This window comes from Cheilinus undulatus, linkage group 21 (genome assembly GCF_018320785.1).
Source record: "Cheilinus undulatus linkage group 21, ASM1832078v1, whole genome shotgun sequence".
Classification (NCBI taxonomy): domain Eukaryota; kingdom Metazoa; phylum Chordata; class Actinopteri; order Labriformes; family Labridae; genus Cheilinus; species Cheilinus undulatus.
The window spans coordinates 40,380,584-40,666,325 of NC_054885.1; the positions used below are offsets into that span (position 1 = coordinate 40,380,584).

The following is a 285,742-nucleotide window of genomic DNA, read 5'->3' on the forward strand; positions in this document are numbered from 1 at the left end:
CAAGCATACGTTCGTCAGGGATTCTACTAGCACTTTGGCTAACGCGTTGCCAAGCTTGCGACAGACCACCCTCACAGACTGTCAGGGTCTCAGTAAGATCATTATAGATTAAAAATGAATGATATTTAATCATGATTAATCAAAATTAATCCACAGCAACCCTGTGATTAATCTGATTAAAAATTTTAATCAATTGACAGCACTACTTAAAATATAAACTTCAGACATTTTTTAGGAGGCAGAAGTGAAAATGATGTTATAAATTATTTTTTAGGTTGGGCAACATTATTTTTGCCTAAATGATGCTTGGATTTGTTGGCATTTTGAATTTAAATTTTTATTCAAAAGTGCAGTAAAGTAGTGCATTAAACTCTCCGATAAGCAGAAAAATTCTAGGGATGTGCCCAGCCCCGAGCCATCCTCTGTTTGAGCTTAGCCCCGGATTTTAACATGTCTGGCTCCACCCCTGCTTCAGGGCAAACCACATGGTGTCTAACTTTAAATGATGCATCCTTCAAACAGCATTTTTTGCTCCTTACAGCCTGTCTCACTGAGCTGCCTTTAGATTTGGAGAGTGTAATCATCATGAAAACTTGCTTCTGTCTGATTGTTCAGAAATATCTGCAGGTTGAAGGTCTGTCAGACAAACAGAACTCTCAGTGTCTCTGGTAAATGGTTACACTATATGGAGCATACATTATAGATAAGCAGCTGTTTGGGCGTCTATCTGATTTAAAGAGCAGCCAGACAATAAAAGATGATTTTTAGAAGCAGTTTAGCCTCAAAGAAATAAGGTTGCATAATTTATTTGCTAAGATGCTTGGAAGGATAATGTGGTTAGAAATAAATGCATTACACCCAAGATGAACAAAATAATCATCATAATTGCATTTTACAGTTTTTAAGATGAAAAAGTTTGCATAAACACTCACATTTGTTACTAATGTCACTAAATCCACTAAGTAGACACTCATGTTCCATGTTTTATGAGGAACACAACACAACGTGCAGCGATCACTTTCAGGACACACGTTTATTTTATGAAGAAAACTGCACAAACAAATCAAAGAATTCGCAATAATTTATACCTTATCTGGGTTCAGTTAATGACTAGAAACTAAATCAGTCACTTTGGTGTCAAATGCCTTCAAATTTAGGAACATGGATTAACTACGACAACATTTACTGACATTCTGATGCAAGCTGCAGAACTTTACGCTGAATACTGTTGGAGAAAAAGTAACCTACATTTTTCTGATTATCATTTAATCTTTGCAATTTTGTATGTTTTTGTATCGACCACAGATCACAGAGTAATAAGGTCAAATTAAAGTCTTTTCCCGTGTTTCTGGTTTGTCTCAGGTCTGAGTCATGCTGTAAGGAAACCAGAGGAAATGCTCTCCCTTCCTGAAACATCAAATAAGAGCTCTCAGTGTAAATGTACTGGTGAGGAGCTGCAGAGCAGACTGGGAGGACTGGTCAGGGCTGAATGTCTGCATGAGCAGAGAATTGAAAGAGTTATGCTGAGTAATGGATTATACTGCAGTATTAATGAAATGGAGTGCCAATAAAAACCTTCTGATGACGGCGGAGGCCGTGTTCGAGTGTCTGAGTCACGGATGCTAACAGATTAACACTGCGTGTCTCAGTCTGCTCAGCAGAGAGATGACACACACTGATGTAAGAGTTCTGGAGAGTGTGATCGGCCTCTTCAACCACCTGTTAACACCTGAAAACACGTTTGTCTTTTTGGTTCAGCTCTGCTGCTAATGTGAGCTCCAACACATCTTTATAATTCATTTATCATTCAAGCAGACAAACTCAAAACCCTTTCTACATTAGCTACTTTCACCAAACTCCTGAAAGGCACCTGACGTTTCTAGAGAGCTGCATGTTTGAATGCCAACAGCTTCATACAGCAGTCTTATTATAAACATGTTTTATAAACTCTGTTTGGTTCCTGGTTGTTCTTTTACATCGTTCCATGCTGCAGGAGACCCCCCCGTCCACCATGGGCGGTCTCCAGCTGTGAGGTGAAAATGTGAAACCAGCGTTATGTTCAGAGGCTCTGTAATTTGTTCTTTCATAATCAGGCTAATGTGGAAACGACTGAGTGCATTTAAACAGTTTGTTTTTTATATAATTGTGATATAAGTACTGTTATAAAGTACTGTTAGAGAGGGTCAGGGTTTAAAGTGTCGTACATGCTTCCTACAAACACAGAGCGATAACACTCTTCATGTTTCCTTCATTGTTTCGTCGGTGTGTTTGAGAGTCTCTGGTCCATGGTTACCAGTGAGCTTTCCTCTCTTTGGCGACCAGCTCCAGGAAACGGGAGTGACTCGCATAGAGAGGGAACGACGAGTCAACATCGACCCATTTGACTTGTCCTGCGTCATCACCGGCCTGCAGCGGCAGCTCACTCACACTGTTGCCTGCAAGAAGGGAAAAATATCTGTAACAGGAAAACAAGAAAGCTGACAAAAGAGATAAATACTGGAAGAAATATGTGCTGGAATGCATATTCTTAGAGCCTTAGAGGAAGAAATCAGCTGCTCCATTCTCAGGATTTAACACCACCTCATTGTGGGACCTCCCAGCCCAAATTTAGGAACATCTAACCCCTCAAAAAATGTTGCAGTTTGGACCTTAACTATCTGCACATGCAGGAGAGACACCTACTAATGTGGCCCTCTCATCAATAAACCAGCTGAGGTGTTGAAATGAAGCTGTCACTTCTTCAACATTTCTTATTGAGCTCCTTGCTGCAGATATGATCCTGCACTCCAGGATGACAGCTGTGATAAACATTAACACCTTCACAGGTACAGCTCACCTACGATGACTCTGCATTACTGAGTGAAACAAGGCAGATGATGTTATCTGAGGGTCTTTTTAAAACACGCTGCTGCTGCTGTTTACTGTCAAAGAGCAGAAACACTAAAAAACTAAAGATGCAGAAGGAGACAGGGTGGTTCACTGCTGAAGCTCAGTGTCATTCTGTGGGAAATACTGAAAATCCCCTGGAGGACATGCATGCATCCCATTTTACTACGTTTCCAGTGATAACATTTGGTTGTTTTTTAGAGATCTTGTGAAACAACCACATCTTCATGGAAAGGACAGCTGTGTTATCCTAAGATAACAGATAAATAAGTCCAGATGTACGGAAGCCCTAAAGCAGGGGTCATCAAATACATCTGCACAAGGGTCAGATTTATTCTTGACAGGGTCTCTGGGGGCCAGACTTCCAAAATTAAATCCATATTTTGTTCTGATTAATATATTATTTTATTAGAATTTGTATTTTCTTTCAAATTACAGGACATTTTTAGGCATTACCAGTGACATCTATCCCAATATATAATGCCGTAGACCACAAGGAGACAGGCATGCCCACAGAGTTGGCTGGGCCCCTGAAAATTCCCGGGGAACTGGCCCTCAACAATTATGACTTAGCACCAATATGAACTCATGTTTAACACTTTTCACTACTTCACTGCTTCATTCTGACATTTCTGCAACATTTTGTGCCATGTTTAACCCGTTTTTGCTATTTCATCACTCTTTAACCCACTTTCCTGCAGTTTCACTACTTTGCCATTGGCTATTTTTGCGCCATTTTCCACTTTTAACCTATTTTGATACTTTTTGACCATTTTTGCCTCTTTAACCCAACTTTTTGCCATTCTTTAACTCCTTTAAACCACTTTTCTTGCCTGTCTTATCCCTCTTTTTTCCATTTTTGCCCTTTTTTGTCTATTTTTGCAACTTTTCACCAATTTTTGATATACTTTTTGCTCCTTTTTTCCATTAATACTAACAGTTTGCCACATTTTGACCTCTTCTCCCCACGTTTCCTGCAAGTTTTTGTCCCTTTGTGCCACTCCACAACCCATTTGAATCTCATCGGCCATTTTTGCCACTCTCTAACCCCTTTTCACCACTTTATCTGGCCATTTTTGTCAGTTTTAACACACTTTTTTAATATTTACTAATAATGACTGACAAGTGAATTTCTGTAAAAACAGATAAATGTGAAGTCATTCTAAAACTATTTGAATATTAATTGCTTTTGGGGTGGATTTCACAGCTGCAGACATTTAAAGCCAAAAGATACTCTTAAAACCACAACATCTTCTTTTCCTGCTTCTTGAGTCTAATGATCATCTGGGGGCTAGACAGGAAGCTTTGGGGGGCCTGATTTGGCCCCCCGGCCACCAGCTGATGATCAGTGCCCTAAAGGGTCATGTATTCATATGTATTATTTATTCTGTTTTCCTGTGATAACAGGATTAATCAAGTCATTATCAGAGGAAAACAAATGTTGTTATCCCGTGATAACATGAAAATTAAGTCGTTATCATAAGAAAACCGTCATCTGGACAAAATGACAAAACTACATCCAGATCATGAGAAAACGGACAGACATTATTGGTTATCATGGGAAAACAGAGTAGATAATATATGTGAATACATGGCCCTTTAAGGCCTCCGTACAGATGTCAATAAAACAAACAAAATTGTATTTTTGAGGAATAAATGAAATGACTGATGTGTGATACCTGACTCATCATGGAAGTTAACAGCGACCGTCTCCATCCAGGCGTTGTCCGTGTTCCTGGGATCATCCACGTAACCTTTATAGACCTGAAAGAGAAATGAAGCACCTACTGAGGCCTTTATTGTTTGAAATGTTGATATTAGGCAGCAGAGAGGGTCTCAGACGCTGACCTGGAACCCCGGGGATTTGAAGAGTTTGGTGATGCGGTCGTGAATTTTTGCTTTCTCCGACGGCGGCAGAGAGAGCGAGTTCAACGCTTCCTCTGAGAACTCTCTCTGCAGCGTGAGAGACACCTGCTCGCCCGGATCAACCATCCCCTACAAAACAAGCACATGAAGACCACATGACACCCCATTAAACAGAAAAACACCTGACTGATTGTGTTTTTATGCCACAGTGTCGACGAGAGCAGAGGCTGGAGAATCTCTGCTCTCTGGTTCAGTTCAGACGCCCTTTAAGGCCGATTGTGAACACGTTATCTCAAGAAAACTTTCACAGATTTTCATCAAACTTTGCATGGATATCCACTGAGACTCAAGGATGAACTGATTATAATTTAAAGATCTCAGGTCATTAAAAGGTCATAGAGAAAGAAATGTAAAAGTTAAATACCCCGGGAATGGCCCACTCCCCACAGTCTTTCCTCTTGATGGACACAAACTGCAGAATCGGCCGTTTAGAGACGGGGTGATTAATCTTCACTCCTTTGGCATCGACTTTCCATCTGCAGGAGAGTGATAAACACCAGGCCAATGGGCATTTTAATCATTCTGTATTTAACTAAACTAAGTAATGAATTACTCTTTGCATCTGTCTTTACAGTACCAGGAAACTACCTGGTGACGATTGGATCTGCAGCGTGATTGGGTCCCCATCGTCCCAGCAAGCCTCTGCCGGTCACACCAGTACGACCACGAGGATTTCTACATGAGCCAAAATCAATCAAACATATTCATGTATCACCTGTTTGAGGATATACTCTTTAAAAAATCATTCAACTTTAACTGTGACTCCAAACGGAGTAGATATTTTCTAGACCAAGGATGTCAGACTCAATCACAGCAGGGGCCGAATTCTGGATTTGAACCTGAGGCCCTAACTGGGTCAACATTTACCATAAACTGTCAACCTCATCTTCACCTTCACCATTGATGATAAATGATTTTGAGATTTAAAAAAAAGTCAACAGTTAAAATCAGGATCTTTAACAGTTAAAGCACTAAAAAATCAAAATCAAGAGTTTTAAAGGTCAAAAGATGAGATACAAAATTTAAAAACTTGAACCCAAAAGGCCAATATTTGGGATGAAAAGTTATATTTAGGAGTTTAAAATGTCAAGATATGAGAAAAAAATTAAAAATCAAGACTTGTAAACTTCAAAATTTAAGATAAAATTCTAAATAATGAGTTCTCAATGTCAAAATATGAGATAAAATTAAAAATATTGAGTTATTAAGGTCCAAAGATGAACTAAAAATTTAAGATTTTAAATAAAAAAGGCTAATATTTGCAATTAAAATTCAAAGTTAGGAGTTGAAAATGTCAAAACGTAAGATAAAATTCAATTTCATGAGTTTAAAACATCAAAATATGACTTAAAAATTAAAATCATGGATGTAAATTTTCAAAATATGAGATAAAAGTCAAAATTATGATATGAAAAAGTCAAAATAAGATATAAATGTCAATACCATAACTTTTAGTCCTAACTGTGAGATACAAATTAGAAAATACGAAATGAAAACACAAATTTCTTTCCCCACATTTCTGACTTTTTATCAGATTATTTTAACTCTTGACTGTTTCTAATTCTTGTGACTTAACAAGGATATTCTCACTCATCAAGGTTAAGTTTACACCGTTACACTGGAGCAAATCTGCAGACCTCATACTGGTGGGCCAGTTAGAATGAAAACATGAACTGGTGGGCTGGATATAATTGCTCCACGGCCGGATTTGGCCCCCGGGCCTTGAGTTTGACACCCCTGTTCTAGATGTCATCGTGTGTTTCACAGTTTTGTGACAAATGAAAGCTTTCTGCCGTCTCCTGAGCCGTGCATTGTCTCTCTTTGTCGCCTCTATTTTCTTTTTAATTGACAGAAAAAATACTAAACAAAAACAAGATTTCGTTTTGTTGCTGCATGCACTTTTATTTTCTCGTTGTCATTTTAATTGTTTTTTTTTCACTTCCTGTGTCTTTTTTGTGTCTCTGCTAGGTTTCTTTTTGTGTCTTTGCTGTTGCTTTGTTGTTTCTGAGGTTCTCATCAGTAGTTGTTTTGCCATCAAATCTTAACTTCTTGTCATAGTTTAACTTACAGAGGCTTGCCCTTTTCTATTTTGTAGATGCCCTCGAAGCTCGTCCTGTCCACGCCTCCATCCACCTTGTTGAACTGTGGAGAGAAAGAGCTAAAAGACAAGTAGAGCCAGTCAGAACTGGTATATTTAAACTCTGAGAGCTTATGTCTGATGTCAGCTCCATGCATACAGGCAGAATGTTTCCCAGCAGACAAAACTTATTAGGAACCATAAAGAAGACACTAACCCGATATCAGGATCCGCCCATACGGGCTTCTTTGTCACTGCAGGGTCGGTGTAGCTGACTGGATTATACTGCGACCAGCTCTGACTCCAGTCCACTTTATCATCAGGAACCACAAAGCGCTTTATTTTGGAGCCTGGGTACACGGGGCACCTGGCCTTCACGTGGGGTGCTGCTGAGGATGGCATGGCCCTAACACTGGTCATGTAGAGGCTACAGAGGCTGGAGCTGAATGGTCTGATGGTCTGACTGGTTAAAAAAGGATATGATGAAGAACAGGAGAGCGTGGACCTGCAGGAGGAGAAACATGAGACATGGATCAGTCAGAAAGCATCGCTCTGCAGCAGCTCGGTGCAGCCTGACACCACCCAGCATGCACTCTGTCCACTCTTACTCTTTAAACCATGATGGAAAACAATCCTGCAAGTGCTAACAGCCTGAGCAGTCTGCAATACTGTCTGTCAATAAATACACTCGACTGGAAATAAAACACTTAACTCCTCGTCACTGAAGCTGTTCAGGCTGTCACAATACCAGAATTATAAATGTTGATATCATATATATCAAAAATACGGTATATTGATTCTACAGCAACAAAAAATAAAACAGATTTGTGTCATTTGTGTAGGACTCTGCCTTCCTCATCCAAGCTTTAGACAGAGGCTTTTTTCATTCCTGCCTACTGCCGTTACCCTCTGAATTTCTTTTCACTTTCACTGAACATTTAACTACTTTCAGGACACAAAAGCAGCTTAAGAATTAAGAACATTTATGTTTTTGCACTTTGGACATTTTGAATAGTCCTTAACAGCTCAAACACGGTCTATTTGGTAGAGTTTCTCCATGCAGAAATCACTTTTTGTCCCCAAGTGGTGTCCTCCAGCGCTGTGTGACGGCATCTGCACAGAACCTCTTGATCATCAGAATACTATAGACTGTATCATTGCAAAGCATGCTCTGTTATGAAGATTCAACGTGTGTGTATATTTTGACAACCTTGCACTGGAGTGGCTTTTTGGGGCCATATTTACAAATGTGCCCTTGTAAGCCACCATGGGTGTAGCACAGGGGGGATAAAGGCTACTGATTACCCTGGCCCATGGTGAGGAGGGGCCCTTGAGAAGCCTGCATTGAAAAGCGTGTTTTTATCTATTTTTTCTTAGTAATTAGTGACTTTATTGAATAAAAAGCAGCTGAATGAATCAGTGGACAAACTGATATTTGTATCAAATATTATGGTGTAGTCCAGCGCTGCAAAATAATACAAGTACTAAAAGAGACCGATGCAGGGCCAGGATGCAGCCTGAGTTTCTGCATCGCCTTGTCCATCAGCGTCTACTCTCAGGAAGTGGCCGACTGAGTGGACGACTTCAGTCATGGTGCAGAAGGCTTAACACAGAAACAACAATAATTCAGCAAAAACATGAGCAGAGGAACGACTACAGTGATACCTGTAGAACACACAACCTCTAAACAACTCACTAAAAGCATGATGGGAAAACTCCGCCCACCAAAATATGACATGGCAGTGTCCCTCCCCCACTCGCCCGCCCATTAAGAAACTCATTTTTCTAGAGTTTACTATTTTAAATCCAACATGAGTATCTTATCTTATTAGCACGTTAAAAAATGATCAACATTTTGGCAAAAGCTACTTTTGTTCACATTTTTTAATGTTCTGATTTTCCATTTTCCATATTTATCACAACAAATATTTCACTTTCCAGTAAATTTATACAAACTGAATGTCTTTTTTTTGCAAATATTTTTTTTTACATATTGCATCCTTATTTCAGAATTTTGCAGATTAAAAATGGTCTTTTTGGGTGAAAGCTACAGTTTCACTTTTTTCATGTTCTTATCAAGAGTCTTCCATTTCCTTAAAATTTCAAAGCAAATATTCAACTCTCTAGTGGATTTATACAAACTTATACATACGTTTTCACAAATTCTACTCTTATTTTATTGTTTTGCAGATTGTAAATGGTCAATTTGTGGGAAAAATCCAAATCTACTCATTACTTTTAAGCCTGTACTGTAAGTACATTTAATTTACCCAAAGTAAATTTATAAATAATGAATAAATTAGGAAATGATGGTTCAAAAATACATTAAAATGCAGAAATATTTATAAATATGATGCAGTTAAAATGCAGTTTTTGTCTGATTGAAGAGGTTCAGCTAAGCTTACCTTGACAGAGGGATGCTGACTTTTTCAACTTTAAATTCTCAATAAAATAGCATTAAATATGATTTAATTTATCCGTGTTTCCTGCAGGATAATACCGAAGAGTTGGCTAATAGAAATGTTTATTTGAATATCAGATTTAAGAGAGAAAGGCTCCATTAGTCTGTTATCACTCCTACCGTACATTTGAGCCTTAGCTTTAAAACTGGCTGTCATAATAACAATGTTCTGCTTTCCAACTCCTCAGCTGTTAATAATTAACGATCGTTACGGTCCATACTTCAGTCCGGGGCTGCTGACGGTAAACGGGAGTCCGAGGAGAGTGAGCGCGAGACGAATCTGACCGATCCAGCTCCGTCGCAGGAGAAAATGTACCATTCCCTCAGAGAAATCAATCAATAAAGAGCAACCGAAACATGCAGCACTGGAACCAGGAAGTGCACCGCCCGGCGTGATGACGTCACACCGTGAGGGGCGCGGATACGGCGGTTGTTTCCATGGTGATAGGAGTCCACGATTTATTGTTTTGGTGTCATTTTAACCCTAAACTTCCTCATGTTTGACACCTGTGGAGAAATATCACTAATTTAAGGAAAACTGAAAACATTTCTTTAACCTAAACAGTACAAATTTATTCTTTTCCATCTGTATTGTCTTTTACAATCTTTTTAAATAATTGATTATATTTTTTACATGTTAAAGAAATATATTTCCTATCATTTTTTTAACCACAAAATTAAAAGCAGCGAAATAAAAATAGAGAAAATGAAATAAATAATAAAAAAACAATAAATAGAATAATACACAAATAAAAATGTGTTTTTATTTTGTCAAGAAAAAGTATTTTTTATTTTACTATTATTATTATTATTATCATTATTATTATTATTATCATTATTATTATGTGTTATAACATGACAAGAGGTAAAAGTGAAATTGATGACAACAAAAACAAGCACAGAAAGAAAACACAAAACAACAACAAAGAAAATATTGATGTGAGATCTTATTAAAAAAGATAAAAGTAATAATTGATAGATGTGGATGCAAAAGTACACCAAAGGTGACTAAACAAAAGGAAAAAAGCAAACAAACTTCCAGAAATACAAACAAAAAAGAATGAAAAGATTAAAAAAAATCTCATAAACCCATATTTCACTCAAAATAGAGCATAAACAGATGTTGGAATTGTGATGTTTTGCTATTTCATGAAAAATATTTACTTATTTTAAATCCCCTGGCAGCAAAATATCTAAAAAACAAAAACAAAAACAAAAACAAAACAGGAAAACAAAAGGCAGAAAAAGTCAGTCTGAGAAATAGCTGGAGGAGCATTTTTCATAAAAATTAGGTTAACAGGTTTCCTGGCTACCCGTCAGTAACATGACTGGGTTTAAAATGAGCAAAATAGAAAGTAAAATGTAAATAAAACAGGCCTTGTACCTGATTTATTTACATTTTACACAAGACACACTCCTCTGAACGTGGTTTATAACTAAATCATTAGAAAAAAAGGAGACGTTTACCGTTACGGAAAAAAGATCAAATACATTCCCCAAATTTCATGAAGAACACCTTCAAAATAAAAATAAAAAATCCACCCCAAAAATTTAAATCAAACCGTATTTTCAAACACATTCCCAAAAGTTGGAAAAAAAATCGAAAATTTCAATGAATTCTCTAAAACTTCAAAGCAAATTCAGTCAAAAATCTTCACTCAAATTCCCAAAGTTTTAAAAATTACATAACCCAAAATATCATGAAAAATTATGGAAAATTCCCACATAAATTCTGCCGATCACCCAAAAATGAAATTCTCAAAATTTTCATAAAAACTTAACAGAAAACTTCAAAGGAAATTTCTTCTAGATCTCAAAAATCTACAAATAAATTCCCACGAAAGTAAAAAACAATAAAAAATAAAAGCAACGCCCTCCCTAAAACACATCAAATTCTCTAAAATGATCGAACATATCCCCCTTTTCCAGAAGAATTCCTGAAAATTTAAAGCAAAATCCCCCAACATTAGGAGCAGATTAACATCTGTGGACATTCTGGACAATTATCTGAAAAATCCAACTGCAGAGTGTGTTAGTTTGGTGTAAGAAAGCCAAGGTGTAATGTCCTTAACTTTTAATGCGCATGCGGGGTCACAGGAGGTTAAAAAATCCAGTAACGTTAGTTCTTTTGGTTTAGTCATCATATATAATAATACGATTCTGCTGCGAGGTGCTAACTTTTCACAGAACCATTCTAGGACACTAATGTCTCTGGGTTTTCAGCCACAATAGAGAAAAATAATATTATCATAAGATATTCTAATACTTTTACTTTAGTGATGTTATAATCCATTTTGACTGAAGAAAACAAAACATTTTTTTATTTATTTGAACAAGGCTTTGGTAGTGCAAACACATGTTTGTCCATGTCGATAAAACTCGTTGAACTGAAAAGAAAACCGGATCAGTAAGTGTTTTTTTAATTACTGACAGCATGGAGCATGTTTCGACACGCCCACTCAGCTTGCTGCATGTTTATGCTGCAGATCACATTTGTTTCAACGTAACGGTCAGTCCAAGCGGGCGGTGCATGCTTTCAACCCATAGAATTCCGCCCCAACAAGTCACTCCGGTACTCATATCAAACGCCACTATGTCACCGTAGTTTGGCACGCGCATTTACGCTCGCTGATGAGACCAAATCCGCGCTCGCGCACCAAATCCACTTACTGTCCGGTAGTGGAGGCCCAGACCGAGCCGTTTCCGTTCGTTAATTAAACAATCCTCCCCGGTAAAGCCTCTGTCAGACGGTGAGACCGGCGGAGGTGTTTCGGTGAGTCTCTTTGACGGTTCCTGGAGGAAGAATGGCGGATTCCAGCAGCACCGCAGCGGCCGGGACCGAAGCCTCCAACGGCGCTGCTGCTGCCGGGGCGTCGGGGAAGACTGCGACCGACGCTCCGCCCGCTGCTGCGGCATGCAAGACCGAGACCGTGAGGGGCCAGAACTTTGATGTGGGCCCCCGGTACACGAACCTGGCCTACATCGGGGAGGGCGCGTATGGGATGGTGTGGTGAGTGCGGCTCAGCGTCCTTGTTTGGGCCACCGTAGATTTAAACCAGCAGAGCTAGCTAACATAAGCTGTTAGCTCACAGTCTTAGATGTTTAATATGTAAATGTGCGTGTTTATAATGCTGACACTGCGAGCTGGATCACGTTTCTGCTGTATCTAGCTACCTCCGTGAGAGCAGCCATGATGAATTAGAGTCAAACTGCTGATAAAAACCAACCACCGTGGACATAAACAGCTCATGTTGTGGTTAGCATGCTACCTGTTAGCTTCAGGCGTGGCTACAAGATTTTCAGGAAACAAGATTTGGGAGTGATTGCGCAGGACGGAGTCTGATATTTGAGATTGAATCAATGTCAGACTGAAACCAGAAACACACATGAGTTAGTTTAGACGGTTGTCATGTCTCTGTCCTCAGCCTGAGTCTCTGCTCTGATGGTAAACACTGATCCTGCAGAGCTGCCGCAGAGGATGTGTGTTTATTAGGGCTGGGCGACATGGACCAGAATCACTTCTCTGTTTATCTTTAGGATGAATGCCGAGAAATATCACATTGTAGTCGCAATACCAGAATTTTCAACATGGATACATCTGTGGTAGAAGTAAAATAACATTAAAACCTATTTAATGCTGCAACAATAAATGTAGCAGTCCAGTACTCCCAGTGTTGGCCAGTTTGTTTGTTTTTAATCATCCAAAATTGCAGCCAACTCCTACACACTGCCTAGATTGCACAGAAACATTGTCAACACTCCATATGTTGAGCTTTCTAACATTTTTAATACTCTTAAATTAATGTGTTCCAGGTCAGAAAGGAGCCAAGGATGAAAAATAACATCAGCGTGACGTTATTTGTCGATGATAACTTGTAATGTTGAGTATTAGTTTATACCAGCAGATGTTAAAGTCTCTGCTGATAAACTGTCTGTACATACCAGGGATGTAGGGATTCTAACACCAGTGTCAGCATCAGTGACCACGCCAAGCCTGAGTACCTTTACTTAAGGATGTTTAACCCTTTACCTACTGAGTCTAAAAATGGCGATTTGGACATATTTAGTTATCATGGCTGTAAAATAGTCAGGAAATGCCCTAAGTCTGAGAGCTTTGCTCCCTTTTCCCAGGAGTACTTGAACTTGACTTTTCAACATCTGGTTAATGATTATTGCACATTATATGGAATTGCCAGCAGTTTAAAAGAAGAAAAACACAAAAACAGATTTGTTTTTCATGGCTTTTATGAGTAGAAATGTTGTTATTGCTCATGAAGTTTTGATTTGACATTTGAAATGTGAACCTATACATGTTTAGAACAATCAGCAGTCATTTTTGGAGTCTAGGACTCTGGGTGTGCAAAACACAGTGCAAGATAACTATATACATAGGCCACAAGTAGTGCAAATAAAGGTGGAAGGATGCATTCTCAACATTCTCAGTAACATATTGTTATTGCACATGACAGACACGCACAAATGCCACTATCTAACACTGTTTTATGCCAACAAAACACCACTATCACTCGCTCTCCCTTTACTCTCCTCCTTCACTCTCCTTTCTCACTCGTCTTCTGCCAAAGCTGCCATTTTCGTAGTGCTGTTCAACATTACTGTAATATCTATCTATCTATCTATCTATCTATATATATATATATATATATATATATATATATATATATCTCACACATCATATATTGCCAGAAAGCACAGATTCTCAGCTCTCTGTCAGCATTGGAATTTTTTAGATTGAGCGAATTTTCAAGGAGTTACAGTGTTGAGAATCTGTGTAGCGGTCTTGCGATACTTCTGGTGTTTTGCTATGAATGCCCACATCATATGGATGTAATGAACCATGTATGTGCGCATGCCCACAATTCTCAGCTTTCCAACACCATTGGAATTTTTCTGATCGGACAAACTTTGACGGAGTTACGGTAATAATACTCCAGACATATAAAACAGCGCCGGCTCAGTAGATAAAGGGTTAATTTACCCACCACTGTGTGGATTCAAATATCTATCAGCCACAAACATGTTTTAGGAGCCACTTCTATTTTATCTAATGAGCTATAATACTAAAACCAAGGCATACATTATTTCAGTTATAGGCTCTTTAATAAAAGGTAGTTGTTGCACAAAAAAGCCAAACTGTCGCCCTTTTCTACCACGTTTTTTGACCAACCTGTCCTCTTCTCAGCTATGAAACTGTAAATTTCCTCCAGGATCAATAAAATACCTAATGTAATCAAACATTTCATCTGCTTCCTACAGGAGCACATTTAATTTCATTTTTCCTGTATCAGAAGTTTTAGACTAGCTGGAATTGTATGTTTTTGCACATTTTCTGCAGTCTCAAACCAAAATAAAGACTTTATTTAACTTAATTGCACTTGCAGCAAGCAAGACAAACACATCTATAGCAGATCTGTGAGTTAAAGTGGAGAGCTACTCATGTATGGCACTGATACTCTTCTTTGAACATAGTTCAGATTTTGAATTTCAGTCCCTAAAACAGTTTAAGTGTAAGGGATGATGATGAGTAAAGTAAAAGACATTTCCAGCCAAAAACTCCACTAACTTATTTGTTTGCTTGGCCATATTTACTGCTGCTAGAGGCGGAGTTTAGCCAAAATATCTGCAGAAATGTGTGCGACTGTCAATACTGATGATTCACTTTTCAAGCTAATATCTACGGATACTGATATCACACTGATAATTTTATCATCTCTACTCAAAACACTGTAAATACTGTAGTGAGTATAGTTTACAGTATTATATTTTCCTCTTTTTATTAGAGTAGATAAGCAAACTTACTGCCATGTCTTCAGTTTGGTGATATTTGAACATAAATGAGGATGCCAAGAGATGATGAAGGTCAAGAGGAAGAGTGAGGAATGCCTAATGAGAATAAAAGAATTTAAAATAGAAAATTGCAGTCAGCTGTAAACTAACGACTACATTATAAGTAATAAATATAAATACATGCCTCTTTAAAAAGGCTGTCCTGTAATAGAAATGGTCTTTTAGTCTTATTGTGATGGTCTGTCCATTTATTTTGAAATTGATCCAAAACAGGAGAACTGTTCGATCCACCCATGACAGATAAATCTGTTCTTTTTATTAATAGACATAATCAGTGATGGAAATTAAAGAATTTCTCTTTATATCATGTATAGATTACCATCTGTCCTTTAATCCTGTTTAAAAATTGATCAGTATATTTGAAACTCAGTTTATCCCCCAGCCCTGGTAGGATCTGTCCTCTTTATGGGGCCTTTCCTCGAGTTATCGCTGTGTTCTCTCTGCAGCACTGTGCAGACTTGTTAACAAACCTTGTTGCTCTTGATATCAGTGCCAAGTCATGGCTGTGGGAGCGGCTGAACTGCTGCGAACAGGATCAGAAGTGACAGCGCTTCGTGCCTGTGTGAAGTTTACGGGAGTATGAGAGCTCGTCCCACACATGGACCAGCGCTGTCACTCTCCTACAGCTGTGTGAGACAGCACGGCGCTGTGCGCCTGTGCCATCACGGTCACGTGACTCCACCATCCAAGCACTTTGTGTTTGTAAACAAAGTCAACACCCATTGGTTAACAGAGGGAGAGGAGCACAGTGAGAGTTGAAGCTTCAGTCCTGCAGGATCGTCTTTATCCAGGTGAAACGACACAGACGTGGTCATCCGTCACTCTCATTTCATTTATTCATCAGGCTTGTTAGTAATGCAACAAAGCCTTCACATTTTCCAATACTTCGATAAGTAGTGATGTTTAATGCACTACATTTCTGTCTCTTGCCGTGCGGTTTACAGGCTTCCTATTAAAATCATGGAAAAATAATTTGCAGATCTATTACATAAAACGAGTTCAGTAAAAAGGAATTAATCAATCAAAAATGTGGGTCCAAAACCCAGAGAAGGTACCAACACAAAGTTACTCTTGGTCAACCCGGTCTCCATCTCCACCCCACCTACATCAGCACCTACACTCAGGTCCACACCTACAACAATCACAACAAACAGCAGGACACATGAGCAGACAAAAGCTGTACTTCCTGATCTCAGAGAGGGTGTGTCACATCTTCTAAATCCTAGAAACAGCAGCGTCCCTGGTGCCCTTATTCTGTGTATTAATTATGGTTGTCTCAGGGACACTCTGCATGCATTCATGGGGCAGCGTGTTTATATTCACCGATCTTACAGCAGTAAGTGGAGAGGAACAAGTGCAGAGAAAGCCCAGTGTTACAAAGGCTCCTCTAGAGTGTGTGTCTTTAACTCACACACACACACTACACTGTGCTCTCTGGGGCGGTTTGTTAGTGCAGCATGAAACCTCTCATGTGGGTGTGTATTGTTTCAGCCTTATGAAAATGTCATTCTAGGAGGCAGAGCTGGACTCTGGCAGGGCGCTAGGATAATCGATGCTAACTTTAACCTGAAGTTATGTCTTTCTCCACACCCAGCTCCGCCCTGGACCACGTGACAAACCAGCGCGTGGCCATCAAGAAAATCAGCCCGTTCGAGCACCAGACTTACTGTCAGCGCACGCTGAGGGAAATCAAGATCCTTCTGCGTTTCAACCATGAGAACATCATCGGCATCAACGACATCCTGAGGGCACGGCACATCGACAACATGAGGGATGTGTATCCTTAGCAGTTTATAGTACAGATCCACTACACGGGTCTGCATGCTGGTCATGGCACTCATTCTCCAAACTTTGACTGGTCAGGATTTAAAAACATGCTTTTATTAATGCATTGTATTTTTTATGGAGCAGTGGTGTTAACGATGCCCTTCTCTGGAGCCACATTGACAAAAACTAGTTTTACTGGAGCCACAGTCCAGAAATGTTCATGTTCAATGTCATTTTCGGTGTAAGTCCAGGGTTTCTAGCGCTGAGCTTTCTGAAACTGCTGTTTCTTGTGCTCTCAGTTGATGAGACTTCCTCTTTTGAAACAGCACTCGTCAGCATCACTTCCTCCTCACTGGCCAATCAAAGTCAAGAAGGTGTGGGATTTCTGATACCACCTTTGTCAACAGTAAGAGCAGAAAGGAAACTGATCTGATTAGTTAAAAGTTCCCGAGTCCGCAGATGCTCATACTAGAACAGGATTTCTTATCACGGTTTTCATGTTTTCTAATATTTCCTTGAGTAGAGGAATAACTGAAGACAACAGGCTTTCTAAGAAAGACATCACAGCTACAACTGTAAAACAGAAGTCACCTGTGGCTGCTTAGCAGCAGTAAATGCTGAGGCGTTCAGAAACTGTGGTTGTGGACACTGTCAGAGCAGTGTTAATTTTAATGACTAATTATTTTCGTTGTAGCTTTCGTTAATAGCCTTTTTTCCCCTGACAAAAAACGGGACAGTAACTAATAAAAACAAGACTAAAACTAAACTAACTGACATTTTAGTCAACAAATTAAAATGAGATGAAAATGTTTGACAGAGACTTTATCCAATCAGACCTTATTTCATCATGTAGAAAGTAGGGGCAAGTTAGGCATAGGCATCCAATCACAGCTGCTTTGGCTGCATGGTGGCGGGTAAGTTGGGAAGAGATCAAATCAGTCGACTAAATTTACTGTAAATTTCATCGACTAAAATGTTGGGAAGTTTCGTCAACTAAAACTAAAACTCTTTGTTTTGTTTTGTTTGTGAACCGTCTTTGAGTGTCCAAAAAAGCGCTATATAAGTGTGATGTATTAAAACTAGACTAAAACTGAAACAATTTAGAAGACTAAATTCTGACTAAAACTAAAAGATATTTTTGGCAAAAGACTAAAACTAAAACTAAATTAAAAAGTGCTGTCAAAATTTACACTGTGTCAGAGAGAAAAAGGACAGCTGTGGGCCCAGGTCTAAAGAATGACTTTATTCAGGAGTCTGGCCTTCCTTTGACATTACGTCATGATGGTGTTTGATTTGCCTGCAGTTATTTACTGAGCTGACTTTTGACACATTGCACTGTAACCTTGTCATCAGTTTAGCTAGCTCACTAGCTTTTGTCCTGTTAGTTTAATGTCAGTGATAGATTCCTATTTTTAACTCATGGGGCTGTTAAAGGGGACATATTTTACCCCTTTAAGACAAGTTTATATCGCTCTCAGAGGCCCCCAAAACATGCCTGTGAAGTTTGTTGCTGTAAAAACACTCCAGTATTGATTTCTGCATGTCTAAAACCTCCTCTGTTTCAGCCCTGCTCAGAACCAGCTGTTTCTGAGTCTGTGGCTTTAAATCTTACTAAGCTGTCTGACTCCGCCCCTGGCTACGCCCCTCTCTGGAAATGGATGTGGTTTAATGGATCAGGAGAGGAGGGTGGGACTTTCTTCGAAACAGGGCGGGCCAACCAAACCTGGGGGCGGTCCCCTTTAATAAGTTTGGCAGTGTATACCACGTCTGATTGGAGGATGACTGTCCTGCAGCCTGTATGATATGAACACCTGTGATTTCACCAGTAGCAGCCAGGTTTGAGCTACAGTTAGCCTGAACAGTCTGGGAGCTGCAGGCTGAGCAGTGCAGCTTTCTAGTTTTATCACTGCTTTTAGTTTTTAGTCTGTTTGGCTCCCAAAAAAGAAAAGACAACATTTCATTTAATAACCTGTAACAAAACTGAGCGGCCACTTTAGATGGTCTGACTTTATTACCAAAGCTTGTTTTTCATTTTGGCTGTTTGCCTTGGAGAAATCTGCTGCTGCTACGCCTGTTTCAAAGATTATTGCAGCAATCATGTTCAAGTGGGGAAATTAAACCAAACAAATAAAGAAGTAGTTTCTATTTGGCTTTGACCACTGAAGTGTTGCTGTTGGGCTTCAAGAAATCAGTGAAAAAGTGTAATAAGAAGAAAACTCAAAGGCCTCCTGGTGTTTAACGCTTCACCTTGACCTCAGATATCCTGGAGATAACTTTTAGATGATGATCTTCTTGAGTTGCTTCTGCACAACAAAATCAGAAGACTTTGATAGCTGATGATGCCATGATGACATTATTTTGCCTTTACAGCATGTGCTTCAACAAATTTTACAATAATGTGATTGCGATTTTTTTTTTTTACCTTATATTGCGATTAAATATGCAATTATTTCTTAAGTTCCTCATCTCATGTATTTTCCAAAAAAAACAAACAATAATTCATTCTGTACTATAACCAACACAATATTACACTAAACTAGAGTGGGACAATTTTGATGAAATATCTAATTGTGATGATTTCGACTCATTTTGCAAATTGGATATGAACTGTTGTATGAAAGGGAATCATCTTTTTAGTGTAATTCTCATATTTAACAAAAAAAACATGCAAAAATGAAGAAAATTTCATTTTTTTGTACACTATTCTAAAAATATGCCACTAAAATGATTGCATGGTATGTAATGCCTAACGTCTCTGCTGGAAAAAACCTTTTAAACTGGTATTTTGTCACAAATTTCAGGTTAAAGAAATATTGCACCCTCTGTGATTTGAAAATTGCAGCAGACCATATTGCGATTAAATCTGATTTGTGATAAATTGCCCAGCCCTAGTATCAACAAAAGACCAGAGAACATACCTGCACAGAGAAAGGTCAGTAAAGTTGTTTTATACGTGCACCAGAATCACATCAGCTGTATGCCAGTAAACAGACATAAACATCATGACTTTTCCCGCTCATTCACTCGTAAATTTTCCTGAATTATTTTGGAAAATTTGCAAGGGACTGGCAGAAAAGATGTGGGTAACACTGAGGTGACAAGTTCAGCTGTTCACATTTTCAAGAGTTTCGTATAAGTGTGAAAGCGCTGTTAGAGGTCAGAGCCAGCACTAACGTATTTCAGAAAGAGTTTTTAAAGTACAAAAAGATCTCTGAAGTATGTCCATTTACTCACGCTCTAACTCAGTCAGACTTTAAAATCCTCTCAAACTGATCATTTCAGTTATTTGATTTAAAAAAGCATAAAAATGTGGTGTGATTCAGCATATGTTTGTTGAGTTAGAAACATTAGAAAGCTCCACAGAGAGAGTTGTTCCTCCTGGTGTCAGCTCGGTGGTTGTCCTCCTTGACGGCTCGTCTCTTCAGCTACATCGTGCAGACTCTAATGGAGACGGACCTTTACAAACTGCTGAAGAGCCAGCGGCTGAGCAACGACCACATCTGCTACTTCCTCTACCAGATCCTGAGAGGCCTCAAGTACATCCACTCTGCCAACGTGCTGCACCGCGACCTCAAGCCCTCCAACCTGCTCATCAACACCACCTGCGACCTCAAGGTGGGCTCACACACACACACACACACACACACACCCCCACACACACCCCACCCCACCCACACACACACAGCATCATCACCAGTAACTATGGCGCTACTGTAGAGACTGTCTGCAGATTTCACTGAACAGAAAAATATCAGATTTTAGTGTGAGGTCTAGTTGGTATGAAGAGAGCCAGACTCCTCCTTATGTCACTTCCTGTTTGTCTGACCTGCTGTGAGTCTTTGATTTAAATACGTGTTTGAGTTAACTGGGAACCAGCGGCAGGTTCCCCTGTTTCTCAGCATGATGGATAAGAAAGTGAGGAATGTGTCTGATGGATTTACCTCAGACCTAAAGACTGCTAGGTTTGCTGTTTTTAAGCGTTCAGTGACAGCGTCGATAATCTCATGCTGTTTCTGCTGCGTTTGTCCCTTATCTGGAGTTTGAAACAGAGAAACTGAAGAGGATATTTTGAATAGACCATAGAAGCTGTCTGCTGTTGTCGCTCCTGTCTCCTCCTCCACACTGATGAATATTCACGTTTACACGCTGAGGGAGCTGGGAGATGGTCCACATGTGAGGAACACCACACACTCAGATGAATTTACCTCCACCGATTTCTGGATTTGAGAATCTTCTGGCTGAAAAGAAAAGGGACGGCTCTGAGCGTGATTTAGGGTTGCTGAAATGCATTCTGGGAAATGTAGGCAGCACTACATAATGAACTTTAACTTTCTAAATAAGTTGTTTGGCGCCGATAAGAAAATAAAAGGACCATGGAGCAGAAATAAAAGTATTTAGGATTAGGGTTGAACGACATGTGATTATTCATTAAGTTCCACATCAAGAATTCTGAAAAATATCTGATCATTTTGATTTTGACTCGTTTTGCAAATTGGATATGAATTGTGGTATTGAAGGTAGTGATCACTTTTATTTAATCAGAAAAATGTACAAAAATGAAGAAAGTAGGATTATTTTGTAGACTATTTAAAAAAAAAAGGCCCTTTAACAGTTGAATGATATTTAATGCATACCATCTCTGCTGCAAAAAAAAAAGGTTGAACAAAATTTGCAGGGTAAAAAAATATTGCAACTTGATTTTTTTTTTTTTTCAATTTAGATTTTATTTTTTTCCTGTAAACACAGAAACACATTATTACAAGAGTCACTCATTTGCTCCAAGTAAAACAAAAGGTGATAGAACAATACTTAAACACACTGGTGTGCTAACCATCTCTGTATCATATAGCTTACATTGAACCTATCGTCCTGCACATTTACAAGAATAAGATAATAAAAGATTATGAAAACAATATAAGGACAAAAAGGAGAATCAAGTATCCAGGAAGCCATACATAATACTGATATGATAATAAAAATATAATTGAATAAGCTACAGCAGCATAAACAGCAATAATAATAATAATAATAATGATAATAATGAAAATAATTAATTTAGACATGAAATTCATAATAAAACATAAATAAATAAATAAGACTTCTCTAAGCCACAACAGGTGCAAAAATGAAATACATTTAAACAAAATCATCCATGTGTGCAGAATTAAACTTTTGTGATTTGAAAATTGCAGCAGGCCATATCACGATTTAATCTCATTTTGGATTAATTGCCCAGCCCTAGTTAGGTTCCATCTAAAACTTTTACAACCATCCAGTCTCACTGTCTGACTTTCAGTCTAATGAGCCTTCAGGTTTTCTTTGTACTCTTTGTGATGTTTTACAGCCTCAGAGTTTAACTTTTGCTCTCACTGACCACCCAGCGATCAATCCCTGGATTAGCTGATCATGTGGGAGGGGCTTAAAAACAACCACAGACCGGGTTACAGCTACTTCTGATTCATCTGACTCTACTGAAAAAAGAAAATAATCCTTGATTGTCATGTCTGCGGAAGCAAATCTACTTGGGAAGTAATAAAAAAAAATGTTTTTTGGGTTTCAGATATCAGCTTGATGTTGTCCGAATGTGAATAAGACGCCACCCCCCTCTTAAGCCCTCATTCCTCAGCTTCTCTTTACATTCTGTTCAGATTTACTCTACTGGAAACCCATCTTTTTAAATATTTCTTGCATTTTTGTTTTTTATTAAATTAAAAACAAAATTTACACGATTCAGAGGATGTGACGCTTGCAAAAAAGCATGAATATGGGTGTGGTAGTCTCAGATTAAGACGTATTCTACGACCGCCTTCACATTAGAAGAAAAGAATTAGAATAAGATCGGTGTTATAGTTCAGATTGTGATTATGTGAACAGGTGATGCTCAGCTGAGTGCTTCTGTGGCTGTTTAAATTAGTTTAATACTTCATTAAATTCACATCCTGTTGGGATATTTTCATGTAATAATCATTTAAATGTCTCTTACTGTAGCATGTCTTCTAGATATGGGCTAAAGTATGACAGTATAAAGGGACATGCTGCTGTTTTCTGACCGTGTTTCCTTCCTCCTCAGATCTGTGACTTTGGCCTGGCACGGATAGCTGACCCCGAGCACGACCACACGGGTTTCCTGACTGAGTACGTGGCCACGCGCTGGTACAGAGCTCCAGAGATCATGCTCAACTCAAAGGTGAGAGTGTGACACAGGCTCTGTGATTTTAAAGAGTAAAACTAAAGATGGATGACATTACAGCTCCTCTGTTTTTGCTCGTCTCAGGGCTACTCTAAGTCCATCGACATCTGGTCAGTGGGCTGCATCCTGGCTGAGATGTTGTCCAATCTGCCTCTCTTTCCTGGGAAACACTACCTGGATCAGCTCAACCAGATCCTGGGTGAGAAACATGTCTGTACAGAAACGTGCCAGGACACCTTCAGTTACCAACAACCAGTGCAGTTTTCTCTACTGAGGAAAAGCAGCTGTTAAAAGTCTTCTCTTCTTGTATAAAAGCAGACAAGTAACTAGATGAATTTAATGAACTGGAAATATGACCAGCAGCACCATTTTTTGGTGCATATATTAATGCAGGCTGTCTGTCTGTCCGTGTGCTCAGGCGTCCTCGGCTCGCCGTCTCAGGAGGATTTGAACTGCATCATCAACATGAAGGCGAGGAACTACCTGCAGGCCCTGCCACCTAAAGACAAAGTCCCATGGGAGAAGATCTTCCAGGCTGACTCGAAGGGTACGGAAACGTGGCACGTTTCTGATTTAACTTCTAAATGTTCAGAAAAATTACAGATGAATGTTTGTGTATTTATAGTTGAAGCATCTGTCTGGTTCATATCCTAACTATGGTTTTTTATTCCTTCACAACCCTGTTCTTTAATCTAACAACAGCTTTTTAAAATCTTTAAACAGTTCTTGACCTGCTGGGCCGCATGCTGACCTTTAACCCCATCAAGCGTATCAGTGTGGAGGAGGCTCTGGCTCACCCGTACCTGGAGCAGTACTACGATCCCACAGACGAGGTAAAGAATAGAGGCGGCATGTAGAGCTCTTACTAAAGCCGGACTGGGTGTCTTTATCAGGTCTTTATGGACAATGCAGAGGTGAAAGTGGTCGTTATTATTATGAACGACTCACAGAGCATTATCCTGTTATAACATCACAGCATTCTAATGACAAATAAAGCAGTGAATTTATGTTTTCATGCTGTCAAATTCTCCATCTTGATGACAAATTTCTCTGTTTTCCCTGAGAAGAAACAGAAAGATTTGGCTTAAACCAGACTATATGATGCTGAAATTAAGGGTGGTGGCTCTTTGACTGTTAAAGCTGTGTTCTTCTTGTGTGTTCTTGTGTTTGTGTAGCCGGTAGCAGAGGAACCCTTCACTTTCTCCATGGAGCTGGACGACCTGCCCAAAGAGAAGCTGAAGGAGCTGATCTTTGAGGAAACGGCTCGTTTCCAGGAAAACTATCAGGGCTCCTGAGACACACAGGTAGAGAGGGAACGCAGAGAAACGTCAGCTTCTGCTCATGTAGGGAGGTGGTGGGGAATTGTAGCGGAATAGATACGCTATCAGACAGATACGCCCGTTTACGCTGCAGAAATCAGGGGAAAACGCCCTGAAGTCCAGGAATCCGCTCACGGCTCTGCTTTCACTCTGCTTTCTGCTCTTGTAGAAATATTCAGTATTGTCTTGTGTCTGTTTACATAAATGCTGTCCAGAACTACTGATGATCTATCAGGAGGGTTTGGTAGGGAGAGATTTCATTACCACAGATCCTAACTGTGTTTCAGGGGACAAATGTGGGGTAGGGGTAAAAGTTACAAAGCCTTAGGATTTGCATGATGATTGATGTAAAACCAGGGACAAAAATGTAGAAATAAGACTGAGGAAAGATGGATTGAAGAACAGAAAAAGTGCAGCATTTTTCATAAACAACAACTTTAAAGTGCATAATTCTGTCAGAAGCTGCGTTCTTTCTGTCCTACCGAATCTTTTCAACTGTAAAACCTCTGAACAGAGGATGTTGTGATTTTTGACAACTAGATGTCAGCGTAGCTATCAGCCTAGAACAAAATCAAACCTCAACTTTGAACAGATGTTGAACCAGTCTCATTACAAACTGGACATGGATCAGTCAGTCAGAATCACACTTAAACAGTTGATTTAAAATCTCCGACTGCGGCAGTCTGCCTGTTAATCCTGTTATACTCACTAAAGAGAAATAAATATACCACAGCATGTTCCCCAAACTCAGTTTAGAAGATTCTTGCCCTGTTAGAACACATCCTGCTGGATCCTGCTGCATGACTGAACTTTTAAGGTCTTTATTATGTAGGTTAGGTTTAAACTTGTCCTTTAGGATGCAGAAATGTGCTGAAATTTAGCAGCTTTCCTGCAGGCTGGACAGACACAAGTAAGCCACTTTGACACATCTTCTCTACATGTGCTGCATGAACAGGGTTATGTCTGTTTTTGGCATTTGGACACAAGTGGCAATCCTTAATGCTTTGTGTGGACGCTACTGAATGTGTACTGAAGACTGTCTGTACAGAGGTGGTCTGGGATGTCTTCATCTGGTTTGGATAGGGTGTGGTATTCTGGCATGACCCCACCCTAACCCTAACCCTAACCCTAACCCTAACTGACATGATCTGCTGGTGAATAAAAGCATGGCTCTGTTTATCTCTGGGAACTGTGGCTCTGTTTTTAGTGATTTGGGTTAATGGGCTCAGGTTCAGTAAAAAGAGCTTTTGCCTTTTAGGCCTTAAATCAACAAAAAAAATAAAAACAGAAGCTCCCTCTCAAATAAGAGCCACTTCCTGTCATTCATGAAAATATCCAGCTCTTAGACGCGGCTCATCTGTGATCGATGCACCGTGACTTTCTCGAAGCGTGTGGTTTGAATTTAGTTTTCATTTAAATTTAGACAACATAAGGGAGAAAAGCTGTTAAAGAGGCACTACAAGCCTTTTCAGCTCATGGTTAATCGGCTGTCATTATAAGAACAGCAAACTTTTCCCTATGTCGATTGGCAACTTATGGAAAAGTGGGTGGAACTCGTGGGGAGTGAGGACGCGGCAAGTTCAACAAAGAGTTCCAACATCTCCAGTTTCACAGATATTCCAACCTCTGCCTTTATCCTTTAAAGCAGTGGTTCTCAACTGGTGGGTTGGGACCCAAAAGTGGGTCACGGAGCAGTTTTCAGTGGGTCATGAATAGGTGTCTGTAAAAAAAATGGTGGCAGAAAGTGCTGAAGTCCTTCATGGACATGCATAAGTACCTTTTATTTTACCCTGTTTTACAATGAAATTTAAATCTTTGGTCTATATTTCAACAAATTTATCTCCTTTTCCTACAATGAATAAAGCAACTACCCTTATGATAATGAAGTTATTTCTCAAGATCTCTGCAAAATTGGCAAAAATGTACACATAATGATGGGAAAAGAGGGTGTAAAACTTGTCGGTTTTGTCCCTTATATTTTTCATATCTTGTATTTTGGTCCAATCATGCTCAAAACGGCAACATATTAAATTAATCAAACATGCGTTGTTGAAAAACTTTTGGAAATTTGGGTCGCGATTTGTTCTGAGAAAGACTGGTGGGTCCTGAGGCTAGACCAGTTGAGAACCACTGCTTTAAAGCCTATGAAACATTCCATCCTTGCCATAAACAGACAAGTCTAGGCCCCTAGTTCCAACCAGTCCCTCCTTAGATGTATTTACAAGATGGTTCCCAACCTGGGGTCCGGGACCCCCCGGGGAAGGCACCAAAGATCTTAGGGAGGGACGAGGCTTTGTCTGCTCTGAGGCTTCCAAAATTAGATTTGCAAAAATTGACTAAAACCATGATAAAGCCTTTTTTTTTTAGTGTTCTGTCAGTGAAATGATTAAAATCTATGTCAATTTTTGGTGTCAATGCGTCCCTTTTTCTTCTCTCTTGGGTCCTGGGGCGGCTCCACTCTTCTTAGGTACATGTAGGAGGGCTCTGAGGAAAAATGGTTGGGAAACTAGATGTACTAGATGGTTTATCATTTCAAAAGTACGAGGGAGAAAAACTGTTAAAGAGGCAGCGCTAGCCTCTTAGCTAATTCACCTTCATTCATTCTTTCTATCAACAGCTTCTCTGCACACAGCGTGTAGGGATACAGAGCCACAGAAATGATGCTGAGCTGTTAGAATAAGAGGGACAGGGAGTATGAATGCACAGGATGTTAATGCAAGGTCTAAACGGGGTCTAAGTCAGTGATGGTGAGGTAATTTCACTATAATAAATCACTCAGTATTCGTCCAGTTCATGCATTTCTTCTATTTGTTTCTTTTCAGCCCTGGAGGGTGTTGAAGCCGCGCGGAGGCTTGGAACAAGAAGACCCTAAACGTTGCGCTGAAACAAAAGAAAAATGCATCTTCAAGAAAGCAACAAAAAGAGAAAACCAAGAACTACGAACATTTAACTGCTTTACTTTCCATTTCTACTGCAAGAGAGCTAAGTTTCACTTTGATTTCCTGATGGGGGGTTTGAAGAGTCTGTCTACCGTCTCCTTTCTGTCCCGTTAGACTCTCCATCCTCTCTCCTTCTTTCTGGTCTCCTGTAATACTTCTGTCTTTATTTCTCCTCCTCTCGCTGCTCTGTCTCCTCTCATGTTAAAACACAAACTACTGTATTAGCTGACACCATAACTCATCATGCTCAGTGTAAATAAGAACGTGGAAAAATGGAGGGCTAAAAGAAGGGAATCTAACCGGGCGTGTGGATGTACATACAAAGAAATAGAAGCGCTTTTTGTTTGTTTGTTGTTTTTTTAGAGTGCTTGTTGCTGTTTTGTTTGTTGTTTACGTGTTTTTGGATGTGTTCGCAGTCGTATCTGTAAGTTTCGGGGTTTATATTCGCTCTCATTTTCTGAACACTTGATTTTAAAACAAACATTCGATGTTTACCGGCATGTTGGCAGATTTAGGGATTCCTTTGTTGTTGCTTTATTTATTATTTTCTTAAAGAAGAGTCCGTGTTTGATCGTCGTATGAATGCATGCACTCGTGAAATATGAACCAAAGTGGCTGAGAGATGCAGAAACCTGGCTGCAGAGCTATTAAGAATAATTTTGTACTTTTAACTCTTTAGTTGAGCTAATAATTATTCCTAGGGCAGACTAAGTCGACTCTCCTTCATCTTTGGAGGGTTTTTCTTTTGTCTGTTGCTTTAAAGATCAGTTTGTTCATTGTTTGGTGCATAAAACGCCAGAAATTTAAGGAAAATGTTGATCAGTGTTTACCAAAGCCGAACAATGACCTCCTCAGTTTCTGTTTGTCTGCGATTTTCAGATTTTTGACCACGTCGTTTCATCCGCTGCAGCTTGTCAGATCAAACTGCGTTAAGGTCCAGATCATCTTTTATTCTTAATTTAATAAAAGTTCCATGGAGGTTTGTAAGTATTTTTGTCCACTTTTGGCCCCAGAATATTTCTTTTTTATAATGTGATAAAAAAAAGCTGCTCCAGTGTCAATATTACATTCCTGTGTTACGCTACATGTCTGTTACACCGACTTTCTCTTACATGAACATGTTTACAGTGAACACACCTTCTTTCTTTGTTAAGCTTTGGAGCAGAGAGGCTCGCAGTGATCTGGAAAATAAGGCCTGGTACATCAGCCTTCCCATCCTGTTATGATCTTCCTATACATTCCTATCTGCTTTCTGTGTGGCGCATTTGCATGCAGGATAGAGAAGAACAAGTCTTATTTCCATGTTTATGATCTCTTCTTTCCAGCTGATGAAGGGTGCGTTCTCGCTGTGGCTGGTTTCTCTGGCGGGCTGAAGCATACCTGTCCTTACTCCCCCTGCTGACCTGCACTCACATTGCTCCAAGCTCACCAGGCCTTAGCACAGAAACGTCATCACATTTACAACACAGACAACATAACAGCGACATAATGCACTTTGTGGCTTATTCTGGGGCATCTAAAAGCTCTCCACTCATCCATGCCAGAGCCATGAAAGAGTACCATGCTTGAGCCTGCAACACTCACGTCAGAAATGCTCAGGCACAGCCCGGATTGACTAGTGTGTGTGCATCTTTAAAGTTTCCTCCCTGCAAATGTCGTTGATAATGTGACAGTGGCCCTTAGAAACATGAAAATTAAGCAGTAAGTCAATATAAAAAGCTGCATCTAATCAGAAATGCTACAAAGTCCTAACAAGTCTCTGGAACTTTATTTAGGCACTGGGCCCTGCTGCACAAACACACCAACTCTCTCCAAAAGTTCCCGGCCCCTTACAGTTCTAGCAGTGTAAACGTCAGAGCTGATGATGCATAAATGACCCAGAGTCAAATGAAAACCCACAAGAAAAGCCCCTCCTTAAAGCTTTAAAACCACGTTACTGATAAAGCTGCCTTCATGTCTGATAACTAAACTACATATCTGTAGAGTTAGTTCGGCTATGAATCCATTAATTAGTTCAGTTTTTAGGCTTTTTACTGCACTCGTCAGACAAATTTGATGCAATATTCAGCAAGTTTGAGTTTTAATTCTCATTTTGAAACTCGTGCAACAACTGATAATGCAGAGCTAGTCTAACTAGTCTCTGTGTAAAAACTGTCAAGTATTTATGTCCTTTAAAAGAACAACATGACTAGGAAGGTCAAAACCAGAGTTTATTTTGGTGTGATTTTAAAGAATCTAATGTAGAAGTCCTAGGCCCCCAATAATGGCTTCCATCTTTGTTTTAAATGAACGAAAACTGCAGCTAAGCTCCTGTACACTGCCTGAATCAGTCAAAACAGAAGTATTGCCCATATGTTTTAGTGCAAGTTAGACGGTGTGGAAGATGTGCTTATGGAGTGCTTATGAACTTTCTTTCATTGCATCTACCATTAGAATATCATATCTATCATTCTCAAGCATTATATCCAAAATACTGAAAATTCAAAGTCAACTTTGCAGATCTAGTACCCAAATTGTCTATTTTCTGGTGATATTTTTGTGAAATTTCAAAGCCTGACACATTTTTAGTTCTTCTGAATGCAGGAGAAGTTGTGTCCCAGCTTTTACAGCTCTAATCAGACATGAAGGCAGTGTGATCAGCATCATAAGAGCTAGCCCAGACATGCCAAGTTTGCTGTTTAGGAGTTCCTGCTCCGTGCAAAGCCAAGACAACCCTGGTTCGTTTTGAGCTTCAGTTTCCTCTCCTCTCTCCTCACTTCATCGTGCATCGTTTCTGTCGACTGTGAGCATTGACAGCCTCCTGTTTTCGTCTGGATGTATCTCCTCATTCTTCACGCCATGGGTCCAGATCAGTCTGCACTAATTCTCCATCTAAGGTGTCGCTTCCCTCCTTTCTAAAAACAGACCAACATATGTGCTGGATTCTGTCTGTCTCTGTCAGGGCCGGCCTTTAATGCTAACAGACATCTGCTTTTTTCTCTGCCAGCGCTCATAGGTCGGCGTGAGGCGTTTTGGTGCATGTTGTGGCATTAATTCTCCTCAGTTTAACCTCCTGACCCCTCCTCGCTTTACTCAAAGGGCTGCCTCCTCCTCCTCCCCTCTTCTCTCTGCTTCTTTTTCTCCTCCTTCCATGGACCACAGTCGCTCCGATCGTAACCCAATCAGCACACCTGCACTTTGTCCTCACAGCCACGCTCACCTCCCTCTGGAGTCAGTATTATGGTCATTTTTTTCCCGTCTTGTCCTTCAGCTTTAAGTTTGACCTGCCGTTTGTGTGTTTTTGTGTGTGAAAATTCATGGATCGTCTGTGTCAAGCGAAAGTGAATCTGCTCCTCAGCAACATAAAGCCAAGGCTCTTTTTGTCTCGTACGTGTTTTTAAAAGTTTGTACAGCCCTCTCCCTGCAGTTTAACATCCCTCAGACTTCTATTTTTATTTTGAAACAGACGCACAGATTCTCCCTTCGTACGTCGCTGCAGCAGAAATCCAGACCCTGCTGGCTTTTTTATGTTTCCTTCTCTGAACGTCTCACTGGGTATCCACACTGGCACACTCGCCCTCTCTTTCTGAGGAGTAGCTGTGTGTGTGTGTGTGTGTGTGTGTGTGTGTGTGTGTGAAAAAGTTGCACTTGAACACCACAAACATTCATAAAGTATGGGCCAGTCCGTTACAAGCTTTCCGTATATGGTTGTTTTTAAATGGCTGTTCTTATTAATGCTACTGTTGTTATTAAGGTGGGTTGTTGTATTTTATTTTTTACACAAAAGGGAGCTAAAGTTGTATCATTTTTTTAATGATTAGTTTGTTTTTAACTGTATTTTTCTTTGTTCTGGGCGTGGTTGTTAATGGCAGTGTTTAAAATCTGTTTTTCTTTGGTTTCCCCTCAAAGATGTTATTAAAGGAGTTATTTTAAAGAGGATATACGTAGATCGTCAAAGAGATATGAGTTATTGAGGGTTCTAGTCTGTATATTCTATGGGTATTATGAATTAAACGATTAACAAAGGAACAGAATTATATACATATAATTAAATAAAATTTCCTGATACTGTTAAACATGCTTTTGGATGTTTTTTTCAGCATTTAATCCTGTTTTTTCTCTTTCATGTGACTCCTAGAAGCAGAGGGTGAAACGCAGAATCACAAGCTTAGAATGAGGAGTCTGTAGATATTTCTTAAAAGCAAAGAAAAGGAAACTAGCCACTAAATCTCCTCTAAGTGAGGCACCACAATGGTAGGGACACACAATGACAAACATCAAATGCAAAGAAAAAAAAAATCAGTGGAGTAAAAAAGCTACCAAATGATGCAAAACAAGCACAAAAGATTCTGAATTCTGCACAAAGGGCGGCTGTGGTTCAGTAGGTAGAGCCAATCTTCCTGCAATCAGAAGGTCAAGGGTTGGAGCCCCACCTCCTGCAGTCACATGTCAACTTATAGGCAAGACACTTAACCCTGATTTGGTCCCACTGCTTCGTCAGGTCGGCTCAGGTATGGGAGTATGTTTGGCTTTTCACTCCTGTACTTCTCCGGCTTCTGATGGCCATCCTCCAGGAGCCCAAGCTCTCCAGGTATCATCCCAGTTGACCCCTCCACACAATGCACGCGGTCTCCCCTGACGTCTGGACCAGCCCAGCAGGTCCTTGGCAACCCATATGAGGTGAGCTACTGAGAGGTGCATCCAGGATTTGGAGCGAGATATCCTTCCATCCAGACGATGAGTTTTTCAAGAATATCTCTGCTTATTTAGATACACTCTGCACAAGTCCCAACAGCATGGCTTCACAGTGAAAGAGGGCGAGGCCTAGACAAGCCTGATTATGAAGACATCAAGTAGAATAGGACAGAAGTCTACTGTCAAACTGCCTTCAGTCGTTTACATAGTGTTGGAAGAAAAGGTGATGGAACACAGTGGTGCACGCGCCCCTGTCCTAACTTTTTTGGAGTGTGTTGCAGGCATCAAATGAAGAATGTGTGTATATTTGCAGAAAACAATAACATTTCTCAGTTTGAACATGTAATATCTCATCTTTGTGCTGTCAAATAGGTTTATAAATCACTGCATTCTGTTTTTATTCACATTTCACACAGTGTCCCAACTTTTTTGAGTTGGGGTTTGTACTTTCAGAAAAATAACAACTATAAAATGACAGAAGGATATAAATTGACACCTTGTCCACCCAGCAGGTGTCCCAGATTGTGGTATTGGCAGAGCTGGTCTGCAGGAGTTGAATCTCTGACCTTTAAATTATGGCTCTAAATTCTAACAGTCAGGAGGAAGACAGACTAACTGTAAGGATTTATCTCAGTCATTTTGTGGAGCTGAGTAAATCAGGATTTAAAGACATTCTTATTGTGAAATTTGGCCCAGGATTGTAGCAGTCGTGGGAATCCATCAGTTTGTCCTCTCAGCTGACAGCTAACCTGCTCGTCCTGCCTCGCAGCGTTCCCCTCCTTCCTGACATGTCTGAGCACAGATTCCCCCCGTCCTGTCAACTCTGGGAACTTTAGACTTTTCAGAGACAGAATTATGCCTCCTTATAAATCAACAACTTGTCTGCAAACAGAAACACCTGGAACACAATCTACCTGTCTGTCTCAGCCTGTGAGAGTGAGAAACCTCTGGATCGGTCTGTGAATGCATCGGCCTGTTGTTAGAAAGCAGCGTTTGAGAGCGAGCTCAGCCTGTTGCTCCATTGTCCAAAACATTCCTGCTTTGCTTTAGAAGTGGAACAATGCAGCACGATGCTCTGCTGACTTGGTACTGTGAATTTAAAAAGCAGGAGAGCCTGCAGACGTGAGGCTGTTTTCATATTCCTGGGTCGGAGCTGAGTTTACATTCCTCCTCACAGGAACCCGACCCCTTTGTCAAACATGCTCAAAGACTGATGACAGACCTGCTGCAGCCTTCATGGCTATGTCCCGTCCTGTTTGGAGGGAAACGATACAAGAACTGCTCATGTTTTATTTTTTACCTTCTGGAAGTTTTCATTCTCACACGGCTCACACGGCTCACAAGGTTTCCTCTGACCACAGAACAGTTTTCCATCTTTCCTCAGTCCATGTTAAATGAGCTTTGGTCCAGAGAAGACGGTGGTGTTTCTGGATCCTGTTCACATATGGCTTCTTCTCTCCATGATCCAGCTTTAACTGTCATTGGTGGATGGCACAGCCAACTGTGTTGACAGGTGATGATTTCTGGAATGTTCCTGAGCCCATGCAATGATTTCAGTGCAGAATCATACCTGTTTTTAATGCAGTGGCCCCTGAGGGCCCCTTCAGCCTTGTCCCTCTCTCAGAGATTTCTCCAGATTCTCTGAATCTGTTGATGATATTATGGACTGTAGACGGAGGGAGATTCAAAGTCTTCAGACATTTTTCTAAAATTGTTCCATAATTTAAGACTCTGGTTTTCTCAGACCGGTGAACCTCTGCCCATCTTTACTTGAGAGACTCTGCCTCTCTAAAAGGCTCCTTTTATACCCAGTCATGTGACTGACCTGTTGATAATTAACCTAACTAGTTGTGAAACTCTCCTGCAGCTGTTTTCCATTACCACCACTTACTTTTCCAGCCTCTTGTTGCCCCGTCCCTACTTTTTGAGATGTTTTTCCACCATCAAATTCAAAACGAGCTAATATTTTTAGTAAATTTTCAACATCATTGAATACAGGTTTATGAGATTTGACAACTTGTGTTTTACTCTGCATTTTACATGGCGCCCCAACTTTTTTGGAATTTGGGCTTGTATTCATAAATCCTGGAGTTTGAAGGTCCTCCTAGTCAAACATAAACAATTGCCAGGTAGTTTTGTTGTTATTCTAACATCAGGAAGTAGGAGACAAAGGAACAAACGATCTCAAACAAAAGAGACGACAAAAGAATCTGCGTGGGAGTGTTGGTATGTGTGTAGTGATCGAGTACAACGACAGGTTAACAACAGCAGAGTAAAGAGACAGGGAGAGTATTGTTGCCACAGGGAGGGGAGAGGCCAGAGAGAGAGTGAGGGAGAGAGAGAGAGAGGAAGGTGAGCTGCAGGTGAGCTGCTGGTCCTTTATTAACAGATTTTACAGCTCTGTGAGTTCCAGGAGCCTCAGAGAGGAGCAGAAGGAGAGTTTCTCTGCTCGTACTCGTCTGTCCAGTTTTATTTTTCTGGAGTTTCAAAGAAGAAGAAGGGGAAAGGTTGGTGTTTGTGAGTCTGATCTCTTCTACATGAACCTCTGCAGAGCTTGAAACCTTTCCCTTCCCTTCTTCAGTTTGATCTCCTCACCGTGATCCTGCAGTCAGACTCTGTGGATTTGTGTCTGAAGGAGGAGGATGAGCAGTTTCATGTTCTTCATCCTCCCTGCTCTGGGTGGATACGCTCTGACCTCAGTGTACCTGCTGAAGAACCCGCTCATTCTGCACAGGAAGAAACGCACGGCCTTCTACTGCACGCACATCTCACACCGAGGAGGTAAGACGCCACACGGCAAGCCTGCAGGAAATCAATGTAGGAGAGAGAGTGAAGGTTTCTGCTGATAGGGCCAGGGAATACAGCCTGTTTTTAAGGTTTCAGCATCACATCCATCAACAGTGAAAACAGGAGGGTTGATATCGCAGATTTAAACTTTAGTTTTAGCTCCTCTCTGAGTGAAATAGTCGTCAGTGTTGATCCACCAGCGTGAGTTCAACTCTGTGAAGAGGCAAATCATTTAAGCTAAGTTTCCCATCATGCCCTTGGGCAGAGTGTAGACGTATCTATATGTGTTGCTGGGGTTGTTTTTTCATGTTTCTGGTGGAATGATGCTTTTGCACCATGAGTGAAGTTGTCCACTGAGTTAGCAGAGCAGATATGGTGTTCTTCAGAGGAGACCCACCTTGGCACAGGTTTCTAGAGTTCCTGCAGCTCTGTCAGACTGTCAGAGATTTAATTTGTTCAAAGTTCAGTCTAATAATATTTAGTGTGGATCACCGACATTAGTGTCGGCTTTAACCCCTTAAACAGTTTTGCTGTGTAACTGACTTTATTATAAAGCTGTGACTTCACCTGAACAACCTGGTTGGAGATCTGTTCTCTTGTTGCATAAAAGAAAAGATGGTATTTAAATGTAAAACTCCTCAGCAGATATCCTGTACTAAAGTAAACTTTAAATAAATACATTTTAGTTTTATTTGAGTAGATTTATGGACTAGAACTTTTATTTTTCTTCAGTAAATTTGAACCAGAGTAACTAAAATAGTTCTATACTTTATCCACCTCTGATAGGACTTGATAAAGTATAATAACTAAACTTTGTATTTTAACAGCAGGTAGTCTAAAGAAACGATGTCCTCACATGAGGATGGAGGGTTTACTTTACTGTATAACACCATGGAGAGAGAAAAATGCCCTGGATATCCCATACAAGCTAGTTTGTACCCCATTCAGTAGGCATTTATACTCACGGTTACTCGTTAGCTGTTGGTTTCTTTCCAAAATCTGCCCTGGCTACATTTCCTTAGTTTACTCTAGGTTAAAGGTCACATATATTCCCCCTTTAAGACAAGTTTATACCGGTCTCAGAGGTCCCCAAAACATGTCTGTGAAGGTTGTTGATGAGAAAACACTCCACTGTTGGATTCTTGCATGTCTAAAAGCCCCTCTGTTTCAGCTCTGCTCAGAATGAGTGGTTTCTGTGTCTGTGGCTTTAAATGTTAATGACCTGTCTGACTCCGCCCCTCTCAGGAAATGAACGTGGCTCTCCTGATCCTCCTCTCAGCTGCCAACTGAGAGGAGTATCAGGAGAAGAGGGTGGAACTTTCTTTCAAGAGGGGAGGGACAACTAAACCTGGAGGCGGGGCTAACTCCTCTCATGACATCATGAGGGGAAAATCTGAGAACGGCTTGTTTCAGCACACATTTTCTGAAAGGTGGAGAAAAAGAGGGGGGAGGAAATGGATTTCTCTGGTACTTGAGGGGATCGTGGACAGGCCAGGGGCACATGTCTGTGTAAGAGTGAAAAAGTGATTTTAACATATGTTCCCTGTTTAGCGGTGTTAGAGCCTCTTACTGTTAAGAAAACTACAAATTAACAAGTTCAATCATAAAATTTGAAGAGTTTTGGTACCTTGATCAGTTTTGAAGATCAGCTCTAAAGCGTTTTATCTAGAATGGCAGCCATCTTTGATGGACACTGATTACTGTAATAAGCTTCTGTGACCATAAGATGAGAGACCAAGTGTCCATAAGTGAGGCCAGCAGGTCAAAGTTCAGTAAAATGAAGAGCAATGGTGCAGGGAGCCCTGAATGGTCTGTCCTCGTATGAGGATGCCAGGTCGTAGGTCATAGCTGTAACAAGCGTCTCGTTTTGTTCCCAGGATGTGGAGAGCGGATAGAGAGCACAATGGAGGCGTTCACACAGTGAGTATAAAACTCAAGATTTACTGTCTTTGGATTTAAAGGGACAGTTTTTTTTCTGTTAGATAAGCTTTATTACATTCTGATCAACAGGAAGTATGTCATCCACTAGGGATGTCCCTGGATTAACAGTCAAACCTGATTGGTTTGATTTTGCCTGTTTTCACTGATAGATGAACACCTTTATTCTAAGCTCTCTGATCTATAATCACATCTACAGTAGAAAGATAAACCACATGTTCAGCCACACCGTCCTGTCTGTCCTCCATCTGCAGTGCCGTTGAGCAGGGAACACAGATGCTGGAGCTCGACTGTCACCTGACACATGACGGACACGTGGTGGTGTCACATGACGAGAATCTGCTAAGAGAGACCGGACATGACGCCACCATGTCTTCATTAAACCTACAGGTGGGAGTGTAGATGTCATAGGAGCCGATATTACACCTGGTGCACAGGTACAAATAGATATTTATTCCTCCTATCAGCCTCCTGTTCTCTACCAAGCCCCAGGAAATAATTCCTCTTCATTCCACCAGTGACCTTGATATGTTTCTGCAGAGAATTGTATGTTTCCAATAGTGCAACATATATTCTTCAATGCAACATATTCATTTTTCCTTCCACCTCTGAGTCCAGCAGTGCACCAACCAGTATAAGGACTGGGCTTTGATCCTGCAACCAGTAAATGAGGACTTTAGCCTCTGCATTATTCATATCCCTCCTCTTAACCCACAACAGATTTAGACTGAACAATAATCTCATAATAACGTGCCATATTTCTGTTTTCAGGACCTTCCTCCGTATAAGGAGAGGCTGGAGGTGACATTTTATGCCGGTGAGTTTCTCCTGGACCTTCTAATCATTAACTTTCAGCTCGTATTGAAGAAGTAGGTCAGCTTCTCTGAGTTTATCTCCTCTGATTGTTTTTCTATCTGCAGGACGTTTCAGCAGCGGGGCAGACAGGAAATTTGCTCTGCTGGAGGATTTGTTCAGGAAGTTTCCCAGGATGCCGATCAGCATTGAGATCAAAGAGAACAACAGTCAGCTCATAGAAAAGGTGCAGTTCACTAAAAAAATGTCCTCACTTTGAGACTGTTGAGATGCTTCTCCCATCTTTGTTCCACTTCATTCAGAGAGCTGCAGCTCCTAAAAAACATCTATTTTTAGCTTTTCTACCTGGTCTACCTGTGTCTCAAACATCTATTTGAGATGACCTCTAACGCCTTTCAGCTCTGCCTTCCCTGAAGACCAAACAAGGAGCCTGACGTCCCAAAGATAAACTTCATCTGTTTAAAAATGACAGCTAAAATCCAAACTTAGATTTAAAAAGACTCTGCATGTGGATATCAGACATTTCGCATTCCTCCTTAGACTAAAGATGTTGAAATTTCTGATCCCTTTTATTACTAAGTGATTTAATCCACTTCATTTTAATGACAGAGAGTATAAGCTCAAATAAATTACATTTAATTTAAATGACAGGTGCATCAGAGAAGAAAAACCAACAGAAACTCTGATAAAACCTGAACAGTGTCTAAAATGCACCAAAACGTCAGCAGTGTTTCAGTTCCACATTTGTTTTTGTGACATTTGTGCAGGAATTTGCCTACATTTTTTTTGGCATTTTAAACATAAATCACTCAATTATGTTTAGCAAGAACATCTGTTATTGTGCGGTGGTATCAAACATGTCATGTTGAATTTTTCCACAATCATTGCAAAGTTTTAACCACCCTACCTCAAAACTTCTGCCCTGAAAACAAAGATCTTTTGTTTTTATTATTATTACTGTTATGCAATTTTGTAAAACTGCATAGTAATGACATAAATTGCTTTTGTTTGCAGTGGGAATTATGTCTGCACATCCAAATCCTTTAATTTTCTTTATTTGTCTCATTCTCACATCTGTTTAAATATCCATTTAAATATTCATTGCCCTGCTTACACATTAATTTTTTCTTTCCATTCTTTCTTCACTTTGCTGTCTCTGTTTTTCTGAAAACCTCCTTTATATTTATCTTATTTTGTTTTTGCAAGAGTTTGTCTTCCATAAACATCCAGACATTTTTGTGTATTTTTGTGATTAAATGAAAATGCTAAAATGTTAAAATGCTCGTCTGGTAATTTTTTTATGGGTTTCTGTGTGTGGCTTGGATCGTTGTTTGTGTCTGAGTTTATTCTGTTGTATTTTTATTTCTATCTCTTCCTCTTTTCTCTATCAGTAGTGAGATACGATCCTAAATGAACCTGCCGTTTGTTTTATTTGAAGAAAAATAACCAAATACTCCTGCAGATATATCTTTAGTTTTCTCATCTTTATTCCTCTCTTCTGTGCAGGTTTCTGATCTGGTTAAATGTTATAACAGAGATGAAATCACTGTGTGGGCCACCGTCAACTCCAACATCATGAGGAGATGCCGCCAAACGGTAAATCATCCACCAGGGGGAGACAGAGGCACATCATTATGCTCAGTTAGAACCCTCTGGGACATTTTTACCCTGCAAGAATACAGCAGCCTTTCAGATTAGCGATATGAACCATAGCCTGAGGAAGTCCTGAATCTTTTAGTTTGATATTGAGTCTATTTCTGCTGAGTGTTATGATGGATAACTGCAGAGAAATAGATGATAATAAACAAACCTTACTAATCTCACAAGAAAACTTCATTCTTGCAGCCTAACTGATAAAATCAAACCATTTCTATGTAACACCTTCTACACACTGCAGCATAAAAGACCTACCATAGAAAGCAAAAACAAAGATGAAATAAAATTGTGCTCAATTTGCAAGAAGACTGCATGTTTATAAAAAGTAAACTATTCACAGTAGTGCAATCAAATCTCTAAGTGTGCCAGATACTTTTGAGCATACATGTGTTTGCAGAAGACCATGTTGAAACAAAAGCAACAGTGACTCATGACTTGCAAGAAAACAACGCGATAGGTTTCATGCAGTCAAAACGTCATCATATGTCATCGCATACACGTAAAGTAGGAAGTGCTGTGAAAGGCAACGGTCCGGTTATATTATAGTATATTGTTTTTGATGTATGCGCTTATTACAAGGATATCTCTGGAAGGAAACAGTACTCTGGGACTCACTGAAGGTGTGATATGTTAGTGTTACTCCTCCGGTTTTATATGCAAAAAGACTTATTGCTCTATCTCATTTGGTTGCAATTCCACCTGTGGTTAAAGATAGAAATGATTGGGAGCGCCGGTGCTACCGTGGATCATGAAGAGCTAAAGGAGGCAGGAGTCAAAGTTATTGATCTTCAGTATGTTGGTTTCACAATGACAACTTTCAGAAAAAAGATATTAAAAATTATGTTAGCTGAAAAATAATGTTTAAAGGTGTCCCAAATGCTGTTTTAATCTGTTGACATTCAATTCTAAATCTGCATTAAAGGTCACATATGTTACCCTTTAAGACAAGTTTATATCGGTCTCAGAGGTCCCAAAAACATGCCTGTGAAGTTTGTTCCTGTAAAAACACTCCAGTATTGATTTCTGCATGTCTAAAAACTCCTCTGTTTCAGCCCTGCTCAGAACCAGCTGTTTCTGTCTGTGCCTTTAAATGTTAATGAGCTGTCTGACTCCACCCCTCTCAGGAAATGGATGTGGCTCTCCTGATCCTCTTTTCAGGTGGCAGCTGAGAGGAGGATCAGGAGATGAGGGCAAAACCTTCATACAAAGCGGGGCGAGCCAACCAAACCTGGGGGTGGGGCTAACTCCCCACATGACCTCATGAGGGGAAAATCTGAAAGGTGAAGAAAGAGAGGGAGGGAAGGAAAGGATTTTTCTGATTCTTTGGGGGGTTGTGGACAGGCTGGGGGCAAATATTTTGGTTAGAAAAGCCTGAAAAAGCGATTTTTGCATAATATGTGAACTTTAAGACGGCTGAAAAATCATGAATCAAACTGCCAAACATTTCCAGGGGGAGTTTGTCTCTGGAATGCCAGAGTTTGGGCCTCAACATTGAACCCTTCATAAACTTCTATCCTCTCTCCTATAGAACAGCTCGATGCCGTACAGTTTCACTGTGAGTCGTGGCGTTCTCCTCCTCCTCCTCTACTACAGCGGCCTGCTGCCGTTTGTTCCTCTAGGAGAAAGTTTACTGCAGTTCTACCTGCCCAGAATCATCAACAGGTGGGCCAGGACTCACACTTCACTATTTAAACATTCATCTTTAATCAGCTTTCATTTTCTTTCTTACAACCATTTTAGAGTATGATAAATGTCTTTATAACCCTTTTGCTGAGAGGATATTTATGACAACAACATGGACTTTACCCTAAAAACCCTAAATTTACAACCTAGCCTGCAGAATCAGAGGCTGTGTTTCTATCAGGCAGAGGCAGGGAGTAACAGCGCCTGGTTTAATGTTTGTTTTTGTGTCCTGTCACAGCTTTGGTTATTGTTTCTGTTTTCTGCAGGACGTTCATCCCTGAAAAAGGCCTCCTGAGGAACAAACTGGTCATCGCTCTGTTAGAGAAGTGAGGAATTCAAATGTTTGTCAGAGTAGAGATGCTCTCATGCAGAATCAGAACATTAGGAGCAACACTGATGATGATTTACTACTTTAAGATGAAATCCTGGAGGGTTGTTCATTAAAGTGAATCTAAATGTGATTATTCCTGCTTTTATCGTAGAGTCACCATGAGGAAAAGTCTGTTTGATCACCTCTCAGCCCGAGGAATTCAGGTAGGAACCATTAACCATTCAGCTTTGCAGGTTTTTATCATTTATTAAACTTTTAAAAAATCTGACTGAAAGTTTGCATTGAGTTTCATGCAAACTCAGAGAGTTTAGTTTGGCTCTAATTTAAGGTGGTATTTATTCCGTTTTAGTTTATCTCCTGTTTTGCTTTCTTCTCTTTGTCACTTCATTGTGAAAGCATTATAATGGCATCCTTTTATTCCTTGTGCTGCCTTGAGGAGCGCTTCTATTCCTACATTTACGCTTAACCTAAGGCCTCAACTATTTGGAATTTAAAGGCCTTAACATACTCATTAATCAGACCTAATATGACCTAATTTGGGGATGTTATATTTTTATCATCCATCCATCCATCTTCTTCCGCTTAACCGAGATCGGGTCGCGGGGGCAGCAGCCTAAGCAGGGAAGCCCAGACTCCCCTCTCCCCGGCCACTTCATCCAGCTCTTCCCAGGGGATCCCGAGGCGTTCCCAGGCCAGCCGAGCGACATAGTCTCTCCAGCGTGTCCTGGGTCTTCCCCGGGGCCTCCTCCCAGTGGGACTTGCCCGGAACACCTCACCAGGGAGGCGTCCAGGAGGCATCCGGACTAGATGCCCGAGCCACCTCATCTGGCTCCTCTCAACGTGGAGGAGCAGCGGCTCTACTCCGAGTCTCTCCCGGATGACCGAGCTTCTCACCCTATCTCTAAGGGAGAGCCCAGACACCCTGCGGAGGAAACTCATTTCAGCTGCCTGTATCCGTGATCTCGTTCTTTCAGTCACTACCCACCGCTCATGACCATAGGTGAGGGTGGGAACATAGATCGACCAGTAAATCGAGAGCTTCGCCTTTCGACTCAGCTCTTTCTTCACCATGACAGACCGATGCAGAGACCGCATCGCTGCTGACGCTGCACCGATCTGTCTGTCGATCTCTCGCTCCATTCTTCCCTCACTCGTGAACAAGACCCCCAGATACTTGAACTCCTCCACTTGGGGCAGGATCTCATTCCCAACCTGGAGAGGGCATTCCACCCTTATCCGACTGAGGACCATGGTCTCAGATTTGGAGGTGCTGATTCTCATCCCAGCCGCTTCACACTCGGTTGCGAACCGTTCCAGTGAGAGCTGAAGGTCACGGCCTGATGAAGCCAACAGAACCACATCATCTGCAAAAAGCAGAGACCTAATCCTGAGGCCACCAAACCGGACGCCCTCAACACCCTGGCTGCGCCTAGAAATTCTGTCCATAAAAGTTATGAACAGAACCGGTGACAAAGGGCAGCCCTGGCGGAGTCCAACACGCACTGGGAACGAGTCCGACTTACTTCTGGCAATGCGGACCAAACTCTGGCACCGGTCGTACAGGGACCGAACTGCCCTTTTCAGGGGGTCCGGCACCCCATACTCCCCGTGGGACATGGTCGAATGCCTTCTCCAGATCCACAAAACACATGTAGACTGGTTGGGCAAACTCCCATGCACCCTCTAGGACCCTACCGAGGGTGTAGAGCTGGTCCACTGTTCCACGGCCAGGACGAAAACCACATTGCTCCTCCTGAATCTGAGGATCGACTATCCGACGGACCCTCCTCTCCAGGACCCCTGAATAGACCTTACCGGGGAGGCTGAGGAGTGTGATCCCTCTATAATTGGAACACACCCTCCGGTCCTCCTTCTTAAAGAGGGGAACCACCACCCCAGTCTGCCAGTCCAGGGGCACTGTCCCTGATGTCCACGCGATGTTGCAAAGGCGTGTCAGCCACGACAGCCCCACAACATCAAGAGCCTTGAGGAACTCAGGGCGGATCTCATCCACCCCCGGGGCCCTGTCACCGAGGAGCTTTCTGACCACCTCGGCGACCTCGGCCCCAGAGATAGAAGAGCCCACATCCGCGTCCCCAGACTCTGCTTCCTCCTCGGAAGGCGTGTATATGGGATTGAGGAGGTCTTCGAAGTATTCCTTCCACCGACCCACAACGTCCCGAGTCAAGGTCAACAGTGCGCCATCTCCACCGTACAAGGTGTTGACAACGCACTGCTTCCCCCTCCTGAGACGCCGGATGGTGGTCCAGAATCTTCTTGAAGCCGTACGGAATTCATTCTCCATGGCCTCTCCGAACTCCTCCCACGTCCGAGTTTTTGCCCTGGCAACCTCTGAAGCCGCAAGCCGCTTGGCCTGCCGGTACCTGTCAGCTGCCTCTGGAGTCCCACAGGCCAAAAAGGCCCGATAAGACTCCTTCTTCAGCTTGACGGCGTCCCTCACCGCCAGTGTCCACCAGCGGGTTCGGGGGTTGCCGCCACGACAGGCACCGACCACCTTACGGCCGCAGCTCCTATCAGCCGCCTCGACAATAGAGGCACGGAACACGGCCCACTCGGACTCAATGTCCCCCGCCTCCCCCGGAACGTGGTTGAAGCTCTGTCGGAGGTGAGAGTTGAAGCGCCTTCTGACAGGGGACTCTGCCAGACGTTCCCAGCAGACCCTCACCATACGTTTGGGCCTGCCAGGTCTGACCGGCTTCCTCCCTCACCAGCAGAGCCAACTCACCACCAGGTGGTGATCAGTTGACAGCTCTGCCCCTCTCTTTACCCGAGTGTCCAGGACATGTGGCCGCAAGTCCGATGATACGACTACAAAGTCGATCATCGAACTGCGACCTAGGGTGTCCTGGTGCCAAGTGCACATATGGACACCCTTATGCCTGAACATGGTGTTCGTTATAGACATCCCATGATGAGCACAGAAGTCCAGCAACAGAACACCACTCGGGTTCAGATCAGGGGGGCCGTTCCTCCCAATCACCCCCTTCCAGGTCTCACTGTCGTTGCCCACATGAGCATTGAGGTCTCCCAGCAGGACGATGGAGTCCCCGGAAGGAGCACTCTCCAGCACCCCCTCCAGCGACTCCAAAAAGGGTGGGTACTCTGAGCTGCTGTTCGGTGCATACGCACAAACAACAGTCAGGACCCATCCCCCCACCCGGAGGCGGAGGGAGGCTACCCTTTCGTCCACCGGGGCAAACCCCAATGTACAGGCTGCCAGCGTGGGGGCAATCAGTATGCCCACACCTGCTCGGCGCCTCTCACCAGGTGCAACTCCAGAGTGGAAAAGAGTCCAACCCCTCTCAAGAGGACTGGTTCCAGAGCCCAAGCTGTGCGTCAAGGTAAGACCAACTATATCTAACTGGTACCGCTCAACCTCACACACAAGCTCAGGCTCCTTCCCCACCAGAAAGGTGACGTTCCATGTCCCCAGAGCCAGCCTCTGCAGCCGAGGATCGGACCGCCAAGGTCCCCGCCTTCGGCCGCCACCCAGCTCACACCGCACCCGACCTCTATGGCCCCTCCTACGGGTGGTGAGTCCATGGGAGGGGGGGCCCCACAATGCCTCTTCAGGCTGTGCCCGACTGGGCCCAATGGGTGCAGACCCAGCCACCAGGCGCTTGCCATCGAGCCCCACTCCCAGGCCTGGCTCCAGGAGGGGGCCCCGGTGACCCACGTCCGGGCAAGGGAGATCTGAATCCTTCCTGCCGTTCTGCCATATACGGTCCTTGAGCTGCGCTCGTCTGGTCCCTCACCCAGGACCTGTTTGCCTTGGAAGACCCTACCAGGGGCATGAAGCCCTGGACAACATAGCTCCCAGGATCCTTGGGACAAGCAAACCCCTCCACCATGTTAAGGTGGCAGCTCAGGGAGGGGACATTTTTATCATGGAGTAGAAATTCTCTCATACATTCTTTATATAAAATCATCAGTGACTCCAGCAGAAATAAACTTTTATTTTCTGCAGCAGTTTTCAAAAAAGCATAATAATAGATGTAATAATAAAATATAATAATAATGCTAATAATAATTATGATGATAACAGTAATAATAATAGTAATATTAGCAATAATGATAGTAACAATAATATTTGTACTAAATATAATAATAATGCTAATAATAATAAAAAAGGAATAATAATAATATTAATAATGCTAATAATAATAATAACTAATAACAATGATAATAAAAATAAATACGAAAATAATAATTATAAATTATATATATATATATATATATATATATATATATATATATATACATACATATATATGTATGTGTGTGTGTATATGTATATATATATGTGTGTATATATATGTATATATATATGTGTGTATATATATATGTGTGTATATATATATGTGTGTATATATATATGTGTGTATATATATATGTGTGTATATATATGTGTGTGTATATATATGTGTGTATATATATATGTGTGTATATATGTGTGTATATATACGTGTGTATATATATGTGTATATATATATGTATATATATGTATATATAGGTTTATATATGTATATATATTTTTATATATACATATATATGTATATATATATATATATATGTGTATATATATGTATATATATATATGTGTATATATATGTGTATATATATATGTCTGTATATATATATACATATATATGTATATATATGTATATATAGGTTTATATATATATGTATATATATATGTGTATATACATATATATGTATATATATGTAAATATATATGTAAATATATATGTAAATATATATATGTGTATGTATATATATATGTGTATGTATATATGTGTATGTATATATATGTATATATATATATGTGTATGTATATATATATGTATATATGTGTATGTATATATATATGTATATATGTGTATGTATATATATGTATATATATATATATGTGTATGTATATATGTGTATGTATATATATATATGTGTATATATATATATATATGTATATATGAGAAATAAATATAGTAACATCTTTGTTATCCCAGCTGCCTGTTGTCTGTGTTGCCTTCAGGTTCATCTGTTCGTCTGTAATGAAGACGAGGACATAAAGGCTGCGTTCGACATCGGAGCAACGGGAGTGATGACCGATTATCCGACTCTTCTGTCAAACTTCCTCAGCAGGAACAGAAACCAGGACTGAGACGGATTAAACAAAAACAACAAAGTTCAGGGAACGGCAGCTGTGAAAGGACAAAACTGTTAAAGAAGAAGAAGAAGAGCGTGGCTGTTTTGATCTGATTGTGGAAGAGTTAAATATTAGACAACCTGGAGGAGGAAGAAAACTCTCCCTTCACACTTTTATCTCAGTCTTCTAACAGTATTGATAAGGTTATCTGTCAGTGTTTAACAGTGGAGACACTTTCAAAGATGAAGCCATTGTTCTGATTAGAGCCAAACGTGTTGCAAAAACCAAACAAATGTTCCTGATTCACATGTCATTAGTTTGTGTTAAAATGGTTAATCCCCTGCTGTTTCAATGATCGATAGTAGAAAAAGGTTCCAAAGATTAAAATCAGATTTTTAGTTAAGACCTGTAATGTGAAGATGGAGCAGCAGTGGTTCACTCAGACCAGGTCCACACTCACTACCGAGGTTTTCCTCCTTCTTTCAGAATCCCGTCCACACCTCGTCTCAGTTCTGTCCACATAAAAATGCAAATGTTTGGTGTTGTAAAGAGCACGCCATGTCAGCAGCAGTCGGACCTCTGGTTCAGAAAGCTGACTCCTTCTGTGAACAACTGGAGCAGCTCCAGTTTGAGAGACAGCTTCAGTTTTCCATTTTTGTTGTTGTAAAGACACAAACAAGGTTTAATGGCACCAAAGAGCTTTAAAGGAGTCTCTAAAGGAGAGCGGCTCTTACTACTGAGCTGAGACTAATAATCCAGATCTCTTAAAAGAGAGACCATCACTCTGATCAAGACCAGACCAACATGATGCTCTGGGTTTACTAGTAGAATTCAGCAGGTCACATTGTGTGAGGTACCAGGCATTAACTCTGACTGTTTATTCTGAACATTTAAACTAGAAAAGCTTTTTTTTTAATCACTGAAGGAATCCCACATTTATAAATAACTCATTTAATCTTGAAGGAATTCCCTTTTCTGTAAGTCTGAGCCTTATTAAAATGTATCTGTTCATAATATACCTTCATGTGAAGTCACATAAACTCCTGTTGTCTGATGCTTTGTGTTAATTCTGTGCTCTGTTTGAAGAAACGTTCCAGTGTTAATGCTTAACCAGCTGAACGGTGTCACCTGACATCCCACTGGCCCTGATAAGAGAGTAAACGTGACTATGTTTTGACTGTGACTGAAGTTCTTTCTCTTTATTTCGTTGGTAAAAGCTACACTAAAAAAAATGACCTAGAAACACTAATATATTCTTTTAAATCCTCATTTATTTGTTTTATTTGTGTTATTAGAAAGAAAATAGAACAACTGTTGCATAAACATGAGGGAAAGAAAATGATTTTTCATGCATAAATGAGGTTTACATATATTATTAACCCTTTATCAGGCACTCAGTGAAATACCTGGAAATTGAAAATTTCAACCTTAGAGTGTCATTGCAGGGCAGCACAATACTGATCTACTTTAGTTACATTTTTAAAAATCTCACATTTTCATGTAGAAAATCAAGATCAATGAAGTGACCATGAATATGGTTCCTTGCCTGTTCAGGGTCAAAATTTTTCATAAAGATGTATGGATAAAAAATATAAGAAAAACACATAAAAACTTGAAGGAACATTTAATTTCAACTTGTTCCATCAAACATATAAATCTCTCTCTCTCAGACACACACACACACATATATATATTATATTAAACTATAACATAAATAACAAATATATGTAACAATCTAAGACACAACAAATAAATGTACAGTGCTAAACAAATGTATCAGACCACCTGTCATATTTGTCTCAGAGACCATCTAGCATCATTAAGTACTTTAATGCTGACTCTTTCATTTTCAGTCAGCTCTCCATGTTTGACTATTTTGAACAGGAATGAGGAATTTCAAACTGAATTCCCCTTTTTATACCAACATTTGAGCCGGCTCACTGGGCTTTTCTAAGAAGTCAGAAATTAATCAAGCATAACACTCACTAAAACTCATTTTTCTGTTCAGGAATGACAGTAAATAACTATAATTTGACATATTAATTTAAAAAATATTAATGTGCTTTACTATTTTTTCTGTTTGTTTTTTTTTGTAAATCAGTACATTTGAAAATTAATGGATAACAATAAGAATTATATTTTAGCATTAAAAATATCATTTGGGTTAAAGAGCTTCTACATATTGGTGTATTAACCATTGCAGAAACATAAAAAATGATTTTGGTAATTACTAATGCTGTTAATTAAGGGCAGCTGTGGCATAAACCTTGCTTTGGGTGGTGGTCTAATAAATTTATTAAGCACTATGTATACATATACACTTAAAATAAATAGCAAATATACATTTAAAAACATACATAACAAATATGTATTTAAACATTTAGATAATATAAATAGCAAATATGTGTAAAACTGTCTAAGAATGGGATGGTCAAAGAATTCAGGGAAAGGTTGCAGGTATTGAGGCAGGTGAATGTGTGAAGACAGCCTTCTTCCAGGTGGTTTTCCTGCAGGCTGCTGGTTTGCTGTTGATGATAACAGTAATAAAGAGTTTTATATAGAACCTTTCATGTAACTCAAAGCATTTTAAAGAAACCATGTTTTATTTACACCACAGTCACACCAAAATCCCAAATATTTCACAATTTATAGTTAAAACGGGTATAAATGTCTCACTGCATCACTGTATAATGTTATACAAACTTGTGGCGACATCTATTTCACTGTTGAGTACTACTGTCTTACGTTATCATCCATGATTTATAAAAAAAAAAATATATATATATATATATATATATTATAATAATAAAATATTTAAAAAATACTAATACTGTGACTTACTACCTGCATCAGGCATATGTCTAAAAAGAGACATTTCATAATTTACCTGAACCAGGCGTATGATCAAATACGGTCACTTCACTTTTCACACTGAAACTTTGACTATATTGCTAATTCTAAACAAACAACATTTATCTACATATTTAGCACAACTATTCAAACATATGATGTGTGAGTTTCATCAACTTAGCATCTTTGGTTTTGATTTTATTGCACTTTTTCTGTGAGGGGGTAGGGACAAATCCCTATTTTACACTCTCTGGGGAAAGAGGTAAGTTCAAGAAGCTCTAGGGCACTGCTGATTGGTCCACAGGCGTGATGTCACTGTCTGTGACACAGTGTAAGGTCTGCTGAATGGCTAAGAGTGATATGATGACCTCACTGGGCCACATAGCAACGCCATTTTGGAAGACCCCTGAAATGAACTCACTGGGCCATATAGCAACGCCATTTTGGAAGTCCCCTGAAATGACCATATATGGTAACATTTGACACACACACACACACAGAATGTTCAGAGTGGCTATGATCTTGTGTCTGTGACATCAGATAGAATATTCCGTAACTTTCAAAAATGCTTAAATAGGACCCACTTTCAGAGTTTCTCTGTTCACAAGCCAGCAGACAGTCAGAGAGTCACTTTGATCCAGTTGAGCGCCATGAGCAACATTTTGAGAGGATTGTTTCAACGCAAGATGCCTAAACAGGTGTCTTACCAAGACACTTCCACGCCGTGGAAAAAAGAGGGTGAGAGCTCTTTCGCTCCCTCCTGCTCCAGTAAAACCAGCATGGCCTGGGAGGAACAGGCAGGAGAGAAACCTTACAAGGTCCAGCATCCTCAAGATGTGGACATTTCCACGCAGTGGAAAAAAGGGGGTGACAGTCCCTTTGCTCTCTCCTGCCCTAGTACAACCAGCATGGCCTGGGAGGAACAGGCAGGAGAGAAACCTAACAAGGTCCAGCATCCTCAAGATGTGAACGTTTCCACGCAGTGAAAAAAAGGGGGTGAGAGCTCTTTCGCTCCCTCCTGCTCCAGTAAAACCAGCATGGCCTGGGAGGAACAGGCAGGTGGGGAACCTGTCAAAGACCAGCATCCTCAAGATGTGGACATTTCCACGCGGTGGAAAAAAGGGGAGGACAGTCCCTTTGCTCTCTCCTGCCCTAGTACAACCAGCATGGCCTGGGAGGAACAGGCAGGAGGGGAACCTGTCAAAGTCCAGCATCCTCAAGATGTGGACATTTCCACGCAGTGGAAAAAAGAGGGTGAGAGCTCTTTCGCTCCCTCCTGCTCCAGTAAAACCAGCATGGCCTGGGAGGAACAGGCAGGAGAGAAACCTAACAAGGTCCAGCGTCGTCAAGATGTGAACGTTTCCACGCAGTGGAAAAAAGGGGGTGAGAGCTCTTTCGCTCCCTCCTGCTCCAGTAAAACCAGCATGGCCTGGGAGGAACAGGCAGGAGGGGAACCTGTCAAAGACCAGCATCCTCAAGATATGGACATTTCCACGCAGTGGAAAAAAGGGGGTGACAGTCCCTTTGCTCTCTCCTGCCCTAGTACAACCAGCAAGGCCTGGGAGGAACAGGCAGGAGGGGAACCTGTCAAAGTCCAGCATCCCCAAGATGTGGACATTTCCACGCGGTGGAAAAAAGAGGGTGACAGTCCCTTTGCTCTCTCCTGCCCCAGTACAACCAACATGGCCTGGGAGGAACAGACAGGAGGGGAACCTGTCAGAGTCCAGCATCCTCAAGATGTGGACATTTCCACGCAGTGGAAAAAAGGGGGTGACAGTCCCTTTGCTCTCTCCTGCCCTAGTACAACCAGCATGGCCTGGGAGGAACAGGCAGGAGAGAAACCTAACAAGGTCCAGCGTTGTCAAGATGTGGACATTTCCGCGCAGTGGAAAAAAGGGGGTGAGAGCTCTTTCGCTCCCTCCTGCTCCAGTAAAACCAGCATGGCCTGGGAGGAACAGGCAGGTGGGGAACCTGTCAAAGACCAGCATCCTCAAGATGTGGACATTTCCACGCAGTGGAAAAAAGGGGAGGACAGTCCCTTTGCTCTCTCCTGCCCTAGTACAACCAGCATGGCCTGGGAGGAACAGGCAGGAGGGGAACCTGTCAAAGACCAGCATCCTCAAGATGTGGACATTTCCACGCGGTGGAAAAAAGGGGAGGACAGTCCCTTTGCTCTCTCCTGCCCTAGTACAACCAGCATGACCTGGGAGGAACAGGCAGGAGGGGAACCTGTCAAAGTCCAGCATCCCCAAGATGTGGACATTTCCACGCAGTGGAAAAAAGGGGGTGACAGTCCCTTTGCTCTCTCCTGCCCTAGTACAACCAGCATGGCCTGGGAGGAACAGGCAGGAGGGGAACCTGTCAAAGTCCAGCATCCTCAAGATGTGGACATTTCCACGCAGTGGAAAAAAGAGGGTGAGAGCTCTTTCGCTCCCTCCTGCTCCAGTAAAACCAGCATGGCCTGGGAGGAACAGGCAGGAGGGGAACCTGTCAAAGACCAGCATCCTCAAGATATGGACATTTCCACGCAGTGGAAAAAAGGGGGTGACAGTCCCTTTGCTCTCTCCTGCCCTAGTACAACCAGCAAGGCCTGGGAGGAACAGGCAGGAGGGGAACCTGTCAAAGTCCAGCATCCCCAAGATGTGGACATTTCCACGCGGTGGAAAAAAGAGGGTGACAGTCCCTTTGCTCTCTCCTGCCCCAGTACAACCAACATGGCCTGGGAGGAACAGACAGGAGGGGAACCTGTCAGAGTCCAGCATCCTCAAGATGTGGACATTTCCACGCAGTGGAAAAAAGGGGGTGACAGTCCCTTTGCTCTCTCCTGCCCTAGTACAACCAGCATGGCCTGGGAGGAACAGGCAGGAGAGAAACCTAACAAGGTCCAGCGTTGTCAAGATGTGGACATTTCCGCGCAGTGGAAAAAAGGGGGTGAGAGCTCTTTCGCTCCCTCCTGCTCCAGTAAAACCAGCATGGCCTGGGAGGAACAGGCAGGTGGGGAACCTGTCAAAGACCAGCATCCTCAAGATGTGGACATTTCCACGCAGTGGAAAAAAGGGGAGGACAGTCCCTTTGCTCTCTCCTGCCCTAGTACAACCAGCATGGCCTGGGAGGAACAGGCAGGAGGGGAACCTGTCAAAGACCAGCATCCTCAAGATGTGGACATTTCCACGCTGTGGAAAAAAGAGGAGGACAGACCGTTTGCTCTCTCCTGCGCGAGTACAACCAGCATGGCCTGGGAGGAACAGGCAGGAGGGGAACCTGTCAAAGTCCAGCATCCTCAAGATGTGGACATTTCCACGCAGTGGAAAAAAGGGGGTGACAGTCCCTTTGCTCTCTCCTGCCCTAGTACAACCAGCATGGCCTGGGAGGAACAGGCAGGAGGGGAACCTGTCAAAGTCCAGCATCCTCAAGATGTGGACATTTCCACGCAGTGGAAAAAAGAGGGTGAGAGCTCTTTCGCTCCCTCCTGCTCCAGTAAAACCAGCATGGCCTGGGAGGAACAGGCAGGAGAGAAACCTAACAAGGTCCAGCGTCGTCAAGATGTGAACGTTTCCACGCAGTGGAAAAAAGGGGGTGACAGTCCCTTTGCTCTCTCCTGCCCCAGTACAACCAACATGGCCTGGGAGGAACAGACAGGAGGGGAACCTGTCAGAGTCCAGCATCCTCAAGATGTGGACATTTCCATGCAGTGGAAAAAAGGGGGTGAGAGCTCTTTCGCTCCCTCCTGCCCCAGTACAACCAGCAAGGCCTGGGAGGAACAGGCAGGAGGGGAACCTGTCAAAGACCAGCATCCTCAAGATGTGGACATTTCCACGCAGTGGAAAAAAGGGGAGGACAGTCCCTTTGCTCTCTCCTGCCCTAGTACAACCAGCATGGCCTGGGAGGAACAGGCAGGAGGGGAACCTGTCAAAGACCAGCATCCTCAAGATGTGGACATTTCCACGCGGTGGAAAAAAGGGGAGGACAGTCCCTTTGCTCTCTCCTGCCCTAGTACAACCAGCATGACCTGGGAGGAACAGGCAGGAGGGGAACCTGTCAAAGTCCAGCATCCCCAAGATGTGGACATTTCCACGCAGTGGAAAAAAGGGGGTGACAGTCCCTTTGCTCTCTCCTGCCCTAGTACAACCAGCATGGCCTGGGAGGAACAGGCAGGAGGGGAACCTGTCAAAGTCCAGCATCCTCAAGATGTGGACATTTCCACGCAGTGGAAAAAAGAGGGTGAGAGCTCTTTCGCTCCCTCCTGCTCCAGTAAAACCAGCATGGCCTGGGAGGAACAGGCAGGAGAGAAACCTAACAAGGTCCAGCGTCGTCAAGATGTGAACGTTTCCACGCAGTGGAAAAAAGGGGGTGACAGTCCCTTTGCTCTCTCCTGCCCCAGTACAACCAACATGGCCTGGGAGGAACAGACAGGAGGGGAACCTGTCAGAGTCCAGCATCCTCAAGATGTGGACATTTCCATGCAGTGGAAAAAAGGGGGTGAGAGCTCTTTCGCTCCCTCCTGCCCCAGTACAACCAGCAAGGCCTGGGAGGAACAGGCAGGAGGGGAACCTGTCAAAGTACAGCATCCTCAAGATGTGGACATTTCCACGCAGTGGAAAAAAGGGGGTGAGAGACCTTTGGCTCTCCCTGGCACCAGTACTACCTCCATAGCCTGGGAGGATCAGGAAAGAGGGAAACCAAAAGAAGAAGAAGAGGATCAGGCAGGAGAGGCTGTGGGTATCTTCTGCATTGGAAGCAGAATCAGAATCACACTTAGACTTGAACCTCTCAGGGAAAGATTACAAAGATGGAAGAGAGAAAGGAAGGAGAAAGAACAATTGAAACGGGAGAAGAAAGAAAGGAAGATGAGGGAGAAAGAGCAAGAAAGAAGGTTAAAAAGAGAGAAAAAGGAGAGAGAACAAATGGAGAAAAGAGAGAAGGAAAGAGAGAAACTCCAGGAAATAGCAAAGAAAGAAATAGAACTGGGGGTAAAAGAACGACAAAAGAAGGCCGAGAAGGAGAGAGTGAAAAGAGAGAAGGAAGAGAGGAAGGAAATGGAGAAAAGAGAAAAGGAACAAGCCAAACTGGCAGAGAAAATAAGGAAGGAAAAGGAGGAAGATGAGAAAAGGTGGAACAAAAGAATCAAAAGACAGCGAGAGGAGAACGAACGATGTGCTAAAATGCATAAGGAAAAGATGGAAAGGATTCGGAAGAATGAGCAAATTGCAACAAAGAAGTTTAAAGAACAAAAAGAGAAGGAACGAGTGGAGAGAGAGAAGAGGTGGAAGAAGGAACGGGAGGAGGAGGAGAAAATTATGGCCGAAATGAGAGAAAACATTCGGAAACAGAGGGAGAAAGAGGAGAAAGAGGAGGAAGAGCGAAGAAAGCGTTCAGAACAATATCAGAGGGAAAGAGAAAGGAGTGAGGAAAGAAGGCAAAAGAAGAGAGAAAGATGGGCGAGGGAGGACAAAGAACGGCAAGAGAGGAGGGAGAGATGGGAGAAGGAACAAAAGCTAAAGGAACAACAGAAAAGACAGCAAAAAAAGAAGAAGGAAGAAAAGGAACGAGCCAAGCAGGAGGAGAAAGAAAGGAAGAAGAGGGAGGAGGAGGGGAAAAAAAGAAAAGAGAGGGAGGAGAAGGCGAGACAGGAAAGCGAGAGGAAATACAGGGAGGCAATAGAGAGAAGACTGAAGGAACATGCAGAAGTGGGTGAGAAAATAAGGAAGGAAAAGGAGGAAGAGGAGAAAAGGTGGAATGAAAGAATCAAAAGACAACAAGAGGAGAACGAACGACAGGCTAAGCTGCACAAGAAAAAGATGGAAAGGATTCAAAAGGAGAAGGAAATCTACAACAGGAAGTTAAAAGAACGACAAAAGAAGGAGGAGGAGAAACGGGAGAAGGAACGAGTGGAGAGAGAGAAGAGATGGAAGAAGGAACGGGAGGAGGAGCAGAAAATTATGGCCGAAATGAGAGAAAACATTCGGAAACAGAGGGAGAAAGAGGAGAAAGAGGAGGAAGAGCGAAGAAAGCGTTCAGAACAATATCAGAGGGAAAGAGAAAGGAGTGAGGAAAGAAGGCAAAAGAAGAGAGAAAGATGGGCGAGGGAGGAGAAAGAACGACAAGAGAGGAGGGAGAGATGGGAGAAGGAACAAAAGCGAAAGGAACAACAGAAAAGACAGCAGAAAAAGGAGAAAGTAGAAAGGGAACGAGCCAAGCAGATGGAGAAAGACAGGAAGAAGAGGGAGAAGGAGGAGAAAAAACGAAAGGAGCAAGAAGAGAAGGAACGAGTAAAAAAAGAGAAGAAGGAGAGAGAACTAAGGGAGAAAGAATTAAAGGAGAGGGAAGAATGGAGAAAGAATGAGACGGAATGGAGGGAAAGGGCCAAAAAAGCAGATCAAGAGAGGGAGGAGAAGGCGCGAGAGGAAAGAGAGAGGAGGGAAAGAGTGAGAAAGGAGAGACATAGAAAGTTTTTAGAAGAAGTGTTGGCAAGAGATCAGAAAAAGAGAGAGAAAAGGCAAGAGAAGAGGGAGAAGGAACGACTGAAACAACAGGAGAGGGAGGAGAAGGAACGACTGACATGACAGGAGAGGGAGGAGAAGGAACGACTGAAACGACAGGAGAGGGAGGAGAAGGAACAATTGAAAAGAGAGCAAAAAGAGAGGGAGAAACAGGAGAAAAGGCGCATAGATTCGAAGAAAACCAGTGTAGGTCCAGGGAGCATACAGGAGGAGGAGGAGAAGGTGAGTGTGATGTCGGGCCGGTGGGATATAGGGCCAGTGAAAGAAAACCGCAGTTAGAATAAAATAGAAAGAGAGAAAGAGAAAAGAAAAAAATTAGGAAAAAAAAAACAAAAAAGAAAAAAACAGAAAAAAAAGATTAGAAAAACTGAAAAAATAAGACAAAAAGGACTCAAAAAATAAATAGATACACAAATAACTAGATAGATGAATAAATGAATCAATCAATCAATAAATAAATAAACAAAAAAATGAATACATTTATCAATCATTCAATAAATAAATAAATGAATGAATATATAAACAAATAAATAAATGAATGAATGAATGGATACAGAAATAAATAAATAAATAAATAAATAAACAAATCAATCAATCAATCAATTAACAAATAAATGAATAAATAGATAAATAAATAAATAAACAAATAAACTGATAAATAAATCAATGGATGAAGATATAAAGAAATAAATAAATGAACAAACACATATATAAATAAATGAACAAACACATAAATAAATAAATGAATAAATAAATAAATAAATGGATAAATAAGAAGTCCTCCAACTTATGGGTGAAAGTTGGGTCAGAAGTTAAAAAGACGATAAAACCATGAGTAGGTTTGGTAACGGTCGTGTTGAAGCAGAAGAAGAACAGTCAAACTGTTGGGTGGCTGCAGAAGCTGGTGATTGGACCTGCTACTCTCTCTCTGTCTGACTAAAGCAAACTCAGGTTAAGTTAAGTTAAGATATTTTCCTCTCTCAGAAATGAGACTGACGATAAAGCAACAGTTTCCAGTGAGTTGCTGGAGTTTGTTGCAGTCTGCGGTTGATTTCTCTGGCTGCTGGTTGCTCTATAAGGCTGGTTAGAAAAATCCCATGATGCCCAGACTCACCTCTGGTGTCCTCCTCTTCACCTCTACGTCTCCATCGCTCTCTTTTCCTCCCTTCATCAGCTCAAATCAAAGCCTCCGTTCTGTCTCTCCATCCTGACTTCCTGTTAAATACCCAACTCTTCTCCTGCAACATTTGCAAAACAAAAAAATGTCTCAGTCCTCCTCCTCAGTTTGTCTCCTCTTCAATGAAAACCTGAAAAAGCCCTGCATCTCCTTCATTAGTCATTTGATAGTTCATTCAAACATGATATAACCTCCTTAAAGCTCCCTGCTTTAGCTCACCTCCTCTTTATTCTCTCGTCAAACCTTCATTATCCTCCTGTTTGCACTGAAGCTCTCCTGATCAACTCAGTAAGAATCCATTGCTCTCCTCACCTCAACAGCTTCAGTTATGATTCTCCATCCTGACCTCCTGTTAAACACCAAATTTTTTATTCAACTCCGTTTGCAACCAAACATCAGTCCTCCTCTTACAATGTCTTGGTGTGCCTCCTTTCTAACAAAAAAAAAGAAAAAAAAAAAAAAAGAAAAAAGCCCTGCATCTCCTTCATTAGCCATTTGATAGTTCATTCAAACATGATATAACCTCCTTAAAGCTCCCTGCTTCAGGTCACCTCCTCTTTATCCTCTAACCAAACCTTCATCATCCTCCTGTTTGCACTGAAGCTCTCCTTAACAGCTCAGTAAGATTCCATCGCTCTCCTCTCATCACCTGAACAGCTCATGCCCAGATTCTCCATCCTGACCTCCTGTTGGAAAACCAAACTCAATCCAGCAATGCTTACAACAAAAAGTGTCATTCCTCCTCTTAAAACATGTCTCAGTTTGTCTCCCCTCTGGTGAAACCTGAAAAAAGTCCGGCATCTCCCTCACAAGTTCCCTGATAGTTCATGAAAACATGACACAACCTCCTTGAAGCTCCCTGCTTCAGACCAAATCCTCTTTATCCTCTCATCAAACCTTCATCATCCTCCTGTTTACATCCAAAGCTCTCCTGATCAGCTTGGCAAGACCCCATCAATCTCCTCTCCTCACCTTACCAGCTCAAATTAAACTTTCATGTTCATTCTCCATCCTGACCTCCTGTTAAACACCAAACTCTTCATCAAACTTTTGCAACCAAACAAGTGTCATTCCTCCTCTTGCAATGTCTTGGTGTGCCTCATCTTGGGTGAAAACCTGGGAAAAAAGCCCTGCATCTCCTTCATTAGTCACCTGATAGTTCATGAAAACATGTTACAACCTCCTTAAAGCTGCCTGCTTCAGGTCACCTCCTCTTTATCCTCTAACCAAACTATCATCTTCCTCCTGTTTGAATGCGAAGCTCTCCTGATCAGCTCAGTAAGACTTCATTGCTCTCCTCTCCTCATCTGAACAGCTCATGCCCAGATTCTCCATCTGACCTCCTGTTTGAAAACCATCCAGGAATGTTTACAACCAAAAGTGCCGTTCCTCCTCTTGAAACATGTCTTGGTGTGCCTCCTCTTTGATAGTTCTGATAGTTCATTCAAAAATGATATAACCTCCTTAGAGCTCCCTGCTTCAGGTCACCTCTTCTTTAATCCTCTAACCAAACCTTCATCATCCTCCTGTTTGCACTGAAGCTCTCCTGATCAGCTCAGTAAGACTCCATCGATCTCCTCTCCTCACCTCAACAGCTTCAGATAAGATTCTCCATCTTGGCCTCCTGTTAAACAACTATCTCTTCATTCAACTCTGTTTGCAACCAAACAAATATTAGCCCTCCTCTTACAATGTCTTGGTGTGCCTCCTCTTCGATGAAAACCAGGGAAAAACCCTGCATCTCCTTCATAAGTTCCCTGATAGTTCATTCAAACATGTTACAGCCTCCTTAAAGCCCCCTGTTTTAGTTCACTTCCTCTTTATCCCCTAACCAAACCTTCATCGTCTTCTTGTTTGCACTTTAAGCTTACCTGTACAGCTGGGCAAGTGTCCATCGCTCTGACTATACAACTTAAGAAGTTAGAGTCCTTCTATCCGGCTCCTACAGGTGTTGGGGATGCACTGCTGCTGTTGAAACACACACAAAGTCTCACCTGTGAAACCTACCAAACCTGAAACTAAAGTCCTCTTAACCAACATCCTCGGGCTCCTTAAGTGAAAAAAAACTTGGAGGTCGGAGTCCTGCATATCTGGAGCACATGTGCCTCTTTAACAGCTCTCTGCAGCTGTGCCTAAAACATAAAGAAAAAATGAATTAAAAGATAATTTTCTCATGTTGTGTTGACATAGTTCTGCATTCTTTATCTGGAATGTTCAGCCTTTTCAGTCAGGCAGTACTGTATTTTTTTAATTCTGTTAACTTAAGTGTGCAGCTACAATGCAGCACGTCTTCTGTCTTGGGGTCAAGAAATCAGGACGTAGTCATGTCACCTGAAGTGGGAGTGTAAAACACCAGAAAGGTGCTAAAATGCTACTGTCTGTAATCTGGCTCTCTGAAAGTCTCAGTGATCACTTCCACTAAAATCTGCTCCAGTTTAAAGTGAGCTGATACTCTGTTATTTCACTAAGAACTGGGGTTTAAAGAACTGATCAGCAGCAGATCACAGAAAACATCGAGGACCGCCAGCAGGTCCACATGTGACCTAGTTGTGATATTTATGGTGACTATAACAAGAAAGCAGCCATTCATAAGATGGAGAGAGAACTCCAGATCGCAAACAACAGTGAAAACATCCCTGGAAGAAAAATCCTGAAAAACTTTGGAGATTTAACCACATGGAAGATCGAGGTCTTCATCAGAGAGGGGCAGACGCCCTGCAGGAGGAGGACCAGAGAGAGCTGAACGTGCAGACACACGTCCAGCACCTCCTCCTACACCTCCTCCTGCAGCTGAGCGAGCCTCCATCCTCAGGATGTCAGCACTGATATCCATGACAGATATTCATCCAAAAATAAAGCATAAGAATAAACCTAAAAAAAATACGACACAACCTGTTTCATTTCTCTATCAGCATTTCTGGTTCTGTTTGTTCTGTATTGTTCCTCCACATGTTTAACTCGTCTGCCTGAAGCTGTTCTGGATGCTTTCAGTCACCAAACAGGCTTCACTGTGTCTAGATTTTTATTCCTCACATAAAGGAGAAAAAAGAGGAATGAGGGAAATAGATTAGAATATGACCAATCGGATGCTGTTAGCAGCATTACATCCAGGTTTGAATTAAAATCTTTAAGATGAGTTCAAGTGTTTGTTCCACATGACTACAAGTCAAAGCTCTGACATTAAACATTTTACATCAGGAGAGTATGATTAGAAAACATTTAGACGTCCTACTAGTAAGGATTTGAATTAAAATGTTTTCTTTTCAACATTTCAACATAACTGAATCAAATGTTAGCAGGATTTTGATGCAGCAGGTTCTGTTGGTGACTTCATAATAGGTTTCCTCACTTTCAAAGCCTTTAAATAGATAAAGGCACTTAAAAAAACAAACCTATGTGGTTCAGTTAAAACAACTTAAAACAACATTACAATCAGTAGAAACATCCCTATGGAAAAAAATCCTGAAAACTTTGGAGATTTCACCAAATGAAGACTGATTTCTTCATCAGAGACGAGCAGACGTCCTGCAGGAGTAGGAGAGGAGAACCAGAGAGAGATGAAGCTGCAGACGCCAGCCAACACCTCCTGCAGCTGAGCGAGCCTCCATCCTCATGATGCCAGCACTGATGTCCATGATGAATAATGAGAATTATGCTAAAAAATAAAGCATAAAGAAATCTTTAGTACTGACAATACCTGTCTGAATTCTATTTGAATATTTCTGGTCCTCCTCGTGTTCTGTATTGTTCCTCCACGTGTTTAACTCCTCCACCTGAAACTGCTCTGAATGCTTTCAGTCACCAAACAGGCTTCACTGAGTCTAGATTTTTATTTCTCACATAAAGGAGAAACATCTTCACTTACTCTATTCTGTGAAAAACAAGAAGAGGAATGAATGAAAAAGATTAAAATATAACCAGTTAAATACTGTTAACAACATTAAAACCAGGTTTGAGTTAAAATCTTGAAGTGTTTGTCCCACATGGTGAAAATCCTCCTCTACAGTCAAAGCTCTGACATTAAACATTTCACATCAGGAGAGTATAGAAACGACTACAAGCTGCCAAGAGAACTTTTTCTTACAATTACAAGAGACGAGTCAATGGAGTAAAACACACCTTATTGATTTACCTTAGTTTATCAAAGCTAACTAGCAGCGTTTAACTTTATAATGGTGACAAAACGAGAGAGAACGGGAGTTTATGGGCTGCTAATACTAGCCGAAGATGCTAAACGCTAACATGCTAAAGGACTTCGTTACCCCGACATGGTGGATTCCAGGAGGAGGAAGAGGGTGAAGAAGACTGTCTGGTGGTGGTTTGTTGATGCTGTAAGTAAAACACTGAGCTGAAATGAGCTTATCCTGTTGTTTGCTATGTAGCTCTCTAGCTAACGTTAGCTACCACATCTAGCTAGCGGGAGCTATCCCGCTAGCATGGCGCCTGAGGTGACTGGTGAATCCAGGTGTTTCTGAGGTAAATGTGGTCCATTTGTTACGGTCTCTGGTTTTTGTTGTTACAGGTTAAAGGCATTTTAAACGGAGTTACTGCTACTTTGTTGTTTAGCGGTCGTTTCAGCTCTATTCTGGGTAATATAAGTTTTGTGCCTGTATGTTATGTTTGTTGTTGGTTATAGCATCAGTATTATAGAGCCTAATTCATTCATACAGCGATTCAATTTTTTAGAGAGTAAAAACAAGGCGTTTAAAATATGAAGACCAATAAAAGACATAGCACGAAGTGAAAACAATAAATTAAAATGTTCACCTTATTCCTGGGGTCAACTGTTGGTATGAATGTGGATGAACTTCCGGTACCGTAATGATAAAAGCGTAAACATTGATTTACAACAGTGACTCAGACGACTGCGCTTATTTTTACAGAAATAAATTCTCAGTTTTGTCATTTCTGCCCTTTTTTAAAGTCAGGCACCCAGCTTGATGTTATTATAAGCTGAAAGTGATAAATGGCATTTTCTGTAACAGCCAGACTCACATGCACTCACATCAGTGCTTGTTCTGTCATTAATATCTTTGATAGTGCTCATGGGGGTAGAACAGGGGGGAAAGGTCAGAGGGGTCAAAAGTATTCACATTCATTACTCGGGTAGAAGTATAGGTACTAGGGTTTAAAAAGACTTCTGTAGAAGTTGAAATATCAACTCAAGCTTTTTACTCAAGTAAAAGTGTGAAAGTACTGGTTTCAAAACTACTTAAAGTATCATCCTTATTCCTAGTCCCCATGATTCTTTGTGTGAAAGATGAGCGCAACTTCCTGTCCCTTCTATATACAGTCATGGAAAAGATTATTAGACCACCCTTGTTTTCTTCAATTTCTTGTTCATTTTAATGCCTGATACCACTAAAGGTATATCACCTGAAGAATACAATGAACATGACAAAAAAATGCAGCTGATTCCATAATACTTTATGTCCTATTTGACATGCTTAAGCTTAATTGTATTCCCGGGGTATATAAGAGGCCATTTCATGTCATAAGCAGCACTGCACATGCAAAGGCCTAGAGTGGTTTACTGCTTACATTCAAGCCGCAGCACAACTCAGAAGTTGTCAGCTCCAACATAATGTCTAAAACAAAAGAATTATGTGAAGCCACAAAGGCAGCCATCTTGGCACTGCTGGAAATTGGCATGAGTGAGAGACAGGTAGCCAAAAAACTGAAGATCTCCAAGACAGCCGTTCGTTACACCAAGAAAAAGCAAGCCAAACATGGTACTACCAAATTGCTAGCTGGTCGAGGCAGGAAACGTCTTTCTACCCCACGAGAGGACCGTACACTCATCTGTTCCTGTGTCAGGAATCGTCGTCAGACCTCCAGGGACCTTAAAAATGAGTGGGCACTGTCGAGAAATGTGACTTGTTCAGCAAGGACAGTTCGAAACTGACTTCTTGAAGCTGGTCTGAAGTCACACAGGGCACGGAAGAAGCCCTTCATCAATGAAAGGCAGAGGAAGGCCCAGTTACTCTTTGCTAGGGATCACAAGGATTGGACTGTTGATGATTGGGCTAAGGTTCTCTTCAGTGATGAATCCAATTTTAAGTTGATGCCCACTCCTTACTCACTGGTTAGGAGGAGGCCTGGAGAAGCCTGCAAACCAGACTGTCTCGCCCCTACAGTAAAACATAGGGGTGGATTGGTGATGATCTGGGGTTGTTTCAGTATGGGTGAAACAGGGCAAATGCAATTGTGTGAAGGGCGAATGAACCAGGTCACGTACAGGGCTACTCTTGAAAACAGTCTTCTTCCATCAGCTGATAAACTCTTTCCTGCCTCGAATGACTGGATTTTCCAACAAGACAATGCCCCTTGCCACACGGCAAGGTCAGTTAAAGCCTGGATGGAGAACCAGAACATTTAAACCATGCCTTGGTCTGCTCAATCACCAGATCTAAATCCAATTGAAAACCTGTGGAACATCATCAAACTCAAAATGGAGAACCATGGCGCGCCGGTAGTCAAGTGGTTAAGGCACATACCATATGCGCAGGCGACCTGGGTTCAAATCCCACATGTCTTTCTCCTCTGTTTCCGACTCTATCCACTGTCCTGTCAAAAAAAGGCCAAAAATAAATCTTTAAAAAAAAAAATGGAGAACCACAAGCCCAAAAACAAAGCAAATTTGGTTGAATTTTTGCAACAGGAATGGGCAGCAGAACAATGTCAGAAGCTGGTAGAGAGCATGCCAAGACGCATGGCTGCAGTCATCAAAAACAATGGTTATGAAATCAAGTACTAACTCCTGTGTGTATCATGTGACTAACAGACAGAAAAGAAAACACGGAATGCCTAAAAGCATAGGTTATTATCAAGAAAACCATGGAAAATGGCTAGATATCAGCTCTTAAATTAAACTCTTATGAGCTATTTTTGTTGTTATCGTTATATTTGTCCAAACAAATGTACCTCTAGTTGTACCAGGCATTATAATGAACAAGAAATTGAAGAAAACAAGGGTGGTCTAATAATTTTTTCCATGACTGTAAATGGGACTTTGCACTGAATACAAGATGTGAAACGCAATTTTTAGAGCAATTTGGACATTGAAATATGTAACTTTCGACTGCTTCACCTCAAACGGGATAATATTATTTCTCTGCCCTTTACTAAAGAGTACAAAGTGACGACATTACCTCGGATAACCTAAACAAGCATATTTAGCTAACTTTATTAGCTTCATATCAGTAAAGTAATAGACGATAACGTTTTGTTAAATGAGTTTGGACACCACCTTCAGATAACATTTGTAGTTTGTGGGGTTGCTGAAATCCTTATTCCACCAACTAATCCCTCTTAAAAGTAGGAATTATATCAAATAAAATGATCCATGACTGAAGTTGTCAGCTCTTCAGTTTGGTAAATGTCAAGTTTTAAATTAATGATGAATTAATGTTGAACAACCCAAATGCATTTCAACAGTGAACAGCATGTTTAAAACACTGTTGTTAAAGACATATATTTACCTTTGTCACGTAATTAGTACCATGACCGAAGCACCAGGTACTGAGCATTACAGAAAATATGATTTAAACATTCAGCTCATTTAGTTAAAAATGAAGCAGTGTTTATTGCAGCAAATATTCATTTACTTCAGAACAACCACTGTTGACGCTAAATCACTTTAGTCAGCCCTTAGAAGAATCGTGTTTTTCTATTATTGCTACTGTATGGGAAGTTCCAACCACATTTAGAGCAGTAGACCCCCCAGGAATAATGTAGTATCCTCCTTATTTACTTACTTACAGTTTACAAAACAAACAATGTGAACATGTGATTACAAAAATATATCAAAATTTACAAATTCGCGGTGAATTCATATCAAACAACTGTCGTTCGTAGTTAGCATCTATCGTTAGCTGCTGTATTAAAATACATGTAATTATGTAGTTCCACCTTAGCTCCGGAAGTTTGGCCCATATTCAGATTTACAGTAGCGGCCCCAGGAATAAGGTGGATAAAAGTAAAAGTAATGTAAGGGGGAAAAATGCCATTAAGGAAAAAAGCTCAGGCCGCGCCACAGGGGCCTATAGTTCACTACCCCACCTCCCCTAAAAACATTTTTCTAAAGGCCATAATGACTATGATGTTATATTAATATGTTAATGTTGAAGGATTTGGGATGCACCTGTTTCAGCCGCATTTATGCCCATTGAAAATGAATGCATTTTAGTACGATGCAAATACATTCAAGAACCATATATGTGTGCTACCAACCTCCTCGCTGGTGATTGGTTGGGACATTTCGCTCCAGTTCTCTTGAGTCTCTGCCACGGACGTCTTCGTACGAGGCTACATACGTCTGATATTTCCTTACTGGAGTGTGACGTGATTTGTGTCGTGCACAGGTACGATGGATCGCGTACAACTCAACAGGGTGTCAGAGTGGTATTATGTTTATACTTCTCATCCAACCACAATCAAATTTACTCAATCTGGATGGTGTGATTTATAAGCAGGGCTGTAAGTTAAGTTTTTTTGCCCATAGCTCTGGTGCTACAGGTTGACAATCTTGTAGCACAGAACAAAAACCTGTAGCACAATATATAAAATGTTTTTTAGATCTCTAAAACCAACATGTAACCAAAATATATGCTTGGTAAAAAAATGTACTTGAATAACAAGAACTAAACAGCTTAAAATGCAGCTCTCATTAATGTCTACCAAAGCAAACAGCCAATCACAGAGAAGAGAGACGCTGATGGTTCAGCTCCACTTTCAGACACAAAATGAGCAAACTGCTGGAAGCTGACTAACTTTACAGAAGTGTGGTGCTTGAAGATGATTAGAGCAGTATGATTTGGAAATCAGACTTTGAGATCAGACAGAGGAGCAAATGAGCTCAGTCTGTGCTAATATTTGCTGCTGGAATCCTTTTGTTTGTATTCATCTTTTTTTTTTTTTTACTTTTGACAGAACCAACAGACAGCTGAAGTCTTTTTCTGTGTTAAACTTTAATGCATTCTAGAGACAGAAGTATGTTTCCTTGTTCATCCTTAAACTGTGTTTCAAGGACTGAAGTGTTAGGTCTAAACTACATTTATATATTGGTATTGATATCAGCTAAATTTAATTTGTAAACATCCCCATATTTTATAAACCCCAATATTGTGCATCCCTTTTCAAACCAAGAAATATAGTAAAGTTTGATGTTCTTATGTGGGCCTTTTTAATGGATTTCTTGCAGGCCAATTCAAAAAGGACCAAGGGCCACAGTTGGCCCATAGACCATAGTTTGGACACCCCTTATATATTTACTGATACCCAGAGTAATAGGAAAATATTCCTAACATTAGTAGACATTCATTAAACACTGTTAGAGTTTGGTCCATATTGTAGTATCACACTGGGGTCTGATGTTTATAGAGCTGATGTAAATGAACAGACGCTCTTTTCTCTCTAACAGTGTAATCATAACATCAGTACTGTTGGAGTTCAACGATAATTTAAAAAAACTACCTCCAAATTGCGTCTTTACCCTAACAATAAACACAAAGTTTATGCAGTGTGTGGCTGTATTGATCTACTCCTCCGTGCCCCTGTCTCTCTCTCTCTCTCTCTCGTACACTGCTGTCTGTCTGTCCGTCTCATATCAGACCTGTATGCTAAATTCAGATGCGTATTGTCTTGTTAACCAAACAGAAGCAGCTACGATATTAGTGGAGACAAAATGCATTGTTTTATACATTAATCGTTAATGGGAAGTTAGCACAGACTGAGAGCTGTGTCCTCTCACTGACCGCCACTCACTGTGACCGTCAGAGCGTAATTGAAAAGGACGAGGCTAACGGAGAAGTAAGCTATTAGATACACGTTTTTAACATTGTCTAGCCTACATGCCTTAAAATAAAACTTGGGATCATAGCAGCGCTCCTCTTCAACATAATGACACCTGTACTGCGTCTGCCCTGAGCCTGCCCCGTCAGTTAGAGCTGCTGTAGGTCAGTCTCTCAGCATCACGGAGCGTGGCCGCTCGCGCTCCAGATGCACAGGATTGCGCATGATGAGAGGAAAAAATAATATTTGCTTGAGTCTAAAATGTACCAGAAATAAGAAATAAATGGACTGGGCTTAAAATTCAAATCTCAAATCAAAGTGGAGTGAAGTCTTTGGGGCAACAAGTCGTCTGGCATGCACACACCTCTCTCATGTTATCATAGCACCTGTCCAATGAGGAGTGAAAACCTCTTTGCACAGACCAATTTTCTTGTAGCATTTGCCACATATATGTCACACTGTACAGCCCTGGCTTAGTATTTGAGATGTGTCCATTAACATTTTGGTAACTTGAAGGTTCTTTGTTGAGGTGTGAACTCAGACTCAGAGTTGAAGATGTCAGATTAAGTGGCTTAATTCTACATGAATTAAACCAATCAGAGCATCAGCTCTCATTCTCTTAAGAATCGTGTGTGCATGTGACTTAGCAAATTTATATTCTTTAGGCAAATTTGAGGGTCTTAGACTTTAATGTGGGGGCCAGGGCTGTTCAAATTGATTTTTTTTTTTGATAATCAGAATCTATTTTGATGCTATTTTAGTCAGTCTTTGCCCTTGTTTACATTCAAAATACATATCTGAGGCCCTAATATGTCAGCTTAAGCTGTGCTTAGTCATTTGAGATATGCCTGTTTACATTTGGGTAACTTAAAGACCCTGTGAAGTGAAATTCAATCTGTATTTAGGTTTATTATATGACAGATGAGAGTGTTTTGAACCACCAGGCAAAATTTCAGTCAAATAAAACATCTTTAGGTTATAATGTTAAGCTTCAAAGTTATGAAAGATGAGACAGTAAAATCTACTCAAAGATGGTGTGAGCGTGTCGGTTGGATGAGCCGAAGCCACGCCCACTCACGAGAAGTACGATCCTCTCAAATAAAGAAAGAAGATGCTACAGCCTGAATGGAGGAATCATCTGTGGGCTCTGCTGGACCTGTGAGCTCTCTGTGACAGCTACCAGAGAAACCATCACATTTATGTCATGACTGGCAGTTTACACTTCAACAGTCTCAGTTTCATGTTCTCATCCTGTTTTTAACTCTGTAGGTATCTCATTTTCTGAGTTATGTGGAGTTAAGTCTCTCTGTTGTTTATGGGACATTGAGGTCGTTTTCCCACCGGATAGTTTGGTTTGGTTCGCACTCACATCGCCCTCGGTCAAACGAACCAAACCATAAGATTCTGACGCTGTCGCTCTAAACAAAGAGCAGCGAAGAAGAAAAGGGGACGTAAAAGATGAAACCAGAACTCCATCTCCAACAGGCCTTTTTTCCACATGAACAATGAAAAACACTAAATTTACGCTGTCTAAGGATTATATCGTAACAGTATTATAATTAAATATATCTCCAAAAATCTAGGTTTAATGGTGTATCTTTGCTGTGTTGTTCATCTGCACTGAATAAATCCCCTCCTGTGCTCCTTATGGTAAAAACGAAGGTTTCACATGTGCAGTTTAAGCCTCACCTGTGTCCTTATTTTCCCAGGCTGCGTTCAAAGTCCAGCCACACCGCTGTGATAATAATCAACCTCTCTGTTTGTGAAACAAAGGCTGTATTTTTCTGCCCCGCTCGGCCGGGTAACAATGAATTAATGGCACATAAGTGGATCAGTCCATGCAAAGAGCAAAGGTTCAAATGAGTGACCCAGAATGAGAGAAATAAGGTTCTTGTGATCTCAGCTTGAGTTTCAGTGACTGTTCGTGACACAGAGAGCATGATCCGTCACATTTTTGGGAGTCTGGGTGGATTATTGCAATTAAGAGGAGTTAGATTCAAACATGTTGGGACTAAATACCCTAAAAAGAAAAAGTTATGATGCAAAAACCAACAAGAGGAGAGGATTTCTAATAAATCTGGCTAGTCAAATGGAAAAATTAAACTGCCGAAGTTTTGATAACTGATTATTTAAACCAGGGGTGTCAACTTCAAACTCAACAGGGGCCAAAATCTGAATTTAAGTCTAACCTGAGGGCCTAACAGGGTCAACATTAAACCACAGACTGTCAGCCTTATTTTCACAGGTAATACATTTAAAGGGGAGAAAAACTGATGATAAATAATTTTGAGATTTTAAAAAATTCAAAATGATAACTTTAAAGGCTCAAAATCTGAGATTAAAAAGTCAAAATATTAGTTGAAAAGGTCAGAACACAAAATCAAAAGTGAAAATAATGTTTTCAAAAGGAAAATATATGAGATAGAAAGTAAAAATCATGAGTTTAAAGGTCAAGATATGAGATAAAATACAAAACCAGGAGTTCAAAAGGTCAAAATGTGGGATACCAAATCAAAGTTAGGAGTTGAAAAGGTCACAATATGACATAAAAAATCAAAATGTTGAGTTTAAAACATCAAGATGTAACTTGATATTTAAGATTGTGAATCTGAAAGGTCAAAATATGAGATTAAATTCTAAATTGTGAGTTTTAAAAGTCAAAATATGGGATTAAAATTAAAAGTTAGGAGTTAAAAAGTCAAAATATGGGATTAAAATTTAAAGTATGACTTGAAATTTAAAATAGGAATCCAAAAGTTCACATTATGAGATAAAAAGTTAAAATGCTAAGTTTAAGTCAGAATTTTTATGACTTAACAAAGGATATTTAAAATCTTCAGGGTTAAATTTACATCTCTATACTGGAGGAAATCAGCAGACCCGGCCCCGCCGGATAAAACTGCAGCAGTGTTGAGTTTGAAACCTGTGATTTCAACTTTTCAAAGCAGAATGTAGAAGAACTTCACTGTTTACTGCTTCTAAAAGGCCAATATTTGCTTTTTGACTTGTACATCAACTATATTTAGGTTTAGGTTGAAAACAGAGCCTGAGAAATTCATTTTATATTTTGTAACTTGTGATGTGGATTTTTCTTTATTGTGTAACATTTCATTTTCAAGGTTTAACAAATATTTTACACCCTGTTTTTCATCAATAATGAACTTTTTCCTTGTTTCTTCGTGTTCTTTGTTTGGCCAGTTTTCATTTGAAACATTTTACATTGAATTTCCAACCTATTTAAAGCAACCATTGGATTTTAGTTTGGTGCACTTTGGTGCCCCCCAAAGGTCTCTGCAATTTTACTCACATAATGTATGACATTTATGTGCAATACTGCTGACCCCCCCACAAACGGCGTGCATTTGTTGTTAAATAGAGGGTGCTGAATCGGACAAAGAAGTGAGAAGCCAAAGAACCACGTTGAGTGACGAGGGTCAGTAATATTACTGGGTTTTGTGCAAATATGACTGCCAGCATCTATAGCCCATTGTTTGCTAAGTGTTGAGTATTTGCATATTGCTTACTGGTCAAACAGCAACATAGCCAGCTTGGCGTTGGACTTAGAGCATATTCAAAGCTTTCAAAGCAGAGGCCTGGTTGTGCAGGAGCATGCAGGAGCAGTGCTAAGAGTCTGATTTGAAACCATGCCCCCACCTGGAAGACATGCACAGATGTGCATGGGCCACAACCTCACAACATCTAAAGTAGTCTGGTCTAGCCCCAGGTCAAGACCCACCCCCAAAAGGCCCCCGAAGACTCGTTAAATGGACCCTCAAAAGATGCTATTTAATAATATCAAAGTATGCTTGCTGGATCTGCAGCATTAGCGCTAACCCCTGATTAACACTTGCTCTCTGGGCCTGGTTCCATTCAGATTCTGAGTGATTTTTTTTTTTTTTTTTGGTCTAAGTGTGGCGTCACTGACACCGATGTCCTTGTCCAAGGGTCCCATCCACTGCATGAATATTGCAAAATAAATTATGGAGATTAATTATAGATAATATCATTAACAGAGACAACAATCAGCAGATTTTGCTTGACTATTTCTGACTAACTGTAAGTTATATGTTATTTAACACTAAAATTAATGGATATATGATGCACCATTTTAGGTAAGAAGAATCTTCTGATACTTTGTTTAACAGTAAACTGTGGATGGTGCTGTGCTGAGGAATTTCAGAGCTCCCGTCTAAAACAAACTGACTGACAGGGAGAAGAAACGTGAGGCCACATGCAAACAAACCGAGAAACCACAATAACCAAAACACCCCCCTTTGCTTCCTGTTTCAGAATATTAAGTTATTCCGGGGTTAGTATCCATGAATCCTGGTTAAACATCCTGTTATTTTACAGTCAGTATGGAGGACTTTCATCCCAGTTTAATCCGCAGGATGTGACAATAACCCACTAACAGCATAAATGAACAGTACAAGAATCACACTGATAACCATACAGGGCTCACGCGAAGTCGAATCTGATTGGATGACCCACATTCTAAGCGTCTGCCGCGGCCTCTGATTGGTGGACAGCCTTTGTTTTGCACTCTGCAGACTTCCTCCTCTGCGTGTTTTCATAAACAAACCACATTTTTCTCCCGCCGGTGCCGCAGCTCGGTCCTCCTGCTGTCAGCCTGCCAGCATTGTGGGATTTTAGCTCCTGATTTTAAACCGAATTCCCGTCAAAGGAGGCTGAAGAGCTGGGTTATTTATCAGAGAGAGGAGACGCGGGTAAACAGCCTGTCTGTCTGTCTTTATTGTCCGAGCTGCCGCCAGCGCGTGGCCGACCGTTTGTACCCCGAGCAGGTCTACCGACAAAAAACTGCTTAAATTTGGACGTTTTTTCAGCTGCCAACCCAACCCTCCCTCCGTTTAGACTTTAAACATCTTCTTTGTTGTCAGGTGAGTTCACAAAAACGGGATTATATCCTGTAATGCGCATGCTTGCAGCTAACGTTTGTTATGACAGCGGAGCTAGCCGCAAGCTAACACGCAAGCTAGCTCAGAGCTAGTGGAGGATTCCTGTTGTAGCTAAAATTATTTTTCAGAAAGTTTTTAAGGTTATTTTCTGACAAATACACGGCCTTTCATTAGTTGAGAGAACAGAAATACCACGGCACACATTACAGTATCTAATATTTTATATCTGTAAGGCAATAAACGAATAAACTCCAGATAGCTGAAACAGTGCCAGAATTTAAACGATGCAAACTGAACCACACTGAAGCGAACACATGAGATTGGCTGTTTAATATCCTGGAAATATAAGCAGAAGTCATAGACTCACAATATTGGGCCATCTCTTGTTTTTAAGGCATTAATTTGGTTTATTTCTTGTATTTAATTATCAATAACTGGAAGTAAACTCATGCAAAATGTAAAAATTGCAGACAACATTTGCAGCATTAAAAAAAATGCCAATGTTATGTGCAATTGCTGTGTCTTTGCGTGAATTTTGGACGTACTATGACTGAAGATCTTCAAGCAAAAGTTGCTGATAACATGTCTGATAAGGGAAAGAAAAATACAAGCTCCAAGCCTCCAGTCTGAGATATTTCATGTTTATAGTTATTTAAAAATGTACTAATGCTCCAGTGAAACCGTCTCAATTGCTCAATTTGCACATCTGATGTAAATGTGTCGATACTTTTCCTATTTTGGCCAATGTGCAGGAGTTAGCTTGCAACATTTTCTTGATCCATTTCTCTACTGAGCCTCTTCCTTATGAAATAGATATGGTTTCGGGCAACTATAGGGCATTAAAATAAGAGAGATGCTGATATAAAGCATACAATATCGTAAGGTATCATTGCATTGCAAAACTTGGACAACATTGCCTCATATTACTTAGAGCTGCCTTATGTGAATAACCTCCTATTGCTACATCCTTACACCATCACAGAAATTGCAAATGAGTCCAAAAGATTGTAAAAAAGCTTATAACCTTTCAGTTAAATTTCATAAAGAATGTCCTCTACTTAAATTTTCTCTTAGCTGTTTTTTTGACTTGGCCATAGGCTTTTAAAACTGCATCTATTTCATAAGGAAGTAGCTCAGTAGAGGTTTGAATCTGTCAGATATTGTAAGCAAACTCCTGCACATTCGCCAAAGTAGGAAGATCAGTGAAACATACACAACATAGATGTGCACTTTGTGCAATCTAGACATCTCACAAGAGTTTGATTGCACTTTTAATATCTAAAAACAAGAAATGCCCCAGTATGAGGTGCTTGTGACTTGTGTTTTTTAGCTGCCTTGGTGTTGTTTGAGTTTTACTACTATGAGTTAAAGTTCTGCTATCATGACAGCTCTACTTGGAAAGAGTCCACACAATAAAACTCCCCTGCAGGAAACATGTTTGCTGATTGTCCCCACAGCACGTGAGGGCAGCTTGTTTGTGCACACTTTACTAAACCAGGAAGTAAGCTTCTGGAGGTAGACTGCACCTAACCTGTCTACCTGCAATAGCCTCATTAAGTTGCTCATTTACAACAAGAAATGCTGTTCAGTTGGCGCTGTAATTATTAAATGATTCATAATTTGCAAATTACTTATCAGGGCTGCTATAAAGTTATTTCCCATTAAAGATTAACCTTAAGAAATCTAAAAATAGAGTTTAAGCCTGGGAAATAAAAAGGCGGAAGTGGTGGAAAATAATCTTAGTGATGCATAATAAAGCTACCAGGCTTAATCGAAAAACTTGTTAAAGAGATTAAATAGTGACTACTACAGCCAGAAACAGGATTTATGCAAAGAGGGTTTGTGAATGGACTTTGTCTTGAGGTTTTTTTTGTACACAGTGAACAAAGAAATAGAAATAATATAAATAATAAGAACTGCAGTAGGATTACTAATAAGAAAAAGGTGGAACAAAAGAAGGTAGTTGTGTATGGAAATGGGAAGGAAAAGAAAACATGCTCTCTGTTTCTAATGAAAGTTTGTTTGTGAAGGAATGCGCTAGATATTATCTGTGAAATGTGCAAACTTTATGGTGTTAAATCTGGTCCTAAGCTTGTATTATAAGGTAATACGTAACTTTATCCTCATTTTCCTGGTGTGTGTTGAGGCTTATGTTTTTATTTTTCAGCAGTCAAACTTATCAGAAAAAGTGTCAAACTTAAATTTTAAGGGAGAATTCCCTTATTATGTGTAGATTAATTCAACATTCAAAGATGTTAAAGGCCAGAGTCAGCAGAGGATTTCTAACGGTTTGACCAGCCTGAAGGTTGTTGAACTTGGCGTTGGCGCTAAATTGATTGCCAAAATAAATATGAATGCAGCCAGCTGCTGGACCAGTATCTGTGCATTTATTTAGGTCAGATTTTTTAGGGAGACCATGTGGACCATTTTCATTGCTCTTATCAGATATTTGGAGATCTGATAAAGAACCAGATTCTTTCTAATGCCCTCAATTTATTAACTGATGACAAAAAACCTTCACATGTTAAACTATTAAGCACAAGGGACTAGACCTGGTATAACTGGCTAATAGAAAACCTAATTTTTATGCACAGAAATAGTGGGTGATTTCTACTGGCGTGCATTAAAAAAACCTACAGTTTAAAAGTTACAGGATATTACACACAGACAACTGGAATATTCTGTGAAGTGGACATGGATTTACCTCTCAGTTTTTTAGCTTTAAACTAATGAGTTATGGAAATTGTCTTTCACTGGCTAAACAACTTAGCATTGTTATCCTTAATTTTGAAATTAAGACACAGACTACTTCACTAGACGATAGGGCTGAACAGTTTGAGAAAATAATCTAACTGCGATTTTTTTCCCCCAATATTGCAATTGCGATTTGATATGCGATTACTTTAAGGTTCCTCATCTTATTTAATATTCAGCCAACATAAGTAATAAATCATTCTACATTGTAACCAATGCAATACTAGATAAATGAAACTAGGGTAGAGAGATTAAAAAAAAAAATCTAATTGTGATTTTGGCTTGTACAGCAAATTTGATATCGATTGCTATACTGAAGGGATGATACATTTTTTATGTTATTCTCATTTTGATCAAGAAAATCATATACACTGACAGGAAAAGTAGGATTTTACTAAACTTTCTTGAAAAAAAGACACCTGTCGATATGCCCAATGTGTAGAGCATGAAATATCTGCTGCAAAAAGATTGTATCAAATTGGTAATTTGCTCAATAAAAAGGCACCCATAAGACGTATTTACTAAACAGAAAACTAACGCTTTGTAGCATTGGTAAATTTCTCATAATGAGGGAGAAATATACTTAAAAGGCACTTCCACATTCGTGCTGGAAGTAGTCTGAGAATACATGAGGGCTGGGATCCTTGGGCCTCCACTGAAAACAATCTACCTGAGTGTTGACTCGGCCTTAAGCAGTGTGCAGGAGCATCCTGTCCTGTTTGATAGAAGTGGTATTTTAAAGCTTTGGTACATTTTGATACCATTCACCGTTAAATAAGAGACTGTACCGTTTTGAAACACACAGTACTGAAGAGTACCAAAGTATTGGAAACGTCATCAATTACTAACCAATTCCTTCCTCTTCCACAGACATGGTGAAGCTGACTAAAGCGAAGACGTTCCAGGCCTACCTGGACTCCTGCCATCGTCGTTACAGCTGCGTGCACTGCCGCGCCCACCTGGCCAACCATGACGATCTGATCTCCAAGGTGAGCTCGCTGTCTGCCTGCTGCCCTACATAGTTAATGATCATTTCACATGGCTTGTAATAACAAAACCCTCATGGCCAGCACATTGTTTAGGAAGTAGCTTAACCGGAAAAACTGCACACACCAGAAATGAAGTCACAGGTTATTTTTGGACATGTTATGTAAAGCAGAAATATTATTATTGATGTAATACTGTGTTTGATTCTTCCTCCATGTCTTCTAGTCTTTCCAGGGCAGCCAGGGCCGAGCCTATCTCTTCAACTCTGTGTGAGTATTTTATTTTAAACTCCACTATGAGGATACAGCTGTGGCTGGTTTTATCATAGATTTACAGTCTCGTTTTATGTGTGTTACACGCTTGTCAAAATAGTTAAACTTTATGGTACACCTTGTTTTAAATCGATGCAATCTTTCCTCAATCCCAATCTTTTTTTTTTTTATTGTCCAGTAATACAATTTTTACATTTACATGTAAGGAGGTGGAATGGTACACTTTCACAAGATTATGCATAATCAATCAGTTCTACAAATCTTTGCGTACATAAATCCAAATTCCAGGTCTTTGCTGACATGCATTTTCTGGAATTTTTTTTGGCTACTCAAGGAGCCAGGAAAAGGAACTTTTTACATCCAAAGAGAAAGTGATACAGAAGGAGAGAAAAACAGTAATAAAAAAGGGAGAAAAAAGAATAAACAGAAATAGTCCAATCAAAACAGAAATGGCAGTTTTCATCTTCCAATTTGCAAAAGACAACAATCATGTATTAAGAAGAGGAGAAAAAAGACATTATCACTGACAAAATTGCAGAAGCCAGCGCTCCCTCACTGTGCAATGTTTACAAAATCAAGTCCCAGAGGCCTAGCTCATTGCACCCACTTTGTCCAATGCAATTTAAATTTTTCCAGTTTTAAATTGACTGAAAAAGTAATCTTTTCCATCCTGTAAATCTCCATTGACACATCTATCCAGTTGTTAATTGTGGGTTCAACAGGTGTCATCCATGTTTTACTAAGAGCCTTCTTACCCGCTGTCAACAAAACAGCAATCAAATAATTATCAATACCTTTTATTTCAGGAGATATATGATTAAGGTATATGGTTTTGAAATCAAAGGGTATTTTGGTCTTTAAAATATCTTGTATTGTTGTATGTATTTCTTTCCAGTACTTCTGTATTTTTTGGCATTTCCAAAAAATATGGAAATGGTTTGCATTTTGACAGCCACATCTCCTCCGACACTGAGAGCTGCCATTGTCATATTTTACTTTCATATGTGGAGTAATAAAGAAACGGATAACATTTTTCCAGCAAAACTTCTTCCATGCTTGAGATTTCGTACTTTTTCATGGAAAGGAACACATATCCTGCCATTCTGTATCCGTTATCTTCAGAGTGCTTTCTTTCTCCCATCTTTCCTTTACATACTTAGTGGAGTTAGTGTTTAGGTTCTGAAGGCTTTTATAGAACTGAGAAATAATACCTCTTATATGCATTCACAAACAACTGGATAAAGGGTTTACTGGCTTCTCTAGTCTCTTTCTTTTTGATTTTTTGGTTGTAATAATGTCTTAATTGGAGGTACCTAAAGAAATCTTGCTGTTCCAGAGAGAAGGTCTCCTTGAATGTCTGAAGACACATAACCTCTTCTTTCTGTACAATGTTGCATATAGCTGTTATACCTTTAATTATCCAAGATTTGTATTGTATCTGTTACCTAAGTTATTTGGAGGGAAGTCAGAATCATAAGCGCACCAACTTATGATTTTAATGTCATCATCCAATTTGTGTTCTTTTATCACTTCTTTCCATAACTTCAGGACAGATTTTACCTAGGAATTTTCTAGTCTGTCTATGTAACTCTGCAGGTTTTTATCTGCAGTCGTGCATAAACCTACTATTCAGCCCCCCCTAACCAATGCTCACAAGCAGAAACGGTTGCAGTGGGCCCAGAAATACATGAAGACTCATTTTCAAACAGTCTTGTTGACTGATGAGTGCCGTGCAACCCTGGATGGTCCAGATGGAGGAGTAGTGGATGGTTGGTGGATGGCCACCATGTCCCAATGACGCCGGGACGTCAACAAGGAGGGGGCAGAGTCATGTTTGGGCCGGAATCATGAGGAGAGAGCTGATAGGCCCCTTTAGGGTCCCTGAAGGTGTGAAAATGACCTCAGCAAAGTATATAGAGTTTCTGACTGACCACTTTCTTCCATGGTACAAAAAGAAGAACCGTGCCTTCTGTAGCAAAATGATCTTCAAGCATGACAATGCTCCATCTCATGCTGCAAAGAATCCCTCTGTGTCATTGGCTGCTATGGGCATAAAAGGAGAGAAACTCATGGTGTGGCCCCCATCCTCCCCTGACCTCAACCCTGTTGAGAACCTTTGGAGCATCCTCAAGCTAAAGATCTATGAGGGTGGGAGGCAGTTCACATCAAAACAGCAGCTCTGGGAGGATATTCTGACATCCTCCAAAAAATATTCTAGCAGAAACTCTCCAAAAACTCACAAGTTCAATGGATGCAAGAATAGTGAAGGTGATATCAGAGAAGGGCTCCTATGTTAACATGGAACTTGGCCTGTTCAGATGTTTTGGATTAAAATAGCTTTGATTTCAGTAAATATGACCACCTAATGCTGCAATTTCTACAAATGACCATTTTCAGTTCTTTACAACCTATAAAATGTTTTAAAAAGCTGTTGTGCTTAATAATGTGGAACAGTGCATTTTGAGGTTTTTATTTTTAAAAAGATAATTTTTGTCATTATGAAGTTTGTTCAAAAACATTTGAATTATGCTCTAATGGCTGATGACTTGAAAAATATTCTGACTGTCATTTGCAATAATATTTAGGAAAATCTGAGAAAAATATCATTTGCATAATAATGTGGAACGCGGTGTAGTGACATCCCAAGTGTTGTATGAAAGCAAAACTTATCAAGAACTACACCTTTCTGAAAACTGATGAGATAAAATAAGATAGACTTTTATTGGAGGAGATTTGGTCATTACAACAGCTCAACAGGAGGCAGACAACTGTGCTGAATTTAAGCATTTACAAAAAGTTTTATTTCCCAGCCTTGGAGAAAGACGGAGGCATGAAATTAAAAACATCTGAAAGCTTAAACCTTGGCTTTAACTGTAAATAAATACGTTTACCTCTAAATTTCATCAACATTTTTTAAAATCCTCAGTCAAATCTAAGTGATCAACAACCATCCTCTTCAGACATGTCCCTTATCTACTGAGCCTTGTCCAGTGAGTTTGGCTAAAATCTGTATCTAGTGAATTATGATGCTGTTTGTCTATCACAGTATCACTAATGACCATCCAGATTCCATCAGACCTTAAAGGTAAACATGTGAATGTTGTATCAGGTCTAAATGGGTTGTTTTTTAAATTAAAGAGGAAATCAAAGTTAAGAGTGTTTTCATATAAGGCATGATTGTTTCATACACACACACACACACGCCCCTGCTGGTCTTCTTCCATATTGTTAATATCCCTCCTACCCCGAGCACACGTGTGCATGTACGTACACAGCCTGGTACAGTAGATGGTTGCAAAACTTCCAAGAAGAAAATACTTGTAAGACCCCAAAAACAACTCTTCCTACGTCCTCATCTACTCAGAGGATGAAATGGGTCTGTGCTGCGTGGATACGGCGTTTTCTTGAGAGACAGGAGATGTTAAAATCACTTTATACCTCTACTTGCTGACAAGTACCCACTTCTTCAATGTACCACGCCTGAGTACAGATGCATCATGCTCCAGACTGCCTTAAGCAGACTCAGGGATGGTGCAGGACTACGATATGCTGGACTGGATCTGGACTCCAGGGTCCAGTATACTTGCACCCGTAATGAGGAATCACCCTAAATGTTCCTCGTACATCAGTTTAGCATGCCCCATGGACTTTTGGGGAATACATGCTATAGATGGAGGATCTAATGTTGTCATCCATCCTTTTTCTTCACTGACCCTGGGACTGGGTCCTGGTGGCAGCCAGACATCTCCCTCTCCAGCAAAATTTCCAGCTCTTCCTGGGGGACTCCAAGGCGTTTTCACGCCAGATGAGATGTGTAGTCCCTCCGGCTGAGCCCACCCTACTGAGGATCTCAGTTCGACCACGTGAACCTGAGATCTTCTTCTTTGGGTCATCACCCAGAGTTTATGATGAGGGTGAGGGCTGGAACAAAAATCGACCAGTAAATGGAGAGTTTTGCCTTCTTGCTCAGGTCCGTGACGGTACGGTATGTCTGCAGTACTGCCAATGCTGCACCAATCCACCGGTCAGTCTCACAGTTCATTCTACCCTCACTTAAGAACAACATCCCAAAATACTTGAAATCCTTCACTTGGGCCAAAGACACCCTCCCCACCTGAAAGGAAACGATCCTTCATTTTTGGTCTTAATTGCACTAATATGTCTGCAGAATTTCTTGAATGATTTAGATGGTATGCAGGAGTTTGCATACATTTTTTTTCCTCTTTAGATTTCTACATATTTAAACTGGTTTTCATTTGTCTAAGTTCAGAATAAAGCCATCAGTGTTCTGTGATATTTGATTTTCTGTTATTAAATCTGCTCCTCTATGATCATCGGTGCCTCAGAGGTTTTTGTTTTTGGCTTTTGGAAACAAAAAAACATGGTGAATCTAAGATCTTCCTTGTTTTCTCTGCATGTAATTTCCTCAAAAGTGCATTTTCCCCTGAAAGCACATTCTCAGTATCAGTGTTTGCACAAAGCACACATTGAATAGATCATTCGATTTGCTTAAGAGTGGACCTTGAAGTTGGCTCAGATCACGTTAGTCACACTCCCACTGGGTTAGTGGGTCACAAATACACAGGCCCTGTGTGATGTGAATCCATTAAATCACTTTAATCCAACTTATAAACTTATTCTTGGAAAGAGAGAGTTCCCTCTACTGTTTTATTTCGCCAGGGAAGCTAAGGTGATAAATACAGTTTGTGTCTTTGATGTTTAAGTTTGAAACATGTTCTTTTGGGAAAATAAGGGATTAAATAACTGGAGTAGGGCTGGGACCAAAAATCATATGTGAATATTTAGCTGAACTCAGAGATAGGAGGTTGTTTTCAGTCGCATGATCCAGTTGCAAAAGTCATATGAGGGCAGGAAGTGAAGAACAGTGAATTATAATTTTACAGAGCATTAGGCCTGACAGATATTTTCCTTTTCAATAAGCATACACTATCATGAAAGCTATATGTCCTATCCTTAATCTGGTTTAAAAATCTGAGAGTATATCTCCGACCTGCCTATGTTTCCCAGCCCTTGTGTGAACTTCTCTGTTTTCCCAAGCGGAGCTGCTGTTTGACCGCTCTGTTTACTTTTAGGGTGAACATTGGCTGCGGTCCTGCCGAGGAGAGGCTGCTGCTCACGGGACTTCACGCAGTCGCCGACATCTACTGTGAAAACTGTCACACCACACTGGGCTGGAAATATGTGAGTCGGCCCCCCGTGAATAAAATGCTTAACAGATTTCATGCTCGACAAACAGATTAACACAGATGCCTTCAATGTAGGTCTGTAAGAACAATTCAGCATCAGATTTCACCCTCTGATGGCCCCTGATAGCATTAGTAGCTACACGTGGAACAGGGAGGAATTACATCCAGGGGATTTTTGTTGCCCCGTTTTCCTGCTGAGTGTTGGCCTCTTTAGTTTCAGAAGCCGAATGTGTGTCACTGAAAAACTAAAAGAGTTTTTATGCAGCTTCCTCCATGCAGCATCACTCTACAACTTGTCATTTTACACTTCATGGTGTTCACAGTTTTGTTGTGTAATTGGGTGGTTTGACTCTCACTGAGCCTCTTGCTTTGTTACTCTTTTATTGTAAACCTCATCCTGGTTCTTTCCTGTGTGCCAGATGGACTTAAGCCTGGGGATGCATAGTACTGCAAGATATCAGTAGCAGCAGATGATAGCTCAAAGTTAACTATTGGTATTAATGGATGTAGCATAGTCTGCAAATATGCACAGCAGGTTTATCGGCTACAGCAGCCTTTTCACCTGCTTTTTCTTTTTTTCTGCTTTTGCCATTTGTAATTTTTCCCACTTGTTTTCCATGTTTTGCCCATTCTCACCCATCTAAGCTGCCTTTTTACATGGAATGCCACCTTTTCCCCAATTTTGTCAGTTTTGTCCATTTTAGTCTCTTTTCACTCATTTTTGCCATATTTTTACCATTTTTTGACCAGTCTTTCCACCTGTTACTTGTCTTTTTTGTTATCAATTTTTACCATTTTTCACCAGTTTTTGCCTTGTTTAGCTTGCTTGTTATTTTCCATTTTCCCCTTTTTTGTGCATTTAGGCTACCTTTTGCCATGTAATGTCACTTTTGCCCATTTCAGTTACTAATTTTTGCCACATTTTACATTTTTTTAAAGTATTTTTGCCACCTGTAACTTATTTTTTAATCAATTTTTGCCACTTTTTCTACCCATTTTTGCCAACTTTCACCCATTTTTCTTTGAAGGTTTATTTTGGGCCTTTTCGTGCCTTTATTGGATAGCAGAATGACAGTGGGTAGACTCGGAAACAGGGAGGAGAGTGGGAGAGACATGCGGTGAAGGGCCACAATCCTGGGCTGTCCGCGTACATGGGTAGCACCTTAAACCACTATTTTATCGCCACTTCAACCCATTTTTGCCACTTTGGCTCTTGCAAAAGTATTTTTTAACAACTTGGCTCTTTGGTGAGCAGGGTTGAGTAACGCTGGGCTGTACAGTTTAAAGCAGAGAGTAGCAGGGAACCAACCTGCAGACCTGCTTTTAAATAGGCAATTTCACTTCCATTAGGGATGCATAATATTGGATTTATGCCTACATAGATGCACTGATATTTATAAATTAATTTGAGCTGATATCGGTATATAAATATAGTTCAGAAATCTTTGCACTGCGTTGTGTTGCGTCACCTGTTGTCTGTCAGGATACCACAGCAGGAATGGCTGTAATCCAGCTGATTCTGTTGCTGATGCTCTCGTCGCGTGCTGTTGGGACACGCTACGTCTTTTCTTAACCTTCCATTGTTTATACAAGCATATTCATTGCTTCTCTCTCCCTTTCTCCCTTGAAAGTTGTATAAAGAACAATCAAATCCAGATACATAATAAACGTCTGCTTATGCTGCTCCGTCTGACAGGATGATCAGACATCTTTGATTACTTTTGACCCCTCAGTAGTCCTGATGTTGGATCTCCGTTCTCTGCAGGAACAAGCCTTCGAGCTGAGCCAGAAGTACAAGGAGGGGAAGTACATCATCGAGCTGTCCCACATGATAAAGGACAACGGCTGGGACTGAGCGGGGGATGTCGTCGTCTTTCTCCATGACTTTTTCACAAGTTGCATCCCGCTCGTCGTCTTCAAAGGGTTCCAGTGTAGCTTCCTCATCCCGCTCGAGAGCCATCGCTGTGCCACACTTTCACTTCGTACGGCTTTGCCAAGAATAGCATGTGATGCCTTATATCTTCTGTTCTTCATGTTCTTCCAGTGATCACAACAACAACAACACGTGTGCTGACGTTTCTATCCCATCTGCTAGTCGTGCTGGGACATGGACTGAGTGAGTGTGTGAGAGACTGGGAGGTGTTGTCTCACAGACACCAGTGAGTGTGCTGGATTTTAAAGTTTGAGTCTTTAAACCCTTATCAGCGGCCTCTAAACAGCCTCGCTCTTCGGGGCCAGGGCCAAAGTGAGTCAAATAATCTGACCTTCTAAATCAGATATTTGGGTTTTCCTATGGAGTAAAAGGTGCACATTTAGACTTAAGCTGCCCATGCAGAGTGACGTTTTTAGGCCCGTTTCACCCGTAGATCATTTCTGAGTGATTTGGAGGTTTGGGAATGCTTAGAGCAGTGGGAGGGCTTCTTTTTTATCAGTGAATACATGTTTTTTTATATATTAATAGGAACTTTTTGCTGTTTTTTGCCAAATGCAATCAAGATGTTGAATTAGCAATGCTAAATCCTGCAAATGTCTTCTGCAAGAAATCCTAAATCTAGAGGCTGAGTGTGCCTGTGTGTGTGTGTGTGTGAGTGTGTGTGTGTTGGGGTGTGTGTGTGTGTGTGTTATGAGTGCTGAGACGTCTTTAGCTGGATGCTATGTAGATGCTTTAGTCTGGGGTTCACATCTAGATTTTCCTGCACATTTTGGGGATGTTTCCACTTTAACTGAATGCTGATGAGAGCTATCCTTCATGTGTTCGTGTACAGCCTTACACCGAGTCGCCCTTACACAAACATTTACTCGATCGTGTTAGAGCAAAGTGTGATTAGGATTATGTAGCATATTTAAGGTGATTTTTAATGTCTGCTTCTTTCATTAAAGTGTTTTATTTTAACGGAATCTTTCATTAAAAGGCAGTGTGTCTGAAATCTGCAGACTCCAGTTTTTCTTACAGATGTTAAATGATCTTTTTTTTTCCCACAGGAGGATTATTTTAGCTGCAGAAGTACAGCAGGACGATGGACACAAGATCACATCAACATTTTATTTAAATAAGGGCTGATACCACGACTCATCTTTGTGTAACACTCCCACACTGCCAACATTTTCTTTCTCTCATGAAAACAAATTAGTGTGTCCAGCAGGGACTTGTCCTGTCCTATCGTAGTGTCGTCTTTGATGCAGTAGATACAGCATAAACATCTACTGCAGTATTATTAACCCATGGGCTGATATCAGCCTTTATTGATATTAAACTAAAGGGTTGACTCTTAGTTATTCGATCCATTTAAAGGCACAATTAAAATAACTAGGGCTGTCAGCATTAATGCATTAACTACAGAGTGATTAAGGCCTATAATTAGTCCATTACACATTCTAATTTAAAGAAGTGAAGTTGTAGAACTGTCACAACAGCTGTCAACATCACAAAAACAGATATTTGCATATTTATCACACTTAAATGTTTCCAGTTTTTATATTTCACAGACAACCCAAGTAAATAGAAAATGCAGTTTCTAAATGATGATTTTATTTATTAAGGGAAAATAATCCAAACCTATCTGACCCTGTGTGAAACAGTAATTTCCTCCGAACCTAATAACTGGTTGTTCCATCCTTGGCAGCAACAACTGATAGCTGGTGATGAGTGTTTCTCATTGCTGTGGAGGAATGTTGTCCCACTCTTCTTCACAGAATTGTTTTAACTCAGCCATATCTGAGGGTTTCCCAGCATGAACTGCCCGTTTAAGGTCACACCACAGCATCTCAGTTGGATTTAAGTCCAGACTGGCTTGGCCACACCAAAACCTGAATTTAGTTTATTTTGATCCATTCAGAGTTGGACTTGCTGGTGTTTCGGGTCGTTGTCCTGCTGCAAAACCCAAGAGAGCTTGAGGTCATGAACTGATGGCCGGACGTTGGCCTTCAGGATTTTCTGGTAGATAGCAGAATCATGGTTCCATCAATCACAGCAAGTGGTCCAGGTCCTGGTCCAGACCATCACACTGACACCACTATGTTTGACTGTTGGCATGATGTTCTTTTTTATGAAATGCTGTGTTATTTTTACTCCAGATGTAACGGGCCGCACACCTTCCAGAAAGTTCCTCTTCTGTCTGGTCAGTCCTCTGAATATTTCCCAGAAGTCTTGGGGATCATCAGGATGTTTTTAGTCAACTGTGAGACGAGCCTTTGTGTTCTTTTTTGTCAGCAGTGGTTTCGGCCTTGGAACTCTCCCATGATGCCATTCTTGCCCAGTCTCTCTCTTATGGTTGAGTCATTAACTTTGACCTTAACTGAGACCAGTGAGGCCTGCAGGTCTTTGGATGTGGTTCTGGGCTCTTCTGTGACCTCCTGGATGAGTTGTCATTGCACTCTTGGAGTCATTTTGGTTGGCCCACCACGCCTGGGAAGGTTCACCACTGTTCCCAGTTTTCTACATTTGTGGATAATGGCTCTGACCGTGGTTCTCTGGAGTCCCAAAGCCTTGGAAATGTCTTTGTAACCTTTTCCAGACCGATAGATTAAAATCACTTTGTTTCTCATCTGTTCTTGAATTTCTTTGTAAGGCAACATGATGTGTTTCTTTCTGAGATCTTGTCGCCTACTTCACTTTGTCTGACAGCTTCTATTTAAGGGATTTCTACATTCAACTAATAAGGACAGATAGGTTTGGATTTTTTCTTCCCCTTAATAAATAAAATCATCATTTAGAAACTGCATTTTTTATTTACTTGGGTAATATAAAACTGGTTTGATGATCTGAAACATTTAAGTGTGATAAATATGTAAAAAAAAATCAGAAATCAGGAAAGGGGCAAATACTTTTTCATGGCACTGTAAATATATTTTTTGTACAGTATCATTCTATGAAGGTATAAAAGAAATAATTTACAAATCACAGGATTAAAAATTAAACCAGGGTGAAGACTTTAGACCCAGCAAAAGAAGAGGTGGAGGTAGTTTTATTTTCAAACATGTCATTAAAGTGTGTTAGTAGAGCTCTCATTCCCGGGTCTCCCTCTGACCTCTCCATCCTCCAGGTTAACTGATAAAACACCACTCTGACCAGCAGAGGGCGCTGTTGGTGCAGTTAGACATCAGCTGGTCTTAGAATTTGCCTTCAGGGTGAATTCAGGTAAAATGGGATTTTGGTAAACTGTTTTTATTATTATTATTAAATAAGCTATGCCTGACACCTCTAATGGTGCTTTTATAATCTTGATCAGGGGTGTCAAACTCAAGGCCCGGGGGCCAAATCCAGCCCGTGGCACAGTTATACCTGGCCCACCAGATCATATTTTTATTCTAACTGGCCCACCAGTATGAGGTCTGCAGATTTCCTCCAGTATAAAAATGTAAACTTAACCTTTTTAATTTAAATATCCTTGTTGAGTCATAAGAATAGGAAATATTAAAGAGTTAAAATAATTTGGTAAAAAATCAGGAATGTAGGAAAAAGAAATTTGTGTTTTTATTTTGTATTTTCTAATTTGCATCTCACAATTATAACATAAAGTTATGTTTTTGACTTTTTATCTCATATTTTGACCATTATGTTCCCGATTTTAATTTGTAAGTCATATTTTGACATTTTAAACTCATGAAATCGAATTTTATCTTACATTTTGACATTTTCAACTCCTAACTTTGAATTGTAATCGCAGATATTAACCTTTTCTATTTTAAATCTTGAATTTTTAGGTCATCTTTGGAGCTTTATAACTCAATATTTTAAATTTTATGTCATATTTTGACATTGAGAACTCTTTATTTAGAATTTTATCTTAAATTTTGACTTTTAAACTCTTGATTTAGAATATTTTCTCATATCTTGACATTTTCAACTCCTAAATATAACTTTTAATCCCAAATATTGGCCTTTTTGATTCACAATTTTAAATTTTGTATCTCATCTTTTGACCTTTAAAACTCATGATTTTGATTTTTTAGTGCTTTAACTGTTAAAGATCCTGATTTTAACTGTTAACTTTTTTAAAATCTTAAAATCCTTTATCATTAATGTTACGTTTTTCCTCATGGTTCTTTACTGGTGAAGATGAGGTTGACAGTTTATGGGAAATGTTGACCTGTTAGGCCCTCAGGTTAGACCCAAATCCAGAATCCGGCCCTGCTGTGACTGAGTCTGACATCCCTGGTCTTGAATATTAAGAAGCTAAAAGTGATGCTCTTATGGAAACGTTTGTTTTGTCCTGTCCCTGTGATCAGTCGTGTTTTATTCCATCTAAGGCCCAAACTAAAACATTTTTAATTCAATGAATAAGAGAGCTTGGACATTTGGACTGTGAATTCTTGTTGAAATGGTGATATTTTGTTGTTCTGGTGTTAAATGGGTTATGTTAGTTTGATTTGCACAAGTATCAAAGCTTTTCAACAGATTTAAAGGGGTCATTCCTCTTCATGTCTTGTTTTGGTCATTTAGAGTCAGAACAGAGACGTATCTCTAAAACATTTAGCTCAGCACGTATTAAAGGACTGAGAATACGGACAACAACGTCAGAGCAAACCTTCCTCCTGCAGGAAATACTGACGGAAATCATCACTGACAGCTCAAGTTTGAAATAAATCAGAAATGAAATTTGACTGAAACTTCTCTCTTCCTGTAAAGATTCCTGGTAGTTGAGAGTCACATGAAAGAGCTCTGAAACCTTATTTTATGAAATGCAGCAGAAGCTGCTGACAGTCATGTGTGATCTGATCTGTGCTCACATTTCACTCCTGAAAAACCTCTTTATTCTGTGTTTGTTGTGTCTCATGACACAAAGAACTTTTTAAAGGTCTCACAGGGAGAGACAAGCAGGGATAAATACATCCATGCTACTAAGAGAGAAATAAGACACACACATGAAAGATGACAGAGAGGAGATAAATGAGAGTAAATCCTGTGCTGGAGGTGGAGATGTGACGTTTATGGTGGTATGGCTGTTCAAATTTTGATGTCACCTGTTTGGAAAACTAAAGTCTCTTTTTTTCATGATTAAAGTCAAGTCCAGAATTCTAAAAATGTCTAAAAAGTGTCTATGAACAGTTAAATAATAAGAAAATATGCTTCATTAATTCCTGAAGGGGAAAATCTTTTTTACACTGGATCGTTGAGCATGCTACGCATAGGTAGGCCTTAAAATGCCCCCTTAGTTTAGTGGTTTAGACTGTGACGCCTTGCTCCAGGGCACCTTGGAAGAAGTCTGGAAGTGAACTGGCATGTCTCCTGCAACCAGACTGGGAACTTAAACCAGCAACCCTCTGGCTCCCAACCCAAGCCCTAACAGACTGAGCTGCCACCCTCTAGAGAAACGTTTCCATGCCAAAACATTTCCAATGGTTGATGGACTCACAGAACTGTACTGGAGAGGAATGTAGAGGTTACAATGCAGCCAGGTCAAGTGGCTGGGCCCCTGATAAACACAGAGAATGGACCCTGATAAACCAGATAATGGCCCCTGATAGACCAGAGAATGGACCCTGATAAACCCAGAGAATGGCCCCTGATAAACCCAGAGAATGGACCCTGATAAACCCAGAGAATGGCCCCTGATAAACCAGATAATGGCCCCTGATAAACCCAGAGAATGGCCCCTGATAAACCCAGAGAATGGCCCCTGATAAACCCAGAGAATGGCCCCTGATAAACCCAGAGAATGGCCCCTGATAAACCAGATAATGGCCCCTGATAAACCCAGAGAATGGCCCCTGATAAACCCAGAGAATGGCCCCTGATAAACCAGAGAATGGCCCCTGATAAACCCAGAGAATGGACCCTGATAAACCAGAGAATGGACCCTGATAAACCAGAGAATGGACCCTGATAAACCCAGAGAATGGACCCAGATAAACCCAGAAAATGGACCCTGACAAACCAGATAATGGACCCTGATAAACCAGATAATGGACCGCTATAAACCCAGAGAATGGACCCTGATAAACCCAGAGAATGGACCCTGATAAACCAGAGAATGGCCCCTGATAAACCCAGAGAATGGACCCTGATAAACCAGAGAATGGCCCCTGATAAACCAGAGAATGGACCCTGATAAACCCAGAGAATGGCCCCTGATAAACCCAGAGAATGGCCCCTGATAAACCAGAGAATGGCCCCTGATAAACCCAGAGAATGGCCCCTGATAAACCAGAGAATGGACCCTGATAAACCAGAGAATGGCCCCTGATAAACCAGAGAATGGACCCTGATAAACCAGAGAATGGCCCCTGATAAACCAGAGAATGGCCCCTGATAAACCAGAGAATGGCCCCTGATAAACCAGAGAATGGACCCTGATAAACCAGAGAATGGACCCTGATAAACCAGAGAATGGACCCTGATAAACCAGAGAATGGCCCCTGATAAACCAGAGAATGGACCCCTGATAAACCAGAGAATGGACCCCTGATAAACCAGAGAATGGACCCCTGATAAACCAGAGAATGGACCCTGATAAACCAGAGAATGGACCCCTGATAAACCAGAGAATGGCCCCTGATAAACCAGAGAATGGACCCCTGATAAACCAGAGAATGGACCCCTGATAAACCAGATAATGGCCCCTGATAGACCAGAGAATGGACCCTGATAAACCCAGAGAATGGCCCCTGATAAACCCAGAGAATGGACCCTGATAAACCCAGAGAATGGCCCCTGATAAACCAGATAATGGCCCCTGATAAACCCAGAGAATGGCCCCTGATAAACCCAGAGAATGGCCCCTGATAAACCCAGAGAATGGCCCCTGATAAACCAGATAATGGCCCCTGATAAACCCAGAGAATGGCCCCTGATAAACCCAGAGAATGGCCCCTGATAAACCAGAGAATGGACCCTGATAAACCAGATAATGGCCCCTGATAAACCCAGAGAATGGCCCCTGATAAACCCAGAGAATGGCCCCTGATAAACCAGAGAATGGACCCTGATAAACCAGATAATGGCCCCTGATAAACCCAGAGAATGGCCCCTGATAAACCCAGAGAATGGACCCTGATAAACCAGAGAATGGCCCCTGATAAACCCGGAGAATGGACCCCTGATAAACCAGAGAATGGCCCCTGATAAACCCAGAGAATGGCCCCTGATAAACCAGAGAATGGACCCTGATAAACCCGGAGAATGGCCCCTGATAAACCCAGAGAATGGCCCCTGATAAACCAAAGAATGGCCCCTGATAAACCCAGAGAATGGCCCCTGATAAACCAGAGAATGGACCCTGATAAACCAGAGAATGGCCCCTGATAAACCAGAGAATGGACCCTGATAAACCAGAGAATGGCCCCTGATAAACCAGAGAATGGCCCCTGATAAACCAGAGAATGGCCCCTGATAAACCAGAGAATGGACCCCTGATAAACCAGAGAATGGACCCTGATAAACCAGAGAATGGACCCCTGATAAACCAGAGAATGGCCCCTGATAAACCAGAGAATGGACCCTGATAAACCAGAGAATGGACCCCTGATAAACCAGAGAATGGACCCCTGATAAACCAGAGAATGGCCCCTGATAAACCAGAGAATGGACCCCTGATAAACCAGAGAATGGCCCCTGATAAACCAGAGAATGGCCCCTGATAAACCAGAGAATGGACCCTGATAAACCAGAGAATGGACCCCTGATAAACCAGAGAATGGACCCTGATAAACCAGAGAATGGACCCCTGATAAACCAGAGAATGGACCCCTGATAAACCAGAGAATGGACCCTGATAAACCAGAGAATGGCCCCTGATAAACCAGAGAATGGACCCCTGATAAACCAGAGAATGGCCCCTGATAAACCAGAGAATGGACCCCTGATAAACCAGAGAATGGCCCCTGATAAACCAGAGAATGGCCCCTGATAAACCAGAGAATGGCCCCTGATAAACCAGAGAATGGCCCCTCCACAGCTGTGATGTATTGATGATATGAATGCTTGTTGTGTCCAGTAGTATCGCTGCTAGTGTTCTGGCTAATATTGTTCATTCTGACATGTAAAACCTTTATGTTTGAGCTGAAAAGTGTGTCAGGATGATTTGGTTGTATTGTTTAAATTAGTAATCCATGCTACCTAACCCCTTTTCATCACTGTTTCTGTTAACTTTTGACATATTTTTTAAACTTTTCATTTATTTTAGATTTATTTAACTAGTTTTTTACCATGCATAACCCATTTTTGCCACTTTTCGACTGCTTTTCACCATTTCTGCCCATGTTTGCCTCTGCTCTTTGTGGATTTAACCCATTTTTGCCACTGTGTAACCACTTTCACCATATTTTTCAACAATTTTTCCACTTTTGTTAACTTTTGCCTTTTATTTCTGCAATTATTTAATCATCCTGATGTTTGGTCACATCATGGCTTAACTATTAAATCTGACATTACTTTCCAGTGGTTTAGTCAGTGCATCCGTCCACACTGCTAACGTTACTAAAAAGGAAATTCTATTTGAAAAAGGGGGATGTATTTTTAAAAGAGTATATTGTACCACAGCACTAATAAATTAGTAAAACTCATTGTTGTTTCTGCACCTATGGTGTTATGTTGATTATGATAATCCAAAGGCTGGACACCATAATGAGCCCTTCTCCAATCCTATGCCTCCCCCCTTAATCTTTTTATCAATCCGATATGATATTTGAACATTTACCTTAAATAGTTTATTCTGAACATGCAAACTTGGCATGATCACTTTTAATGGTTTGGAATATCAATGAATAAAATCAACAATTGTGGCAGACTGGTTTTAATGTTTAAAAAAAGATGACTTTCAAATACAGATTACAGAAAACTTTATTTCAGCTGATTATAAATGGCTGTTTCATACCATGGGGTCACCTGCAACTGAACAGTGTAGAAAAGGTCACAATCATTGAAGTATTAATGACTAATGTATGTTTATCAGTCAAAAAGCATAGTAACATGTGGTGTGATGACCTTAACTGACACTAAAACCTCCTACTGTCACCTTCACTAAGGCAGCTCCAGGGTGTGTATCTAGGCCATCCATTCAGCAACATCTCGGTGCGTTTGTCTACTACTGGGTGTGTTTTGTTGATTTAAATTAACCTCTGCCTGTTCTGTTCAAAGTAGAACTGAGCAGGGACTATCTGCCGTTAAGTTAATGAACAGGAACATTATTTAATCGCCGTGTCTTCTCTCCTGTAAGTTAATGTGATGTTTTATTTTTGTGAATCTAAAACAAACACGGAGATGAGAGTTGATTTGAGTCTCTGTTTGACACCCATTTATAGAAACACCAGCGCACAGCGCCCACTAGCGTTTCAACTGCAGTTAGTGCACTTGCAGCAGATCATACCACAATAGGCACACTCTACGGACCACATGTGTTATAAATAAACGTCTATCTCACTGCCGTGATGTCATTTCAATGTAAAAATTTCTAGAAAATAATTCAAAATTCAACAAAATAATTGGCGATGTAGTTTCTAACACGGCTAGGATGTCAGTGCCTGTTAATGTCGCGCACCCCCGCGCCCACACAACATGGTACAGACCGAGTTGTCTGATCATCTGACTTTTTCCGTTTCGCCATTTTCCTCTTCTACACCGGGGATCTTCCTGGCAGCTACGTCGTCGCCCCCTTTCCGTGCTTTAACCTACCCGGCGCTGACGGTGGGAAACGGGGACTAACTGAGTCGAACATAAGCCCCTGCCTTGTAGCTTTATCGCCCCGAAAAGAGTGCGAGAATGTCCGAGGAGAACCCCGAGTACTCGCCTTTCTTCGCCGTGATGGGAGCCTCTGCGGCCATGGTGTTCAGCGGTAACTACACCTCCTCCTTCATCTGACATCTCACCACCTTTAGCGCTTTTGTCGCGTTCACAGCACATAAAGATACCATGGTTTTAAACTGTCATGTCGGTTTTAGAAACGGCAGGATAAAGCCGTGTTAACAGAAATGACCGTTGGTGTTAGTCGGTCACGGCTCGCGCGCACACCTGCCAGGGATGCGGGGCAGAAGAGGCGGGGGGAGGACATCAATCTGCACCACTAACCAACCAGCTCATCACACCACTAACGTTACAGCTAACTAGCTCTTCAACTAGCTGGGTTATGTCGTGTTAATCACAGCTGTGATGATGTGTCCTGGGAGCTGATGGTCAGTGACGCAGACCCTGCCCGAGGTCAGATCATCATTAATCTGTCACAATGGAGTTAATTTACGGCACAAACACATCCGCAATTTCACGGATTATCATATAAATGCGCTAATTCAGAGATTAGACTCATCGTCAGTTTCCTGTTTGTCGTAATGACACGTAAAGCAGGAGGGCCACATCAAGGCCTGAACGTCAGTGTGGAGAATTAAAGGGACATTTCTTCTTTTTGGAAAGATATTTTTAGTCTTACCGCTTTTTAAAGGCGTGGTACCCAGCATATAATGGATTTTTAATGGCATTTGAATCAGACAACATGACTGGTGTTTTCACATGCTATGTATTTTATTCTAGTTGGGCTGTAGGGATACACTGCAAATACCATAGGTATCACTATACTGGGTTCATGGTGTGATTCTGTCACACTTATGGTGCTCTGTGCACTTTGTTTTGTGAATAGTGCAATGCATTTATTTCATTTATTATAAAACGGTGATATCATCTTCATGAACGTCTGTTGTCTAGTCAGTTTGAACCACAAGGCACTCTTGCATTCCTAGTTGTCACCATACCAGAATTTTAAACTTTCATATCATTGCATTTCAAAAGATATTAAAACTGTTTTCATGACCACAGGGACAAATTCGACCGGTCGGTATATATTTCTATAGGGCTACTTCATATCCACAGATGTGCAGACACTTTACAAAGAGGGCCGTTCTAGACTGTTCTCTCTTTTATTTATAACGACCCAACATTAATCGACAATGAGCTCAGCACTAAGCAACATTTAGCAAAGTTATGGAGGTAAGGAAGAACTTCCTTTTAACTGGCAGGAACCTGGAACAGAACCAGCATCATGATCCAATCCAATCCACTTTATTTATATAGCACATTTTAAAAACATTCAAGTTGAACAAAGTGCTGCACAGTCACAAACACTGCAGAAGTAAAAACATTCAGAGGAAAGACAAAAAAGCAGACAAGAACATCATAAAAACAATTAAAATGAAATAAAAACAAATAGAAGCAATAAAAAAACGCAGGGATTAGGACCATAGAAGGACAGAGATCACACAACTCTCATGCTGAATTCAAAGCCAAAGAATAAAACTGAGTTTTAAGACGCAATTTGGGGATGTTTAAATTTTTAGAGGCAATTTGTTCCACAATTTGGGAGCCACTGCAGAGAAGGCTCGATCACCTTGGGTTTTTAACCAGGATTTTGGGACAACGAGGTGAAGCTGGTCAGCAGACCTCAAGGACCGCGAGGGAGTGTAGACATTTAAAAGGTTAGAAATGTACTGGGGTGTTGATCCGTTTAAAGATTTAAAAACAAACTATAAAATTTTGAAATGAATGGGAAGCCAGTGGAGGGACGGCAGGATCGGAGTGATGTGGTCATGTTTTCATGTACCTGTTAAAAGAGGAGCGGCACTGTAACTGTAAGCGTGCAAGGGAAGCCTGGTTAACACCAACGTAAAGAGCATTTCAGTAGTCCAACCATGTAGAAATAAAAGCATGGATTACTCGCTCAAAGTCGTTAACAGATAAAACCGATTTAATCTTGGATAAAAGCCTCAAATGATAAAAACTGGATTTAACAACAGAATTTATTTATTGATCCAAATTAAAATCATTTTCAACTTTTACACCAAGATTTAAAACTGTGGGCTTAAAATAAGGATAAAGAGGGTCCAGGTCCCTGTGAGGTGCCTCCTGGTCTCCACTTGGGCCAAAAAAGATAAGTTCGGTTTTATTTTCATTAAAATTTAAAAAGCTCAGGGCCATCCAGTCTTTAATGTCTTTAAAAACAGTCTAGCAGACGTTAAAGAGGACTGCCATCGTGATAAACAGCCATCTGATGAAACCTAGGCACCAACATTGGGTTATTTCTTACTTTTAGTTAAAAAGAAAGAAGATAAAATCCTGCACATTGCAGAAATTGCCCAAATAAGTTTTCATTTCAGTGTGTGCAATTTTATTAGATTTGAGATCAGCAATAATTTCAGTATTTTTACACCATGCAAAATAGAATTTAATACTTAACATTCTCCAATAATTTAGTGAACAACATAATCAAAGACTACAGAAACTTAGAGAATAAAGTCCTATTCAGACAGGTGTGCTCTAAAGGAAAAACATCCACTAAAAAGTCAGAGTAAACTCCTGCACAGTGTCAAAATTGTGCAAACATGTTGGTAATATTTTGTTCCTGAAACAATGTCAACATTTTTGTGCAATTTAGAAAGTTTTCTGGTAGGGATGCATGCTTTCATCAGCGCGAGATATTAATTTAAAAAGTTAGACATCATATTTGCTGATATACAGGCGATGAATATATCAGCTGTAAATGCTGGCTGTATTTACACATAAGTTTGTGGAGTTTTAGGGCAGGACTAACAGACCTAAGTTCATCCTCATTCCTTAAACTTTAAAGTGTGTTTTGGGGTCTAAAACTTTAGGTCTGAGCTCCAGTTATGATCAATATTTGTATCGTTATTGACTGCAATTAATTTGTAACTATCCACATATAAGGTATCAGCAAAAATCAATCATCCCTATTTATTCACAATTTTGGCAGTTAAAAAAGAGCAGTTACCTGACCTTGTTGCTAAGGTTTTGTACATTTGTATTTCTAATATTGCAGCAGGTACTGACATTTATTTTTTTATGAGGATCTTCCATATTATGAAATGAAACAGCTTTCCAATATCTTTTTATCTCAGAAATAACAGTGATTGTATCATTTAAAACATTTGATATCGAAAAGCTCAGAACCATTGACCATTTAGACAAGCTTAGACTCAGTTAATGTAATAAATGTACAAAAAAAGATTAAAAACAGAACAGGAAAATTTATACAGCGAAATGCATAAATAAAAATTCACATCTTTGAGTCATTCAACAGGAAGCTCTGATGACAGAGGTGAATGATGGCTGTTTATTCCACTTTAATGCCAACCTCTGTCTTCGGGATGTCACTTTCTCTAGCAGGAATACTTTGATAAGATGTTTCTGCCAGTTTTTGAAGTTAAAGGGAAATGTCAGCTATTCCTTGGTCTTTTCCTGTCTGACACATTCAGCAGAGACAGGAGTGAGCGAGGCTTCACCCGGTGTGTATCGGAGGAAATCCCCAAACACAGAATTTATACACCATGCTCAACACGTCTGACAAGGAAGTGAAGCAAATGAGTCTGTTAATTTATACAGACAGAAATATCTCTGTAAATTATGAGGAAATTATTGATAATTCATGATGACATCATTTTGCAGAGCTGCAAAGATGCTAGATCTAGACTCAGTTCATTTCTGACCTTTGACCCTACCCCTGGATTTCAGGGTGGCACCTCTAGCCTAGAGCTAAGTGTTAGGAGCAAAGGGGCGTAATGGGATTGAGCCCCAGCCCCCCTGAAAAGGAGTGATACCCAAAGCTGCAGAATCACCTAAAGATCATGGAGTGTAGGTTGTTTTTACCCTCTAAATGTAAAACCTGCTGTCCTCTCTGTGTAAGCCTTGTAGTTTTAGGTGAAAGTAGGCCAGAGACTGCTGCAGCATAGAAATGCAATCATATCAATGTCAAATCCATGTGGTTTAATACAAATTATTTTACAAAAAGAATTTTACAAAGGAAATGTATTTAATGCAGATGGGTCTCATGGCAGACACCCAAGTGAATCTCTGCTCCAGTGATTAAATGTAATTGAGTTTTCTTTTAATGTAGGGCAGAGGACCTTCTACACCGTGATGAAGTTTCTTACCTGGCATGTTAGAGTCGTCTGATTCAATGCAAAAACTTTTTTAGCAGTGTTATTTTTAGCTTTTCTTTTGTTTAATTTAGATAAAGATGATGTGTAGCAGAGCAAATAAGCTCTTTTCCCTATTGGCCTTCATATTAAGCATCTACTTTTACTTGGTTTGCTGTAGGACCAAAACCCAGTCATTATGGTTTAAGGTAGAACTTCATGAGTGAAAGCGTTGACACGACTGTGAATGCCATTCAGCTGTTAAAGCCCATGGCCAAGATTTAAAGAAGGGCTGGGCAAATAATTGAAAATAAGATTAAATCACTATATGGCCTGCTGCAATTTTCAAATCGCAGAAGGGGCAATTTTTCCTTAACCTAAAATTTGTGTCAAAAAACAGTTTAAAACTTTTTTTGAAGCAGAGACATTATGCATTACATACCGTGCAATTATTCAAGTACCATTTTTTTTTAGAATAGTCTACAAAAAAGCCTACTTTTTGCACTTTTTTCTTATGAATGACATAAAAAATCACTCCCTGTAAGACACAAATTCATATTCAATTTGCAATAAGTCATAATCATCACAATCTTATCCTTTTTTTTTTTTTTTTTTTTAAATTGGTCAGCCCTTGTTTAATCTGATGTTGTGTTGGTTGTAATATAGAGTTATTTTTTGCTTTTGCATCATAGAAAACACATAAAATGAGGAACTTGAGACATAATTGTGTATCAAATTGCAATCGCAATATTGGGGGGAAAAATAGCAATTAGATTATTTTCCCAAATTGTTCAGCCCTGATTTTAAGTCTTTCAAAACTAAGAATTTAAGTCTCACTGTGTATTTAATATTTGCTCTGATAACAGTCATTAACAAGTTTGCAGTAAATTCATGGGAAACACCAAGTTTACACCCTATCAGACTGAGCAGCGGTCAAAGATCCATGCAGGGGCGCTGCTTTAGCTCAGTGGGTAGAACAGGCTCCCATACACAGATGCTTTAGTCCTGGACACACTGGTAACGGGATCGGTTCCTGGTCTCTATGCGGTTTGGTGCACGTGTTCTCCAAACTCTCTCGCCATATTTTCCTTTGTCTCTTCAGCTGGCCTATCTGAATAAAGGCAAACCTCCAAAACATTGTTAAAAAAAGATTAATGAGCAGAATTTAAGACGTCAGTCTGATAGCAGTCACATTATAATGACACCTTTCTGGAGTAGAGTAGAAGCCCTTTCACCCTGTATAAGATTTTTGTTATCAGCTATCAATAACTGCAGGTGAACTCCTGCATACTGTCTGAACTCTTCAGTAATAAGATGCTGGCTGTGTTTTTGTGTGCAAAGGTTTGCCTGCAGTTTTTGATAGATTATCCCCTCTCTTATGACCATATCACACACTTTTATCATTAAAATAACAGATTTACTTGTTTGTATGGCAGTGTGTCTAAGTATTAAAGATTACCACCAGGTGTGAAGCCTCTAAGGGGAACTTTGGTTCCTGTTCTAAAGTAAAAATGTACATTTTCCCCAAATCTCAGTTTTATATCTTTCCTCTTCATTGGCATAAAGAGACACGTGTATAATCAGATCTTTTTCTCTATACCGTTCCTCAGTGAAATCTCTGTGGGTGCTGCTGAAGTGTCATTAACAGTTTTTTTGTTTGTTCACAGTCCACTCAGTCCAGAATTTGCATGAGGCTGAAGTATGAAACATTTTAGGAAATAAAAACTGAGCACATCTTTAACATTTCATCATTAATGTCTCTGTAAAGCTGAAGACCACATCCATGCTGGAGATCATACCTTCATCTTCTGCTCTGTGTTTCAAGAAAATGCTTGAAAATATAAAATGTGGAAGGACAGAGGGATTGAATGTTATACTGTGCAGAAAATGCTTTGGATTAGAATTTCATAATTGAATATTCGGGATTGGGCTTTTGTATCCTCTTCTCCTCCCAGAATATGAGGATACGTCCTGCTTGGTTTAGAGATTTTAAAGTGGTTGTAGAAAAGATCATGTGACAGGTGGCATAAGATAGCACAGATCACTGTGCATTTCCAGAGATTCTTTGTTCAGTGAACTTTATTTAGTTTACCGGTTGAATATCTGTAAATTTGTTGAAGGGTGAAAATAGGTGATAAACTGTCCAAGTAGGGCCGTTTAATCAACACCTCTCTGACGAGGTGTCTGCAGCAACTGAACATCTTTAGAGTAGGGCTGGGCAATTAATCAGTTATTAGATAAAACCCATTATGGGCTGGTGCAATTTTCAAATGGCAGAAGGTGCAATATTTCTTTAGATTTATATTTGTGTCAAAATACCACTTTAAACACTTTTTCTTGCAGCAGAGATTTTATGTATAACATATGCAATCATCCATTTGCCATTTTTTAGAGTAGTCTAGAAAAATCCTACTTTCTTCATTTTTGTACATTTTTCTTATTAAATATAAGAATTACATTTTTTTTTATTTAGCATTGTGTTGGTTATAACATAGAATAATTTATTGCTTGTGTTTGTTGGAAAATAACATAAGATGAGGAACTTAAGAAATAATCGCATATCAAATCGCAATTGCAATGTTGGGCAAAGAAGCTGCAGTAAGATTATTTTCCCAAAACATTCGGCCTCGTTTAGAGTCACTTTGTAAACTTTAGCTTTAAGGGGCACACTCACAGTGGGCTGTCAGCACCGTACCCAAGCCGGTTTGACCCCCACATCCTGTTTGTGTAGTGCGAGTGCTTTCTGTTCTACTCTTCCTCGCCTGACACGGATTGAAGAGGAGGGCTGAGTTATACTACAGATGCTCATGAACAAGCATAGATATGCAACTTGTACATAAACTGATGCAACGATCATCCAGGAGTGTCAGAAGGATGTCTGACCAAAACGGCTAAAATAAAGCCCCCGTTTTCGAGTGAAAACGCAAAATTTTTGTAGCATTTTGGCTGTCCGTTTAAATGGCAATGGCGTTTTGGTGCTTGAAAACTGAACTTTTTGGAAACGGGCTCCAGAGTGGAAGTTTTTCAAAACACCCCTGTCTCTGAATAAACAGAGAATCTGGCACTTTCTGAAAACGGACATGCACACTGCGGCTGCAGTAAATATCCTTGCGCGAGTAGGCTCATAACGCATGCGCGGATGGGAAGCCCAAAACAAAGATGGCCGACACCAGTGTACTGTTCATGATCCTCACTCTTCTGAGTTTAACTGTACTTCTCCAACAGTGTTGATTTACTTCACCATCACTTGGATCAGTTGAGACGTATTTCATGTCTGCACCAGATTCTGACTCGACCCATACGCTGTCGAGGGGCAGCCCGAAGGCGATATTGGACATTGCAAAATCACACCCCCATCTACTGACCTGGCATGTATACTAAATGGTTTTTGGTGTTTCCCGCAGCTTCATGTGAACAGAGATCGTTTTGAAAACGTTGCCGTCTTAACGTGGAACTTTTTTGGAAATGAAAACGGAAAACGAGCAAAACGTTGTCGTGTAAACAGGGCCTGATCCACACAGTTGGCAGAGCTGCAGTTGTGTCGTTCTCCAGGCTGCAATCTGTATAAACTAACCGTGTGTGTATGTATGCACAAGAGGTAACCGTGCTTGGACCAAGCAACAACTAAAGAAGATATTTTTTAAATAAAAGTTTTGGGTTATGGAGAATTTTGGTATTTTATTTTAGTTGTGATTTAGACGGGTCTTAAATTCTTTTATTTAGAGGAAAGGACAGTGGATACTGATAGGGTATGACACTTGAATGGAAGAGTGGGGACTGCCATGCAGCAAAGAGCTGAGTTTCCAGACTTAGACAGCCCCTGCACATAGAGGCATGTCTTTTTATTATCAAAGATTATAGATGTGACCAGAGGACCTGGCAAAAAGAGATGGCTTCAGTGAGAATAGAGCAGTACAAGAAACTGAGGGTTACAGACGCAGAGATGACGCTAAAAACAGATCAGAATTTGTCCAACAGGACTGATAAAAATCTGCTGTTGACGATGATTCATGGCAGCTTTGTTGTAGATGGTGGATGTTTGTCAGAGGAGCCCATATCAGCTGATTGATGATAAACTGATGCATCTTTGCACCCTGCTTTGGACATCTAGTTATGTTTTTTTTACACAGGTCTTGACAATCGCTGCTTGTTGAAGTATTTAAGAGGTCAAAGTTAAATTGTGATGGAGAAGTCCACTGTGCAGCCATTCCTGCTTATAAGAATATTTTACTACTCTGTTTTGGGGATTTTTTTAAGGTAGACGCATCTGTGTGGTTTGTAAGCAGGCTTCACTTCTATGACTGACTTTAATTTTCAGAGAACTGGCCGTCAAAAATCTGTTTACAGTTTCTTTTGCCCATCACATCTCAGACATCTGAAATCGATGGACAGGATTAATCGTGGCCCAGCTCCGTCTGGATCCATATCTTGTCTGATGGTTTTTTAGACATCTAACAGCAACAGGACTGAACAGATGAATTAACAGACCTTTTCTCTCCTCCTCAGCGTTAGGAGCGGCGTATGGGACAGCAAAGAGCGGCACAGGCATCGCTGCCATGTCTGTGATGAGGCCAGAGCTCATCATGAAGTCCATCATCCCCGTGGTCATGGCTGGTATCATCGCCATCTACGGGCTGGTGGTGGCGGTTCTGATAGCAAATAACATCTCTGAGAGAGTCTCTCTCTACAAGTAAGATGACTCCATCTTTTTATGACATCAGCCTGTTTTTTTCTGTCCACGTCTTTGTAATCAGGAAGATTATCACACAGCACTGGCTTCATAGTGTGTTTTTCTTGTGCTCCTGTGTACTCAGACCTGTTTCACTCATTACATTAAACAAGTAAATAATTAAGGCCAAGCTCTGAGCGATGTCTTTTTAAAGGCTAAATGGATTTAAGACTAGTTAAAGGCCAGAACTCTCAGTTCTTTAACCACTATTACAGAAAAGAGAAACATCTGTGTCTGGAGCTTGATGGAGGTTTACTGGCCCTTCCACATCTCCAACACTAATCTCAGTTATGCTCCTGCTACAAGATAAGGTTATCATTCTGGATTTTTAAGTTAAGTTATGATGCTTCTAAAAATCTGGTTATAAATACCTGTTTGATACCACTGCAACAAAAATAGAAATCCTTGGCACCCAATTTTAGCTCATTTCCTGTTTTCAGTTCCCCTAAATTGCAGGAAAACTCCTGAACACTGCTTCAGTCGCACAGATCCACTGGTGTGCTCTCTTTTTGCCTGGGGAGTGAGGAATAGAGCTGGGCAATTAATCCCAATTAGATTCAATCGTAATTTTCAAATCGCAGAGGGTGCAGTTTTCCTTTAACCTAAATTTTGTGCCAGAATACCAGTTTAAGATTTTACAGCAGAGATGTTACACATTATACATCATGCAGTCGTTCTAGTGGTATATTTTTAGAATAGTGTCCAAAAGAATTCATATTTTCTTAGTTTTTGTATGTTTTTCTTGTTTGATATGAGAATTATATAAAGAACATCGTTCCCTTTTTATACAACAGCTCATGTCTAATTTGAAAAATGAGTCAAAATCATCACAATTAGATGTTTTTTCACAACTGCAAAGCCCTAGTTTAATCTAATATTGTGCTGGCTATAGTATAGAATGAATTTTTGCAATTGGTTCAGACGTTTTGGATGATTTAGACATTTCTGTGTGATAATTCTACACATCGTCACCTTAAACAATCTCAGCACTAAACATTTAAAGAATGCTGCATCACCTGCTGCAGGTTCTTAATAAATGCGTGTGCCAGAGGGAGTGACTTCAGCCTCAGCTGTTCTTTAGTGATCACACAATAAAGAATGAGTAAACAGAGACGTATGTAGGGATTCAGTGCAGTTAGGAAAAGTTTGCTTCATGGGTCAATAATGAAGTGGCAAAGAAGAAGTGGCAAAGAGAAAGAAAAGTACTGATATGTGGAGAGATGGGAGAAAATAATCCAGCAAGAGTCGATCTTAACAAGGTTAAACGTGTGGTGGAAGTTTTATTGAAGGAACAGATTGAGATTTTTTTGTTAAACATTCTGAAACAAGAGCAGGGTAATGGTGATACTTGTTGGAGACTTGGTGTTGTTAAGACAACGCATTCTGAAGGATTAATGATCCGTTTGGGGCATTCAGATTCCAAGTGACAGCTCTGTAGTGCCTGTGTCCATGCTCTGCCTCAACAATCTGTCTTCAGTGACAACCAGATATCAGAGCTCACTGTCCCTCCCTTCATCAAACAGCCCGTACATCATTTCTGTGGCTGGGGATCCCCACATGCTGTGAAGCTGCTGCTAAGAATGACAGGGGGACGGTTAAAGGTCGTTTCCACCAAGCGGTCTGGTTTAGTTTGGTACAGCAGGGTACGCATTTTTTTGCATTTCTAGAAAGCAATAGTTGGAAAGGGTCCCAAAAAACCCTTACCATCCCACTTTTGGCACCCTTCCGTTGTACCAATCTTACCTTTCTGCCCCAAGAAGGTGGAGCTACACACAACAATATGGGTTTGCACTGACGTCTGTCAGTGTGTGACACGACCGCTCAGCTCCCGGCTGCAAAACACAGAAGTCTCTGTGAGGAGCGTGTGAAAACAGGAGAAAAACAGACCAATATCTGCTTAACTTAGAGATATTTGGACTCGACGGAGATCCACACGGTTTCCTCGTCTGTGGATACTGATATGTGGCCACAAATCAAGTTTCCTGACATTTATCTGGACCTGAAATATGAGGAGAGTGGGGGAAGACGTGCCCCAAAAAGGACCTAGACCGGGGATCAGTCCCACAACCAGTGCGTCGAGGACTTTAGCCTCTGTATTTGGGCAACTGTTCTACTCGCAGAGTTAAACCGGCGCCACTGAGGGCGTTTTCATGCTCAGGATGCTGAGAGCTAAAATCACTGTCAGCATCCGTGGACTCCTTAAAGAAGCACAGAGGCTAAACTGACTTTTAGATCTGTTGGCATGTCCAAACATAATTTTGATTGCTGAAGAAGTGATGAAATAAAATCCATGTTTTTACATTTTTTGGTCAGTTTTTGGAGAGCTTAAAAGCAAAATAGAAAGTCACTCCTTTCTGCCACTGGAAAAAGATTTCTGCTTCTTTCACATCCCAGCCGTACATGTATTTGTATTTTTTTCAGGGCCAGATTTGTAAAAGCTTTAGGAAACATCCAAACATTTGACATAGGAACACATTTTACCTCTTTATGTTCTTTATTACCTTCACTGTAAGGATAAAAAGTTACTGTCTTCAGGCCCTCAGAGAGCCACTCATGCATCATAATCTACTTTTCTGCTCTCCATCTGCACACCCAGTATGTCTCTACATTCATGAGCCAACAAATGATGCACTTATTTTACATTTCTCTTAAAGATGTCAAACCACTTGTGTGCTAAAAATCACAGGATGCTTAAGTGATGTATTTTTGATTCAAGTTTATGTGCTGACCTGCGAGGTTAACGTCATTCTTATGTTCTCACGCTCCCATTATGCTAACATTTACAGAGTTTATCCAACAGATGACGACTTCTGCCCTGTAAGACATCTATTTGATTCAGCAGTTCAGTTTACCATGTGGCAGTTTTTAATTTTTCATGCCATATTATTTGTAGATATCTGATGGTTGTAAACAAGGCTGATATATGCTGATAGTGATGTTGAGCTGATGGATCAGTGCCCCCTGAAATCGTCACTGTTTGACCTTAATTTCCCCATGGTGCCTGTTCTGTCAATCACCTCAAAATTCAAGCATGTAATTCTTGAAGCACTGAAGCATTTGCTGCAGCATTTTCTTTGATTAAGTTGAAAATATTGCTCGTTGTGAAATGTTTTAACCCCTTTTTCTCCACCAGGAGTTTCCTGCACCTCGGTGCCGGTCTGAGCGTGGGCCTGAGCGGGCTGGCGGCCGGGTTCGCCATTGGCATCGTGGGTGATGCGGGCGTGAGGGGCACTGCCCAGCAGCCTCGGCTCTTCGTGGGCATGATCCTGATCCTGATCTTCGCGGAGGTGCTGGGGCTGTACGGCCTCATCGTGGCCCTCATCCTATCTACAAAATAAGCGTGCACATCAAACACCATCTCATTCATTCCACATCGAAGCAGCAAGAACAAATAGGAGATTTTCACCTACTTCCATTACTTCCCCGACGGTCTGACAGGACGGGATGGCGACACAAACATGCTGGCGGTCAGATCGGCGGCCGCGTCCTCGGTAGATGTGATCCTTCCATATTGTTTAAAGCCATCCAGTTGTGTCAGGTGTTGTGTGTACAGAACGGGCATGAAGATGTATTGGTTGTTGTGGGATGATGTGTGGACAGTCTGCTTGATTTGTCGTCTGATCTTAACCTGTACAGTGATCCAGAGTCCCTCCACCCCTGTAAATGTAGTAACCAGTCTGTGCTGTGAGTGTGAATATCAACGTTTACCCCCCTGCCCACCCGCCACCCCTCCCCTCCTTTGGTTTTTGTTTTTGTTGGTGGTTTTGATCAATCTCTGTTTGAGACTGCTGAAAAATCGTGCACATTAGTGTTTTATTTTTTCATGTTCTGTTTGGGGACCATTTTTGAATCACAGCGGCGAGGAGCTGACAAGACATATTTTTTTTCACTATTTATGGAAAGTTCTAAAGATTTTGACTTAATGAAACTGTCTAAATGGAATAATACTGTTTATTGAATACCCTATATACATCAAAATATATAAATTATCTGTGTATAGTTAGTTAACTGCACTGTGGGTAATTGTTCAAAGTGCTTGGATTCCTCTGGACGTAGTGTGATTATTAATGGAGGATGTCCACATGTTGACATGGGGTTGACAGTGTGTGTGTGGGTGTGTGTGGTGTGTGTGACTGAGTCGAGTGTGTGTGAGTGGATTTATGTTTAATATGACATTCTCAAACACTAGTATCGTTTACCTGTAGTGCTGCTGTCTTGAGTTTTTGTTTGTTTTGTTGAAGGTGAGAGCTCACTGTTCAGCCATGCCTGTCAGATTTCCAAATAAAACTCAACCTCCTCCAGAACATCGAGTCCAGACCTTTTCTTTCCGCTACTCTGACATTAAGATCAATCTCAACATTTTCACAAAGAATAAACGTCATTATCTCAGTGTGACAGAACGATAAACACAACCTGCATCAACAAGGGCTGCACATAAAACACAATTTTACCATCATGGCATCATGATGTCCCTCTAACCCACCCAGAGCAGATGCACCATTCCTGTGTGTATACCTCTGAGACGTCACCGTGATCTGGATGAGCTTATCTTTAAGACGTGTTGCAGACATACTGCAAAGAGATTTTCTAAAACAAGAAGTTTAAAAGAATTGTTCTTTAACTCTTTAACCACCAAATGTGAAAGCGGATGGATGGAAAAGTTTTAAAGCTGAGAAGTGAAAACTTCAGCGACACTGAAGCAGGCATCGAGAACAACAGTGGATTTTACAAAAACCCACCGGGGACCCACTGGCCAAGACTCAGTGGATCAGAGACTTGTTCTGGAGTAGGAGGAGCACATGGATCATCTTGATTTAACTCGTGTTTTTATAAAAATGTTAAGCACAACAGTAAAGGCAGGTATTCACTGCCACTGAGGTCAAGAAAAAAGATTTAGTGAACGCTAAAATTCTGTGTAGTTTTGCAGAAAACTGGTTTTCGGAGGTTTATTGAAAATACTTTGGGTTTTAGAGGCGGGTTTGCAGGCAGCCTTTGGTCTGAAGGTTTTTAAAAAACTCAGCCTACTGAACGAGTCAAAAGTCATCTGAATCTTCTTGTCAAATATTTACATTTTTACTGTCCCTGATTTCATTTTAAATTCACGTCATAATCTTCTATGTACCCAAAGGTTCTTATTTTCTTTCAAAATAAAAGCAGGTCTGTATCCAAACAGAAAGTCAGTTACCCTTACTTTAAATGAGACAAAAGCAGTTTTTTTTAAACATCTTTATTAAATGTTTAAATTTTACATACATTTAACAGACACAAATGAACATTAGCAAACTGTAACACACTCTTGTACATACATGTTGACACATACCTTGAAATAAGACATACACACTTGACACAGCAGTTTTAACAGGACTGCATATTTAGATGTTTAAGAAAGTCCAAAAAAGGTTTCCACAAATCTTCAAAGTCCTTTATCCTTCCTCTGGTTGTATAAGTCAGTCTCTCCATTTCCTTCACCTGCACATTTTCCTCCAAGATAGCGCTGACAAAAGCAGTTTGAATGCAGAATTCTAAGTGTAATTTAGACAAGGAGAGAGTAATCATGATTTACAACAGAATTTCTGAGTATAATCATAATTTTTTTTTGTCTTAAAACCTTATTTTGACTAAAAGATAAACATGCTGCTAACAGCTATAGCTAAAGCTTATATAGATAATCACCATAGTTCATACCATGATATAATAAAAAAACGTGGGGTACCAGGCAACTTTTAGAACAAAAACAGAGGGCAGACATGTTTGATACTGTACTTTTGACTCACTACATTATTAAAACTAGAAAAGCACTCAGAGAGTGCAGACCTCTGCCATCAGCCCTATCTCCTAATAGTACAGAATCCTTAAAAAACATTCCTGGATCTGTCCCCATGTGCCCCCCACCACTGCATTCGCCGATTACTCCCTCCCTGGTGGGATGGAAACACGGCAAGGCAAAGCATTGGCTTCACTACGTGTGCCAACAGTAGCACCCATGGTCTCATAGGACAACTGGAAGTCATGTCAGAGGGTGAATATTCCTCTATTCCTCCCAGCATTGTGAGTATTCTCGCTACAATTCGCTGTCTTTCTCTCTGTTACGCTCCGACTCGTCTCCCCAACCAGGCATGCGTCTTTCAAACTCTATAAACTCCAAAACTGTGTATAGAAACACACCCAAAACTGCTGCTGGGATTGAAGTCACTCATGTCCGCCATCTCCTGGTGTAAAGTGGTAACAGCGCAGACCTCTGCCCTTAGCCCTATCTCCCAATAGTACAGAATCCTTGAAAAAATTCCTGGATCCAGACGGTGATCTGGATCACTCCCAAAATCTAATCAGTTCTTCTTTATGCCATTTCTGACATTTCCTGAAAATTTCATCAAAATCTGTCCTCAGCTTTTTGAGTTATGTTGCTAACAAACAAACAAACAAATGAACAAACCCACCCGATCACATGACCTCCTTGGCGGAGGTAAAAATATCTGAACTTTGTCTATCTTCCTTTTTCAAATAAGTTTTTCATTATTTATAACGCCTTTTAAAAATAATTCCTTGAAGCATTTTACCCCACCTCTCAACATGAAAACTCATCTCAAACTTAGTGGATGGATTTTTTTTTCTCTAAGTCCAGACTTAACCTGTAGACTTGTCCTTTACAGAGGTGCTGCTTTCCTTTCTCCAGTAGGACAGTGACCCACCCACCACCACACACACACACACACACACACACACACAAATGAGCTAAAAAGCAAAACTTTAATATAGTATATTATTTATTTTTACAGTGGCCATGAGGGGGGAACGTTTCTCTGAAAGCAAAAACACAAACGCTTCCTAATATATGAAATATTTAATTAAAAACAAAAGAAGAAACAACAGTTTATGCACTTTTTGTGTTCAATCTTTTTTTGCAGTTGACCTTCAGGGTCGCCGTATAATTAAGTTTAATACATTTTCTCATACATATACAAGTATTTAAAAAGCTTTAGAAAAATGTCAAAACTTTTATTACAGAAAAAAAAATACTGAGAGAGAGGGTGACTATTTTGAATTTTCTTATTTTTACTTTTAAGTCACTATTTCGGGGTACTAAATCATCGTTTTGTCATAGTGAGTCATGATTTAAGCTATTTAGTCATTATTCTAGGATACTAAATAATTGTTTAATCAGTCGTTCATTAAAAGCCTCTATTATTTAGTTATTTAGTCAGAATTATTCCTCAGTGCCGTCATTGAACGGTCCGTCGGCTAACTTCCGGTTGCCGCTCTGTTATTGTTTACGGTCAGACTCTCTAATGTAAAGTAGGTCATGAAGAGGGAAGCACAGCTAGCTTCTCCTCCACTTATCGTCTGTTACCCATTTTACAAAAGTAGACTTCAGCTAACACCGTATCTTTGCTGCTGTCGGTGATTTTCCGTGAATGTTTGCCGTGAATAACATCAGGTAACGTTAACGTCCTCCGTTAATTCAGAGCTGATAGCATCGCTGCTAACGAGGCTAACTAACGAGCTAGTTTAGCTAGGTGGCTGGCTAGGTCTGCATCATTAGCCGGGTTCATACATCCTTTAGTAAATATCCCTGCTTAAATGATATCTGTATGGCCGTAAATGGAATCTAAAATGTGATTGTGCTTCTATTCAAACGTAGCCTGGTTTAAATATCGATGTACCTGACCTTGTAACAGCCTGCTAACATGTTTAACGCTTGGTTACTAGCAGTGTGGCTAACGTTAGCTTCCTCTTTTAGCTCGGATGGGAGGCTAACCAAAGTAGGGTTGTTATTATGACCCTAGAATTTAAGCTAGTTTAGATAAGGCCACATCAGCACCACGATGATAAAAACACCAGTCCAGTGTCTGCGAATTTCTTGTTATAAATGAGCATTAATTACAGGAAAAATCGTTACACGTTGTGTAAATGGCACAAATACGTTTGCAGTATTTTGGTAAAGATAAAAACTTCCTATACTTTAGGTTGTTTTCCCTGCTGTCTGTAATGATCAGCAGCTTAGAGAAGTACTGGAGCTTTAATAAAATTACACCAAGACTGTTAGAAAATTGCACAGAGAGGATTAAATCCTGCACACCGTCTTACTGTCTGCACGTTGCCAACATATTTGTGCAATTTAGACAGAAAAGGTGATTGCTTGCATGTTTTGGTCATTCAACATCAGTAATTACCCAAAATTCTGTGTCTATGACTTCTGTTGTTAATTTTTAACGCATGGTCTCGATAATCACGTGTAATTTTGTGTTTCAGGTGCTGGACTGATGCAGGCCGTCTGTCCTTTCTACTGAACCTGAACTGACCAGCCGGCTTTTCTCCTGGCCAGACGTCACCATGTCCAGGCGGAGCAGGAACAGTCGTGCGTGGAGATATGTTTGGGGTGGGATACGGAGGGATGCTGATGCCCGGGCTCTTGTTTTGGCTTCTGAAAGTGAAGAATGGGGCTACGAGCGCTTGGAGGTAAGAATACGAGGATAGAAGGTTTCCTTTGAACTAAGATTGTCACAGTAACAGATACTCGTAGATGTCCAATGATGTCAACAGTAGTATGGATGCCGTGGCCATAAAGTAGAAGACCAAAACACCAATGGCTGAGTGAATAAACAGGAATAAAGCCAGTCTTATATGCTATGTCCAACTTAACTACAACCAACTTCAAGGCTCTAATTTGCTCAGTCTACTGGCTGTAAGATATAATTGTCGTAGGTGCACACTTGCTTTTGTATTCACGTGCATGTGCAGAAGTGAGATTTGCCAACTAACAAGCACAAATTAAACCAAAAGAAGTCATCATGTCTTTGCAGAACCAAAGAAACCCTTCTTGCCCCCAAACTCCATACAACTCTGTCTTTGCAGCGATCCACACACAAGCTGTGCAAATCGCTCCATCTCTAATCGATCTTTGCCATTCCACTGCACGTGCTTCTGTCCATCTCTGGGGCGTCCCAGAAGCACCACTATGCACCAGATCTCAAGTTATGGCCAAACTCTGTCAATCTAGGTAGAGCAGGTCATCCTGGACAGCATCTGGTCAACCACAAAATACATGACAATGTCCAGACTCCTGCTGGTAAATCCTCACTTTATCATCAACATTATGTCTCATCCTTTGGTACAGACTTCAGGTCTCCGGCTGGTCAGTGGGTCACAGAGCTACTACAGTGCCATTGACGAAGAAAAGTTAACTTTTTAGGTGGAAAATCACACAGTTTTGCATATAAAGCATGCATCTTTTGTAGAAAACAGAAACCTTTTAACCATCCCAATTTACTCAAGCTTCTGAGGATCACATTCTCCAGGGATCTTGTGTTCACGAGTCTGCAGCTGCTCAGTGCTGCGCTTCAGAAGGACACACACCATCACTGAGAGCAAAATTGCTAACACCCAAAACTGAGCGCAGGTGGCATTTCAGGAATTTGGGGTTCCAGCCTGCTATGACATTATCTAACCAGCATGTCTCTGATGATGTTTAGAATTTCTCTCATGTCTGCCATTCGCTGCTTAGCACCCCACAAAGTTTTCTTACTAAATAGTCTGACTCTGTTTCTGTTAAAAGGAAGAATAAAACTCTGAGAGAGAAAAGTTTAAAATGTTGGCACACACTCTCAGCAGTCAGCCCCTGCAGGGCTGGGATGTCTCTGTGTTTCTACCTGACTTATCTGGTATTTAGGTGAAATTATTTTGTTTATTCAGAGTTCATGCCCAAGTAAAGTAGTCCAACTGCAGATGAGTCTTTCTCATCCTCATGCTTGGTCATTGATAGATGTGTGAGCGAGATGCATGGTCATTATGTCACTTGTACGTTGTATTTCTGTGTTTTCTGTTTGTATTTCATTGGATAAATCTGACTTCTTAAACTTGTGCCTGCTCCATCTGAGGCATAAAAGTTACACACAGGAATAACTCAGAGTTTTAGGTCCAGCTGGTGCACAGTTTAACTCTGAGTGAGTTGTAACTTCCAGCTTTAAGTCAGATGTGTCACATGACCAGCTGGTGCACTCGGCCCCTAGTGTTGTGTAATTTCTTGTTTTGAACTTGTAAAAAAGAAGGCAAATTCCTGCACACACTGCCAATGTATCTGGGCCATTTAGACAGTGCTTTCTCCTTCTTTCAATGCTGCTTTTGTTTAATTACTGACAGAAGATTAAACCTTTCCATACTATCAATGATTGAAATAACAGAAACACTTTCTAACACCTCATGTTTAAAAAGTTTCAGAGTATAAAAGAAGACATGTAGGTTTGTTTTAGGATTCATCCCTCTGAAAGACAAAGTTCACACAAGGCGTCTTTGTTGACCTTGAAGCCTCTAATCTACCTACAGCTTTGTAAACACTGTTTGGGGATGTGAATGTCTGTTGCTTGAAGCTAGAGTAAATCATTTTTCCACGGAGGAAAGCAGCAGAATGTCTGCAATTTAAGGTCAAATCTCAGAGTCTGGATGTTTTCAGTTCACAGTTGTTTTGGTGGCGAAACGTGAAAGTGGTGCTGTTTAGTTCCTTTAGCAGTCCTGCTGATGTGTCTTTTACTTCACTGCTCCTCAGTACAGCGATTCAGACTCTGAGGCCGACTTCTCAGCGGTGATGGTCCCTCCGGTGCCCAGCGCCGTGCCCGTCACTGGAGAGTCCTACTGCAGCTGTGATTCTCAGGCTGAGACCAACTACAACCCCCGTCTACGAGGTTTTCACCAAGTCAGAGACTGCCACTGTGGAGAGGACGACCAAGGTACACAACATCTCACCTGTAATCAGTGACTGTGTGAGGGAGAAAACCACACCACCCTTATCCAGCTCACTGATCTGTTCACATTAGTGCTGCCATCTTACTAGAATTTTCTCTACAGTACCATCTTTCATGAAATAATTTATCGTTTTAAAACATGGAATTAAAAAAAAATGTAGAACTTTGGCAGCTTGTGCATTTACAGCAAGTACGCATGTTAAGATTTTTCATTCTTTGTAATAAATGACCGACTGATCTCCACTGTTTCAGAGTTTGACTGGGTTTGGGATGTAAACAGCCGATCAACAGCAACAATGCTGAGCTGTGACAATCGCAAAGTGAACTTCCACTCTGAGTACAGCTGCGGCACGGCGGCGATCCGCGGCTCTAAGGAGCTGGCCGATGGGCAGCACTTCTGGGAGATCAAGATGACGTCTCCGGTTTATGGAACGGACATGGTAAACCCCTACGCTATACCGTTAAACGTCACCCTGCTCTTATCATCTAACATCCAAAGGTACAGCAAGTTAACCCTTAGAGCTCACAGCTGTTTTTTTCACCATCATGTCTCATCTGGACTTTTTGTCTTAAAAAGCTCATAAAACATCAACCCTGTGGTGCACAGTCAAGCTCTACACATCCTTTTTTTCAGGACAACCTGGGCTTTAAAAATATATCTACTGCAGCAATGTCACTTGATTTTTAAAAAAATGTCATAGGGCTCTAAAGACAAAAGAAATTGGAATTTGAAACTCAGAAATTTTTATTTATAAAACAAAAACAAATTTGTGACTAAGCCTTTTCTTTGCACAGACTTGTTCTCTGATCTCTTGGGGACACAACGACGAAAAAATAAACATTCTGTGACTGACGGTTTTCAAAATATTTGCATCTATACAAAGAAAAAGTCCATGCCCTTTTTCTGCAGTTAGATTCATTTGTGCCATTCCTCAAAGAAGTAGAGACACTGCTGGTCAACCGCCCCTCCCACAGTGCATTGCGGTAAACAACATGGCGATGCCCTGTGCAAAAAGCTGAAGTAAGTGATTGAAAGTGGACTGAAAATTGATTAAAAGACGCTTTTTATTGGATCTAACAATGTGGATTTAATCTGTTAAGACCCAAAAAAGTCATAAATGTTCTGAGCTTGCTAGAACGGCGTCCGTTAGGGCTACAGAGACATTGAGGGTAGCAAACAAACATCAAGAAAGTCAGCTTTCCAAGGAAGAAAAGAGTGTCTGACTTATGGTTCAAAGGTTATCAGGGTTTTTATAAATTTTTCACTTCTTGTTATTTACGACAACACCGTCCTCAGAGACTCCAGAACGTCAGCAAAGTCCAGGACTCACTAGAAAATGTTCTGAGCTATGAATGCATGGAGATTATAATTCAGAGAAAAAACAATTAAGTAACTGCGACTTACACTTTAAACGTTACCAAGTGATTTATATGGATCCGTGCCACGTGAGCTCTAAGGGTTAAGCTTAAGTCACAATGAGAGTTTTTAATTCTTCCTGTTTTTCTGTTCAGATGGTCGGCATTGGAACCTCAGATGTTAATCTTGACAAATACAGACACACGTTCTGCAGCCTGTTGGGGAAAGACACAGACAGCTGGGGTCTTTCTTACACCGGTAAGATGAACAGCTGCTCTGGCGTAGATCCTCTTTTTAGTTATGGTGCAGTATCACGTCTGATTATGTTGTTCTCTGTCAGGTTTGTTGCATCATAAAGGAGAAAAAATGAACTTCTCGTCACGGTTCGGACAGGGCTCCATCATTGGAGTTCACCTGGACACTTGGCACGGCACTCTCACTTTCTTCAAGAATCGCAAGTGTATAGGTCAGTGCTAAAACTGAATCTAAACATTAGCTGTTATCTTTGACAGCAGTTATCCATTTCTTAGCTAAAACTTCTGTTTGCATTTCTCTCCCTCATTTCTCTTCCTCCACCGTTGCTGCAACGGCCCTCTGAGGATGGCGCCGTTTTTTACACGTCTTCTGCCCAATAATAAATCTCCTTTGAATCAGGGATCATGTGTGCTAAATACCAGCACTGAATTGCTTCAACACAACCCCAAACGTCTGCTACTGACATCTGATCATGTCCAGATTATTTACGGTGGTCCATGTTTGTCAAGGATGAACAATGGCCGGTACTGCTGTTTAGCTGATGCGTCTGTGAATCCCTTATTTTCACCTGAAAGTGCTGACAAATGGCTGATGCAGAGGGTTTTGACTAGAATGCTGAGCGAGCGTTATCTGTAGCCTGTATGTTTTTCAGGTGTTGATGTTTTCTCCATTCTTGATCCAGGTGTTGCAGCCACAGAGCTCCAGAATAAGAGGTTTTACCCGATGGCGTGCTCCACCGCAGCTAAAAGCAGCATGAAGGTGATCAGGTCATGCTCTGCTCCCACCTCCCTGCTCTATCTCTGCTGCGCTCGCCTTCGCCAGCTGCTGCCAGACTGTATAGACACCTTGGACGTGCTGCCGCTGCCTCCAGGCCTTCGTCAGCTGCTCCACAACAAACTGGGTTGGGTTCTCAGTCTTAACAGTGGCACCACAGAGGAGAGCCCCGATGGGTCCGAGCGCCCGTCACGCTCTCACGCCCCCCCGCTGGCCGGACCGTCATCCTCTGAGAGCGACTCGGAGGGCTGCACGTCGGACCCTGAAGCCTTTCAGAGGAAGAGATGTCGCTGGACTTGATTGGTCAGGGTGATTCCTACCTCCTCTTAAACACTGGCAGACGTTAAAGTGGCATCGAATCAAGTGTTTCCTACCTGCCTCAAGCTTTCCCAACGTCAGCGTCACCCTGTAGTGAAAAAAGAAACGGGTCAGAGTGGTACGTAAGTGCAGAATTGTTACGGCACATTTTTACTGTGATCTTCTCTCCTGGCATCCACTCGTCTTCATGCTCATCAGTTTCCAAAGCAGCTTCAGTAAAAGTCAAATACACGGTGTTGGTGATTTAGCAGTACTTGTGCCACGTGTGTTTGGGGATTGGTGCAGGAAAAGGACTGTACAGTGTAACACTGAAGTCAAGTATGGCCACATTTTGGTGGTCATCACAGTTTATTTGCAAAAAAGGGGATTCAAGAATAAGAGACTGTATATTTTCAGTGTTTTCATCACGTATGCAAGCAACGTTTAATGTTCTGGATCTCTGTCATTACTACCAGAGTTTTGTTACATGTTTGAATCATGTCTGCAGCTTTCTGTGACCTTGCCAAAGTAAGAGGGACAGTTTATCCCATGAGAGGAACAGACAGGAAGTAAAGCGCCAAAGCTCAGAGAGTATTTTCGTCTTTATTACAGATCATAACTCCGAGGCAAACACTACTACTTTCTGAAATTCTCTGACAGATTAAGAAAGAAGTATTAGAAGGAGACTGATCCTGAGTGTTCCTTACAGCCTTCTGCCCTTCAGAATAAAAGCACTCTTATTTATTTTTATTGAATAACCACCATCGCCAAATTGCTTTTTAAGTTAAAAAAAATCGTATATTTGTTACAATTTTGTCTCCAGTTTTATGGGACTAAAGCTCAAACATTATGCCGCTTCTTAGAGGACAATATCGAGTTTCTGAATATAAATATGGAAATAGATATCCTCAAATATATATTGCTGTCAATAGTAAGAGTTTTCAATCAGATTATTAGTCTTTAGTGTTGTTATACCAGAATTTTGAACTTTAATAAGAAATTAGTTATATTAAAAGTATATTGATGTCTAAAAAATAGAAGTTTCAGACGCTCTTACTGGGTAGATTCAGATGTTCTCATCCAGGGATGTCAGACTCAGTCACAGCAGGGGCCGGGTTCTAGGTTTGGGTCTAACCCGAGGGTCTAACCGGGTAAAAATTTCCCATAAACAGTCAACCTCATGTTCACCGGTAAAGAATTATGGGGGGGGGGGTGTAACATTGATGATGAATTATTTTCAGATTTTACAAAAGTCAGTTAAAGTCATGATCTTTAACAGTTAAAGTACTAAAGAAATCAAAATCATAAGTTTTAAAGGTGAAAAGATGAGACACAAAATTTAAAAATTGGAATCCAAAAGGCCAATATTTGGGAATAAAAGTTATATTTAGTAGTTGAAAATGTCAACATATGAGATAAAATTCAAAATCAAGAGTTTAAAAGTCAAAACTTAAGATAAAATCCTAAATGAGTTCTCAGTGTCAAAATATGAGATAAAATTAAAAATATTTAGAGTTATAAAGGGCCAAAGATGAACTAAAAATTTAAGATTTTAAATAGAAAAGGTTAATATTTGTGATTAAAATTCAAAGTTAGGAGCTGAAAATGCGAAAATGTAAGATAAAATTCAATTTCATGAGTTTAAAATGTCAAAATATGACTTAAAAATTAAAATTGTGTATCTGAATGGTCTGAAAATCAAAATTATGATTTGAAAAGGTCAAAATATGCAATAAAAAGTCAAAACCAAAACTTTTAGTCATAACTGTGAGATTTAAATTAGAAAATACCAAGTGAAAACACAAATTTCTTTTCCCACATTCCTGATTTTTTGTCAGATTATTTTAACTCTTTCTAATTATGATGACTTAACAAGGATATTTTCAACCATTAAGGTTAAGTTTACATTTTTATACTGGAGGAAATGTGCAGACCTTATACTGGTGGACCAGTTAGAAATAAATATGATCTGGTGGGCCGGGTATAACTGGGCCACAGGCTGGATTTGGCCCCCGGGCCTTAAGTTTGACACCCCTGCTCTAATCAACTTCTACCCGCTGTCTAAATCGCACAAATATATTAAAACCGTTGAATTTTCAGACTGTTTAAATGAAGCAACCTTTTGTTTAACAGACAGTAGCGGCTGGTGTGATGTTAGCGTTGCTGTTGGAAACGCCGTCAACGTAGAACTGGAGAAAGAGGCGGAGCTTAGGCAGGTCTGGAGCACATAAACATCCTGATTAATGTTTTATGCTATGGAAACAAAAGTAGAAGTCACCCGTTCTTTATCAGCTAAAAAAAACAGCAGATAAACTCCTGCACTGAGTCGCTCAGACACGCTGGTGCACCGAAACGTCAGCGGCGTATTTGTACGTGTTAGACATTGTTCAGGAGTTTTTCATGCAGATTTTCATGGATGTATTCCTCTCCCAAGTTCTTGCCTCATGAATTTGACTTAGGTGCTTGATATTATGGATTGTTTGATTAACTCATGGAGGTTTTACCATTAGATGTCAACATTCACCAAAGGGCCTCCAGATAAACGCTTATAATTGTGCATCAAATACGGGGCATGCATCTAAAATTACTAATAAGAGGCCAAGAGAGAGTAAAAACCCATTTAAACAGATTTTGATAACCCATGTCCCAACAACGAGGTCCATGCTCCTCAGAAAACCCCAAAACATCTTCATATGAAGCCTTTAGATCCTTTACATGTATTTAACCCCTGAATCTGTCAGTTACTCTCTCTGTTAAAGGGATGCAATAAAATAAAAATGTATGACTTGCAGCAGAAGAGCAGATTTGTCACCAGTAGTGAGAATCTATTTCTATTTTTCTAAGTTGGACTAAATATTAGGATGTGCTGAGTTTGAGTTCTGATGCTTTTAAGAGCTGATGAAGGACTGTTGGGGGTTTAGATGTCACATCTGAGTGTGCTCTGCTGTTCTCCGGCTTCGGTACCTCAAAGGTGCGCTTTGTTCACCAGCTACAGTTGTTTTAGCCAAACAGGAAGGCCCCATGTCAGTCTGTGCCTGGGGCATCCAAATCACTAAAATCGCCCCTGGACAGGCTGTTTCATTTCAGGACTCATAGTGCAGAAAAGTGTCCTTAAAATGAACAGGACCTCTGACCAGGATTCTAGAAATAAAACATTTAGAGAAATACAAAAAAAGTGTAAAAGACAAAAATATAATCACTTATGATACTAGAGAAGGATGAAGTACAATAACGGACATAATAGAAAATAAAAAGACACAGCTGGAGAGGAGCCTGGGTTTCCCACGCTTCTCTCCAGCATCGCCAATGCATTTGTGCAATTTAGACGAGGCTCTCTTTTCTCTTCCTGCATAGAATTTTATTTGATTATCAGAAACTGAAGACAAACTCAGTCAAAACCATGTAAATGACTCACTCCCCTCCTCTGCTCTGGTCTTGTGAAATAGAATCTCTTTACTGTAAAGCTGTGGTATTTTTTCAGGCTCTGTAGATTTTCTTTAAAAGATTCTAAAAGTCTAGAAAGTTTGACAACTATATGGGATTAATGTTACTCTAAAGAGACTGCCGCACATGTTTAGGTCATGCCGTTACACCTCATCTTTGTTTTTAGGATCTTTTAACATGTTAGTTTGACTGACGTGCAGATTGTGAGCTGTTTTTAAGGTTTTTTACTGATCTGTTAGTGCAAGTTTATTTCTGTGGGTTTCCAGAAGCATCTGTTCCTCAACCAACTCCTCTCCATGTTACTCTATGGTCACACTCGATTTTAAATCCTGTTTTATGGAAATCTTGCCCCTTGTTGCTCCTTAGGGAGGATTTACAGCGCTCTTAAAATGCATCCTGCAGCCTCTTTTGAGATCAATGAAGCATTAATAGATGATTATGGCTGGAAACCTGACTCCTGAGTCAGATTTGTATATAATATTTAATATTTTGGAGTATAATATAGCAGTTTAAGTGTTAAAGTGGTGTTTAATGAGGTGTTGGAGCTCCACAGTATGCAGTCTCTGATTTTGTTCACTCCTCGAGGTTTAGGTAGAAAAGGCTTCAGGTTCTATGCAATACAAGCATCTAATGTGATCAATCTGCTGTCCCCATGGAGGCACTGACACTGGTGAAGGTACAGAGGACCATTAGTCGTGGTTAAACCATCACGACATGCTTAGTTATTTCCTCATTATTAGAACTTTAACCATGGAGCGCTCAGCTGTAGCTCAGCCCTGTTGTTTTTTTGTCTTATCTCACAGAACTTGTCTTCACATTGATGCATCCGAGCACTTTTTCTTACTGTTACTGTAAATAAGGTGTTTCTTGTATACCATGTCGTACTAATAAACTGTACGTAAAGACCTTTACTCGCCTTTTTCTGTATCAGCATGGTTTTCAGCTGAGAATAAAACTAATGCTTCGTATGCAGCTCTCTGTGTCCGTGTCTCTTACTCTAGTTTGGATTCTTTTCTGTCTCCTTAGCTCAAAATAATTCACTAGAGGATAATTCAGCAGAGATTTTATAAACAGGCTGTCAAAGGGCCAGTGACATTTTTACTTAAACAATGATGCATGAATTTCTAAAAAGATCATTATCCTGGTCTATACTTATGGAATAACTACATGTACTGCTGCTGTCCTGAGTTACAAGTATCGTTATTAACAGTATTAGCGCTGCATGTATTTATTTATTTATTGGTATTAGATTGATCACGGATCGCTCTTCACTAGGATATATTAACGCGGAACTAAAGTACGCCAGTGTGTTCACACGGAACTCTTTTTCGGTCGGACCAACAGAGCTGTGTGCTGTGCCTGTCGAGGTCAAGTGGATTTATTGATGCTGAAAAGTCGACATTCAGGTAATTTTGTGTCTAAATATCCACATTTTCTAGAAGAAACCAGAGCTCGGTGTGACCGTATGTCAGCGTAATGACGTCATACTGAGACGGGTCAGCCGTTTTAGCTAGTTTAGCCGTTTTAGCTAGTTTAAATGATTAAAGGATGTGTCTCAAAATGAATCCGACAGGATAAAAACGCTCTTAAACCTGATAAAGACAATTTAGAGAAAGAAAACTGGAGGCTCATCACACTCCTAAACACGGATTACAAGATTATTTCCTTAAATTTTGCTAAATGATTAAAGAAAAGCCAGCAGGTTTTATCACCAACCTTCATTTTAGATCGATTATTCGATTATTCTGAATCTGATGACCTGATCATAGTCTTCTTAGACTTTTATATTTATTAGATTTAGGTTTTAAATAACTAATCGATCATGTTTTTTAGATGGAGGTCTCACAAAACCGGATTCTGGTTTTAAATGGTAAAAACATGTCTGTGTTTCACAGAGCCACTAGAGTAACTGGTGCATTTATTTTCACAAGAGAGTAACCCTACATTATTTTGAAAATAATCATTTTATTTTGAAAGCAGCACTGTAAAAACTGTAGGGTTGTATATTTTATTTTGAAAGCAGCACTGTAAAAACTGTAGGGTTGTATATTTTATTTTGAAAGCAGCACTGTAAAAACTGTAGAGTTGTATATTTTATTTTGAAAGCAGCACTGTAAAAACTGTAGGGTTGTATATATTTTATTTTGAAAGCAGCACTGTAAAAACTGTAGGGTTGTATATTTTATTTTGAAAGCAGCACTGTAAAAACTGTAGAGTTGTATATTTTATTTTGAAAGCAGCACTGTAAAAACTGTAGGGTTGTATATATTTTATTTTGAAAGCAGCACTGTAAAAACTGTAGGGTTGTATATTTTATTTTGAAAGCAGCACTGTAAAAACTGTAGGGTTGTATATTTTATTTTGAAAGCAGCACTGTAAAAACTGTAGGGTTGTATATTTTATGCTACCTAATACTTGCATGTTTAGAGTTGAGAAATACACACTTCCAAACTTGAATAATTGATAACCGGTCAGGTAAACAGTTTTCACTGATATCCGTCTCAGGATGGACAATAAGGCCCTTAAAATAAAAGCCCAGATTAAAAAACTCTGACTTATCTATCCTAACTTTCTTTTTCTAACCCGCTATATTTTATTTTGAAACCCAGTGGAGCGAATACTGTAGGGTTGTAGCAGAGGAATTTTGAAAGCAGCACTGTAAATCTAGATATTCTCATTTTAGATCTGAAGAAACTGTAGGGTTGTATATATTTTATTTTGAAAGATCCAAACAAACAGATTTTATTTTGAAAGCAGCACTGTAAGAATCTTGGTTTGGTGGAATATTAGTGGAATATTTTCTCATTTCTGTGTTTTTCTCCTCCATGATGAACTCTGACAGCAGTTTATCAGTGAGGATCCGCCGCCCATACTCACGCCGGTCAGGTGAAGAAAAGCACTTTCACTGATATCCGTCTCAGGATGGACAATGGCTCGGAAGATCCGGGCCTACAAAAACTCTGACTTATCTATCCCAGAAGTAACTTTCTTTTTCTGGACTACTGAGACCAGTGGAGCGGCCTCTGAGGGAAGATGCTGCCCGTGATTTCCATAGATCAAGAATCAGTGAGGAGAGCCTGGCCTTTATTGATCCAAACAAACAGAGCGGGCATGAGGATGTTTGGAGTGGGTCGTCTTTTTACCCGGAAGTCGTGGCTGGAGGATCACCCGGAGCCGAGCTACTGGCAGGTCACCAAGGTCAAAGTGGACTACACGTCTGAGGTGAGAGCCGGCGATGAGTAAGGCGTCTGAATCCTGTGAAAATAAGTTCTGATTTGTCTGTTGAAACACCAGTCATGATTTTCCTCTCACATATTTTTATAGAACATGGATCACGGCAGAGCCTGGGGGGTTCTCACCTACAAAGGTGAGCTCTGAAAAACAGAGAGTGAGAAATGGCTGTGGTCTGTTAATTTAATGCAAGAAGATGGTGGAGGGTGTTTGACTTAAAGCCGGGATGAGGATCTTGTTAAAGGAGCGTTCTGTTTTCTGACACTCTGATTGAATGAAATAATAATCGCCCTCATAACCAGCTTCATGCCGTGACCGCGTTTCATTTTTGTTTGCAGGTAAACAGGAGGACGATGTGAAGGAGATCGATAAGGTGATGTACCACGACTGGCGCCTGATTCCCAAACACATGGAGCAGCAGTTTAAGGACTTCCAGCCGCTCCCTGAGCCGCCCGTGCGTTCCGTGCCGTACCCTCCTCTTCTCCGCGCCATGATGTTTGCCCAGCACAGGAAAGAGAGAGGCAGCGTGATGAGTGAGGAGCCGATGCTGCCTCTAAAGAGAGACGTTGTGTTCAACAGAGAATATTTCAGAAAGCAGGAGCAGGAGAGGAGGAGCATGCAGGAGACGGCGGTGTGAAGAGTGAAGGGCAGTGATCAGACTTTTTTTGGACCAATCAGTGGAGACAGAATAAAAACTGTGGGAGCCCTCGTCTCCATGTCCTCTGATATCCTGCTGACCCCTGGACGTTAATGACCTCTCGGCTTTGTTCACCACAGCCGGCCTCTCTCAGTGTCTGTGTGATATTATTGTTATTAAATTTGAGTTAAAGATCCTCCATGTTTCTGTGTGTGTGGGTGATTTTAGTCTCCCTTCACAGACGTCTTTAATATAAAACTAGAACTACATGTCTCTGCTGAAGTACAGGAATTGGTCAAACAGAAAGGCTGGGCTGGTTAGTGACCTTTGACCTCTAAACCCTAATGTTTTAATCTTGAGTTGACGTGAACATTTGGGCAAAGTTTAAAGGGAAGAGTGTTTTTGGAGTGAGGTCTAAATAAGAATGTTCTGTCCGTTCCTGTCTACATCTCTGCATGCACGTTAGAAATGCACTGACTGAAAGTCAGGACCAATGCAGCATGGGTAAAACAACTTTAGAGCAGATGGCTTTAACCTTTTTATTGATACTGACAGATTAAAGCACAACAAAGTAGATTTATAGACCTGAGCGCTTACGTCTACTAAAGTAGGTTCTAACAGGAGTACCTGCACATTTACTGGAGTACAATAATCTAATCTCTGTCAGTTTCACATTGAAGTACGTTCTCTAATCACTCCTTAATGTGCATATTTGTATATATTTACATTTTGTAAATGTTACTAACAGGCTTTATCAGAACCTATAAATATGCCATGAAATATTTAAGTCCAATAGAAAATAGAAAACTAATTTTCAATATCTATCTAGAAATCATTAAATTGAGTACATCAGAAGCTAATGTGTTTTATTTTGTAGTCTCAGCTCTTGATCTGTTAGTTTTTATCTGAGGATTCAGCAAAGCTGATGAAACAGAGGAGGAAGGGCAAAGGATCATGGGGGATAATTAATAAAGTTAATGACTGGAAAACTCATCAGAACTGGATAATAATCAGCACATTTAGAGCATTTTACTACAAAAACCATGATCATAATATTCCATCAAAACGTTTTAACTTTTGACATATATTTCTGCTTTTAAAAGAATGTTTTAATATTTTCTATAAGGCCTGACTATTGACAGTGTTCCTTTTTCTACTCATAAAATCAACTTAAAATATAAACTGTATCCTCATTATTCCTGGATGGGCTGTTCTGTAGATATCAATATTAATTTAATAGTAAAATATGAAGAGGAAAACATTTTTATCACTATGAACACGTTAGTGTGTTTACACTGTGGTCCTGTGGCAAACGGTTGCAGTTTTCCCTTACGACCAGCAGAGGGCAGTGACACTGATCAGCAAACTAATCAACTGGAAACTAGAATAGAAATCCCCAATAAAACGATAAAATACGAATATGTTTTATTCAAATATATGCAATATATATATATATATATTTACATATTTAACACATAAATATATTTAAAGCTATAACATTTCTTTACAAAAAGCTACTTTACAGTCGATCCTTTTGGTGCCTTGCCCAGTGCACTGTGAGTGTCATTGCCCTCTAGTGGTCATTAGACGGTACAGCAATCGGCTGCAGTTCCTCACTTTTACCACAGGAGGGCAGTATTAACACGCCAACAATAATACTCAGTAAAGACAAGTTAATGATTTGTGTTTTACACTAAAATGAAGACTGATAACTACAATATAGATTAAAGGTGCAGTGTGTAATATTTAGCCTATTAGCATTTAGCAAAACAAGCTTGGTGAAAATGAAACATAACATTTATAAGCAGATTGATCTAAATTAGTGCTGACATCTGATAACAGATTTTTTAAATTTATGTTTTAAATTAACTCAGAATAAGCCTTTTATTCATACATAGGGAGGGTCCCCTCCAAGGACGCTGCCATCTTGGATTTTTGCCTGTTTCTATGGCACCACAGAAGGAACCAAATAACAGTTAAGCATGTATTGATTTTTAAACTTCACTGGTTTAAGTAACGTACGTCTTTACGTAAATACGTCCGTGTTGCGTTTACGTGTTCACGTCCTTCTTTTCCTGTGTGCTCCGTCCTTTAGCGACAATGATCTGCCTGTTTCTGTCTGTGTTTGCCTTCGTTTTGAAATCAGGTGGGTGTTTAATGTTATTCATGTGTTATCTAACTTTACCCTAACTATATGACCCTTGACTTTCGTTCACTCTGGATCATTTATTTCATGAATTTATCACAGTGTCCAGCCGGGAGAGCAGCAGATGGAGGCTGTCTGGACTTTAATGGTGAAATAATAATAATGGTGTTAATGACTCTAACAGTGTTTCTACTAGTGTTAATGTGAACTAGAGTCAGTTTAAAGTTGCTCTGCTTTGAATCATGGGTATTAACCGATGCCTGTCGGTGCTTCGTTAACAAAAACAGTAAAGAAACACGTTAGCTCGGTTGTTTTTTGCTTCAGACTCGACATGTTTGTCCCGTGAACGTCACCGCATGTCAGTTTATTGGTTTGTTGTGTAAAAACTTATTTTAATCTTTGTTTAACCCCCAAAGTCTGTCCACGTGTCTCCTCTCTGTGGTAGTGATGTGCGGATCGATACTGAAGTCTCGATCCCTCCGATACCAGAGTCTTACGTTTTAGAATCGATTCTCATACAAAAATATCGATATTTTAATAAATGTGGACAAATGTGTAGTTTACCATTAACAGGAATACAGCGTAGAGTAAAAACACCATCGCAAACTTGTTGTAATGATTCCCAGTTAGTGGGAACTACTTCTTCTTCCGCCTGTCAGTCACATGTGTAATACGGCTCTATAAGAGCGTCGCTGGTCACAACGTGCTGCTGCTCCCTAAAACGCAGTCATGTGGGGACATATTTCAGCTCCACAGACAGCAACGACGCGGCGCGTTATGTATGTGAGAAGACAGTTAAGTATTAAGACAGTTAAACATCTGAGAATCAACCATAAACAGGATATGATGAGGCGATCCAGAGAGCAGGAGAGGAGAGAGACAGGTGCTGCAGGCAGAAACTATCCAGGTACAGAAAGAGCAGAAAGAATAAGGAGCTGTTGGAAATGTGTAGTGATATACGTCTGTCTACTAGACTAAGGTTTTATTTTAATGATCAAACAACGGGAGTTCACTGCATTCTTAAAGATACAGAATCCTATTCTACACAAATGTTCATTAATATAAATATGGTTATTAAACTGGTAATGGAATAAATAAATGCCACAATAAACAACTGCATGAGCTCAGCTTTGAGTAAAAATCTAAGTCCCTGAGATCAGCTCACATCTATTCAGTAGGCCTAGATTTAGTCAGGTAAGGCTACCTGTGAAGTAAAACATTTGAAGCGGATTACATAGGCTAGGTGTTACTAAAATATACATTATACTTGCAATAAAACAGCCATTGAGGGCTAAAAAAAAAGCTAAGATAAAACTGAAAAACATTTTATAAATAAGATAGATAATAACATTGTTTCTATAAAATATTTTTCTTGTATTATTTTCAGTCTCATTTGTTTTGACTGATGGTTAATTGAATATTTTGAAATGTAGTAGTGACGAACTTATGCAATTATTGTGACATTTATTTTATTGTCATTAAATTATGTATTTTAATAGTAATTTCAATGAGTAACAGCTTTTTATATGAAATGGCAGGTGTATGAAAACTGTTAATTCTTTAGTTTTAGTGTAGTCTGTTTTGAGAGTCTACACACAGCTGAACCTAAATAAGATTAAGAATTCACTGCAAGTATCCGTATCGGATCAGCATCGGCGATACCAGCCTGAATTTTACTTGGTATCTGATCGGAAAGGAAATCGGTGGTATCACACATCACTACTCTGTGGGACTGGTGCATGGTGTTTTGTATGCTGCGTTCACGTGCTGCTCGGATTGTTTAGCTGTTCATGCTTTGAAGCTGGTTTGGGTATTTTGGTGAGTTTGAGCCATCAATTAGGAACAAGAGGGTACTTCAGGTTAACCATGCTGTGTTTACGTGCTCAGAACGGATCATAGCAATGCTCATGGAAACCATTTATCACTAAATCACTGATAAAAATAAAAGACCAACACTGACAGAGTTGTCAACACATCATCAGCTCCACATGTTTGAAAAACGATACAACCCCCACTATTTTATCGATTTATTTAATGGAAACGTGCTGAAACTAAAAAAATCTGCTTCTGACATACAAGAGAGGGTTTTTAAAAAAAAAAAAAATTATTATTATTAATAAATGAATCATTAATCAAACTTTGCTGTACAATGAAAAAATCCACCGGTGCTTAAACGTTGCCAATATTTTGGAGGTGAGCTGAGGTTTGGCTGAATATTTAAAAGAGGAAAAAAACAATATAACCTCAAAAAGGAGCTAAAATCTTTTTATTTAATCTGAGCCATAGGGAGCTTTAAATTTCCAGTCTATAAAATGAGCTGAATATGGAGTTGGTCGCAGTGTTTCTCTGTAAATTGAAAAAGAGTCTACAAACTCTGCTCTTTGTTCTTAACACCAAATTTACTGACTTTAGGATCTCTTTTGTTGAGGAGCGATTTACCAGAGGTGGAAAACAAACAGGACTAGTGTACTCAGGTAAAAGTACAGTCATTTTGGTTAAAACTTACTTAAGTAAATGTAAAAGTACTGGGCGATAAATCTACTCAAAGCAAAACGTATTAAATTTAAAGTTAACTTTAAGTACTGAGTAGCTACAGAGGAGTTGTACAGAAAGTTCTGATCTTTCCTTATCAGCAAGAACAACAAGAGAATCAATCTCCAAGCAGGTTGTTCAGGTAAAGTCGCTCCCTTATAATAAAGTCAAATAAACCGAAAAAAATCAAAGTGTCACCTAAACTCATGTAGAGTTAAATTTGACACTTCATATTAGAGCTGGGCAATTAATGGAAAAATAACTGAGACAGACATTTAAAACCTCCAACCCACATCAACCTGCCTTGGCAATTATTTCAATTTTTCCCCTTTTCTTGGAAAAAATTTGACTTTTTATGAAAAACATTTTCATTTCAGCTGATGTGTGTTTTGATTTCAAATGTTTCAATAAATAAGTATAGGCTGTTGATATGTGCATGTACCTTTCAGTTCTTTGTTTTAAGATTCTACAGATATTTACAGAAGAAACCGAGTCGGAGGTTGGGGGTGGAATAATCCTTCATTAGTCGTAATCGAGGTAAAAAGTTCAATTAATTGTGATTTTGATTTTTGCCATAATCGCCCAGCCCTACTTCATATAGTCATATATAACTAAACTACACATTTGAAAGGAATGTTTTATAATTAGAGCTGCAGTAAGTCTGTAAAATCTGTGGTAACCCTAACCCAACGCAGCTGGTGAAGAAATGCCCCTATGTAACTCTGACTCTAGCTCAGTGGATAACTTCACTCATGGCGCAAATACGTCTCACATCAAAAACAACAGAAATCCACCAGAAATGAGAGCAAAAGAAGGTCAGCTGTTTTTGGTTGTTATGAGGAAAAAGTGCAGCGGTACAGTACTGAAGAGAAACTTACTAAAGTAGAAGTAAAAGTACTTATTTCAAAATGTCCTCAGAAAAGTACAAGTAACTTCAAAAGTTTCTCAAATGCAGTACTCTAAGTAAGTATAATTTACTTTCCACCCCTGCTATCAGGGGGTTTACTATTATGACTTTGGGGTTTTAGTTTTGTTCACTTTGGCACATTTGGGCTTCCGTACCAGAACCTCAATCTATTGAAACAAGACTTTATATTTTCTTTAATGATGGATTAAAAGGGAAGATTGGTGGATTTCTATTTTTCACGTTTCTTGCTGTTTTCCAACTAAAACATGATAAAAACTACGACTAGAAGGAGCGGGACACATACAGGAGTATAGTACTCATGTGAAAGTATGGTTACTATGGTAACATACTAAAATAAAAGTACTGATTTCAAAATGTCCTCAAAAAAGTTCAAGTGCACAGAAAAGAACCACTGAATTACAGTAATCTGAATATTGTAATCAGTTACTTTCCACCTCTGGCCCTCATGTTAAATAGCTCAGCCCAGGCCTCTCATTCCTGATTTTTTTCGGCTGCCCCTGAACGCACGGTTAGAGTTCCTGTTATGGTGAGCCTCCATTGGTGCATTCAGGGTCCAAATCTGCTGCAATGGAGCGGAGAAAAAGGTCACAGAGAAGTCTGCAGCAGGAGCTGGGAGGGTTGAGACTCAAACGGGCTCGCACTGGAGACGGCGGTGAGGAGATTTCTCTGTAGAATTTCATCATGAACCGTGTTTATTATGGAGAACAGAAAGTAAAGACCAGCTGTCTGTAACTTTAGACTGAACCCACCAGGAGGTCACCAAAGGTCACTGAGATCTAAAGGGCTGGACAGAACCTGAAGGATCTGGAGCCTGTGTAACGGTAGTGGTCCAGGTGAAGATTTCCATCTTTAGTTTGAGCGTCAGGAGCTGCAGAGAGAGCGAAATCCCAGAGTATTAATAAACCGTCCTTCTCTTTCAAGTCAGGAAGTTATTTTTAAACTTGGAGTGAATTTGAAGAACACTGATGACGTGATAGACCGTGTGTTATCTGTCTCTGTGTTTTTAGTTGTTTGGGCTCTGTGCTGATATAAAAACACGACAGTGAAACTAACAGGGGCGCTGAGCGCTGCTGACAGCGAGGACTTGGGCCCCGCCCACACGGCGACGAATTCAGGAGTACACACAAAAGTTTTTTGTTGTACTGGCGTTTCATTCACATGGAAACAGCGTTTTGGGTGACTGGGTAAAGGAGAATCAGATGTTGCTGTTAAAACCATAACAAGCTCAGTAGCTTCTGCAGCACCAACACAACCCTGTAACCCGCCATTGTTGTTTGGGCCAGACCTGCGCAGGCGTCTTAGAGAGCTACGCTATGTGTGACATAATCGTTTCAAAGGGATGTGGTTGGCCATCCACACGGAGACGAAACGGTAGTCGTTTACGGATTTGTTCACTCTGGGACCGTGTTCTGTATGGAGGTCTGGGGGTCGGGTTGCTCAGAGAGGCTGCTAACAGTAACGCCTGATACTGAAGCTCCTGGTTCTTTATCTGCACCACTCTAACTGTTACTAACGTTTCAAAGCTCTGTCTTTTATACTGATAGGTTTTTATATCTGTTTGTACATCTAAAGAAGTATAATAAGGCTTATTTTATTCTAGTTCTTATTGTAATTTAAGCTAACTGCTTCACTAATGGCTAAAAGCTGGATGGTTTCCCTCTGGTCCAGCTGGCCAACTGTAGAAAGTGACTCCTTCTAATCGGCTTAAAGCAAACTCTAGAAATGAAATGAGTAGATGTTTAATCTGTGCTGTAGTGCAGGAGTCCCTCTAGATCTACTGGTAGATCTTTAACATTAGAGGAGCGTCTAGATTTTTCTAAATTCTCATTACTAGAAAACGATCTCTTCTGTAATCTGCAATACCAACTTATGAAAAAGGACCAGTCTTATTAGATGAACCCTAACCCAACCCTGCTTTCAATGATCCATAGACCACATTAAACCCAGCCAGGAAGGAGGTGAAAAACTTTCCAACAGTCTAAATCCAGAGTTCAGTCACATGTAGATCTCAGAGTTTTCTCGCTTACAGAAACCAGATTCCAACATTTCTGGAGTGTTAGGACGCTAAGTCTGATTTCACTTCACAGGGACTTTAATCTGAATTTCCCCCTCATGATCTTTGTTCCCAGGCTGGACAGGTGTGAACGAGCGCACCTTCATCGCCGTGAAACCAGATGGCGTGCAGCGGAGACTTGTGGGAGAAATCATCCATCGCTTTGAGAGAAAGGGGTTCAAACTGGTGGGACTCAAACTGGTGCAGGTACGGTGGTTTTCCTCTTATTAAACTAGTCATACCTGGAACAATGCTCCGCTTCTGTCTGCTTTAGTTCTGTCTGTTTGCTGCTCCAGGCCTCTGAGGAGCTCCTTAAAGAACACTACTGGGAGCTGAGGAACAGACCCTTTTTCAAGGGACTCATCAACTACATGAGGTCTGGACCCGTGGTGGCCATGGTGAGATCCCTCCTTATTCTGCACACCTGTTCAGGTGCCAGAGATTACAGATGAGGGCCTCCGGTTTGCCTGATGACAGCTAATAGTCTGTTTCATCAACGCTCTAGAACAGTGGTTCTCAACCGTGGGGTCGGGACCCCATTTGGGGTCGCGAGACAGTAAGATGGGGTCACCAGATGCCTTTAAAAAAATTTTTTTTTTTTGAACTACACTCTTGCCTCTTTACACCAATTTTACCAAATTTGAATCACTTTTCATCATTTTATAACACACGTTTTGCCAGTTTTAGCACATTTCTGCCACTTGAAACCCACTTGTGTCAATTTTACACCCTTTTCACCACTTTTTTCTGCCTGTTTTTGTCACTTCTTAACCAATTCTTGCCATTTTCTGCCTATTGTTGCCTCATTATTGCCACTATTAACCAATTTTTACACCCCTTTTTGCCCAATTAACCACAGTCCTCCCAATTTTGCTGGTTTAATTCAATTTCTCATCCCAGTCCATCTAATTTCCCCCATTTTTTGCACTCCAAAGCCATTTCAGCCACTTTTTAATCCCCTTTTACCCCTTTTTGTGTCTGTTTTGCCACTTTTAACCCATTGATGATCTTAAAAAATCAAATTTTAACACCTTTTTACCATTTTTTGCCATTATTAACTAATTTAAGCAATTTTTTTCCCCTTTTTAAATGTTTTTTTTTAACAAAAGTTCTTTTCATGTTAAGAAGGCTTTTTACTACACATCTGAACAGATAGAGATATTAGTTTTTCCTTGATAAGAGTGGTTATTATTTAGGTCAAATATGAAATATGGTTTTCACAGCTTAACTTCACAATGGATCATGATTTTCCTGACCTCCATGGGCCCCCAGTTTGGCTGGGTCCCAGAAACCGTCCCCTCTATCCCTCTTTATGGGCGGCCTTGTGTGTACATGACTATTCTTGAGTGTTCAATGCTGTTCAACCAGCTTCAGGTCCAGTGGGGATCCCCGGTCTCTGGCACCTTTATTCTGGGGTCCCGGGCTGAAAAGGTTGAGAACCACTGCTCTAGAACATTCTTAAACTCTGAGCTTTTAATCAGACGGCTCCTAAAGAAGTACCTCTACCTTGTTGTATTCTGTATGTTGTAGTCATGTCCATTTCTGCGTTTGTTCAGGTGTGGGAGGGGCTAGACGTGGTGAAAACAGCACGGAAGATGCTGGGAGAGACCAACCCGGCTGACTCTCTGCCCGGAACAATCCGAGGAGATTTCTGCGTGGAGGTGGGCAGGTAAGATCAGCTGATGGCTCCTCTCTCCTCTGTGGGGAAGACTAAAGGTCTTTTTACAGCAGCGTTGACTTATTTTCTCGTTTCTTTGTTTTCTAATGAACTTTAACGCTGCAGTGAAGCTGTGAGAAAGGAAGTTTGGTGCTCTGGTCTTAGCAGGATAACATTCAACTCTCCAGGGCGATCTTTTCCCTACTACTATCATTGAATCACCTTAACTTAAAAAAATACTGATCATTTGGTGTTCAGAAAGTAAAAATGTTTTAACATGCCAGGAGTTAGGGAGTCCCAGGAGAAGGTTTCTGGTTCAAATCCAAGGCAGATCGCTCTAATGTGGAGTTTACATGTTGTCTCCTCTTTAAGGTTTCTTTTATAAATAGAAAACACAACCAGTCATCATCTGACTGAACTATAGCGAACAGTGTCTATTCCTCCTTTAATAAACCAATGTATGAACCAGTTGAACCTGGCCTGCATGTGTCTAAACGTCCTGAACGAGTCTGTGCTGTTTCAGGAACGTGATCCACGGCAGCGACTCGGTGGAGAGCGCTCAGAAAGAAATCTCGCTGTGGTTTCATCAGAATGAGCTCCAGTGCTGGGAGGACGAGAGCAGCCGATGGATCTACAACTAAAGCCTTAAGTTCTGCTATTCTCTGTCCTTTAGGTGAACCGTCCAGGATTGATTTTACTTTTAGGGCCACCACAAGATGATTTCTTTTCCCCAAAACCTCAGATTGTTAGGAGGCACTGCTGCATCTCTTCCTGCTTCTTTTTTTTTTTTTTTTTTTTTTTTTTTAAGTAAAAGTGGATCTTCTGTGTCGTTTCTACGTGTCTGAGGTGGAACAACTTAACAAAGCACACATGCACTGAATGAGCAATATTTCTATCTGTGACTTGAAAAAACATGTTCTTGGTCAAATGTTGCACGAATAAATTTGCCTCAAATCAGCTGGTTTGATGCAAATAAACACAGCTTGAATTTCTGCATCAGGAAAAGGAGAAGAGGACTAGAGTCAGAAAAATAAACTACCTTACCTCGGCCTTATCAGCGGTGAAAATAGAGAGAGGTTCTCAGGAACGTGTTTGTCCATTCATGTTTAACTAAGATGCAAATGAATGCAGTGGTCCTTAAAAATGTACTTTCCAAAGGTGTTCCCACGTCCCTGCAGTGACTTTTTATACTTGCAGACGTTACAAATGTATGTAATCTAATGAGAAATAATGAAACACAACTGTTGCCTGATTTAACCGAAGAGTGTGTGACATCCTTCATGTTTACAGTGTTTTAGCAATAAGCTTTGAATGTGGAGCAGTGGGAGGTCTTAAATGTTTGTATCAATGCAAAAATAAACAACTCTGTATGTTTTTATCCATTTCTGCTGAAATTTGCCCTCCAGATAAATACATTAGATCTTTGTGGTTCTGAATGAGCTTTAATAATCAGATAAATGGACATTTTTCTCCTGCAATAAAAACATTTAAGACACTAGAGGAATAATGGCTGCTTTTCTAGACATGCATGGCTTTCATTTAGCATTTAAATCATCCGTCAGTTTATGGGGTTAGTTGAAGGTCAGCATTGAAGTTTTGAAGGGAAAAAAGGAACAGTATATTTGAAATCAATATAAGGGGGGATGAGAATCTCCTCAAAGCCTTTTCTGAACTCTGTATAAACAATATCAACTGAATAGAAGATATACTTCACAGTTTACACACATGGGCTGAGTTACATGCAAACAACATGGACAAACACTAATGAGAAATGTCAGAGTGATGGCCTTGCTGCTCTTGTTCAAACACGGTTAGGGGTCAGCGCATTACTCAAGGCCATGCTGACAGTACTCAGGAAGTGAACTGGAACCTCTCCAGCTACCAGGCCAAAGTCCAGATATGGTCCCACCAGGACTTGAACCGGCGATCCTCCTCCATCCCAAATCCTTACAGACTGAGCTACTGCCACCCCTGAAACTGTACAATAAAGGGTTAGTATAATAATAATGATAATAATAATGATAATATTGATAATAATAATAATAATGATAATAATAATAATAATAATAATACCGATAATAATAATAATAATAATAATAATATAAAAACAACAACAACAATAATAATAATAATAATGACGATAATAATAATAATAATAATATAATGACGATAATAATAATAATAATAATAATAATAAAGTGCTGTTCTGTGTAACAAAGAACAGAAACAGAAATGTGCAAAAAAATACAGGGGATGAAATAAGTCCAAAATAAAGCAAAGAATAAATTTAAAAATGAACAGGGTGCTAGAAAAAAAATCTGTGAAATGAAATTATTTACCAAAAGCAATATTTATGAATATAAAGTCAACTTTTTATTATACATAATAATATCAAAATAAACGAAGTTAAAATTTTACAAAAAGTAAAATACTTAAATAAATATCTGTATGCAAAATTATACATGACCATTAAATATCAATGTGAAGATGCATCATAAAGGCACATTTAATTGGATGTCAGGGTGTTCACTAAATATATTTTGTGATTTACTAAAAATGGTATCCTTCATTTATTCTCTAAAAAAGCTTGGAAGATACAATTCAGCTGAAGATTTAAAAAAAATAAAAAATGTGGTTTAACGCCTACAAATCTTTGCCTATGAATAAAAAAATCCCCAATAAAAAAAAAGATGATTAACTTTATAATAGATAGATAGATAGATAGATAGATAGACAGATAGATACATACATACATACATACATACATACATACATACATAGATACATACATACATACATACATACATACATAGATACATACATACATACATACATACATACATACATACATACATACATACATACATACATACATACATACATACATACATACATACATACATACATAGATACATACATACATACATACATACATACATACATACATAGATACATACATACATACATACATACATACATACATAGATACATACATACATACATACATACATACATACATACATACATAGATACATACATAGATAAATAGATACATACATAGATAAATAGGTACATACATACATACATACATACATAGATACATACATACATACATACATACATACATACATACATAGATACATACATACATACATAGATAAATAGATACATACATAGATAAATAGATACATACATAGATAAATAGATACATACATAGATAAATAGGTACATACATACATACATACATACATAGATACATACATACATACATAGATACATACATAGATACATACATACATACATACATACATACATAGATACATACATAGATACATACATACATACATAGATAAATAGATACATACATAGATAAATAGGTACATACATACATACATACATACATAGATACATACATACATACATACATACATACATAGATACATACATACATACATACATACATACATACATACATACATACATAGATACATACATAGATAAATAGGTACATACATACATACATAGATAAATAGATACATACATAGATAAATAGATACATACATAGATAAATAGGTACATACATAGATAAATAGGTACATACATACATACATACATACATAGATACATACATACATACATACATACATACATAGATACATACATACATACATACATAGATACATACATACATACATACATACATACATACATACATACATACATAGATAGATAGATTATTGTCAGTGCAGAGTAAAAATACAACAAAATGTTGTTTGTTGGTCTCTTCTGTACTCCTAATATAATAAAAATAATAACAACAATAACTAGAACAACAACAATAAATATAAAACTAATATTTATTATTATTATAATTAATAATAAATAATTATAACCATAATAATAATGATAATAATAATAATAATAATAATAATAAAAACTGTGTGACATTTTAGCACAAGTGAAAATAAAGGAACTCATATCTGACCTGAGTAAGAAAATCTTTTCAGTGATTTCGTGTTTCTTCCCTTGTTTCCAGAAGCACGCGGTGACGTTGCTGCTTCGTTTACGGGGTGACGTGTACCGGAAGTCTTACCAGCTGGATATTCTGACAGCAGTTACACGGATCTGTGAGAGAGGGACCTCAGCAGAGCTGCGTTGTTGCTATTTTGTTCCACTTTACTGATCCTACCAGGGCTGTGTTTTCATTCATTACAGTTAGAAACCTTTGTGTCTTTAAGTTAATGCAAAATTAGAGCGCTAATGTTCAGTTAGCCTAGCCTGTAGCTAGCATTAGCTGTCACAGCTTCGTGGCAGCTGTCACGCCATCATCAACTTCAGGTACATCCTGCTGAGGACAGGTGAGGTTTTTCTGAAGACGGAGAGGTAAACAGAGAGAAAGCCTCACTGACTTTTGATAAAGACATGAAACTGTTTTCAATACAGCTGCCTGATTGGACAGTCAGCCTGCTGAGTCTGTGAACTGTCATTATCTGAACAGAGCTGACTGTAGATCAGTTTAACATGGACTCTGATCCGCCTGCAGGGAGCTACAGTGAGACTAACCTGGTATTTCTGTCCCTCCAGGATCTGTATGAGGTCTCTGTCTCTTCACTGCAGTCATGGCCAGTCCAAATGATCTTCAGTTTCAAGGTAAGAAATATGAAATGTCCCTGCTGCTACTGAGTTTATTCCTCCTCTCCTCCTTAAACAGATCCTTCAACATCATCATCATTATTTATTTTTATTGCTAATCTCAGAAGAAACATTTTCAGTGATGAACAGTCTCTTCATTCTAGATTAGCAGTAATAGTTGTCCTTCACTACAATCTCTGTCTCTGGTTTTCTGTGTCTGCAGAGTTTGAAGAAGCGGCAGAACTTCTGTCTGCTGACCCCGGAGCGTCCACACTCAGCATGTCCTCCTCTAATGCAAACAACAACACTGCAGCCCCAGGAGGAGGAGGAGGAGGAGGAGAGGAGGTCAAACTGGACCTGTCAGAGGACGAGGAGGGCCAGGAGGAGAGTTCAGAGGTCGGCATACCCATGTCTGTTTAGTAGGGCTGGGCAGTTAATCGCAAATTAGATTAAATCGCAATATGGCCTACTGCAATTTTCTAATTGCAGGTTGCAATTTCTTTCTTTTTTCAACTTGAAATGTGTGGAAAATACCAGTTTAATAAATCAATTTTTTGCAGCAGCAGAGATTTCATGCACATTATGTAAACATTCAAGTGTCAATTTTTAAAAATGGTTTACAAAAATCCTCCCTTTTGTGTTTTAAGTATGTTTTTCTTAACCAAAAAGCATCAAAAAAGCTGGCAAAAATAGGTTAAAATGACCAAAATAGGCATAAAATGGCAAAAACCGAGTGGAAGGTGGCAAAATTTTGGTGTAGAAAAGGGCAGAGAGTGGTCAGAATGGCTGAAAAGTGACAAAAAATGAGCTACAGGTGGAAAAAATGTTCAAAAAGAGGCCGTTACATAGCAAAAAATAAGTAAAAAGTGACCAAAATGAGCAAAAAGCAGCAAAAATGTGGCACAAAGGGTGAAAATGGCCAAAAAATGTATAAAATGGCAGAAACTGAGTGATAAGTGGCATAAATGGGTGAGAAGTGACAAAAAAAAGAGTGACAGGTGGTAAAATTGGTCAAAAAGCAATGAATACCTGGCAAAAAATGAGTGAAAAGTGACTAAATTGAGCAAACAGCAGCAAAAAGGGTGGCAAAAATTGTGCAAATTAGTGACATAAAAATCGTAATGCCCTTAAACAAAGCAAATGACATCATGTTTGCAATTCAAGAAAAAATAGTACGCTCATTCTATCTAAAACTGGTGAAGCCTAGTGTTACTTAAGGAAAGTCATATCCCAGCTGGCAGCCTCACCTCCTCCACCCCAGCAGCCTCCTTTATAGCGTAAAGCTTGTTGCACCCTCATGTTCAGATTCATCCTACTATGGATTAACTGCTTCAGAAATAATTTCACTGTATTATACACACATGGTCTTATTTATGGAATTATTTATTGCTTGAATTTGTCAAAAAAATACACAAGATTAACCCAAGAATAATCGCATATTAAATCGCAATATTTGGGGAAAAAACGCAATCAGATCAATTTTGCAAATCGTTCAGCCCTACTGTTTAGTAATGATACGCTGGTTCAGATTTAGAGTCTTTGTGTTTTAAAGACTGTCTGTGTTTTCAGCTGTTAGGAGGACAGAAACCTACCGGTGGATTCTGGACCTTTGAGTACTATCAGTCCTTCTTTAACGTGGACACTGTGCAGGTAGGATTCATTTACTCATAAATCCACTGTGTAGAATGTTATAATCTGTGTTTTTTCATTGTTTGGCACCTTTTCATACTATTGATCATTAAAATATCCAAGTGTCTTGTTTAAAATGTGCAGTATGAAAAAGTATCAGAGTATTAAAAGTGTTTGCAGCCTTGTAACGAAGACTTACTCATGCCATTGTTATGAACTGTAGTCTGACCCTCATCCTGTGCTGCAGGTCCTGGACAGAGTTAAAGGCTCCATGATGCCGTTACCAGGAAAAAACTTCATCAAACATCACCTCAGGAGCAACCCTGACCTTTATGGTAAAGCAGAGATTAATGGTTGTAAACTCTGTTGTCTTATCCTGTTTTATTTGCTTTTAAAACCTGCATGTGAAGACAAACTGTGTGATTGTCATGCTGTACTGTTGAGTTTTATGCTGGTTTTCAAGTAGAGTTGATAGTGGTGAGTATTTGTTGGTAGTATGAGGTTCTGTTTGTGTGTTCAGGTCCGTTCTGGATCTGTGTGACCCTGGTCTTCTCCGTAGCGATCAGCGGGAACTTGTCGACCTTCCTGAGTCAGATGGGAAACTCAGAGTATCACTACAGACCGCAGTTCCACAGAGGTCAGTCCTCCTCGTGGTGTCTGATCAGCCCAGGCCGGTCTGTCTTTGTTTCACTGACTCTCTCTCTGTCCTTCTCTCAGTGACGATAGCTGCAGTCGTCATCTTCTTATACGCCTGGCTGGTACCGGTCGGCCTGTGGGGTTTCCTGACCTGGAGGCAAGGGGCTGAGAGGCAAGTCGGAGGATATTCCTTCCTGGAGACCGTTTGTGTCTACGGGTACTCGCTCTTCATCTACATCCCCACTTCAGTGAGTCCAGGGTTGAAAAAATAATGATATTTCTATCATTTCTATCCTTTATGATCCAGCCTCTCTGTGCTCCTTAGGATTGAATATTATTCCTACATTTCCTTCCTCTTTCCCGTCTGACATCCCCGTCACGGACTGATATTTAAACGCCGTGTTCTGCAGGTTTTATGGATCATCCCGTTCGAGTGGTTGCGCTGGACGCTGATCCTGATTGCAATGGTGATCTCCGGGTCTGTCCTGGTCCTCACATTCTGGCCCGTCGTCCGCGATGACACCAAGGTGATGGCGGTGGCTACAGTCGCCACCATCGTGGTTCTGCACACACTGTTAGCTGTCGGCTGTAAGGTCAGTGAGAGGGACGAGGACAGATCTAATCTAAGCTGTATTTTTACACGTTTCATCCTCACAGAGGCGCTAAATTCTCATCTTTTCTTCCAGATGTATTTCTTCCAGACAGCCTTACACATACCCCCAGCTCCTCACCCTACGTTGCCCCCGGCTCATGCCACTTTATACACCATTTCTCAATGACCACCAGGGAGGAAGGCGAGGAGACGAAGGACGTCTGTTAGAGTCCAGCGGACACAAAGACGTGGAGAGTCGGGGTGTTAACTCCTCGGTTTGATGAAGAGACGATCAGCATGTTTGTCTAATTTATTTGTAGGGTTCAACTGAGACTGAGGAGCACTTTCTCACCCTAACAATTGTACATTTTACCCTGAGGGTTCATCTCATCAGTCTGACGTGGTTTCCTTTCTACTGTGACCTCCCTCATTTCACCAGCAACGTCTAAACACAGGTTTAAAGGATGAAAACATGAGGAATGATTAAAGCATTAGAACATAGAATCAGAAAATCCCTCTGGTTAGTTTTTCTTTGTAGTAGCTATCAGACGGACGCTGACTCAGCGCTGTGAATGTTTTCATGGATTTTAAAAATGTCTGCTGAAGCTCTCTGTAGGAAACATGTAAACCGCCTACTTTATCTGCTTTAATTTCACTTTGATTTACTGTAATCCGAAGAAAAGGTTCATCTCTGCAGGATTATTTATTTCCTTCTGTGAGTCTGTTCTGAGTTTTTGTTAATAAATTCACAAACTACGACTCCTGGCTCTTTTATTTCTCATTATTCACGTATAAATGGGATTAACCAGGCAAAGTATGTATGTCTCTACCTACAGAAATAAATCAGTGCCGATGCATGCCGTTTCTGATAAAGTGCTGTCTGAATCAGTGATTTCATCCAGTTAGCGTGCTTGCAGCGTATACAGCGCATTCAGGAAGTATTCAGACCCCCACACTTTTTTCAATTTGGCTGCCCAAAAGTTTTGCAAACTCCAGGCGGTCTTTCCTGTTTCTCACTGAGGAGAGTCTTCATCTCTCCTCTCCTCCATAAAGCCCAGAGCAGTGGAGGGCTGCAGTGATGACTGTCCTTCTGGATCTAGAGCTCAGTCAGAGTGACCATCAGGTTCTTGTCTCCTCTCTCACTAAGGTCCTTCTCCCCCGATGGTGACCAGCTCCAGAAGAGTCCTGGTTGGTCCAAACTTCTTCCATTAGAGTATCATGGAGGCCACTGTTCTCTTGGGAACCTTCAGAGCAGCAGAAATGTTTCTCTAGCCTTCCCCAGATCTGTGCCTGCCTTCTATAGAGGGGTGTGAGCCTTTGGAATCATGTCCAATCAGGTTAATTTAGCACAGGTGAACTCCAATCAAGGTGTAGAAACATCTCAGCAAAGACCTGAGACATAGGAGGAAGTTGAGCTACATTCACAGAGCTGATGCAAAGCCTCTGAATACTGAGTGTAGATTAATTGAGAATGATTCTCAAGACTGCAGCATCAGGCTGAAACACAAGAGAAATGAAAAAAGTGAGAGGGGTCCAAATACTTTCTGAATCCACTGTATTTAAGATCCACTACTAGTGCTAAAAATAGAATCCGCTTTTCCTCTGTTGGTTCCATGTAGAGTAGCACTAGATCCACTTAAGAACTATCAAAGTATTGGGATTTTTTTTTAGTATATTTAAATTTAGACCTTACTGGTTTCTCCTTCTCTTCCATTCCTGTGTGCCTTCTGTGTTTGCACACTGCCCTGCGGTCTCATGCCCTTATATGGGCATAAAAGGGGCATTACTCTATGCTAATTAGAACAAACTTGCACGTTCTTCCAGCTTAGAGCATCCAGCATTCATTAACTAAAGAACACGAGAGAGAATAGTTCAGCAGTTTAAGAACGTGTCCTGAATCCCAGAGAAACTTCTAGAACAAATTAAAGAAAAATTCAAATACAAGTAAATGAGGCCCTTTCTGTTTCCTTTAGTCATTTTATCCACAGCTGATTTCTTCCATAAGCCACTATAATGTCATAAATCCAGACTATCACCAGAGTGTCAAATGTCTGATACACTCCTGTAGACGATGCAGGTTGGTGTGAAATTATTAATGAGTGGTGGAGCCCAGGAACATCAGCTGGTTATATACTGTATATTAAAATACAACAGCACAGAAATGATGAATGGGCTGTTTGAACAAAAGGCAAGCAATGTCAGGATATCACTGAAGATGATTAGTGTGGACGCACTACAGACGTCACGGACTACAGTGACGTCTTTCTGGATCCAAAATGACCAAAATGCATCGTTGTTCTCCAACAACTCCCCTTCTAAAGGCCAGCTCAGCCTGCGTGATGTTTTTGTTTATGCTCACACCATGTCAGACATTGCAGCACAAATGTCATGGCCGACAGCCTCTCCTCACTGCAGTGTGATCCTGACCCTTCATTGTATGCTGATGTCACCGTCTCTGTAACTGTGTGGGTGTTCACAGGTCATCGGTGGGGCGGGCCAGAGAGAGTGAATCAGAGCTACAGCAGAAATTATCTTATAGCTCGACCCGATAAAACAGGAGGACAATGTGGACCGGCTCTCATTTACATAAAACTTTGAGGAATGATTATGAAAACATGTTAGGCCTGCCCACAGAGTCGACAGGGCCCCTGATAAACCCAGAGAATGGTCCCTGATAGACCCAGAGAATGGACCCTGATAAACCCAGAGAATGGTCCCTGATAGACCCAGAGAATGGACCCTGATAAACCCAGAGAATGGTCCCTGATAGACCCAGAGAATGGACCCTGATAAACCCAGAGAATGGTCCCTGATAGACCCAGAGAATGGACCCTGATAAACCCAGAGAATGGTCCCTGATAAACCAGAGAATGGACCCTGATAAACCAGAGAATGGACCCTGATAAACCAGAGAATGGCCCCTGATAAACCCAGAGAATGGTACCTGATAAACCCAGAGAATGGCCCCTGATAGACCCGGAGAATGGCCCCTGATAAACCCAGAGAATGGACCCTGATAAACCCAGAGAATGGCCCCTGATAGACCCAGAGAATGGACCCTGATAAACCCAGAGAATGGACCCTGATAAACCCAGAGAATGGCCCCTGATAAACCCAGAGAATGGACCCTGATAAACCCAGAGAATGGACCCTGATAAACCCAGAGAATGGCCCCTGATAGACCCAGAGAATGGCCCCTGATAAACCCAGAGAATGGCCCCTGATAAACCCAGAGAATGGTCCCTGATAGACCCAGAGAATGGCCCCTGATAAACCCAGAGAATGGACCTGATAAACCCAGAGAATGGCCCCTGATAAACCCAGAGAATGGCCCCTGATAAACCCAGAGAATGGCCCCTGATAAACCCAGAGAATGGCCCCTGATAAACCAGAGAATGGCCCCTGATAAACCCAGAGAATGGTCCCTGATAGACCCAGAGAATGGACCCTGATAAACCCAGAGAATGGACCCTGATAAACCCAGAGAATGGACCCTGATAAACCCAGAGAATGGCCCCTGGTAAACCAGAGAATGGACCCTGATAAACCCAGAGAATGGACCCTGATAAACCCAGAGAATGGACCCTGATAAACCCAGAGAATGGACCCTGATAAACCCAGAGAATGGCCCCTGATAAATCCAGAGAATGGCCCCTGATAAACCAGAGAATGGCCCCGGATAAACCCAGAGAATGGACCTGATAAACCCAGAGAATGGACCCTGATAAACCCAGAGAATGGCCCCTGATAAACCAGAGAATGGACCCTGATAAACCCAGAGAATGGCCCCTGATAAATCCAGAGAATGGCCCCTGATAAACCAGAGAATTGCCCCGGATAAACCCAGAGAATGGACCTGATAAACCCAGAGAATGGACCCTGATAAACCCAGAGAATAGCCCCTGATAAACCAGAGAATGGACCCTGATAAACCCAGAGAATGGCCCCTCCCCAGTTATGAAATATTGATGATATTAATGCTTATGTGTTGGGTCAGTAGCATTGGTGCTAGCATCCTCTTAATGCAACTTTTTATCAGTTTTTCATCATATTTGACCCTTTTCAACTCTTTTTGCCTTTCTCATGCCATTTTTGGGATTCTGTACCCACTTTCAAAGCTTTTATCTGTCAATTCTTGCAACATTTAACTCATTAAATGTTAAAATTGTTTGCCTATTATTGCCACTTTTTAACAGTTTTCATCTATTTTCTTTTTTTTAGCCCACTCACAACCCTGCACTGCATTTTTTCTGCCATTTTTGCCTTGTTTAACCAATAATATTTTCCTCAAAGTAATTTTAGTTCCTTCTACATTATTCTCTGGCATCCTTAAGTTTGTGTACATCCTGGCTCAGCTCTGAAGTCATTACCCTCCAGATGGTTTAGTCAGTGTGCCCATTCACACTGAAAAAGGCTCTATTTTACCACAGCAAAAAAAATAAAATCTATTTTTGTTTTTTTTAAACAATGCAAGTCAGTGTGCCCATTCACACTGAAAAAGGCTCTATTTTACCACAGCAAAAAAAATAAAATCTATTTTTGTTTTTTTTAAACAATGCAGGGTAAAAATAAATTATGGTTCTCAAAGATTAACTTTAAACTGGGGCTTGTTTGATGTCATTCTGATAAAAAATGATCAAGAACAAGAGCTAATGCTCTCCTATTCCTAGGCGTCAGGATTGTTGTCGTCAGTGTGTCCCACTGGACAGCGATGCATTCCTGACGCCCCTATCCGGGCCCTGACGCTGATCTGCCCCGGGCCAAATCTGGATGAACTCGTCTGACCCAGCTTTAAATAACCCCTTAAGTGTAGATTTTTTCAGAATCCTGAGGACAGAGAAACAAACGGATCAGAAACGTGGACAGAGACGTTTTCGTCTTTAGCAGCAGACGATAATGTGAGACAGTGAGAAAGTGTTATTACTGCTGGTCAACACAGAAATGACAACATGAAACACAGTCTTCCTTTTTCTATAGACTACACAATGACCATGACAAAGAGCGGACATGATGCTAACAGCTAGCTACCACATGTGAACATGAGCTGCTCCTACTAACAAACACTACAACACCTGATCAGGATGGTTTGGAACATCTCCACCACATTTAATTTGCTCTTTTTTCATTGTTTCTTGTGAAAGAAAAAAAATAAAGACAACAGAAAGATTAATCCTACAAAGACACATTTTCTCTGCGCTCTCTTTAAACTCGCTAACTCGTTAAAGTCCGCCCGCCATGACACTGGAAGCGATGCATACGTGTCAGCTTCTCTCTGGACTGATAAAAAGGGGCGAGTCTGTGTCAGGGTTATGATATGTTGGAGGTCATACGTAGTGAACAGACGAGGAGGGAGTCGGGGGGAGGGACTCCGCCTCCCACGCCTTGACATTGAAGTCTGTGACAGTCTCTGAGTCTTGGAGGGAGCGGGGAGGAGGAGCTGGTCGATCCAGCACAGTTTGTCTCGTTCCTGCAGACAGATGGCTGCTCACCGGGTTTAGATCCTTTCTCTGAGTCCTCCTCCTCAAATCTGGCTCCATGAGCGTCTGTCTGAAGAGGAGCCGCTCCTCTTAAAATGTGGGCATACAGGGCGATGGGAGCAGCAGGAGCTGTGGTCCATGTTTACAATACAGGCTTTAAAAATACAGAGTTGGCAGGCTGAGCATCAGTCACCTTCAATGATGGGCTAGCAGGATGGCTAGGGATGTACTGATACTACTCTCCTGTTTTTAAAGAACATTTACAAGTAGTTATATTTATGTACTTACTGACACCAAGTATAAATATGACACAATTAGAGGGGTTTAAATTACTCCAAAGTTTGCCTTTTGTCCCACTGAATCCATCCATTACTCACAGTGACAGACCGTCATGCTCCGTCATTGCTTACTTGCCTTTGTAATCCCATTTAGACCAGATGCAACGTTTGTTTACACACCTCTAGGACAGGGCTATTCAACCTGTTTTAAATGAGGGCCAGTTCCTAGAAGAGATCCCAAAGAAGAGAGATATTGCACGACACCTGCGTGATAATTTTCAAAAATTCAACCGAACCATTTTAGATTTCTCCTTCCCCAAATGACGCAAGCACGCTTTGAGTGTCTGCATCTATAAACGGCTTTTCTAAGTGCCACTGCTAGTGATTCTCATTCTGGACAAGCCTGTAAAACGGTACAACATCTTTGCTCAGAACATGCCCCGAAATCTCAGAGCAAACACTGAAAAATGCTGGTCAGTTAGCACGAGTTGTTTTTTTTTTAAACGCTCTCTAAAGTTGCATTTCTGCAGAGAGAGCACAGCTTTGCACAGACATTAATACTTCTGAATCTATTGGAGGTTGAACTATCTGCCCTCTGCATCTGCTTTTTAAGTAAAAAGAAATTTTGTGTGGCTTTCAAGGTTAGAAAAAGCACAGGTGTCTAAATATGCACACTGAATGATAATAGTTGAATTAATAGGAATAATTTACAACAACATGTGGTTGGAATCCTGAGACAAATAAATTGGGGAATTAATGTGACAAATTATCACACAAATATAACAAAAACCAAAAAAATGTGCTGGCCATTTAAAAAAAAAATAGTAGTCTACTCAAATGGCCACTAAAATGACCCTGATCCAGCCATGGGCCTCTAATCTAATAGCCTGGATCACAGATAGTCCAATCATTTTTAGACATGACCAACAACTGCAGCATGATTCATTAAAGGGGGTATATTTTGCCCTTTTAAGACAAGTTTATATCGGTCTCAGAGGTCCAATAAACATGCCTGTTAAGTTTGTTGCTGAAAAAACACTCCAGTATTTGATTTTTGCATGTCTAAAAACCCCTCTGTTTCAGCCCTTCTCAGAATGGACACAGCCATTTCTGTGTCTGTGGCTTTAAATGGTAATTAGCTCTCTGACTCCGCCCCCTGATCACACCCCTGATGTTACAATGTTAGAAAAGCCTGAAAAAGTGATTTTTGCATAATATGTCCCCTTTGAATACCCGTCTGGAAGGCTGATGGGATAGAGACCTGATTCTGGTTTTAGCCTCTTAGCTGATGGATGAGGTTTTAAAGCTAGACTAGAGCCGTAGATGACGAGAACGAGACTGAAGACAACGACTCGGATCATGCCGACACTGGAGCAAAGGTTCAGAGGACAGTGATGGCTTTGACTAAGCAGGGCAAAGGCAGTTATTAAACTCTCCTACCGAGGCTGACACTTACAAAGTTTGAAAATCTGTGCAGTTTTTCAGACAACCTGCTGGTTTGTGGAGTTTGTTTTCTGACAGTCCTTCAGTTTTAGAGGGTGTTTTTAGGCGGATGTAGGTCTTAATGGGCTGACTGAAGAGTCTTCTCAATATAAACTGCACTCCATAAAGTGTATTTTACCAAACAGTAAGCCAACGTTTCTGTTTTATGGATGAATCTCATCTATTGAGGGAGAAAAGCATTTCAACAGTGGCCTTGTGCTGAAAACACTCCATAAAGGCTTTGCATGTCGCAGAACCAGAGGGCGTCGCCCTCCAGAACACCTTTTCACCTTCAGAGCGTGAAATTCATCCATGACATGATGCACCGGTCTAACATTGGCATCAGCTGATATCGGCCCCATCTACTAAAATCAGCCATTCACAGATTTATGTGTCATGATCAGATATCAGCAGTCATCTCTTCTGTCCAATCATGTTTATGTATCCGGTAACGTGACCTGCTGGTCCAACTCTGATCTGTTCATGCTCAAACGTGAGAGGAAACGCTGACCTGCTAGGACTGGTGCACCCAACGGAGTATAAAAACATCTGCATCTGCACTAATTTTCACAATTGGTGGATCTTTAATGACAACGCTGGGTTACTAATGAGTCAGTACACAATATTCAGTACAGATTTTATTGAGAAGACTCCTCAGTTCAAAGAGAGCGTTAAACAGTGAAATGGGCGGAGCATGATGGTCCATCAGTGATGCCTCCTTTACAGCCTGCTCTACTTTAATCATCCAGACAGAAGACATGCCTCCAACTTTCCTATCTGCTGGGATAATGAGGCTGTAAAATGATGTCTAGTACAGCATCACTAATCTGTTACTAGTGCTGATGCCTTCCATTTACCTCAGGAGGTGGAGCTTGGCTCCTAGTTTGCTTCAGGGGGCGTTGAAGTCGAGGTATTTGACTGGCATCTCTGAATTTGTGAATACATTAGACTCGGTATCAGCACTGACACTGATGCTGGTATCAGTACATCCCTAACAAGACTATCAAAGGTTAAAATCCTGGTATCTTGACAACCCTATCGTGCAGCTGTTAGCAGCTAAAGAGACTGATGACTAAAGATTCAGCACAACTAAAGAGGTAATACTTGAAAGTCATCAGAACTTTTCCTCTTTCTAGTAAAATCATCTTTTATGGGCGGTTGGTCTGATTTGAGGTTTTAGTCTACATTTAATTCATGCAGCTTTAAAATCACTCTATAAATCTCCTGAACAAGAAACCTACAACGACTCTCTTCAGTCACTCAGTATGTTTACGTGCACGGTGAAGTCGAGTTACAGCTACCAGGATATTCAACTATTGTCCCTGACCTGGAAGAGAACCTGACTTTACTACGCTGGGTCGGTGGCAGTGAGCCGCCTTTCAGCGAGTTCATTTGGACCTTTTTCCAGTTTTATGACAAACAGAAAACATGGACAGAAACATTGCAGCTTCATACGGACTCTTAACGGTTTACTTTAGCTACAAAAACAATTCTCAGCTGATGGGTTGGGACCCAAACATGAGTCACAAAGCTGTTTTGAAGAGTCAAATGCTTCCCTTGAAGTAAAAAGTGGCAAAGAGTCAAAGGTACAGAAGCCCTAAGCAGACATGCATCCATATATACTGTATTTTGCTGTTCTATGTTAACAAGGAAATTCAGGTTGTTCTCTCAAGATCTCGACTTACTCATATCATCACATTGAGTCCACAAAGATGCTTTTCCAATTAGAAGCTGCTATTTTTGCAGAGAAGAGCCCAAACTTGCATGCTTTTGCAGGAAATAGAGTATAAAAACATGCATGTCCTCCCCGTTTCAGACCCAGACTTCCACATTTCTCTGTAAATACATTTGAGTGGATGGAAAGTTTTGCATTATGGGTCCCAGATTTCCCCATAAGGAGGGGGTGGGCCCTGAGGATGAGCATGGTGAGAACCACTGCAGTAGCTCACGGTTGTATCTGAAGGCAGACGAGGACGAAACGTCTGCTATGATTAGTATTTATGCTGTAGAAGCCCAACACTGAGGCTGTGGAGCATGCTCAGAACGCCTAGTCCAGTTTGGGTCTGGCTGAGTTAATCTATTTCCAGCTGTTTTATTCAGGCGTGTTTGAGAAGTTCCCTTTACATCAAACATGTTCACATGAATTTTAAAGGTCCAGTTTTAGTTTTCCTACCAAAGTAAATCGACTTTTTCTGAGTGCATGTAAACGTACTGAGTGATTGAACTGTTTTTAATGATCTCCCAGCATGAAGGTGACGTGTGACAACCTGCCCTGACTTCCTGTTCAGGCGTCTCTGAAGGAGGCTCTGTTTCTGTCCCAGTAAAGCTTTTTTTCCTCCTCACGCTCCTTCAGGATGTCCATGGCTTCAGTTGGTGATATGTCGGCCTCTGATCGGGCGTAAACGGGTTCAACTGTGTGATTTGAAGCAGCTGTTTGTCCTGCGTGAGTCAGTCTGTACAGAGAAGAACGGCGAGGTCTTGAAGACTGGATCGGATATGAAAAGCCAAGATGGCCACCCAGAGATGAGTGATAATACGGTCCTACTGTACTAATGAGGAGCGTCCTTCAGTGCAGTCTGTTTACAGGAACACGGAGCGACCGTGTGACGGCACACCGGGACGTTGATGACACACAATAATACAAAAATAAAGAGGGGGGAAGGGGGTACATGTTTAGGAGGGGGGTGATAGCTGCAGTGCGTCTCTGTGCACGTGTTACAGTCCCATGAACTCCGTCTGCCAGCCAGACGAGCGTGTGGACGGATACGAGAGCGTTCACCGTTCATAGAGTGATGGACTGGACAAGGACACGAGGAGGGCGGGGCCAGCTCAGCACTGGTTTTGGTATACTGGTTTTGGCTGCGGTGGGTGGGTCGGTCTGGGTTGAAGGGTGGCGAGGGGGTGGGGATCTTTTATCATGCAGGGGGGCGGGGAGGACGAAGAGGCGTCTGTCTGCGAGCTCTTCGTCTTAACTGCCGTAGTGCATGGTGTTGCTGGGGATGACCATCGGAGACGCCATGGAGATGGCGGCGCCCCCCATGGTGAACTGGTTGGTGACGGGGTAGTAAGTACCGCTGCTGCTGGGGCCCGCCTGCCCCGTGGTGGCTCCTGGAGGAGGGAACACAAAAACACATCCAATAAAAACTTCCATGTTTAACATCAGGCATAAGGACATGAGTCATTCACACGTTTACATTGTTTTTGAGTTGGATTACTAGTTTTAAAGTCAACCAAATTTCAGCCTGATGGTGCGTAGTCGTGCAGTAGGATGGGGTGGTACTTCATTCTTAATACCATTTAGCATTCCTTTAAGTTTCTAACCACATAGTATGACCTCTTCATGATAAAAAACATCCCATTATAAAGGAAGCAGGTCAGACCAAGCACAAGCACAGCGTCTGACTCAGAGGGGTAAAGTCCCATCCTAGGGACAATTTTCCCTTCAGCTCAGTAAATGCAGCTGCATATTATTTCATATCACACAGCCAGGCCTGGAACAAGTGAGTGCTGTTAATAGTTACAGATAAAAAAACCCCTATTATCTCAGGTGATTCTGTAGGCTATATGATTGATCATAACTGATGTGCTGTGATTATAGAAATGGAGAAAGGCAGCTCCCCACTGCTCATCTGAGTCAGAACGAAATAATGAGGTTAGAAATAATCATTAATGCTGCAAAAAGTTTGTGTAAACTTTGAGTTCCTTTTGACCACAAGGAGAGTGCAACAAGGAACCATTCATGGATTTATTATTTTTATTACTAACCTCATGACCAATCAGTTGGTCGGTGCATGAGTGTAAGTTCAGTTTTTTACTACAACCTTAGAAGGAAAACAGTGTAAAGCAGTGATACTCAACGTGTGGCTCTTTTATGTCTTAATTTGAAATATTACTTCCCCAGAAAACCTTACAAAAGGGGAAAATTTGACCTCAGAAGTTAATCTCATTAATTAGTTTCCCAGACTTTTACAGAAGGCTTTAATTTTTAAACATAATTGTCTCATTTTGCCACATTTATCTCATTTTTGCCCCTTTTTCAACATTTTGTGTCACTTTTCACCCAATTAATCTACCTTTTCTATTAAAAAACACATTTTCCCCCTACTTTTGTGCCCATTTCTGTCATTTGTTTTTGCCACTTTTTCCCCATTTTTTCCCTTTTCACCATTTTGTACCACTTTTCGCCCATTTAAGCTACCTTTTGCCATTAAGTACCCCTTTACCCCCCCCATTTTAGCAAATTCTTTTGGTCACTTTAGCCCATTTAAGCTACCTTTTGCTATTATTTACCACTTGTTTCCTATTTTTTGCCCTTTTTTTCCACTCTTGACTGCTTTTTGCCAATTTTAGTCATTTTTCTCTCATTTTTTTGCCACTTTTAGACAACTTAGTTCCACCTTTTACTTTTATTGCTACTTCAAGCCGTTTTTGCCACTTTTTTCCACTTACACTGTGGCTCTTGCAAAGGGATTTTTCAACAACTTGGCCCTTTGGTTGAGCAGGATTGAGTAACACTGGTGTAAAGGATGGATGGATTCTATATTCTCCTACACATCTGTCTAATGAAACTGATGCAGATAAAGTTTTGGTCTTTTCTGATCCTACTGGTCATTAAAATAACAGATTTTATCATTTTAGACAGGAGAAATTAAAAAACATAAGAAGTATGTAAATATTTGACAACCTTTGCTGATTTTATCTAATCCATTCATCATGAAGATGCCGTCCGAGTGTTTCATTCTACGTGAGCGCGTGCTGTGGACGTACCCTGGACGATTCCTGTGCTCATGATGGAGCCCATCCTGGAGTGGGTGTGGTTTACGATTCCTGTGTTCACTGTAACCAATCAGAGAGCAGAACACTGTTACTGATATGTCCTAAAAGCATGACTGCAGCCTGTTGCTGGCTGGAAGCCTCACAACCCCTCACTTTCTCTCACAAACACAACCTGGAGCAGCAGCTGAGGAACCAGGAATAGTCGTACACCCTGTAACTGTCAGACCACCAGATGGCAAACACGCCACGAAATCTCTACTTATGAACCATTTCTCTACTTAGAGCTGAAAGGACAAATATCAGGGGAATAAGATACGCTTCTATTTCCCTGTTTGCTCTGACTTTGACAGGATTTGTCAGAATATGAACTGGTAATGAGTGTTAACTTTACTGCAGCAGTTATCATCAGATCCTGATGATACTATTAGGATGTGGATAGTGAGGATGAGCGTGTTCATACCCAGGGGGATGAGGTTGTTGTGAGATGCTGGCTGGCCGCTGCCGATGACTGTACTGAGGTCATAAGCTGCTGGCATCCCTGCAGAGAGGCAAAGAAGCAAACATCAACATTTACAACCACAACAGAAGTCAGAGTCACATTCAGCCTTCTCATTATTACAGCCTCCATCAGCAGAGGACCTGCTGATACCAAGGACAACAACATCTGGAACAAGTATAAGGAGATCTCCGCCAAACAGAGAGAGAAAACAAGGATCCTCCTACTCACCAACCCTCTGATAACAGAGGTGTACTAAATGATAAGGGGAGGGGGTCTGCCAGTGTAACGGTAAACAGAACAAACCCTGAAAAATGTTCTTTTAGTCATTTAAAGTTCACTGATGTGCTTTCAGTTCTGTCAGAGATGCCCTAATTGATCAGGAAACAGTCATTATTATCAAAACCAATCAAAACCCACCCAAACCAATCAGCTGTGGTTAATTATCTGGTGTCTGCAGCTGAGAAAAGCTGTCTGTATGCTGCAGTGCCATTCATAAGGCACATTCAACTGCCAGCCAATCAGTATGAAGCACGGTGAATCAAATTAAAGTGAGATGCTGCATCTTTGAAAAACGTCATCTCATCTGCGCCTGTGGATCAGCCATCCTCCTCCTCTCAAACCAACCCATTAGACAAAATCTATTCATCCAATAGAACATCTGCGTTTAAAACCACAGGATAAAAGCTGGTGAGCTAGCTAACAAGCAGAACAACCTGACATTAGGTGTTAAAAGTTGCAATGCTGACATGCCCGATTCTTACTAGGGCTGGGCAATTAATCAAAAATTAGATTAAACTGCAGTATGGCTTGCTGAAATTTTCAAATCTCAGAAGGTGCAATATTTCTTTGACCTAAAATTTGTGTCAAAATACCAGATTTAAACTTTTTTTTGCAGCAGTGATGTCATGCAATGAAATATCATGCGAGCATTCATGTGCTATTTTTTTTTAAATAGTCAACAAAAAATTCTACCTTCTTAATTTTTGCACTTTTTTCTTGTTAAATATGAGAAAGACAAAATCTCTTCAATGCAACAATTTATATCTATTTGGCAATACAAGTAAAAATCATCAGAATGTGATATTTTAAAAGAATCATTCAGCCCTTGTTTAGGAATAAAAGAAAGTTAAGGAATAATCGTGTATCAATTCGCAATATTGGGGGAAAGAAATCACAATTCAATTATATTCAAAAAACATTCAGCCCTAAAACTTACCGACCGGCAATTCAACTGTATTAAAAGTGATTGAATTTAAATATCAAATCTCATAGGTTTTTTGAGTGTGATTAATGCAGAACCAGGTCCTTTTAGAGCTGGACTTTGAGCTCCATCTCTTCTACAAAGTTTGCTTTGTTTAAATTATTTTTTGGCAAACAACGATCACATAGAGATGATAACCTGTAGCTACCATTTTCCTGCCTCTGACTGATTCTGGGGATGCATGCATCCTCTCAATGCCTCAAATCTTTGGATTCACAGGAATGCTGAGGTTCATCACCAGTGTAAACACCTTCACTCTTCACTGTCCTCTGTATGATGATGAGTGACCTTCATTGACAACCAACAGACTAAATCACAGTCATATCCTTATTTATAAGGCTATAATAAACCTGTTTTTATCATACTTCTGTGATTTGTTCATGTGATGAGTGCTGGAGGCTACAGTCTTCACTGTGACTCAGTCACATGGCTTACTTTTGGTGTTTGCCCCTAAAGTCTCTAAACAGGTAAAAGGTTTCAGAGATGCTGCTCCTGCAAGAAGAATCTGCTGCAGGAAGCTCTCTCTCTGGCTGAGCTAGTCTCTTTAAATCTTCGAAAAGTAGATTAAAGACATCGGAAGAAGATTCATGAGGTTGAACTGATGGTTTTCTTCTTTGTGACCCAGAACCGGTTGATTTGTGTTTGTGATAGATTTGATGTCTCATGTCTGTGTCTTTGTTAGATGTGCTGCAGCCTTTCTAAGAGGATACTCTTCAATATTACACTCTTAAAATTATGAGAAATAAAATAAACCCAAGTGAAGCCATCCCAGTTTCCACCATTGATGGTACTGTACTTCCTTTATTATGAGGGCTTCTTTGCAGCATAGCACACGTCATTATTAGACAGATCCTACACTGAAGTGAGCATCCAGGTCAAACTCTGACTCAGAGTGCCTGCAAGTCTGCATGTTTCATCATATTTCAGAGTTTATGCAGGGCTGGTGGTGTTAAGGTCATGTAGGGAGCCATGCATGCTTTGTCAGCAGGACTAAAATAACTAACGTAAGAAATCTCTCTGCAGACAGAACCAAACGTAAAATTAATGAATAAATCAAACGGTTACATGGGTGCATCTTCCTCTTACATCCCCATCATGCGACTGAAATCAGATTTGATCTCCCCGTGTCTCTGTGTGTGTTCACCTGATACAGCCATCCCCTGACTCATGCTGTAGGCCGCCCCTGTGTTCCACATGTTCTCGGACGGGGAGGTGTAGTGTGAGCCAGGAGGGGGGTTTGGGGTGGTGCCTGTGTACCTGCACACACAAACAAACCAAGTTGAGCTTCATGGAAACATGCAGAGGATCCTACAGGTTTTAAAGATAGCACCCAGGTTTATGTTGGTTTACTGGGGTCAGGATTTCACCTGAAAAACGGGTTCTTCAAGTCCAGGAAGTTGCTGGACTTTGATCCTGTCTGGTCCACCTGGGCAACAATACTGATGTCGTAGCTTTGTCTGTGGGGAAGAAGATCAGCTGATCAGCTTTGGTGAACTACAATCAGAAAAACAGCTAAATGCAAACACCTCTAGCACTCACAAAATAACAGCACAGATCCAGTTTGTTTTAACTGAGTAAAAAGTAGGGACGTCTCAATCATCTATGCTGACTTCTAAACAAGTTTCCTAATAATAAATAAAGAGTTTATACTTCTCTGACAGTTTGTCTTCATTGATTAAAAAAAACTACTCATATGTAGTGATACAGAAACAATGCAGCCCACCAGTGAAGATGCAAAGCCATGCAGGATGTCTTTAATACATGATGCTGCTCTTTAAATTCAATGATTACATTTTAAAAGTCAACACAAAGCCAGAGGACGCCCACACAACAGAGATTGTTTAGAAGCTTCATACCTCCTGTTGGCCACCAGCAGTGCCGTGCCGGACAGCGTGTCTCCAGCTTTGGTGAAAAGAGGAGACTGGAGCAGACAGCGGACCTGGTACCAGTGAGTGAGCGGCTCTGTGGGCGCCGTGGACAGCCATACCGTCATCCTGCGTAAAGAAGAGGGGGCGTCGACTGTTTATAAACGCAAGAGCCAATGTAACAAATCAGCATTATCATCATCAGCATCCAGCTGACTTACACTGATCCCATAAACGCCACGTCAAACCAGAATGCCAGGCCGTGCACCAGACCTGAGTGCATCATGTGGAACTTAAAGGGGATCTCTATCCTAGGAGACAAACAGGAATCAGACTGTTAATAACACCAGGAACACAGGACACATAGGTTCAGCAAACACTTTATAACACTGCATATTCACCTGTAGAGATCCTCTTCTTTGGTCTCCAGGAAGTTAACTGTGTGTTTGACTGACTTGGCCATCAGAATACGGATATCAAACGTGTCCTGTGGAGGGAAAAATGTTACACTTAGACTAACCCACAGGGCTGGGATCATCGGGGGTTTTCACCTCGATACCCCAGCATGATTCTACATGTGCTGTTTCTGTTGTGTGTAGTGGATCACAAACCACGATTGGCTGACGGAAATACTCGTCCACTGCTGCCCCCCGCAGGGCAGAGAGGTCGACACCGTGGAAGGACGGCTGGTACCTGAGGGATGAAAATGAAATTACTCTTTAATTTTTATTAATTTCTCCTCTGATTGATAATAAAAGGTTGTTAAAAATGTAGCTCATCTGTGTGATGGTCTGATTTTAACCCGCAGAAAAGGATCTCTGTGTGTCTCTCATACGGAGAGCAGAAGATCTCTGACTACCTACACATGAAAACCAGTTTGAAAAGTAACCAGAGCCTCTCTGTTTGCTTTAACTGAGTCAACATCAGAGTACTGATGATGTTTGAGTCATTCTGCTGACACTGACCCGTTTTATCTTTTAGTCTTACTGTAAATACACAAGTTCACCTTCAAAAAGCTGACTAACACAGCTGAGGCACAACGGCACAAACTCCCCCACAAAAACACAAAACCCTGGCTTAATTTTAAGAGCAATAATCAAAAACAAATATTTTAACTCGTGGAGCCATTTAAACTCCAGCTTCATTTCCACAGTCAATCTGTGTAACGTTTCATCTGAACCACAGAATCAGGAGCTGATCGCATCCTCTGCTTTCAGTTTTTAGGTTTCTGCAGCATGCTTGTCCTTTTTCAGCAGAGCCAGTGCCAGTGTGGGTCAGGATGTTAGGTTTGGGAGTGTGGTGGTTTTATTTTGCTAAATTATAAAATTGAAAAACACATGCATGGACTGCCAATCATTTACCACATCCCAACTCAACACTTGTTCAAATCAGGAGCAAATAAACAACCAACCAACCTCAGAAACTAACAGCAAAGTAATACAGTAGTGACGTTCCTTATTGATCTGTTTCAAATCCGTAAATGCCACCTCAAATTACGTTTAGTCCACAAGTCTAGAAAACACTCAGGAAACAGTGAAAATTGAGCACCGTTCCTTTAAGTCGTGACCATAGCAGCAGTGGATGAATGATCCAAAGTTGGTTTGCAGAATGGTGCTGATGTTAGCAGCGCCAGAATCGCCATTCTTCAACCCTCTTTGCCACGTTCCTGTGCTGAATGCTTCAGTTAAATGCGAGTATAGCCTGGTCACTTTATGATGTAGTTGTCCTCTCCTGCTTATTTAGTCATGCAGTTATTATAGCTTAATGATGTAATAATGCTGCTACTGTATCTTGGCCATTTTATAATGTAGCTTGTAAATCTTAGTAGCTCGTAATGCAACTGATAGATTTTGGTTACCCTTTCATGTCACTGTTGTATTTTATGCTGCTATCGTGTATTGGCCATGCCATATCTATTGCCTTTCTGTATTTTTATATTGCTGCTTTTGCATCTTGGTTATTTTACAAAGTAGCTTCTAAAGCTTGGAAGCTCATAATACTACTGATGAATTTTGGTTACTTTTTTACTTCAATGAGGCATTTCAGGCACTACATAATGTTGCTAATGTGTAATGGTCCTGACTTATCAATTGCCTTCCTGTATTTCTATGTTGATTATACTGTACCATGGTCATTTTATGATAATGCTCCGGACTTTATATATCTAAGAACAGGGTCTATTTATGTTTTTTTCTTTATCTAGTGTGTTAGGCCTTAGCCTTTAAAATACATATGTGAAAATGTTAGACTACTTTCCTTTCCTCTATAACAGTGTTACTCGACCCTGCTCAACCAAAGAGCCAAATTATTGAAAAATACCTTTGCAAAGGCCACAATCTAAGAGGTGAAGCAAAAACAAGCTTCACGTAGCAATAAAAACAAGTTAAAGGTGGCAAAGATGGGCAAAAAACAACAAAAATGGGTGAAAAGGGTGAAAATGGGGAGGAAAAGGGGTCAGAAAGTAGCAAAAATGGATGAGATGTGACAAAAATTAAGTTATAGGTGACATAAAATGGTGCAAAAAATTGAGTGAATAGTGACTAAAATGGGCAAAAAGCAGCCAAGAGTGACAAAAACAGGAAACAAGTGGTATTTAGTGGCAAAGCATAGCTGAAATAGGAGAAAAGTGATGAAAAGGGGCAACAAAAGATGAAACGTGGTACTTAATGGCCAAAGGTAGCTTAAATGGGTGTAAAGTGGCAAAAAATGGTGAAAAGGGCAAAAATTTGATAAAGTAGCAAAAAGAAGTGGCTAAAATGGGCAAAAACTAGCAAAGTTTCCCTTTTTTTAAGTTTTTCTGGGGGAATAATATTTAAAATTAAGACATAAAAGAGCAACACATTTAGTATCACTGCTCTGTAATGATCACTAGTGTACTTTAGTACTCTGTCTTGTCAGCTGTGGTCCTGTCAGGTGTCTGCCCTTGTTTTTTGGACTATTATGTATATTTTGTGTCAGTCTTATGTGGGACAACACATGGAAATTAGCGACTCGCTAAATCTGGTGCTACCATGTTTTCATTTACCTTGTATAAATGATCAATGATATTGCACAGTCCCTTGATAAACTAAACTAAACTAAACTAAAGAGTCTACGGACAGCTTTATCCCTCTTTTCTACTTCAAAGTAGCGCTAAATTGTGCTGTTCCTATCAGTGCTATCATTTCACTGTTGTTTACCTTTAAAGAGCATTATGGCAGCATGGCAGTAGCCATTAACTGGAGCTAACGTGTTGACTGGTGGTTGGCGACTGTGTCACAGCTTAGCTGGAGCATTTGACCGGGATTGTGGGCCTCAACTGATTAAAAATACTGAGAATTAGGCTAACTAACTAGTAACAACTACAGAGGGGGCGGTCGTTTATTGTTCAGCTGGTTAATGGCTCACATCTCAAGTGTGCATGATGTTATCTTTTATTTTAGTGAACTTGTGATCGAGCTCTGCTTCAAAAACAGACCCGTACGGCAAGGGCACACCTTCATTTGCATTATAAGTTAATAAGAACCGAGGCTAGAAGAACTGTGACTTTAAGTTTGAACAACTAGACGATCTTAAATGTCCATATTTGAAGGCTCCTCCTCACCAGAAGTTGGCCTTAGTAAACTGCTCCATGTAGAGCTGCTCGTCTGTGAAGGGGGCCAGGTGGACGTCTCCAATGGTGGGGAACATTTTACCTGAAACACAAAAAGAGACGAGTTCTGATCAGAACAATGACAAATGTAGAACACTAAATAGGATCTAGAGTTTAAAAAGACTGTCTAAAACCATTAACATGTTGGTATTAGGTGTATTTTCCATCCATGCTGTGGCCTCATCATGTTAGCCAATAACAGCAGAGAGATGACAGACGCACAGAGCTGCTGAGGGTCATTTTTCCCTCCAATCCTCCCAATGATCATATATTCTTTCCCTCATTGCCCAATCCTGCTCACCGTTGGGTTTGAGGAACTTCTTGGCATGCAGGTAGCTCTCCAGCATGCGTTCATTGAACAGCATGTATCCCATTGGCTCTGAGATGATAATATCGACCTGCTCAGGCAGCGTCACCTCCTCCACCTTCCCCGGGATGACGACCACACGTTCTCCCAAACGGTTACTGTTCACCAGCACCTGCAAGGCAAAAGTGAGTGTTTAAGAATGGCTGGAAAACCTGCTGACACGTCTGAGGTTATTCTGAGGTTATCTGAACTAAAACGATAAAAGCTGTTGGTCAATAAGAGCGTGTCCATGGACGTGGGCATCCTGGTTATGAGCCTTATCTAGTGTCCCACTTCCTGATAACTGCATCTGATTTGTCCAGGTGCCTGTGATTGTGTTGTTAAATAAAAACCTGATCAAAACCAGGATATGTGCATGTACCTCTGCGTGCTGCGCCATGGTGCTAGCCTCCACAGCGTAAACCTTCCTGGCTCCAGCCTGGGCTGCAAAGAAGGAGAGGATCCCTGAGCCACAACCGACATCCAGCACCACCTGGAGCAAGGACAACAGAAAAAATGGGGTCACCATCGGCAAACATCACTCTCTGTTTAGTTATGGGATTATTACAAATCTCTGTTTTCCTGGGTTTATCTGTTACTTGTGCTCTGCTCAACACTGTCAAACTTGTTTTAGGTATCAGAATGTATTTTCTAGAGATCTAGCGACTGATTATGGCTGAAATAAAACTCCTGATCTTGGTCTAACAGAGTGATTTCTGATTTTTCTTCACGGCTGAGATGAATGACCTTGTCCTTGAAGTCGGTGTGGTTCTGGAGAATCGCCCGTTGGTAAGTCCCTGTTCGAACGTAGTCCTGCATCATGTTCTGTTGCTGGGAGAGGTAGCCATAAAACTGCAAAAACACACAGAAAGAGAGAAAGATAAGGACACCAGCGAGCAGGAAAAGTGACCCACATTTCCAGGTACAGGGAGCTTCAAAGCTGTTCAATGTGCTTTGAATCAGGAGCTAATGAGCTCTCCAGCCTGAGAGAGGATGTGGGTGAGGGAAATGTTTCTCTGTTAGTGTTAGCACACTGCAGTTGGAGATTTTTAATCATCCTTGGAGCTGAATAACGGCCAATATAGTGATTCAAAAGGATCCAAAGAGCTCGTTTTGAAGAATATTTCCAAAATCTGAAGCTATAAATAGTGGACTAAGAATAAAACCAGCATGGATACTGAGAGGCTGAGAAACAACTGTTCAGAGATAGAGAAGGCAACATGAACTGAGTCACTGGATGATTAATTAATAATACTCCCTCAAGATTGCTCTGTGTTCAAATACGCTGCATCGGCTCACAAAAAAACTTAACTGTATACACAGAATATTTAGACAGAACATCTGGGGTATAATCTCTCATGAGCCCTCCTCTATGATCTACTTACAGCAGGGGCTCCTAACCCCCCCCCCCATCTAAGAACAGCCAAGTCCTCAAAGAACAAAGACCTAACAAAAGAGAGGATACTTTTTGAGAGAACTTTTTTCATCTTACTGATAAAACCCAAAGAAAATAGCTCTGCACATTTTCCCATACCAAAAGGTCTTTATGCAAGGCTGCTATTAATGCTTGATCATGATTTTAGCATGTGTTCAAATCTAAGTTTTATAACCTCAAAACAGACAAAGCTTCGTGGCCCAGCCAACATTTGTAGAGCTCTCCTGGGGCGGCAGCGGACCCCAGGTTGGGAATCAATGACTTGAAAGATAGAGCATGATGGTAACAACTAGAGCCCGACCGATATGGGATTTTTGGGGCCGATGCCGACACCGAAGGCTAAAAAACAGCCGATATCCAATATATCGGCCGATATATGAAATAAGAACATCAATATACATAGGATATATACTGTACATGAACACAAAAGCTTATAGTTATATCATCTCTGTTTATATATTATCTTTGCTTATTTCACAAGGATGCAACTTAGACGATGTTAAAACGCTTTGTAATAGTCCTATATTAGATAATGGAGGACATGTGAATTAACAGTTGCATTTTATCATTGTTTATTCTCGACTCCTGCGTCTCTACTCCTCTAAGCAGTAGAGACGCAACTGGTCGACTACAACTCCCACAGTGCTTTGCATGTCAAACAAATATGGCTGCCCATTGAAAAAAATCAAGGTACATAATCGAAAATAACAATGTGGATTTAATGTCCAAAGACCCCGAAAAGTCACCAATTCCGGGCTCGCTACGATGGTGTCCTTTAGAGCTACGGAGACATCGATGGTAGCAAACGGACGACAAAATGGTCAGCTTTCAGAAGAAAACAGAGTAAGTTTCTATGACTTGCAGTTCAAAAGGTTCAACGTTTTTATAAACTGTGTCACGCATTGTTGTATAGGACAACACTATCCTCAGAGACTCTGGAAAGTCAGCCAAGTTCAGGGCTCACTAGAAAATGTTCTGTAAGAGCTACGAATGCTTGGAAGACATGATGAGAAAGGCACAATGGATCCGTGCCACGCGAGCTCTAAGGGTTAATATATCAGCTACATATTGGCCGACGTTGATTAATCTGTGATAAGCTATAATCGGACCGCCCATCAATCGGTCGGGCTCGAGTAACAAAGACACAACTCAACATCATACGGGAACATTAAACATCAAGCATGGATGAAAAATTCCACAGAAATCATAAAAGATGGCTAAAACTACTAACCTGACAGGCCAGATGGATGTGTCTCACACATCCATCTGGAAAACCTCTTATGGACAGCGTTTGGGCAAAGACAGAGCCTTTGAAAAAAACTCGGAGGTTGATTGGATGAATGTTGCTGTCTGTCACATTTTTAGGGGCCAATCAGAGCAACAAAACGAGTGACATAGCCGCTACCAGGAAGTAAACTCCATATAGAACAGCAAAACGTGAACCATGGCGACTGTAGACATGTCAGTACACAACAAGACTTAATTTTTTTTTTTTTTTTTTTTTTGAAGATTTGTTTTGGACGTTTTTGTGCCTTTATTTATTTATTTTTTTTAGAGGAGGAAAGTGGACAGAGTCGGAAACAAGGCTGAGAGCAGGGGAGAGACATGCGGTTAAGGGCCTCAGGTCGGATTCGAACTCGGGCCATCCACATACATGGGGCACACCTTAAACCACTTGGCCACCTGCGCCCCAGTACGTGACTTTTGTCATTTTTGAAAAGAAAACAACTAACTGCTGTTCTTTGTTCTTCTTTTAATGACAAAAATGTCATCAAGTTCTGATAAGACTGGCACTTTAGCAGCATCCACGCTAATGTCTTCTGCTGTAATTGCTCTGGCCTATTGTTGCTGCTTGTTTACGTCACGACTCTGCAGGGCGTGAAAGTACTCCCCGTCGTCGCTGATTGGTCCTGTCACTTTCTATCTGGGACCAAACGGTTCATATGGGAGCTTTGCAAGATGGATTCACCAGAGAGAAACACAGAAACGGGCATATCCATCTGCTTTGCAAGGTTATAAAACGGCCACTCTGGTCCACATGTGTTTATGCTCTGTGTGGATAACAGAGACCCTCCTGCTTCTATGAAACAGTATCGACGTGGCATCAGTATTGACAGATATTAGCTTAAAAAGATGTACATCTGTATCAGCAGTTAGGATCTTTTCTGATGATTACAGCTGATATATCAGCTATACATGTCAGCAGTATAAATCTTATATTAGCAGCAAAATATACAGCTGTACCATCACCTGTTCCTCTCTGACTGACTCAGCCTCTCTTTGACTGGAGACACATTACATTAAAAAAGTGTGCATAAATCTGCATCAGCTCAAATTAGTTTGGAGTATCTACAGATCAGATATTGAGCTAAAATCCAATATTGTGCATCTCTACTATGGATGTCTGTAGTATTTTTGTGATGCCAACAACAACCTCCCTACTTCCACACTCCCTTATGGGTACCCTGTACTCAGGCATAGTTGCATTCACATCTCCTGCATGGCTCAAATAGGCCCAGACTTTGGGGCCAAGTGTGCTTGGATCCAGGCCCAGGTCCCTTATGTGAAACTTTTATTATATGTGTGCGTGTATCTCCATCTCACCTGGAAGTACTGTACAGCAGAGGACTCCTCTGTTCTGTCGCTGAAGACCGAATGCTCACCGGAGTGACCACGACTGTTCTTCAGGATGTTATAAAAGGACTGAAAGTCTGAAACACAAAAGCAAACATTAACAGGAGCAAAGAGGAGAAACTACAATAAAGTGGTAGTCTAAAGAAAACAAACAAATCCAGGAGGTTGGTTTAAATGATCTACTCCTCTATCTAAAGGTCATGTTAGCTCGCTGCTGTGGAAAGTGAGTGTTTTAGTCATGCCAATGTTTCCAGCTAATATTAGAGCAGAAAAATTCTGTGTAAAAATGTCCTTTCATAGTTGATTCCTGTGGTTTTACTCCCAGAACATCTTATTACTGCTGCTTTGTGAAAACTGGACTGGCTTGGATCAGTTTTTTAAAATGTTGAAACCACTTGGTGCACATTTTGGTGTCACTGAAATCATATTTTAACAATATAATGTACAACTCTTAAAGTTTTAGCACCAAGCTGGTAGATTTGAGCTGATCCAGGACTGTGAGTCTGTTTACATGCAGATTTAATCCTCATTTATGCTTCTGTGTCTACACTGGAACAAACACCACAGGTCAGTGTTTGACTAATTCTAGCTGTAAAAGTACTGAGTGATGTGTTTTAGTGGACTAACTGAGGGATAAAAGTGTGTGCGAAGAACAGACTCACTGATTATATAACTAACTTTTACACATTTACTCTCTCTGAAGTTAAAATCAGATAAAATAATCCCAGGGTGATGCTGGAGTCCAGTCTAAAAACGTCTGCTCAAACAGATTAAAGACGCGTCATGTTTGAAACTTTTCCAGCGTTTGTATCAGGAGATGAAACTTCTTCCCTTTCCTTAACTAATGATGCTTTCTGCAGATATCACAGCTGTACGTCAGACATGCCATGCATGCGTTGCTTTGTTGTATCGTGGTGTTTGTGTACCTGCAGGTGAGGAGAACTGTAGCAGGACGCTGTTACAGCCCAGTGTGATGATGAACGACTGCTTCCCCACGCGGCTGCACTCCGTCTCCCTGGAAACCGAACACTTGAACACACTCGCCTCCTCTCCTGCAGAGAAAAGGAAGACGATGGAGAGGAAACATCAAATATTTGTAAGTACAGGCATTCACAGGAATATTTCTGGAACAGGAGGGGAAAAGAAGTCACGCATGATGCCTGTTTTGGTTAAAGGCTGGAAATCGAAGCCTAAAGTCGAACTGCAAGTGAGTTTTTAGAATGAATCTGCACTAAGACAACACACGGAGGAAATCTGATCTTTGTTCAGGAAATTTAAAGTGTTGAATTACTTATGGTGATGTTTGTGATCTTTTTCTAAGTGTTGTGCTGGGCTGATAACTGTCAGCTCACACAGCTTCATGCAAAGCAGATGCTGATATGAAAACTCACACCTGCATGGCAGGTACACCCCTGTAAAGCAGGACATTCATAGGTTCACTACAAATCATATCTATACAACCACCTCAACGAACAAGACAAAGTTCCTGGTGCAGCAGCAGATCCAGTTAATAGTCACTAACCAGCCCCAGCTAATCCAGCAGAAACGAAGGGATTGAGAGCAGCACTTCTGATTCACAGAGACACAAGCATCAGCTGTTCAACAACCACTTAGGCCTGAATTATACTCTGACCTACGTCGTTATAAGCAACACATACTTGTGCATTGGAGTGTCTGTGTCACTCTTCAATTCTTGGACAAAATGCTCAACAGTGCGATTTTAATGCCAGTTCCTTTTCTAGCTGCTGTACAGAAAACCATGGCGGCTGACACTGATCGTATTATGTGTAAGTTGGAGCTGATAAATATTGATCAGCAGATGATCATTCTGTAGAATAGCAAAGAAGAAAACAGAGGAGACATGGAAGGAGAAGCAAAGTACAGCTGCTGAATCAGCTGAGGCAGAGAAACTTTTGCACTCGTTCAACCACTGGGAGAGATTTGGATGAGGAAATGCACATCTGATATTTTCAGATGGTGAATAAATTTGACTAGCTGTATCATCCTCTGCAGCCATTTATCAGAGTAAACACTATTAGCTTACATGAGGTTTACCTGTCAGGATAACGAAATAACACCTGAAACTTTATATCAGCGCTTTTTTAGGGAAGGAGGCAGCAAAGTCTGTGAGGTCCAGACATCAGTTGGTATTAGAAAATGTTTTAAACCAGGCGTGTCAAACTCAATCCCAGCAGGGGCCGGATTCTGGATTCAGGACTAACCTCAGGGCCTAACAGGGTCACCTTTTTAACCAGAAACTGCCAAAATTGTTTCACCAGTAATAAAGTATGGAAAAAAGACGTAGCACCGATGCTAAATGACTAGGACATTAAGAAGTTAAAAAGATCGGTTTAAAGGCTCAAATCCGAAAAAAGTAAATGTATTAGTTCGAAAAGGTCAAAACACGAAATTGAAAAATGTTTATTAAACGCAAATATATTAGAAAGGAAGTCAAAATCCTGAGTTTAAAGGGTCAAAATATGAAATAAAATTTGTAATCATGAAACTAAAAGCCAAAATATGATTCAAAATTTAAATTGTGAGTCTAAAAGGTTAAACTATGGGATTATGAAGTCAAAGTTTGGAGTTGAAAATATGAGATGAAATACAAAATAACTGGTTAAAAAGGTCAAAATATCACTTAAAAATTAGAATTATGAATCTTAAGCTCAAAATATTATATGAGAAGTCAAAATTATGAGTTGAAATGTTCAAAGTATGAAATTAAAAGTCAGAAGTTTGAGTCCTAACTGGGAGATGCTAAATTGAAAATGTGAAATAAAAACACAATTTAATTTCTTTTCCCACATTCCTGACTTTTCATCTAAATATGTCTTAAAGATATCTTAAATCATCAAGGATAAGTTAAAATTTTTATACTTGAGGAAATCTGCAGACCTCAGACTGATGGGCCAGTTTTAACAGTAATGTGAGATCATCTCGTGGGCTGGACTTAGCTGTTCCACGGGCCAGATTTGGCCCCCGGGCCTTGAGTTTGACACCTCTGTTTTAAATAATATATTCATAGATTAACATACATTTATTTATCCTACATGCATATGCTCCAAGCATGCATCTCCCTCCTCTCTCTGGCATTGTTAGCAGTAGCAGGTACGAGTGTAGCCTCTGTCACCGCTCCGTGAATTAACGTTTTTGGACCTCTTTATAAATAAAAACCAAGATTGTGTTAAAATAGAATCAGGTCCTTACTGCATAACCATGTGCCTCAGAAATTATTCACATTTTGAGTTATGTTTATATTTTAGCAGTCTATAAATGAGGCTAAAGTAATTATCATACAAAATTAATCAGAAGATACTTGTGTAAACCTACAGCAGGAATTCTGTTTACACTCCACGTGCTTTAAAATGAGAATCAGTGTTAAAAAGTGCCTGATAAACACCCAAATGGATTTATGAAGAGGACACAAATCATAATTTGAACGTTGTATGGAAAATGCAGATATTGACAAGGGAAGGGAGACAAATGTCAGGTGCATAAATAGTCTAAGTAAAGACCTCCATACTTTCTTACCTGATGGTGCCGACTATGAAATGGTAAATTTTAAAATATCTCATGTTTCATCTGCATTGACCAACAGGTCGTTGCAGAAGAAAAGAAAAAAACCTTTAAAGTGTCGACATGTAAGCACAGTATTTATCTAGTTATCCATCCATTTTCTATACCGCTTATCCCATTCGGGGTCGTGGGGGGGCTGGAGCCTTTTGTACTCCTTATGCACAAATAAGTTATTATTGTGCAAATTTTTATTTTCAGATGTTTTTTTGCTAAAAAATGTGAGGTGACCTAAACTTTATGTTCACATGGGCATGAAAATAATTATTAAAAACTGTCAATAGTCATTTGTGTATTTCGACTGCTTACTGAATCAACATCAGAGCATTTAAATCAATATCAATCGATATCGAATTGAATCGTGAGGTTCTTAGCAATGCCCGGCCCTAGTTTTTATGCATGCAAAAAATGATACGGAGAAAAAGTTTGTTTTTTACTGGTAATTAACTTCAAATCTGTCTTTAAAATTGAACGGAAAAATTGATCTAATCAAAATCGTGGTATGGCCATGAATTTTTCTTTTTTAGCTCAACCTTACAACAATAGGACATATTAATGTGGTTCATATTAGACAATGTAGAGCCATGCCAGTTTTTGAACACAATCTCAGTCTGCTGTGGACTGAGAAGCGTGTTCTCCTTAAGTCACTGTTTGGGATGATCAGTCCAGGAGACCCAGTCGACTCCTATTTCTGTCTCTGCTTTTAGATAGTTGATCTGTTTCAGTAACAAAGGATTAACACCATGAAAGGCTGCAAACTTTAAGTGAATCTGAAACTGAGCCTTGAAGTTGATGTCAATTTTTCCTCTCTAGCAGAGTAAAACAGAGCGGTTAGAGTGGTAAAAAACCACCATGGTGTGACTTCCAGCTGACTAAGAAATCAGCAGTCGATTTGAGAATGTTTATTTCCGTCAACAGCTGGTGCTTGTAGAAAACGCTGATAAACATGAGTCAGGTTTAAAAAGGATTTCTGCAGACTGACGAAGGAGTCTGGTGTTGAAGATTTTTTCTAAATTAAAGGCTAAATCTAATTTAACTGACAGTATTTTTCAATGAAGGCTTCATGGTTGTAAAATGTCCAGATGATTCAAACTTCAGGCTCCAGTCTGACCGGCAGACTCTCCGTTATGAATGTGTAGTTTTCTTTTTAAATCCTGCCAACCTTGAAGATTTTACAGTGGAGGTTATCTTCTCTGTCGTGACACCGACGCTCCTCCACAGGACTTTATATAAGAGCTTTCACACGGTGAGTTTAACTCACTGTGACGACTAAACTGACCTACATTTGTAAAATCTGGTGGACTTCCTGTTTGATGAGTCAGCAGGATATTTTACTTGAAATAGATCCACTTCTGATCAAAAGCACACACTTTAACACCCTGAGAAAGAAGCACACAAACACAGCTCTCTTCCTCTGCTTATTGAGGACTTTCGCTGACAGAGCGAGTCCGTTTGTCAGGAAAATATTTGGGATAAATAAGTTGCTGCAGCTGTCAGCCTTCACCAGGATCTCTAAGCCGTTTAGTGATTTTATTTCTGTCTCAACCAAAGCGTGCCATCACAGCTCAGCCGTCACTCACACAGACAAATGCTCTGATTGGTTCTGCTGTTTGGCATTATTAGTTAACATAGGATGGGAACCAGAGTGACTATGAGCAAAGTGGATGTTGACAGCTCGACATCAGAGTGGATAAAGACAGAGGAGCTCAGATAAACAAGCTTCTTTTTGTTTGTACAGATATCGTCATGAAAACCGGCCATGAATCTTGCCACTGACGTCAGGCCAGGACGGCGAATTAGACAAAAGATGAAGGAAACATTCTGTAACCCCAGTCTACATGAATCGTGGTCATACGGCATGCTGGATCTATCACTGATTATGTCACACTACAAAACTGTTAGTTTTTCACAAAGTTCATATTCAGGCCTTACAGCTGGACTTTCATGTCGTCCCGTCAAACCTGGCTCCTTAAAGAAATCCCTTTCAGAAGATGATCAGACTTCAGTAGGAGTCAGAGTTCATCCACTGCAGCTCCACATAGGCTCAGTGTGACTATAAGATGACAGCAACATGTTAAATAATTCAGTATCATGGAGGGAATGAATGTCATATAACCAGAGTATGTCTATAATGGTAACATGCTTCTTCTTCGCTGAAAAAAGGGAACTCTACATTTCAACACACTTGAAAAGGACTTCTGCTATCGAAACTCTACTGAAATGAACAAATGACCTGATTAGAATCAGTCAATAGTGAACATCCAGATGCCAAAATCCTCTGCTTCAGAAGCTCTCCATCTCAGAAACTCACTTGATATTACACCAGTCCAAACAAGACTGACAAAGCTGAGTTCACCGTGCTCAATAATCATCTCTAGAAGTATGCCTGAAGACGTGATTTATGGGAAGGATCCCCTTTGAGTGGCCTTTTAGATTATGTGGTATGCATACACAATGAAAAGCACACCACTTGTAAACTGAATTTGCTTTTAAAAAACAGAAATACCTGTTTCATTACACTCTCTAAAGCAGTGTTACTCAACGCTGCTAAAAAATGCCTTTGGAGAAGCCACAATGTAAGTGGTGAGAAGTGGCAAAAAAGGTTTAAAGTGGCTTAAAGAATATGTTAATGGTAGCAAAAATGGTTAGAAAAATCATCAAAAAGGGGAAAAAATGGGGCAAAGTAGACATAAAATGGCAGAAAATTGAAAAAAATGGGTGAGAAGTAACCAAAAATTGAATTACAGATGGCAAAAATGGTTAAAAAAAACCCCCACAACAACGAAACAGGACAAAAAATGAGTGTGTAAGTGACTAAAATGGACAAAGAGGTAGGAAAAATGGGAGTAAAGAGTGGAAAAAATGGGGAAAAGATTTGCATTTAATGGCAATACAGCTTATAAATGGGCGAAAAGTGGCAAAATGGCAAACCCCGTAAAAATTGGCATAAAGTGGGTGAAAAAGTGGCAAATACAGACTAAAAGTGGCAAAAAGGGACAATAAGTGGCAAAAGCAGACTTAAAGCAGTGAAAATGGATTAAAAATGGAAAAAAAATACAAATAAGGGCAATGGAAATATACATACAAAGAAGCTCAGGTAGGCAATTAAAGCCGGCTGTGTGTGTAAAACAAACTCATTGATGTGACTTGCAATAGATAATTTCTGAGGTCAGTTTCCCTTTTTAAGATATTCTGGGGAAATAATATTTCAAACTGAGGAATAAAGGAGCCACAAATCATCATAAAAGAGCCACAGGTGGCTCATGAGCCACGGGTTGAGTATCGCTGCTCTACAGTCACCAGACTCTCTTAGGGCATTTTCACATTAACTATGATTGTTTTGTACCACGCTGGAGCGTAATTGCTAACACCTCCTCTATGGTTTTGTGCCCAATCACACTTATGTGTACTAGGGCTTAGCAGTTATGGGAAAATTAGATTAAATTGCAATATGGCCTGCTACAATTTTCAAATCTCAAAAGGTGCAATATTTTTTTGGACCTGAACTTGTGTTAAAATACCAGATTTAAGCTTTTTATTGAAGTAGAGATGTTATGCATGACATATTGTGCAATCATTCAAGTGCCATTGTTTTTAGAATAGCCAACAAAAAATCCTACCTTTCTTATTAGATATGAGGATGACAAAAACCCTTCAATGCAACAATTCATATCCAATTGGCAATACAGGTCAAAGTCATCAGGATGCGATATTTAAAAAAAATTGTCCAGGCCTCATTTAGGAATAAAGAAAGTTAACGAATAATCACGTATCAAATTGCAATATTGGGGGAAAAAAAATCGCGGTATGCATGATGTTTGTTTGTATATTTGCCAAGAGGAAGTCAGAAGCAATGATGGCCACCACTCATGTTATCCACTCAGCAGCATTTGTTTAGTTTCCATGTCCATAATGCAGTCCATCCTGCTACTAAAGAAGTTTTTATCATTGACACATCTGCTTTAAAGGTTAGCCTGGTGGTAAATCCAGTCATAAATACTTTCCACCAGGAAAGAATATTGATTTAAATAGTTAATCAAGTTTGTTGTGGAAAAATCAGAGCTTGTATTTTAGGCCTTATCGCCCAGCTCTAGGATCAAGTGTACCAAGGTCCCGAAAGAGAAAACGCCCTCAGAAATTCAGCGATTCTACCTTGTAGAATCATGTGGTTGTTGTTCTGCTGCCTGATTTCATAGCTTAAATTATTTTATGACCTCAGTATTTTTAGCTCGGATCCAGCACAACAACGCAGCACATGACACCACGAGTACACTAAGGCAGCAACAGACCAGAAAACCATCCTTATTAAGGTAAAAAATATTCAGGGTGTCTAATGGATTCAAAGAGAAAAATGCAGCTAATGGCTGTGTATTGATTCACATAAAATGATCTCATTAGTTTTACACTCCAAACGATGAGAAAATGGGTTTTAGTTTTAAAAATGTGCACAAATTAACCTTTTACTCTTCCACAAAAATCAATGTGTACATCAGGCTAAAAGGACGCTGTGAATCTTCACATCAATATCATTGAAAGTGCCCTAAAAACCACAGAACGAATCCAAAAGGCACTCTGACACATCTATAAAACCCTTACTGGCTAGTCAATGCTCATTTGAATCACACTGCTTTTATTATTAATTGCGTTAATTCCCACACGGCTGAGCCAAACTACATCTTTCTGTGTTGATGCAAAGCTGCTCTAAAGGTCCACAATGAATGTGGGCTCTTTTCTTAAACTGGAGCATCCCAGCAGAGGAGGCCTGTTTCTTTTCAGCGGGACATCCCATTGAATAAGAAAAGCAGCCGAGCGGCTCTGATGCTGCCTCCTCACAGGAGGGCAGGGGGCGGCGGGGACCCAGCTATTGTTCCAATGAGAACAAAGCTGCATAAGTAATGAGGGCTCGCTCTTTCTTAGCCATCTTAAACGTAAAGAGGGCATTCTCCTCCAAAATAAAAGCTTCACAAGTTTGCTCTTTTAACTGACCGAGCTGCATGTAAAAAACAACGGGCTATAACACGGACAGCTGGCCTGACCACAGAGCACGGTGGTGGGTCAGGAGCCATGCCCTCTGCTCCAGGCTCTCAAACAGGCCATGAGACGTTACTGGATGAGCCAGCACAAAGAGACGACTCCTTTCATCCACCATTTCCCACAAATTCATACAAACTAAACCAAATATGACTTCATGGATATTTAACATATTAAAGATGTTGTGATTTGATATTAAAACACTAGTATAGGTACCACAGCTCTTTACAAGGCTGTCCAAATGTTTGATGCAACAGTCTCCATTATTTTAATGATGATGGTATTCAAAGGTAGCCAAATGTTAAAACTGCATATTTTAACCAAAAGCTTCTGCAAGAGAAAGAGAGCTGCAGCTTTTATTTTATTCAAATTCATGTTTGCAAATAATACTGTTCTCAAGTGCTTTGGAAATCTGGAAAGGATGCAAATATTCAATTTCCTACAGCGCGGTTTCAGGTTTCTGGTGGAAAACAAATCAGACAAATACTTGGCTTGTCTATTTCACAGGGCAGATGAAAAGGAGAGGAATTAATTCATCAAACCATTACAGGCAAACCTGTTTACACTGTCTAAATTGCACAACGTAGACACACAAAGAGTCAAAGCATTGCACATTTGCATGATCTTTTTAATTTCATTGCAATAAATCAATTTGTAACATATTCATTATAAAATCTTATATTGAAACAAAGATTAAATTTTAATTTATTGTGCTGTCTTATGTGCACATAGCAGTGTCACTAACTACCCTTACCATCATTTGGGAGGTCTACAACCAAAATTAAAGACCACTTGACTGGTGACTGCATACGTTTTACTGCTTAACACTTCTGTTTTGCTGCCTGATATAATCATTTTCAGTTATGATCCGTTTTTTATCATATGCGTGAACTTTCCTGTGCTGCTGTCTTGGCTAAGACTCCCTGGTTAAGGGAGATTTTTGTATCTTTATGGGAATACATATTCCCAGTTACATATAGGCTAAATTAAAATAATTCAGAGGAATAATTACCACTCTGATTGCATATATACAGCTTATGTGTCTTTACAAGATTAAAATGGTTCTCAGAAATATATTATAAATACAAACAAAACAATCTTTCCATAAGATGGCATGGTGCAGATGGACTACAAGACACAGGGTTCTACATGCAAGTCTGCAGGGGGCCCAAAAGGGGGCCGCCATGCTGCACAAAGCCACAAAGCACCAGGTGAAGTAGAAACTGAAAGCATTTTACCAAGGATGCATGACATTAGACCAGTGTGTTATTATGCCAATGTCACGAGAGCTGAGCCAGCTGGCAACAGTAGTCATCCTCTGTAATGTACTTATATATATATATAGTAACGTTTGATCTTGCGAGTTTCTGTGAGATCTTGACTGTGAAATCATTATGCAAATGGCAGATGCGGTCTCCCAATCTGACTGGATAGTCTATACTATCAGAAAAATTATTATATCAATCATCAGTTGACACTGTAGTTAAGTCTGCAGTCTCCTTTTCTTCAGTTAGTTCAGATCTGAAAATTTTCTAACACAGTATTTACAGCAGAACATAAATCAAAATTATGGCAATTGATGTTAAATGGAATCATTAACACTTAAGCCAAATGGTCCAGATGTTTTTAAAGGAAAAAAAAGAACTTAATTTGTTCAATTCAACCTTAATAATGAATATAGAGTTGTTCGGGACCTGAAAGAATCGGATCGTATTTCTTCACGGAGTAAAATAGTCTGATCACAGGAAGGATCCGAACAGTCCATCACTTTCCCAAACAAGCTAAACAGCCAAATAACAACTCTTTGGTTGTTCCAAGATAACAACGGTCATTTATTTAAACAACCATTATATTTATGTGATAAATACCCGCTAGTGAAGCCTGAAGGGCAGAGTCGTGGATGTGAGCCGTTAGCGCATCACTGCTGAGCCGGGCTACGCTCATTGTTTAACTAGCATTAAACTCCCCGCTAACCTTAGTTAGCTCCTCTCAGTATTTACGTAGATTACTGAGCTGAAGTACGTTACAGGATATATCTATAAAGAACTCAAAGTTATAAGGAAGCTGCGAGTCTAGGGTTAAATAGTCTAGAAAAGGAAAAATGTGGACTTTATGGGGCTCCTCGTGATGAGCAGGGGGAGGCGACGTGGTCTCTAAGATGTGTTAGCTCCTTGGAGGCTAGCTGCCAGATTAGCCGTATTAGCGTTAGCACTGCATAGCATTAGCATTAGCACAGGCCGATGATCGGAGCAGCAGCAGCGGGAAAGGTCAACTCACCATTGGAGAGATTGATGAGGGCGGCATCCTGTGTGCTCTTCACTTCTAACCGCAGGGGCTGCTGTTCCGAGTGCCGCTGGATGTCTCCGTTCGCGTCTCCGATGGAGAGGAGCCGCACGCCGGGGAACACCGAGACCGCCATCTTCGATCTGGAAGTAGAGACAGGTCGGTGGCGCTCACATCCAACCACGCACTGCTCTCTGCTGGAGGCAGCAGCCCGGGCATCAGCACGAGGAGCCGGGACAACAGCGAGACCCAGCGGCCGAGGGCGGGAAGGACGACAACACTGAGCGCATACGTCATCATTTAATCATGGGGTTTGATCCGAGTCAGGAGGACTCTTAAAGACAAAAATGAATTCAATTTAATGTTTAAAAATGAACCACCAGGAGCTCAGATTTAAATCAATACATGTAAATGAAAAGGTCAGGAGCTCCCTAAAAAAATCCTGAAATAATGATGAAAATGATAGAAATAACCATTCAAATGATAAAGTCAGGCGTCCTCTAAATAAACAAAGCAAAGATTTTTAGGCCTTTACCAACATTTTCCTCGTTTCTTAATTGAATTTCATTCACCTTATAACCACTTGGCTTTGGTAGAGCATTTGAAAAAGGTGTAATTTTTTTTTTTATAGATTACCAAAAAATATAATAATAATAATAAAAAAGCCAGGATCTCTCAAATAATAATAATAATAATAATAATAATAATAATAATAATAATAATAATAATAATAATAATAATAATGATAATGATAATAAAGCCAGGATGTCTCAAATAATAATAATAATAATAATAATAATAATAATAATAATAATAATAATAATAATAATAATAATAATGATAATAATAATAATAATAATAAAGACAGGATGTCTCAAATAATAATAATAATAATAATAAAAAAGCCAGGCTGTCTCAAATAATAATAATAATAATAATAATAAAAAGCCAGGATCTCTCCAATAATAATAATAATAACAATAATAATGATAATGATAATAATAGTAATAATACTATGAATAATAGTTATAATAATAATAATAATAATAATGATAATAATAATAATAATGGTGATGATGATAATAGTTTTGATAATAATAATAATGATAGTTTTAATAATAATAATAATAATAATGATAGTCATAATAATAATAATAGAGGTCAGGAGCTCTAGAATGGCATCAATAATTCCAAATGTCTGATGAATGTCAGCAGAATGAAAATGTCTCCAGTACTGGCCATCTTTTTTTATTTTTCTTTGGTTTCCTGGACTAGAGACGTGTTTAAACTTTGGGATGGAATGAGTTTGAGTTCTGAAGCTCTTCTAAGAGCTGATGAAGATTCATTGTGGTTAATTAAGGTCCATAATTAGAGCAGTATTATATATTTAATTGTTATTAATGCATGCTTTATTGTCCCTTTCAGCATACTTTGGTTAATCCACGTCAGCATCTCTCTGCAGCCACCGTGACGTAAAATAAAACCACCACTGCTCCTTAATAATAATAATGATAATTTAATCATAATAATAATAATGATAATAATGATAATAATTAAAGTCTCGTTATACTTCTAGACAGCCCAGTGGACAAGTCAAACATTTTCCTTTTTACTGTTCTCTTATTTCCTTTAAGATTCATCACTAGTTGCTTTTTTCATCAGGCTCAGTGCTTCATAATCTTCAATCTAGCCTGTGTTTATTATTTTCTTTCAGAATTAAAGTGGGTTTGTTTCCAGACAGGAAGTCAATCAACCTTAAATTCCAACTTAACAAAAATAAATAAATAAATAAATAGAAAAAAATTTAAAAGGTAAATGGCTGACTTTCAAAATGCAACAAAAATGGAGATTGATGGTGATTCACAGCAGAAATTCTGAGATCAATAACAGTTAAAATGTCATTGTTTTACAGCTCAGATTATGAGTTTGTCCCATAGTTCTCACTCACTGTGAATGCTTTTAGCTACATTAGGAAAAGCCTCATATCAGTCTTGGCCAGTGGCCTCTAATGATCAAACCTGTGCCTATTCAAGGCTCAGGTTGCAGCATGCAGGTTTCAAATAAGGGTCCTGAATGGACTTGTCTGTAGGTTCCATGGCAGCCTCGACTGTGAGCACCTATATGGGCTTCAAGTGGGCTCGACCTGGGTCTCTATGGGTCTCACATAAATCCCCATCTAAAATCCAGGTTGGTACAATAACAGGCAAGTCCAGTAGGGGACCCTGTTTCAGGCCCAGTGAGATCCTTTCCCAGTTCATTTAGAGAGTAAATAAAAACCAAATGAAAAAAGAGGGAATAAACAGTGAAACATGGTTCAACGTCACATCCCAATTTTTCTGTTTCATTGCTTTTTTATTATTAAGGTGTGTCTTTAACTGATGAAGCTGCAGATTCATTTTCTCTGGTTGTTTTTGCTCCAAATTCTTTAGATTTGAAATCAGTTAGTACAGAATATGATTAAGTGTTGAATAAACTACTCAAACCTTTACTTGAGTACATTTATAGCTGCTGATTTTATTTTGTACCCTTAAATCAACATAGCTTGACTTTTTTGCTACAATAGTCGCGTTTTCTCTCCAACCCCGGTTCACTGTAAATGAATCATTACATTAGACCAGTGTTACTCAACCAAAGGGCCAAACTGTTGAAAAAAATGCATCTGCAAGAGCCAACAATTAATTTATAGGTGGCAAAAGATTGTCAAAAAGTGGCAAAAATCTGAAAAAATGCGGGAAAAATGGCAGGAAACAGGAAAAAATGTGTGGAAATGGACAAAAGACTGCATTTGATTGCGAAAGGCAGCTTGAATGGGGGGAAAGTGGCAAAAATAGGCAAAAATAGGCAAAAAAATGCAGAAAAGAGGTTAAAAGTCAAAAATGGTTGAAAGTGACAAAAAGAAGTGGCAAAAATGGATGAGATGTGGTCAAAAAAAATGAGTTACACATGACAAAAATGGGCTTAATGTGGCACAAAATAAGTGAAAAGGGACTAAAATGGGTAAAAATCAGCAAAAAGGTGGGAAAATGGGAAATAGGTGGCATTTAATTGCAAAAGGCAGCTTAAATGGGTGAAAAGTGGCAAAAAAGAGGCAAATGCTGGGGGAAAAGTAGCAAAAATGGGGAGAAAAAGTTGCACAAAAGGGCAGGAAGTGAAAAAAATGGGTGAGAAGTGGCAAAAAATGAGTTACAGGTGGCAGAAATGGTCCAAAAGTGGCAAAAATGTGACAAGAAAAGAGTCAAAAGTGACTAAAATTGGCAAAAATCAACAAAAAGGTGGAAAAATTAGAATTGAAGTGGAATTTAACTGAAAAAGGCAGCTTTTATGGGTGAGAAGTAGCAAAATTAGGCAAAAAGGAGTGAAAAAGTTGCAAAAAGCAGGATAAAAGTGTCAAAAATGGCTGAGAATTGTTATTAAAACAGAGTTACAGGTGGCAAAATGGTCTATAGGGGCAGAAAATGAGTGAAAGTGAAGAAAAAGAAAATGTGCAAAAATAAGCAAAAAGGTAGGAAAATGTGTAAAATGCATCAAAGAGTGGCGAAATGGGAAATAGGTGGCATTTAATTGCAAAAGGTAGCTTAAATGGGCGAAAAGTGGCAGAAAAAGCAAAAAAAAAAAAGGGAAAAAATGCAGAAGCAGGATAAATGCGTCAAAAAGAAGTGGGAAAAATGGGAATAATGTTTCAAATGAAGACACTAAAGAGCCACATGTTGAGTATCACTGCATTAGAATATTTGAATCTGTGTTCTGCTGAGAGAAATGTCTCCTTTAATTTGAAGTATTGATGTTTTAATTTGAATGTAACACAGCTGCACTATCACTAAATCTATCCATGCTCAGTAGTCACTCAGAACAACACTGGACTGAAGATAGTTTTTTCTTTTGGGCTATGTGGGTCATGGTTCTCATGCAGGTTGGGTCCTGAGGGTAGACTGCAGTAGAAGCTCTGCTGTAGATGATCACATGAGGCCCAGATTGGATGTTTATTAAAAACATGTGCACAAGGAGAGAAGAAAAACACATGGGTTGAATATTTTTAGATGTGCTGGAGGCATGGTGCCGAGGCAGTCAGATAGGAATCTGCTCCCTGCCAGTGTGACTTTCATGGGACTCTTCGAGCTCGACTCAAAGATTTTTTTAAATTTCTCAAACAGTGTAAAAAGAGCAGATCTATGCAAACAGAAGGAGCCATGGAGATATTAACACAGGATATAACAAATCAAGGCCAAATGTCTTTAGAAAGGTGGATCCTGTCAGAACCAGTCCTTCACATGAAGTCCTTTAAATGCAGCATTTCTCTGCTTCATCGCTCAGCTGCTCCGGTGACTCTCAGTGTCTTTGCTTTCCTATCTGCATTGAATCGTCTGACAAAAATCCAATGATCGGTCATCTGTTTGGATGTTTTTCACTTTCCACACACCTAAAAAGACAGAAAACAGATTTAGCTGCAGGCTGGAGTCCTGTGATTCAAAATAAAGAGGCTTCTCTGTTTAGAGAGTAACCAAACCCCCACAGCACCTTTCCTGCTACTAACCAGTGTTCATGACTTTAGTGTTGTTGATCTGTTAGAGTCCAAATCCTGACATCTGAGCACAGTTCTTGATTCTAAACTGTGTCAAATATTCTCAGTGTCTGCCCCCTGCAGGTGGAACCCTGGCTGCTCCACCTGGATTGTGTCTGCCCCCTGCAGGTGGAACCCTGGCTGCTCCACCTGGATTGTGTCTGCCCCCTGCAGGTGGAACCCTGGCTGCTCCACCTGGATTGTGTCTGCCCCCTGCAGGTGGAACCCTGGCTACTCCACCTGGATTGTGTCTGCCCCCTGCAGGTGGAACCCTGGCTACTCCACCTGGATTGTGTCTGCCCCCTGCAGGTGGAACCCTGGCTGCTCCACCTGGATTGTGTCTGCCCCCTGCAGGTGGAACCCTGGCTACTCCACCTGGATTGTGTCTGCCCCCTGCAGGTGGAACCCTGGCTGCTCCACCTGGATTGTGTCTGCCCCCTGCAGGTGGAACCCTGGCTACTCCACCTGGATTGTGTCTGCCCCCTGCAGGTGGAACCCTGGCTACTCCACCTGGATTAAGTAATGCTTGATCAGGAGGCGGTCACACATGCGGTGCCATCTTTAACAACAGCAGAGCTCAGCAGTGACCCGGTCTGGTTTTAGGACTAAATTTCCCCCTTGTTATCCTCTTTAGTAAAAACACAACGGCTAACTTCAGGCATGAAATATCGTCATGGTAACAGCAGGTAGTGAATGTCTCATTCAGGCATGCCTGAATTTAAACCTGCCTGGAGAGGAGAGCAGACCTGCAGCACCACTTTTCAACAGCTTTTCTCCCTCATTATGTCCAAAATATACATCGAGAGAAAACTGTGATGTAAACTGCTTAGGGCAGGGGTGTCAAACTCAAGGCCTGGGGACCAAATCTGGCCTAACAGTATGAGATTTCCTCCAGTATAAAAATGTAAACTTAACCTGGATTATTTAAAATCTCCTTGTTAAGCCATAAAAATCTGAACAAGTAAAGAGTAAGAAAGATTTTATAAAATGTCAAGAATGTGGGGAAAGAAATTAATTTGTTTCATTTCATATTTTTATTTTTTCACCTCAAGATTATGACTCAAAGTTATGATTTTGACTTTTCATGTCATACTTTGACCCTTTCAACTCACAATTTGGACTTTATATATCACAGCTTCACAGTTTCAAACTTTAAGTCATAATTTGACTTTAAAACTCCCTACTTTGTCTTTTTAATCCTATGTTTTACTTTTAAACTCATGATTTCATTTTTTTTTATCATATCTTGACATTTTGAATTAATATTTTTTACTTTTTATATCATATTTTGACCTTTTAGACTCCCACCTTTGAATTGAAGTCATATTTTTAACCTTTTCCAGCCATCATTTTGAATTCAAGCTCATATTTTGACATTTTCAACTCCTTATTTTGGCTTTTTAATCCCATATTTTGACCTATCAGGCTCACAATTTAAAATTTTAAGTCATACTTTGACTTTCTAAGTCATGATTTCAAATTTGATCTTATATTTTGACCTTTCAAATGTATGATTTTAACTTTCTACTCTCATATTTTTTCTTTAAAAACATTATTTTTCTATTTTTAATATTGTGTTCTGATCTTTTGAACTAATAAGTTGGACTTTTTTATCTCAGATTTGAGCCTTTAGACTCATTTTTACTTTTTTGAATTTCCACATGATTTATCATCAGTGCTGGTTTTAATATTTTGTTACTGGTGAAAATGAGGTTGACAGTTTATGGTTAATGTTGACCCTGTTAGACCCTCAGGTTAGACCTAAATCCAGAATCCGGCCCCTGCTGTGATTGAGTCTGACACCCCTGGGTTAGGGTTGACTTTTTCAGTGGAAACATCAGAAATACATGAAGAAAAACCAAGAAAAAACCTCTCAAAAATAAGTGGTAAATCCTAATTATTCTGCCATGTCTGACAGAGCGTCTTCAGCCAAGCCAGGCCTGAACCCGTTCCAGCCTGTGGGCCAAGTCAAGCCGGGCTTGGGGGCAGAGAATCCTGGAATTCAGATGAAAAGTGGTAATCCTAAAAACTCTCTGCAGATTCACCTGAGTGCACACTGACAGAGGTTTGATACTTGAAGCTGAGACTGTATTTGACAGACCAGCTGCCGTTTCCTGCTGCTAAACAAAGAGCGTGGCTTTGTTTATGTCTGTCCTTGTTAGGAATGATGGGATCTGTGGCTCTTGAGTGATCTGGGTTTTCTGTCTCAGCGCAGTGATAAGAGAGGATATTTGGCTCTTTGTTCTGTACCATTCTGGCTTTATTTAAAATGTTTTGAATTGAACCATCTCTCAAACAGGAAGAATCTGTCGTTCACAAAAGGAGTCGGCTGTCAGAACCAGCTCGTCCCTGAACAACACACCATCACTTCTCTGTAACTCGGCACTTTGAACTGAGTTTTCATTTCAATCTAACCCTACAAGAAAACACGGTTACATGTCCTTCAGAAGAGTGGTTCTCAACCTTGAGGTCGGGACCCCCTTGGGGGTCGCGAGACACTGAGAGGGGGTCACCAGGTGCCCTAAAAAAACTAAGAATTTTTTTATTTAAATTACACTGTTGCCACTTTAAGCCAATTTTGCCTCTTTTATTTTTTACCTCTTTTAACCATTTTTTCCACCAATTTAACACATTTTTTCCGTTTAACACTTATTTTTGTCAGTTTTAAATCTTTTCCACCACTTTTTTCTGCCAGTTTTTGCCACTACTAAACCAATTCTTGCTACTTAAGCTTAAAGCCTCTGTTGACCCATTATTGCTACTATTAACCCCTTTTAACCACTGTTTACACCCAATTTTCCCCACTTTAGCCCCATTCCACCATTTGATATGCTCATTTTTGCCAGTATCTTTTTATTTTTTCTTACTCAATTAACCCATTTTTGCCAGTTTAAAGCAATTTCAGCCACATTTCAACTCCTTTTTACCACTATTTTAAGCCCATTTTTGCCACTTTAACCATTTTTTCCTTTTGTTGCCATTTTTATCCAATTTTTGCCACTTCTAACCATTTCTGCTACTTTTATAATCCAATTTCACCACCTTTTTTTACCATCATTAACCCATTGTAGCATTTTTTAATCATTTGAATTCTTTTTTGACAAAGGGAATTTACATTTGTTAGGCTATTTACGACACAAATGATTTAAAAAAGATTGTTTTTTTGTTAAGAGTGGTTATTTTTTCAGGTTAAATATGAAATATGGATATCACAGCTTAACTTTACAACTGACCATGCTTTTGCTGACCTCCATGGGTCCCTAGTTTGGCTGGGTGCTGGAACGCTCTCCCATTTTTCCCCTTTATGGGTGGCCTTGTCTGCACATGACTTTTCTAAATTGTGCACGGCTGTGTTCGGTCTCTGGCACCTTTATTTTGGGGGGCTTAAAAGGTTGAGAAGCTCTGCTCTACAGAGGTAACGTTTGTCATCATTTTACTGTCAAGAAGCTCACGGTCCGTCTACCTTAGGTGGAAATGACTTTATGGATAATAATAAACTCCACTATGGAGAAATTAACAGGATTGTCTGCATCCATAACTACACTGTTGAGCTCTATAACATTTTGCCCAGCATTCAGTGACAGCCCCCCTACCCCTCCATCAGCCCCCTGTGCTAACAGCTCAAACTGATACGGCTCTGGACCACCATGGTCCCGGTCTACAGCAGACTCTGGAGGAGAGAACTCCTCTACCTAAAACCCACCCACATGTTTTTAGAATTCTGGGCTGATCCTGAGCTGGGGCTCTTGGGTTTAGTTGCTCTTAAAAGATTTGAATGCAGAGTTTCACTCACAGCTCAGAGCAGCACACAGGACTTTGGGGGTCTGAAGGGATTATCGCTGGAGGGTACCCCAGTGAGGAGCGGGTCTTTGTGAGCATTCTGCAAACAGAAGGTCTTCAGCTCTGCAGCAGCCTGAGAAACCTGCAAGATAACAGACACATGATTTTCATCATCTTCTGTCATTACTGCAGAGGACCTCAGAGAGGAAGCTGTTCTCACTCCTGGAGAACTTCTGAATATTTCCAGGTTAGACTGCTCTAGAATCTGTTCACGAATGCACGTCACAGCAGGACACATTCACAGCGCTACGGTTCCTGCATGCACGCTCTTTGTTTTACTTTTGGTGCAGCTACAACGCACAAAATCCTTCCAGCTTACAGCAGTTCCTGAAGGCAGACAACAGCACAGTCTGCTCCACCATCCAGGGCAAAGGTCAGCCATATGCCAACAAATAGATGCACATCATGTAGCTGACATGCCTGTGCAGATTCTAATTTTTGTTTTGACACTCTGAGGTTAAAACTGCTATCGGCTGATATAATTGTCTGTTCTGAGTTATCATCACTTATTGCATTTTTGTAGCTAATATACAGGAATGCCAGCAATACGCTGCCAAGAAACTGCCCTCCCTCCACAAACGTCTTTGAGTCTAAAGAACAAGGACAGCCTTTAGTCTGCTTCAAAAAATTAGGAGTTTGCCTTCATGCAGCTCGACCCAAAGGTCCAGGCGTTCCAGCTGTTTGTGGTCGACTATAATCTTCATCCTCTTTCCATGAGGACAACAGACCTTTAACCCCCCCACCTCACTGCCCACAGCAGTCATTTAAATCTGCATCATATTCTGGAGTAGACTGATGATGAATCATAAACTGAAGCAGTGAAATGGTCATTATTTAAAGGCATCAATGTTTAAAAAGTCTCCATGTGGCTTGTTTTTCCTGCCTCCACTCACTTCTGCACCCTGGAACACAGACCCCTGACTTCTGTTCTAAATCAATCACAGCAGCAGCATCAACAAAGATCTCACTGTGCTGAACACACAACCGTCTGTTTGCCACTGCAGCGCTCTGCACACAGGCTTCAAATGCTGGCTTTCACTGACTTACAACATGAAAATGTTCTTCCTTTAAATAGCTGGAGTTTGTGTGAGTTTATTCAATAAAAGCAGGATTTTATATTCACCAAACAGAAACACAAACTACTCTATGTAGCTCCAACACAACCAAATACATCTGGTGATTTTTGTGCTCATAAACAGGCATGTAAAGAGAGCCTATTGGTTCTAGTGTCCCTACCTTTATCCTGCGGACGCTGGCCTCCAGTCTGAGCTGCTTCACGGCCTTCTGAGCCAGAGCTAGGCTGCTGCTGGCGGCGCTGTTGTTTGACATGACTGAGACAGACACACTACAAGTCAGCTCTGTCTCTGAGCAGGACGCTAAAAAGGCACAAAAAGACCATTCACCCACTGCTGCATACACCACACCCACTGAGACACACTGACACACACCGACACACACACCAAAGTCATATCATGCTTTCCTCTACTGGGCCAGGAAGTACTTCAGAGTCTCAGCTTCAGCTAAACTTAGCTCTGTCAAGGTTAACTGCATTAAAAGCTTTTAACTAAGATCCATAATTAGTGCATTCAGTTTTAATGTCTCAGGTTTTTTGGTCCTTTTTCAGCACACTCAGTGAATGTCAGCGTCTCCCTGCAGCCACAGTGATGTAAAATATATCCAGTGGTCCTTAAAGGTCACATATTTTACCCCTTTAAGACAAGGTTATATGGGTCTCAGAGGTCCCTAAAACATGCCTGTGAAGTTTGTTTCCTTAAAAACAGTCCAGTATTGATTTCTGCATGTCTAAAAACTCCTCTGTTTCAGCCCTGCTCAGAACCAGCTGTTTCTGTGTCTGTGGCTTTAAATCTTTCTGAGCTGTCTGACTCCGCCCCTGACCACGCCCCTCTTGGGAAATGGATGTGGTTTAATGGATATGGCTCTCCTGAGAGGAGGGCAAAACTTTCTTCCAAGCGGGGAAGGCCAACCGAACCTGGGGGCGGGGCTAACTCCCCACATGACATCATGAGGGGAAAATCTGAGAACGGCTTGTTTCAGCAGACATTTTCTGAAAGGTGGTGAAAGAGAGGGGGGAGGGGATGGATTTTTCTGGAGCTTGAGGGGATTGTGGACAGGACAGGGGCACATATTTTTGTTAGAGAAGCCTGAAAAAGTGATTTAGTGAAAGTGAAAAAGTGCATAATACGTCCCCTTTAATGTCTCTCTGAAAACTCACAGCTCAGTGGAAAAGTCATCAAACTTTTAACTCTTTACTGTTCACTTAAAATGCTGATCTACCCAAGGTCTCTAATTTTATTTCAGAATTAAAGCAGGGCTGTACCCAAACAGGAAGTCAGTTAACCTTACAAAGTAAATGGTGGTTCAATCCCTGTACGAGGGCCATGGTTGTGCAGATAAAGGAAGTTACCTGGGGCCTCTAGAGTCAAGTGTGCATCAAATATGACATAAACAACTAAATTAAGACTGATTAAGAATAGTTCTGCTTTGATTATGAAGAGTCTGAGAGTGAATAAAAAGCATCAAAAAGATTTTGATGATCCAAAAGAGTTCCTGTGGAGGCCCAAACAAGGTCCAGGACCATCATAATGTCTTCACATCAGTCTAGTGTGGTAGATCCCTATAGACCAGTGAAACTCAACGTGTGGCTCTTTTGTGACTATTTGTGGCTCTTTTATGTCCTAATTTTGAATATTTTTCCTTGAGAAAACCTTTAAAAGGAATATTTTTGCCCTTTTTCACATTTTTTTTGCCACTTTTCACCCATTTAAGCTATCTTTTGCCAATAAATATCACCTTTTTCCTAGGTTTTGATCTGTTTTGACAATTTTTTGCAACTTTTTACCCACTTTCTGCCACTTTTATCCCATTTTTGCCCCTTTTCACTATTTTTCCTCCCACTTTTCACCCATTTAAGCTACTTATCATCATTAATTGCCACTTTTTGCTAGTTTCTGCCTATTTTAGTCACTTCCTGTTGCTACTTTCATCCAATTGTTGCCATTTTCACCCATTTCAGCGTCCTGTTGCCATTAAATGCCACTTGCTTCCTCTTTTTTTGCCCATAGTTGCCACTTCTTGCCATTTCTGCCATTTTTCACCGCTTTTCACCTATTTCAGCTGCCTTTTGCTACTAGTTACCACTTGTTTCTTATTTTTTGCCCATTTTTGCCACTCTTGACAGTTTTTTCCCTTTTTTGGTAACTTTACACTCAATTTTTGCCACATTTGAAGCATTTTTTTGTCACCTATAACTCATTTTTTGTCACTTCTCACCCATTTTTTTGCTACTTTCTGACCCCTTTTCCACTCTTCCTTCCCATTCTCACCCCTTTTCATCCATTTTTGTTGCTTTTTGACCATTTTTGCCACCGATAACTTACTGTTATTGTACTTCAAGCTGTTTATGCTTCACTGCTTAGATTGTGGCTCTTGCAAAGGTGTTCTTCAACAATTTGGCTGTTTGGTTGAGCAGGGTTGAGTAACACTGCTATGGACAGACTGAAACAGTGAACTGGTGGATTACTGTGTGGTAAAGTGGATCAATAAATGTCAGAAGAACCAAAATGTCACCAACAGACACTTTTTGATGTGTGCTGCCCATGTTCTTGTTGGCAGAAAGTTTATACCTCCTTTTTTAGTGTTGATTCTAATCAGAACTCAATGCCTTCTTAAATGTAATGAATTACAATACTTCCTGCCAAATAAACTTGAGTTTAAAAAGTACTAAAAAAGCACAAATAAACAAACAGCTACTCAATCGCAGTAATATGAGTAAATGTGAAAAATTACTTTTCACCCTTGATCATGTGATTAAAGCCCATCAGAAGGGCTGAAATGAATGAAACATAGGGCTATCAAACCGTTATTTTAAGTTTTTTACCCGTTAATAAATAAAAAAAAAATGTGTGACCTTTTAATCTTAATACATTTTGAGTTTCTAAAGTCCCGAATTTACCGGTTTCTAAACTCGGAAATGTCTTTATGTTCCCTCGTAAATTTCTTACTTTTTTCAATCCACAATAATTACTTAAATTTCTCTTAAATGTGCTTCCGTAGAATCTGGAAATATGATTTATTTATTCTTAGAAATCGTTCCGGATCCTCTTTATTTATTGTTATTATCTTACAGAGTTGGCCAGCAGAGGGCGCTAATGTCCAAATCCCGATAACTGAGCACCGAAGAAGAAAAGCCGTCAGCAGCCTGTGGGATTGTTTCCGGTTTATTTGGGGTCACACAGAAGGGGAGTGAAGCTTAAAGACTTTAAAATGCTGCTACGAGTGAGTACTAACTGTATTTTTATTCAACATTAATGTCAGTTCAGCTCTAAATCTGGTTTATTGCATCCTTAAACCGTTAGCTGGTGTTGTTGTGCCGTTAGCTCAGTGTTAGCCTGTTAGCTTGTGTAACGTTGTTTCATGTCTTCACCTCTAAAACTGACAGAGTTAGACTTAAATAAACCCGGAACAAGAGTACAGGATTAATAAGATGTTTTTCTACAGGACATCAGACCGATTCAGGTGTAAATACAACCGGATCCTTCAGGTGTTTTAGGATGACATAACAGCTGAGAGGTGAACATTATGTGACTGTAGAGCAAACAGAAGACACGTTAACCTTTAAAAGACAGTTCAGGATTAATGCCATCATTAGATAAATAAAGGGCTACACCACCTTAGAGGGTAACATGTTTAGACTGTTAGGGCCACATAAAGACAGTTTAGGATTAATGCCATCATTAGATAAATAAAGAGCTACACCACCTTAGAGGGTAACATGTTTAGACTGTTAGGGCCACATAAAAGTTTAGGATTAATGCCATCATTAGATAAATAAAGGGCTACACCACCTTAGAGGGTAACATGTTTAGACTGTTAGGGCCACATAAAGACAGTTTAGGATTAATGCCATCATTAGATAAATAAAGGGCTGCACCACCTAAGAGGGTAACATGTTTAGACTGTTAGGGCCACATAAAGACAGTTTAGGATTAATGCCATCATTAGATAAATAAAGGGCTGCACCACCTAAGAGGGTAACATGTTTAGACTGTTAGGGCCACATAAAGACAGTTTAGGATTAATGCCATCATTAGATAAATAAAGGGCTGCACCACCTTAGAGGGTAACATGTTTAGACTGTTAGGGCCACATAAAGACAGTTTAGGATTAATGCCATCATTAGATAAATAAAGAGCTGCACCACCTTAGAGGGTAACATGTTTAGACTGTTAGGGCCACATAAAAGTTTAGGATTAATGCCATCATTAGATAAATAAAGGGCTACACCACCTTAGAGGGTAACATGTTTAGACTGTTAGGGCCACAGAAAGACAGTTTAGGATTAATGCCATCATTAGATAAATAAAGGGCTACACCACCTTAGAGGGTAACATGTTTAGACTGTTAGGGCCACATAAAGACAGTTTAGGATTAATGCCATCATTAGATAAATAAAGGGCTGCACCACCTAAGAGGGTAACATGTTTAGACTGTTAGGGCCACATAAAGACAGTTTAGGATTAATGCCATCATTAGATAAATAAAGGGCTGCACCACCTAAGAGGGTAACATGTTTAGACTGTTAGGGCCACATAAAAGTTTAGGATTAATGCCATCATTAGATAAATAAAGAGCTACACCACCTTAGAGGGTAACATGTTTAGACTGTTAGGGCCACATAAAGACAGTTTAGGATTAATGCCATCATTAGATAAATAAAGAGCTACACCACCTTAGAGGGTAACATGTTTAGACTGTTAGGGCCACATAAAGACAGTTTAGGATTAATGCCATCATTAGATAAATAAAGAGCTACACCACCTTAGAGGGTAACATGTTTAGACTGTTAGGGCCACAGAAAGACAGTTTAGGATTAATGCCATCATTAGATAAATAAAGGGCTACACCACCTTAGAGGGTAACATGTTTAGACTGTTAGGGCCACATAAAGACAGTTTAGGATTAATGCCATCATTAGATAAATAAAGGGCTACACCACCTTAGAGGGTAACATGTTTAGACTGTTAGGGCCACATAAAGACAGTTTAGGATTAATGCCATCATTAGATAAATAAAGAGCTGCACCACCTTAGAGGGTAACATGTTTAGACTGTTAGGGCCACATAAAGACAGTTTAGGATTAATGCCATCATTAGATAAATAAAGGGCTACACCACCTTAGAGGGTAACATGTTTAGACTGTTAGGGCCACATAAAGACAGTTTAGGATTAATGCCATCATTAGATAAATAAAGAGCTACACCACCTTAGAGGGTAACATGTTTAGACTGTTAGGGCCACATAAAGACAGTTTAGGATTAATGCCATCATTAGATAAATAAAGGGCTGCACCACCTTAGAGGGTAACATGTTTAGACTGTTAGGGCCACATAAAGACAGTTTAGGATTAATGCCATCATTAGATAAATAAAGAGCTGCACCACCTTAGAGGGTAACATGTTTAGACTGTTAGGGCCACATAAAGACAGTTTAGGATTAATGCCATCATTAGATAAATAAAGGGCTGCACCACCTTAGAGGGTAACATGTTTAGACTGTTAGGGCCACATAAAGACAGTTTAGGATTAATGCCATCATTAGATAAATAAAGGGCTGCACCACCTAAGAGGGTAACATGTTTAGACTGTTAGGGCCACATAAAAGTTTAGGATTAATGCCATCATTAGATAAATAAAGAGCTACACCACCTTAGAGGGTAACATGTTTAGACTGTTAGGGCCACATAAAAGTTTAGGATTAATGCCATCATTAGATAAATAAAGAGCTACACCACCTTAGAGGGTAACATGTTTAGACTGTTAGGGCCACATAAAGACAGTTTAGGATTAATGCCATCATTAGATAAATAAAGGGCTGCACCACCTTAGAGGGTAACATGTTTAGACTGTTAGGGCCACATAAAGACAGTTTAGGATTAATGCCATCATTAGATAAATAAAGGGCTGCACCACCTTAGAGGGTAACATGTTTAGACTGTTAGGGCCACATAAAAGTTTAGGATTAATGCCATCATTAGATAAATAAAGAGCTACACCACCTTAGAGGGTAACATGTTTAGACTGTTAGGGCCACATAAAGACAGTTTAGGATTAATGCCATCATTAGATAAATAAAGAGCTACACCACCTTAGAGGGTAACATGTTTAGACTGTTAGGGCCACATAAAAGTTTAGGATTAATGCCATCATTAGATAAATAAAGAGCTGCACCACCTTAGAGGGTAACATGTTTAGACTGTTAGGGCCACAGAAAGACAGTTTAGGATTAATGCCATCATTAGATAAATAAAGGGCTACACCACCTTAGAGGGTAACATGTTTAGACTGTTAGGGCCACATAAAGACAGTTTAGGATTAATGCCATCATTAGATAAATAAAGAGCTGCACCACCTTAGAGGGTAACATGTTTAGACTGTTAGGGCCACATAAAAGTTTAGGATTAATGCCATCATTAGATAAATAAAGAGCTGCACCACCTTAGAGGGTAACATGTTTAGACTGTTAGGGCCACATAAAAGTTTAGGATTAATGCCATCATTAGATAAATAAAGAGCTGCACCACCTTAGAGGGTAACATGTTTAGACTGTTAGGGCCACATAAAGACAGTTTAGGATTAATGCCATCATTAGATAAATAAAGAGCTGCACCACCTTAGAGGGTAACATGTTTAGACTGTTAGGGCCACATAAAGACAGTTTAGGATTAATGCCATCATTAGATAAATAAAGAGCTACACCACCTTAGAGGGTAACATGTTTAGACTGTTAGGGCCACATAAAGACAGTTTAGGATTAATGCCATCATTAGATAAATAAAGAGCTGCACCACCTTAGAGGGTAACATGTTTAGACTGTTAGGGCCACATAAAAGTTTAGGATTAATGCCATCATTAGATAAATAAAGAGCTGCACCACCTTAGAGGGTAACATGTTTAGACTGTTAGGGCCACATAAAGACAGTTTAGGATTAATGCCATCATTAGATAAATAAAGGGCTACACCACCTTAGAGGGTAACATGTTTAGACTGTTAGGGCCACATAAAGACAGTTTAGGATTAATGCCATCATTAGATAAATAAAGAGCTACACCACCTTAGAGGGTAACATGTTTAGACTGTTAGGGCCACATAAAGACAGTTTAGGATTAATGCCATCATTAGATAAATAAAGGGCTGCACCACCTTAGAGGGTAACATGTTTAGACTGTTAGGGCCACATAAAGACAGTTTAGGATTAATGCCATCATTAGATAAATAAAGGGCTGCACCACCTTAGAGGGTAACATGTTTAGACTGTTAGGGCCACATAAAGACAGTTTAGGATTAATGCCATCATTAGATAAATAAAGAGCTGCACCACCTTAGAGGGTAACATGTTTAGACTGTTAGGGCCACAGAAAGACAGTTTAGGATTAATGCCATCATTAGATAAATAAAGGGCTACACCACCTTAGAGGGTAACATGTTTAGACTGTTAGGGCCACATAAAAGTTTAGGATTAATGCCATCATTAGATAAATAAAGAGCTGCACCACCTTAGAGGGTAACATGTTTAGACTGTTAGGGCCACATAAAGACAGTTTAGGATTAATGCCATCATTAGATAAATAAAGAGCTGCACCACCTTAGAGGGTAACATGTTTAGACTGTTAGGGCCACATAAAGACAGTTCAGGATTAATGCCATCATTAGATAAATAAAGGGCTGCACCACCTTAGAGGGTAACATGTTTAGACTGTTAGGGCCACATAAAGACAGTTCAGGATTAATGCCATCATTAGATAAATAAAGAGCTACACCACCTTAGAGGGTAACATGTTTAGACTGTTAGGGCCACAGAAAGACAGTTTTAGGATTAATGCCATCATTAGATAAATAAAGAGCTGCACCACCTTAGAGGGTAACATGTTTAGACTGTTAGGGCCACATAAAGACAGTTTAGGATTAATGCCATCATTAGATAAATAAAGAGCTACACCACCTTAGAGGGTAACATGTTTAGACTGTTAGGGCCACATAAAGACAGTTTAGGATTAATGCCATCATTAGATAAATAAAGGGCTGCACCACCTTAGAGGGTAACATGTTTAGACTGTTAGGGCCACATAAAGACAGTTCAGGATTAATGCCATCATTAGATAAATAAAGAGCTGCACCACCTTAGAGGGTAACATGTTTAGACTGTTAGGGCCACAGAAAGACAGTTTAGGATTAATGCCATCATTAGATAAATAAAGAGCTGCACCACCTTAGAGGGTAACATGTTTAGACTGTTAGGGCCACATAAAAGTTTAGGATTAATGCCATCATTAGATAAATAAAGAGCTGCACCACCTTAGAGGGTAACATGTTTAGACTGTTAGGGCCACATAAAAGTTTAGGATTAATGCCATCATTAGATAAATAAAGAGCTACACCACCATAGAGGGTAACATGTTTAGACTGTTAGGGCCACATAAAGACAGTTTAGGATTAATGCCATCATTAGATAAATAAAGAGCTACACCACCTTAGAGGGTAACATGTTTAGACTGTTAGGGCCACATAAAGACAGTTTAGGATTAATGCCATCATTAGATAAATAAAGAGCTACACCACCTTAGAGGGTAACATGTTTAGACTGTTAGGGCCACATAAAAGTTTAGGATTAATGCCATCATTAGATAAATAAAGAGCTACACCACCTTAGAGGGTAACATGTTTAGACTGTTAGGGCCACATAAAAGTTTAGGATTAATGCCATCATTAGATAAATAAAGAGCTACACCACCTTAGAGGGTAACATGTTTAGACTGTTAGGGCCACATAAAAGTTTAGGATTAATGCCATCATTAGATAAATAAAGAGCTGCACCACCTTAGAGGGTAACATGTTTAGACTGTTAGGGCCACATAAAGACAGTTTAGGATTAATGCCATCATTAGATAAATAAAGGGCTACACCACCTTAGAGGGTAACATGTTTAGACTGTTAGGGCCACATAAAGACAGTTCAGGATTAATGCCATCATTAGATAAATAAAGGGCTACACCACCTTAGAGGGTAACATGTTTAGACTGTTAGGGCCACATAAAAGTTTAGGATTAATGCCATCATTAGATAAATAAAGGGCTGCACCACCTTAGAGGGTAACATGTTTAGACTGTTAGGGCCACATAAAGACAGTTTAGGATTAATGCCATCATTAGATAAATAAAGAGCTGCACCACCTTAGAGGGTAACATGTTTAGACTGTTCGGGCCACATAAAGACAGTTCAGGATTAATGCCATCATTAGATAAATAAAGAGCTGCACCACCTTAGAGGGTAACATGTTTAGACTGTTCGGGCCACATAAAGACAGTTCAGGATTAATGCCATCATTAGATAAATAAAGAGCTACACCACCTTAGAGGGTAACATGTTTAGACTGTTAGGGCCACATAAAGACAGTTCAGGATTAATGCCATCATTAGATAAATAAAGAGCTACACCACCTTAGAGGGTAACATGTTTAGACTGTTCGGGCCACATAAAGACAGTTCAGGATTAATGCCATCATTAGATAAATAAAGAGCTGCACCACCTTAGAGGGTAACATGTTTAGACTGTTCGGGCCACATAAAGACAGTTCAGGATTAATGCCATCATTAGATAAATAAAGAGCTGCACCACCTTAGAGGGTAACATGTTTAGACTGTTCGGGCCACATAAAGACAGTTCAGGATTAATGCCATCATTAGATAAATAAAGAGCTACACCACCTTAAAGCAGTGGTTCTCAACCTTGGGGTTGGGACCCCATTGGGGGTCAGGAGACACTGAGAGGGGGTCACCAAATGCCCTAAAAAAAATTAGAATATATTTGAAATTAAACTGTTGCCACTTTACACCAATTTTACCAAATTTCAACCCTTTTTCATCACCTTTTAACACCAATTTTAACACATTAGTGCCACTTAAAACCCATTATGTCCATTTTAAACTCTTTCAATCACTTTTTTTCTATCAGTTTTTGCCAATTCTAAACCAATTTTGGACACTTTTTGCCTATTTTTGCCTCTGTTGACCCATTATTGCCTCTATCAACCCATTTTTACACCCTTTTGAACCACAGTTAACCCTTTTTTGCCAGTTTATATAAATTTTTCATTCCATTCCATCTAATTTTCACCAATTTGTTGCAATTTAAAGCCATTTCAGCCAATTTTTAAACTCCTTTTACCACTTTTTCTGCCCATTTTTGCCACTTTAACCCAGTTTTGGTTATTTTTTGCAACTTTTATGTAATTTTTGCCACTTTTAACCCATTTATATTCTTTAAAAAGTCAATTTAAAAACAGGTGAAAACACGACATTTAAAGTCAAAATAATGTTTTTAAAAGGCAAAATATGAGATAGAATTCTGAAACCATGATTTTTAACAGTCAAAGTATGAAATTGAAAGACAAAAACATGAGTTTTAAAGGTCAAAATACAAGATAAAAGTGAACGTTAGGAGTTCAAATGGTCAGCAAAACTGAGATAAAATTTAAAAATAATGATATTTAATAGTCAAAATATGAGATAAACATTGAAATAATAAGTTTAAAATGTCAAAATATGAGATTAGATTTCAAACTCACAAGTTTTAAAAGTGAAAACATGAGATAAAATTAAAACTCATGAGTTTTTAAGGTAAAAAATTAGATAAAAGTTAAAAAAGTAAGTTAAAAGTTAGGAGTTGAAAAAGGTCAAAACATGAGATAAAGTCAAAATCATGACTTTAAAAGGTGTAAATAGGTTTTAAAAATGTTAAATTATGAATCTAAATATTAGAGGAAAAGTCAAAGTTATGTGATATAAAGGTTAAAATATGAAATAAAAAGTCTAAACCATAATTTTTATTGTGAGATGCAAAATTGAAAATATAGAGTAAACACTCATTTCTCCTACATTCCTGACTTTCTATCCAATTATTTTGACTTTTTCTAACTTTTATGACTCAACAAGGATGTTATAAATCATCAAGGTTTTATACTGGAGGAAATCTGCAGACCTCATACTGGTGGGCCAGTCAGAATAAAAATATGAATTGATCTGGTGGTCCAGGTGTAACTCTCCAGGGGCTGGATTTGACCCCCAGACCTTGAGTTTGACACCTGTGCTTGAAGTGAAGCTGCTCCTGACCAGGTTATCTTCACAGACTCGGTTGCCATAGTAACCAACTCAGAGCTCAAGCTTCCTCTCCTTGTGAAACAGGCCTGACTCAGCCCTCAGTCTTGTAATTGAGTTTCCTCCTTCTCTAAAATGGGAAATCTAAGCGTTTCCCTCATTTTAGGGTTAACAGACTCAGGATTTCCCTAAACCTGATTCATGAGATGGACCCAGGTCTTGATAACAGCCAAAGTCTGAATGGGTTCATGTTGATTTGGCATGTTTCTGTAAGGTGTTGAGCTAGTATTTGTAGCACCTTTCTTCATTTGTTTGGTCTTCAGTAACAGACTGACACTGCTGTTTTTCTGCTGGTTTTCTGTTTCAGAGGGCGTTACAAATCGGAGGTCTGGCCTTGAAGCACAGCCGGTCCATCCACCACAGTCCAGTATGGAGGAGTCCTCTAATACCCATAGTTGTGGAGCAGACGGTGAGTCTGAAAAAAGGCTACAACTTTATATTTTCATGCTAATCCAACAACAAGTATTGCTTTTTAATGCTCGAATGTCAGAGGATCAAAATGTTTCAGAATCAAATCTCTGCATCTCTGAAGGATGTTTGCATTTAGACGCTCTTTGGTTGGATGCAGCTGTCTACATGTTTGGGCTACTGTAACGCCCTCTGTATCTGTGTTAATCACGCCTCCATCACATGATTCCCTTTATCCCAAAATGCTTGTTTTTTTTTTTTAACAAATACTAGAAAACGCAAGCTTTACCCCATCCTGGCCTCCCTCAACATCCCCATTTAGTTTGAAAATACATTTTTAAATGTCTTTGTTTTTAAATCTACACATGGATCAGGACCTCAGTCCACTTTTGGCCTCTTGAATGTCTCCATCCTCTCGGGATCTTTGAGTTTCATCTTATTGTCCCAAACACCGGGTAAAGAACCCGGACTGTTGGAGCCTTTTCCTTAAATAACAGAACAACCTTCCTGAAATCGAAACGCCTCCCGTCCTAATTCTGCCTGTCTTGGCCAGGACTCTCTTTAAAATAAGATTATTAATCTCAGTGAGGTTTGTCCTGGTGAAATACATTTTAAAAATAAATACTACCAACTTTTAAATCACATCATATATATATATATATATTTTGGTTTCAACTCGACATGAGTGTTGTTTTCTCTGCCCTTCTGTCATTTTATTTTCTTTATCCCCATGTTTTTATGGCTTTAAATTCTTTTATTGTGAAATTTTTATAATGTTATTATTGATTTAATGGTCTTCTTTTATGCATTTATGGTTTTGATTTGAGGTTTTTCATTGTTTTCTTCTGTTTCTGTGTCTCAGCTACTCTATGAATGTAGTGGATCTGATTGGATGTTTTTAGGGCCTGAAGTCCAAAAATAAAGCAAGGACCCTGTCAGGATACAAGGAATCATTTTCATTTTATTTTAGCTTCTCTGATTGCAACTTTGGCCATTTTAACATCCCTGAAACTCACACTATCAGACATCAAATAAACAGTCCTGGTTCAGCAGAACTTCTTTGAAATAAAACAGGGGTGATTTTAGCTGTATGAATGATATCTGGTGGGCTTAAGTGGCTTTATTATTCCATCCTTACATCAATTTTCTTCCACCTCTCCGGGGTCGGGTCGCGAGGCGGCAGGCTAAGCAAGTCAACCCAGACATCTCTCTCCCCAGCAACATTTCCCAACTCCTCCTGGGGGTAGGGCTGGGCAATTAATCACAAATAAGATTAAATCACAATATGGCCTGCTGCAATTTACAAATCGCAGAAGTTGCAGTATTTCTTAAACTTGAAGTATGTAGATGCAGTTTAATACATTAATTTTTGCAGCAGCTTTAGGTGGTTTTCACACCTGATAGTCCAGGGGACTCGGTCCGTTTTGGAACAGAAATTGCAGCACTGTTGCACTTTCCTTTGGTTTGGTTCACATTCACATTCACCAAACTGTCTGAACACCTACAAACACTACCTGTTAGGGGCGCTGTTGTCACAAACGAAAGGCGACCAAGGAGAAAAGAAGGCGTAGAAGAAGACGAAACTGGAAATCCATCTCCTTCCACCGGTCTTTTCTTCCACATAAACAATGAAAAAACACAGATTTTACGCTGTCTTTGGGTTTCTGCTTTTGCATTGGGGCATTATGAGCAGCCAGCGAGGCGGTGAGCTGTCCAGCATGTCGTTATTTACATGAGATGAATAAATCAGCACCGACTACGACGTGTTGCCATGACTACACAGATGCCAGGCGAAGTACCGACATCTATTTGAGTGTATTAAATCACATATTAAATCCGTATATCATTACGGTTTATGCCTCATCCTGCCTTTGGTTCACAAGTTGGTCCGCTTTGCTTTCACACCTCAAACGAACCGCACCAGGGTTCGCTTGAATTGGACCGAGACCCCCTGTTTTCAAGTGGACCAGAATCTGCTTGTTTGGTCCGCACCAGAGTTTTCACACCACTCCAAATGAACCGGACTATCCGGGAAAACAAACCAGAGTTTGTTTAAAGTGGACCAAACAGCTCTGGTGTGAATGCGCCCCAATTAGCTTAACCTCCTCCACGCAAGCCGCCTCCTTTATAGCTGATAGCTTGTTGCCTCCTCATATTCAGATTCGTGCAACTTTGGATTAATTGCTTCTGAATGATTTCATTTTTTTCAATGCACATTGTCATTTATCTATCTTTCCATATAGGGGTTTCTCGCCGTGCACCCCCTGAAAGTCAAAGCCTCATTAGAGCATCTTTAGAGCAAAACCTTCTCTGCCAAGTTAAACTGTAGTCTATCCATTTTGCAATGAAATGGTAAAATTTATGAGTGTTCTTGACTGAATGTAGGGTATAATGTTGATTTATTGCTTGAATTTGATGAAAAATGCATAAATTAAGTAATATAATAATAATCCCATAATAAATCACAATATTTGGGCAATTAGAATTTTTTGCAAGTTGTTCAGCCCTACCTGGGGGATTCCAAGGTGTTCCCAGGCCAGATGAGATATTTAATCCCTCCAGCGAGTTCTGGGTCTACCCCGAGGTCTCCTCTAGTTGGAGGTGCCGGTCTGATGCGCTTAAGTGGCTTTATTAGCTCTGCAGAAACACCTCTATGAGCCCTACTCCGACAGCAAACCTGCCAGTTTGAATTAAAATAAGCAGAGCTGAGGGTTTTTAAAGCGTTCACATTGTGCTTCTTAGGCATTCACCCAGATCTGCTGAAATCTGGTTTACTGCTACAGGAGGCTGTAAAGACGAGAGGTTATCAGCTCATATGCAGTGTTTTTGTTCTTGAGGCCAAGTTTGTGTTGTTTGCATTTCCAGGGAAGAGGAGAGCGAGCGTACGACATCTACTCTCGCCTGCTGAGAGAGAGGATCATCTGTGTGATGGGCCCTGTGAGTGTCTGTGCTTTCCATTGTTCCACAGTGAAGCCTTTTAGAAAACCAATCTTCCAAAGTGGTTTATACTCTCTCACTGTTTCCGTCTCTCTCTCTGCTCAGATTGATGATTCAGTAGCCAGCCTGGTCATTGCCCAGCTGCTCTTCTTACAGTCAGAAAGCAACAACAAACCCATCCACATGTACATCAACAGTCCAGGTAAGAACTGGAAATGTACAAAAACACATCCTGGACACGAGTCCATGACCCTTTCTCATCTGACATGAAGTGAAAAGAATACATTTCTGCCTTTTCTCCCCCTTCCAGGCGGCGTTGTGACAGCAGGATTGGCCATCTACGACACCATGCAGTACATCCTTAATCCCATCTCCACCTGGTGCGTCGGTCAGGCCGCCAGCATGGGCAGCCTGCTCCTGGCAGCGGGAACGTCGGGCATGAGGCATTCACTGCCCAACGCTCGCATCATGGTCCACCAGCCGTCAGGAGGAGCCAGGGTACGGGGGGTTTACGCCAAGGGTCCTGAAATGGAACTAAAGGGGGAACTGATAAAGTCTGAAACTAATAAAATAGTGCAGGAGTAACTCTGTGTGTGTGTGAGCAGGGCCAGGCCACAGACATCGCCATCCAGGCTGAGGAGATCCTGAAGCTGAAGAGACAGATCAACAACATCTACGCCAAACACACGGGGCAGCCGCTGGAAACCATCGGTAGGTTTTTACCTGGTATTATTAATTAAAGCTCAGACTGTGACAGTCCTGCTCTGTCAGAGATGATCAGCATCACAGGACTCAACACACGTGGTGACTGAATCCATGTGTCGCCCTTACGAACATGCTAGCCACATTTCTGATCAGACTGCAGAGGAAAAAATGGTTGATGAGACCTCCAGACCTTCTTGCCTCATAGTGCCAACTGTAAAATAAAAATTTTAAAATATTTCAGGCATTGACCAATCAGGATGTTGCAGAAGAAAAAAAACATTAAAAATATGTGAGGAATAACTTTGTTTTTCTGGTCACTAACTCATAGATTTGACTTAAAATTGAATAAAAATCATGATGGGATTTTGTCCATGTTCAGGTTGTCAGGATCACTGGGAAAGAATGATACTGGTTCTGATAAATATCCCAGTTCTTGGCACATCCTCAGACTAATCAGGGATATTTGGAACAGAACATAGAACATGCATTTACAGTTAAAATGAGCCGTCTGAGTCTCCGCGATTTCACTTCAGTTGAACCACAGGTTTTTGGTCTTACTGGGCTCCTGTCCCCCCTCCCTGCAGAGAGCGTGATGGAGAGAGACCGCTACATGAGCCCCATGGAGGCGCAGGACTTCGGCATCATCGACCGAGTCCTGGTCCACCCTCCTCAGGCCGGTCAGGACGAGCCTGAGCTGGTTCAGAAAGAGCCGGCTTCTGCAGCCAGTCCCTCCCCGCAACCGGAGACCGCCGCCCCCGAGAGCGCCTCCCCAGGGACGAACCCCCCCTCCTCGTACAAACCTGAGCCGTGAAGGCGGCACGGCACGGCGGACCGGTGATCCTGATGCTGAGCCTCCACGGTGTGTTTCTCCGTTTTACCCCACACAAAGCCGCTCTCTGCGGCGCCCACGGCTGCAGACGACCTCGTCAGAGTCATGTGACTCCTGTTTGTTACAGCTTTTTTAAACTCCACAGCGGGTTTCCTTCTCTGGTTAATGAAATAAAAGTCAAAGACGATGACGGAGGGCTGAATGATAGTCGGCAGTCCATCAGTTTGACTATTTTAATAAACGTTCCCTTAAAGGACGCTTCAGTGTCTCAGTAGAGCTGATCTATAGGAGGAAGGAGGAAGAAGACTTAAACAACAGAGCTGTGTAAATCTATCCCTTCCTGAACAGCTGAGAGGACTGTATGACCTTTATTTGACCTCAGATTTTTAATAAATATTACCATTTCAACCACAAACCAACGACTGCTTCTTACTGCTTCACATCCCCCCCCTCTACTTTAGATGTCAGCACTACAGATGCACTGTTTGTAAAAATCAGGCCTGATACACACGGGTGGGTTTTTTTTTCTAAGCACCAACACTTCCTGTTATGTTAGACCACACGAAATATCAGTTTGTCCAAGAAGTTCTTTCTCCTGCTTGAAAAGTCATGATTTTTCCTAAAAACTTCCTTGTTTTACTGCAACATGAAACCTAAAGAATTTGTAGGAATAACAACCATCCATTTAAACAGTTTTAAAAATCTGACACCCACTGAAGATAAAACCTGAGTGAACATCTGTAGGATTTCTACCTCCAGTCATTCCCGACTACAGTGGGCTTGTTTGGTGTCACAGATCTTAGTTCTCAGAGGTTCTCTCTGGTCTCTGCTGGAAGACTCTCAGTTCATTTTCAGTGTCCAGTGATCTGGACTCGTCTTGATTGAGGAGACGGCAGAAAAAACGATCTCACAGAGTTGGGATGTTGCAAAAGGGAGGAGGGTTTCCAGGGCTCTCCTGCCCAGCACTGGATCCTCATTTTCCACTAGATGCAGACCTGCAGACTGCCCTACATCACTGAATCTGAGGTGATATCAATGCACTGATCCTCTTCTACAGCATGGAAGCCATCAGCTGGGGTTGCTTTGCTTTGCTTTTGCAACCTCAAGGTGTAGGATCCTCCAGAGGCTTGCAGTCGTGTATAAACCTACTATTCAGCCCCCCCTAACCAATGCTCACAAGCAGAAACGGTTGCAGTGGGCCCAGAAATACATGAAGACTCATTTTCAAACAGTCTTGTTGACTGATGAGTGCCGTGCAACCCTGGTTGGTCCAGATGGAGGAGTAGTGGATGGTTGGTGGATGGCCACCATGTTAAAACAAGGCTGTGACATCAGCAAGGAGGGGGCGGAGTCATGTTTAGGGCTGGAATCATGAAGACAGAGCTGGTAGGCCCCCTTTAGGGTCCCTGAAGGTGTGAAAATGACCTCGGCAAAGTATATAGAGTTTCTGACTGACCACTTTCTTCCATGGTACAAAAAGAAGAACCGTGCCTTCTGTAGCAAAATGATCTTCATGCATGACAATGCTCCATCTCATGCTGCAAAGAATCCCTCTGTGTCATTGGCTGCTATGGGCATAAAGGAGAGAAACTCATGGTGTGGCCCCCATCCTCCCCTGACCTTTAACCCTACTGAGAACCTTTGGAGCATCCTCAAGCTAAAGATCTATGAGGGTGGGAGGCAGTTCACATCAAAACAGCAGCTCTGGGAGGATATTCTGACATCCTGCAAAGAAATTCAAGCAGAAACTCTCCAAAAACTCACAAGTTCAATGGATGAAGAATAGTGAAGGTGATATCAGAGAAGGGCTCCTATGTTAACATGGAACTTGGCCTGTTCAGATGTTTTTGATTGAAATAGCTTTGATTTCAGTAAATATGACCTCCTAATGCTGCAGATTCAACTAATGAGCATTTTCAGTTCTCTACAGCCAATAAAATGTTCTGAAACTGTTGTGCAGAATAACGTGGAGCAGTGCATTTTGAGGTTTTTATCATTGGGAGGATTGTTCAATAAAATCTGAATTATGCTCTAATGGCTGACGATTAGAAAATTATACTGACTGTTGTTTTCAGCGACTATTTAGGAAAATCAGAGAAAAAATCATTTGCATAATAATTTAGAACATGGTGTTTAATAAATATCTGATAATATTCATTCATGTTTTAGCTTCTCTGTGGTTTCTTTCTTTAGAGATTGGGATTTTTGTTTTATTCCTCAGCAGCTGTTTGTAATGCTCACAAACTCTAACAGCTGTTTTTTTCACTGATTGATCTCTGATCGTGAAGACTGAAGCTGTCATTGATCACTGATTGATCTCTGATCATAAAGACTGGAGCTGTGATTGATCACTGATTGATCTCTGATCATAAAGACTGAAGCTGTCATTGATCACTGATTGATCTCTGATCATAAAGACTGAAGCTGTGATTGATCACTGATTGATCTCTGATCATAAAGACTGAAGCTGTCATTGATCACTGATTGATCTCTGATCATAAAGACTGAAGCTGTCATTGATCACTGATTGATCTCTGATCATAAAGACTGAAGCTGTGATTGATCACTGATTGATCTCTAATCATAAAGACTGAAGCTGTGATTGATCACTGATTGATCTCTAATCATAAAGACTGAAGCTGTGATTGATCAGAGTGAAGTCCACCACAAAGCTGTGATTGTTTTCTGGCTCATGTGTAGAAATCTCCTCCAAAGCCAACATGTGGTTCCAATCAAAGCGTGTGTGACTTGAGATTTCTTAGAAGTGTTTGTTTTCGGTCTTTGCCTGATCGTGTACGTACTTGTCTGAGTCTGCCCTCCAACCGTCTCCACGAGTGTGAAGAAACTGATCAGGAACTGAGACTACAGAGAAATCTGAACAGCCACTACCAGGTGTTTTTAGCCTTTACACACCTTGGCAGAAGGATGAAGCCACGCCCTCACATGCAGACTGGATGCACTAGTTTGACTGTGTCAGTGATCTGGGTCTGGATTGTGGTCTGTGGGGCTGTGGTAATACCAGAGAACATGGAGCAGACGACAGCTGCAGCTGAGGTGAGAGAAACAACATATGTCATTAGAGTTCTGTGTATAATTTACTCATGTCTCATGTTTTTAACCAGGAGAGAGAACCATGCCTTCATCAAATGCTGCTACTGCAAACTAGGGTTGTCTCAGAGCTGATTTAACACCACAACAGCAAAAAATAGAAGTCTTAGACATCCAGTGTTGAGCAGTTTTTTTGTTTTTATTGTCAAAATCTGCAGGTGTACTGTCCTAAAGATACAAAACATTCTCTTTTTGGGTTAAAATGGCTGAAGATTTGCATTTTTCTTCTATTTTCAGTCTTTTTTTATTCTATCAGTCATCAGAAATAACGGAGGTCGCACCAATTTGGAACATGTGGTATCAGACGTCCCAAGAATTTTGACAACCTGACACCAGGGCAAGTTGAGAGGGTTAAAAAGTCAAAAGTAAAAAATGAAAGCTAAAAAGGAGCACCCTCCCAACACTAATTTATAAGGTAGGTGCATGACCAAAAGATGAACTAAAAACAGGAAGGTCAGCACTCAAAATGAAGTAACTTCCTGTATTTAAGGTGCCCTTCTGCTCTTTGTCTACGACGCTGAAGAAGACCTATGAGTCAAACGCGTCCGTTGTTGCCTGTTAGCCTAAATAAATATTTCAAAAGGACATTTTGAGTGCTGACCTTCCTGTTTCTAAAAAGTCTAGAGTACCTGGATGCTGCCGAGGACTTCTACTTCACACTGGAAGTCAGAAAATCGCCGCCATATCTCGTCTTCGAATACCAGAAGTCACTTGAACTGAACGTCTTCTTCGTTGTTTTCTCCGTGTGTCACCGCCATGTTAATAATGGGAATTAAAAAGTGTCTGAAAAGGATCTAAATTGGCAAAAATTAGTGGAAATCTGGTGAAATTGGAAGAAAAATTGATATAAACTGGCAAAACAGTGCTAACTATGAAAGAAAAAACAGGCAGATATTGGCAGAAATTGGTTAAACTGGCAAAAAATGGGTAAGTCAGATAGTGAAATGTGGTTAAATGGGAAAAATTGGGCATCAAAAGTGGTAAAATTGGGTTAATAGGGACAGTAATGGGTCAACAGAGGCAACATTTGGCTTACGTGGCAAGAATTGATTTAGAAGTGGCAAAAACAGGCAGAAAAAGTGGTGGAAAGGGTTTAAAATGGCAAATGTAAGTCTTAAATGGCAAAAATTTGTGGGAAAAAATGATGAAAACTGGTTAAAATTTGGAAAAATAGGTGTAAAGTTAAACAGTGGAATTTTAAAAATATTCTTTGTTTTTTTAGGGAATCAGGAGACCCCCTCTTAGTGTGTCGCGTCCCCCAAAGGGGTCCAGACCCCAAGGTTGAGAGTCATTGGTCTAAATGATCCTAAAATGAACTTAACAAGCCTTTTGAAGCATTAATGCATTTTTTTAGGCTTCTCATGTCGTACGTAAAAAATAATTAACTGAGAGACGATCAGCGTGCATCTGCCTTTGTTCACATGATCTCTGTTATCGCAGCGCAACTCGCCGACCAGAGTAATCTTTACCAATGGAACGGAAGCTGTCAGCCCTAGTGAGCACTGATGACCTTTGACCCCTCTGGGTTAAAGAGGAAAAGGACCGTCCCAATTATTGTCAATGCAGAGTTCAAAAGCCCGCACCGGTGATGGTGTAGAGGTGTATTAGTGCCATCACATGGGTCACTTACACATCTGTGAAAGCATCATTAATGCTGAGAGGAGCAGACTGGTTTACAAGTACACAACATCTTTATCAGAGAGACGATGCCATGGCACGTCCTGCACGAGTTACAACAACATGGCTTCACAATAAAAGAGGGCGGGGCCTAGACTGGCCTGCATGATCTGTCTACCATGTCCGGGGCGTTTTGAAGCTGTTTATCTGCTGAAGATGTACATGGAGGAAGCCAGGGAAGAGTTCCAGTGTGCTCCAGTGAGCCTCAGGATAGAATCAGACGCTCCAGTTTCCACCCTGATAGACACGAGCATCTGAGCCAGCAGCTCTGCTGAATTTGGAGCTAGTGTTTCTGGGAAAATGGAGATGCACACTGATGTAATTAACGATGTAAAGACATGGATTTATAGAAAAGCAAACTGGTCCTCTGATGGTTCCTGGATAGAACCGGTTCTAACTGCAGCACTAGATCTGGAACTGGATTGGTCGGAAACAGATGTGGATTAAATCTGAGGTAGATGTCTGAAATCACAGTCATTGATTATAAATGAATTTTGATTGTAAATAAGCTGCCAACAGGAATAAATGACCCTCTGTGTATTTCTGTGGTCAAACAGCCAAAGAGAGAATCTTCCTCCTAGTTCTTGATCTCAGCGGTTGATTTCAGCTGTGTGAGGTTTGCTCTTTTCCTGGTGTCTCTATTTACCCTGAGATGTTGGTCAAACGTCTCTGTTTGTTTCAGAAATCCGTCCGTCCGTCTCGGAGTCTGAGTCCCGGTGAACAGGAGTACATCAGCCAGAGGAAACGGATCGTCCTGGAGTCTCTGAGCAGTCTGGGAATCAACTGTACTGAAGTAAGAGAGGAGGAGACTGTGGGACAGAGATCTCTGTGTCCTTGGCTCCATTATTCATGTCTGAGTGTCTTTCATTAAACATTCTTTTAATGCTCTGGTAAATATTCACATCGTGTAGGTCTGACTTTAAAATCTACCACACAGTCAAAGACGGGTCACTGAGGGGACTTCATGAAGTTTTGGACCAAATGTCTGCATGATTCAGAGTTTTAGTTGAACACCGACATTACTGGTGGTATTTCCAACAGTTAGCTGTTTCCATGGTGTCACAGCGGCACCACAACGGCGCCCCCATGGCTGACAGGGCGTGGTGTGGGAATGTTGGATGTAACATGAACTGCTGCTACAGGAAGCTGCTGTTCTGTTGCTGTATCTCTGTCATGTTTCCAGCTGTTTACAGAGATTATTCGGCAAAGTGGTGCTGTGAGCGGGCCTTAAGGGTCTGGGGACCCCACCCTGTCCAACAATGCGGAGGTAGCTTTGATTCATATTTGAATGCTATTTAATCACAGTATAATATAAAGACATTATAATTATGCGGCTAAGTCATGACCGGTCATATCAGACCGCTTTAGTGCACAGGTTTGCAAAACTGCCGTGTTTCTGGGGGGGCAGACTCGACTCAGGCAGCTTCTCAAATATTTAGCCCATCTTTCCCTCGTTGATCTCATCCACGGTGACTGACTCTGCTGAGTCCAGTCTCATGTTATCTCTGGATTAACACCAAACTTACAGACAGGAGGAGCTGAATGTTCCTGTTTCTGGTGGTATAATGTGAACAGACAGCCTGGTGCACTGCTGTTTTCCATCCACACGCTCTCTCTCCTTCTCTTTGTTATTTATATATCACCTAAAAAAATCTCTGCATCACCATAAAGAGAGATTTTTAACATAAAAGTTAAAGAAGGACTCTGAATATTAATTTAGAGAAGTTCTGATACCGTTTTTTCCTTCCAGACATTGTTACCAAGGAGAGTACTGATCTGATACCAGTGTGAACTTTCTGGACTGACTGCAGATAGCAAACTATCTTAGACCTATATTTGACTGAGAACATGGCTCAACAAATAGAATCATAATGTCCAGCATCTCTGTGAGCCTAAAGTTGTTTTTCAGCTGATTATTGAGTTTTACTGATAAACATTAGAATAAAAATACAGAAGGCTGCAGCACAGACTCTCTCTCTGTGCGTTTCCATAACCCTTAGAAAGTCAAGAGTACCTGGATGCAGCCGAGGACCTCCACTTCACACTGGAAGTCAGAAAATCGCTGCCATATCTCGTCTTCTAATACTGAAAGTCACTTGAACTGAACGTCTTCTTCATTGTTTTCTCTGTGTGTCGCCGCCATGTTAATAGAGGCAAGTCCACCAAGTAAGGAATTACAAGTAGATGAAAAATTTGCAAGTTTTTGGGTAAACAAGCACAGCGATAACATTACATTTATTTTAATGAATCGATTCATGATCCAAATTCACGTATCACTGAGAACAGACATGGTATACAACAGGAGATTGGCTGGCTGGCTGGCTGGACGTTAGCGTCACCGCCGTGGGCCAGAGACAAGTCTGCTACGTCATTCAATACAGTAGACCAGGACTGTGCACATTCTCAGAATAAAAAGTTTAAATGATGAGATTACATGGATTTTAACCCTTTGGGCGCCAGTGTTTTTTCAAGAAAATATTCAATTTTGATACCAGGATTTCAAAAGGCTGTAGCTTGAACGTGGTTAGAGATAAAGGCATACTGTACATGAGAAAAATCTTCAGTATGACCCAAGGGTTGTGATGGAAGTAAATTCACTCATCTAATTTGCATATTCTGACATCACCAGGTGGCCTTCACTGCCATTGGCTGTGCGTTTTCTCCCACAACTTCTACCATGTCTGCCCCTTCCCTCGTGGTGTTTTTCATTCCCTACCTCCGTCACTATTCACAGTGGGTTTGACCACCCCCATACCCCCACCATGTCCCCTCCTCGGCATTCGCCGATCACTCCCACCCTGGCCACGGTGAGGCAAAACATCAGCTTCAGTACGTGCTGCTTGTGGACTATCATGGTGCACGGACTCCCTGTTGGTGCTCACAGACACACCGTCAGTCTCACCCATGGTTTCACCAGTCATGTCAGAGGGTGAATATTCCTCTATTCCTCCCAGCATTGTGAGTATTCTCGCAACAATTCGCTCTCTTTCTCTCTGTTACGCTCCGACTACAACCACTACTACCACTTCCTCGTCTCCTTGCGCGGGGGTGGGTCTTTCAAAACTCTCTCCAAAACTTTGAGTAGAAACACACCCACAAACACTGCTGGGATTGAAGTTACTCATGTCCGCCATCTCCTGGTGTAAAGTGGTAACAACATTATGCACCATATTTGCAGCTAGGGCCTGTTTAATTTAATTCTGCTATGTTGCTTGTCGCAATTTTGTGACTTTGGCATTTAAAGAGTTAATGAATCATTTATAATAAATGATTCATGTTAAAATAATAACTGACTTATTAACATTCACATGGAAGAATTGATCCCAACTTTCTGGAAATCCCTGAGAATGTGATGTTTATCGATCCCAGAGGGTTAAAAAAAATCAAAATTATTGTCATTACTGATATTGTTGTTGGGGGCAGAGGACCCTTAAAAGGGCTTCAGCCCTGACAAAACGCCTAACATGTCCATGTGACAGCCGAAACAGCTTGGCTGTGGCCTGCTTGGTAACTGAAATTAGTAAAAGCTGCAGATGAAGAGCAAAAACTGTTGCAACAGCTCAGATGTTCACACTGACTTCTCTACAGTTTGACTGGTTAATGAAGAAATGGCAGGATGATTAAAAACACTCTGCATCGTTTCATTTGTCTCTTTATGCTTCCTCCCTCCAGGACTCGGTCCCTCACATCGCTCTGATGGGGTCAGGAGGAGGGCAGAGAGCTGCGGTCAGTCTGGTGGGTGCGCTCTATCAGATGGAAAAGGACGGCCTGCTGAACTCTGTGCTCTACCTGGGAGGAGTTTCAGGGGCGACGTGGTAACAGTAAACTCTATGAACATCAGCATGTGTGAATACCAGCTGCAGATGAACACATCTGCAGGGCTGGGTCGGTCATTTTCTGCAGAAACTCTTTGGAAAGATTGGGCAATAAAAATTGTGCAATCGTAAATTAAATCAAGGAGTTGATTTCACAGGGTTCTTTTATGATGGAGCTGATGTGTGAGGGTGAGAAAACAAAGACATGCAAATGTCTAAAGCAGGGGTGTCAAACTCAAGGCCCGGGGGCCAAATCCGGCCTGTGGATCAGTTAAGCTGGGCCCACCAGATAATATTTTTATTCTAACTGGCCCACCAGTATGAGGTCTGCAGGTTTCCTCCAGTATAAAAATGTAAACTTAACCTTGATGAGTGAAAATATCCTTGTTAAGTCATGAGAATTAGAAACAGTGAAGAGTTAAAATAATCTGATAAAAAGTCAGGAATCTGGAAAAGGAAATTTGTGTTTTCATTTCATATTTTCTAATTTTCATCTCACAATTATGGCTTAAAGTTTTGGTTTTGAATTTTTATCTCATATTTTGACCATTCAGATTCATAATTTTAATTTTTTAGTCATATTTTGACGTTTTAAACTCATGAAATTGAATATATCTTACATTTTGACATTTTAAACTCCTAACTTTGAATTTTAATGGCAATATTAACCTTTTCTATTTAAAATCCTAAATTTTTAGTTCATCTTTGGACCTTTATAACTCAATATTTTTAATTTTATCTCATATTTTGACATTGAGAACTCATTATTTAGAATTTTATCTTAAATTTTGAATTTTAAAACTCTTGATTTTGAATTTTTTTCTCATATCTTGACATTTTCAACTCCTAAATCATTTATCATCAATGTTATGTTTTCCCTAATAATTCTTTACCGGTGAAGATGAGGTTCACAGTTTAAGGTAAATTTTTACTGCTTAGGCCCTCCGGTTAGACCCAAATCCAGAATCCAGCCCTGCTGTGATCCTATCTGACATCCCTGGTCTAAAGAAAAAAGGGATGCTTGTGATTTTGTGGCTGTTGGAGCAGATATGTGCACACGGGTTGGTTAAAGCTGGAGTTATCCAGCCCTTGTTTCTGCTGCGATTAATGTAATGATGACATGAAGACAGGCCTGCAGCCATGACACCTGCAACGAGGTTTCTGAAAACTGTAGGACAGATCTAACCACCACCTCTTCTTCGTCTCTCCCTCTTCTCTCTGTCTCTGCAGGGCCATGGCATCTCTGTACAGCGACCCCCAGTGGAGCGTGGGGATGGACAGAGCCGTGTCCAAGCTGACGGGTCCTGGGGTGGAGCTGGAGGAAGCTCTGGCGTGGCTGAGCAAGCAAGCGGAGGAGGAGAACTTCTCTCTCGCTGATATTTGGGGGGTGATGGTCTCTGCTGGAATCATGAAGCAGGTCCCAGAGCGAAAATAAATACCTCACATTTTAAGAGCAGCAAACTTTGATTGTTGTGCAGATTTTCATCAAAGATATCATCTTCCATCAGTTGGACCTGCGGCATCTTTCTGAGGAGGCCAACAGGAACGCCACCAACCCGTACCCGGTCTACTGCGCCCTGGAGAAAAACTGCTTCTCACACGGACCAACAGAAGGTGCAAAACAGGGTTAATCAAAAACCTTAGCTTCATTTGATAAACTTAGGGATGTTTTTCATGACTGAAATTTGGCCTGCTGGTTCATAACACAGCTGTCTGTCATACAACAAAACCAAATACAGATTGGTATCAATATCTATTTAAGAGTGAGTGTATAAACTCATAAAAACTCATCTTATAAGGGCCTGTTAGTGACTGATGGTCTCTTACTAAGTGTCAAACGTTCTCTCTATGGTTCAGGTCAATGGTTCGAGCTGACTCCTCATGAGGCCGGCTTCACAGAGCTCGGTGTCTTTGTCCAAACGTCTCTGCTGGGCAGCAAGTTTGAAAACGGAGAGCTGCAGGAGGAGAAGCCTGAGATGGACATGGTCAAACTCCAAGGTGTGAGTCCACAGGGCGGCATTGTTGGAGTATTTCTTCTGCTCTATAGCGTGGTATCATTGTCATTATTCTCTGCAGGTCTTCTTGGTTCTGCTTTGGCTGATGAGGAGACAGCTGCAGACTACATCCCTGCCTGGCTGAATGGCAAATATCCACGACACTATTAAAGATACTAAATGTTATTTAGAAGCTGCAGGAAACGGTCTGTTTGTGAAGTCAAATGTATTTTTGTCTCTTTCAGTGCCTGGTGTCACAAACTCTGCAGCTGCAGAGTACAATCGTCTTTACCAATCCATTCAGAGACTCATCGGTCTGACCAGAAACACTGTCAGACACCCAGACTCGCTGGATGAACTCAACAACCTGCAGAAGCTTCTGGAAGACGCTGGTGATGATGGTTTAACATAAATGTGACCTCTTTGCTTTAGTCATCCTTACGTTCATCAGTGAATAAAAACTAACCAGGAATGGATGAGCAACTTCTCACTAGTTCACCAGACCACAAAGAAGAAACTTCTAGTTTACCCTAAAGACGCTGGAATGGTTTAACCCTCAGGCATCACTTTGATTTACTACCCTTTAAAGCATTAAGGACAAAAATGTCCACTTCCAAAACTGCTATAAAAATTCAACAGATTCATATTTTTTCTGCTTTTTTTGCATAAATCTCTTAAACAACTTCAGCTGTGCTCAAAACTACCAAACATTCAATCATGTTGAGGATTTTAACCCTTTAAATGCCAGTTTGATTACTTTGAGTCAACGTTGTTTTTTATGAAAAAAAGTGAAAAATGTGAAATCTTCCTTAAACCAAATGTTGGATGGCTGGGACATTATTTCTAAATCCAGCTTGGACATGTCCATGATTAGCCAAAATATTGACTCTAATGCATTTTTAGTTTTTGTGTAGCATCTGATTTAAGATTTACTAGCTTTCAAGTCATTAAGGACAAAAACGTCCACTTCCAAAAATGGCAATGAAAATAGTAAACATTAATATTTTTTTCTGCTTTTTTAGGGCCTTATCTTTTGATCTACTTCAGTTCTGATCAAAACAATCAAATAACGAATAATTTTCAGGATTTTAACCCTTTAAATGCCACTTGAAATACAGGATGGTCATATTTAAAAAAAAAATAAAAAAAATCATTACTTATTTTCCAGGAACTAATGTGTGTGTGTGTGTGTGTGGGGGGGTTGTCCAAATGGACAAAAATGTCCCTAGTGATGCCTGACCTGAGGGTTAAAGGTGACAAATGGGGAGCTAACTGCTACTTTGTAAACTTAAAAATGACAAACTTACAAGCTGCTCCACCAAAAAGCCAAATTGTTGAAAAATGCCTTTGCAAGAGCCAAAATCTAAGTGGTGAAAAGTGGCAAAAAGAGTGTAAAAGTGACTTAAATAAGCAAAAATGTGGGGCAAATGATCAAAAAGCAGCAAAGATTGGCAAGAATTCTGAAAACAGTGGCATCAAATAGCAAAACGCAGCTTAAATGGGCAAAAAAGGCAAAAAGTTGCAAATAAGAGCATTGGAAATATACAGACAAAAAATAGAGGTTGAAAATTAAAGCCAGCTGTATTAATGTGGGGATTCAAACTGACTAATGTGACTTGTAATGGATAATTTCTGAGGTCATAGTTTCCCTTTAAAGGTTTTTCAAATGAAGACATAAAAGAGCCATGTGTTGAGTATCGCTGACCTAGAGTCTCAGTGATCTCCTACCAGAAGCAGTTCCTGGCTCCTAGAGCCCTGTCTGATCTCTACATAGATTTGTCTTTTTGCTGTATCATGAGCAGTAAATACCTGATCTGAAACTCCACCGCGTCCCTCCCTGTCTCCCAGATAAGTCTCACCGTGAAGAGGCCGCTCGGAGCGCTACCAGGAGTTCGGAGGATCCGACTTTTTTCCAGCAGATGAGTGAGTCGCTGCTCAGCAAGATGGAGACGTGGGGCCAGGGTCTGCAGGAAGGACGGTTTAAAGTTCACGGTCAGTTTCAGAAGGATAAACTAACAAACTTTTACTTAGATGAGATATAAACGTGTTTTTGTGTCTCCAGTCATGTTTCTCATCCAGAAGGTCCTTCCTCTGGTTGTGAAGTGGGAGTGGGGAACCACCAACAACTTCCTCTACCAATACCAAAGTAAGACTGCAGACCAGGTCATCCACTCTGACTTAGTCTATTTCATCTAAAAAAATCACAAAGCTTTGTCTGCTCTGAGTTTGTCAGAATAAAATGTCCACATTAACTAAATTCATGATAACGCTCAGAGCTTTATTTTAGCAAAGGTCCAAGAACAAGCATGGTTAGGCCCTACTGTCTGGGTTTTATCAGAGGAAATGGTTAGAGCTGCTTTAACAGACATGTGTAGTCTGATCCAGGAGGTGGAGTATGCATGAAGTTAGTTTGAAAGTCCAGCATAAAGAAGAAAGACAAGACAACAACGGCAGCTCCACAGTCAGCTTTTCTCCATGCAGAGTCCATCCTGCTCCTACGGATGTTTTTATGATTTTAGAGACAGGAACAACGACCCTCTTCCTACTTCCACATCTATCCTGCAGCTTAGAGCAGTGGTTCTCAACGCTGGGGTCGGGACCCCCATGGGGGTCATGAGGCACTGAGAGGGGGGTCTTCAGATGCCCTAAAAACCCTGAGAATATTGTTTAATTTACGTTCTTCTGACAGAAAAATGACACATACAGATACACCAGGGTCCTCAACAACAGAGGTTGGCCTTAATAACAGAAAAATAAAAGTGTAGTTAAACTGTCACTTCACTGAGGAATGTTTGAGTTTTGTTGTTTTTGGCCAAATAATGAAGCAATGAAGCAGACTTTACCCTAAGAGTGGCTGAATAAAAAAACATTTTCCTCCTGTTGCCGGGCAGACTCCAGCGTTCCACATTGCCTCCATCGTAACGAAAGTTTCCACTTGGTGGATGGCGGTTTCCTGGTTAACGTGCCCTACCCGTCATTCCTGGGAGACAGGAGAGACATCGACCTCCTCATCGCTCCGGAGTACAGCGCCGGGAAAATGTTTGAGGTACGGCTCGGCTCCAGTGTAGTCTCAGATTTGATCTGTTATCATATATGCAGTAGTCAACATTTGAAGTGGATCACAACATTTCATCAAAGCTGTTCTAAAAAAAAAAGGGATATTGCTCAAAATTCATGTATAACATGTAAATCTACTATTAATCAAGGTTTAAATCAATGGAATTTCGTGCCTCATCACTTTTGATAGTGCCCAGACATGATCGCAAGGTGTGAAGTGGCTCATCACACATTCACGAAGACAAGAGTGCAGCCAAACATTGTTGGTTGTTCAGTACAGTACTCAAATACTGCGGTATAGACCAGAATAAATACTCCAACAGTAACTTACCTGAAGTCCCAATGGACTGGAAATGCCTCTATTGGCTGCAGTGCAGCAGTGTAGGGCCTTTAGAGCGCCTCAGGGAGCCAAGACAATGGTCATAATGGCCATGAAGTGGTTTTGGATAATCTGTTAGGGATGGCTTGCCATTGCTCCAGAAATGCTGTTTTCAACTCCACACCAGTTGTTGGAGGGACCTGGGGTTCTTGCAATCTTGACTGTCGGCGCTCCAGAATGTGTTCAGTGGGGTTCAAGCCGGTTGACCGGGCTGGCCACTCCATCCTTCAGATGCCGTCTTCCTCCAAGAATTCCGTCACCAGCCTAGCTCAATGTGGGCGGGCGTTGTCATCCATATGCACAAAATCTGGCCAGATTGCAGCAGCATGTGGTCGCACAACTGGTCTCTAGATCTCATCCCTATACCTTTGGCCTGTCAGGCCGCCATTTTTGACGATGACAAGCGCTGTCCTTCCACCCGTGGAGATGCCACCCCAGACCATGACTGACGATCCACCAAAACTGTCATTCTGTACCACATTTTGTGGCAAATTTCTCTCCCCAGGGCAACGCCAGACCCTCCTACCCCTGTCAGAACCTGGACTCATCTGTGAAGAGCACTGTGCCCCACTCCTTTAGTGTCCATCTGCCGTGCTCTATGGCCCACTGCAGACGCACCAATTTGTGTGCTCTGAGAAAAGGCACCCTCACAGCTGGCCTTCTGTCTCCCAAGCCAGCTTCATGAAGTCGTCTCCTAACAGTCTGAGTGGACACTAGCACCCCTATTGCCTTCTGAAGGTCATTTCACAGACTGACTGTAAGCATGAAACCATTTCTGCTGCATGCACAGTCAAGAATGGGTTGTGACCCGTTGTCTGCCTCCACAATGCCTTCGACTCACGCTACCAGACCTTCCAAACCTGTTCCAGAGAGGACCCACTGCATCTGCATCCTCATGCTGATTTATGTGTTAGTTTGAAATATCATTCCCCCTGAAAACCTTTAAAAGGGAAACTTTGACCCCAGAAGTTAGCCATTGCATGTCACTTTAATCAGTTTGTTTCCTACACTTGTAAACTATAGGCTTTAATTGTCAACCTTCAGTTTTTTGGGGCCCAGCCAAACTGGGGGACCACGGAGGTCAACAAAACCATGGTCTATTATAAAGTTAAGCTGTGATATCCTTATTTTATATCTAACCTGAAAATATAACCACTGAAACAAGTCTCGTTTTTAAATCATTTGTGTAGTATATAGCCATTCTAAAAATGCAAATCTATTTTGTTGACAAAAAAGAATTAAAATGGGTTAAAAATGGAAAAAAATTGGTTAATAATGGCAAAAATGGTGGAGAAGGTGGTGAAGTTGGATCTTAAAAGTAGCAGGAAAGGGTTCGAAGTGGCAAAAATGATGTGAGAATGGCAAAAAAAAACCTGAAAAAAGGCAAAAATAGGTTACAGTGGCAAAACTGGGCATAAATAGTAATAAAGAGGAATTAAAAAGTGGCTGAAGAGGCTTTAAATTGGCTAAAATCGGTGGAAATTTGGCAAAATGGGAAGAAAAATCAATATAAACTGGCAAAATAATGCTGACTGAGAGAGAAAAATAGGAAGATATTGGCAGAAATTGGTCAAACTGGCAAAAAAAGGGCTTATCAGATCGTGAAATGTGGTTAAAATGGGAAATGTTGAGCATAAAATGTTGTAAAATGGGGTTAATAGTGGCAATAATGGGTTGACAGATGCAAAATTAGGCTTATGTGGCAAGAATTGGTTTAGAAGTGGCAAAAACAGGCAGAAAAAAGTGGTGAAAAGAGTTTAAAATGGCAAATTTGTGTTAAAATTTGTGGGGAAAAAAAATGATGAAAACTTGTTAAAATTTGGCAAAATTGGTGTAAAGAGGCAACAGTGGATTTCAAAAAATATTCTTAGTGTTTTTTCTAGGGAATCCGGAGACCCCCTCTTAATGTCTTGCGACCCCCGAGGGGGTCCCGACCCCAAGGTTGAGAACCACTGCTCTAAGCTAACCTTTAGTCCAGTGAAATATCTAACAACACATCCTCCTACCTCAGACTCATAACTGCTCTGCATCAATCAGCTCACGGAGATGTCTCCTCTGACGAGTCTGCGGCGCAAACGTGAGCCAATCGGTGCGCTGTGGAGAGTTATTACTGTTATTAATAAAATGAATGAAGAATGAATGTAAAGTGCGTCCCTCCTCTTAGTAAGCTTGGCTGGCACTGTGAATGCAACAGTGAAACTAAACGCCACTGACCTCCTGACTGTGTGTAAAACTGCGTACAGATTGGAGGAGGGAGAATCGCATCCCTCCTGATGTGCACAGAGAGACGCGACCAAGTTAGCCTCTGACTTTTTCGCATTTTTGTGCCATTTATTCGCGTCACCCTGCATGTGTCAAGGCCTTTATGCTGCATGCTTCTGCTGTGACAGGGGGACAGTTCATGTCGTAGTCTGGTGACGTTATCAGAGCTGCATGAAAAATTCAAATAAAAGGACCAAAACTTCCTCAGTCAGAGCAACAGTCTCATTTCTAGTTACCTCTACAGCAGCTCTGAACAGGTAGAACTGCTTTCAGCACTGTGTAACTGTGGCAGAAGCTGCCTTCAGACTTCAGCCAAAAAGACGCCAGTTAGCCCGCCTCAGCTCTGTTTGATAGAAAGGCTGGAGCTAACCCTAGCTTGTCCGTATCATTAGCTTAGCATGGGCTAAGAGCTAGCATCCATACGATCCGTGTGCAGAGGCCATGTGATCTGAAATAACATTCCCGCTCTGCTCCCCACAGACTCTGACTCTAGCCAGAGATTATGCAGCCGAGGTGAACCAGCCTTTCCCAGAGATCGATAATAAAACCATTGAGGAGGACAGAGACTTTCCAAAGGGCTGCTACGTGTTTGAAGGGAAGGAGAAGGAGCCCACCATCGTTTTCCTGCCGCTCTTCAACAGAGACAACTGCAAAGGTCTGAAACAACACAAAAAAACTCCAGCACAGCCAAAAGACTGCTGTCATATTCCTACTTATCTTCATGACCATCATTTTCTCCTGTTCTGGTCCAGATGCTGCAGAGGTGAAGGCACAGATGGAGGAGTTCTCCACCTTCCAGCGTGGATTCAGCCCGGAGAAGATCGAGTCTCTGTTGGAGATAGCGAAGGAGAACATGAGGAACAACAAAGAAACTCTGCTGAGGGAGATCAACAAGGCCGTTCTCCGCAGAAGAGAGAGGTAGAGATGAGGATGAGAGGTTTCTCAGAGAGGATGAAGACATGGTTAACAGAAGTCTTCTTTCCTTCTCTCAGCTGTGAAGAGTCTCCCAGTGTTTGGTTTGGTCAGCGTTTTTCTCCTGCTTATAAGTCAGGATGTAGTAACCATGAATGAAAACATGAATGGACGCTCTCAGAGGGACAAACACTCCTGATAATAATAATGCATGATCATGTCATTTAATCATGGCTGCTGAGTGAACGTGATGCATGAGGACATTCAGTCAAATAAAGATCAGTTAAAGCTCCTGTCTGGCTTTGTGTTCATTTTGGCGCCCCCCTGTGGACAAAGCTGTACTTCTAGATTCTTAGCTGATCTTGTCTGTGTGCCATGGAGTGTTCCTGTTGATCTCAGAAAATCTAAAATCCCAGTCAGATTGTCCGGACTGCTCCTGAAGTCTGAAATCTGACTCAGAGGCCTGAAAACCTCAGTGCCTGTCCCGCCCCAGCTGGAGCTGATAGATGATGATAATATGCGTGTTAGATCAGTAGAGCTGGTGATGGCGTCCTCTCTGACAGTTCCCTCATGTTGGAGCTGAAAACTGTGTCTGGGTTTGATAAGGTTTAACATTTTTGTCCACTTTTCAACCACTTTTAGCCCGTTGTGAGCCATATTGCCTTCACTTTTTCCTGCCCATTTTAATTCTTTTTGCACCCTTTGCCTTTTTTAACCTCATTTTTTACCACTTTTAACCAACTTCTGCACATTTTCTAACCATTTTTGTCTTTTCCATTCATCTTTGCCACTTTTTCCCGCACATATCCCTCCTTTTCCCCTCTTCTTTTGGCCTTTTTTTTTTTTTTTGCCAATTTTAACCAACATTTCCCAGCTTTACAGTGGACCATGATTCTGCAGACCTCCATGGGGACCCACATTTGGTGGGTCCCCGGTCAGGGTCAGGGCCTTTCTGTGCAGAGTTTGCATGTTCTCCCCGTGCACGCATGTGTTCTTTCTGAGTACTCTGGCTTCCTCCCACCACCAGAAACATGCTCGTTAGGTTTATTGGTGACTCTAAATTGGCCATAGGTGTGAGTGTGAGTGTGCCTGGTTGTCTGTCTCTATGTGTCAGCCCTGTGACTGACTGGTGACCAGTCCAGGGTGTACCGCGCCTCCCACCCAATGACAGCTGGGATAGGCTCCAGTCCACCGTGACCCCAAACTGGATAAGCGGTATAGAATATGGATGGATGAAACATAAAAGCAGAATCTGCTTTCTTGTATTTTCTCAGTTGAATGATAAGATGTACTCCATGATTTAAAATAAAATTATTTTATATATAATACAGTTTCATATATGTAAAGATATATTTTACCTTGAATTTATGTTTGTATAAATATATATATTTATAGCTAGCCAAAAGTATTCACTCACCCATCCAAATAATTGAAATCAGGTGTTCCAGTCACTTCCATAGCCACAGGTGTATAAAATCAAGCAAGGCGTCCAGGAGGCATCTGGACCAGATGCCCGGGCCACCTCATCTGGCTCTTCTTGACGCGGAGGAGCAGCGGCTCTACTCCGAGTCCCTCTTGGATGGCTGATCTTCTCACCATATCTCTAAGAGAGAGCCCAGACACCCTGTGGAGGAAACTCATTTCAGCCGCCTGTATCCGTGATCTCATTCTTTCAGTCACTACCAACAGCTTGTGACCACAGGTGAGGGTAGGAACATAGATCGACTGGTAAATCGAGAGCTTCGCCTTTGACTCAGCTCTTTCTTCACAGCGACAGACCGATGCAGAGATCGCATCACTGCTGACGCCGCACCCAGTGGTGTGCGGGGGGAGGGGCGGGGGCAGGTGCCCCCCCCTCGTGGCCCAATTGTTGAAAAAAGCGTGCTAAAGTGCCCACCTTGGAGCTAAAACACGTGCTAAAGTGCCCTCTTTGGAGCCACAGCATGTGCTAAAGAACCCTCTTTGGAGCCAAAGCGTGTGCTAAAGTGCCCCCCTTGTTGGCGAAACACACTAAACTGCCCTCTTGGGTGAAGAAAACACACTAAGCTCCAGAAAACAGTCTTCACAGTCCAACGTTGAATCTCCACAGTTCTTGTGGATGCTGATCCTGACTACAAACTAACTTGAGTAGTCTGTCTAGTTAGTCTGTTTTAAGGCTATATAATGTGCCAACATATAAACATATCTAAAGTGCCCTTGAAAAGATGTGAAACTTAGTGCCCTCTTTAGTGGCGAGAATGCGCTGTATAAGCCCTTTTTTTTCTTTTCGCCCCTGCCCTTTAAAAAGTCTATGCACGCCACTGGCCACACTGATCCACCTGTTGATCTCCCGCTCCATTCTTCCCTCACTCGTGAACAAGACCCCGAGATACTTGAACTCCTCCACTTGGGGCAGGATCTCATTCCCAACCTGGAGAGGGCATTCCACACTTCTCTGACTGACGGCTGATGATAAGAAAATTATTCTGTCATTTGCATCGACTATTTAGGAAAATCAGATCATAAAGACTGAAGCTGTGATTGATCACTGATTGATCTCTGATCATAAAGACTGAAGCTGTGATTGATCAGAGTGAAGTCCACCACAAAGCTGTGATTGTTTTCTGGCTCATGTATAGAAATCTCCTCCAAAGCCAACATGTGGTTCCAATCAAAGTGTGTGTGACTTCAGATTTCTTAGAAGTGTTTGTTTTCAGTCCTGATCGTGTATGACTCGTCTGAGTCTGCCCATCGATCGTCTCCGTGTGAAGAAACTGATCAGACTGCAGAGAAATCTGAACAGCCACTACCAGGTGTTTTTATCCTTTACACACCTTGGCAGAAGGATGAAGCCACGCCCTCACATGCAGACTGGACGCACCAGTTTGACCGTGTCAGTGATCTGGGTCTGGATTATGGTCTGTGGGGCAGTGGTGATACCAGAAAATGTGGAGGAGACGACAGCTGCCGCTGAGGTGAGAGAAACAGCATCTGTCATTAGAGTTCTGTGTACAATTTACTCATGTCTCATGATTTTAACCATGAGAGAGAACCATGCCTTCATCAAATGCTGCAAACTAGGGCTGTCTCAGAGCTGATTTAACACCACAACAGCAAAAAAGGCTTCTGTCATATTGGACAATTTATTGGTTTTTATTGTCAGAATCTGCAGGTGTACTGTTATAACCCTCAGGCATCTCTAGGGACATTTTTGTCTGTTTTTCCTCTTTCTCTGCTCACCATTCTGGCTCTGTTAGTCCACATAGTCTCAATTTTTCAACAAAGTTTCTTTCCTGGCAAATATATGAATTCAAATTTCAATGTCTCTAAGGAGTCAGGGGAACACTGAAACAAATTTACTACTCTTAAAAGCCATTAAGGACAAAAATGTCCACTTCGAAAAAACTGCTATAAAAACTTCACAGATTAGTATTTTTTCTGCATTTTAGCCCTTTAAATGCCAGTTTGAGTGAATGTTTGGTAGTTGTTTAAGAGATTTATGCAAAAAAAAAAAAAAAAGAAGAATCTGTGAAGTTTTTAAAGCAGTTTTTGGAAGTGGACATTTTTGTCCTTAATGGCTTTAAAGGGTTGTAAATTAAAGTGATGCCTGAGGTTTAAAGATACAAAACATTCTCTTTTTGGGTTAAAATGGCTTAAGATGTGCATTTTTATTCTACTTTTAGTTCTTTTTTTATTCTATCAGTCATCAGAAATAATGGAGGTTGCACCAGTTTGGAACACGTGGTATCAGATGTCCCAAGAATTTTGACAACCTGAAGCCAGGGCAGGTTGAGAGGTTTAAAAAGATGGGTACTTCCTCCCCAGCTTGGATTTCTGTAGCGTCGTTTTACAGCATGTCTGGCATCCTGAGCTTCCTGGTCAGACTAAAAAATCCTGTTAGAGTGCTCGTGTGAAAACGGCCCTGAGAGAATGAAAACACAGCAGTTATTTATTACCTCAATAATCATTTCCAGAACAAGTTTGTAGTGTTAATCTGTGGTTTAAAGCCTTCTTTAATACAGCAGCATGGTCATCTAGTACAGGGGTTCTCATCCTTTATAACTGATGACCCCCAAAATAAAGGTGCCAGAGACCGGGGACCCCCACTGTCCCTGAAGGTGGTTCAACACAGACATGCACTTTCATGAATAGTCATGTGGAGACACGGCCGTCCATGAGGGGAGAGATTTTGGGGACCCAGCCAAACTGGGGGTCCATGGAGGTCAACAAAATCATGGTCTATTGTAAAGTTAAGCTTTGATATCAATATTTTATATTTCACCTGAAAAATTACCACTCTTATCAATAAAACAAGTCAATTTTTTAAAATCATTTGTGTAGCATATAGCCTTCTTAAAAATGTCAATCTATTTTGTAAAAAAAAAAAATAATTAAAATGGGTTAAAAATTGAAAAAATGGGTTAATAATGGCAAAAAAATGCTGGAAAAGGTGGTAAAATTAGAGCTTTAAAGTAGCAGAAATGGGTTAGAAGTGGCAAAAAAATTATAGAATGGCAAAAAAACAAAACAAAAAACGAAAAAAGGCAAAATGGGCATAAACAGTGGTAAAAGGGGGCTAAAAAGTGGCTGACAAGGCTTTAAATTGGCAAAAAAGGGTTGAAATCTGGTGAAATGGGAAGAAAAATTGATATAAACTGGCAAAACAGTGCTAACTATGAAAGAAAAAATAGGCAGATATTGGCAGAAATTGGCCAAACTGGCGAAAAGTGGCATGTCAGATAGAGAAATGTGGTTAAAATGGGAAAAAATGGGCTTAAAAAAGGTGGTAAAATGGAGGTAATAGTGGCAATAATCGGTCAACAGAGGCAAAATTTGGCTTATGTGGCAAGAATTAATTTAAAAGTGGCAAAAACAGGCAGAAAAAAGTGGTGGAAAGGGTTAAAATGGCAAAAATTTGTGGCCAGATGATCTCCGTTATCAGTGTGACTCGACAGGGTGATCTTGGTCGGACAAATTCTTTTCGACCAAACACTCGACCAATCAAATGGAAGCTGTCAGCCCTAGTGAGCACTGATGACCTTTGACCCCTCTGGGTTAAAGAGGAAAAGGACCGTCCCAATTATTGTCAATGCAGAGTTCAAAAGCCCGCACCGGTGATGGTGTAGAGGTGTATTAGTGCCATCACATGGGTCACTTACACATCTGTGAAAGCATCATTAATGCTGAGAGGAGCAGACTGGTTTACAAGTAGACAACATCTTTATCAGAGAGACGATGCCATGGCACGTCCTGCACGAGTTACAACAACATGGCTTCACAATAAAAGAGGGCGGGCCCTAGACTGGCCTGCATGATCTGTCTACCATGTACGGGGCGTTTTGAAGCTGTTTATCTGCTGAAGATGTACATGGAGGAAGCCAGGGAAGAGTTCCAGTGTGCTCCAGTGAGCCTCAGGATAGAATCAGACGCTCCAGTTTCCACCCTGATAGACACGAGCATCTGAGCCAGCAGCTCTGCTGAATTTGGAGCTAGTGTTTCTGGGAAAATGGAGATGTTAAGAATGACATAAAGACGTGGATTTATGGAAAAGCAAACTGGTCCTCTGATGGTTCCTGGATGGAGCCGGTCAGAAACAGATGTGGATTAAATCTGAGGTAGATGTCTGAAATCACAGTCATTGATTATAAATGAATTTTGATTGTAAATAAGCTGCCAACAGGAATAAATGACCCTCTGTGTATTTCTGTGGTCAAACAGCCAAAGAGAGAATCTTCCTCCTAGTTCTTGATCTCAGCGGTTGATTTCAGCTGTGTGAGGTTTGCTCTTTTCCTGGTGTCTCTATTTACCCTGAGATGTTGGTCAAACGTCTCTGTTTGTTTCAGAAATCCGTCCGTCCGTCTCGGAGTCTGAGTCCCGGTGAACAGGAGTACATCAGCCAGAGGAAACGGATCGTCCTGGAGTCTCTGAGCAGTCTGGGAATCAACTGTACTGAAGTAAGAGAGGAGGAGACTGTGGGACAGAGATCTCTGTGTCCTTGGCTCCATTATTCATGTCTGAGTGTCTTTCATTAAACATTCTTTTAATGCTCTGGTAAATATTCACATTGTGTAGGTCTGACTCTTAAAAGTCAGACATACGTTTTTTTCATATAAACAACATTGACTTTAAGTAATCAAACTAGCATTTAAAGGGTTAAATTCCTCAAAATGATTGAATGTTTGGTAGTTTTGAGCACAGCTGAAGTTGTTTAAGAGATTTATGCAAAAAAATGCAGAAGAAAATATGAATCTGTTAAGTTTTTTTATAGCATTTTTTTGGAAGTGGACATTTTTGTCCTGAATGGTTTTAAAGGGTAGTAAATTCAAGTGATGCCTGAGGGTTAAAAACACTCTGCATCATTTTATTTGTCTCTTTATGCTTCCTCCCTCCAGGACTCGGTCCCTCACATAGCTCTGCTAGGGTCAGGAGGAGGTGAGAGAGCCGCGATCGGTCTGATAGGCTCTCTCTATCAGATGGAAAAGGACGGCCTGCTGGACCCTCTGCTCTACCTGGGAGGAGTTTCAGGGTCGACGTGGTAACAGCAAACACTATAAACATCAGCATGTGTGAATAACAGCTGCAGTGCTGGGTTGGTCTTTTTCTGCAGGAATTCTTTGGAAAGATTGGGCAATAGAAATTGTGCAATCTTAAATTAAATCAAGGAGTTGGTTTCACAGGGTTCTTTTGTTATGGAGAGCTGGTGTGTGAGAGTTTCCATCAGAAAACAAAGACATGCAATGTCTAAAGACAAAAGGGATGCATGTGATTTTGTGGCTGTTGCAGATATGTGCACAAGGGCTGGTTAAAGTTGGAGATATCCAGTCCATGTTTCTGCTGTGATTAATGTAATCATGATATGAAGACAGCCTGTGCATTGGGGTTCACCCCGGTGTATGAGAGGGTAGCCTCCCTCCGCCTTCGGGTGGGGGGATGGGTCCTGACTGTTGTTTGTGCGTATGCACCAAACGGCAGTGCAGAGTACCCACCCTTTTTGGAGTCGCTAGACGGGGTGCTGGAGAGCACTCCTTCTGGGGACTCCCTCGTTCTGCTGGGAGACTTCTATGCTCACGTGGGCAATGACGTTCCTTCCCTCACCGATGGTCATGAGCTGTGGGTAGTTACCGAAAGAACGAGATCACGGATACAGGCGGCCAAAATGAGTTTCCTCCGCAGGGTGTCTGGGCTCTCCCTTAGAGATAGGGTGAGAAAAACGGCCATCTAAGAAGGACTCGGAGTAGAGCGCTGTTCCTCCGCGCCGAGAGGAGCCAGATGAGGTGGCTCGGGCATCTGGTCCGAATGCCTCCTGGACGCCTCCCTGGTGAGGTGTACTGGGCAGGTCCCACTGGGAGGAGGCCCTGGGGAAGACCCAGGACACTCTGGAGAGATATATGTTGTTCGGCTGGCTTGGGAACGCCTTGGGATCCCCCGGGAAGAACTGGATGAAGTGGCCAGGGAAAGGGAAGTTTGGGCGCCCCGATTAGGCTGCTGCCCCCACAACCCGACCTCGGATAAGGAGAAGAATATGGATGGATGGATGGATGGATGATATGAAGACAAGCCTGCAGCCATGACACCTGCAACGAGGTTTCTGAAAACTGTCTGTAGGACAGATCTAACCACCACCTCTTCTTTGTCTCTCCCTCTTCTCTCTGTCTCTGCAGGGCCATGGCATCTCTGTACAGCAACCCCCAGTGGAGTGTGGGGATGGACAGAGTCATGTCTACGCTGTTGGGTCCTGGGGTGGAGCTGGGGGAAGCTCAGGCGTGGCTGAGCAAGCAAGCGGAGGATATGGAGAACTTCTCTCTCACTGATATTTGGGCGGTGATGGTCTCTGCTGCAATCATGAAGCAGGTCCCAGAGCAAAAATTAATATCTCACATTTTAAGAGCAGCAAACTTTGATTGTTGTGCAGATTTTCATCAAAGATATCATCTTCCATCAGTTGGATCTGCGGCATCTTTCTGAGGAGGCCAAAAGGAACGCCACCAACCCGTACCCGGTCTACTGCGCCCTGGAGAAAAACTGCTTCTCACACGGCCGAACAGAAGGTGCAAAACAGGGTTAATCAAAAACCTTAGCTTCATTTGATAAACTTAGGGATGTTTTTCATGACTGAAATTTGGCCTGCTGGTTCATAACACAGCTGTCTGTCATACAACAAAACCAAATACAGATTGGTATCAATATTTATTTAAGAGTGAGTGTATAAACTCATAAAAACTCATCTTATAAGGGCCTGTTAGTGACTGATGGTCTCTTACTAAGTGTCAAACGTTCTCTCCATGGTTCAGGTCAATGGTTCGAGCTGACTCCTCATGAGGCCGGCTTCACAGAGCTCGGTGTCTTTGTCCAAACGTCTCTGCTGGGCAGCAAGTTTGAAAACGGAGAGCTGCAGGAGGAGAAGCCTGAGATGGACATGGTCAAACTCCAAGGTGTGAGTCCACAGGGTGGCATTGTTGGACTACTTCTGCTCTATAGCGTGGTATCATTGTCATTATTCTCTGCAGGTCTTCTTGGTTCTGCTTTGGCTGATGAGGAGATGTTTGCAGACTACATCCCTTCCTGGCTGAATGGTAAATATCCACGACACTATTAAAGATACTAAATGTTATTTAGAAGCTGCAGGAAACGGTCTGTTTGTGAAGTCAAATGTATTTTTGTGTCTTTCAGCGCCCGGTGCCAGAAACTCTGCAGCTGCAGAGTACAATCATCGTTACCAATCCATTCAGAGACTCATCGGTCTGACCAGAAACACTGTCAGACACCCAGACTCGCTGGATGAACTCAACAACCTGCAGAAGCTTCTGGAAGACACTGGTGATGATGGTTTAACATAAATGTGACCTCTTTGCTTTAGTCATCCTTACGTTCATCAGTGAATAAAAACTAACCAGGAATGGATGAGCAACTCCTCACTAGTTCACCAGACCACAAATGAGTAGCTTACTGCTAGTTTACCTAGAGTCTCAGTGATTTCCTACCAGAAGCAGTTCCTGGCTTCTTGATTTGTCTTTTTGCTGTATCATGAGCAGCAAATACCTGATCTGAAACTCCACCGCGTCCCTTCCTGTCTCCCAGATAAGTCTCACCGTGAAGAGGCTGCTCGGAGCGCTGGGAGGAGTTCGGAGGACCCCACTTTTTTCCAGCAGATGAGTGAGTCGCTGCACAGCAAGATGGAGACGTGGGGCCAGGGCCTGCAGGAAGGACTGTTTAAAGTTCAAGGTCAGTTTCAGAAGGACAAACAGACGGACTAACAAAGTTTTACTTAGATGAGATGTAAACATGTCGGTGTTTTTGTGTCTCCAGTCATGTATCTCATCCAGCAGTTCCTTCCTCTGGTTGTGAATTGGGAGTGGGGAACCACCAACAACTTCCTCTACCAGTACCAAAGTAAGACTGCAGACCAGGTCATCCACTCTGACTTAGTCTATTTCATCTAAAAAAATCACAAAGCTTTGTCTGCTCTGAGTTTGTCAGAATAAAATGTCCACATTAACTAAATTCATGATAACGCTCAGAGCTTTATTTTAGCAAAGGTCCAAGAACAAGCATGGTTAGGTCCTACTGTCTGGGTTTTATCAGAGGAAATGGTTAGAGCTGCTTTAACAGACATGTGTAGTCTGATCCAGGAGGTGGAGTATGCATGAAGTTAGTTTGAAAGTCCAGCATAAAGAAGAAAGACAAGACAACAACGGCAGCTCCACAGTCAGCTTTTCTCCATGCAGAGTCCATCCTGCTCCTACGGATGTTTTTATGATTTTAGAGACAGGAACAACGACCCTCTTCCTACTTCCACATCTATCCTGCAGCTTAGAGCGGTGGTTCTCAACGCTGGGGTCGGGACCCCCATGGGGGTCATGAGGCACTGAGAGGGGGTCTTCAGATGCCCAAAAATAATGGAGAATAGTTTTAAATTACACTGTTGCCACTCTACATCAATTTTACCAAATTTTAACCAATTTTTGACACCTTTTCCCACAGTTTTTGCCAATTTTTACACATTTTGCCGCTTATCCATTATTATCCATTTAAACATCATTTTTGCCTTTATTAACCACTTTTTACGCCCATTTTGCCCATTTTCACCGCATTTCACTATTTGATAAGCTCATATTTGCCAGTTAAACCCAATTCTGCCAATTTTCTGACTCAGTTAACCCTTTTTGCCTGTTTAAATCAATTTTTTATCCTATTTCACCAAATTTTCAGCCATTTTTGCCCATTTAAGCCATTTAAGCCTTTTAAATCCAATTTTACAACTATCTATGCGCATTTATGCCACTTTAACCCATTTTTGACCAATTTCTGCTACTTTTAAAATCAAATTTCAACATTTTTCCACCATGTTTTGCCCAATTAACCATTTTAAGCCATTTTTAACCCATTTTAATTCTGGTTCTGACCTAAGGTATTTTGATTTAAAGAAGGCTGTTCACTACACAAATGAATAAAAAAGATGCTGTTTCTTGATAAGAGTGGTTATTATTTAGGTGAAATATAAGATATGAATACCACAGCTAAACTTTACAATGAACCATGATTTTTCTGACCTCCATGGGCCCCTGAAAGCTCTCCCCTTTACCCGCCCTTACGGACAGCCTTGTCTACACGTGACTATTCCTGATCATGCATGGCTGTTTAACCACCTTCAGGTAGAGTGGGGTCCGCGGTTTCTGGCATCTTATTTTAAGGGTCAAGGGCTAAAAAGGTTGATAACCCCTGGCTCAGAGCAGTGGTTTTCAAACTTTTTTGCCCAAGGCACACCTAAGGTTAAGCCAAAATCTCAAGGCACACCATATTCATATTAATACAAAATAGACTTTTTAAATAATGTAACAGTCAATGTGGCCCATAAGGGGAGATAAAGCCAACTGGGGGTGGCAAAAGAAGGCAAAAGGTGACAAGACAGAGTCAAAAATGGGTAACAATTGGCATAAGGGGTCAAAAAATGGGTTAAAGTGGCAAAAACATCTTGAAAGTGTGTCAAAGGTGGCAAAAAATGGGTCACAAAAGGCCAAATAGGGTTGAATGTTGTCAATAGGTGGTAAAAATGGGTTAAAAATGATTTTAAAATGGGCAAAATTGGGTAAAAAAGTGGCCAAACAAAGGCAAAGTGAGCGGAAATTGGCAAGAAGGTGGCAAAAATGGGTTGAAAGTGTCAAAAAGGTAGCAAAATATGTTACAAGTGGCAGAAAAGTGGCAAAAAGGGTTAGAGATGCTAAAAGGTGGTAAAAAGAGGTTAAAAGGGATGGAAAAAAGTTATCAAAAAATGTCTAAATCATAGAAAAAAAATGCAAAAATGTAGCAAAAATGGGATAAAAGTATTGCAAAACGTTGCAAAACTGCAAAAAAAAAAAGTAGCAAAAATGGTTTAAGCTGTCAAAATAAGTGGTAAAATACGTAGAAAAATTGGATAACTTGGTTAAAAGTAGCATGAAATTATAATTTAAACACCAATTTCAACTCAATAATAGCTTGCCAAATGAGGTAACTGTTAGCCACGTTGCTAGAAACAATGCTACTGATTCAATACACATGCACTGATATCATACATAAATCACAACTGGGGAGGACCCATACTCTGGGTATTTTTTCAGGGGTCCAGCCAGATCCCCAAGGCACACCTTGAATTGCCTCAAGGCACACTAGTGTGCCCTGCCACACCATTTGAGAACCCGTGGCTGAGAGGATGACATCGTCTCCTGCTGCATGGATGAAACAGTTCTTTGGAGAGACAGGAGACGTTTTGATCTGACTACAGTTCTGCTCACTGACCAGTACCCTGGTCTGGTGCAGGGGTGTACTGAGATCTCCCTTGTCCTGGACTACCACCCCTTTAAGTGGACTCAAGTTTGGTACCCAAGTACAGCACAAATGCATTAACACTGATCAACTCAAGTGTGCTCAGGTCTGGTTCCCTTGACCCTGAACAAATCTCTAAAAAACATGAATAAACTAGCAGCGCTGACGGGCCCTCCCACCCCGGCACATGTCGGCGTGTGTTCCAACCATGGAACTGTGGGAATAGTTTGCCGAAACCAACCCGTGCTGTCCCCCTCTCTCATGCCTGCTTGATGGACTTTCATGATTCCACCTAAATACCAACATTTCCACTGGGGGACAACTCTCTGTAAATTTGGCGAGTTCTGAGCATCTTAAAGCTTCCAGCGATTCTTCTGACAGAAAAATGACAGATGCACCAGCATCCTCGCTGACAGAGGTCGGTGCTCGGGCCTTAATAAAATAGAAAAATAAAAGTTTTGTTAAACTGTAGCTTCAATGAGGGATGTTTGAGTTTTTTTGTTCTGGGCCAAATAATGAAGCAAATGAAAAGAATGTACATGAAAGACTTTACCCTGAGAGTGGCTGAATAAAAAACTAATTTCTCCTGTTGCTGGGCAGACTCCAGCGTTCCACATTGCCTCCATCGTAACGAAAGTTTCCACCTGGTGGACGCCGGTTTCCTGGTTAACGTGCCATTCCCATCATTTCTGGGGGACAGGAGAGACATCGACCTCCTCATCGTTCCAGATTACAGCGCCGGGGAAATGTTTAAGGTACGGCGCGGCTGGAGTGCAGTGTCAGATTTTTTATTTTTTATTTTGGCAGATACATTCTTACATATTGTCTCACATAATTACAGCTGTACCACTGTTAAATCCACACCACATTTTTTGAGACATTCCATTCTCCAGTTATCCAAATGTTGCCCCTCCAAAGTATTTTTTTAAAACATTTTTTTAAACAATGTAGCATAGTTAACTATATATAGTCAAACATGGGAAGCTCTTCAGTCCATGGTTCACCAGAAATCTATGGTAAGGAAAACAACCACCTATACATATATACACATACACATATATGTGCATATATTCCTACTCTGCATACATATCCACATACATGCGTATATAAGACAAGATCAAACAGAAACTTACATATACATGGTGACTTTTTGATGTCCATATCTACATTTCATATTGTGTCAAGCATCTAAATCCTTTATTGCGTCAACCTCACTTCAAACATATTGTTGAGTTAATTAAAATCTGATCTAATTGATTTGATGTATTCAGTCCACTTGGACCAAATCAGGTAAAATTTTTCTTTTTGGATCCTGAGGAGAAATGACAGTCGCTCCATAATATAAATTTCATGTACTATTTCTATCCACTCTTCAATAGTTGGTGGGTCTGATTTTAGCCACCTCCTCGTGACAGCCTTTTTACTCGCAGTGTCAGATTTTATCTGTTATTTATTATACAGTACTGTGCAGAAGTTTTAGGCATGTAGAGCGCTAACGGTTCTTCATAGGTCCTGATGTTCCACAACCCTGGGCTGAAGAGAGGAGGGATGGCGGCCAGAGTCAGTGTCAACACATTTCACAAGTACAGTTGCAAGAAAAAGTATGTGAACCCTTTGGGATTTCTTGGATTTCTGCATAAATTGGTCATAAAATGTGTTCTGATCTTCATCTAAGTCACAACAATAGACAAACACAGTCTGCTTAAACTAATACTGCACAAAAAATTATATGTTTTCATATTTTTGTTAAACAAAACATGTATACATATACACACATGTATACAGGGTGGAAAAAGTATGTGAACCCCTAGGCTAATGACTTCTCCAAGAGCTAATTGCCAGGAGTCAGCCAACCTGGAGTCCAATCAATGTGATGAGATTGGATGTGTTGGTTAAAGCTGCCCTGCCCTATAAAAAACACACACCAGTGTTGAGTTTGCTGTTCTCAAGAAGCATTGCCTGATGTGAACCATGCCTGGCACAAAAGAGCTCTCAGAAGACCTACGATCAAGAACTGTTGACTTGCATGAAGCTGGAAAGGGTTCCAAAAGTATCTCTAAAAGCCTTGATGTTCATGTGTCCACGGTAAGACAGACTGTCTACAAATGGAGAAGGTTCAGCACTGTTGCTACTCTCCCTAGGCGTGGTCGTCCTGTAAAGATGACTGCAAGAGCACAGCACAGAAAGCTCAACGAGGTGAAGAAGAATCCTAGAGTGTCAGCTGAAGACTTACAGAAATCTCTGGTACATGTTAATGTAACCCAAAAGCTCTGCATGCCTGCTCTACGTGGGGCGCCTCTCCACAAACCCTGTGTAGCTCTGCGTTGTGTTTCTGGGTGTTTTTGGGTGCAGGGTGTCTTGCGAAGATAGAGATGAGCCAGACAGCAGGGGTCATAGTTGTGATGGAGAATTAAAATTTAATTGTTGCCAACTTCAGTTCAGTATAACCTTAAACATCAGAAACAAAGAGAAAACTTCTTGTTGGTTTGCCTGTTAACATTCACAGTAAACAGTTTCTCTTTACTAATAAACCGGCTGATATTAACAAAAATTATATGTCACACATGCTGTAATATTTAAAACACAGTCCTTAAAACTACACTAAACAGTGCTTAACACTTTATGGAAACATAGCTTAAGGAGAATAATTGTTTAACTACAGTTTAACTTAAATATTTTTACAAGATGTGGGCTGACCCGAGCACTGCTTACCTTAAACATCAGAAACAAAGAGAAAACTTCGCGAAACATGGCGGCCCCCCGGAGAACAACAGTAAACTACGGTGTCCGAGAAGGGACAAACAACTCGAATTGCTTGGCTCGGCAGAACGATATGCAGTGCTACACCACCACCTAGTGGTGTGCTTTAGTTACTGCCTTACACCAACATTTGTGACCAAAGCTGGTAAAAACTCTTGCAAGTCGTCCGAGGTCATTTTTGAGTTTTTTACACAGTATGAAAGTGTAGATTCCAAGCTTTCTAATGGTGTATCACACACCTTAATCTGAGCATATTTTACAAAGATATGCTCATTTGAATGTTAACTTCTAGTTCCCGCTTCTTCTGAGAAAAACAGGCTCAAAGTTTCAGGACCTCTCCAACCTTCAGGCAGGCCGGGTGATGGGCATGAGCAACAGAGCCACATTTACATAAAGTCCACCCAAACCAAGTTTCTGAATCGGACGCTCATCAAAATATTCCCATAGGAAATCCGCCTTCATCAAACTTTCACTGTCGAGTGATCTTGAAGTTGTCTGAAGTCTGTTGATAATTCTTGCTGCTTCTTCATGTCTCTTCTACTTTTCTTCGCTGCAGGGTGCATCTTGAGGCTTGTTGATAAAGGTGATAACTAGAAACAGCTGTAGTTACGTGCTGAGGGGGGTGGCGTTTGAGCAATATCCTTGCAGCAACTGCGAGAATAGGGCATTTTTAAACACAAAAGTAACGCTTTTAAATATCACATTTGTGTTACTTTTTTCATCGAATGAGTAGTTTAAATGTCGGATTTACATAAGATGAGAAAAAACGAAAAATGATAATTTGAAGAAAACGATTTTGTATCCATTTTCCTCAACCACCAGAATGCCGACTTGTAGGAACTTTATCTGGCTTCGGTCACATTTGTGTTGACAAATCTACAATAAGTAAAACTTTAAAGAAGAATGGAGTTCATGGGAGGACACCACGGAGGAAGCTACTGCTGTCCAAAAAAACATTGCTGCACGTTCGAAGTTTGCAAAAGAGCACCTGGATGTTCCACAGCACTACTGGCAAAATATTCTGTCCATAGAAACCAAAACTGAGTTGTTTGGAAGGAACACACAACGCTGTGTGGAGAAAAAAAGGCACAGCACACCAACATCAAAACCTCATCCCAACTGTGAAATATGGTGGAGGGGCCATCATGGTTTGGGGCTGCTTTGCTGCCTCAGGGCCTGGACGGATTGCTATCATTGACGGAAAAATGAATTCCCAAGTTTATCGAGACATTTTGCAGGAAACTTAAGACCATCTGTCCGCCAACTGAAGCTCAACAGAGGATGGGTGAATGGCTTCAACAGAAGAAAATACGCCTTCTGGAGTGGCCCAGTCAGAGTCCTGACCTCAGCCCCATTGAGATGCTGTGGCATGACCTCAAGAGAGCGATTCACACCAATCATCCCAAGAATATTGCAGCACTGAAACAGTTTTGTAAAGAGGAATGGTCCAAAATTCCTCCTGACCGTTGTGCAGGTCTGATCTGAACTACAGGAAACGTTTGGTTGAGGTTATTGCTGCCAGAGGAGGATTAACCAGTTGTTAGCCTAGGGCAGGGGTCATCAAGTACATTTACACAAGGGCCAGATTTAGTCTGGACAGAAACTCTGGGGGCCGGACTTTCAAATACACAAAAATTAAATGATCATTTTGGTCTGTTTGAAGTATAATTGTAGAAGTAATTGTATTTTCTTTCAAAATGCAGGACATTTTTAGTCACTACCAGTGAGATCTATCTCTATTATCTATAATGCAGCAGGACACAAGGACACAGGTCTGGGCCCCTGAAAGTCACAGAGAATAGACCCTCCACAATTGTGATTTAGCACCAGTATTAACCCATTTTTGAAACTTTAAACCCCTTTTTGATACTTTTTGCCTCTTTAAACCATTTTTTGCAAGATTTTAACCCATTTTGACCCACTTTTCCTGCATGTTTTATCCCCTTTGTGCCACCCTTATCTATTGTTGCCACTTTCTAACCACTTTTCATTACATTTTTTCAGCAGTTTTTACAACTTTAAAACCAATTTTTGCCATGTTCAACCCATTTTTGACACTTTTTGCCTATTTAACACAATTGTTGGCATTCCTAACCCATTTAAACCACTTTTCATGCATGTTTTATCCCCTTTGTACCACTCTTTTATCCATTTCTGCCAACCTTAACCCCTTTTTAAATATCTAATAATTATGACAATAGATTTCAGTAAAACAGATCACGCGTTAAGTCATTCTAAAACTATTTCAATATAAATTGTTTTGAGGGTGGATTAAACAGCTGCAGACATTGAAAGTCAAAGGATACTCTTTAAACCACAACATCTTCTTTTCCTCTTTTTCTGAATTTAATGATCTTTCAGGGGCCGGACAGGAAGCTTTGGGGGGCCTGATATGGCCCCCGGGCCACCAGTTGCCTAGGGGTTCTCATACTTTTTCCACCCTGCACTGTGAATGTTTACATGGTTTGTTCAATAAAAACATGACAACATAATTTTTGTGCGGTATTAGTTTAAGCAGACTGGGTTTGTCTATTGTTGTGACTTAGATGAAGATCAGAATGACCAATTTATGCAGAAATCCAAGAAATCCCAAAGGGTTCACATACTTTTTCTTGCAACTGTATGTGTGTCGCTCAGCAGCCAAGTGTGTGTCGAGCTTAACAACATTTCTTTTGTCCGGGCCTTTGCACCCCTGGTAATACGCCCAGCAACGACCAACAGTTCTCAGATGCTTAGAAAATACACACGACAACCAGGGGGTTGTGGCAACCCTCCTACCCGCCCTAACAGTACCCTATCCTGGCTAACAGTTACCTCATTCAGAGATGAAAAGCATGGCAAGCTATTATTGGGTTGAAATTGGTGATTAAATGATTAATTCATGCTATTTTAACCAAGTTAACATTTTTTCTACCCATTTTGCCACTTGTTTTGACAAGTCAAATCATTTTGCTCTTCTTTTAGCATTTTTGTCACTTCTTATTACTACATCTGACCCACTGCCACTTTTTTGGAACTTTTTGCTACATTTAACCCATTTTTGTTACCTTTTGCCACATTTCGCACAATTTTGCTATTGTTTGGCCATTTTTCTCCATCACATTTAACCCCCCCCTTTTTTTTCCACCTTTTACGACTTTAACACTTTTTTGCCACTTGTGATTTTTTTGCCACCTTTGCGACACTTTTCACCTATTTATGCCACCTTTTTGCCAACTTTTGCCTTTGTTTGGCCACTTTTTTTGCCCTATTCTGCCCTTTTTCATCACTTCTTAAACCATTTTTACCACTTTTTTACAACACTTAACCCGTTAACGCCTGTAGTCTAAAATGGGATACATACTTTTATGATACCTCTGTCTAATCAATATGCTCTATAAATTACTCAAAAAAACTTCTGAATACAATCTGATAAATGAGAAAAATGCCCTCAAGTGGATTATCAGTTACCAGAAACACCTAATGAATAAAATGAGATACTAAAAATATATTTGTTAAATTTTTATTTGCTAAATTTTTCAGTTCCAAAAAATTAGAATTATCCGGCTATTATTTGTGTTTTCAGGCTTTAAGGGGTTAATCCTTTTAGGCCACTTGTAACCAATTTTTGCCTCTATTTTGACACTTTCAACAAGTTTTTGCCAATTTTAACCCATGGTTTGGTCACTTTTTATTTATTTATTTTTTTAACTTTTTATTTTTTATTTATTTATTTTGTTTTTACCAATTTTCACCCATTTCTGACTTTGTTTTGCCACTTTTTACCCAATTTTGCCATGGTTTTCCATCACTTTTAACCAATTTTTACCACCTTTTGCCACCTCCATGATCCCCCAGTTGGCTGGGCCCCAGGAGTTCTGGGGCTCTCCCCTTTATCCCCCCTTATAGGCCACCTTGACTATAACACTATTTAAAAAGTCTATTTTCTATTTTTAAATGGTGTGCCTTGAGATTTTGGCATAACCCTAGGTGTGCCTTGGGTGAAAAAAACACTGCCCTAGCCTATGTTTAAGCGCCACATCTACCCATAACTCCACCCTAAAGCTGTGGTTTTTGTTTTGTTTTCATCAGATTGTTTTCCCATGCCCTTGGTAATGTACAAAGAGATCCAGAGCATGACCTGGGTTGTGTCACTCCTCCTTCCTGCCCTCAGGTGGGCGTACTCGCCTTACTTCAGACCTCAAATTTCGGCCCAAACATGCTTCTGCACAGTACTGTATATTATAATCTATAACAGTGATACTCAACGCCTGGCTCTAAATAGAAATGAGACTGTTGCTCTGACTGAGGACGTTTTTGTCCTTTTATTTTACGATCCGTGTGCAGAGGTCATGTGATCTGAAATAACGTTCCCGCTCTGCTCCCCACAGAGTCTGACTGATGCCAGAGATTATGCAGCCAAGGTGAACCACCCTTTCCCAGAGATCGATAATAAAACCATTGAGGAGGACAGAGACTTTCCAAAGGGCTGCTACGTGTTTGAAGGGAAGGAGAAGGAGCCCACCATCGTTTTCCTGCCGCTCTTCAACAGAGACAACTGCAAAGGTCTGAAACAACACAAAAAAACTCCAGCACAGCCAAAAGACTGCTGTCATATTCCTACTTATCTTCATGACCATCATTTTCTCCTGTTCTGGTCCAGATGCTGCAGAGGTGAAGGCACAGATGGAGGAGTTCTCCACCTTCCAGCGTGGATACAGCCCAGAGAAGATCAAGTCTCTGTTGGAGATAGCGAAGGAGAACATGAGGAACAACAAAGAAACTCTGCTGAGGGAGATCAACAAGGCCGTTCTCCGCAGAAGAGAGAGGTAGAGATGAGGATGAGAGGTTTCTCAGAGAGGATGAAGACATGGTTAACAGAAGTCTTCTTTCCTTCTCTCAGCTGTGAAGAGTCTCCCAGTGTTTGGTTTGGTCAGCGTTTTTCTCCTGCTTATAAGTCAGGATGTAGTAACCATGAATGAAAACATGAATGGACGCTCTCAGAGGGACAAACACTCCCGATAATAATAATGCATGATCATGTCATTTAATCATGGCTGCTGAGTGAACATTCAGTCAAATAAAGATCAGTTAAAGCTCCTGTCTGGCTTTGTGTTCATTTTGGCGCCCCCCTGTGGACAAAGCTGTACTTCTAGATTCTTAGCTGATCTTGTCTGTGTGCCATGGAGTGTTCCTGTTGATCTCAGAAAATCTAAAATCCCAGTCAGATTGTCCGGACTGCTCCTGAAGTCTGAAATCTGACTCAGAGGCCTGAAAACCTCAGTGCCTGTCCCGCCCCAGCTGGAGCTGATAGATGATGATAATATGCGTGTTAGATCAGTAGAGCTGGTGATGGCGTCCTCTCTGACAGTTCCCTCATGTTGGAGCTGAAAACTGTGTCTGGGTTTGATAAGGTTTAACATTTTTGTCCACTTTTCAACCACTTTTAGCCTGTTGTGAGCCATATTGCCTTCACTTTTTCCTGCCCATTTTATTTCTTTTTGCACCCTTTGCCTTTTTTAACCTCCTTTTTTACCACTTTTAACCAATTTTTGCCAATTTCTAATCATTTTTGTGTTTTTCCATTAATCTTTGCCACTTTTTCCTGCACATTTCCCTCCTTTTCACCTCTTCTTCTGGCGTTTTTTTTTTTTTTGCCAATTTTAACCAATTTTCAACATTTCACAGTTTTACAGTGAACCAAGAGTACCTGGATGCAGCCGAGGACCTTCACGTCACACTGGAAGTCAGAAAATTGCCACCAAATCTCATCTTCTAATCCCTGAAGTCACTTGAACTGAACGTCTTCTTCATTGTTTTCTCCGTGTGTCGCCGCCATGTTAATAGAAGCAAGTCTGCCACAGGAGGAAATGCAAGTAGATGAAAGACACATGAGTTTTCAGACAAGCACAGCGATAATGATATATGTATATATATATATGTATATACATATATATATATGTATACACATATATATATATATGTATATACATATATATATATATATATATATATATATATAATCACTCCAATCACTTCCATGGCCACAGGTGTATAAAATCAAGCAAGGCGTCCAGGAGATATCCGGACCAGATGCCCGAGCCGCCTCATCTGGCTCCTCTCAACGTGGAGGAGCAGCGGCTCTACTCTGAGTCTCTCCCGGATGTCTGTGGTTCTCACCCTGTCTCTAAGGGAGAGCCCAGACACCCTGCAGAGGAAACTCATTTCAGCCGCCTGTAGCCATGATCTCGTTCTTTCCGTCACTGGCCACAGCTTGTGACCATAGATGAGGGTAGGAACGTAGATCAACCGGTAAATCTAGAGCTTCGCCTTTAGACTCAGCTCTTCCTTCACCACGACAGACTGATGCAGAGACCGAATCACTGCCAACACTGCACCTGTGATTGATCACTGATTGATTTCTGGTTATAAAGACTGAAGCTGTGATTGATCACTGATTGATTTCTGGTTATAAAGACTGAAGCTGTGATTGATCACTGATTGATTTCTGGTTATAAAGACTGAAGCTGTGATTGATCAGAGTGAAGTCCACCACAAAGCTGTGATTGTTTTCTGGCTCATGTGTAGAAATCTCCTCCAAAGCCAACATGTGGTTCCAATCAAAGCGTGTGTCACTTGAGATTTCTTAGAAGTGTTTGTTTTCGGTCTTTGCCTGATCGTGTACGTACTCGTCTGAGTCTGCCCTCCAACCGTCTCCACGAGTGTGAAGAAACTGATCAGGAACTGAGACTACAGAGAAATCTGAACAGCCACTACCAGGTGTTTTTAGCCTTTACACACCTTGGCAGAAGGATGAAGCCACGCCCTCACATGCAGACTGGACGCACTAGTTTGACTGTCAGTGATCTGTGTCTGCATTACGGTCTGTGGGGCTGTGGTAATACCAGAGAACATGGAGCAGACGACAGCTGCAGCTGAGGTGAGAGAAACAGCCTCTGTCATTAGAGTTCTGGGTATAATTTACTCATGTCTCATGTTTTTAACCAGGAGAGAGAACCATGCCTTCATCAAATGCTGCTACTGCAAACTAGGGCTGTCTCAGAGCTGATTTAACACCACAACAGCAAAAAAGGCTTCTGTCATATTGGACAATTTATTGGTTTTTAATTGTAAGAATCTGCAGGTGTACTGTTATAACCCTCATCACTAGGGACATTTTTGTCCGTTTTTCCTCTTTCTCTGCTCACCATTCTGGCTCTGTTAGTCCACATGGTCTCATTTTTTGCAACAAAGTTTCTTTCTAGGCAATTACACGAATTCAAATTTAAATTGCTCTAACAGGTCAGGGGAACACTGTGAATCAAATTTACTACCCTTTAAAGCCATTAAGGACAAAAATGTCCACTTCCAAAAAACTGCTATAAAAACTTCACAGATTCATATTTTTGTCTGCATTTTTTGCATAAATCTCTTCAACAACTTCAGCTGTGCTCAAAACTACCAAACATTCAATCATTCTGAGGATTTCAACCCTTTAAATGCCAGTTTGATTACTTCAAGTCAATGTTGTTTTTATGAAAAAAGCAAAAAAATGTGAAATCTTTCTTAAACCAAATGTTGGATGGCTGGGGCATTATTTCTAAATCCAGCTTGGACATGTCCATGATTAGCCAAAGTATTGACTTTGATGCATTTTTAGTTTTTATGTAGCATCTGATTTAAAATTTACTACCCTTTGGAGTCATTAAGGACAAAAACGTCCCACTGACTCCCATTCAAACCACATTTTGAATCTTTAAGTAATCAAACTGGCATTTAAAGGGTTAAAATATTCAGAATGATTGAATGTTTGGTAGTTCTAAGCACAGCTGAAGTTGCTTAAGAGATTTATGCAAAAAAGAGGCAGAAAAAATGTTAATCTTTTAAGTTTTTACAGCAGTTTTTTGGAAGTGGACATTTTTGTCCTAAATGGCAATCGATTATTGAATAATTTTCAGGATTTCAACTCTTTAAATGCCAGTTTGATTACAGGATGGTCATATTTTTTTCTAAAAATACCTCCACAAAACAGTGATTACTCTCCAGATAACGCATGTTGTGTTTTTTTAAATCAGTCCTGGGTTTGTCAAACATTAGCCAAAATATTGACTTTGATGTGTTTTTAGTTTTTGTGTAGCATCTGATTTAAGATTTACTACCCTGGTGGACAAAACGTCCCAGTGACTCCCATTCAAACCATATTTTTTGATCTTTAAGTAATCAAACTGGTATTTAAAGGGTTAAAATCCTGAAAATTATTCATGATTTGATTGTTTTGATCAGAACTGAAGTAGACCAAAAGATTTGACCCAAAAAAGCAGAAAAAATATTAATGTAAACTATTTCTATGGCCATTTTTAGAAGTGGATGTTTTTGTCCCTAATTATTCTAAAGGGTAGTAAATCTTAGATCAGATGCTACATAAAAACTAAAAATGCATCAAAGTTAATATTTTGGCTAATCATGGACATGTCCAAGCTGGATTTAGAAATAATGTCCCAGCCATCCAACATTTGGTTTAAGGAAGATTTCACAATTTTTTGCTTTTTTTCATTAAAACGACGTTGACTTGAAGTAATCAAACTGGCAGTTAAAGGGTTAAAATCCTCAGAATGAATGAATGTTTGGTAGTTATGTGCACAGCTGAAGTTGTTTAAGAGATTTATGCAAAAAAAAAGCAGAAAAAATATGAATCTGTGAAGTTTTTATAGCATTTTTTTGGAGGTAGACATTTTTGTCCTTAATGGCTTTAAAGGGTGGTAAATTAAAGTGATGCCTGAGGTTTAAAGATGCAAAACATTCTCTTTTTGGGGTTAAAATGGCTGAAGGTGAGCATTTCTATTCTATTTTCAGTCATTTTTTATTCTATCAGTCATCAGAAATAATGGAGGTTGCACCAGTTTGGAACATGTGGTATCAGATGTCCCAAGAATTTTGACAACCTGAAGCCAGGGCAGGTTGAGAGGTTTAAAAAGATGGGTACTTCCTCCCCAGCTTGGATTTCTGTAGTGTTGTTTTACAGCATGTCTGGCATCCTGAGCTTCCTGGTCAGACTAAAAAATCCTGTTAGAGTGCTCGTGTGAAAACGGCCCTGAGAGAATGAAAACACAGCAGTTATTTATTACCTCAATAATCATTTCCATGTCTCAAGTTTGTCGTGTTAATCTGTAGTTTAAAGACTTCTTTAATACAGCAGCATGGTCATCTAGTACAGGGGTTCTCATCCTTTATAACTGATGACCCCCAAAAGAGGGGTTGAGTTTGGTGCATGTTTTAATTGTTAAGTTTGGGTCCCCAAACAGACAGGTGTCATACTTCAAATACCTCTGAGTAGTGAGGTGTGTTAGATGCTGATCCTGGAGGAGCATTTGTACTTGATGATCACACCACACTGTCTCCTGTGCAAACCTCACCCACTCTCAGATTGACATCCCTACAATGCTTTGAACACAGTTTGGATAGGCACATGCAATGCAGTCAAGCGTCTTGCTGATATATCCCACAGGCTTCTGTAACCCTCCTTTAGTCTGAGTCAGAACCGCCCTCATATAAACCTCAGAGGTGTCAAAAAACAGATCATTAGGCTTATCACCATCTAACCCCCCTAGCGCCAGACTTGCCATAATGCCTTCTTTGGCACTATAAAAGTGTGCTCTGCCCTCTTTCCACTGTACCTTATCTGTGAATTTGATGTCATGTGAGATAAGGTCCCTGAGCGTTCCCTCCATGTCTGCAAACCCTGGAATCCACACCCTACGGTACGAACAAAGTCCAATAAAACACAACAAGTCCTTCTTAGTCCTAGGCAAGGGGGTGTCACGGACTGCCTGTTTCCTGTCACCTGTCAGCCTTCTCCCTTCATGAGAAACAATCTGACCCGGATATGTCCCTTCCTGCTGGCACAGGAAGTCAGCAAGTCCAAAGTACCCTTCCTGCTCTCAGACTCTTCTTCTGCACATACCATCAGATCATCTACATACTGCAACACAGAAACATCAGCATCAGTCTCAAAATCACCTAGCTGTTTGTCCAAAGCGGCATGAAAACCAGAAGGGGAGTCTGCAGCCCCCTGGGGGAGCCTGGTCCAGGTGTATTTTTCCCTTCCAATGTGAAAGGGTTAGGGTTAGGGTAGCGAGTCTTCATGTATTGGAACCGAGAAGAATGCATTGGCTAAGTCAATAGTTGAAAACCATTTATGTGTCGGCTTTCCCTTAGTCCAAATGGTGTGTGGGTTAGCAACTACTGCTGGAATGGGTTGGGTGAGCGCATTTATGGCCCTTAGATCATGGATGAACCTCCACCTGACTGTCACACCTTTCTTTTTATGGGGTAAATGGGCATGTTTGCACAACCACCCCCGCTTTCAGATACTTTCTGAGACAGCTTAAGGCTCCCTCCCGTGCTTCCTGTGAGATTGGATATTGTCTGAGCTGTGGCATGGTATTAGAGGTTGTAGTGATGTGATAGGGTGAGACATCTAGTTTACCTACCTCTGTCGGACCTTTCGACCAAAGATGCTGGGATGCTTTTAAGGTCTGCCTCTACTGAATCAGATAACAGCCTGCACTCCTCCACAGACTCCCTCATCCATAAAGTTTTGAACACTGGCCAAAGTTGCCACAAGCTGATCTCATATATTTGCAGAGTGGGCTGAAACCGAACCCCATTTCCGACTGTCACCCATCCTGATCTGTAGTTGTCAGAAAGAACCATAGTTAACCAAGACTGCAAATCCTTCCAGCTGTCCCCCTTATCTCTGGCAATTTAAACATGTGCCGTGTGCCCATAAAACAGGTGAGTCTGCTCAAGGTAAAGCTGTACTGAACAGGCTGTTCTGGTCTTGCTACAGTACAATTTCTTTACTGTCAAGGAGTCCTGCCTGCGTCTGTAGAAACCTCTCCCATACTCCTCGTCCGGCCCCTGGGATACATTCATGGTGCAGTGCAATTTCTCAGCTGTCATGAACTGCTCGGCCCGTGTAGTGTAACCCTTAGCAATGTTGAGCACTGACTGTCCTGTCGTTATGCATTTGGGGTCTAGCTGTAGCGTGTAAATGACAAGTGGTACGCCCCATCCCTACAGCACAAACTGTTGTTCTGGGTTTCTCTTTTACTTCCGTTGGCGTGCCCTCCTAACCTTGCAAAGCAGATGGATACGCCCGTTTCCTTGTTTCTCACTGGCGAATCCAACTTGTAAAGCTCCTGTCTGAACCGTTTGGGCCCGGTTAGAAAGTGACAGGACCAATCAGTGACAAGGGGCAGTACTTTCGGGCACGGCAGAGTCGTGACGTAAACAAGCAGCAGCAAGAGCTGGTGCAGTTATGGCATGGATGCTGCTGAAGCGCCAGTTTTATCAGAACTTGACAACATTTCTTTTTTAAAAGAAGAACAAAGAACAGCAGTGAGTTGTTTTCTTTTCAAAAACGACAAAAGTCGAGTACTGACATGTCTGTGGTCGCCATGTTTCACGTTATTCCTCACTAACTGCAAACGCGCAGCTTGATAGAGGCTACATTACGTGTTTTGTTGCTCTGACTGGCCCGTAGAGATGTGACAGACAGAACGTTCATCCAATCATTTCTCAAACATTTCCTATTGAAGCTTTCCCAGATGGATGTGTGGTCTATTGTAAATTAAGCTTTGATATCAATATTTGATATTTAACCTGAAAAATAACCACTCTTATCAATGAAACAAATCTCTTTGTTTAAATCATTTGTGTAGTATACAGTCTTCTCACAAATTTAAATATATTTTGTTGACAAAAATAATAAAAATGGGTTAATAATGGCAAAAAAAAAAGGTGGCACAGGTAGTGAAGCTGGATCTTAAAAATAGCAGAAATGGGTTAGAAGTGGCAAAAAAATTATAAGAATGGCAAAAAATAACCGAAAAAAGGCAAAAAATGGGTATAAACAGTGGCAAAAGGGAATTAAAAAGTGGCTGAAAAGGATTTAAACTGGCAGCAATGGGTGGAAATTTGGTGAAATAGGAGGAAAAAATGACATAAACTGGCAAAATAGTGCTGACTATGAAAGAAAAAATAGGCAGACATTGGCAGAAGTTGGTCAAACTGGCAAAAATGGGCATGTCAGATAGAGAAATGTTAAAATAGGGAAAAAAATGGGCATAAAAAGAGGTAAAATGGGGATAATAGGGACAATAATGGGTCAACAGAGGCAAGAGGCAGTTGGAAAGGGTTCAAAATGGAAAAAAAAAAGTGCTAAAATGACAAAAATTTGTGGCCAGATGATCTCCGTTATCCCAGTGAGACTCGACAGGGTGATCTTGGTCGGACAAATTCTTTTCGACCAAACACTCGACCAATCAAATGGAAGCTGTCAGCCCTAGTGAGCACTGATGACCTTTGACCCCTCTGGGTTAAAGAGGAAAAGGACCGTCCCAATTATTGTCAATGCAGAGTTCAAAAGCCCGCACCGGTGATGGTGTAGAGGTGTATTAGTGCCATCACATGGGTCACTTACACATCTGTGAAAGCATCATTAATGCTGAGAGGAGCAGACTGGTTTACAAGTGCACAACATCTTTATCAGAGAGACGATGCCATGGCACGTCCTGCACGAGTTACAACAACATGGCTTCACAATAAAAGAGGGCGGGGCCTAGACTGGCCTGCATGATCTGTCTACCATGTACGGGGCGTTTTTGAAGCTGTTTATCTGCTGAAGATGTACATGGAGGAAGCCAGGGAAGAGTTCCAGTGTGCTCCAGTGAGCCTCAGGATAGAATCAGACGCTCCAGTTTCCACCCTGATAGACACGAGCATCTGAGCCAGCAGCTCTGCTGAATTTGGAGCTAGTGTTTCTGGGAAAATGGAGATGTTAAGAATGACATAAAGACGTGGATTTATGGAAAAGCAAACTGGTCCTCTGATGGTTCCTGGATGGAGCCGGTCAGAAACAGATGTGGATTAAATCTGAGGTAGATGTCTGAAATCACAGTCATTGATTATAAATGAATTTTGATTGTAAATAAGCTGCCAACAGGAATAAATAACCCTCTGTGTATTTCTGTGGTCAAACAGCCAAAGAGAGAATCTTCCTCCTAGTTCTTGATCTCAGCGGTTGATTTCAGCTGTGTGAGGTTTGCTCTTTTCCTGGTGTCTCTATTTACCCTGAGATGTTGGTCAAACGTCTCTGTTTGTTTCAGAAATCCGTCCGTCCGTCTCGGAGTCTGAGTCCCGGTGAACAGGAGTACATCAGCCAGAGGAAACGGATCGTCCTGGAGTCTCTGAGCAGTCTGGGAATCAACTGTACTGAAGTAAGAGAGGAGGAGACTGTGGGACAGAGATCTCTGTGTCCTTGGCTCCATTATTCATGTTTGAGTGTCTTTCATTAAACATTCTTTTAATGCTCTGGTAAATATTCACATCGTGTAGGTCTGACTTTTAAAAGTCAGACCGACTTTTGTTTTCATTAAAACAACACTGACTTTAAGTAATCAAACCAGCATTTAAAGGGTTACAATCCTCAAAATGGTTGAATGTTTGGTAGTTTTGAGCACAGCTGAAGTTGTTTAAGAGATTTATGCAGAAAAATGCAGAAGAAAATATGAATCTTTTGAGTTTTTATAGCAGTTTTTTGAAAGTGGACATTTTTGTCCTGAATGGTTTTAAAGGGTAGTAAATTCAAGTGATGCCTGAGGGTTAAAAACACTCTGCATCATTTTATTTGTCTCTTTATGCTTCCTCCCTCCAGGACTCGGTCCCTCACATAGCTCTGCTGGGGTCAGGAGGAGGTGAGAGAGCCGCGATCGGTCTGATAGGCTCTCTCTATCAGATGGAAAAGGACGGCCTGCTGGACCCTCTGCTCTACCTGGGAGGAGTTTCAGGGTCGACGTGGTAACAGCAAACACTATAAACATCAGCATGTGTGAATAACAGCTGCAGCGCTGGGTTGGTCTTTTTCTGCAGAAATTCTTTGGAAAGATTGGGCAATAAAAATTGCGCAATCTTAAATTAAATCAAGGAGTTGGTTTCACAGGGTTCTTTTATGATGGAGCTGATGTGTGAAGGTGAGAAAACAAAGACATGCAATGTCTAAAGACAAAAGGGATGCTTGTGATTTTGTGTCTGTTGTATATGGAAGTAAATTGGTGCCATCTGAGTTTGAATTTAAATTTCTAAAATGGAATTCTTTTATCATCAAAATTGGATTTTGAATTTGAAAAACCATCAAATTAGCACGGTTATTTTTTCTTTACCACTGAATATTTATCCAATGCGAAAATAGATGTAAAAAAAAATTACATGTCTCAAAAAATTAAGTTTTTAAAAATTCAACTTAAAAAAAAATTCAGCGTTAAAAAATTCAATCCAAAAAAAAAAAATTCAGTGTGAAAAAAAATTAAATCTAAAAAAAATATTCAGTGTTAAAAACATTCAGTGTCAAAAAATTCAACTTCAGTATCAAAAGAGACCCAGTAAACCAGGGAGAAGCAATCAATCCCTGTCTCAATTGAGCTACCATCCAGCCAATCAGGTTACGCTCCCTTGGCCGTGTTCCGTCCCTCTATAGGAGCTGTGGTCGTAAGGTGGTCGGTGCCTGTCGTGGCGGTAACCCCCAAACCCGCTGGTGGACACCTGTGGTGAGGGACGCCGTAAAGCTGAAGAAGGAGTCTTATCGGGCCTTTCTGGCCTGTGGGACTCCAGAGGCAGCTGACAGGGGCTGGCAGGCAAAGCGGGTTGCGGCTTCAGAGGTTGCTGAGGCAAAAACTCAGACATGGGAGGAGTTCAGAGAGGCCATGGAGAACGACTTTCTACGGTTTCAAGAAGATTCTGGACCACCATCCGGCGTCTCAGGAGGGGGAAGCAGTGCGTTGTCAACATCTTGTATGGTGGAGATAGAGCGCAGTTGACCTCAATTTGGGACGTTGTGGGTCGGTGGAAGGAATACTTTGAAGACCTCCTTAATCCCGTCGACACGCCTTCCGGTGAGGAAGCAGATTCTGGGGCTCGGGTGTGGGCTCTTCTATCTCTGGGGCTGAGGTCGCTGAGGTGGTCAAAAAGCTCCTTGGTGGCAGGGCCCCGGGGATGGATGAGATCCACCCTGAGTTCCTCAGGGCTCTGGATGTTGTAGGGCTGTCTTTTGGTTGACACGCCTTTGCAACATTGCGTGGACATCAGGGACAGTGTCCCTGGACTGGCAGACTGGGGTGGTGGTTCCCCTCTTTAGAAAGGGGGACCGGAGGGTGTGTTCCAATTATAGGGGGATCACACTTCTCAGCCTCCCCAGGAAGGTCTATTCAGGGGTCCTGGAGAGGCGGGTCCATCCAGATAGTCGATCCTCAGATCCAGGAGAAACACTGTGGTTTTCATCCTGGTCGTGGAACAGTGGACCAGCTCTACATTCTCGGTAGGGTCCTGGAGGGTGCATGGGAGTTTGCCCAACCATTCTACATGTGTTTTGTGGACCTGGAGAGGGCATTCGACTGTGTCCCGCGGGGAATCCTGTGGAGGGTGCTCTAGGAGTATGGGGTGCTGGACCCCCTGATAAGGGCTGTTCGGTTCCCTGTACAACGTTGTCAGAGTTTGGTCTGCATTGCTGTCCCCTCCAAATCTGAGGCCATGGTCCTCGTCAGAAAAGGGTGGAATTCCCTCTCCAGGTTGGGAATGAGATCCTGCCCCAAGTGTAGGAGTTCAAGTATCTCAGGGTCTTGTTCACAAGTGAGGGAAGAATGGAATGGGAGATTGACAGATGAATTGGTGCGGCGTCAGCAGTGATGCGGTCTCTGCATCGGTCTGTCGTGGTGAAGGAAGAGCTGAGGCAAAAGGCAAAGCTCTCGATTTACCAGTTGATCTCTGTTCCTACCCTCACCGATGGTCACGAGCGGTGGGTAGTGACCGAAAGAAAGAGATCACAGATACAGGCAGCAGAAATGAGTTTCCTCCGCAGGGTGTCTGGGCTCTCCCTTAGAGATAGGGTGAGAAGCTCGGCCATCCAAGAGGAACTCGGAGTAGAGCCGCTGCTCCTCCGTGCCGAGAGGAGCCAGATGAGGTGGCTCGGGCATCTGGTCTGGATGCCTCCTGGACGCCTCCCTGGTAAGGTGTACCGGGCAGGTCCCACTGTGAGGAGGCCCCAGGGGAAGACCCAGGACGCGCTGGAGAGATATATGTCTCTCGACTGGCCTAGGAATGCCTTGGGATTCCCCAGGAAGAGCTGGATGAAGTGGCCGGGAAGAGGGAAGTCCGGGCTTCCTTGCTCAGGCTGCTGCCCCTGCAACCCGACCTTGGAAAAGCGGAAGAAGATGGATGGATGATATGAAGACAGGCCGGCAGCCATGACACCTGCAACGAGGTTTCTGAAAACTGTCTGTAGGACAGATCTAACCACCACCTCTTCTTCGTCTCTCCCTCCTCTCTCTGTCTCTGCAGGGCCATGGCGTTTCTGTACAGCGACCCCCAGTGGAGCGTGGGGATGGACAGAGTCATGTCTACGCTGTTGGGTCCTGGGGTGGAGCTGGAGGAAGCTCTGGCGTGGCTGAGCAAGCAAGCGGAGGATGAGAACTTCTCTCTCACTGATATTTGGGCGGTGATGGTCTCTGCTGGAATCATGAAGCAGGTCCAAGGGCAAAAATAAAAATCTCACATTTTAAGAGCAGCAAACTTTGATTGTTGTGCAGATTTTCATCAAAGATATCATCTTCCATCAGTTGGATCTGCGGCATCTTTCTGAGGAGGCCAAAAGGAACGCCACCAACCCGTACCCGGTCTACTGCGCCCTGGAGAAAAACTGCTTCTCACACGGACCAACAGAAGGTGCAAAACAGGGTTAATCAAAAACCTTAGCTTCATTTGATAAACTTAGGGATGTTTTTCATGACTGAAATTTGGCCTGCTGGTTCATAACACAGCTGTCTGTCATACAACAAAACCAAATACAGATTGGTATCAATATTTATTTAAGAGTGAGTGTATAAACTCATAAAAACTCATCTTATAAAGGCCTGTTAGTGACTGATGGTCTCTTACTAAGTGTCAAACGTTCTCTCTATGGTTCAGGTCAATGGTTCGAGCTGACTCCTCATGAGGCCGGCTTCACAGAGCTCGGTGTCTTCGTCCAAACGTCTCTGCTGGGCAGCAAGTTTAAAAATGGAGAGCTGCAGGAGGAGAAGCCTGAGATGGACATGGTCAAACTCCAAGGTGTGAGTCCACAGGGTGGCATTGTTGGAGTATTTCTTCTGCTCTATAGCGTGGTATCATTGTCATTATTCTCTGCAGGTCTTCTTGGTTCTGCTTTGGCTGATGAGGAGATGATTGTAGACTACATGTCTGACTGGCTGAAAGGTAAATATCCACGACACTATTAAAGATACTAAATGTTATTTAGAAGCTGCAGGAAACGGTCTGTTTGTGAAGTTAAATGTATTTTTGTGTCTTTCAGCGCCCGGTGCCATAAACTTTGCAGCTGCAGAGTACAATCATCGTTACCAATCCATTCAGAGACTCATCGGTCTGACTAGAAACACTGTCAGACACCCAGACTCGCTGGATGAACTCAACAACCTGCAGAAGCTTCTGGAAGACACTGGTGATGATGGTTTAACATAAATGTGACCTCTTTGCTTTAGTCATCCTTACGTTCATCAGTGAATAAAAACTAACCAGGAATGGATGAGCAACTCCTCACTAGTTCACCAGACCACAAATGAGTAGCTTACTGCTAGTTTACCTAGAGTCTCAGTGATCTCCTACCAGAAGCAGTTCCTGGCTCCTAGAGCCCTGTCTGATCTCTACATAGATTTGTCTTTTTGCTGTATCATGAGCAGTAAATACCTGATCTGAAACTCCACCGCGTCCCTTCCTGTCTCCCAGATAAGGCTAATCGTGAGGCGGCCGCTCGGAGCGCTAGCAGGAGTGTGGAGGATCCGACTTTTTTCCAGCCGATGAGTGAGTCGCTGCACAGCAAGATGGAGACGTGGGACGAGGGCCTGCAGGAAGGACGGTTTAAAGTTTGCGGTCAGTTTCAGAAGGATAAACAGACGGACTAACAAAGTTTTACTTAGATGAGATGTAAACATGTCGGTGTTTTTGTGTCTCCAGTCATGTCTCTCATCCAGAAGGTCTTTTCTCTGGTTGTGAATTGGGAGTGGGGAACCACCAACAACTTCCTCCACCAATACCAAAGTAAGACTGCAGACCAGGTCATCCACTCTGACTTAGTCTATTTCATCTAAAAAAATCACGAAGCTTTGTCTGCTCTGAGTTTGTCAGAATAAAATGTCCACATTAACTAAATTCATGATAACGCTCAGAGCTTTATTTTAGCAAAGGTCCAAGAACAAGCATGGTTAGGTCCTACTGTCTGGGTTTTATCAGAGGAAATGGTTAGAGCTGCTTTAACAGACATGTGTAGTCTGATCCAGGAGGTGGAGTATGCATGAAGTTAGTTTGAAAGTCCAGCATAAAGAAGAAAGACAAGACAACAACGGCAGCTCCACAGTCAGCTTTTCTCCATGCAGAGTCCATCCTGCTCCTACGGATGTTTTTATGATTTTAGCTGATTAGGTGGAACAACGACCCTCTTCCTACTTCCACATCTATCCTGCAGCTTAGAGCAGTGGTTCTCAATGCTGGGGTCGGGACCCCCATGGGGGTCATGAGGCACTGAGAGGGGGTCTTCAGATGCCCAAAAATAATGGAGAATAGTTTTAAATTACACTGTTGCCACTCTACATCAATTTTACCAAATTTTAACCAATTTTTGACACCTTTTGCCAATTTTAACACATTTTTATAAATTTTAAACCCATGTTTGCCACTATTTACCATTTTCTCCCCACATTTTACGCCCATTTAAACCACATTCACTATTTGATAAGCTCATTGTCGCCAGTTAAACCCATTTCTGCCAGTTTTTCTCACTTAGTTAACCATTTTTTCCTGTTTAAAATTTTTTTTTATCCTATTTCACCAAATTTTCCACCCATTTAAGCCACTTCTTAATCCCATTTTACAACTATTCACATTTTTTTGCCACTTTAACCCATTTTTGACAAACTTCTGTTACTTTTAAAACCAAATTTCACCATTTTTTCCACCATTTTTTTGCCATTATTAACCTTTTTAAGCCATTTTTAACCTAAGGTATTTTCATTTAAAGAAGGCTATTCACTACACAAATGAATAAAAAAAGACAGTTGTTTCTTGATAAGAGTGGTTATGATTCAGGTGAAATATAAGATATGAATGTCACAGCTAAACTTTAAAATGAACCATGATTTTTCTGGCCCCAGACTGGCTGGGCCCCAAAAACCTCCTCCTTTTATCCCCCCTTATGGGCGGCCTGCACGTGACTATTCCTGATCATGCATGGCTGTTCAACCACCTTCAGGTACAGTGGGGTCCACGGTTTCAAGAAGCCCCTGACTGCAGCCTGCAGATCAGGTGGCGCTCAGCGTATGGCGTTTGACTCCACCCATCTCAATGTTCCATAAACCAATCGTGTTCAGTCTCGTTACATACAACTTCACTTCATTTTGCAACCGCTTTTTTACCCTGTCTCCTGCTCCACTCCCGACTTGTAATTTGTAACTGTAATTTATCCCCCTATTTTTAAGCATGGTCCTGTCATCTCTGATGTTTTTCAAGTCAAAGCAAGTCCTCTACTTGTGCTTTATATCCAAACCTCACAAACATCCACCCCTCTCCCCGTAGTTGGTTTGATCCAAAGACGCTGCATGAGATCCTCTCTGCAGGTTACACAGACACAGAGGTAGCTGAAGAGTTTATTAGAGCATCAGCTCTTTTTTAAAAAATGTCTTAACATGATATGTGATGAGTTATACTGGTTGCTTAAAGAGTTTATTCATCCTGTGGTTTAGCCCTGTTCTCGCTATCTAACATAAGTTCTGACGTGCTTTAACGTAGCATCCTCTAATATTCATTAGGAGAGTTTAGAGCTGCGCCAAAGTGACTTAAAAGTGACTGACTGTTACTATCTCGACTGACTTTCATAAAAAGTGTCTCGTCTACAATCATCTACTCCAGACCATATCCAGCGGTCTCTCTCCTCCCTCCCCTCATCCACAAACAGCTGAAACCTCCTTTCTCTCTCCCTGTCTCTCCCCTACTCTTCCAAATAAAAAAAAACACCTAATCAGCTAAAAAAAAAACGGCTAAATTTCTCCCCCACTTATCTACATAAACTCCAAATCAGTAAATATCTTTCCAAATACCACTAACGACATTGAGCTCCAACTCAGCCAATGGAATGGCGTTGAGCTCCGCCCCCCGAACTCAACACCATTCCACTGGAATGCCGATGCTTAAGCGGCGTTGAGCTCCGCCCCGATCTGCACACTGCAGTCAGGGCTAACTCGCGGTTTCTGGCACCTTTATTTTGGGGTCATGGGCTAAAAAAGGTTGAGAACCCGTGGCTGAGAGGATGACATCGTCTCCTGCTGCATGGATGAAACAGTTCTTTGGAGAGACAGGAGACGTTTTGATCTGACTACAGTTCTGCTCACTGACCAGTACCCTGATCTGGTGCAGGGGTGTGCTGAGATCTCCCTTGTCCTGGACCACCACCCCCTTAAGCGGACTCAAGTTTGGTACCCAAGTACAGCACAAATGCATTAACACTGATAAACTCAAGTGTGCTCAGGTCTGGTTCCCTTGACCCTGAACAAATCTCTAAAAAACATGAATAAACTAGCAGCGCTGATGGGCCCTCCCACCCCGGCACATGTCGGCGTGTGTTCCAACCATGGAACTGTGGGAATAATTTGCTGAAACCAACCCGTGCTGTCCCCCTCTCTCATGCCTGCTTGATGGACTTCCACGATTCCACCTAAATACCAACATTTCCACTGGGGGACAACTCTCTGTAAATTTGGCGAGTTCTGAGCATCTTAAAGCTTCCAGCGATTCTTCTGACAGAAAAATGACAGATGCACCAGCATCCTCGCTGACAGAGGTCGGTGCTCGGGCCTTAATAACATAGAAAAATAAAAGTGTGGTTAAACTGTAGCTTCAATGAGGGATGTTTGAGTTTTTTTGTTCTGGGCCAAATAATGAAGCAAATGAAAAGAATGTACATGAAAGACTTTACCCTGAGAGTGGCTGAATAAAAAACATTTTTCTCCTGTTGCTGGGCAGACTCCAGCGTTCCACATTGCCTCCATCATAACGAAAGTTTCCACCTGATTGATGCCGGTCTCCTGGTTAACGTGCCCTTCCCGTCATTTCTGGGGGACAGGAGAGACATCGACCTCCTCATCGTTCCAGATTACAGCGCCGGGGAAATGTTTGAGGTACGGCTCAGCTGGAGTGCAGTGTCAGATTTTATCTGTTATTTATATATACACCGCGTTCCACATAATCATGCAAACAACGTTTTTCTCTGATTTTCTAAATATCAATGCAAATGACAGTCAGAATATTTTTCAAGTCATCAACAGTAAGAGTATAATTAAAATGTTTTTGAACAAACTTCATAATGATAACTATTTTTTTTTAAAAATAAAAACCTCAAAATGCCCTTTTCCACATGTTCCACATTATTAAGCAGGCCACAGGTTTGTGGGAAAGAAAAAGGATCTCTGCTGCTGAAAAGTGTCAAATAGTGTAATGCCTTGGACAAGGAATGAAAACATTCGATATTTCAGGAAAAATTAAGCATGATCATCATACTGTGAAGAAATTTGTGGCTGATTCAGAGCACAGATGGGTTTGTGCAAATAAAGACATAATGAGGAAGGTTTCTGACAGACAAATACATCAGATTAAGAGAGCAGCTGCTAAAATGTCATTACAAAGAAGCAAACAGGTATTTGAAGCTGCTGGTGCCTCTGGAGTCCCACCAACCTCAAGGTGTAGGATCCTCCAGAGGCTTGCAGTCGTGTATAAACCTACTATTCAGCCCCCCTAACCAATGCTCACAAGCAGAAACGGTTGCAGTGGGCCCAGAAATACATGAAGACTCATTTTCAAACAGTCTTGTTGACTGGTGAGTGCCGTGCAACCCTGGATGGTCCAGATGGAGGAGTAGTGGATGGTTGGTGGATTGCCACCATGTCCCAATGAGGCCGGGACGTCAACAAGGAGGGGGCGGAGTCATCTTTGGGCTGGAATCATGAGGAGAGAGCTGATAGGCCCCTTTAGGGTCCCTGAAGGTGTGAAAATGACCTCGACAAAGTATCTAGAGTTTCTGACTGACCACTTTCATCCATGGTACAAAAAGAGAACTGTGCCTTCTGTAGCAAAATGATCTTCATGCATGACAATGCTCCATCTCATGCTGCAGAGAATTCCTCTGTGTCATTGGCTGCTATGGGCATAAAAGGAGAGAAACTCATGGTGTGGCCCCCATCCTCCCCTGACCTTTAACCCTGTTGAGAACCTTTGGAGCATCCTCAAGCTAAAGATCTATGAGGGTGGGAGGCAGTTCACATCAGAACAGCAGCTCTGGGAGGATATTCTGACATCCTGCAAAGAAATTCAAGCAGAAACTCTCCAAAAACTCACAAGTTCAATGGATGAAGAATAGTGAAGGTGATATCAGAGAAGGGCTCCTATGTTAACATGGAACTTGGCCTGTTCAGATGTTTTGGATTAAAATAGTTTGATTTCAGTAAATATGACCTCCTAATGCTGCAAATTCTACAAATGACCATTTTCAGTTCTTTACAACCTATAAAATGTTTTAAAAAGCTGTTGTGCTTAATAATGTGGAACAGTGCATTTTGAGGTTTTTATTTTTTAAAAAATATTTTTTGTCATCATGAAGTTCATTCGAAAACATTTGAATTATGCTCTAACGGCTGATGATTTGAAAAATATTCTGACTGTCATTTGCATTAATATTTAGGAAAATCAGAGAAAAATATCATTTGCATAATAATGTGGAACACAGTATATATATATATATATATATATATATATATATATATATTTATATATATATATACACACACATACATACAGAGCTTAACAAATGTATCAGACCAGCTGTCATCTCTGTCTCAGAGACCATCCAGCATCATGAAGTGCTTTAATGCGGACTCTTTCATTTTCAGTCAGCTCTCCATGTTTTTACCATTTTGAACAGGAATGAGGAATTTCAAACTGAATTCACCCAAATGTGAGCCGGCTCACTGGGCTTCTCTGAGAATTCAGAAATGAATCAAGCAAAACATTCAACCACTAAAACTCATTTTTCTCTTCAGGAATGACAGTAAATAACTATAATTTGACATATTCATCAAGAAATATTAATGTGCTTTACTATTTTATCAGTTTTTTTGTAAATCCGTCAATCGTAAAATTCATGGCTAACAATAATAATTCTATTTTAGCATTAAAAATATCACTTGGGTTAAAGAGCTTCTACATATTGGTGTATTAACCATTGCAGAAACATCAAAATGATTTTTGTAGTTACCAGTGCTGTTAATTTAGGGCAGCTGTGGCAGAAACCTGACTTTGGTTAGAGTTAGGGTGGTCTAATACATTTGTAAAGCACTGTACATATATATATATATATATATATATATATCTATATATATATATATATGTACATGTGTCGCTCAGCGGCCAAGTGTGTGTTGAGCTTAACAGCATTTCTTTTGTCCAGGTCTTTGCCCCCCTGGTAATACGCCCAGCAACAACCAACAGTTTTCAGGTTCTTAGAACATACACACGACAACCAGGGGGGTGTGGCAACCCTCCTACCCGCCCTAACAGTAGCCTAGGCTATGTTTAAGCACCACGTCTACCCATAACTCCACCCTAAAGCTGTGCTTTTTGTTTTGTTTTCCCATGCCCTTGGTAATGTACAAAGACATCCAGAGCATGACCTGGGTTGTATCAATCCTCCTTCCTGCCCCATGGGGCCCTCAGGTGGGCGTACTCACCATCACACGCCTTACTTAAGCCTTAAATTTCGGCCCAAACATGCCTAAAACTTCTGCACAGTACTGTATATTATAATCTATAACAGTGATACTCAACGCCTGGCTCTAAATAGAGATGAGACTGTTGCTCTGACTGAGGACGTTTTTGTCCTTTTATTTTATGATCCGTGTGCAGAGGCCATGTGATCTGAAATAACGTTCCCGCTCTGCTCCCCACAGAGTCTGACTGATGCCAGAGATTATGCAGCCAAGGTGAACCACCCTTTCCCAGAGATCGATAATAAAACCATTGAGGAGGACAGAGACTTTCCAAAGGGCTGCTACGTGTTTGAAGGGAAGGAGAAGGAGCCCACCATCGTTTTCCTGCCGCTCTTCAACAGAGACAACTGCAAAGGTCTGAAACAACACAAAAAAACTCCAGCACAGCCAAAAGACTGCTGTCATATTCCTACTTATCTTCATGACCATCATTTTCTCCTGTTCTGGTCCAGATGCTGCAGAGGTGAAGGCACAGATGGAGGAGTTCTCCACCTTCCAGCGTGGATACAGCCCAGAGAAGATCAAGTCTCTGTTGGAGATAGCGAAGGAGAACATGAGGAACAACAAAGAAACTCTGCTGAGGGAGATCAACAAGGCCGTTCTCCGCAGAAGAGAGAGGTAGAGATGAGGATGAGAGGTTTCTCAGAGAGGATGAAGACATGGTTAACAGAAGTCTTCTTTCCTTCTCTCCTACAGGAAGTCTCAGCTGTGAAGAGTCTCCCAGTGTTTGGTTTGGTCAGCGTTTTTCTCCTGCTTATAAGTCAGGATGTAGTAACCATGAATGAAAATGTGAATGGATGCTCTCAGAGGGACAAACACTCCTGATAATAATAATGTAGGGCTGGGCAATTAATCGCAAATTAGTTTAAATCGCAATATGGCCTGCTGCAATTTTCAAATCGCAGAAGGTGCAATATTTCTTTAACCTGAAATTTTTGTCTAAATACAAGTTTCGAAGTTTTGTTGCAGCAGAGATTTTATGCAAAACATATCATGTAATCATTCTAGTGCCATATTTTTAGAATAATGTCCAAAAAAATCAAATTTTCTTCATTTTTGTATTTTTTTGCTTGTTTAATATGATAATTATATTAAAAATGTCATTCCTTTAATACAGCAGTTAACATCAAATTTGCAAAATGAGTTAAAAAAATAATCACATTTGGATGTTTTTAAAAAACTGTTCTGCCTAGTTTAATTGAATATTATGTTGTTATATAAGAATGAATTATTGCTTTTTTTTGTTGTAAAATGCATGACTTAAGGAACTTAAGAATTAATCGCATACTAAATCGCAATCGCAATATTGGGCAAAAAAATCCCAACAAGATTTCTTTCACCAAATCGCTCAGCCCTATAATAATGCATGATCATGTCATTTAATCATGGCTACTGAGTGAGCGTGATGCATGAGGACATTCAGTCAAATAAAGATCAGTTAAAGCTCCTGTCTGGCTTTGTGTTCATTTTGGCGCCCCCCTGTGGACAAAGCTGTACTTCTAGATTCTTAGCTGATCTTGTCTGTGTGCCATGGAGTGTTCCTGTTGATCTCAGTTTAATCATCAGTGAGTCCACTTCTGTCTACTTTGAGGGCACTTTAGCAGCGATTTTATAAACGTTAGGCACTAAGGGAGGTGACCACGCCCACCCCTGACCCTGCTGTTGACCATTCTGACTCCAAACATGAATATCAGTCTCTACAAGCAGCTGAGATTACTTTGATTCTTTAGTTTTTACTTCTATAAAGAAATCTAAACTGTAAATTTTACGGGTGTAAAGGTACGTGTATTCTACCGTACCCATTCGGTACAGGCGTGTAGTGTCGCATTATGTAATAACGCTGCATTATGTAATAATGTCGTACATTTTCCATCCATGGTGTAATAGCGCCACATTTTCTAAGCCACTAAGCGGTTAGAGTTAGGGCAAGGTAGTAGGGTAGGTGTTTAGTCTAGAGCCCTGAAGGGGGGTAGGTTTAGGCATAAGTCACTTAGCAGTTAGAGTTAGGGCAGGGTAGTAGAGCAGGGCATACCTTGGAGCCCACACTAAGTCCTATGGTTAGGGTTATTACATAATGTGGCGCTACAGGGCGTCTCGGTACAGTACAGACGTGTGCTGAATACATGTGGGATGAAGCTCAGACAGAAAACCAGAGAACAGCTCAGTCACACTGTCCTGGCAACCACACAACCACAGCAACAGCCTGAATATTCCCAGATAACAGTGTCCTGTTTAGGAACTCCTTGTTTCCCAGTAAAATACAACAGTGGACAAAGAAGCCGACAGCACCTCAGAGCATTTTTAAAAAGCACCACTCAAACTAGAAGGTCACTGTAACGAGGAGGAACTAAAGTCTCACCAGACTGTGATGAATGTCCTATTCTTTAAGATCGTTTTTATTCTAACACTGGTGCTCAGGCTCTGTGGATCACATTAACTTTACCTTCAACCGTCAGCCTCTGAGGGGGGAGAGAGAGGACTCCATCACATCTGCAGCTGTGTCACAGTAAAGTTATCCTCAGATTTCACAGCTCTGACCTCTTTATCCGCCTAGATGGGCTCTAAAAAGTTCTCCCACACTCTGTAGAAGGTCCCATTGATTAAAAAAGTAATCCAGAGCTAGAGTCTGTGTTGGAATCAGCAGGATAGATGCTCATCAACATACTGAACAAGCTAACACGTGGTTGTATGATGATGCTTTCAAGTTAGCTGGGAAATTTTAGCGTTGAACGAACGGGTATAAATATGTCAATATATCAATTAAAAAACCTAGCAATTCAAAAATATATTTATTTATTAACATGTTTAATCATTGAAGAACTTTTGGAAGGAGGTCACAGCATTATTAATAATGTAGGTATGATTCATTTAACCTAATTATTTTAATACAATTTAATAAAAAAAAAAAAAAAATAGAGCACCCTAACCCTAACCACAGTAAGGTTTATGCCACAGCTGCCCTAAATTAACAGCATTGGTAACTACAAAAATCATTTTGATGTTTCTGCAATGGTTAATACACCAATATGTAGAAGCTCTTTAATACATTTGTTAAGAACTGTACGTATATATATATATGTTCACTTTAATCACTGTACTGAACTGAAACATTTCTGTATCGTTACACCTTTAGTAATTTTATTATCAAGCCCGTTTGTTTCTTTTGAGTCATTCCTCCCACCTCCAGAAGTCTGTTTACATCACGGGTGTCAAACCCAAGGCCCAGGGGCCAAATCCGGCCCGTGGAACAGTTACACCTGGCCCACCACATCATTTCATATTTTCATTCTAACTGGCCCACCAGTATGAGGTCTGCAGATTTCCTCCAGTATAAAAATGTTAATCTTGATGATTTATAACATCCTTAATGAGTCATAAAAAATAGAAAAAGTAAAAATAATGTGATAAAAAGTCAGGAACGTTGGAGAAATTAGTGTTTATATTTTCAATTTTACATCTCACACTAAAAATGATGGTTTTGACTTTTTATTTCATACTTTAACCTTAAAATCTCAGAACTTTGACTTTTTCTCTCATATTTTTACCTTTTAGATTCAAAAGTTTACATTTTAAAACCCATTTAGACTTTTTAAAGTCATGATTTTTAATTTATCTCATGTTTTGACTTTTAAAACTTATGAATTTGAAATCTAATCTCATATTTTGACATTTTAAACCTATGATTTTGATGTTTGTCTCATGCTTTGACTGTTAAATATCATTATTTTTAAGTTTATCTCAGTTTTGCTGACCATTTCAACTCCTAACTTTCACTTTTACCTTATATTTTGACCGTTAAACCCATGATTTTGACTGTTAAAAATCATGGTTTTAGTGTTCTAGCTCATATTTTGCCTTTTAAAAACATTATTTGGACTTTAAATGTCATGTTTTTACCTTTAAAAAATACAAGTTTGACCTTTTAACTCAGATTTTGAGTTTTTAGCTCATGTTTGATCTCAGAATCATTCAGGCTGACAGTCAGTGGTTAAATCTAGACCCTGTTAGTCCCTCAGGTTAGACCTGAATCCAGAACCCGGCCCCTGCTGTGACTGAGTCTGACCCCCCTGGTTTAAGGTCCTTACTGTGTTATGTTGCCTTAAATGACCACCAGAGGGCGCTCTACCCCAGCAGTAGGGGCTGTGGTGCGTTTATGTAGGTCAGAGCATCCATCAGCCTCCACAGATGTTTCTGTTTCAGAGCAATAAAGAACAAAAACATCAGGACTTTATTCACTATAAACCCTGTCAGCATGATCCATGATCACTCTTTAGTTAAGTATTTCATCTGATGGTGTTTGTTTGACTTGTATAAACTTTCAGAAAGATTTGGGTTCAAGTTTTTCATCCAAATAGATTTTATTGCGTTTTTTCTGCACTCTGCACCATTTTCCGATAATTCACGCACTTTGATGGTCTCTCCTGCGGGGATCTGGTCTCTGAACAGCTCTGATCTATCTTTAAATTCTCTCCTGATTCATAATGAATCATAAAAGTGTGGCTTTTCTCTCCGTGTGTGCGCCCTCGGTGCGCTCTGCGTCGTCACTGAAGTTTCCTGATCCGCTGCTGCAGACGAGCTGAGCGCCACAAACAGCCAGCAGCTCCGGAAGAGAAGAAGAAGAAAAGGAGGGAAAGAAGAAGAAGAAATGCTCCATGAACGGATTTCACGGCTGGGATGTCTTCAGGGTGGAAACAGAGACACGCGGAGAGAGGAATGACGGGAAAAAACCCAGAAACGCAGCCAGGACAGCAAAGCGAGGCGCGAAGGAGGACGGAGCAGTGAGGAGAGGATTCACAGGGAGAGACCACGAAGAAGAAGACGAAGAAGAGAGGGGAAGGAGGGAAAATGTGCAAAGTTAAAGCCTGTCGTCCACAAGTGCGAGCCCGCAAAGCGAAGTCCCGCAACAGCTGCAGACAATGAGCGCCAATTAAACGAAGGATGAATGTGGTTTGGGATTTTTCTGTGATTCTGCAAACATTCATCATCTGTTCGGCATCAGGTAAGAAGACCGGAGAGAAGAGGGTCCTTAGAGATCAGGAGGACTGATCAGGACCAGAGCAGAGGGGGACTAGAACCAGGATGGGGTTAAAGACCAATCAGAACCAGAGTAGAGGAGGACCAGAACCAGGATGGGGCCAAACAAACAGTGAAGGTGATGATCACCCACTCTAACTTTATGTTCTAGCTCAGTCTAAACTCATGCTTCACCTCTGATCAGTCTTTCTCTGCATGGCTGCAATCCTGAGTCAGAATGATCCAGAGAGTCTTTAGCAGCAGGTCTGGACTGTCATTTCTGTCATTGTTCATAAGAACCAGAATGGGGAGGCTCAATATTATTGATCTGATATCAGGAGGGTATGAAGTTGGTGATGGTATTGGCAGATGCTGATATTTACAGCCCATGTGTTCATGCACATCAACAGGATGCACAAATGCACCAACTGCTCCTCCTTCTGAGGCGATGGGGGGCAGGGTTAGGGCTGCATGGAGTCTGTGGAGTTTAAATCAGGACCGTATCTATAACTGATCAGCAGAGGTAATGTTGGAGATATCAGCATCTCAGATAGGGCTGGGCAGCATGACCAAAATCACAGCGACTTACTTTTGGCTGAAAGGTGATGCATGAAATAACACACGACTGTCACATGACCAGAATTATAAACTTCTGTTAAAAAAAAGAAAAGAAATTAAACCACAGTGAAAACCAGTTTGATCCCTCTGCAGTGAACATTTTAGTCCTGGATACTCCATAGATCGGGGGGGTCAGACTCAGTCACAGCAGGGGCCGAATTCTGGATTTGGGTCTAACCTGAGGGCCTAACAGGGTCTAGATTTAACCACTGTCAGCCTGAATGATTCTGAGATAAAAAGTCAAACTTGTAAGTTTTAAAGGTAAAAACTTGACATTTAAAGTCAAAATAATGTTTTTAAAAGGTCAAATATGAGCTAGAACACTAAAACCATGGCGCTAGGGGGTGTGGCTGTGTGTGTGTGTGTGGTTTCACACCCGAATCCTTGTTTATCTTCCGGTCATGGCGACCGAGGTGTAGCGGGTGTGTTTGGAGTTGGAGCTCGTCGATATCGATGAACAAATACTTTTGTTGCAAATGTTGAAGCTCAGGCGACAGGGAAGACGTTTGTGGAGGCGGTCTGTACGACCGCTAAACGAGTCGAGGCTGAGAACGGGTGAATTTACCACACTGGTTCGCCCACTGAGGGACCTGGATAGAAAAATGACATTTTGAGCGGACCAATCACAGCCCTTGCGGTCCGTGTCGCCACGCCGCGTAGTTAGGATTTTTTGGAGCTGCGTGTCAGGCTACGGTGTAGGGGTCCGCGTTGACGCAGAGGGCTACGCATAGCTACGCCGTCGAAGCTCAAATCAGGCTTTACAGTCAAAATATCAGATAAAAGTCAAAATCATGAGTTTAAAGGTCAAAACATGAGATAAAAGTGAAAGTTAGGAGTTTAACTGGTCAGCAAAACTGAGATAAAATTCGAAATCATGATATTTAACAATCAAAATATGAGATAAACATCGAAATCATTAGTTTAAAATGTCAAAATATGAGATTAGATTTCAAATTCATGAGTTTTAAAAGTCAAAAGATGAGAAAATTAAAATCATGAGTTTAAAATTAAAATATGAGATAAAAGTCAAAGTTAGGAGTTTGAAAAGGGTCAAAAAATGACTTTAAAAGGTGTAAATAGGTTTTAAGATTTAAAATTATGAATCTAAAAGGTAAAAATATGAGAGAAAAAGTCAAAGTTCTGAGATGTAAAGGTTAAAATATGAAATAAAAAGTCAGAGCCATAATTTTTAGTGTGAGATGTAAAATTGAAAATATAGAGTAAACATTCATTTCTCCTACGTTCCTGACTTTTTATTAGATTATTTTTACTTTTTCTATTTTTTGTGATTCATCAAGGATGTTATAAATCATCCAGGTTCAGTTTACACTTTTTTACTGGAGGAAATCTGCAGACCTCAGACTGGTGGGACAGTTATAATGAAAACATGAAAAGATCTGGTGGGCCGGGTATAACTGTCAATTAGAGAAAACATCGACAACATTTCTACTCTTTAATACTCAGTGATGATTATTTCAGATTTATTCTGGGACTTTTTCATCTCTGTGACGTAGAGGAGGACGAAGGATAGACTCAGAAACTGGAGAGGGTGAGGAACGACCTGCAGGATAAGAACCAGACTAACAGCCATCATTATTAAAGGATGGGTGGTGCCGTACGGTACAGAAGCTTCAGGATCTTCATCACCCAAGCTTCATCCTCCATGTCTTCTCCAAGTGTAGCCAGAGTCTTTGTGCAGTTTAGACAGCTCTCTCTCTCTCTTTGTTCTCCTGAAGACTCCGTCCTGCTGCTCTGGATGTTTAATGACTCACTATGGCTCACTGTGATTCTCTGCGCATTCATACATGAGCTTTGAGTCACATGACTCACATAGAAGTCGGCCGACATTGAGCGTGATCACAAAGCGTTTGGGGCACAATGGCCAACCACGGCCCGACCGGCTGCTCCTGACCGGTCAGACAGATTTCTGACATGTTTGATATCTTTGGTGGTATGTCAGCACACATCCGCTCCCTGAGAGCAGAATCCTCAACTTTGGTGCGTTTTTTTCTCTGTAAACTGTCAGACATCTTAAGTCAACATGACGACAGCAGGAATGTCTGTTTGCTGTGCCTTTCCAATAATAAAGGAAGGAACCAGTCCAGATGTGGACCTCCAGGTGAATATTTGTTACCATCTAGCTGCTAGTTGTGTTTTTATGTGTGAGAGACAGAGAGAGGGAGGGTGAGAGCTGCTTGTTGCTATTTTGGGCTGTTTAAATCATGAAAACAAGGTAAAGCTCTGACTTTAACCCCGGTCTGTGATACTAGGTCTAAAGTAAACTCCGCTGATGTTTGTTACAGTCCGTCCTGAAAGCCCTCAGGCCTGCATGACTGTGTGAACACATGAACGGTGAGCGTTCAGCGTTAGCTGACATCACACCACTGTTACAGTGTCGGCCCAGCTCAGATAGCTCTGACAACCTCAATCAACATATTTGTGCAGTTTAGACGCTGAGTAGAGTTAAACCCCGAAGATTAAAATAGAAAAATGACCCCCCAGTGGGAGTCTAGGACTTCTGTCTTTGTTGGTATCAGACAGGTGTCACTATGGTTAGCTTTTCCTTATCTTGGTTGAATATATCAGTACAGAGGTAGTTTCCTTGGAGAGGCCTGGTTTCCTTTCCTCACTTTCACTCTGTTTTTTTTAAATATTATATTTTGGGTGTTTTAACTTTATTTTGAAAGGGCAGCTTAAAACAGATAATGAAATGGGGGATGGATTGGTGTCAGACATGCTCTAAACCAATGGTTTCCAAACTTTTTTTGCCCAAGGCACACCAGGGAGCAAGCTGATGTCTCAAGGCACACCATATTAATGTCCTTGCAAAATAGCCTCTTTAGCATGTGTAGCAAGTAGCAATATTTCCCAGTCCCAACTGCATGCAATGTGAGCAAGTGCCAGCTACATCAGTTTGATTACAGAGTTTACTTTTGTAGCATCCTGACACTCTGCAAGTGATGCACTGCAACTCCCCACTCATCCTGTTCCTATTTTCTCTCTGTGCTCCTATTAAGATGGACAAGTAACAAGGGAAGAGGTTGCACAAAGGATGACAAGACACCAGGAGTGTCCCACCAGAGGATATTCTTAATTTTTTTCCACTTTTCTCACTCCTGAAACTTGTTAGCTTGTTTTACAAAGAGGAGTGTGTTGCATGGATATTCCCTGTACCCATTTATGAATTTTTATGGTCTGAGTTGTGCTGACATGGAGACAAAACTATGTGGATCACAGCTGTTAGAGGCACCATACCTCCGATTTTCTAAGTAAAAGCATGAGATGTCATATTTTTACATGTAAATTTACATTTGCATATTGAACAGATAACAGATGGACAGTGAGCATGCAATGCTATATGATGCAATGTAACGTGTAGTGCTTGCATGCAGTAAGGACATTGGTTATAGTCTCTTTAGTTGTTGCATAGTTGTAGTACTTATGTAAAGTCAGACAAATTTTCAAGGCACACCTAGACTTGTCTCATGGCACACCATTTGAGAACCACTGCTCTAAACCCACCGGGACTGAGATTCAAACCTGCAGCCAGTCTGACCAATGACGGTTGCAGGTTTGAATCCTTCTAAATCCGGGTGCTGGCTCTGCTAACTTAGCCAGACTGGCTCTCTAATCCCCAGACTCTGACTCTTTCCGCTGTCCTCTCCAATAGAGGCCCAAAATACATCTCAAAGTACATGCAGCTTGATAACTCAATGTGCTCATTAATTCATTCAACATCGCTTCCACCAACAGCCCAATGGATTCAGAGAAAATGGTGTTTTCAGGAATGCACAGTAACAGATTTTTGCAGACATGCAGTATGCCGATATTTCCAGACTCATCCTAGGCCAGTGTTACTCAACCAAAGAGCCAAATTATTGAAAAATACCTTTGCAAGAGCCACAATCTAAGTGGTAAAAAGTGGCAAAAACAGCTTGAAGTAGCAATAAAAATCAGTTAAAGGTGGCAAATAATGGTCAAACAGCAGCAAAAATGGGTAAAGAGGGGCAAAAATAGGGAGAAAAACTGGAAGGTAGCAAAAATTGGTAAAAAGTGACAAAAAGCAAGTTAGAGGTGGCTTAAAACGGTCTAAAAATGGCAAAACATGTAAGGAGAGTGACTAAAATTGGCAAAAAGCAGTCAAGAGTGGCAAAATGGGCAAGAAAAGAGGAAACAAGCGGTATTTAATGGCATAAGGTCACTAAAATGGTGAAAATGGGGAGAAAAAGGGCAAGAATGGGAAAAAAATAGGAAGAGGTGTGGTACTCAATGGCAAAAAGTAGCTTAAATGGCAAAAACTGGATACAAGTTGGAATAATAAGTTACAAAAATGGGCATAAAAGAAGGAAAAAAGTGGTATTTAATGGTAAAAGGTTAATGGTAAAAGGTTAAATGGTAATGGTTAAATGGGCAAAATGTGGGGCAAAAAATTGTGAAAAAGGGCAAAAATGGGATAAAAGTGGCAAAAATTAGAAACATACCTGATGACATACCAAGAATATCACAGACTTCCTGTTATTTTAATGTGATATATTGGTATAAATACATAATTTATTACTTTATTCCTGGTCTGGAAATGTGTGGATATTATCTTTAAATAAGAGCTCTAATATTTAATATCTGCACATCTCCAACATTAACCCTTTCTCTGCTTGCCTAAGGGATTTCTACGATGTTTGTCCAAGAAGGACCATGATGCATTGGAACAATATTAAATTATGAGATTGTTGCTGATGATTCACCAGGCTTTCTGGAAGATTTTCCCATAACCCTTAGTTTGGAGTGTTCCTCTGGAATATTGAAGGTCTCTGCAGCCCTAGAACCCCACGTACCCCTCCATTCAATGAAGACCAGAACACTAGATGTGAACGCAGTGGTAGAGGCCAGGATGATGGTTGGGATTGAACCCTCCAGTATTTATGCATCAACAGTTTTCACAGAGACGCTCTGAACGTCTTCTGCAGTGAGTCAAAGCCCCCGAGACGATGAAATTGGTGCACACAGAGGCAGACCGCTGCAGCAGAGTCCTACAGTACTTACAGTAAGCCCCACACACGCAGGCTGCCACAGAGTATAAATAGTTAATGGATATCACTGTCAATATGTCACCGCGCCTGTGTGTGTTAGTGTGTAGTCAGATGTGACACTCAGTGATTCCCACGGTGAGATGAGTCAAGACTTCCTACTCATCACCGAGGCTGCCAGAATCACAGTGAACACAACACGACTGTTCGGAGGCAGGTCACGATCGAAGCCGGCAAAAACATGGAGATTTCATCCTGATAATCCTCTAATTCTACTGTAGCGCTCTCATTAATCTTTATGTTTTAGCAGCTCATTAATCAACATTTAACCTGATCCAGATGGAAACCTTCAGCCGTCTTCTTCACGCCGTCTACACATGAGCAGATTTAAAAAGCTCACTGACGTTAAAAACGTGGGAGACTGCAGACATGAGGAAGGCTTCAACCATTTTTCAACATCATAATCCTCCAAATTCACCCACTAGATTAGTGGATCTTAACCGGTTCATCCTCAGGACCCACCACCACCTCCTTAATGAGCAATCATGACCCAGATTTATGGAGATGTTCAGATGCTCACATGGATTTAAGGGGAACAAAAACTAGGACTGAACACAGATGCAGGACTGAACACAGATGTTTAAAAAGGTCGGAGAGGACGTGCACCCGTCTTTATATTTTACTTTTCTTCTCAGGGAAGCCTGGAATTTTCATCAGTTCCTCAAGAAATGATCTACTATCACAGCAAAGCCAGCTTTGTGACAGTGTTCATTTAAGTAGCTATTTTTGATTTTAGTCTTACTTTTAGTCCATAAAAGTCCTCACATCTTAGTCTTTACTTTTAGTCCAATCATTTATTCTCTCTCCTAAATCTGGGACCAAATCATGGTAGTGTGTTCTCTGCAGAACCTGGGGTCCCTGCTTTCTACAGCTGAGAGGCAGAATAGATACAGATGTGTTGTTTTAGACAGATTTACCCACAGTGGAGAAATATCACTATTATCAATGAACACTGCTTTGTTATGACGAGAAAAGGAAAGAAGTAAAAATCTGAAGAGAACAGCCTGAATGTTCTGGTTATCATGGAGAAAAGGAGTTAAATAAAACAAGTGCTTGCATGTCTGCTTAGGGCATCCAAATGTTGTTTATCTTGCATGTACGTCATGTGATCAAAACCGTGAGTTTAAAGGTCAAAATATTACTTAAAAATTCAAACATTGAGGATCTTAAAGGGTAAAAAACAAGTTAAAAAGTCAAAAATGTGAATTAAAGAGGTTGAAATAATTAAAAGTGAAAAATCCAAACCATAACTTTGTGCAATAACTGTGAGATGCAAAAATAAGAATAATTATTTTTATTCAGTTATTCTATTTTTAAATTTTTTCTTATTTTCATGACAGAACAAGGATATTTTAAATCATCAGGGTTAGGTTTACATTTTTATACTGGAGGAAATCTGCAGACCAGTGGGCCAGTTATAGTAAAAATATGAAATGACCTGGTGGACCAGGTATAACTGCACCATGGGCTAGACTTGGCCCCTGGGCCTTGAGTTTGACACCCATGCTCTAGGACCTCTGTCAGAAACCCACGACAGCCAATGAAAGTGAGTAAACTGGGTGAGGTCACAACCTGCTCCTTTAACTCGGGGTCGATCGTTACTGACGCTGATATTTGGCCGATTATCAGTATTGGCATTTTATTGTGTGGATAATCAGTAAAGTTAATTAATAAAAGCTGCACTACTTTGTCTTCTCTGGTTTTATTTCCACTCTCCAGTCTCTACTAACGTCCTTTATTCCAGTGGTTTTCAAAGAGGCGGGCCATCCCTAGGGGGCGCCACCAAACTTCAGGGGAGGCGTGGAACCATAAACCAGGAAAAAAGGAGCTTTTGTTGTTTGCTGCGTGTGAGGGTCAAACTAGCGAGGGTTTTTCTGCACTGGTCCTGCTGATGCTCGATGTCTAAGCTAATGACAGGATCAGGCTGTGTGAACCCTGATCTGCTGTGATACAATCCTACATCATCTGCAAAAATGCAGACTCATAGTTCCCTAAACTAGACCATAGTAATCAGGTCTTATATGCAGCGAGTTCAGTACTGAAACTAGAACTGACTACCTGGGTAAGATAGGTGATTAATATACAAACCAAAATATTCAGATGTTTAAATAAAAATGTTTAGAAAATAAAGTTAGTGACATTTTTTAATCTTATTTCTACAGTGGTGGGGTCCATGGAATAAATGTTTTTCTCCATGGGAGGCTCACTCTCCCACACTCTGAAAACCCCGGCTCTATACAATACAGTCTGATTGGCTGGATGTCACGAGAGTTCTAGCCAATCAGCACTTAACCCTGGGTCGTACTGACATAGAGAGTGTATGACATCACTTCCTGTTTTCCTGTTTCTGCTGTGATGATGTCGAGGATAGATTGTTTATTTTCCTTCTTTTCATGCAGTTTTCCTTTTTCCACATCAGGTACGACATGCAGGTCAAAATAAACGCCTTTTGGATTCAGGTATCAGTTATCGTCTCATGAGGCACTCATAATCAGTACGGGTAAACAGTATCAGCTGACCCCTAGTTTTTACTCATGACTCACTTGTTTGGCATCCATGATGAGTCAAAGAAGCGAGCTGAGGCGTTAAACCCGGTCAGAGAAGCAGCTGTAAACACGTTAGCTCTGCACACCTGCTGAAACCTCTGCTACTAAGTTAAATCAGTGATGAAAATGTAAACTCAGACATGTCCTTCACAGTAAAAGTGCATGGTTATTATTATGTTTGAGGGCTTTTATTGTGAAGGGCTGCTTGTACACCTCAGTAGGAGAGAAATGAAACTTAGAGAGTGTTTATAATCCTGGTTCTGTGATCTTCTGCTCAGACATGAGCTCAGTCTGTCATCAGAACACCTGAGTATGCATTTAAGTATTTAACTGTGTCATCTGATATCAAACTCACAGCAAAGATGTAGCAGTGCATGAGCTGAAACATGCAGCATGTGAGCCTTTACATGGGCACTGCATTAGCTGGTAGTTTTCTGGATGAATGCATGTTTGTGTGTGAGGAGGTGAGGGAATGTTTCTGCAGGTGTAACTGAATCTCAGTCTTCTGGTCCACTGACAGTAAGGACGGTTGTACCTGCTGCCGTATTCATGCAGCTGTAGCTGCTCCATGTCAGTGTGTCTGTTTTGAACATTGCTGCTGGCTGAGTTCTGCAGGTTTGGAGGGAAATAGAGCTGCAGCACAATCACCTGCAGCCTGAGGACAGACACACAAACACGGACAGTCAGAGTGAAGTGAAGCAGACCCTCCACAGAGACTCTCTCCATGCATCCCACATGAACTCATCTCCATTCTGACCCACTTTAAAGTTTCACAACAACTTTGTTCATTTTTATAAAAAGGAAACCAACAGAGGCATTATTCATAAAGGGGCTGATGATTTAAAATGCTTTTCAACCTTGCGCTTTCATGACAATTAAACTAAAGGGCTGCTTTCTTTGTCTCTACAGCTCAGCCTATTGCATCCAAGCTTGATGAGGGTTGGTGGGCGTACAAGGACGTCGTCCAGGGAAGCTTCGTTCCAGGTAAGAGACCGTCACCCACGGGGAGAATACACTGAAATGGTTTGGCTGAAACGGATTGTTTTTATGAATTCTGCAAACATGGAAGCAGAGCTGCAGAAACGTAGAAGCATCCAAGTCTGGCTCTGCTTATTTCAGCTGATTGTGCCCAGAATGGGTGCTAATAAAAACACCACTTTAATTGGTGTAAATAAGTGGTTGATTTGAGCCAGAAGGAGTGTTCTTCGACAGCGATGAAGGCTCGCCGTTGTTCACAGCTGGTGGTTATTGTTGTGGTTGTGTCTGCTGCCGGCGCCGTGTGAGCCCTGCGGTTGTTTCATGTCAGTTTTTACGGCTCAGCTCGTCTCTAAATGCTCTGTGAGTGAGAGAATGAGCGCTTTAAGTGTGCATGTTTTCAAATCAAGCTAAATCCACTTCCTAGCTGAACTCTTTCATGCAGATTGCTGCAGCAGAGCGCCACGATTTTCCCTCCAAACCTTGAGAAGGCAATTTAATTAAATCAAACAAAGGGAGGTCAGTGCTGAATGGAAACACAGGAAATCAGAATATCATCCATAAATAGTATAAACAATTAATAAAATGGGAATCTGACGGATTAATGTAATAAAATTAGGGCTGGATTCTGCAGCACTGGTTCTGGTTTTTGTGAGTTGGTGGGGATTAATGTAAATCCTTTAAAGGGAAATTCTGCCTGATTTCTTTAATGAAACTTGGCTCTTTATTTGACATTTTTTAGCTTTGAATCACTAAAAGGTTTAAAAATAAGCCTGCAGCCTCGAAACAGGCGGTGATTTCTGTGCTGTTATGGGTTCAGGATCAACGTGCATCCTCTAAGAGTTCTCATTTTACCCCGAAAAAGCTCTGATTCTTATTCTGAGAGTGTGACACTAGAGGTGGAGCTTCATATTAAACCCCAAACAGCTGTTTCAAACACGCCACACTGATAGATACAGGAGCTTCACCTGTCAAACACAGGAGCTGGTGTTCTACTTCTGATGGACGGTTCAAATTCATGTCTGTCATCAGGCAGATCCGTCCCTCAAAGCTTTAAAGGGATACTTCAACATTTTGGCAAATTCGCCCATTGCCATAATCCCTATAGTCTTACTAATAGGTTTGTTACCTTTTGTTGTTGGTGCAAGCTGTTTTTAGCTCAGCGGTGCCGAGTTAGGAGCTGCGCTGCCAACACTATGGAGTCTTATGGTAATTCTGGCTTTCCCTCGTCAAACTCATCAAATACACAATCCAACGACTCCAAAACGCTCTGGTGGACAAGTTGTGACCTGCACATTCACCACGCTATGAAATAATCATGGACCTTTACGAGACAAAGTTGTTTTAGAGACAAATGAAAGCCGGAACTACACTCCAGACACGGCTGCTGGGCGGAGTGATTTCAAAAGTGGCAAAAGTGGTTTACTCAAGAAAGTAGTTCCGAGTATTTGCTTCATGTGTCGTAATGTTCCATAATTATACGTTATTATTATTATTAAGTAGTGAATTCTGCCATGTGAGCTGTGCAGGGTTCAGCCTTTCTGCTGTCTGTTTGGCATAGATCTGACTAATGTAAGTCCCACAGCTGCTAACGTGGGTGTGTGTGCTGTGAACTGTGGAAGAAGTCTACATCATTTAGTTGTGTGTTTGTGGGCCCATTTGCGTGTGTTGGCGCAGAGTGTCCGCAGTATTGAATCCAAACAGAGGAGATGTGTCGGTGCACAGTTTCGCGTAATCTCATTGTCCTGAGCCGAGCATCCAGCTGATTTCAGGGTTGTGTCTGAGCAGAGTTAGAAGTTATGACTGAAAGTCAAACCCCGTGCACCAGCTGGACTGCAGCTGCTTCTGTGTTATGACATGGTGTAACTTTTTATGCCGGGATGATCAGGCGCAGGTTTAAAACATCGGACGCAACTATAGTAAGAGCGGAAAACACACAGCAATGTTCATAAAACCTGGGACCTACATGTAGCATACGATGGCAGCGTGGTTCTCTGATTTTTCCATCCTCTGGCTCTTCATGACTTATACTGACAGATACGTTTATTTTCACTGGTACTTTTTCTTTTGTAACTCTAGCTGCTCTTCTCTGCTGCTCTAAAAGCTGTGTGATGTTTTTAGGGCAGTGTTCTGGCGGCGTCTGGTTAATCTGAGTTTAGAACTTGCAGCGTTAGTCTCTCTCTCTCTCTCTGCACCTGTTTGTAGGTGCGATCTTGTCCTGGAGGTGTCATTCATGCGCTGGATGGTTATGGTGCGTACGTTGAATTGTCATCCTGGTGGTGCCACTGGCATGCACGAGCTACCGTTTTTAGAGCAGTGAAGAAGAACCAAAGGAGCCACTGCAGCAGCAGAGAATGGAGGCTGTGTGACAGTTTTTCTCTGAATGTGATCGTTAAAACGCCCTCCAGACTGGCACTGGCGTACACGACAGGAAGTGACACAGTTTATCAAAAGTGAAATAACTTTTGAACCATAAATCTCTGCCTCTTCCTTGTTTTTCCTCTTGAAGCTAGCCGTTGTGCCTTCACTGATGCCTTTGAATCCTTGCAGCAGCATTTTCAGCGAGCCTGGAGCTCGTAGGACTTTTCAGGACTTTACAGCCGCTGCTGGTCGGCCAAACTGTTCTATAAATGATCAGACCTTAATTCTCACGATGGCTGCATCTCTAGAAAAGTCAACGTTAAACTTATTTTTGGTTCACTGCAGCCGCTGTGAGGGTTTGGAGGTAATAGATCAGTGATCCTCAACATAAGGTGGCTCTTTTATGTCTTCATTTGAAAAATTCCCATTTTTTCCACTTCTTTTTGACACTTTTATCTGCTTTTTGCAGTTTTTTGCCCCCTCCCCCTTTTTTTTGCCTTTTTTGCCACTTTTCACCCATTTAAGCTGCCTTTTGAAATTAAATGCCACCTATTTCCCATTTTCCCACTTTTTTTTCTCTGATTTTTACCCATTTTAGTCACTTTTCACTAATTTTGTAGCCACTCTTAGCCCATTTTTGCCACCTGTTACTCATTTTTTTACCACATCTCACCCATTTTTGCCACTTCTTTTTGTCAATTTTTGTCAATTTTTGACACTTTTAACCTGCTTTTTGCAATTTTGCAACTTCTCACCATAAATAAATTCCACTTAATTCCTCTTTTCCCACCTTTTTTATGAATTTTGCCCATTTTTGTCACTTTCCACTCATTTTTTTTAGCCAAAGTTTTGCCACTTTGGACCATTTTTGCCACTTTCTGCTCTTTTTTGCCACTTTTCCCCCAATGTTTGCCCCTTTTTGCCTGTTTTTGCCACTTCTCACCCATTTCAGCTACCTTTTGCAATTGAATGCCACTTTTTTGCCAAATTTTCCCACCTTTTTTTCAGATTTTTGCCAATTTTTTGCCATTATTTGCCACCTTTAACTTATTTGTTGGTGACTTCCCACCTATTTTTGCCACATTCTGCCCTTTTCCCCGCTCTTCTCCCAGTGTTTGCCCCTTTTTGACCACCATTGGCACCTTTTCCTTATTTTAATTGCCATGTTTCACCTCTTAGATTGTGGCTCTTGCAGGTGTAATTTTCACCAGTTTGGCTCTCTAGTTGAGCAGGGCTGTTATAGATCTACTGTAGATACTTTGAAATCAGCTGATGTTTATTACAGATGTTGATTTCCAGCTGTAGATTGCTGTAGATTCAGTAGACAGAGCCTGTGTGGTTTATTTTAAAGGCTGTCTGTAACCTCCTCACAGCTCTGTCTCCTCCACGCCGTACCTTTCTGCTCCTCGCTCTCAGTGCTGCGCCAGCACCACAAACGTCTGCTTCAAGCTGTTTCTGGGAGTGAGGAGGGAATGGAGTCAGCAGAAAGAGAGAGAAAAAGTGAAATGATATCATAAACCTCGGGTCAGTGTTTGCTGTCGTCTCCTGCTCGTACTTCCTGTGATCACCTGCGCTCATGCATGATGTTCGCCACGATGGCGGGGATTAAAGAGACGGGGCGGTGGGTGTTGGGAGGGAGCACGGGCGGAGATAGATGTGTGGCAGCCTCGCAGCACAAACAGAAATCACTGTTCCCTCTCGAGTGAGATGACCCAGGAGGAGACGCCGCACAAATGAGGCAGCTTTCAGCTCGCCACAAATGCAGAGGAGCTCTGAAGGAGAGATAAAAGGCGGCAGAGAGGAAGGAGTCTGGCAATAACACGGCGGTTCGCCTCTGAGTTATCACGCTGGCACCGTGAAGTACTAAACTAAATATAACGCTGGGTACAGTATGCACCGCAGATGCCATGAACAATGAGGGGGTTTGGCAGCAGGACGGAGCAGATCTGGTCTTCATTTCACACGTTCAGCACCAGCAGAGAGGAAACCTCCCAGGATCAGGACGGCCAAGGCCCCGTAACCCCCCGATGACCCTGAATCCCAACAGACAGGAAAGGATCTCAACTACATCTGATTATCGGCTGTTTTAAGCTCAGGATATTTTAGCTGTGCCCGGAACGTTCCAGAGAGAAGCTCAGGGAAGCTGAGGCTGCTTTTATTCACAGGAGGGCGATTAATCAGGCCTGGGCACGCCAAAGTCAAGGCCGGCTACGCTCTGGACGGGCTTAAGACTGATCTGGGTCTGATTCGACCCCTCAGTCAACAGTCCCAGCAGGAGGAGGAGGGTCTGATTCGACCCCCCTCAATCAACAGTCCCAGCAGGAGGAGGAGGGTCTGATTCGACCCCCCCCAGTCAACAGTCCCAGCAGGAGGAGGGTCTGATTCAACCCCCCTCAGTCAACAGTCCCAGCAGGAGGAGGAGGGTCTGATTCGACCCCTAGTCAACAGTCCCAGCAGGAGGAGGGTCTGATTCAACCCCCCTCACTCAACAGTCCCAGCAGGAGGAGGAGGGTCTGATTCGACCCCCCCCAGTCAACAGTCCCAGCAGGAGGAGGAGGGTCTGATTCGACCCCCCCCAGTCAACAGTCCCAGCAGGAGGAGGGTCTGATTCAACCCCCCTCAGTCAACAGTCCCAGCAGGAGGAGGGTCTGATTCGACCCCCCCCAGACAACAGTCCCAGCAGGAGGAGGAGGGTCTGATTCAACCCCCCTCAGTCAACAGTCCCAGCAGGAGGAGGGTCTGATTCGACCCCCCCCAGTCAACGGTCCCAGCAGAAGGAGGGGTCTGACTTGACCCCCCTCAGTCAACAGTCCCAGCAGGAGGAGGGTCTGATTAGACCCCCCCCAGTCAACAGTCCCAGCAGGAGGAGGAGGGTCTGATTCAACCCCCCTCAGTCAACAGTCCCAGCAGGAGGAGGGTCTGATTCGACCCCCCCCAGTCAACAGTCCCAGCAGGAGGAGGAGGGTCTGATTCGACCCCCCCCAGTCAACAGTCCCAGCAGGAGGAGGGTCTGATTCAACCCCCCTCAGTCAACAGTCCCAGCAGGAGGAGGGTCTGATTCGACCCCCCCCAGTCAACAGTCCCAGCAGGAGGAGGAGGGTCTGATTCAACCCCCCTCAGTCAACAGTCCCAGCAGGAGGAGGGTCTGATTCGACCCCCCCCAGTCAACGGTCCCAGCAGAAGGAGGGGTCTGATTCAACCCCCCTCAGTCAACAGTCCCAGCAGGAGGAGGAGGGTCTGATTCGACCCCCCCCCAGTCAACAGTCCCAGCAGGAGGAGGGTCTGATTCGACCCCCCCCCAGTCAACAGTCCCAGCAGGAGGAGGGTCTGATTCAACCCCCCTCAGTCAACATTCCCAGCAGGAGGAGGGTCTGATTTGACCACCCAAGTCAACAGTCCCAGCAGCAGGAGGCGTCTGATTCGACCCCTAGTCAACAGTCCCAGCAGGAGGTGGAGGTTTGAGATTTGCGGTCTGGACTCGTCAGGAGAATGTTGACTAAGGGAATTAAAGCAGCTCTGGACTGCAGAGTCGCCCCCTGCTGGACATTAGAGGTCCCGTTCTGAGTTCTCTGTATCTCCTGTCGTCTCCTCTGTGGTTTCAGCTCCTCGCTCCTGCTGACGTTCCTCCTTAGGTCTGTTGGGCTCGTTGTGCGTCAGCCTGTTCGGGGCGTCAGGTTTGCTCTGCAGCTCTACACTTCTTATGTATATTTGATCACATGTGCGTCTGCCATCTCTTTTATCTTCTCCCTCCTCTCTCCTTCATTCTCTCTCATCTCCTCTTCCTCATCTCTGCTCCTCTGTTTCCTTCTTCTCCTCACAGCTCGTCTACGTCTTCTTCTTCTCCTCTCTCTATTCCTGCAGCGTCTCCTCCTCTCCTCGTCCCCAGCCGCTCATCCTTCTCTCCTCTTTGTTTCCTCTTTCACTCCCCTCCTCTGCTCCCTCCAGCTCGCTCTTCCTCCCCGCCTGAACGGCCTGGAGATGTTGCTATCACTCATTTGAACTCGCTCCGACTCCAGGCCCATTTAAAAGCTCAGAGGAAATCTGAGCGCTGATGAAGCCGCTCGCTCGCGCTCTCTCTCTCTCTCTCAGGCGGTCAGAGGTGAGGTTGTGATGATCTCTCCAACGTACGCAGATATGGTCAAGCCCTGATTTCAAAGAGAGAGAAGCACAAAGATCAGACCGACAGAAAACGGTCAATAGACGTCATCGTGGTGCTTGACTCATCCAGAATCAAATCTTTGGGATCACCCTGAGGTATGAGTCTGAGGGTTCTGGCTTTAACTGAAACCGTTCAGATTTAAGTGGGAGAGAAACAGAAGAATCATGAAATATGTTGAGAAAATGGGCTGAAAACTTTCTGTGGGAATGGTGCATTTACTGACTTCATATTTTTTTTTATCCGAGGAGTTAGAAAGGACTCCTTCAAGTAAGCTCAGAGTTTAGTAAAAAAAAATCTCTGAGAATTAAAATGCAAAATACAAGGCCTGCAAAACACGATCAGCCAGATCAACTACCTGGTAGTAGTAAGAAAAAGGAATTTCCCGCCCTTCACATCCTAAACAGCAGCATTACTGACCCAACATGCCATAAACAAACCTAACTGTCCAGACTTTTTTGGACTTTCATGGAGGCGTTGTTAGAAGTAGAAGGATTCTCCTGCAGGTTTGTCAACATCTCAGAAGCTCAGTGCTGGCTGAGTCTCTGAATGAAGGTTCAGTGGTACTGTTTAAATTAGGTCTGTCACACAATTAAAGCCTCAAATCGCAATTGTTGGATTCTGGATTTTGTCTTAAACTTTGGCTAATTGGATCCTGTTTGGATGCAGACCTGCTTTTATTTTCAAAGAAATTAAAGGGGACATATTTTACCCCTTTAAGACAAGTTTATATCTCATAGGTTTATATCTCAGAGGTCCCCAAAACATGCCTGTGAAGTTTGAGCTGTAAAAACACTCCAGTATTGATTTCTGCATGTCTAAAACCTCCTCTGTTTCAGCCCTGCTCAGAACCAGCTATTTCTGTGTCTGTGGCTTTAAATATTACTGAGCTGTCTGATTCCGCCCCTTTCAGGAAATGGATGTGGCTTAATGGTTGTGGCTCTCCTGATCCTGAGCTGGCAGCTGAGAGGAGGATCAGGAGAGGAGGGCGGAACTTTCTTTCTAGTGGGGAGGCCCAGCTAAACTTGTGGGTGGAGCTAACTCCCCACATGACATCATGAGGGTAAAATCGGAGAACGGCTTGTTTCAGCACACATTTTCTGAAAGGTGGTGGTGGTGGGGGTGTTTAAGTAATCAAAACTATGACTAGCATAATTCTAGCCAGGATTTCATCCAGAGTCTTTCCCATGTTTTATGATTTTTGTGGAGGGTCAGCAAGATGGCATCAACAGACATCCGTGTTTTGTTTTGTTTTGTTTTTTTCTGAAGTCATGTGATCACTGAGGTCGCAGGCAGGTCAGCAGGTGTGTGGTCTCCAGTGATCTGACAGTCTGGCTGAGTCGTCTAGTGTGTGAGTACAGAAGATTAAAGATGAAAAATTGTTTGAAACTGTCCTGATGTCTGTGGTCTCCAATGGTGTTAAAATTGTTTAAGATTTAAAAATCGTCTAGTGTGGGACCAGCCTAAAACTGTGACTAAAAATATTCATCTGCAGCTTTTTTTCCATGACTAAAACTAGACTGGGACTAACAAAAATAGATCTGTGATGACTAAAACTAGACTGAGACTAACAAAAATAGATCTGTGATGACTAAAACTAGACTGAGACTAACAAAAATAGATCTGTGATGACTAAAACTAGACTGAGACTAACAATAATAGATCTGTAATGACTAAAACTAGACTGAGACTAACAAACATAGATCTGTGATGACTAAAACTAGACTGAGACTAACAAAAATAGATCTGTGATGACTAAAACTAGACTGAGACTAACAAAAATAGATCTGTGATAACTAAAACTAGACTGAGACTAACAAAAATAGATCTGTGATAACTAAAACTAGACTGAGACTAACAAAAATAGATCTGTGATGACTAAAACTAGACTGAGACTAACAAAAATAGATCTGTGATGACTAAAACTAGACTGAGACTAACAAACATAGATCTGTGATAACTAAAACTAGACTGAGACTAACAAACATAGATCTGTGATAACTAAAACTAGACTGAGACTAACAAAAATAGATCTGTGATAACTAAAACTAGACTGAGACTAACAAAAATAGATCTGTGATGACTAAAACTAGACTGAGACTAACAAAAATAGATCTGTGATAACTAAAACTAGACCGAAATGTAATGTATTTTTGTCAGACATTCTAAATCTGTGATATTTCTCCACTGTAGGTTAATCTGTCTAAAACAACACATCTGTATCTATTCTGCCTCTCAGCTGTAGAAAGCAGGGACCCCAGGTTTGGCAGAGAACACACTACCATGATTTGGTACCAGATTTAGGAGAGAGAATAAATGCTTGGACTAAAAGTAAAGACTAAACTGTGAGGACTTTGATGGACTAAAACTGAAAAGGGTAGAAATGACTAAAATGTGACTAAAACTAAAATGAATTTCATTTAAAGACTAAAACTGAGACTAAAACTAGAAATAGCTGCCAAAATGAACCCTGGTGCACCGGTCATGTGACTGGAATCTCTGGGCTCATGGAGATTTTTGAAGTGTTGCACGGTGCACACAGGCAGCAACAGCATCCTTGAACTGCAGTCAGCTCTGTGTGTTTTGGAAACTCATCAGCACTGAGTTGTTTTGCCAGCCGGCATGCTGCATCCTATCTGAAAGGCTTTAATTCAACATCCCTGCCCCGTTCATTAGTCCTTTTATTTCCCTTGTTTGCAGCCTGGCTGCAGGAATAGAAATGTTTGCCTTGATGTCTGTTTCCTTAAATCAATAATAAAGTCTCTCAGTGATTTTTGGGTGGTTGTCTGGGTTTTCTACTCACTTTCATTGATTAATTTCCATTGTAAACATGAGGCAGTTATAGCTGATTGATTCATAAATGTATTCATAAATATTTTCCCTCATCTCCTTCAAGAAGCCTTTTCCTCGTCGACATTTTATCGGTTTCTTTCAAGTCTTTCTGACAGTCTAATTGAGCGTGCAGACTTTCATTTTTGAAGTCTAAAAGGTTTACAGTGAAGCAGTAAATGAGGTCGACCCTGATAAACACGAGCTGCTCTTTATCCTTAAACTCATTAAATCATTTCTCTGTTGACTGGCACTTTTTTTAAAACATTTATTTTCTCTCTGAGTTTCTCTTTCAACAATCACACTTCTCTTCTCCTCGCCTGCTCCACACTTTTTCAACAAACTGCTTCACAGATACAAAAATAGAGTCTTTTTCTGGCCGGTCCGACTGGAGCGTGTATTCCCTCCAAACTCTGAGATCTTGGCCGTCTTGGAGCAGCAGACTGAATAAACTGTCAAAGTGCCATTCTCACATCCGGAGTATTCCTCCAAAACATGAGCCGTCTGCCCGCCGCTGATGGAGCAGAGACAGAAAGATAAATCTATTTTAGATTTAGATAGGCCGAGAGCTCTGTCCGTGATGACTGATGGTTTTTAAGTAAATGTAGAGACGCTGATAGAAAACCGCTAATTCTTTGCTCTCTCATTGTTGTACGCGTTTGAGCTTTTCCTCCTGAAGATAAATGCAAATGAAGTACAGTGAGATCTCGAGGACAGAGAGGAAGCGAGACAGCGTGTCCGTGTGGTTTCTCTCACATTGTACGTGTTTCTGAGCCGGCCTCGCCGTGACAGCGAAGGGAGGAGAGAGAGCTTGGCTAGGATTGAACCAACAAAGAAATGTTTGCCACTGACCTTTTTACCCAGAAGAAGAAGAGACGATAACAAACTGAACTTTTTCATTCATGAGAGCAGACTTACATTTTTTCCAACATTTATTTTATGCCTTTTCATACTTTTATTTATAGAAACAGGACAGAGGATAGAGCCAGAACAGGGATGAGAGACTCAAGAATGACACAGGCCAGACCTGAGCCTGTGTCATAAACAAACCCCAGACAGAGCCTAACCATCGGCACCCTGAGAGAAGGCTAAGATATATAATATTAAAAAACATGTTAGCATTAGATATCAGCTAGATAATCATCTGTGCCATCAGGTAAAGGTGCTTGTCTAGAGGCCTCGATGGGAGTCCTGAACATTTAGGATAAAGCCCCAACCATAAAACAGCTACCAGACTGTTTACTTCCTCCCTCAGCTCTGATTGGCTCAGTGTCCCTGAAAGGAGACACCTGGTGTTTTTTAACTATTAAAAGAGTGAATTTATCAGCGTCAGCTAGAAATATCAACGTATCAAAAATATTTAAAAAAAATCCAATATGGTGCATCCCTAGAATTCACTAGGGATGCTTCTCAGCAGCACGATGTTGCTGAGAAGCATCCCCACAGCGTGATGCTGCTGAGAAGCATCCCCACAGCGTGATGCTACTGAGAAGCATCCACACAGCATGATGCTACTGAGAAGCATCCCCACATCATGATGCTGCTGAGAAGCATCCCCACAGCATGATGCTGCCACCAGCGTGCTCCACAGTGGGGATGGTGTGTTTGTGGTGATGTCAGTGTTTGGCGTCTTGTCTGATGGTCTCAAAGCTCCATTCTGGTCTCATCAGACCAAAGAACTTTCTTCCTCTTGACCATGGAGTCTCCCACAGTCCTTCTGGTGAACTCTAGTCCAGATTGAATCTGAGTTTTCTTCAACAGTGTCTTTCTCTTTGCCACTCTCCCATAAAGCTCTGACTGGTGAAGAACCCGGCCAACAGTTGTTGTCTGCAGAGTCTCTCCATCTCAGCTGCTGAAGCTTGGAGCTCCTTCAGAGTAGTCATAGGTGTCTTGGTGTCCTCTCTCACTAGTCTCCTTCTTGCACGCCCACTCAGTCTGTGAGGACAGTCTGATCTAGGCAGATTTACACATGTGACATATTCCTTCATTTCTTCATGATGGATTTAACTGAACTCTGGGGGATGTTCAGAGACTTGGAGATGTTTCTGTCTCCATCCTCTGACTTAGACTTTTCAATAACCTTTTCTCTGAGTGTTCTTTTGTCTTCATGGTGTAATGGTAACCAGGAATACTGATGAACCGGTGACTGGACCTTCCAGACTCAGGTGAGTCTACTAGCACCAACTGTCTGGACCTCTGCTGGATTAGCTCAGTCACTTTAAAGGGGGGAAATATTTATGCAGTCACTTATTTTACATTACAGGTTTTTATTTGACTGACATTACTGTGTAGGAATCTGTTTTCAACTTGACTTTAAAGTGGTTTTTTTTCTACATTTTTTGTCAAAAAGCAAAATAATATTGACCTTTATATAGAATCAATCTACATCATAGCTACACCAGAACTGCACAGATGCTGCTGTGAGTGCTACTTGATGCTCCAAATGCTTCTCTGTAGGGTGAATTTTCTGCCAGTTTCTGGACCCGCCTCTACATTTCCTGCTGGTTTGTGGACAGGAAACCATAGCAGAAGAAAGTGAGCTGGTCTGTAGCTGGTAAATATGGATCATCAGGTGATTATACTGCAGTTATTGCAAAGATGAAGAGAAGAGACGTCGAAGGACATGGAGGGTACGACTGCTGAATCTGCAGAGGCAGAGGAAATGCACGTTGGATGTCGGCTAGGGCTGGGCAGTTAATCACAAATTAGGTTAAATCGCAGTATGGCATGCAGCAATTTTTAAATTGCAGACAGTGCAATATTTCTGTAACCTGAAAAGTGTCAAAATACCAGTTTGATACAATCTTTTTTTTTCTTTTTTTATGCTTTATACCAGTGTTGCTCAACCCTGCTCAACCAAAGAGCCAATTTGTTGAAAAATACCTTTGCAAGAGCCACAATGTAAGAGGTGTAAAGTGGCAAAAACAGCTTGAAGTAGCAACAGAAATAAGTTAAAGGTGGCAAAAATGGTCAAACATCAACAACAATGGGGAGTAAAAGTGGAAAAAAGGTCAGAAAGTAGCAAAAATGGGTGAGAAGTGACACAAAATGAGTTTTAGTTGGCATAAAAAGGTCCAAAAGTGGCAACGCCGTTAAAAAAAAGGAGTGAAAAGTGACTGAAATTGACAAAAAGCAGTCAAGATTGGCTAAAATGGACAAAAACTATGAAAAAAGTGGTATTCAATGACAATAAGTAGCTTAAATTGGTGAAAATGCAGAGAAAAATGGTGAAAAGGGGCAAAAAATGGGATAAAAGTGGCAAAAAGGTGTCAAAACGTGCCAAAAAAGTTGGGAAAAAGTGGTATTAAGTGGCAAAGATAGCCCAAATAGGCAAAAATGGGATAAAAGTGGCAGAAAGTGGCAAAAAAATAGGAAAACTGTGGTATTCAATGGCAAAAGGTAGCTTAAATGGGTGAAAAAGTGCAAAAACGTTTCCCCTTTTAAGGTTTTCTGGGGGTATAATATTTAAAATTAAGACATAAAAGAGCCACATACATTATTAAAACCTTCAAGTATCTTTTTTATTTCATTTTATTTTTTTTACAAAAATCTTACTTTTCTTGCTAGTGCATTTATTTTTCTTCATCAAAATGAGAAGAATATGAGAAATGATCGTCCCTTTCAATAAAGCGATTGATATCAAAATTGCTTTAGTAGCCAAAATCACAGAAAGATATTTTTTTTCTAAATTTAGCCCTAGTTTAACTTATCTAGTTTGTACTTGTTATAATATAGAGTGATTTCTTGCTGTTTGGTAAACAACAGAAAAACTGAGGAACCTAAATAATCACATTTCAAATCTCAATATTGCAGGAAAAAATTGCAATTAGATTCTTTTTGCAAATTGTTCAGCCCTAATGTGGGCGAGTAGATTTGACTTGTGTTGTCTGCAGCCATTTACCTCAGAGCTCACAGTGTGTCTGCAGACATCAGTCAGACCGGTGCTACCCAGCAGACCAATCACACTGCTTGTAAACTGTGCTGTTTTGAGTCGTAGCTAAATTTTGACGGAGGTGCATGTCGGGTTACTTTGCCTCTGCGTAAGTTTCAGAGCTGCATGGATTCAGTGCAGAAGTATAACTCAGCTCTAAAGACTGAGGCGATAAGAGCTGCCAAAGTTAACAGTGAGCGAGAGAAGAGAGGGAGAAAGAAGAGAAGAGGGGGAGAAATGTGAGTCGATGGTTTGGTGATGAAGAGGAGAAAAGAAAAGCGAGTGCTCCTGGGAGCTGGCCTTTCCTCCTGATAGATCTCATCTCTCTGCTTCTGTGAGTGTGTCCTTAAAGTTGGAAAGAGGAGCGATAAAAGCGAGGATGAGGAGCAGGAGGCGAGCTCGGGGGATCTGTTCTGTCGCTCTTTCAGCAGAAAATGATTACAGAAAAACTTTGGGAAAATAAAAATTTAATGTGTTTTTGCTTTTTCCTTGTTTGCAGATGCTCTGAACTCATAAAGGCTCTTTTTGTTGTAATCTTGTGTTTTTGGTTTCATTATGTGTCTCAATAACTCGTCTTTATTTCTCTTGTTATGTCAAGGCGCTGTGTTTGAAGAGCCTGACTGGGTTTATAAAACCTGACCTTCTCTCTGCTCACAGCAGCTTTCAAAGGCTTCTGAGCCACAGCTCTGCTTTGAATCACGTCAGAAATCCACAGTATGAGATAACTGTGTCGATGATGACCATGAAAAACATTGGAAGTGAAAGCTTACAGGCTTTAAAATTCCCCAAACCAACTAAGAAGCATGTGTGTCTGCTGGTGCAGAGACCTGAAGACTCTGACTACACAGGATGAAACGCTCCATGCCAGTGAAAATGATGTAATTACTACTATGATTGAGTCGTTGTTCTTGAGATTAAGCGTTGTTCTTTTTCTGGGCCGCTCCTGCAGTGAGCTGTTTGTTCAGGTGTCTTTCTGGATCTTACTATAAAGGTTTTTAAGACAAAAAGCAAAGCCAATTTTTTGGCTCTGCAGAAAGTGAAACGAAAAAATCTGGAACAACTCTCATTCATTAAGGCTTTCATTTATTAACACTGAGACTCTGCAGTATTTTCAGGGTAATGCAATAGTTGCTGACTACATAGACTGATCTGCAGACAATGCAATATTGACTGTGTGTATTTAAATGATATTTCACACGTCTGCTGTGTTATATTTATAGATGCACTAATAAAATCAAAGCATCGTCTGTGGACACTGGCCCACAGTTTTTATGCAAAGGCAGAAGTTTGTCTTCACCTGCATTTTCAAACAAAGGACCCACCAGCTGATGTCTGCCTGATATTCTGGTCTCTGCTGGGAGGTGTGGAGGCTCCAGGGGTGAGTCTTAGCCCATACACTCTCCAGGACCTGTATGGACTTGAGGGCCAGAGAACGGTGTCTGGACTTGGACTGGATCCTTGCAGAGACTGTAGATGTCCTCTCTTTAACCTGGAAGCTAAAGCAATGGGAATCCACATGTCCTGGACCAAAACAAAGACCCAGGGATTTAGGGATGCCTTGGATGCTGCCATGTCTGTGAGTGGTGAGAGGATGGAAGTTGTAGAGCAGAGTAATCCATTGATCCGCTGACTGTCAGGCTGAGATCAACTGCAGACTTGGACTCACACATGAGGGATGGGTTCACTAGTCAAGATGGTGTGGTGGTCCTGGTATCTGAGCATGCAGACTAAAGTCAGAGTCTTTGGGCCCTCTGTTCTCCTGGTCTTACTAGACTGTGGTGAGGCCTGGGTGCTGACTGATGGCCAGATGCGCTGGCTAGAATCCTTTCTGACATCACTTTCAGTATAATTGTCAGACCGTGTGTCTGATGCTGATGTGCTCAGGAGAGCGAGGATGGGACGGGTCAGCTGATGGATACGGGAGCGGCAGCTGCACTGCTACAGGCACCTGGTACACTTTCCTGGTCCTGGTCCAGCTCACCACATACTGGGTGCCCAGGACCCAGCAGGCTGGACCAGACGTCAGGGACACTGCGTGCATCGTGGAGGGGTCAGCAGGGAGGATACCTGAAGAGATGGGGCGTGGTCCTGGAGCAGATCTGGACTCAGTAGAACTGCCTGTTACCGTCCTCCCTGTTAATGTAGAGGCCGTCATAGACTACATGAATTCAGCCAGATTTAAGCCCCCCTAGTGTAGTCTGAGCCGGCCTTAAAGGCTCTTCACGACTACTGATGGTGCATTAGAAGGGTCGTCTCATGTCATAGAAGAGGATTTCTCCACCACCTGTGATCTGTCTGCAGGGACAGGAGCGCTCTGGAAACAGAGAGTTGGGTGTTTGTTCATATTTTTTAAACAGACTCTAATTTCTGTGGAGACTGACATTTCTCCCTGAAGGAAGTCAAAGCTGGATTTAAATCTTTCTGCTCCGTTCCTGACAGAGAGGATGCTGGGAAACGGTTTTTAGCCCACTCCAGGAACAAAAATAAGACGTGGAGAACACTGTATCACCTCCGGCAACTTCCATTAATGTCACACCTTGTGGTGTTATTGTTGTGTGTGTTATTTGTGTGTTTTTGGATGGAGGCGTGCGTCTGCTGTTGTTTCCTCTCAGAGTATTCCTGCTCATTTATCCAAGAGTATTCATATTTATCCAAGAGTATTCATATTTATCCAAGAGTATTCATATTTATCCAAGAGTATTCATATTTATCCAAGAGTATTCATATTTATCCAAGAGTATTCATATTTATCCAAGAATATTCATATTTATCCAGGAATATTCATATTTATCCAAGAGTATTCATATTTATCCAAGAGTATTCATATTTATCCAAGAGTATTCATATTTATCCAAGAGTATTCATATTTATCCAAGAATATTCATATTTATCCAAGAGTATTCATATTTATCCAAGAGTATTCATATTTATCCAAGAATATTCATATTTATCCAAGAATATTCATATTTATCCAAAAGTATTCATATTTATCCAAGAATATTCATATTTATCCAAGAGTATTCATATTTATCCAAGAGTATTCATATTTATCCAAGAATATTCATATTTATCCAAGAATATTCATATTTATCCAAGAGTATTCATATTTATCCAAGAGTATTCATATTTATCCAAGAGTATTCATATTTATCCAAGAATATTCATATTTATCCAGGAATATTCATATTTATCCAAGAGTATTCATATTTATCCAAGAATATTCATATTTATCCAAGAATATTCATATTTATCCAAAAGTATTCATATTTATCCAAGAATATTCATATTTATCCAAGAGTATTCATATTTATCCAAGAGTATTCATATTTATCCAAGAATATTCATATTTATCCAAGAGTATTCATATTTATCCAAGAATATTCATATTTATCCAAGAGTATTCATATTTATCCAAGAGTATTCATATTTATCCAAGAATATTCATATTTATCCAAGAGTAT

At 41.0% G+C, this 285,742-nt stretch overlaps 16 protein-coding genes across 25 annotated transcripts in view; 13 read left to right on the forward strand and 3 right to left on the reverse strand.

Annotated features, from left to right (window-relative positions):
• Window positions 1-802: 802 nt before the first annotated feature.
• On the reverse strand, window positions 803-9,725 carry nudt9 (nudix (nucleoside diphosphate linked moiety X)-type motif 9). Its single transcript, XM_041816744.1, has 8 exons — window positions 9,572-9,725; window positions 7,107-7,394; window positions 6,881-6,970; window positions 5,401-5,487; window positions 5,177-5,288; window positions 4,735-4,881; window positions 4,566-4,650; window positions 803-2,435 (listed from the first exon to the last, which is right to left on the reverse strand). Exons 1-8 carry the CDS (start codon window positions 9,667-9,669, stop codon window positions 2,290-2,292), a joined length of 1,053 nt encoding a protein of 350 aa, XP_041672678.1. The 5' UTR covers window positions 9,670-9,725; the 3' UTR covers window positions 803-2,289.
• A 2,231-nt stretch (window positions 9,726-11,956) lies between these two features.
• On the forward strand, window positions 11,957-27,474 carry mapk3 (mitogen-activated protein kinase 3). The gene is made up of 9 exons (XM_041816742.1): window positions 11,957-12,360; window positions 16,810-16,992; window positions 20,408-20,597; window positions 23,053-23,169; window positions 23,257-23,371; window positions 23,591-23,719; window positions 23,896-24,005; window positions 24,348-24,476; window positions 27,314-27,474. Exons 1-8 carry the CDS (start codon window positions 12,155-12,157, stop codon window positions 24,465-24,467), a joined length of 1,170 nt encoding a protein of 389 aa, XP_041672676.1. The 5' UTR covers window positions 11,957-12,154; the 3' UTR covers window positions 24,468-24,476; window positions 27,314-27,474.
• Window positions 27,475-34,501: 7,027 nt separating this feature from the next.
• gdpd3a (glycerophosphodiester phosphodiesterase domain containing 3a) lies at window positions 34,502-47,650 on the forward strand. Of its 2 annotated transcripts, XM_041816749.1 has the most exons (11): window positions 34,502-34,611; window positions 34,686-34,885; window positions 36,769-36,811; window positions 37,084-37,219; window positions 37,601-37,646; window positions 37,750-37,868; window positions 39,149-39,238; window positions 40,827-40,960; window positions 41,248-41,307; window positions 41,464-41,515; window positions 46,366-47,650. In XM_041816749.1, the coding sequence occupies exons 2-11, from the start codon at window positions 34,747-34,749 to the stop codon at window positions 46,492-46,494; spliced, it is 948 nt and encodes a 315-aa protein (XP_041672683.1). In that variant the 5' UTR covers window positions 34,502-34,611; window positions 34,686-34,746; the 3' UTR covers window positions 46,495-47,650. The 2 variants fall into 2 exon arrangements, with proteins under 2 accessions (XP_041672683.1, XP_041672682.1); XM_041816748.1 differs by having other exon boundaries at window positions 34,513-34,885.
• Window positions 47,651-60,998: 13,348 nt separating this feature from the next.
• ypel3 (yippee-like 3) lies at window positions 60,999-83,861 on the forward strand. Of its 3 annotated transcripts, none has more exons than XM_041816765.1 (5): window positions 60,999-61,337; window positions 75,339-75,457; window positions 75,681-75,724; window positions 80,821-80,929; window positions 82,700-83,861. In XM_041816765.1, exons 2-5 carry the CDS (start codon window positions 75,341-75,343, stop codon window positions 82,787-82,789), a joined length of 360 nt encoding a protein of 119 aa, XP_041672699.1. In that variant the 5' UTR covers window positions 60,999-61,337; window positions 75,339-75,340; the 3' UTR covers window positions 82,790-83,861. The 3 variants fall into 3 exon arrangements, with proteins under 3 accessions (XP_041672699.1, XP_041672697.1, XP_041672700.1); XM_041816763.1 differs by lacking the exon at window positions 60,999-61,337 and adding an exon at window positions 71,346-71,696; XM_041816766.1 differs by lacking the exon at window positions 60,999-61,337 and adding an exon at window positions 71,346-71,525.
• Window positions 83,862-92,470: 8,609 nt separating this feature from the next.
• On the forward strand, window positions 92,471-105,819 carry LOC121529077 (V-type proton ATPase 16 kDa proteolipid subunit). The gene is made up of 3 exons (XM_041816760.1): window positions 92,471-92,705; window positions 101,293-101,476; window positions 104,649-105,819. The coding sequence occupies exons 1-3, from the start codon at window positions 92,633-92,635 to the stop codon at window positions 104,851-104,853; spliced, it is 462 nt and encodes a 153-aa protein (XP_041672694.1). The 5' UTR covers window positions 92,471-92,632; the 3' UTR covers window positions 104,854-105,819.
• Window positions 101,280-122,442, forward strand: mrps34 (mitochondrial ribosomal protein S34). The gene is made up of 5 exons (XM_041816761.1): window positions 101,280-101,284; window positions 109,775-109,779; window positions 121,484-121,600; window positions 121,703-121,745; window positions 121,948-122,442. Exons 2-5 carry the CDS (start codon window positions 109,777-109,779, stop codon window positions 122,244-122,246), a joined length of 462 nt encoding a protein of 153 aa, XP_041672695.1. The 5' UTR covers window positions 101,280-101,284; window positions 109,775-109,776; the 3' UTR covers window positions 122,247-122,442.
• Window positions 108,784-116,384, forward strand: spsb3a (splA/ryanodine receptor domain and SOCS box containing 3a). Its single transcript, XM_041816743.1, has 7 exons — window positions 108,784-108,950; window positions 109,766-109,972; window positions 112,056-112,236; window positions 112,504-112,691; window positions 113,764-113,866; window positions 113,949-114,074; window positions 114,546-116,384. Exons 2-7 carry the CDS (start codon window positions 109,847-109,849, stop codon window positions 114,935-114,937), a joined length of 1,116 nt encoding a protein of 371 aa, XP_041672677.1. The 5' UTR covers window positions 108,784-108,950; window positions 109,766-109,846; the 3' UTR covers window positions 114,938-116,384.
• A 1,830-nt stretch (window positions 122,443-124,272) lies between the features above and the next one.
• On the forward strand, window positions 124,273-133,060 carry nme3 (NME/NM23 nucleoside diphosphate kinase 3). Of its 3 annotated transcripts, none has more exons than XM_041816759.1 (5): window positions 124,273-124,392; window positions 129,982-130,112; window positions 130,202-130,303; window positions 131,462-131,574; window positions 132,086-133,060. In XM_041816759.1, exons 1-5 carry the CDS (start codon window positions 124,347-124,349, stop codon window positions 132,201-132,203), a joined length of 510 nt encoding a protein of 169 aa, XP_041672693.1. In that variant the 5' UTR covers window positions 124,273-124,346; the 3' UTR covers window positions 132,204-133,060. The 3 variants fall into 3 exon arrangements, with proteins under 3 accessions (XP_041672693.1, XP_041672691.1, XP_041672692.1); XM_041816757.1 differs by lacking the exon at window positions 124,273-124,392 and adding an exon at window positions 124,637-125,299; XM_041816758.1 differs by lacking the exon at window positions 124,273-124,392 and adding an exon at window positions 128,405-128,504.
• A 2,588-nt stretch (window positions 133,061-135,648) lies between these two features.
• Window positions 135,649-139,810, forward strand: yipf2 (Yip1 domain family, member 2). 3 transcript variants are annotated; one of them, XM_041816751.1, is made up of 9 exons: window positions 135,649-135,945; window positions 136,147-136,212; window positions 136,418-136,590; window positions 137,764-137,844; window positions 138,071-138,158; window positions 138,344-138,460; window positions 138,541-138,707; window positions 138,870-139,052; window positions 139,146-139,810. In XM_041816751.1, exons 2-9 carry the CDS (start codon window positions 136,182-136,184, stop codon window positions 139,236-139,238), a joined length of 933 nt encoding a protein of 310 aa, XP_041672685.1. In that variant the 5' UTR covers window positions 135,649-135,945; window positions 136,147-136,181; the 3' UTR covers window positions 139,239-139,810. The 3 variants fall into 3 exon arrangements, with proteins under 3 accessions (XP_041672685.1, XP_041672684.1, XP_041672686.1); XM_041816750.1 differs by having other exon boundaries at window positions 135,649-135,920; XM_041816752.1 differs by having other exon boundaries at window positions 135,649-135,900.
• A 7,098-nt stretch (window positions 139,811-146,908) lies between these two features.
• Window positions 146,909-173,847, reverse strand: carm1 (coactivator-associated arginine methyltransferase 1). 2 transcript variants are annotated; one of them, XM_041816731.1, is made up of 16 exons: window positions 173,620-173,846; window positions 163,662-163,787; window positions 162,706-162,812; window positions 159,414-159,518; window positions 159,049-159,159; window positions 158,622-158,799; window positions 158,273-158,363; window positions 155,301-155,382; window positions 155,091-155,176; window positions 154,911-155,000; window positions 154,681-154,818; window positions 154,192-154,281; window positions 153,969-154,081; window positions 151,525-151,602; window positions 151,056-151,124; window positions 146,909-149,396 (listed from the first exon to the last, which is right to left on the reverse strand). In XM_041816731.1, exons 1-16 carry the CDS (start codon window positions 173,759-173,761, stop codon window positions 149,257-149,259), a joined length of 1,746 nt encoding a protein of 581 aa, XP_041672665.1. In that variant the 5' UTR covers window positions 173,762-173,846; the 3' UTR covers window positions 146,909-149,256. The 2 variants fall into 2 exon arrangements, 1 of the variants encoding a protein (XP_041672665.1); XR_005993556.1 differs by having other exon boundaries at window positions 149,260-149,396; window positions 150,973-151,124; window positions 173,620-173,847.
• A 3,311-nt stretch (window positions 173,848-177,158) lies between these two features.
• Window positions 177,159-183,478, reverse strand: LOC121529081 (guanine nucleotide-binding protein G(I)/G(S)/G(O) subunit gamma-5-like). Its single transcript, XM_041816767.1, has 3 exons — window positions 183,260-183,478; window positions 181,977-182,105; window positions 177,159-178,042 (listed from the first exon to the last, which is right to left on the reverse strand). Exons 1-2 carry the CDS (start codon window positions 183,350-183,352, stop codon window positions 181,980-181,982), a joined length of 219 nt encoding a protein of 72 aa, XP_041672701.1. The 5' UTR covers window positions 183,353-183,478; the 3' UTR covers window positions 177,159-178,042; window positions 181,977-181,979.
• Window positions 183,479-186,220: 2,742 nt separating this feature from the next.
• On the forward strand, window positions 186,221-199,541 carry LOC121529074 (caseinolytic mitochondrial matrix peptidase proteolytic subunit). The gene is made up of 7 exons (XM_041816754.1): window positions 186,221-186,319; window positions 194,561-194,662; window positions 197,527-197,598; window positions 197,704-197,800; window positions 197,909-198,096; window positions 198,204-198,309; window positions 198,888-199,541. Exons 1-7 carry the CDS (start codon window positions 186,308-186,310, stop codon window positions 199,112-199,114), a joined length of 804 nt encoding a protein of 267 aa, XP_041672688.1. The 5' UTR covers window positions 186,221-186,307; the 3' UTR covers window positions 199,115-199,541.
• A 2,376-nt stretch (window positions 199,542-201,917) lies between these two features.
• LOC121529061 (cytosolic phospholipase A2 gamma-like) lies at window positions 201,918-216,629 on the forward strand. The gene is made up of 13 exons (XM_041816730.1): window positions 201,918-202,186; window positions 204,600-204,710; window positions 207,590-207,732; window positions 208,963-209,149; window positions 209,241-209,346; window positions 209,590-209,730; window positions 209,809-209,874; window positions 209,972-210,118; window positions 211,575-211,718; window positions 211,789-211,872; window positions 212,618-212,772; window positions 215,905-216,079; window positions 216,177-216,629. Exons 1-13 carry the CDS (start codon window positions 202,058-202,060, stop codon window positions 216,344-216,346), a joined length of 1,758 nt encoding a protein of 585 aa, XP_041672664.1. The 5' UTR covers window positions 201,918-202,057; the 3' UTR covers window positions 216,347-216,629.
• A 2,400-nt stretch (window positions 216,630-219,029) lies between these two features.
• LOC121529060 (cytosolic phospholipase A2 gamma-like) lies at window positions 219,030-235,957 on the forward strand. Its single transcript, XM_041816729.1, has 13 exons — window positions 219,030-219,290; window positions 222,159-222,269; window positions 222,708-222,850; window positions 223,977-224,166; window positions 224,258-224,363; window positions 224,607-224,747; window positions 224,823-224,888; window positions 224,986-225,132; window positions 225,394-225,537; window positions 225,622-225,705; window positions 228,718-228,872; window positions 235,248-235,422; window positions 235,520-235,957. Exons 1-13 carry the CDS (start codon window positions 219,045-219,047, stop codon window positions 235,687-235,689), a joined length of 1,878 nt encoding a protein of 625 aa, XP_041672663.1. The 5' UTR covers window positions 219,030-219,044; the 3' UTR covers window positions 235,690-235,957.
• A 1,750-nt stretch (window positions 235,958-237,707) lies between these two features.
• On the forward strand, window positions 237,708-256,216 carry LOC121529063 (cytosolic phospholipase A2 gamma-like). Its single transcript, XM_041816732.1, has 13 exons — window positions 237,708-237,796; window positions 244,026-244,136; window positions 244,574-244,716; window positions 247,249-247,435; window positions 247,527-247,632; window positions 247,876-248,016; window positions 248,095-248,160; window positions 248,258-248,404; window positions 248,689-248,832; window positions 248,917-249,000; window positions 251,974-252,128; window positions 254,949-255,123; window positions 255,221-256,216. Exons 1-13 carry the CDS (start codon window positions 237,770-237,772, stop codon window positions 255,388-255,390), a joined length of 1,656 nt encoding a protein of 551 aa, XP_041672666.1. The 5' UTR covers window positions 237,708-237,769; the 3' UTR covers window positions 255,391-256,216.
• Window positions 256,217-259,360: 3,144 nt separating this feature from the next.
• The window catches only part of LOC121529070 (carbonic anhydrase-related protein 10-like), a 162,520-nt gene continuing 136,138 nt past the window's right edge, over window positions 259,361-285,742 (forward strand). The window contains exons 1-2 of one of the 2 annotated variants that reach the window (XM_041816746.1): window positions 259,361-259,767; window positions 268,939-269,013. In XM_041816746.1, coding sequence (XP_041672680.1) covers window positions 259,707-259,767; window positions 268,939-269,013 — 136 coding nt within the window. In that variant the 5' untranslated portion in view covers window positions 259,361-259,706. Of the gene's footprint in view, window positions 259,768-259,833; window positions 259,921-268,938; window positions 269,014-285,742 lie in introns of those variants that run through there. The other variant, XM_041816745.1, reaches the window with a different exon arrangement.

Excerpts from the sequence above, each read along its gene's own strand:
- spsb3a (XM_041816743.1), top strand. The coding sequence starts at position 109,847 with ATGTCCAGGCGGAGCAGGAACAGTCGTGCGTGGAGATATGTTTGGGGT. Across the intron at positions 112,237-112,503 it reads CTGTGGAGAGGACGACCAAG|AGTTTGACTGGGTTTGGGAT; the intron begins GTACACAACATC and ends CCACTGTTTCAG. Across the intron at positions 112,692-113,763 it reads CGGTTTATGGAACGGACATG|ATGGTCGGCATTGGAACCTC; the intron begins GTAAACCCCTAC and ends TTTTCTGTTCAG.
- LOC121529077 (XM_041816760.1), top strand. The coding sequence starts at position 92,633 with ATGTCCGAGGAGAACCCCGAGTACTCGCCTTTCTTCGCCGTGATGGGA. Across the intron at positions 92,706-101,292 it reads TGCGGCCATGGTGTTCAGCG|CGTTAGGAGCGGCGTATGGG; the intron begins GTAACTACACCT and ends TCTCCTCCTCAG. Across the intron at positions 101,477-104,648 it reads GAGAGAGTCTCTCTCTACAA|GAGTTTCCTGCACCTCGGTG; the intron begins GTAAGATGACTC and ends TTTCTCCACCAG.
- nme3 (XM_041816757.1), top strand. The coding sequence starts at position 125,122 with ATGTGGGGACATATTTCAGCTCCACAGACAGCAACGACGCGGCGCGTT. Across the intron at positions 125,300-129,981 it reads TGCAGGCAGAAACTATCCAG|GCTGGACAGGTGTGAACGAG; the intron begins GTACAGAAAGAG and ends CTTTGTTCCCAG. Across the intron at positions 130,304-131,461 it reads CTGGACCCGTGGTGGCCATG|GTGTGGGAGGGGCTAGACGT; the intron begins GTGAGATCCCTC and ends GCGTTTGTTCAG.
- ypel3 (XM_041816765.1), top strand. The coding sequence starts at position 75,341 with ATGGTGAAGCTGACTAAAGCGAAGACGTTCCAGGCCTACCTGGACTCC. Across the intron at positions 75,458-75,680 it reads ATGACGATCTGATCTCCAAG|TCTTTCCAGGGCAGCCAGGG; the intron begins GTGAGCTCGCTG and ends CATGTCTTCTAG. Across the intron at positions 80,930-82,699 it reads CCACACTGGGCTGGAAATAT|GAACAAGCCTTCGAGCTGAG; the intron begins GTGAGTCGGCCC and ends CGTTCTCTGCAG.
- carm1 (XM_041816731.1), bottom strand. The coding sequence starts at position 173,761 with ATGGCGGTCTCGGTGTTCCCCGGCGTGCGGCTCCTCTCCATCGGAGAC. Across the intron at positions 163,788-173,619 it reads CCTCATCAATCTCTCCAATG|GAGAGGAGGCGAGTGTGTTC; the intron begins GTGAGTTGACCT and ends TTTTCTCTGCAG. Across the intron at positions 155,177-155,300 it reads ATTTCCGTCAGCCAATCGTG|GACACGTTTGATATCCGTAT; the intron begins GTTTGTGATCCA and ends TTCCCTCCACAG.
- mrps34 (XM_041816761.1), top strand. Across the intron at positions 121,601-121,702 it reads AAGTGGACTACACGTCTGAG|AACATGGATCACGGCAGAGC; the intron begins GTGAGAGCCGGC and ends ATATTTTTATAG. Across the intron at positions 121,746-121,947 it reads GGGGGTTCTCACCTACAAAG|GTAAACAGGAGGACGATGTG; the intron begins GTGAGCTCTGAA and ends TTTTGTTTGCAG.
- gdpd3a (XM_041816749.1), top strand. The coding sequence starts at position 34,747 with ATGAGCAGTTTCATGTTCTTCATCCTCCCTGCTCTGGGTGGATACGCT. Across the intron at positions 37,869-39,148 it reads ACAGTCAGCTCATAGAAAAG|GTTTCTGATCTGGTTAAATG; the intron begins GTGCAGTTCACT and ends TCTTCTGTGCAG. Across the intron at positions 39,239-40,826 it reads TGAGGAGATGCCGCCAAACG|AACAGCTCGATGCCGTACAG; the intron begins GTAAATCATCCA and ends TCTCTCCTATAG.
- LOC121529063 (XM_041816732.1), top strand. The coding sequence starts at position 237,770 with ATGGAGCAGACGACAGCTGCAGCTGAG. Across the intron at positions 249,001-251,973 it reads CTTCCTCCACCAATACCAAA|ACTCCAGCGTTCCACATTGC; the intron begins GTAAGACTGCAG and ends GTTGCTGGGCAG. Across the intron at positions 255,124-255,220 it reads CAACAGAGACAACTGCAAAG|ATGCTGCAGAGGTGAAGGCA; the intron begins GTCTGAAACAAC and ends GTTCTGGTCCAG.
- LOC121529081 (XM_041816767.1), bottom strand. The coding sequence starts at position 183,352 with ATGTCAAACAACAGCGCCGCCAGCAGCAGCCTAGCTCTGGCTCAGAAG. Across the intron at positions 182,106-183,259 it reads CCAGCGTCCGCAGGATAAAG|GTTTCTCAGGCTGCTGCAGA; the intron begins GTAGGGACACTA and ends GTTATCTTGCAG.
- nudt9 (XM_041816744.1), bottom strand. The coding sequence starts at position 9,669 with ATGGTACATTTTCTCCTGCGACGGAGCTGGATCGGTCAGATTCGTCTC. Across the intron at positions 6,971-7,106 it reads TGGGCGGATCCTGATATCGG|CTCTTTCTCTCCACAGTTCA; the intron begins GTTAGTGTCTTC and ends CTTGTCTTTTAG. Across the intron at positions 4,882-5,176 it reads GGGAGTGGGCCATTCCCGGG|GGGATGGTTGATCCGGGCGA; the intron begins GTATTTAACTTT and ends CTTGTTTTGTAG.
- yipf2 (XM_041816751.1), top strand. The coding sequence starts at position 136,182 with ATGGCCAGTCCAAATGATCTTCAGTTTCAAG. Across the intron at positions 136,213-136,417 it reads AAATGATCTTCAGTTTCAAG|AGTTTGAAGAAGCGGCAGAA; the intron begins GTAAGAAATATG and ends CTGTGTCTGCAG. Across the intron at positions 137,845-138,070 it reads TTAACGTGGACACTGTGCAG|GTCCTGGACAGAGTTAAAGG; the intron begins GTAGGATTCATT and ends CCTGTGCTGCAG.
- LOC121529060 (XM_041816729.1), top strand. The coding sequence starts at position 219,045 with ATGACTCGTCTGAGTCTGCCCATCGATCGTCTCCGTGTGAAGAAACTG. Across the intron at positions 224,889-224,985 it reads CATCCCTTCCTGGCTGAATG|CGCCCGGTGCCAGAAACTCT; the intron begins GTAAATATCCAC and ends TGTGTCTTTCAG. Across the intron at positions 225,133-225,393 it reads GAAGCTTCTGGAAGACACTG|ATAAGTCTCACCGTGAAGAG; the intron begins GTGATGATGGTT and ends CCTGTCTCCCAG.
- LOC121529061 (XM_041816730.1), top strand. The coding sequence starts at position 202,058 with ATGAAGCCACGCCCTCACATGCAGACTGGATGCACTAGTTTGACTGTG. Across the intron at positions 209,347-209,589 it reads CTCACACGGACCAACAGAAG|GTCAATGGTTCGAGCTGACT; the intron begins GTGCAAAACAGG and ends TCTATGGTTCAG. Across the intron at positions 212,773-215,904 it reads GCGCCGGGAAAATGTTTGAG|ACTCTGACTCTAGCCAGAGA; the intron begins GTACGGCTCGGC and ends TGCTCCCCACAG.
- LOC121529074 (XM_041816754.1), top strand. Across the intron at positions 198,097-198,203 it reads AGCCGTCAGGAGGAGCCAGG|GGCCAGGCCACAGACATCGC; the intron begins GTACGGGGGGTT and ends GTGTGTGAGCAG. Across the intron at positions 198,310-198,887 it reads GCAGCCGCTGGAAACCATCG|AGAGCGTGATGGAGAGAGAC; the intron begins GTAGGTTTTTAC and ends CCCTCCCTGCAG.
- mapk3 (XM_041816742.1), top strand. The coding sequence starts at position 12,155 with ATGGCGGATTCCAGCAGCACCGCAGCGGCCGGGACCGAAGCCTCCAAC. Across the intron at positions 12,361-16,809 it reads GGCGCGTATGGGATGGTGTG|CTCCGCCCTGGACCACGTGA; the intron begins GTGAGTGCGGCT and ends CTCCACACCCAG. Across the intron at positions 23,720-23,895 it reads CTTCCAGGCTGACTCGAAGG|TTCTTGACCTGCTGGGCCGC; the intron begins GTACGGAAACGT and ends ATCTTTAAACAG.